At 41.3% G+C, this 268997-nt stretch overlaps 14 protein-coding genes and 1 pseudogene across 27 annotated transcripts; 6 read left to right on the forward strand and 9 right to left on the reverse strand.

Moving 5' to 3' along the window:
- Positions 1-1309: 1309 nt before the first annotated feature.
- nhlrc2 (NHL repeat containing 2) lies at positions 1310-23259 on the reverse strand. Its single transcript, XM_085762344.1, has 12 exons — positions 23081-23259; positions 20978-21130; positions 16727-16776; positions 14143-14548; positions 12958-13079; positions 12732-12861; positions 9700-9793; positions 9156-9387; positions 6891-7013; positions 6455-6664; positions 6063-6276; positions 1310-3737 (listed from the first exon to the last, which is right to left on the reverse strand). Exons 1-12 carry the CDS (start codon positions 23241-23243, stop codon positions 3475-3477), a joined length of 2160 nt encoding a protein of 719 aa, XP_085618470.1. The 5' UTR covers positions 23244-23259; the 3' UTR covers positions 1310-3474.
- Positions 23260-23469: 210 nt separating this feature from the next.
- Positions 23470-34579, forward strand: dclre1a (DNA cross-link repair 1A (PSO2 homolog, S. cerevisiae)). Its single transcript, XM_085762345.1, has 9 exons — positions 23470-24192; positions 25871-27232; positions 27331-27464; positions 28327-28445; positions 29785-29928; positions 30041-30186; positions 31519-31673; positions 32519-32660; positions 33981-34579. Exons 1-9 carry the CDS (start codon positions 23781-23783, stop codon positions 34145-34147), a joined length of 2781 nt encoding a protein of 926 aa, XP_085618471.1. The 5' UTR covers positions 23470-23780; the 3' UTR covers positions 34148-34579.
- A 2957-nt stretch (positions 34580-37536) lies between these two features.
- Positions 37537-46592, reverse strand: LOC146968180 (pleckstrin homology domain-containing family S member 1-like). The gene is made up of 14 exons (XM_085762304.1): positions 46565-46592; positions 46412-46483; positions 44994-45091; positions 44779-44897; positions 44523-44657; positions 43868-43943; positions 42921-42983; positions 42729-42812; positions 42116-42165; positions 41748-41870; positions 40034-40159; positions 39181-39276; positions 37932-38067; positions 37537-37824 (listed from the first exon to the last, which is right to left on the reverse strand). Exons 1-14 carry the CDS (start codon positions 46590-46592, stop codon positions 37753-37755), a joined length of 1278 nt encoding a protein of 425 aa, XP_085618430.1. The 3' UTR covers positions 37537-37752.
- Positions 46593-47255: 663 nt separating this feature from the next.
- On the forward strand, positions 47256-53012 carry LOC146968181 (E3 ubiquitin-protein ligase TRIM58). The gene is made up of 6 exons (XM_085761437.1): positions 47256-47327; positions 47435-47530; positions 49599-49832; positions 49923-49942; positions 50709-50851; positions 51839-53012. The coding sequence occupies exons 1-6, from the start codon at positions 47292-47294 to the stop codon at positions 52414-52416; spliced, it is 1107 nt and encodes a 368-aa protein (XP_085617563.1). The 5' UTR covers positions 47256-47291; the 3' UTR covers positions 52417-53012.
- A 338-nt stretch (positions 53013-53350) lies between these two features.
- casp7 (caspase 7, apoptosis-related cysteine peptidase) lies at positions 53351-62086 on the reverse strand. Its single transcript, XM_085761438.1, has 7 exons — positions 61918-62086; positions 61458-61561; positions 58321-58472; positions 58108-58236; positions 56578-56753; positions 56169-56307; positions 53351-56056 (listed from the first exon to the last, which is right to left on the reverse strand). Exons 2-7 carry the CDS (start codon positions 61559-61561, stop codon positions 55830-55832), a joined length of 927 nt encoding a protein of 308 aa, XP_085617564.1. The 5' UTR covers positions 61918-62086; the 3' UTR covers positions 53351-55829.
- A 515-nt stretch (positions 62087-62601) lies between these two features.
- nrap (nebulin-related anchoring protein) lies at positions 62602-83356 on the forward strand. Of its 6 annotated transcripts, none has more exons than XM_085761430.1 (44): positions 62602-62677; positions 62871-62965; positions 63807-63901; positions 64074-64161; positions 65474-65578; positions 66264-66371; positions 66622-66729; positions 66831-66935; positions 67026-67133; positions 67219-67326; positions 67752-67859; positions 68264-68380; positions 69143-69247; positions 69380-69487; positions 69709-69813; positions 69920-70018; positions 70158-70262; positions 70427-70534; positions 70655-70762; positions 70886-71083; positions 71178-71282; positions 71377-71475; positions 71564-71668; positions 72775-72882; positions 73074-73231; positions 73553-73706; positions 73815-73919; positions 75204-75302; positions 75537-75641; positions 75794-75901; positions 76030-76143; positions 76268-76465; positions 78146-78250; positions 78459-78557; positions 78676-78780; positions 78875-78982; positions 79509-79820; positions 79904-80008; positions 80752-80850; positions 80947-81051; positions 81168-81275; positions 81542-81853; positions 82016-82171; positions 82256-83356. In XM_085761430.1, exons 1-44 carry the CDS (start codon positions 62668-62670, stop codon positions 82562-82564), a joined length of 5472 nt encoding a protein of 1823 aa, XP_085617556.1. In that variant the 5' UTR covers positions 62602-62667; the 3' UTR covers positions 82565-83356. The 6 variants fall into 6 exon arrangements, with proteins under 6 accessions (XP_085617556.1, XP_085617559.1, XP_085617562.1 ...); XM_085761436.1 differs by having other exon boundaries at positions 62653-62677; positions 62886-62965; XM_085761433.1 differs by lacking the exon at positions 65474-65578.
- LOC146968184 (factor VII-activating protease-like) lies at positions 83124-88790 on the reverse strand. Its single transcript, XM_085761441.1, has 13 exons — positions 88717-88790; positions 88589-88601; positions 88239-88322; positions 88035-88145; positions 87812-87931; positions 87506-87622; positions 87230-87401; positions 86456-86547; positions 84887-85127; positions 84631-84770; positions 84377-84514; positions 84069-84211; positions 83124-83617 (listed from the first exon to the last, which is right to left on the reverse strand). The coding sequence occupies exons 1-13, from the start codon at positions 88780-88782 to the stop codon at positions 83462-83464; spliced, it is 1593 nt and encodes a 530-aa protein (XP_085617567.1). The 5' UTR covers positions 88783-88790; the 3' UTR covers positions 83124-83461.
- Positions 88791-89775: 985 nt separating this feature from the next.
- On the reverse strand, positions 89776-92993 carry LOC146968185 (factor VII-activating protease-like). The gene is made up of 8 exons (XM_085761439.1): positions 92763-92993; positions 92406-92577; positions 91919-92010; positions 91590-91824; positions 91369-91508; positions 90981-91124; positions 90656-90798; positions 89776-89940 (listed from the first exon to the last, which is right to left on the reverse strand). Exons 1-6 carry the CDS (start codon positions 92938-92940, stop codon positions 91090-91092), a joined length of 852 nt encoding a protein of 283 aa, XP_085617565.1. The 5' UTR covers positions 92941-92993; the 3' UTR covers positions 89776-89940; positions 90656-90798; positions 90981-91089.
- Positions 92994-95360: 2367 nt separating this feature from the next.
- On the reverse strand, positions 95361-100101 carry LOC146968186 (factor VII-activating protease-like; annotated as a pseudogene). Its single transcript, XR_015034385.1, has 14 exons — positions 99982-100101; positions 99847-99871; positions 99669-99761; positions 99319-99429; positions 98401-98517; positions 98202-98318; positions 97930-98101; positions 97293-97384; positions 96865-97105; positions 96628-96770; positions 96383-96520; positions 96191-96250; positions 95658-95803; positions 95361-95573 (listed from the first exon to the last, which is right to left on the reverse strand). The product of XR_015034385.1 is annotated as a factor VII-activating protease-like (transcript).
- A 3814-nt stretch (positions 100102-103915) lies between these two features.
- Positions 103916-155941, reverse strand: dnmbp (dynamin binding protein). 4 transcript variants are annotated; one of them, XM_085760677.1, is made up of 17 exons: positions 155608-155941; positions 144261-144415; positions 143422-143544; positions 138168-140417; positions 113987-114201; positions 112610-112709; positions 112105-112252; positions 110988-111005; positions 109821-110020; positions 109560-109690; positions 109337-109441; positions 108675-108803; positions 108254-108586; positions 107964-108155; positions 106971-107169; positions 106170-106870; positions 103916-105016 (listed from the first exon to the last, which is right to left on the reverse strand). In XM_085760677.1, exons 2-17 carry the CDS (start codon positions 144403-144405, stop codon positions 104831-104833), a joined length of 5175 nt encoding a protein of 1724 aa, XP_085616803.1. In that variant the 5' UTR covers positions 144406-144415; positions 155608-155941; the 3' UTR covers positions 103916-104830. The 4 variants fall into 4 exon arrangements, with proteins under 4 accessions (XP_085616803.1, XP_085616802.1, XP_085616804.1 ...); XM_085760676.1 differs by having other exon boundaries at positions 108251-108586; XM_085760678.1 differs by lacking the exon at positions 110988-111005 and having other exon boundaries at positions 108251-108586.
- Positions 155942-161920: 5979 nt separating this feature from the next.
- cpn1 (carboxypeptidase N, polypeptide 1) lies at positions 161921-175595 on the reverse strand. The gene is made up of 9 exons (XM_085762072.1): positions 175212-175595; positions 172452-172648; positions 170503-170658; positions 166513-166689; positions 166316-166427; positions 164111-164250; positions 163304-163403; positions 162513-162631; positions 161921-162332 (listed from the first exon to the last, which is right to left on the reverse strand). Exons 1-9 carry the CDS (start codon positions 175444-175446, stop codon positions 162219-162221), a joined length of 1350 nt encoding a protein of 449 aa, XP_085618198.1. The 5' UTR covers positions 175447-175595; the 3' UTR covers positions 161921-162218.
- A 5068-nt stretch (positions 175596-180663) lies between these two features.
- On the forward strand, positions 180664-201159 carry LOC146968189 (integrin beta-3-like). Its single transcript, XM_085760587.1, has 15 exons — positions 180664-180818; positions 181610-181695; positions 182864-183062; positions 184620-184872; positions 188370-188532; positions 188670-188831; positions 188979-189074; positions 189909-189998; positions 190631-190765; positions 191746-192190; positions 196812-197034; positions 197129-197229; positions 197343-197462; positions 199695-199861; positions 200553-201159. The coding sequence occupies exons 1-15, from the start codon at positions 180746-180748 to the stop codon at positions 200619-200621; spliced, it is 2382 nt and encodes a 793-aa protein (XP_085616713.1). The 5' UTR covers positions 180664-180745; the 3' UTR covers positions 200622-201159.
- Positions 201160-205358: 4199 nt separating this feature from the next.
- On the forward strand, positions 205359-218088 carry LOC146968190 (serine/threonine-protein kinase tousled-like 2). 4 transcript variants are annotated; one of them, XM_085761670.1, is made up of 21 exons: positions 205389-205961; positions 207392-207486; positions 208854-208925; positions 209143-209215; positions 209459-209496; positions 209728-209820; positions 211091-211198; positions 211757-211849; positions 212309-212419; positions 212572-212708; positions 212802-212954; positions 213105-213171; positions 213276-213373; positions 213487-213568; positions 213719-213810; positions 213965-214054; positions 214274-214443; positions 214552-214690; positions 214868-214979; positions 215091-215198; positions 217024-218088. In XM_085761670.1, the coding sequence occupies exons 2-21, from the start codon at positions 207394-207396 to the stop codon at positions 217195-217197; spliced, it is 2103 nt and encodes a 700-aa protein (XP_085617796.1). In that variant the 5' UTR covers positions 205389-205961; positions 207392-207393; the 3' UTR covers positions 217198-218088. The 4 variants fall into 4 exon arrangements, with proteins under 4 accessions (XP_085617798.1, XP_085617796.1, XP_085617795.1 ...); XM_085761672.1 differs by lacking the exon at positions 209728-209820 and having other exon boundaries at positions 205359-205961; XM_085761669.1 differs by lacking the exon at positions 205389-205961 and having other exon boundaries at positions 207367-207486.
- A 222-nt stretch (positions 218089-218310) lies between these two features.
- Positions 218311-227439, reverse strand: becn1 (beclin 1, autophagy related). Its single transcript, XM_085761673.1, has 12 exons — positions 227290-227439; positions 226961-227093; positions 226802-226866; positions 226450-226508; positions 224209-224299; positions 223953-224089; positions 223649-223843; positions 223415-223561; positions 223088-223237; positions 222760-222820; positions 222513-222655; positions 218311-219137 (listed from the first exon to the last, which is right to left on the reverse strand). Exons 2-12 carry the CDS (start codon positions 227085-227087, stop codon positions 218969-218971), a joined length of 1344 nt encoding a protein of 447 aa, XP_085617799.1. The 5' UTR covers positions 227088-227093; positions 227290-227439; the 3' UTR covers positions 218311-218968.
- A 350-nt stretch (positions 227440-227789) lies between these two features.
- Positions 227790-250861, forward strand: LOC146968192 (uncharacterized). 2 transcript variants are annotated; one of them, XM_085761176.1, is made up of 21 exons: positions 227790-227913; positions 229132-229210; positions 229340-229393; positions 229521-229601; positions 229714-229802; positions 229891-229927; positions 230021-230151; positions 230650-233292; positions 233499-233572; positions 234542-234677; positions 235197-235254; positions 238121-238224; positions 238618-238796; positions 238892-238979; positions 240963-241040; positions 241232-241272; positions 241790-241873; positions 244485-244542; positions 246988-247061; positions 247615-247675; positions 250699-250861. In XM_085761176.1, exons 2-21 carry the CDS (start codon positions 229137-229139, stop codon positions 250800-250802), a joined length of 4248 nt encoding a protein of 1415 aa, XP_085617302.1. In that variant the 5' UTR covers positions 227790-227913; positions 229132-229136; the 3' UTR covers positions 250803-250861. The 2 variants fall into 2 exon arrangements, with proteins under 2 accessions (XP_085617302.1, XP_085617303.1); XM_085761177.1 differs by having other exon boundaries at positions 238621-238796.
- The last annotated feature ends 18136 nt before the right edge of the window (positions 250862-268997 follow it).

The raw sequence follows: 268997 nt of genomic DNA on the forward strand, positions 1-268997 counted from the left end.
CTGAGGGGGGAGACAGCAGGCAGCGAGTTGGTGATGGTGGAGGAGGAGGATAATAATAAATGTATTTATTAATAAATGCCACATTGATCTGCTCATACCTCATATTAAACATTTCTGTGTTTAAAAACAGATTCATAAATGTTTCCACATGATGACTTAACTTTACAACATTACAATCTTGGCACCTTAATGATGAGTTGTATTTTGTGTTACAATTCATACTGGCACCGACAGGGAATGTAAATCATCTTAGCAACTTCCTTCATTGTCACTGGCTGATCCTGTTATATACAACGCTTTGGCTTTTCATGTTTTTCCAGGTCATTCTGCTGTGTCTAATGGCATTTACATAACCACATGTATTATACTTTATATTCATTGTTGTGTATGGACACTATAAATAATGTTTTTGTCATCTTTTCTGATATCCTACTAGCATGAATACCTTAAAAAGGGAAAAGAAGCTCATATTCAGATAACATTTAAAAGATGTGGAAAATAAATGTATTTTTTATTTTCCATAGATCTCAGACCAGATGAGTCACACCTTTGCACTTGGTGACAAGCAATTAATACACTATCCTATTACCCATGAGCACACCATTCTCACAGCTGAAAAATAGGCTTCAACAAATACTACTATATGTTTGACACCTTAAGTATTGTAACATCTGCCTGAAACCAACCACTTAAGAAAGTAGGTTTGTGACCTGTTTTTTTTTTTTTTTTAAGTTTTATGTCATCAGTAGAAATGGATGGGCTTGGGTCTGAGTGTCACAGACAGTGTAGTGAAGTCAGACAGTATTGTAACACACTTAGAGAAATATAGGGCAGCAGCAGCTTTATCTTCAGTGTATTGTTCTCTATCATCAGGTGTCTGATCCTCGATGCCACCACCTAGTGTGTGACTGTTATGTATGTATGTTTTTGTGATAGTGATTAAATGATCAGACAGTAAACTATATGTGTAATAGAGACATTTACACTGTGTTGTAGGCTCAGAGTGAGACTAATGAGAGGCTTTTACTGCATGTTGTCAACAGGGAGTCTGTCATCTGAGGTCAGCTCACATGTAACCTGGCTCTGTGACAGATTTATGAGCGAACAAGCTCATTAGCGAAGCTTCTGATAATATCTCACATAGCAGAGCTGCAGCCTTTCACTTTATTAATGCATTAATTGTGGTTCTGCAGAGTGACCTGAATCACAAAGGCAGGAAATATGCAAAGATGAATATGAGAATAAAACTAAAGAATGTCTTTTTCATATGAGACCTCACCTTCTTATCAAAGCACACACACAAACCAGAATATTAAAAATGATTTATTAGGTTTTTTCTTATTGCTGTGCTGCATCTTAAAGTGCAGAATACAAGTATATGTATTAATAAGGAACCCTTGAAGACAAAAGCAGCATGCCAAGATGTGCCTGAAAGTACAGTACAAAGAGGAAACACAAGTGAGATCTAGAAAACACAATCGGGACTTAATGTCCACCAGTAGCCACTCAAGGTCATCACTGTTCATTAAAAAAATGCCAGAGGGAGCACAGAGCAGAGAAAACACACTGGCAAAACATTTGCAGTTCATTTGAAGAAAAAAAAAATCTGGGAACAAATATGTTGTTATTGCTTCTGATACAGTCAAAGTGTCATCGGTCCACCATTCATTCAGTAACGCCGCTTTTCCAAGGCACTTGGGCCGAGCGATCCAAACCAAATAAAAAAACAGTCCGACAAACACAATTACGTTATAAGGCATGATGACAGCGATGACAATCAAAACACTCTACGGCTCATTTCTGACAACAGCTCATAACTTTGAAAACCAATAAGGGAAACTGACAATAACAACTTCCACATTATAATATAACATTACACAACAAAACCCCCACCTCTTACAGTGTCTCATCAAATCGTTAAATCATCTCTTTCATATTATGTTCCCTTTGTGGGGGAATAATGATGTATATAAATATAAATGCCTGGGTTTAGTAAGACTTTGTTTTCTTAGTACAACATCCCATAGTGCACAGAGCCAAACAATGGTCATTTGCCGTTATCAGTTAGAGAGGTCACTTCTCCTTATCAGTAACAGGCACTTTATTCATGACTTAAACAACAGCCACACTTAACCATCTGAATGAAAAGAGCTCCTTGTGTCATAAATAAACATATTGTAAAGTGTATTCAGTCCATAGACTGAGGAAAGCTTTAAGCTATGGCTGCAAACTTTATGACTCTGTAAACAACTACCACTACTCATGCTCAGTCACATGTAGACCAATATTTATGAAAGCTTAATCGAAGCGCCTGAAGGCACCGTCAGACCGGCTGTAAACTTGACTAACCACACACATATGTATATACATGGAGATATATATTTTTTTTTAAGCATAATGCAAAGATGTGAATTAATACTCTACTGCTGGACATCTTAAATATATTACAGACACTAAAGAATGTGAGTCTGCATAGATCATTTATCATAAAGTTTCATTTCTGTCCTTTTCCACTCTTTTGCTACTTTTTTCCCTGGACTGAGATTAAAGAAAAGTTTCCCTCTTGGGATTTCAATATCGTATTCTTAAGAAGCTGTCCGTAACTCACCATTAGCATTCAAAAGCAACGCTTGGCCGAGCAAAGCTAGAATAAAACATCTTTCTCTGGGTCTGAATCCAAAATCAGCTCTAATAAAGTGTCTCATTTTTTATTCCTTCTCTTCAATTACTCGAGGGACTGGGAAAAAGTTCTTGAACAATTCTTAAGAGAAATGGTTTCAAATGCAAACAGAAGGCTTCCGATAATTTCTTTTTTTTTTGCATCTTGGAAATTCACGTCCATCTGCCGGTTCAGGAGAAAACGTGAGGCTAATTGGAGGTTTTGGCTTTTACATCATTTTTAATATCTGCGAGAATTTTAAATCCTCCACAATTTTAAAAGACAGAAAGTCTGTTTGTCACCAGCCGCACCATCATTATTTCTTAGTCATTCATTAAATCCACAGAAATGTACAACATTTTAGTGTTAAAATTTTAAAGTCTGATGAAAAAGACAGTGTCTTTTTTTTTTTAATGGCGACTGTTTTCTTTCACTCGGCAGGACAACCTGTCCTCTGCATATATTATTATATAGTAGGTCTTCAGGCTGCAGTTGTGTTTGCTGTACTGCCTTTTAGAAGATGCATGTGAATGCATCCGTTTGTGTTCCTATCAATAACTGTCCAGCACAGTCAAGGACATTGCAGCACTGATGCATTATATTTCGGGGAGTAGTTTGAAATGAAATTCTGCTGAAAATCAGGTTTGTGTGAAATACATTTTTGTCAAAAGAGAAGTGACCCTGTCAGAAACAATCTGTACTTTTTTCTTCTACCTCTTCCAGAACAACGGACAAAACATGTGATGGAGTTAAACTGAGATCCGAACCAAAATTGCGCTGCAACGGCACAGAAAGTGGAGACGAGAAATGAAGCCTTAAAAGGCATGAGTTGTTGCCACGGTGACCTCTTTCTCTCCTTGATTGGGACTTATTTGAAGAGGCTGAGTGAAAGCCGCTGCTTTCATCATACAGGCGTTACCTGCTTCCATGCAGTAGTACACCCACACGCCTACAGTGAGGCTCGGAGTGCTGCTCGCTTCCTTTAGAACAGCTGGAAGTTTGGTTGAGATGGAGAGGGGCTTCGACAGATCCAAAATGTCGCCAGTAACCACCTCACCGTCTAACAGCCACTCATTACCTGTGAAAAACAGGGGGGAAAAAATCAATAGTCTGAATTACTCTGGCTAATTGAAAAATAAACAACTGCCTAACTGTGCTAAATGACCCTAACGTTCATGAGGTGATTCACATAAAACAAGACCCAGATCATTCACACAGCTCATTTTCCAAAAGCGCAGATGAGTTTATATGGAAATGTCTGCCTGACATCTACATTTATTGTTGAGCGCAGCAATGTGCATTCTGCCTGCTAGACTGTCTCCAGCCTGAGCATTGCACTAAAGCACTGCTTAATGGAGTAGGCCAATATATTACCCCCAAAACCACATAACCCCACTGAATCAGATGAAGTGAGGGAGAGGACGTGAATTTTTCTGAAACAAAAAGGGGGATATTTATAGAAACAAATACTCATCATGAGACGGGAGCAGTGAAAGATAAATTGCAGTCGAAAAGAAATGGCTCAAGCTTCAACTGTGAGAAAATATTATTATGCCAGGGAGACCGTCAAATCCATGCCAGCGGTGATTAATGAAGCTGGTGCCTAACGTGAAATCCCAGGGAAGCCATTTCTAAAAAGCCACTAAAAAACAATTTAGATCTGGCGTGCACTTCTAACTTGATCCATTAAAATTCCTGCCTCTGCCGTGATCTGATCGGCATAAGTCTAGACCGGGTATAATCGGACAGCAGAGGATCACGTAACATAGCCTGGTAGCTAATTATGTGAACCAAGGCATGTCGTCTTATCAAAAGGCTCTAAAAATAGTCTGCTGATATCTCTGACTGCATGCTGCATCACTCACAATGATGGAAACACTTTTGTTCCAAACCTAATGAACAGACCATCAACCATCACTAACATGATATCTCTAATCACTTCACACTTGATCCTAGGGTCAGTCTGCTGTTGATTACAAACTGAGAGCACCAGGCGAAGCCTTTCTATAGATTGTGGCAGTAAATATCATATATTAAATCATCCATACCAATGTATAAGCTTGTTGGTGCTTTAAAAAGACTGATCTGTTTTTCCATCCCTCAACTGGAAACTATAAATCTCATGTGTGGGCCGGATGAATGTGGAGCCACTTGTTGTACAATGAGAACAACATGAAGGTTAAGCATCATTCACTTGCATTTTTTTTGTTTGACAGAATCGTGGATCACTCACTGAAATAAAGCTTAGTGGGAGAGGTTGAGAGGCTCAATCAGAATGAGGTCATTATTAAATGTAGAGAACAAGATAGGTCACAGCTAGAAATCATTTTAACAAAGCAGGCCATTGAAACTAAATTAAACAACAGCAATATGATTTAGATTTTAACATGCCTTGGTTAACATGAGTTTAGACAACTGAGGACACCAATGCATAAAGAGCAGCCAATTTCTGAGGTGTGGAAATGGGATTTGTCTGTTACTTCCTCAACTGTCCTCTTACTTAAATCCCCACACTTCCCCCCAATAAACCTTTTCCAGCAGGTATTTGTCAGGTCTTTGTCAAATACTGGAGTCTTTTCAGAATGGACCATCAACAAAGCCCTCCTCCTGAACGGCGACTGACCAATCAGAGCCTGCTAGCAGCACAACAGCCTTGTCTAGCTTTGGGTTTATGCACATGTTGAAGCAGCGTGGGACTGTAGCAAGAGTTCTGAGCCCGTACAAAAAACACAAGATTGATAGTGTAAGAAATGTCATAAATTGGTGTTTGCTTTTAACGTTAGCTGAAAAATTAGCATGCTAGCATCTAAATTGTTGTCATATGGTCAGCTTTGCTTTGAAACACAAAAACCAAACATGGAGTGTTTTAGCATGATGTGTCATACATGTAGCCAAAACATAGAATGGAAAACCTACTATAAGCTAATGATTTTAAGATAGCTAGGTTAACGAGCTACAATACAAACGCTGGGACACTGGTTTTGGCCAGTAAAACTAGCTGGAGTCCCCAGAATGGGCTCTTTGCACAGCTCCACTACTTCCTGAACTTAATACTGCTCCTTTATTTCCTGTCTTACATTATTGGACAACCTGATTAATCCAGGTGTGTCTGACCATTGTGACTACTCAGACACACCTGGATTAATCAATTTGTCCAATACTCTAAGACAGGAAATAAAGGAGCAGCATTAAGTTCAGGAAGTAGTGGAGCTGTGCAAAGATTGACTAATGACTAATGACTAATTTAACTTCTGTATTACTGAATAGAAAATGATGACAGTGGCTTGGCTAACCCTAACAAGATGCCATTTGAAGGCATGAAGTCAGATACACCTCCTGGGATGAGGCTGAATAAAACATTTTGGAGCATGACATTGGTCACTGTGATTGAACTGTGTCTCACCGTCGGCTGACAGGGCCCAGGAGCTCGGGGCCTCTGCGGTGAGTCTGGTTCCTTCTGGAAGGGACAGCGTGAGTGACAGGATGAGAGTCTGGCCCGCAGACACTGCTACTGGTGGCAACGCTTTCCTGACAGCTGATTTAGGAAGCGTGGGGGCTTTGGCAGGAGCTGAGAGCTTGGTGGGTACCGAGTCTGTGCAGTCCATGGAAATAGGAAACTGGAGAGAGGAGAGAAATTTGGGTGTTTGGATTAGATAGGAGCAGGGAGAAAGCAGTTGAGACTTAATCTGTCCTTTCTTTGTAATCTTTTACCCAAACTCTTCTAGTACCAGAGGAGTTTCAGCGTTTCAGGGCATATTAATTACACAAACACACACACGCACACACATATCTAACCAGTGAGACAGTCTTGGAGTCGAGGTCCAGCATTTTGATTTGGTGGTTGTTGGTATCAGCCACGTAGAGAAGCTTCCCGTTGTCGCCCACACAGATTCCTCCGGGTTCGTTAAAGCAGGATTTGATCAACTCGGGGCCTGTAGTATCTCCAGCTTCCCCTGTCCCTGCTAATGTGCTACACTGCTTTGTCTTTGGATCCACCACCTTGATCTGAATCACACAGGCAAATAGACACAATCAAATAAAAATAACAGGGTTATTAAATTAAAGGAAAAAGGCCAAACCCTGTATGTTCGCAGTATGTTGCAAGATCAAAAGGAGATACCAGCTTTGTACATCCACTCATCAACGTAAAGAAAGCCCTTATGACGACAGAAGCTTCAAATGTGAGCACAATGCAGCTTTGAACTGAAGCCTTGTGACATGCAACAGTTACCTTGTGGTTGTAGGAGTCGGCCACATAGAGCAGGCTTTGTTTGGGAGCCCAGGCAACACCGAGAGGATGCTGCAGCTTGGCGTCCACCCCTTTTCCGTCTAAATCCCCGAAAGCAAAGAGGTTCTGGTTCAGAGAGGATAAAAAAATGTTCAGAGGAGATCGAATGAAGATAAAAACACGTACAAATGCCCAAACTGCAACTTGTGACCCCCTGTGTTTCAGCTCAGCCCGGGTCAGAGTACAGTCTAACCAATCTAAATTTGTGAACCGCCTATAACCAAACTTAAAACATAATCATCGTGAAGAAAGACTTTCATCTGAGAAATACAAGCTGAACCCTTTTCTATAGACTACAAATGATCAGTTTCTATTAGATGATAACTTGGAATGAAAACATGAAAGAAAAATTGGCTTCATTATCTTGAGAGTTTCTGAATAATTCATACAGGAACAGTAAGACAAGAAATATTAGGCCATATTTGTATGAAACACCAGGAATATAACAATATCTTTAAATTGCAATGGCTGCTGTGGCAAAAAATAGTTGGATGAGTCATTTTGGAGAAGTTAGAGAGATGTACAATAACATTGATGATAAATGCCATTAAGATATCACAAAGTGAAGCGTTTTCTAATTACGTAGAAGAAATTGTTTTTTAAAGTTGATTATTTGTGGGATATTTTCAGAAAATTATAAGAAAATGAAGTGAAAACAGTTTTAGCGCAACAGATTGTTTCAGGCCAACACGAATCAATAACTAGTTGGTGAGAAATAAGGATGAATTAAAATAAATAGCTTTTAATGCTGCATCATATCGATAAATAAAAGTTGCATGATTGTCTATGCTCCACTGACTCTGCACAGCTGCAGCATTCACTACAATGGCAACTTCAAAAAAGAAAAGAGTTTCTGCACCAACACACCAAGGCCAAGGTGTTCACCCTCACTGCAGGAGTGTGCCCTCTGTTTCTGACTGTGACACAGCAGAAATGCATTCGGTGGATGTTGGGAAACACAGTGCACTGTCTGTATAAACATGTCTACTGTTGTTTTCATTTGGAAAAACACAAGCAGATGATTAAAAAGGGTTTAGAGTAATAGCTCCACATTATGAATTAGTCTCTTTTGCATTTTTGTCAAAAGTTAGATGAAGGGTTCAAAATCCCCCTCATGGCTGCTGGATGGATTTGACCATATAGCCAGCAGCTAGTTAACTATTCAAGAAAGGAAAGAGGGGGTAAACAGCCAGCCTGGCTCTGTCTGATGGTGACATCATCCTACCACCACCTGTAAAGGTGTAAAAACAAAAAATGTGTAGATGCTCTGCTGAAGGTCACGCAACCGACTGAGAAGCAATCCAGCAACATCCCCCTGTGAAACCTCAACTTCTTATAATTAGGAGTTTTGTTTTTGTATGAATTGGTTAGCTTTAGGGTTAGGGGTCAGGCACATGCAGGCTGCTGCTAAGATAAGTGACTGCTGGCTGTGACTTAATGAGAATGGGAATGATCCAGTAATGACACAGATACAATGCATGCTGATGTAAATGTAGTGCCGTTCAAAGTGCAGACATCAGATGTACATTTACTTGTAAAAGCTTTAATCCTGTTTAAGGTTTTATGTTTCATTGTCTCAGTTAAATGGCTAAAATGTCTACAGGCAGTGGAGCGTGCAGTGTATTAATGGATTTTGCTGGCTCGGTGCCATATTGAATAAACTGTATATGACTCTCCAGTTAATTACTCTCTATCCTCATGGGTGACCACAAGCTGCAGAGCTCTTGGGACTTTCCAAAAATACACCAAAGAACACAGGAATAAAACAACCGCAGCAGCGAGGCTGTGAGGACATGAAAGTGCGACCAAAAATTGTTTTTTTGGCCTTTGGATCAACAACAAACAAAAAAGACTGTGTTTATTTATGGCTTTTTTCAAAATCGATATTTTCTATCTATAGAGAAACGGCCCTGAAAGCCTGTGGTGTCCACGAGTCCAGAATAGTGTCAGTGTTTTCTGTGCATGAGAGGTTTTTCAAATCTGATCTGGGAATAAACTTTTCATTTTCTCCGCCATTATGTTTAAGATGCTGTTTGTTGTTATTGTCTTTAGTATTCATAATAATAATAATAATAATAGTAACAAACCACATTATATCCCAATTATAAACAAATAAATTAAGAAGGTATCTAATAAAAAAAATCCACCCTTTGAAGAACAAAATGAGGCATCATCTAGACATCTGTCCATCAGCTGCTGTGCACTCACCATTGGATCTCTCTCTCCGCCCACCAGCAGCTTGACGCCTCCGTCCTTGAGTGCTAGCGTGCGGACGGTGCTGCTTTCACTGTCGGCCACAAACAGGCATCTCCAGGGCTCCTCTGGGGCCAGAGCTAGGCCTGAGGGCTGGGCGAAGCTGGCCTTGTGGGGGTAGGAGTTGTTTCGGTTCTCCTCGTTGCCGCTGCCTGCCCATCGCACGCACGTCCCCGCCTTCAACTCACTGTTTATGTTGCAGAGTAGAAGATAAAGACCAAATGAGCCCAGATTAGTGCTAAATTAGTTCTAGACATAGACATGGCTTCTTTAATGATGCTACACTTTTTTTTTTCTCAAAGTGGACATCCGCTCCACTGGACATTTTTATGTGGCTATATTATAACATCATTTCATTGACTAGCCACACATAGATAAAACAAGTTTATGCACAGGGGCAGGTATACTATGTCTTTATCTGCTCGTAATTCTTTGAATCCTTGGCTTTTGACCGTTCTTCTTGCCAGGTGGACATGGTGGTCTTGTACCAGTCTCTCACCTTCCTTTGGGCAGAGTCCCATCTTCTAGGAACAAAGCCCAGATCTGGTGGGTCCCTGCCATGGCTATCCACAGCACGTTATCTTCAACACCGCCTACACATGCAAATGAAACACACATATGTGAACACACAAAAACACTGATTAAGACTGATTAGAGAGAGAGACTAGAATCAGGAAGCCTGTGTCACAGCTTCTGGTAGTCTACCTGCCTAATTAGGAAAAATCTACACGTTACTTTTATTCGCTTAACACATGAAAAACTCTTTCAGCTTTTTGTAAAAAAAAAAAAAAAAAAAAAATTCACGTGACTGAAAGATAAATTCATTCATAATTCAGAGATGCAGCGATACAGGTTTAAATGACAGCACACTGTCTGTCAACACCCATTTGCCACCTCAGACGTACTCAGCAGAGACAACACTGCCATGATAATGGTTACACAACCCTTACAGGCATGCAGCTTCTCAGTTGGATTTTTAATGCAGCGCAGAGCTCAGAGCTCAGCCGTTCTCCATCACATCTGCTGGACTGTCAGGAACATTGGACATCTGACTCAACGACAGCCTCCATCACATTCTATCACTGTATAGTTCAAAAGGTGTAGCGTCCTCCTGGTTCGGTCAGTTTAATTATTCATGCTCGCGGTGAATAAATCATGAATATGCAACGAGTGTTTGGATGTGGAGCATGTTAGCAGAGTTAAAGGTCTGATGCCACATCCTCGGACCATGTGGCCACGTTCCACGGCAGCAGGTTGTGTCATCCATCAGCCTGTGCAGGAAATGTGACTAAGACGGATTACCTCCTGCTCCCAGACCTGCTGCAACTGTTACACTACATATTGGTGCTAATGGCAAAAACAAATGACTATATGACTTATCAATCATTTAATTAGCCTACCTCTAAAATGTAAACACAACCTGTTGATGAGTACAGGCAAAAAAAACAACCCCCTCTGACCTTCAGCTGGTGTTTGCTATCAGTTCGTACACAGTGTCACAAGGACGGTACAACACATGCTCCAAGTTTACTTCAAATACAGCCAAAGCTTTTCACAACATCTGAGGCTTGAAGAGGCGACTGAAAGTAAACACTGGCACCTGACGCAAGAAGCTGTAAGACAAACAGACAATAATCTAAAATAAATGTCTTCTGAAATCCTTCACCACTGTAAGCACCAAACTGTAAAGTGACATACTATAGCTCTGAAATGGAAACTAAGAAGCTACTCTGTGGCAATTAACACTACAATTAACTCACTTACAATGGCTTATATTAAAGGTGCTAATAAATTAACACAAATTTTAGGATAATTATCAACTTGAAACATATATAAGGCAGTTTAAGTACAACAACAATCATGTATTCAACACGAGGGCCAATGGGTGCAAGGAGCCTATTGTTTTTGGAAAGATCATTATCAGGCTCAAGCGGATTCTAAAGTTCTTCTTTTAACCTATAAAGCTTTGAACGTACTTGCACCTCTGTATCTATCTCCGTCACGTCCTCTTTTTTCTCTTGGTTCAAACCTCCTGGTCATTCCATCTATCAATAAAAAGTCAGCTGGTGGCAGGGCCTTCTCTTACCGCGCTCCTTTTTTATGGAATGGCCTCCCACAAGATATCAGAGACGCTACATCCACCGCAATTTTTAAATCCTGTCTTAAAACTTACCTTTTTACCCGATACTTTGATTAAACTAACTAATTTTAGCATTTTCCTCTGGTGTTTTACTATTGTAAACAAACTTTTAACTGTTTTATCCTTTTCCTCTGGTGTTTTTTCTAATGTTTTTTTTATTATTTGTTGTTATTACTGTACTTGTTTTCATTGGAAAGTGTATCGAGACCATGTACCATGGTGATTTTGCACTTTAAATAATAAATTGATTGATTGATTGATTGAATATTCTGCTGGAAAACTGATTTCTGTGGGGATTTGCAAGCTTGAAAACATATGGAAATTTGCAAGTGGCGGAAAGCGAGGAAAATTTCCCCTTTTAACTGAAGTTGTTTGCACTATTGTCAAAACAAAGGAACACAATACAGTCCTGAGTGAAGGGGTGCACATACTGTACAAACTCTGTGAAGGATCTGCTGTGTATGAAAACCATCTTGTGCCGACTGATTTTAAATCTGTAGTCTGAACTTTTTCGGATAAGAAGGCTTGATGGAAACACAAGATATACACGTAACATTCAGAGATAAAAGGTCTAAAAGATACAAAAGTAACAGTTTGAAAAAAAGCTTTCCACTTAAGATGAAAAAAAAAGTCTGGCAAATATTCAAAAAAGATCAATAATAAAAGAACTGCCCAAGGCTAAATAATAAAAGCATGGTATAAAGAGGGACTGATGATTGATTCTGAAGCAGCGGCCTTAGATTACTTTGTGAGAATATGGACAACCTTATCAGAAAGTAGAGGTAGAAGAGGAATTTGTAAAAGAGGCTTATTGATTATCCCCCCATGACTTAGATAAATTAAAAAAGTATCTTCCAATAACATAATCAGCCCTTTCAGTTCTTTGAACATCTATCTCTGTGGATCCCTTGTGCCCTGATGTCTTTTCTATTCAATCAGCTTCAGGAACACTGTCTGAAAAACCAAGGACTTGGATGTTAATGACTATTTGTCCAGTAAATCGCTTATGAAGGGCTGCTTTAAAAAACAAACTAACTGTTTTCTTTTGCAGCTCAGGATAGACACTTCAAGAAGAGGAAGCATTTGGAAGGTGAATCATGTCAGGCTTTGAAGCCGCACAACTTGATAACTAACTGAATGTACAAAGTGGAAACAGTGTCTCTGAAGGTGTGATCAACCACATCTCTTCAAAGGGGGCGAGATGCAATCACTTCCTGTTTACTTCCCTGTCACCTCCATCTGCCTGAACTCAGAATGACCCATCACCGCCGAGCCATCTGAGGGGAGGGTCCAACGTCCGCCTCAGGAAGCAGGTGAAGTTGAAAGTGAGGAAAGATGATAATAGTCGGAAATGTCGCCCCTTGTGTTCTGCTCTGCACCACGAAACTCACCTGCAGTGCCGAGCGTCACATCCCAAGGGGAGCTGATTGGCTGCTGAGGTCCCATGGCCCCGCCCTCTTTGTCTGTGCCTTGAACGCCCACACCAGCGAGAGTGCTGACTCTTCCCTCTAACAGGTCGATCTGATACACGGACACAAACAGACAGCCATGAATGTGAAGAGACCGAGTCACTGAGGAATAAACACAGGTTTTTAAAGAGACAATAGCGGGCGCTACCTTCCGGATCAGGTGGTTTTCTGTGTCGGCCACGTACACTGTGTCTCTTTTAAAGGCCACACCCTGAGGGGAGTTGAAAGAAGCTTCAGACAAGTCGCCATCATGCCTCCCGCTGTCAGGCCCTGAAAGAGAAGTGATGATACCATGAACATTATGAAGACGTCATGTGGATTACACCTCCGTCCTAACAGAATCTCCACTTTTCCAGTACTAAAACAGTGGCTCAGAGCTCATTCTGAACATACTGTAATGCACTGTGCATCCTCTGCATCTCTGACAACAAACTGACAGTTTTAATGTTTCATATAGATCCTCTCTGTCATCCTCTCTGCTGAGAGTCCTCTGAGGAAATTTCTGCATCTCCAGACTCTACATGTTCAGATATTTAACATTTATTTTGTGGCTGGTACCCACCAAATTAACTGAGCAATTTTAATCATGCCCTCATGTAGCGTACTTGAGAGCTGAAGTTTGTTTTCACTGCTTAGATGATTAGTAGAGAAAAGAAACAGATTTGATAAATGGGTTTTTACTCATTCACAGTATATTTACTGACATATTTGCGCATTTACAACTGGAGCAGCAGTTGTCTTTAATTTCCATAAGTGGATCAATTATTTACTTCATAACTGGTTTATTTGATCTAAAGTGCTCACCCTGTAAATAAAGACACGACCCTCTGAACCAAAGCTCAGAGTCAGCTCATGTAGACAAAACAACCAGTGACATAATAAACTTTTAATCTTCCGCCTGCTTTGAAATTCATCTTTATGCCCATATAAATATTCTTTATGCATAACGATGAGGTCAACCCACAAAAATAAAAACAAATCTCGTGTTTGGTTTTTTTCCCCTCATTTTGTCCACACTCAGGTCAGTGCCAAGTTCCCAGAGTGCACTTGTCCCTGCTGCTGCCAACCTCTCTGCTGGTCTGGGGACAGCACAGCCATGTGGCTCCTCTGAGGGTTGTTGAGACATGCGAGTTATCTAAAAATATTAATATTGCTTAGATTTTTGTTGTTTTAATTTGTGCACAAGCTTACTCTCAGCAAATAACAATATTAAAACAATATCTCAATTTTAAATGAGCACATTTTAACAAAGATTTATGTCCTTATTTGAAAATAGCACAGACTGGAGGTGTGAGGATCTGTGTGTGTCTCTGTCCTGGATCCTGCTTCTTACCTCCTATGACATGTAACAGCTGACCGGTAGAGGACACCACCAGAACCCGGTGATGCCCGGTGTCTGCTATGGCCAGTCTCTTCTTGCTGTCGTCCATGGCCACCTTCCCAGGAAAAGACAGAATGGTGGGAGGCAGGGAGTCTCTGTACAGCTTGATGCCCACTGTGTGAGGCTGCAGCAGGCCCTGCTGCCCGTAGTGGTGCAGGGCGCCGTCAGTAAAAAGCATCATCCTGTCACGGTGGCCTTCGCCCACGAGGGAGAAGAGCAGGTTGCCTCGTGGCCCCAGCAGCACCAGCGTGGGCCAGCAGGACACCTCCAGGTCCTGCCAGAGCCGCGCCTCGCCGTCGTTTACCACGGGGTGGCTGATGTCATAGCGGAGGACAGCGCTACGGACGTTGGCCAGGACCTTTGAAGGGTTGGTATAAAAACACAGAGGGAACTCTTAGAATTTAATCCCTTACAAATGTCTTTAATCTCAAAGGTTTACAGTTCTATCCAATCATATGATGATCATTTACCCATCAAAACAAGGGAGACTTGGGAGTGTGAGTTGTGGTTGGTCTTTGATGAAGACTGGTGGGAATCTGCACTGAAGGTCATTCACAAAACCTCTATTTGTGCCCGCCTGACCCTCATACAGTTTAAAGTTGTATTTAGATGCCATTATTCGAAGACTAAGTTGGCACAGATTTTCCCAGATATGGTACATGTCTGTGACAGATGTGGAGGCACATCCTGCAATCTTAGGCATATGTTTTTCTCTTGCCCAACTCTGTCGAACTTCTGGCAAATTTACTTCAACACCATGTCTAAGGTATTTTCAAGAACTATTCACATTTCACCACACATTGGTCTTCCGGATGACTATACCCTATATTCTACATAAGAATTGGAAGTAATAGCTTTTACCTCACTAATTGCTAAACGCCACCTCCTTCTGAATTGGAAATCCACAACTGCTCCCTCCAGTACACAATGGATTAAAGAGGTTATGTACTTTTTGAAAATCAAGAAAATTAGATATTCAAGAAGGGGGAACTTGAGCAAATTCTACAACAAATGGCAACCGTTTACCACACACACACACACACACACTCCCTCTTTCTTTTCTTTTCCCTTTCTTTTTTTCCTCTCTTCCCCTCTCTTTTTTATTATTATTCATGTATTTCATCTGTCATGTCAGTTTAATCATTTTATAGATTATATCTAAGTATCTAAACATTGTATAGTTTATTTGGTTTTGATTTCTGTAACTGTTGTTTGTTCTTAAAAACACAATTCTAAATCCAAGGGTGTATACAAACATGTTTAATGCTGACACCAATGTACCATGTAAGTGCCTTTGTTATTCTTGTTGTATACGCATTAATAAAAAATATGAAACAGAATAACACAGAGGAGCTATGGATTACTCATCAATTAAATGTTTTTATAACTAATGAATCAATTAATACATTAATAAGAGTTCCCGAATATTCTATCCCAGAAATGTGAGAGTTTGTTTATTTAATGTAATAAATGGATAAAGATGTTAGCGGGATATTGATTTTCTTTCTAATTATGAAATATTAAACAAATCTTTTCAATGACTACATCCTCATATTTTCATTGGACGCCTCAGCCTCAAAATGAAGCCAATTAACAAATTCCTATTCTCTGTGAGAATGTCGAAATCTCTTCATTAAATTAAGGAATTCATGTTCTTCTGTCTACTAAGTTCATTTATAGTAATGAAAACTGTTACTCAAACTGAGAACCAAGATAATAATCTGCTGTTTCATAACAACACTGAAACTTCTTGTTATTTTGCAGCAAAAAAACAAACAAAAAAAACCAAATATGCAAATCTTTATTTTAAATGTGTAGAATGGAAATGTTCCCACATCCCCTCTAATACCCGCCCCCCACTCCCCAATATCTTTATCCATCTTCTTCCACTTCTCTCACAAACAAGCATGAAAAGCAGTATGTGCGTCAGGCATGTTTTTCATGACTTCACGGGCTCAAGTCCAAACAGATATTTGTGCAAAACTTGAAGGGATTTCCCTGAGGACTTTGTGAGGTATTACGTTCACAAGGCCAAAAGAAGTGATCTTTGACCACCCAAGATTAATCCATTCACCTCTGGGTCCAAGTGAATGTTGCTAAATGAAAAAGTCAAGTCAAGGCAGTTAGTGAGATATTGTGTCCACGACAAAGGGATGTATAGACAATCTGTAAACAATTTGCCTCCGGCTCTGGACGTCAGCGGTGCTGAGGCATATGAAAGGTCAGGCTGTCAGGGTCAGGAGATTTTCTAAACATATTTGCTGGTCTTAGTGAAAATTGAAAAATACTGCTATGATAATTCTGATGATTATGCTCGTACACTGTTGTAACATCACAGATTAATACTTTCCCTCTTTAGGGATTTTGCTTGAAGAAAAACTGCTTCATGTTGACTAAAGATTGTCTTGCATCATATCCAAATTTAACAGCTTTGCCAAAATGGCACATTTACTGGAAGTTTGTTGTTATGAAAATGCATAAAGAAAATAAATCCTCCTCAAAGGCAAAATAATTCTGTGCAATTAAAACCACTTACCTTTTCATTGGGGAATTTGGCAGAGTGCACACCAATCACAACCAGCCCATCTGAGAGAGAGAGGAGACATAGAGAGAATTAAAAAAACAAACATAACAAAACAGTAAGTGATTTGACTAAGACAATTATCAGAGTGAATCCTGACATTATTATTATTTTTTGATTTCCAACACGTGATTTAGCTTTTTCAGCTTTGTTTCTTCATATAAAACATCCACAGTCCAATGGCAGCAATGAAACACAAAGAAACTGTTCATCTATTAACCGAACATAACAAATATCTCAGTAAAATCTTCCCTCTAAATCACGTTGTCAACCAGTTGCATAAGGCTGATCAATAACAAGTTAACACAAGACACAAGCACCACACACACGTACACATGGATGCAGCAGCTGCTTGTGTGAAGTGAGGTAACATGTGATTCGCTACTGAAAACCGCTGAATATCTTAGACAAATCTCTCTCAGATATAATATTATATAAAATCATATCACTGAGCTCTCAGTGAGGTTCCTGGAATTTTTTTTACTGCCTCAAAGCTTTTTATGAGTTTCTTAGTGATTTCTCAGTAGTCCTCAAAGTCAACTAACACTATAAACTGTCTAGTTTACCGGTGTTATGCAACTGAATGGGCTAAAACTGTGGAAAATACATGTTTCTGATGCCCCTCTTTGAACCCACGATTTGTGGTGCTAACACAAGTGGCCTCACACGGTCTCAATACGTTTCCTTCCTGTTGCCCTATCAGTACAAGGCTGAGGCTCTGTTGTGAAACGTTTTCAAAACCTGACAATACTGTTTACAAAAAAAGTAGGACTGGAATGACAGAAATGTCAAAACTACCTCGCAATCCACACAGTGCTTTATTCACATTGAACCGAGCTTGACGGCTGATGAAGAGATTTCTGGAAAATATAGATTATGTAATATATACACATACACACAAAATTAAAGAATTTAAAGAATTACACACCTGCCTAAATAAAACAAATACTCTACTTTTCTATTGGTAGTCCCTGACAATACACATTGACATTCAATACAACAGCTTTGAGTGTAAAGAAACTCCTTACTTATTCATTATGATGTTTTTGAAAATGACCACAAAGGCAGAAAATACCAGACTCATGTGTGTGTGATTTCTCATATTCATATCCATTTTCAGCTTTTCATATTGTGAGCAGTTTGGCAAGCTCTAAATAAAGGTAGCATCAGGCAGGCAGAACAATAGGTGATAAAAGCTTCAAAAAAAGAGAATAATATGCAAATCTAAGGAATTAAGGAACAGACAGAATTTAGTATATTGAGCGCAGTCATTAAAAATAGTGACTAAAATTGGTTTCCCATTTACTGAGGCCTTCAAATGAGATAAACTCAGAAAACAAAATGCATAATTTAGAAAAACAATTTAAAATCTGTTTCTTTTTATCATCAAGAAAATGCATACGTATTAACTCTAATTTAGTTTGGTGGTGATTTTGTTGCAGAATATGGTGAAAAAGCTTATATCTTAATTTATAATTTATAATTTTTGGCTCATGACATTGCATGCTATTTTGGAGAGCAAACAAAAGCCCTCAGTCCTCCATAAATGGACCCCACAGGACACTTCCTCAACAGAAGTAAAAGCACACAACTCCAAACCTTCAAACCCGGCAGCGCGGCCTGCAGTGCATGTCGTCATCCCTGGCCTCTGCCAAGCGCTATAGTACTGGGACAGATTGGAGTGACGATGGGTGGGTGGCGGGGTGGACTGTGGGAGTGACTGGACAGGGTGGCTCCCACACCTCACTGACCAGAGCAGCAAACAGAATGTACCCATAGCCGTGCCAAAGATAAGGCAAGTATGATAATGTGCAGTGGCACTACAGTGTATGTGTGTGTGTGTGTGTTCTGGGTCCTGCATCGCTCACGACTGTATTACAAGCGACACAGCTTCCTCAGATGATCCTGGGAGGGAGCCGTGTGTGACTCTGCTTTACATGGAGCGTACAGTGAGCTGCAGCAGGGTACAGTTATGGGCCAACGTCCTCACTGACACTGCAGCTCGGAAATATTTTTAGTCACTGTCTCTTCACAGCTGAGATAAGAGCCTTCATACTCACAGAACAGAGGAGGACAAGTTGATGTACTACACTTTTTCCTGCCCCGGTGAACCTACACGTCCCCATGACACAGCACCACACATAATAAGGTACTGACTGTATTCCCTCAGTAAGGCCTGCCAGGCTGCTCCCTCCTGCAGGGCCCACTCTACCTGTAGTCTGCCTTAATGACTAGGCTACATCTTAAAAATGCTGTCTGGCAGATGCATCAGCACATTTAAAGGGATAGTTCACCCAAAAGTCCTCTGTGCCTTCTCTGAGTTACGGGGGGGTCCGTGCAGCAGTATTTGTCCATATAATGGCTGTCAATGGATACCAACTTTCTTCGCCCAAAAAGACACACCAAAAAACATCCAAATACCTCCATGCTGCTCGTCTGTAATGTCCCTCTTGCATTGAAGCCCCGACATGAGAAATTGTTCCGCCGGTCAGTGCAAATCACGCAAGATTTGCACTGACACAGGAAGAGCAGTGAACCGAGACCCTTGGAGCTTCCGCTACAAACAAGCTTAAAATAAAATAAAAAAATTTTCTGAACAATTTCTCATGTCGGGGCTTCAATACAAGAGGGACATTACAGACGAGCACTATGGAGGTATTTGGATGTTTTTTGGTGTGTCTTTTTGGACGAAGAAAGTTGGTATCCATTGACAACCATTATATGGACAAATACTGCTGCACGGACCCCCCGTAACTCAGAGAAGGCACGGAGGACTCTGAAAATTCTCACAGCTCTTAGACAACATGAGGGTGAGTAAATAATGAGTGAAATTTGAATTTTGGGTGAACTATCCCTTTAATAATTCTGCAGTACAGGAATAACACTTTATTCAAAACTTATACAAGTCATTATTTAGTTTTACCGACTAAAAAAATAAGCCATGCATTTAATAAGATGGGAAATGAAGTGGTAACTCACCGGAGGAAGACCATTTCTTAATTAGCTCACATTTAACCACAGCTATGGTTAACAAGCTCTGGACAGCAACCAGTCATTTCTTTGTTTGCAGACACTGGGAACAGTTTCTCCTAATTAAGCAAAGCCTGCAAGCTCCACTACGAGACGCAGATTGTGTTGTAACTTCATTACAATCTGCTGCAGTCTTTCAGAGATCAAAGCCTATCCACTGACATGAGGGTGTGTGATTGAAATTCACAATGGGCAGGCTTAACATTCACACACGACAATTTAATTTTACCCAGTTTGGTGAAATTACAATAACATGAGGTACCACAGTTTTCTTCAGCCAAATGACTTAGAGTAGACCAACCTGACCAGTCGTGCTTTCCAACTGGTAACAGCATGTCAGATCATTTCATGTGATAATTCATTCATGATTCGTGATGAGAGTTGCTTCTCATAATTTTGACTGTTTGGTGATGTGTAATCCATTTGTGAAGGACAGTTAGGATTGGTCTATTTCTCTAAATCATACAGATCTATTTCTTCCTGAGCTTAAAGGGATAGTTCAACATTTTGGCAAATTGGCCCATTGCCATAATCCCTATAGTCATAGCAGTAGGTTTGTTACCTTTATTTGTCGGTGCAAGCGGAGCAGAGCCGTGAGCTGCTCAGAGCTACGCTACGGAGGCTCATGGGATTTCTTGGTTTCCCTCATCAAACTCAAATCAATGTGTATCAAATACACAATCCAACAACTCCACAACGCTCTGGTGGAAAAGTTGTGACCTGCACAATCACCACACTATGAGATAATAACGGAACGTTACCAGACAGAGTTATTTTCGAGGCAAATGCAGAGACTGCTTGCCGAAAAACTGCGCCCGACAGCAATGCGCATCAGCGGTTTAGCATGAATTTACCTCTAAAACAACTCAGTCTGGTAACGTTCTGTTATTATCTCATAGCGTGGTGAATGTGCAGGTCACAACTTGTCCATCAGAGCATTTTGGAGGTGTTGGATTGTGTATTTGATGAGTTTGACCAGGGAAACCAACCAAGAAATTATGCACCGACAATTAAAGGTAACAAACCTACTGTATGACTATAGAGATTATGGCAATGGGCCAATTTGCCAAAGTGTTGAACTATCCCTTTAACCCAGCTATATAGAGCCAGGGAGTCTCCCCCATGATCCTGAAACCTGCTGCCTTACACCATAACCCCCGGGGATGGGATCCGTACCTTTAACAGAGTGCTTCTTCTCCAGCTGGTGCAGGTCAGGCAGGATGTGCATGCAGTTGATGCAGCAGTAAGTGAAGAAGTCCAGCAGCACCACTTTGCCAGCCAGCCCCTTGTTCAGAGACAGAGGCCCCTCCGTGTTCAGCCATTCCAAGCCTGGAGCGAATCACAGAGTGGAAATAAATGACGCTGTCATCTTATTAATTATGTTTAGTCACAGTGTAGGCAAGCGCTTTACGGTGCCCATCACAGTCCTCGGAGGGTAATGGTAGTCATCACAATATACCTAAGGGTTAAATCTGTCTCAAGCCTCACACAGCAATCATGTCACATGGGGGAAAAAAGTTGGACAACGTGATGGATCAAAGCATTCACTTGAAAATACTCAGAGCTTTAGAAGCCTTATGAAGTTATCAAATACCAGAAATAAATTAAAGCTCATGTCTGATGAAGTTTTTTCACTCTTACCTCACATGCACTTTGAATATTATACTGCCTGTTTGCGGTACTTGTGCAGCTGCTTAGCTTTGAAATGTCCACTTTGAAAAAATGATCCTTAATCTCAGCAGCACTTGACCTGGTTAACCCAAGGTTAAAGTTACAGCGTTGTCCCTTTTTTTTTCCTTCTTCAAGAATGATGTATGCACAGCAGGAGAAAAGCAGGAGAAAGAAGAAATAGCTCCACTGATTTCAAAGTCTGAAGATGTTATCTGTTAAAGAGAGTGTTTGCACATGGTGCACAAAATGGGGCATGTACTGTGTGCTTTGCTTTACACACAATCCCTTTCTTATTCTACTTAAACTGGGCTATGTGAAGAAGAGATTATGGCATGGAGGAAAACTCATATATTGTACACTATATCTTAAGGTATCAAACTGTATGAATAGCAATGATTACCTTTTGACTGTTTCGCAGCTCTTGAAATTTAAAAACAAATTCAACACATTGTGTATTCAGACCTGTTGTCTGTTGGGTATCCTCAGTTTGAGTCAAGGAAAACCGTAACACTACAAAATTCAACATTTTAGATCAGCGTTCGTTATACATTTTTGATATCTTCACCTGAAAGGTTGAGGACCCAGTTATTGTCCCATAAAGCCCTGTTTAACAGGCTGTTTGACGTACAACTGTAGATCACCATCTACTGGTGCTATGGGATACTTCCAACATGTGTCATTCCCAAAAAGAGGATTCAGCCTGCCAGTATCCTCACATTCATAATCTATAACTTTATATCATTCTCTATTTTGCCAATCATAGATAGATATAGCAGCTATAATATAACTGTCATAAGTATGTTGTTGATGCTATTGTTTTAAAAATGGGAAAAATACTAAGTAGTTTTGATGAAGTCTGATATCTTATAATGATAAATGAATAGAAAACACACATAGATGAAGAAAACAGCATATTATTTTGTGTCATCTTGCAGTAGGCTATTTAGATAGATTATTTAGATTGGTATATGAATGATTATAACTGATTGATGATTTGTGTTGCAACACCCACTCCAACAACGGTTAGGCTACTATTACAAGTAAAGTCACTTCTCTTAAAGTAAAAATGTAAAGTACACTGATCTGCTATTTTAAAGATTGCTATTATTGACAAACCAGTGCTGTACAGTTGTTGCTGGGTGAGATCAGGCTAGTTTTAACTGGTTCAACCCTTCCTAATCAGGGATCTGACCCCTCCTAGTAGGCTAGAGTCCACACATAAGTCTGAGGGATCGTATGTGAAAATGGGAGAGGAAAGAAGACATTTCTGTCCATTGTTTTAAATATTACAATTGTTACTGAAATGAAACCGTGTGAGATGAGTATTGTCTTGTTTTTTGTTTTGTTTTGTTTTAGCTTATCTTGAGTTTTTAATGTAAAATTTGAGATAACTATGGAGGGGTAAACTGCACAATATTCCCATATGAAATGTAGTGGAGTAAGAAAAAAAACAACGTGTTTTTAAGTATAAAAATGACAAAAGACACGTTTTCCCCCATCAGCACACCAGAAAACCTAACGTTACACTGAGGCGTGTAATGACATGCCATGACAGCAAACTCTGCTGGATCAGCTGGTGTACAGGAAGAGGGCTAAACATGGACTAACCCGTCTGGAAATCCGGTATCTTCAGGTCTTCTTTCTCGTCTAGTTTTTTCAAATACTGGAGCACCAGATTTTCCTTCTCCTGGGTCGTCGTAGCTTCATCTAGGGCGATATCCAGCTGGCTTTGGATAGGAAATAAAGTAGAGAGGCTGCACCGGGACGCCATGTTTCTATCAACAACCAGCCCGTTAAGTAAATCCACGTCGTAGATTCATGCGTCTAAAAATAATCCTTAATATAATTTAACACGAATTATTTACTTTAACTTAAAACATATTCATGAAGGAAATTATGGATACATTATTGTATACATTTTTCTGTATTTATTCAGGGGATATGTAGAAAATAATTCTTTCAAGATTTGTGGAAAGTGCTGCTGTGTTTCTGTAGTTGTCTTTACTCCGTTCATTGTAGCTGTCTGGCGGTAAGAGCTCCTACTGCTAAACTTGTGCTAACATGTTGTTACCGCAGCACACATCATGTTTAAAATGAAAAAATAGGTAAATACTGTAATTATTAATTATGACATGCACGAGGATAAATGATTGGCATTTATCCTCGCATTGTTAAGGAATCTACCGTAACGTTTATTATTGTCGGCAAACCGCGGGATGTTATTGAACAGCAACTCTTGTGTAATACAAGAGGTTTTGAGGAGGTCGTTGGGTAACAACAGGGACATTACACTTATTTTTTCCTCCAAATGTCACAAAAGGACGACTCTGAAAATGACATCTGGGAATATAAACCTCTGGAGAAGAGAAAGAAGAGACAGAAATCACCGACTCCAGTTACAAAAGTCACTAAAAGAAGATGTACCTTAAGAAAAACCTCCAAGAGAGACTCTGCTACTGTCTCAACCGAGACATCTGACAGTGGACAGTTCAGCACTCCTGCTCATGTTGGAGGACATGGCAGCTCAGAGACACAGAGAGATACTCTACCCTCAGAGTTATCTCTTACTCATGAGACACACCAAAGAGACAGTGCTGGAGATGGACCATCCTCTGGACACTTCTGCCCCATGTGTCAGATGCCCTTTTCCATCTTGGTGGTGCAGAGTCAAAGGTGGCATGTTGCTGAGTGTCTTGACACACTCAGGGACAAATGTAAAGGTACAGACCTCCATACTACTTCTGAATGCTGATTGATACACTTACATGATAACACATCAAAACCCCTCCATCAAATTGTCTGTAGGTGTGTATTTATAGTTGATACACCTGTGTTGTCCTGATTTAAGCTTAAACAGAGCTGAGCTGGACTCACATAACAAACCCTACAACTGCCAGAGGCTCTAAAATCACATGGAGCATCCTCCATAATGCCATAATAAAGTGAAAAAACAATCCTAATTATGCTGCCTTAATGCCAAATAGGATTAATTCACATTCTTATCACATACTTTGTTGAGTTTTCATCTGACAACTGTACAGAATATTTAAAAATAAATAAATAAATAAAAGAAAAGAATTTAACTTTGACATAACACTATATCCATCCAACAAAGTCTGTGAATATTCTCATTTGTCAAGGTGATTGTAGTGTATTGAACAGACAAGTAGAAAACACAACAGTGATGGTTATCCTCAAAGAGATTTAAGTCAAAAGCAACTGGACTTGGTTATTTGTCCACACCTCCGGTTTTCTACAGGGTTTTTGCTCAAGTTTTGGAGACTAAAGCTCAGCTGCAGGGGAAAACAGAAAAAACAAACAAAAAAGCAATGAAGCATTTGTATCAGAAATATTACTCAAGAATACAGTTCTTGACAGCTGGCAAGTAAATGTATGTGTGAGATTACAGGAATCCTTATTAAAAAATCATGTTGGGAACCATGATTGATTCCAGTATTCTTTAACTTGTATTAATTGCATTACTAGGTTGTTATTTTAGGAACTGCAGATGGCAAAGTCTCAAAGTCAAAGCCTCTGTTAAAGCAGAAGTAAGTGATATATTTGTGTTAATATAAGTCTTAAATAGTTATATCTTCCGACAGCAATCACTTACATAGAGTGTTTGGACCGAAACACGGGTCTGTCAGTCACTCTGCTCTGCTCTGAGCCGAGGAGAAAACATTTATCGTATCCTACAGTTTTTATCCAATGAGGAGAGAGAATGGCATGCAGGGCTGTGTGTGCAGCCAAGGGACGCCGTGAATGTGGTGACGTAGGGACGAGGACTGTTATGGTGCGTTCAAGGAAACTCCTAACTCGTGTTTTTCCGACCTGTGAAGTCGTACCAGTTCGATCTGGTACGAGTTCACGGGTCGGAAGTTACGAGTGGCCGTTATAGTGACTTTCACAGGTAAAACAGGTCGGAAAAACACGAGTGGGTTGCCTGGAACGCTACAAAGTCGTAAGTTGTGACTTGAAGCTGTAATTTACGGTTTCAAAAGCCTACCTGGAACGCAGCATTAGCCAAAACGACCAGATCGCTTACTTCTGCTTTTTTTTTTTTTTAAATATATATTTTTTGGCTTTTCATGCCTTTATTCGATAGGACAGCTGAGAGTGTGACAGGAAATGGGAGGCAGAGACGGGGGGAATGACATGCAGGACAGGGCTGCCCGACCCGGGACTCGAACCGGGGCCGCCTGCAGCGAGGACTACAGCCTCAACACATGGGGCGGGCGCTCTACCAACTGAGCTAAACACCGCCCCAGCTTACTTCTGCTTTAAGCATTGCATAGATCAAAATGTAATGCCAAATGCCAAATTTTGAATTTTGGTGCTTTTAATGATTATCAGTTTTACTTTGCTCTGATTAACCTAATCTTCTGTCTGCTCGTACAGAGTGTCCAGACGGTCTACATTGCTCCTCCACCATCCCAAACCATTACAAGAAATTCAACCACACACTCCTGGCCCACAGTCGAGCCAACGGTGACATGGCTCTCCTCAGTCTGTGCCAGCAGGCTGGAACCAGAGGAGAGACCAGCCTCAGTCGTCTCCGAGGACTGACAACCAATGAGGTGGATGGGTCTGCTGTAGAAACCTCACCGCACAGTGCTGCCAGTCTTTCTAACAAAAGCGTCACTGGGACACCTCCGTCTAAACCTACAAATGGACTTTTGTTTCTGCGCTCGCCTGGCCCAGAGGATTTTAAGAAAAAGAAAGGCTGGTCATCTTCTACTAAAAGCAGCAAGGCTATCAGTTCTTCCCAAGAGGGTAAAACGGAGCTCGCATCCACTCCTGTAACAGAAGATAAAGGAGAACCTGCTTGTCAAGATTTCTCCAAAAGTAACCCTCCTCCTGAAATCGATGATGCTATATCTTTCTCCCCTCTGTCTGAGTTCCCTGCAGAGACTGAAGTCAATAATAATGAGTGTAGAAAAGCCCTTTTTAAGAGTGATGCATTTGAAAATGAGGATGAGGACTCAATGTTACTCTTCAATGATGACTTCTCAAGTGAAGACGATCTCCTGACTGAATTTATAGATAATTTTGAACAAGATAATGTGCCATTGAAGGACCTGTCTTCCCCAAAGACCCAGCTGGAGTCAGTTGCCTCATTAGCACCCACTAATCATGTGGCTGCTGCAGCAGTGGGTGAAAACAGAGCTGACTCCACAAGTGACAAAGGAGCTCAAGGTAAATCTAACATCAGTACCGTCACTCCATGTAAGACTTCTACTCAATCCCAGCAAAGTATTGTTTTGGAGCGCCTGAGAGAAACTCTTCTGAGCTCTGATAACCAGCATTTGAAAAATGTAAAAGACAGTGTTCAGTCAGAGCAGCCTCACACTAATTCTCACCAGGTGCCTTCATCTCAAACCATGCCGCCACAAAGGAGCCAGAGCAAGGCCGCTCAGGCCTCTGGTCTGAAGCAGACAGACATCGGGGTGTTTTTTGGCCTCAGACCCCTCAAGGAGAAGGAGAAAGAGACTGAGAGTGAAACAGCCGAAGTGTCTGCTCCAACACTTGGCGAGAACTCAGGAAAGAGACGACAGAGGAAAGAGAGGACAAGGAGAAATAGGGCTGACACAACCACAGACACCCCACAGGGGACAGAGACCGTCAATAGCAGCGATGTGGTGAACGCTCAGGGAGAAGGAAAGAGAGGCTGGACCAGAGGATGGAGACAAAGAAGAAACAGAGTGAACGCTGATGGAGAAGTAGAATTTCCATGTTGTCCGTTCTACAAAAAGATTCCAGGTCAGTGATGGACCATTCGTCTGTCTTGTTTCTACATAAATCTGAAGGTTATGCAGTTTTTGTGCTTATTATCATTTTTTTTGTAAAATCGTTTTCAGGTACAAAGTTTGTCATAGACGCCTTTAGCTACGGGGAGATAGAGGGCATCGCTGCCTACTTCCTGACACATTTCCACTCGGACCACTACGGAGGACTGACCAAGAACGCCACACTTCCAATCTATTGTAACAGAGTAAGTCATGTTTTGGTTTCTGTAAAAAAAAAAAAGTAATGACTTCTAATATTTTTTCATTGCATTAGTTGATAGGTAATCTGGTTGGCATGCTATAGCCACATGTTAATGTACTTATTATATAACCTGTTTTATGAATTGCTCTGCACAATTCTGTGTCTTTTTTGTGCAGAAAACTGTCATGGATGGTGTTTTTTTTTAAGTTTTATACCATACATGAATAGCAGTCTCCCCACGAAGGCCTGTTAGGTCTTGAATATTAAAAGATATTCTCAACTTAGAAGAAGCTATACATCCCCCTTTTTTCGCACCTCATTAAAAAGCTCCCTGTCTTCTATTTTCTTATGGAAGTAAATGCCCGATTCATTTGTTATCTCACTGCTTTGCATTGACTCAGAGGACTGAAATTTCATTTGCAGTTGGCAGCTATGAATACTAATTTGCCAAGTGGCTCTAACCATATTGGAGTTGATTGAAATTTGAAGACCTTTGTGTCATTTGTGTGAGGGGAAAAAAAAACACTTAAAATCCAGATGTAGTTTGTCAGAGTTTCAGCTGGTCTTCACACTTATCACTCTGCAAATGTTGCAACCAATTAAGGTGTGAATGAAGCAATAAACTGAATGAATTGAGGTATTCAGCAAAACAAACATAATATTCAGACTTCTTATTGCCTCTTTTATGTAAGTTAAGTTACGCACATTTCGTATTGCACAACTCTTAAGTTAGTAGGATATTTAAAAACAGAGCCTCCTATAGGGAATAAAATATATTGATTAAAGAGGTTCAATTTAAGTTTTCCTATTAGACGTGACATGAGGCGCTGACATGAGCTCATGTAATTGCTGCCTCTTGTGGTCAGATTACAGGAAACCTGGTGAAAAGCAAACTGAAGGTGGCAGAGCAGTACGTCCACATCCTCCCCATGAACACCCCGGTCACTGTGGACGGAGTCAAGGTCATCCTCCTGGACGCCAACCAGTGAGTCATCAGGTTGACATCATCAGCCACTGAGCAGTGGTCATCTACTTAGGAGTGGCCAGGAGGGATTATTTTGTGGCGAATTTTTTATTTTGTGAATCGGACATTTAGGCTGTCTTTACACTGCAGGCCTCGATGCCCAATTCCGATTTGTTGCCGATATCAGATTTTTTTTGACAGAAGTGACCCATATCTGATAATCTGCATTTACACCTGCTGTGCTTGCATGAAACAACTCGCTGGAAATAAACAATTGATTTTTTTTTTTTTTAATACAGGAGATTGTCATGTTATGATTCCATAATATTTGTGAGTCTGGTGTTCAGAGTTTATATCCTCCACGTCACTTAACGATGTGAACGTCTGTCCTTGCTAAGTTAGTGAAGTAGCTGCGTGGAGCGGAGCTGCTGTGAGATGAGCAGCTGACAGTGACAGTGACGGTGACAGTTGTGCCACTGTTCGATCCTCCGTCGGTCACTATGTGAGACAGCCTCTTAGACACATTTGTGTACATTGTTTGTTTTTCCTCTCTTGATTTCTTATCGGCTCGGTTCAGTTTTTGCCGGTAGGAAAACGTGAAATCTGGTGTTTATCTTGCGCACTCTCTTTTTTTTCACACTCCCTCGCTTGGCCTCGTATCGATCCGCATAGAAATGAATGTTACTGTAGGCCTATATGAAAACAAGACCTAGTGGGGGGGGGGGGACAGACACGCGGACACCACAAAAATGAAACACTGTAACTCCTGTGACAGTGACCACAGCTGGCCACAGCTGGCCATGGTAGTCCAGGTCAGCCCCACGTGTCAATCACGGACTACAGAGGTTCAGCGAGACGCGTGAGCATGTGAATTAATATTATCATTGATGACGTATGACACGCATTGCCAGGAGAGATCCGATCTGTCTGTTTAGACTGCAGACACATTGGCAGATATCCGGTTTGTATCTGATTTATTTCCACATATAACGGGGGCCTGAATCTGATCTGACAATATCCGATTCCATGCATATTTGTTCCATTTACACGTTCATGTTACAGATCCGATCTGAGCCACTTGAGAGGAAAAAAATCGGAATTGGGCCACTTGAACCATGCAGTGTAAAGACAGCCTTAGACAGCCCCAAGCTAACGACCTAGATTATATCTTTACTGAGGAATGTGATGTTTTCCAGAATAACTCTGTCTGGAAATTCCCACTCAGTTTGTACCTTTACCTTTGAATTCAGGCCTAATTATACCAACAGTTCTGATGGCCAGTCCTTATATGTTTTCCATGGTAAAGATGATGCCCCTGTCCTGCAGCTTCACCTCCCTCCATCTGTGTTTGTTCTTTCAGTTGTCCAGGAGCTGCCATGCTGCTGTTCTTCCTGCCCGATGGACAGACAGTCCTCCACACTGGAGACTTCAGAGCCGATCCCTCGATGGAAACCTACCCTGAGCTGCTCAGCTGCAGGGTGCAGACGCTCTACCTAGACACCACGTAAGTACCTCACATAAACATGTGCCCAAAGCAGGATTGGAGAGGTGACACAAGAGCCTTGATCTTACACAGATTTTGTGTGTTTACAGTGTGAACTCTCTTATTCCTATAGCTACTGCAGCCCCGAGTACACGTTCCCCAGACAGCAGGAGGTCATCAACTTCGCAGCAAGCACAGCCTTTGAACTGGTGACGCTCAACCCGCGAACACTTGTGGTCTGCGGATCCTACTCTGTGGGGAAAGAGAAGGTCTTTCTGGGTGAGTGTTTGTCTTAAATCGGCTTTTCAAGGCAAAACATGCAGACTTGGCATGATTTATAAATACAGATTATTAGTGTAGAATAATGGGTTTTTGTCTAGACTGAAGGTCATTTAAAGAAAGTAACCCTTTTGACTGGGACTAAATGAACAATAAAAGCATGCAATTCCTTCCTTCCTTTTTTTTTTTTGCTTTTGCTTTTTTGTTTAATGGCTGCTTTGTCAACCAAATATGGGTATTTTGTTCACAAGGTAATATTAAAACATGGTGCTCATGGAATTGAAGTCCCTGTTGATAAAGCTTCTTTGTGCTTTTTAAAAAAATATATATTTATTTTTTTTAGAATTGAGGCTCTTTTTAAGTGTTTTAATTTTCTTTTATCTATTTTCCCAGTTCTACTTTTTTCCCCAGCCTCCTTTAAAATCAGGGAAAAGTAATTTACCTTACTTTGAGTTTGATGTGAATACTCAGATGGCATATACTGTAATTACAGTGATCTTGTGGTCATTATATTTTAAACAGTTGGGAATTGGAGTTTCTATGTCGACACATAATTGAACATCAGTGAGATAATTATAAAGATTGATAAGTGACATTTTTGATGGCTGTTACTGCTACTGAAAAATGACATGGTAATTTATTCATTAAAGTCTGGGAATAGTGATATGACTGAGTTATAAAGTAAGGCATTACAACCACCACAAACTGATGGAAACCAAGACCAAATGTTTCATTTATTCTGTGGTCTCCATCACTACCTCCCCTCGCCTCCCACTGAAAGGTCAGCAGATACGTCTTTCATTAAAAAGGGAGCAGTTTGGAGAACTTGGATTAGAGTGTTTTTGTTTGTTTTTTAAAAGAGCCTCTCAGTATGTTCTGTCCTCATGGGGAGGCAAACTGTCCTCTGGTGACACAAATGAATAATGGTCTATTCCACTTTAGTATTGTGCTTTAGTGCTCAAAAACTTGTGTTTTCCTAAGCGAGCGGCCTGCGTGCATTCATTCTGTAATCAACTTAACTTCAACAAGCTCTGCATGACACTGGAACGGAAAAAACAACGGCCAATTGAATTGTCTGTATGACTGTACTCATCCACTTCATACTTATTATTGCACGGCAGCATTTGTGCACTTACAGCACCACAGTTTACAAGGCAGGAAATGCAATGCATCATATACAGGAACTATTCCATTTAATGAATATATGTAGCCTGTAGAGTTTGCACAACGTGTTGCAGTGATGCAAATACACACCGGGTCTTAAAATAACACAAGCTAAATTTTCCACATCCTTCTTCTTCTCTCACTGACCCTGTTGTGCTTTATTGGTAGCACTGGCAGAGGTCCTGGGGTCTAAAGTGTGCCTCTCTAGGGACAAATACAACACCATGTGCTGCCTGGAGTCGGAGCAAGTCCGACAACGTATAACCACCGACTGGAAGGCAGCCCGAGTCCACGTGCTGCCCATGATGCAGCTCTCCTTCAAGGTGAGTGCAGCTGTGTGGTTTTTCTAGTCTGAACAGGGCAGTCATGCTGGGTACACGACGAGAGTCAACCAGCAAATATATCACATCAGACTTGTATCCAGTCATCTGGATCCTTGTTCTCTGGTGATAAACACTGAGAGATGGGATTAACTATTTCCTTAAACTACTTAACAGAGATGAGGGTGATAGAGCTGGTGATTGTAGTGATAAATCATTTCTGAAAGATCTTGTGATTAACCATGGGCTGCGGCTTCTGAGTATTTATTTATTTTGATGTGCAAACACCATCTTTTATTGGGTTCATGGTTTACCAGTAAGACTAGTGGTGCCTTTTGAGGCACGGCAAATGGGAATCCTTACTAATAAACAAACATACTCATCTACAAGTATGAAGGAAAGGGGTTAAAATAATTAGGAAAAGCTAATTATGATGACCCCAGCACATCATCTCTCCTCAAAGCATTTACATTTTCCATCTGTAGAAGCACAGATAAGCACCAGGCTTAGTATAATTCACACATCACTAGGTACAGAAAGGCTGACTTGGGAGTAATGGTTGCAGGGTAGATTGGCACAAAGACATTCTGAGTAGTGAGCAATAATACCTTGGATGGAATACATGAAAATAAATTGAAAACATTTAATGCTAGAGTTTTGCACAACCTGTTTTACACATCTCTATTTTACGTAAAATAACTCAATTGAAATATATATTTCCATGTCTGTGTTTTTTGATTGGTGAATGTCAGTCTGATTTTTTGCCCCCAACATTTGGCAGCTGATTAAATATGTCAAAAAAAAAATTATATTCTAATTTTTTTTTGTCACTGTCGTTTTGTCCCCAGAAACTGCAGGATCACCTGGCACGGTTTTCGAAACAGTATGATCAGCTGGTGGCCTTTAAACCCACTGGTTGGACCTTCAGCCAGCAGGTGGAATCAGTGGGAGACATTCAGCCCGAGATCAGTGGCAAAGTCTCTGTTTATGGTATGCATAGATTTTCCTACTGACATCTTATATCCAGTCATTTGTCAAAGGACATAACAAACATAGATGTTTGTTCACATGAGGGCATCAACAGGGATAAAAGATAATTGTGGACCTGATGTGAAGAGTGACCGAAGGTATTTCCTTCTGAAAGTTAATCCTAACAGCAGCGTGTCGTCTGCCAAAAACAGGTCCCACTATGTTGCTGTATTTAGCCTACAGCTCCCTCTTTTGGCAAAGTGGGGATGAGGCAAGGTAGACCCAGGAGTATGACGATAAACAACGGCTCATATCTCAGATTCAGGCTCACCCAACGAGATGCTACATTAAGCAAGACGGATGCTGGGTCTTGTCTCCCCGAGTCATGGACAGCGCCACGGGAGAGTAGTTGAGCATTGAACCCCAGCGCTGAAATGGGTTATGACTTGATTTGCCACTGCAGATTTGGCTTGTTTTCCTTCCTGTCTGCTGTTTCACGTTCTGAATAGATCCATCAACAGCACCAGCCATCTGGCCCGTAACCCACAATCACCAGCTAGAGGCTTTTGCGACACACACTTGCATATAATTTCTTCCTCCTCAGCAGTTTGTGTGTCATTCAGGCGGAAGCCAATTTGTGTGCTCTCCCCCCCCACCCCCTTTCTCCCTCTCTCTCTGCCTTGTGTTTTATCTCCTCCTCCTTGCCCTTCGCAGCCATATGCTGCTACTCCTTCTAATATTGTTCTCTGCATGTGGGAGGATTGAATATACTTGAATGGGCTTAGTTTCAGCCCATATCTGCTAAAAGCGGTGGATGAGCACATTAAAACCGGAGGAGATGGAGGACAAACAAGAGGCGGCGGCTCTGCAGCACTTTCAAGCTGTTTTCTTATTATCACCTCCGAACAGAAATGACGACATGTCCTGGTCTTGATGTTTCAACATCTGAAATCTGTCTCCTCTGAGACGATCTGAGCCTGTGGGTCACTCTGTTGATCATCCGGTCCCTACCCTGAGACTTTGCCCTGTTCCTTATCTGACTGGCTTCCTCATACTTCAAGACATCTGGCTCAGTGACAGTGTTACCGCAAACCAAACCTCTTCTGGATTCACCGAACTTGACATTTTTCTTAATGGAGAATTTGAGGATAAATATCCAAGCAGATGAGCCACAAGTGAAAACCATGTCTGAAAAATCCCTCCGGTTCAGTTCAAACTCTTTTTTGAATTGAGATAATTAGTGAGTAACAAAACAAAATGTGCATCATCCTCAGGCCTATAAGTCTTTTTTGAGCAGAAAAGTTTGCGTTCAAGATGTTTACTCCTCTGTTTCCTCAACAGGAATCCCATACAGTGAACACAGCAGCTTTCTGGAGTTGAAGCGTTTCGTCCAGTGGGTCCAACCTCTCAAGATCATTCCTACAGTCAACAATGGCAGCTGGGCCAGCAGGAAGGCAATGGAGAAGTGTTTCAGTGAGTGGCTCACGGAAACTAAATCTAAACTGTAGCTTCTTACCAGAAAAAACAGTTACACTCTGCTGCTCATTGAAAATAACAGACCAACTAATTCTCATTACTTGAAACGCAGAATGAGCATGGGGAACAAACATCTCTTGACACACCGCACATTTTTTTTTCTTTTCACTTAAGTTGTTTGCCTCTGACAGCTGAGTAACAATAACAAACCAACACTGATTAAAAAGTATTAAGGTTTTGTTTTCATCCACACAACTCTATTAAATAAAGTGACAACATGATGTGAGGTCATGGCCCACAGTCGGACCTCTGTCACCCAGAAGTATTTTACATTGGAACTGAATAGATTGTGTGTGGCTGCTGTTAGCTGTGGCCACTCAACTGTTTGTCACTGTGCTGCTTTAAAACTGTGCAATTTCCTAATGTGTATATATTTTTTTGTATGTAATCAACATTTTTATGCTGGAAAAATAAATGTTTTTAAATTCTTTTAACACTTTTGTCCCCCCCCCCCCTCCTTTTTTGTGCACATGAAGACAATAAAAATGGTACAAGAGATTCAAGGTGAGAATTAGCAAACAAGGGATTTCAAGCTTACATTATCTGGATTTTCACTTTTCGTTTTGTTGACATCTTTACTATTCAAATCATGCATACTGATGGATTCGTGCAGCACCTTCCTCTGGCAAATATCATATTCTTGTATCGTAGCTTTTGAAAAAACAAACTTGTTTTTAGAAAGGTCAGGTGTCTTCAGACCAGAGACTTTTACATAGAGAAATAGCTTTTTGAATTTCACCCATAAATGAGCCATGTCACAGAATTAATATAAAATATACAAAATTATGTATAATATACATATTTTGACCTATGTAACGACTTTATTTTCACATTTAACACAGGCCCAGAGCTCTGAGAGAGGCCTGGCATATTTTTGTCAACCAAAGTTTCCTGTATGTTTCCATCACGTGTAATAGGAACATCATATCACAAAGTCTGTTGTTTTTAAAAACAACAGTCTCTAGACATTTCATTAAACCTCTTCCCTCGCCTGTTTGTACTTAATGTGTCTCACCCACTTTACTTGGTGACTGATATAATAACCACTCTATTACTTTGTGCTCTCAGCAAGTGATTCTCAGTAAGCCATGTCTAATAATAATGTCATTTGCTATTCTTCCCCTGGGCATGAATGAAATTTATGAAGTCTTGCCAAACTGAAATTGGATTGACTGGGCCGCTTGTTGAAGTGTCTTTCTATTTCAGTCGGTACGTACTGTATGTCTCGTCTCGTGCATTGGTATCTGATTTTAGAAAAGAATTGCATCTACAAATAATGACTCTGCCATGTGAATAACAGAAATGTTGTAATCCTGTATTCTTAAGCAATGATGATGATGATATTGGTCTCTCTGTACATGCTGTCCTACAGGGGGAGGACATTCAAACAAAAATAGATCAGGAATCAATTCCTCAGATAAGAGTCTTGCACCTGCATGCATTCACCCAGTTGAGTGTGAGACTGATTCCCTGCCAAGTTGTTATGCTTGAATGGCAGCTGTCCGTCACTGTTGCTTAGATCTCTTACAAAGTGTCAGTGTCATCACATGTTTTAAATAACAACAATGATGAAAAAGAAGGAGCGGTGCGTGGCGCAGTGGGTAAAGCGGCTGCCCCACGTAGAGGCTACAGTCCTCACCGCAGGCGGCCCCGGTTCGAATGCCACGTCGGGCAGCCCTTTCCTGCATGTCATTCCCCCTCTCTCTGCGTCCCCCTTTCCTGTCTATCTCTACTGTGTGCTATCAAAAAAAAAAAAAACAAACATAAAAATATATACTTAATGATGAAAAAGAAAAAAATACGTTACAGATGAATAAACCTTACGGTTATTATGTCATTTTGCGGCATTGACTCTCCAACTTTTTGTTTCTGTTTTTGTTTTCTGTTAAACTTGATGAAGAAAAACAAACCAGGCCAGTGTTTTCAAAATCTGGTCAACTTTATTCACAATTTTGTTTTTTACAAAAAATATTAACATGTATAAAACAGGTTTATTCTCCATATGTGACCTGCAAAGGGTGCATGTATTTATAATGACACCTTGAATATAACAGTTGAAGACTTAAATAAATATGCCGAGCAATTTCTTTGTCAGAACTCCTATCTATTGAATAGTGGAAAATGAGACATTAACCTTGGAAAGGCTGATACGACCTCATGGGAAAAGGACTTCTCTGAATATTATCAGTATCTATATAATGTTATTATTATTAGTTCAGAGACGTGACTGGACGTCTTCATGCCGCTTTTGTTCGGGGCAGAGGAATCAGCCAATAGACATAAACCCATCTTCCCCAGTCATGTTGAGATTACATTTTTGTTTAAAATCTGAGAGAAACAGGTGGAATTTAGCCTGAGGAGCAACACCACGCTGTCTGCATATGAATTAAAGTCTCCCTGAGGTGTGGTCGACACAAAACACCCGCCTCTTCCCACATCTCATGTTCATCATCTTATTACTGTCAGGAAGTATTCTCCAAAAAAAAAATCAGACAGTTTATACCTTGAGGTCACATTTTAACATGCAATGCTGCCAGTCTCTATATGTACCATTAGAAGCTGTAATAATCTTACTAAGACATGTAATTATGTGCAGCATGCTGACGTAAATGGAAATTACCGTAATCAACATTTCTGGGTGCAGCTCAATCAACAGCAGTGAGATAAATGGACATATGAAATAGATAGTGGGATTTAAATATTTCTTTAGAACCATTGTATTCACAGTTTTGTACTTCCCTGTCATCTCAAATTAAAGCTGGTCACTAAAAATAGCTTTCCTTTAGAGGACACGTCAGGGTTTGATGCAACACTTGGTCAGAATCAACAGAAACCTCTTGCTGTCTGGGTGTTTACAAGTCATCTGCAAACTGTGACTGTTTGAGTTTGTCTCACGCACTCTTGGCTTGGTTTATCAGTCTGCCTTTCCTGGCAACACACGAGTGCTATGAGGAAACATTTCAGAAAAACCCTCTCCTGTTCCTATCTTTCTATTTTTTTAATCAACACTGAGAATCAAACAGACATATTTCAGATACTGTGTTTATATCATACATTACAGTCTTGAGAGCCAACCACTTTAAAAAGGTGTACACATAACATAAAAAAGGGGGAAAATGTTCAACAAGTATAAGTTACATTTTTTTCTACAATGTTATTTCTTATTTTTGAAAACAAGAGTATAAAGCAGATTGTTCCAGTTCATGCTATTTTCTGGGGATATGACATTAAAAAAAAAAAAAAAAGTAATGTAAAGCATTTTGTGTCCCTCTGTAAGTCAATAGTCTTTTATGGACACTCCCAGGATAAACTTCTACTGCAAATACAACACAGTCATCATTGAACACCTCATAAAACACAGAGCATGTGTTTACATACACTGTGAGTCATGTCAAGTGAGATTGGTAAAGTAGGTTATATCTGTCAGGTGTAACCTTTACCGTCACTTTAAACCTGGTCAGCTGGTAGAAATGACCCTTTACAGTGGTGCAAACTCACCAGCTGTAGGCAGGAAGTCCAAACACACCCAGACACAGAAGAAGGAGAAACAGCTTTGTCCTCAACAGTCAACTGGAGACTAGTCCGTGCAGGGAGTGTTGGAGAAATGCAGTTGAGGACATCCAGGGAGACGCAGGATGGTGAGCTTCACCTTAAAAGAGAAACCATCCCACTCTCAGATCACAGACATGCATGGATGTGGATGTCATACAAACAGTAACACAATGTGTTGACTTCTTTTGCGATTTGTAAATTTACCTCGTTCTTCAGCGACTTGCTGAGGTAAATGTTGAACTCGTCCACGCTGCTGACGTGCAAGTCATTGATGGCCAGAATTTGGTCTCCTTTGTGGAACAGACACACTGTCTGTGGCTGGCCCGTCCATCCAGACACACTGTGAAGTTGATTTTGACTTGAATATACAGTATAAGGCAAAGTGTTGAGATCACAATAATTACAAAAAAACAACAACTTCCTTTAGTATTAACAAAGGTTTGTTGACTCTGAAAATCGTCACCATTGTCAATTAATGGCTTTAGCTACATAATGTAAATTGAAAATATAAAGTCACTAATATCCTTGACAGAATCATTGTCTGTTCTTCTGCAAATTTGTTTTAAATCACACATCTGACAGTGGATACGCTTTGATTTTATCAAGCCAACAGCTTCCATCTTAGGTGATCTACACTGAACGCCTTGCATGAACACAACCTGTCCACAGACACTGGAAGAAGACTGAATGTGCTGCTACTGCTGCTTCACCAGCATACTGCCTTCATTAACAATTACTGCTGCTTTAATAACATCTCCAGAAGTCAAGACCAAAGCTGAGAGTCCCAAAGAGCCAGGCCTGACATAACAACTCAACCAGGATTACCATAAATTAGAGTAAATAGCAACCTAAGTGAGACCTACATGTAAAAAGCCAAATTGCCTTGTAAAACAGAAAAGAAATTAAACTATGATCATATTTGTATTTTGTGCAAATAAATGAATGAATACTGAGATCAATGTGTAAATCTACATTAAGTCTCTAAGTCTAACACAACACATACTGTATAAAAGCTCTGAACCAGAATGCAAAAAATAAATGAGCAGACGGCTCCTGCAGTGCACATTCAAGTCAGACTTTTCTCAAATGCAAAAAGTGAAAATGAGGACGTGCAGCATCGCTGCCAGCACGGCCTGATCTGAACCATGCTTTCAAACAAATGGAAGCTATAATTTATGGGATGAAGACAAATCTGCAGCAGAACAGTCAGGAGTGACTATGACACACATCTGTGACTTCAGTGTCTTCATTAATAATAATGGAAACAGTGAAGGAAATAAAAACAGACTGGAACATTGGTTTCTATGCTCTTATACTGTATATACGTTCTTGTGTTTTATATTCTTTTCTTTAGGTTGCATTGGTGAAGCCTGTCCAGATATTTTTGTCAAAGAAGTCTAATATGTGAGACATCTCTACAACAGGAAAGTAATTCTTCTTCCTCACAGCCTACCTTGGTTTTCCATCCACTCCTGTGACAGTCAGGTGTTTTTTCAAATCTGCCTGCTTGACCTTGATATCTCTTTCGTCTGGGGCCATGAAGTCAAGACTAGAAAGGAAAAACAACTGAAGCTGTATTCAACAGTTCTCTATATATTTTAGACACGATACAAAGAAACATTTAATTGTACAATACAATAGGAATATTGTACTCATCAGAATTTTAAGTAAGACAATTTTCCAAAGATCTTGCTACATTTCTATTAAATCATTAGTAACTTAATTGCCATACATTACAAAACCAATACCTTAACTAAAATGGTCAAAATGTTATCCAATAATAAAAGTCTGCATTGGATGTCTCATAAAAGCAGATGTTTGTGGTCCATTGTATTATTGTGAGTGTCTGTAAAGATAAGCACTTCTAATTTTATTTGAACGACTCATTCAAATTCTGAATGAGTCACTTGCAGAGTTATTGATGTTTAATGCCGGGTTCTTCTTGAACTATTATTACGCCACCGTCTGCCTTGCAAAAAATCTCTGGAAACTGCTCCAACGAGTTCTGCAACATGTGCCGTGTCTCAGTGCTCTGAGTCACCATAAATCTGGTCGTATCGGTTTAACTTGATCTGTGTAACCATTACAAAGCTGTTTCTGACATTTGTTGGCACCGGGAGGGTTCAAATGTCTCCTTGTACTATTAACAAGTAGAGCAACTTTTGGATTTGAGCCTCACTCAGTTGATCATCACATCCCACATTAATGTGGCTTTTTCCCTTGTTTGTCTCATTACCATCATTCAAACAGTACCTTCCACTGGCAGCTACTTTCTGGATTCAGGGTCAGTTGCTTCACCATCTCACCTTTCAGTGGAGCCTTGATTTTCCTGTGTGTGCATGTTTGTACTCTCAAGTATCTCCACAGGAGGGATGGCGGTAGCGCTGTAGTTGCTGGGGTTGCTGCTGAAGTCTGAAGGAGATGTTTCTTCTCTGTAAGAACAAGTGACATCATGAGGGATCTTATCAGGAACATGTCTCGGTTACATTCAGCTGGTAGCCACTTATATATTCTTGGCTGGCATCTAACAAAAGACTATGAGACAGCTTGGAGAGACGGTGGGAATAAACAGCAAAGAGAGAGAGCCAAGGCCAATACTTCATGCTGACGACACCCACTGCAGCTAAAGAGTGACACAGAGGAAGAACTATCTAAATCTGTATGCACTAACATGGGGGGTGACTAACACGCAGACAGCATAACAACAGAGTCTGGCAGTGTATAAGAAGCTTTGGATGAACAGAAATCTACATTTGTCTTCGTGGTGGAAAAATAACAACAATAGAAAAGGAAGAAAGAGTCAATACAGAGTGCAAAAGCATCAGGATAGGTTTTTCTCAGTTGCATAAATTCGGAGCAGATGTCTTGGGGTTTTTTAAAAAGTAGAACATAATAGCAACATGAAAGGAGCAAATAATTCCCCAATCACTGAAGAGGCACTTTAAAAAAAACAAGTCTTTTGACCCATATGGCAAATGTAGTAGTGAAGACTGTCTTAAGTGTGGCAGCACAGTGGTCGGCTACTTAGAAAGAAATCAGACATCAGGGTGAAGCGCAATTATCTCTGAGTTTGATATTACAGCAAAATGTAACAAAGCAAACAACAGAGGAGAGTGTGTTTACTGTAGAGATGATTGGGATGAAGAGGGTGAGACACCTGTTGCACTGGTCATTGATTAACACACTTGTCTGAGGAACAGGAAGGTCAAATGCGATTGGCTGAAAGCGGCTAACACATCCTAGTTAGTCATTGTTAGCATTGTAGCAGCCTTGCTACTTCAAAAGATGTAGGCTATTTGTCTCTTTATTTGGGGGAAAAAAAGATTTAGATCAAGAGACAATGTTCCTTTTACAAATTAAAAGCACATAACACAAGCTTCTTCAGTTCACTGCACACAGGTTCGTAGTGTGGTGGCTAATCCATTGCAAATTATTTTGGCAAAGTCACTAAAATCTGAAATTGACTACTTGGACAAGAGTGCAAAACCTGGGCTATGGCTTTGATGAATATCACCATTGCAGTGCAGTCAACTGTGAACGCAGTTAGCAGTTTATGTGGGATATACTGTATTAGTAGGCTAATTACATCCGAGTCTAGGGAGATGTTAATCAGTCCTGAGCTGTAAGACTAAGTTCAGTTTACATACGGTCTGAACCAACAGCAGTAAAACAGCTTATGTAAAAATCTGTAAAGCTGATCAGATAAACAAGATGAAAAGACTGTATTTTATCTGGCCAAGTGCGTGAGTTACCAAACAGGCTCTCAGGTGCCTCCAGTCCTGGAGTGTCAACAGTTTCATGGTATAAAAATAACACCCTTGTTATTGTCAGTGAAGATGTGTCAGCCAATGAGGCCATGGTTACCTCTGAAGAGTGAGTTATTTTGGTATCTGGGCCACTGAGAAAACATGTTGCACAAAGAACAGAGGGCACTGACATCGGAGAAAACGTGAAAAGTCAAGAATACACACAAGGACCAACAGAAAAGAAAAAACAGTGTCATTAGTCTGAGAGATCTACCTGTCCTCAGAGTCTGTCTCCTCATCAAACTGAGGCAGTGGGGCGCTCCGGGTCCGCAGTCTGCTGAAGGCCTGAGTCACAGACAGCACCAGACCGCCACTGGCAACATCTTCAACTTCACGGCTTCTAGAGACATTTGACACAATTAACTTCTTTCTATATATACAGTATTTACAATTATTAGAAAACATAACTTTTTCTTCAGTGATGTGGATCAAACTTACACTCCCTGAGCTACATGGCTAAGCTTGTCCATTGATACGTATCTAAGAGAAAGAGGTTTGCAGATCAACAGACAGAATAAACACTGGCGCAAATCCACATGAAGAGAAGTGACATACATCTGGGAAACAGTATCTAACACTTACACTGACTCCTTGCTTTGGTAATCTGTGCTGTATGAATGGTTTTCATAGACCTGGGAAATCAGACAGACACGTGATCAACATCTCTCTCTTAACACTGACATTAAGGAGCTGTCAACCTGTGTGTGTGTGTGTGTGTGCTACACTTAATTCACAATGACTGAAAAAAAAAAACCTTTGACACACTCGTTCAGAGAGAGAGAGGTACAATATAAATTAGTGACAATACACTACAGCACTACAACATCTCAATCAAAAGAATGTCTAAGTTGAAATAACAAATACAAAATCTGTTTTCCTGACACTGTCTGGTACCAAGAGTAGAATAGATCCGACTCCAGCTTCTTCAGGATTTTATGATTTATTTATTTTTTTGAATGACAGTAAAATGTGTGTAAACTTTGTTTTAAATGTGCTTTATAAATAAAGTTTGACTTGACTTGACTTGACTTGACTTGACTTGACTTGACTTGACTTGACTTGACTTGACTTAACTTGAATAAGTTGAATGTGTCTTTTCTGACTGTCTGTGTTCTGACACATCAGTTACTTGATCATTCAAGAAAATAACTGGCAGATTCATTGATATTAAAAGCAATAGAAATGGCAGTCCTACTTGTGCTTGATTCTGGTAAGCTCTCGGGTAGTCGTAGACTGGATTCACAGGCTCTGATGCACGTCTTCTGGAAAAATCTTTAGCCTGTTGTCAGAGAGCAAAGCACCATACTGTATGTTACCAAAAGTGAAAAATAACTTCCAATTGCCCTACCAGATATTAATTAAAAATGGTTATGTTAAGATGTTGCACCTCTTCAGTGACATCCAGAGAATTTTGAAGCGGATAAGACATGGGCCGGGTTTTTAATGATGGCTGTAAAAGAAAAGAAAAACACCTTTCAAAGCATTAACGTGTAACAATATTTGTGTGATTACAGCAAGTTCCACATAATTCTAGAGGCACTTTGTGTGCTGCCTTCACCTCAGTCTGCCAGGGTTGGACGTACAGTGGGTATACAGTATAAGAAATAAGTGCCATGAAACAGTGAAGAACAATATTTCATATGAAAGAATTTCAGGAAAAAATGATTTTAAAAAGCTGTTATAAATTTATTTGGATTAATAGGTAGTTAGAGTTCAATTCATGTTGGTAACAGGGGAATTTTTGTCATGCAGCAAGATCTTGTCACGCAAAACCAAAGGTGTGGCAGATATGTGCCATGCATTGTAACTATTCATGGCAGTGTAATGATGGAATTAGAAGTTCATCTGCCTCCTATAGAATAAATAGTATTATATAAAAGAAACACTGTGATCAAGTGATACGGATGATGAGTTAGTATTTGTTTGACAGACATGCAGCGTTCCAGTGAACCACCTTTTCAAACTCAGTGTCTGAATTCTTCTTGGGTCTGGAAATAGCCTGATGAAACAAGGAAAAGAAGGTCTAATTTCAAAAGTCAAAAGTAGTTGGGGGAATTCAAGTGCTGTGTGAACAAAGGCAGAGGGAGACAGTTGGAAATAAGGTTAACTAGTGACATAAATTATTTATATTTACCACGGCTATTTGCTCCGGATTATACAGTTCCTTCAGGAATAAGAAAATATGTCAAAAAATTATTGTCGTTGTCAGCAACACAGTCAGCAACAGGAGCTGGTAAGCATATGTGATATAAAAAAGCATGATGCAAGAGAAATATAGGCAGACATCAGCTTTAACAAAACACAAAGAAGTAAAGCAGTCAAGGAAAACTCTACCTTAGAACTCATGCATTTATGTGGCCGGTTTTGCAGAGCCTCAAACAGGTCAGTGAACCAACCATCCACTTCATCACTACAAGAAAAAGAGAGAAAAGAACCTGAATGAACCTTTTAATTCCCCACCACCCCACCACAAATTATGGATGTTACATTCAATTTAAAATTCAATTCTAAAGTCAAATATAGAGTGGTAATGCTGACATTTAGTGATAATTTAGTGTGGACAAAGTGGAAGGCAAAGCCATTATCAGCTGTAGACTGTTACTAAACACACAGGCAACATCATAATTTAATCCTGATTGTTAGACCTCCCAGAATAGTAGATGGTGTAAAGGGCAGGGAAGTGTTTTATGAGGCACTGTGAAAGTGTCATTAGGGGCCTTGAGAGGAGGATCAGCCAACCAGCTGTGGCCTCAAACCTGGCTACACTATCACTGCCTTTCAAATCAATGCAGCTCATTTACTTTGGACTTTGTTCTGAAATCCAAAACGGCGTCCTTCTGAATATAGTTTGTGGAAGAAGTGTGGATTAGTATCAACCCTTTTTTCATCAAGACGAGATAGGGGTTTTGTTTTTTGCTGGTGGGTGCCCATGCACATGAGTCAAAATCATTTTGTGCTTTATATCACCATTTAAAATCAGAAGACTGACCTGTTTTCCCCGACAAAGAAGTATTCCCGCTCCGCAGCCCTAATGAACAGGACACAGGACGGAGGGCACTTGAAGCTCCGTTGGATCCATTCCCAACTCTGGTGGTGCTCAGGACTCCCATACAGCAGTGAGATTCTAAAACAAGGACACAAAAGATCGAGGTGTGAAATGGAAGCAACATTAAGATCATCATCCTTATATTCTTAATGTTTTATTCTTTAAAGGTTGCTATTAAATGAGTAGATTGATGACATACTGTGACAAGTTAATCCCTCCGAGTGGCCTGTCCCTCTCCTCTGCACTCCTGAAGTACTTCAGATGATGCTCCTGATCACTGACTTTAAACAGCACAAAGTATCTCCTCTTCCATGATCTCTGCAGGACAAACCCAATGAAAGTAAATAAAACACACCCACACAAATGTAACTGATTGTTAATTATCTTTTGTGTAATTATCATGGTCATTGTCACCTCTGTCTTCAAGCGTTTTGGCGGAGGAGATTTGTGCAGATATCCAGATCTTATTTCTGTTATGGTCTCAGCTGGTGTGTAGAAAAATGTAGTTCCACCTGAGGGCAAAAGGAAAATCCCTCATTCTGTGATCAGTTGTTTAAATATTTGTTCACAGAAATCTGACTTTACTTTCCAGTAACTATCATGTGGGAAAAGCCCAAGAGGATTCATAGACTAGAGAATAGAGAATAGAGAATAATGAACACAAGTAATGACTGAAAGAAACATGTCACAAAAAGGAAGCAATTAAACATATCATATGTATTGCTTTGGCACATTCTTTCAGATCAGATGAATATTTTCACATCCAGTTTCCTGATACAATGTCAACAGCCCAACAATAATAGAAAATAACCTGTAAATGTAAATCAAGTTCCCAGATTTAATACATTACCTGCATTCTTCTGCTTATACATTGTAACCAGTCCTCTGTCTCTTCAAAAGCGCATGAAATATCCAGAGGTAGTTAACCTTTCAAAGAAAACAATGTAGGGGTTAAAAATACTCTCATGCATCTGTGTAAACAGAGCGGGAGAAGAAGAAAGTTCACATGTACACCTGTGCAGGGAAAATGACAGCCAACTGTGAGGGTCAATATATAAGTATAACTACGTACAGTATAAACATACATACAACATACAAACAGAATCTCAACCATGTGAAAATTGTATTTCATAAATAAAATTCATACAAAAAATGTATTTAAGTTCACACAATTTATATCTCACATGTCTAAGTCTCCTAAAATAATGTGTCTGTGTCTTAAAGGATGCACATTGAATAATGTGTCATATCACAGAGAAGTTAAAAAATAAATTAGAAAATGTATTGAGGATAAAAGATTCTGACGCGATACAAAATGTATACATAACACCTCACCTCACCTCTGGAGCACCTGTCCGCTCTGCACACCTCACCCAAGTCAACCAAAGTTAAGAGCTGCACCAGGAAGCTGGATGGCTGCTTGGCAAACCACAGGCATTCATTAAGAAAACTGGAGTTTCTGGTTCAACGGATGTTTTTTTTTTTTTTTTAAGGTTTATTTGTGGGCTTCAGAACAAAACACCTATTCACTCACTGAAGCAAAATACATGTTTCATCCTTGATAGATTTTATATAAAATAAAACTTAGCCCTTAGACAACAAAAAATAAAGTTTGTGTCACAGACAATGCTGATTTTCAGTGTTTATGTAGGCCTATAGATATGATTGGTTGGTATCTCATAAACACTAATGAGGGGTTAAACTGCTACTATGCAAATATTTATTAGCAGAATCACTGTTACTGTATGTTCCCTATAAGGAGGTGATTAGTTAATCTGTCTCTAAATTATCTTTCAAATGTTTGTGTCAGTCTGAATGATGACATTCCTCACATGGAGCCATGTGGCCCTGCTGTACTGTGCTGTGCTGTGCCGTGCCGTGCTGTGCCACTTTGCCCGTGTCCTCTGATGAGAAACACGTCAGGATCACAGTGAGGAGGCGGGAGGGGGTCAGTTAGACTCTGAAGAAGCAGATTTAAGAGATACTCTGTGGGTGCACCGTGACGTTAGTCATGTCGGTCATTAGACGGACGGGAGTCAGCTGCGTTTGTTGCTTTTGACGTCCCTCTACACGTGCATATGCACAGAGCATTTGTGCTATGCATGAAAGAAGGTCAGGGGGTCATTCACGCCGAGACACATCAGCTGAGACAAATTTAACTTTATTGTGCAGAAACCTCCATTTGTACTTTTGTATTTGTGAAAAGGCTGTGTATGAACACCAACTGTGTCTCACTCATTGCAAATTTCTTCAAATAAGCAAGTGGGTCAACACATAAACACACTCTCACACACACACACACACACACACACACACACACACACACACACACACACATACATCAAGGTCAGTGTCAGGCTGGTATATATATAGAGCTCTCATGGGCATCTCGATCAGTAGGACATGAAATAACTCAGGACTGACAGTTGCTTGTGTCCTGCTCCAAAGCCCTTCTCCACCTTCAGTCTTGTTTCCTTCTTCTTGTCCTCACAGTTTAGATTCATGGGTATCTCCTAAATAAAACAATGCACATGCATGCCAGTGCACCAGCACAGTGGAGCTGGTGGGTGGCAGATATCCACCCCCACCCCCACCGCCTCCCAACCGCCCTTGCCCATGACAGAGCCTTCACATCCATGGCAGGCCTATAAAAGCCCTTGTGGTCGTGTTGTCACTGGTTGGTGGAGTTGAATCTGCACTACTCTACAGAAGATGAATGGTAAGATAGGAGGGAAGGTCACAAATGAAGTAAGCACTTCCTCTAACCCACCGCTCTTAGCATTTGTCTTCACTTCCCTCCACCTGCAGTTGGTGAACTCTTTCTTTTGATTTTGTTGCCTGTGCGTTTTTCAAAGGAAATCCTTCTGAAACATCAGCAGCACTTGCAGCGACAAAGAGATGTCATTGCCTACAGGATGAAGAAGCTGGCGGCTAAGCAGGAGGAGATAACTGTAAGTATGTTTGACTTGCTGTCGTATGAGATTAGTTAGTCATTTCTAGCTGCTTTTTACATTAGCAAAACACCTGCAAATCTGAGGCCACACAGGGGAAAGTGACTTGAGATTTTAATAAACAATAATGAGAAGGATATGAATTCTTTGGGTTATGAGATCAACAACAACAGGAAGCCAGGCCTATTTTTTCCCATCAGCATTAACCTCTGTGAACGCTATGTTCCAAAAATTCCCGTTCTCATATTCCAAAAATCATGATACGTGCTCAGTGGCGGCCTTAGACATCTGGGGGCCCGTTTCAATATTTCATATGAGGCCCTACCCTGTTAAACATAAAATTATTTGCCAGCCATGTGCCCATGTGTCGCTGATGCTTTAAACCCTGAAAGGACGCAGTAAACGCACTATCCATGCATCCCAGGTACGCACAACATTGTGTTAAAATCACTACCAGGGCAAGAAACCAGAAGAAAAAAAAGACATGAACAGGAATCTTAACACAATCAAAAACTACAGTTTTTAACAATATTCTGAATTTAAATTTGCAACAAAAGTAATGAGAGCAAAGTGCTCCGCGTTATTTCAGCACCACGACCACGGAGAAGGAAAGGACGAGACATGCGGACAGACAGACGTCAGGCGCTGATCCTGTCGGTGCTGCGGTGCTGGAGCAGCAGACAGACAGCTGTCTCCTCCATTATTAACATCTGTAAATAAGCTGCCAATAATATCACATTTTAGCTGTACTCTCGCTGTGTTTTATTTCTCTGTTAAGTTAGGACGTACTCATAGATCGCCTGTTTGGAGGAATTTTAACCCGAGGAAGAAAAAAAAGAGGAGGAAAGTGATTGACGTCAATCAACTGTGCGCACGTCAGGAGGAAAGCAGGAAAAACAAAAGGACATTAGAAAAGGAATAATACGGGGAGAAGGAAAACTAGGGTCTATTGATAGTTTGCGGGCCGTTTTCAAAGGTAAGCCTACGTTGTTATTGATATTTCCTGCCGTATTACTAATCAGGAGCGATTACCGTCGCGGTGTGGCATGATGAGCGCATCAGGTTGTAGAGCGGATCAGGGGTCGAGTGTGTGACCGCACGGTGGACAGAGCTGTTTGTGTGTGTGGTGGATGTAGGCCTGTGTGTGTGTGTGTGTGTGTGTGTGTGTGTGTGTGTGTGTGTGTGTGTGTGTATGTTAAGGTGAAACCTATGAATTATTGTACTGTCTTTTACTTGGTGGCTGGCAGCTGGGGGCCCCCCTGGTGGCTGGGGCCCGTTTCAATTGAAACGGTTGAAACATAGGTAAGGCCGTAACGTGCTGTGTAACCTGAATGCCTCATTTATTTGGTTTGTTCAGTGCCTCATATTGTTGTGTTTAGCTGATAGCAGCAGAGAGCACGTCCTTGTGCTACTGAAGCACATTCACCTCAAGGTTAAATGAGTTATGGATTGTGGAGTTATGGATCCTGCCAGTTGGTTTTTGTGTATGCGTGTGTGTGCGCGTGTGTGTGCGCGCGTATTGTGGTCGTTCTCCTGTGGGCCTGATTTTGTTGATGGTGCTCTGCAGACTCTGTGCTGCATTTAAGCTCATTTGACAGAAACTCTCATTGTTGCTCATGTACCAAGTTGACATTTTGTGCTCTGGAAGCTGAACAGGTCTGAAATCTGAAGTCAATTAATTTATCAATCTTTTGTCGTAAAATGTATCTGCAACTATTTTTGTTAATCACCATCAATCATTTCAGTCACCGCTCAAGTAAACACATCCAACATTTTCTACTTTCAGCATCTCAGCTGATATGGTCAGCTGTTTCTCTTCATTAGATGTGATGTGATTGTAAAAATTGCCATTTGATAGGCAAAATAATTAGAGGATTCAATTATTATCAGCTTAACTGATAATGAAAGTAGCTTTATTGTGTTTTGAGATGATTATATTCATGGCTCTCACAGTGGTTCTAATTGACAATGTACCTCACCATAACATTTAGCCATATGTTACCTGTATTATTGTGGTATTAAAGTACCTATACAAAGGCATTACTACTCTACTACAAATGTACCGTAGAAAAAGACCAATGCAGTGAAGGAGAAAATCCGGAAGAAGTACGAGGACATGAAGCGGGTTCTGGATGAGGATCTACGCATCACGCTGACCCAACTGGACACAGAGCACGAGGCCACAGAGAGGTTAGTGGAGGAGAGGATAGAGGACTGCTACCACCTCACCCAGCAGCTCAACAGGGAGCTGGACAACCTTAGCGCACAAGTGAAAAAGGACACACAAGAAACTGACATCCAGGTAAACTACAAGTCACAGATTCATACAACTCAAGCGCTCTCAGTGGAATAAATGTCAGTGATTATGTGTTTTTTCTTGTATCTTCTACAGAATACTGACACAGACAAAAGGTATGTTTATGCTAAGTTAAAAAAGCTTCTCTGTGTGAGGTAAATTGTACTCCTGCTTGATGAGGCAGCTACAACAGGGAGCTTTGATAGATCAGCCTGCGTAGTAGCTAGTATCTACCAAACATCTTTCCTCTGACAAACAGGAAGTGGAAAATTCCACAAAATTCAATCTGCGTAATTTATCTAGAGCAGTTACTCACAGTTTGAGACAAATTTACCTTGGACTCAATGACATAACAGTTTATTTTAGTTAGTCAGTTAGATGTGATCACACTCATATAACAAATTTCAATTCTAGTAAAATCTAATGTAGATATACAGTATTGTTTGTGGTTGGAACTGTTACATAATAGAAGAATTATTATCAACATCAATAAAATTAAGATGATATATATTTGTCAGCATCCACTCTAAGTACCTCTTCTTTTTTCAAAGTTATGTTTGTATTAGCTACATGTTTATTTGTGTTCAGTAATTGGGAAATTTGTCACATGGGTTATTGCTGGATTAAAAATGTAATTGAACTGACAAAAAGCTATGACTTATTGGGGCGTTGTAGAGCTCAGTGGTTTGAACAGGCGGCCCATTTACAGGGGGTAAAAATGTTGTTGTTTATGCACAATGACAAATAAATAAATCTTAAAGTCCTCACTGCAGCGGCCCCAGTTCGATTCCACCCGGCAGCCCTTTGCTGCATACCCCCCCCTCTCTCCTGTCACTCTCCAACTGTCCTGTCCATCAAAGGCAAAATGTTTTTTTTGTTTAGAATTCATGAGACTCTGAAGTTGACCGACCCCGACATGATTCAGATGGACGAGTTCAAGAGCGAACAGCTGCTGAGTCAAACCATCAACCTGCTGCTGTTCATCAGATCCCAGGTCCCTGTCACCAAGAAGCTGTTTCAGAGCTGTGAGTTCACACAGACACACATGAGACTTCGCTAACACTTTACTTGAAGGTATCGTCATAAGAGTGACATGACACCATCATAAGTTGCTTTTTTCTTTTTCAGGACAAAGCGTTTTTTTCATACCTTGTTGACGGTTTCTATTCCATACGGACATAATGAACTTTCATAGTATATGACACCATCATGAACGTGTCATAAACATTATGTCAATGTCATAACGTTGTCATTAAACCAACCCTAAGAAACTTTTCAACCTTCATATAATATTTTCAGAACTTTTGTGATGTTACATCGACTTACAACAGGTTGAATGACACCTGTCATGGCCTGAGGGGGTCTGTATCGCCTTCACTGGCACTAAGCAGCTTTGAGGAGCATGGTAGGAAAGCGGCTCTCACTTAAGTTTCACTTTCACTTTTGCGAGTCACGACGAGGAGGGAGCAGTAATGCGGCACCTTTCTGTCGGATTGTGTACGTGTGTTTACTGAGAAATGATCCGCTGGTAACAGAAACTTAGTTTGGACGTCTTCTGTTAACTTCCATGCACCAGGAGATCAGGATGTTTACGGCGCTACGCGCTAGTGCTCATGGGAAATGGAGTCTTCCTTCAGGCAAAACACTACCGCTTTGGGCCACTGGCGCCGCCAAACTCAAACAAAACTGAAAATTCTTTAGTACTGCTTTAAGTGTCATTCGGTTAACCCTAACCCTAACCCTAAAAAACCCAACCCTAACCCTACAAACACAGAATGACACTTAATGATAACGTTATGACATTGACATAATGTTTATGACACGTTCATGATGGTGTCATGTCAGTCTTATGACAGTGTCATGTCACTCTTATGACGATACCTTCAAGTAAAGTGTAACCTAGGCTTCTTGCTCAAAGCTGCGTCAAAGGTCATGACTGTTGCATGTTGGGAAGGACGTGACGTATCACCTCCCTCCGTATTGTATCAATTCTTCTGATGTCTCTCACACAGATGCTGCAGATGTTGTCCTCGACGCTGACACCGCCCATCCCAAGCTGATCGTCTCTCCCAAAGGCGACTCAGCCTCCTACATAGACACCTGGCAGGAAGTCCCAGAAACCCCCAACCGTTTTGACACCACCCTGAACGTAGTCAGCCAGCAGGGCTTCAGCGAGGGCCGTCAGTACTGGGAGGTGGAGGTGAGTGAGAAGACCTACTGGGAACTGGGGCTCACTTACCCCAGCATCCCACGCAAGGGCCGCGAGGAGGAATGCTGGCTGGGCCGGGGCAAAGAGTCTTGGTGTGTGGAATACTTTAATGGAGCCTACAGCGCATGGCACGATGGCGTCCAACATGAGCTGCCTCTGCTGGCAGGGAGACAGTTCGCACGCATCGGGGTATTCTGCAGCTTCCCCGGGGGGTTGGTGTGCTTCCTGGGAGCCGACACCATGACCCCCCTCTACTGCTTCTGTGCCGGGACCTTCACTGACACCTTATTCCAAGCAATGTGTCCTGGTCATGACAACGAGGGCACAAACTGGAAGTCCCTTAAAATCTGCGATGCTTCCCGATCCCCTCCTGTTCTCTGAGCCTGGGGCAGGAAGGGAAGGGTGGGGGCAGAAGTGGCTGAGAATGTGTCGCCCCCTTGGGCATAGCCTATGCATGAGGTGCTTGATCAGACTTGTGGAGATGTGTGGTGCATGGCAGGTTGGTCAAAATACCTGAGGGGGAATTTTCAGGTGTATCTCGATTTTTAATCAGGTGTGATCCATTTCCAGTTATTGCTGCCTTTGTTTATCATGGACATACCAAAGCTCTCTCTCACCTGCACTTTGTGGGAAATGTCTATTATGTTTATTGAGTAAACTGTGATGAATCAGAAATCTCAGATGACAAATTGAGGAACAAGGAATTAGTTGGTAAAGAAAGAAAAAAAATAGTAATTTACACTTAACTTGGAAAGACAATGATCAAGGTTTTGAACTTTTCTATCATTACTTTAATTTTAGGAGTAAAGCTGGTGTTATTCTAGATTATTCTTCTCCAAACCCCGTCAGTCTTTTGATAATGAGTCGGAACAGATGGAAACTGGAAATCTGTGGTTCTTATAGTGAGGATTTCTACCGGTTCCCAGAAACAAAAACATTAGAGAACCACTGTATTCAACACATCCCATAAGGGACTTGTATCTCGGTTTATATGCTTAGATTTATTAATATTTTAAATGAATTTATGGTTGGCTTTGATCTTATTATGGGATTTGTACACAATTAGAAAAATATAAACATCTCCAGCTTTATCATTAAGGTGTAAACAAAAAGAAACAGTCTACTGTTAAAAGTAGGGATGGCTAAAAATTAAACTGAACAGTGAGATTACTTTAAAACCTTCTAGTATCTTTAATATTTGGTGAAGTAAATGAAACTAAATGTATTCATGATTCATGTATGAAGCATCAGAAAAGGTATCCCTTTCACTGTGTTCTGTGTTCACAGATGTACAAGAAAAAAGTGACACTCAAGCTTATTACACAATAAATTCTTTATGTTTAATACAATAAAATGTTTTACATAAGCATTCCTCTGTTTTGAAGTTATTTAAACAAGGTATTGCCCCAAAATGAAAAAAGAAATATTGGGCCAGATTATAATTTCTATGTAATTCATTCATTCATTTTTCCAAATATTTTCAAATATATTCCTGAGGACAACAGCATTTAACACCGGAAAGCATTAAAAATTTTACCCATAAAAATCAATTTTTCCCTCCAATTCCATTCCAAAACAAGTGGAGCAAACACTCCGTTCAGCACAGGTTGGGCACCACGTCACTGATCAGAGATCCATGTGTTGAGAGGGCTTGAGAGTTGTGGCTGTATTGGACAAAGAATGGGGAATGCCAGTATTGATCACACTCCTGGCGCCTATAAATATAATGCAAGTGTGATTAAAATAATTAAAAATGACTGATAAAAAAATACAAAGCGAGAAAAGGAGAAAGGGTAATAAGAAAATTAAAGCTACAGCTGAACTTCCCCCCTTCATTACTGATACATGCAATCATGTGAATAGTGATAAAACATTGTAGCAACAGTGTGTGTGTGGACATGTGGATTGTGTATGTTCAGACTTGTCACCACCAGTAATAGCTGCCTCTGTGAATGACAGACTTTGGAACAGTAAGAGTGTATCTGCATAAACAAACTCTGTAATTTCTAATGACCAGCAGCAAATGTCTTGTTATATATGAAACAGCATATTTTCAGATTTTCACATATTTTTATAGTACGCCACTTTTTTTTTTAATGCAATATTGTTTGGGGAAAAACTTGGCTTAAGAATAATATATAAACATCTTTTTTTTTCTTATTATTTATAGTTTGGGTTTTAAAATCACTCGAAAGCAAAGCTCAATTTTTAAAATTAATATAGTAAGACATTGCTTGGCACCTGTTACTACAGTGTAGATTATGACAATGTACAACACAAATATACAGTGAAATGATGTGGCATTTGTGCTTTGGGCCCCAGTCCAGTTTTACACTATGATATTTCCCATATTTATGACACTATTCAGACATTCTGAAATTCTCTCTCTGTTGTACAAATGCTTCAGCGTGAATCTTATCATTCAGTGAAGCTATTTTAGAGAAATGTCTATTTCAGGGAAATTCATAAAACTGATGTGACTAATAAATAAAACAAGTGCATTGTTTTGATCATATGCAAATACGCAAACTTCACCTTCTCTGGCAAGTGAAGTCTTCAACATCACGCTGTGAAAACTCGCAAAATTGCAAATGATTATTGCCGTCATGGGAGTGGACTATGTACTATGCACTTGACCCAAAATCTCATAGAACTAATCACTACACAGCAAAAGATCACACCTTCCTAGCCATACATATATGAAATTCTTTAACAGTACATTTACCCACTTCATGGGACATTAAAGAACCTGAGGATGCCAGCATGCTGCTACCAACTTAAACTTGCTAGGAAGGCTGAGACACTGAGCCTTTGGCCAGAGCAGCGTGATACGTCTCTGCTCAGAGTGTTGTCCTTTTATTTGTCTCTTATTTTCGGACGACTGACAGCTGATAACATTAAAACATTTATAACTGAAAATGATCTAATTCATTTTCCAGATGATACTACTGTAAGGATTTAGCAGACCAATTTTATAATCAAAGCAGGTCGATCATTTTTACCATTTGAATTTATTAATCACTCTATTCAGTTTCAAAGTGCAAATTTCCGTAGACTTAGTGCTTCTCAAAAAGAGTGTTTTTTAAAAATCATATTACATAAATATAAATATGAAATGATACCTGAATAATTAATGCTTTAAAAGCTTTCAACTCTGACCCAGTTCCAAATTTATTTTTCTGTGCCATGGCGATCGAGTATTGTCCTCTACACATGCACTGGACTGCTTTAGACAGGTTTATGATCAGTTTCTGGAGAGACTACTCTCCAACACCAAAAGCCAATTATTTCAGTTATTCAGAAGCCGATTCCATGCACTAAATGCTAGTGCCAACTTTTCCCTGTCCTTGCTCACCCTTGTCCAGTAGCTACTACTACAAGCTGGAAAATGGAGAGACACATATTCAGATATGATTCCCCAGACCCACAAAAACTGGCAGCAAATTTTCCGGGCCGGTAGAATAACATGGATATTTCACAATGCCTGTCGACAAAGATCAGATCAAATGTGACGCCATTATTCTGAAGAACAACCTGAAGAAGTGGAATAGATGTCACCATCAACACATGAACGCAGAGTGCCACTGTATTTTTTTTTTTCTAACGAGTGCTGATTTTCAGGCCCAACTACACATGCTAAATGCTTTTTTCATGTGCTCCGAATGTGCAGTGTCCTGCTGGGCCTGAATCATCCCTGAATGCTTTGACCGCTTAGCCAGTTCCTGAAACAGTCAGTCAAGTGCGTCAGTCAGTCAGTCTTTGATATCATCCGGTCCGGTCGGTCAGGTTGGCGGTCAGTTGAAATAGAGTTCTTTCGTCAGCATAGAGACCACGCAGGGAATCTGCTTCTTCTCACTGAAGCGTGGGTCTTCAGACCAGGACTCAAAGCTGGTGGCCACCATGTAGTTGACCCGTGTCAGGATCTGCATTATCTCCAGCTGCTTGCCAAACTCGTTCAGGACGTTGCAGAGCGCCTGGACAAACCAGGAGCCGCGTCCAGGGTTCCTCCATGAGTAATACCCTGAGAAAAAAAAAAAAATCACAAGTCAGGATTCTTTCATTTTAACCATTCATTAATTTGGCAATAAAACATTTACTTTAAAATGAGACTTCGGGTCAAAACAGTCTTGTACCTGGCACAGTGGAGTAGGCAAAGAGGAAATCTGCCTCTACAGGGATCTTATGTCTTGGATTAGCATCTGTCTCCAGGGTGTCGTTTGGCGGACCCGAATCTGTCTGTATACCATCATCAAATTCGGAACCCCGACAAGCCTGGTGAAGTAAATGAAATGACATTTCATTGTGATCCTGAGTAGTTTTCTCAACGATGACCTGGTGAAGCAATTAAAACATTAACTATTTTTAAAAGCTGGGATGGGCACATTTTCTTTGCACAGCAACCATCATCTGTCCATGGGGAACTACTGAGAGTCATTCAAATGTTTTTATTGACTTCTACTGTAACATTCATGTTGGATTATCGCTACTGCTACCACTACTTTGTACATCACATCATCATTTACAAATGAAAGAGCTGCGTACCTGGATGAAGAAGAGTTTTGGCTTTCCGACTAAGCTTTTGCACATGTCGCCCCTGAACAGCGAGGTCATGGTCTTGATGGGCATGGCTCCATCTGTGCCGTAGATCATGCCCTCTTCGCCGTGGCTTAGCAGGATACAGGCGAAACACGAGCTGTCACTATGGTCTTCCTCCGAGGCTGACCCATACACACACAAACAAATACTCAACTCTTAGCTCGGCTCGGGCCTTGTTAAACCTCTCGAAATTAAAGCACAACCTCAGTGATTTAATGGATTCTTTTAACCACACGACTTTTACATCTATGCTAATGTTAAAGAGCTTAACACTTAATTAAAGTGTATAAAATGTCACATGTTTGTCCCCAGGGGAGCATGAAAGTGCAGATGAACGTTAATTATAATCATTTTATTGGATGTTGACATTTCTTATGAGGGACTCAAAGGTTCCATGTATCTAAAATTATTAAGATTTGTCCATTGAGAATATACAATAATGTCATGGGAGACCAGCCATTCATTTATAAGAGACTGTCTCATAGAACGAACAGCTGACAAAGGTAAACATTTTGAACTGATTGTAATGCAAGACCAAATTATGCATGGCTCATCCTGTAGGATGAAACCTATTGTTGTATTAATAATGCATCATTGGTACTGAATTTAATGCCATGGCTGACAACAAGACAGATTGGCAGCTTCTAAAAATAGCAGCCATTAAAATGTCACGTCATATCATATCAAACAAAAGGTTCACCAGCCATATGACATTAGAAGTGACCTTTCAACTGTCTTCACTAAGGTTAAAGTCATGCTGGTCACTTGTTATAATGCAGTTAGTTTTACAATGGCACCACCTGCTGTCTGACCTGGTGATTTTAGGGGAAAAAATACAACAAAATACAACATTCATAAAGATATTGGGGGTTTAAATATCAACTTGTGTGTACAGATAGAAATGCATAAGGGAGATATTTCAAAGCACCTGACTGTGTGTATATCAAACCTAAGGACTGACACTAGATTTGGTGTCTAACACAACCTATCATGTATTTTTCTGCTACCAGGGCTTTAAATCATATTTTTACATTCACACTAACCCTTCCATTGAAAATGACACAACCAAGCTGCTGTTTACACATGTGTTGCAGTCACAATGTCATTATATGAAGATTCAATTGATGTATTGAGATCTGACCAGCAGCTGGTGAGAGTTACAGAGAATATAGCTGTTCAAATTATCATCAATGACTTCCATAATTAAGGTGAGATGCATGACCATATTGAGACAGAGAAAACTCTGCTCAGTACATTTGTTTCTAAGCATTAATAAAGACATTTTAATAGTAGGTCATCATACCTTTAATGATTACTAGATCTGTCAGCATCTACAATGAGACTGACACTACACAGAACAACATTTCTCCAAGCAGTTGTATCTAGACAAAGTTCAAATTATCTCTTCTGTGACTGTGGAGCCCGAAAAAGGTGCTTAGATCCCAACACTGAACAACAGAGGATTTTCCTACTCACCTTCTCTGAGAAGACGTTCCATCTTCTCACATGTCTGATCATTGTAGATGCAGACATCGAAGCCCAGGCTCTTGAAGCACTTGAACAGCTCGCCTGCGTCGCGGTCCGTGCCATTGCGTACATTCATCCCTGTCGAAACAATTTGTTTAGGTCTGTCCAAAAATATTCTAGTCGGATTAAAAAGGCAACGTCCTCGAAACTTGTTTGCCGTACCTGTCTTTTCATCAAAGTTTTTGTTGTTGATGATGATGCACTTGCCCACTCGCTGGTGGCTCATCTTATACTGGAATGTTGGTGAAACAATTCTGTAATGGCTTTCAGAAGAGTAGTCCTGCTCCCGCGTCTGGCCATCCTTATTCTTCTTACTGGTGGAATCAGAGAGATACAAATATTAGGGTAACACTCCCACAATATCATTATAAAAAATAAAAAAATAACTAAACTACAATATTATCTACTTATGAGTAGTAACATACATTTTTAAGTCCAGCTACACATGTCAAATGTTAATGTACACAATATACAGTAATACATCAGATCCATGAGAAATTTCCAAATGCGCTGGCCTTTCAATTAAATAACAGTATTGTGATACAACCAAGCCAAAGTTCTTAGATGCTACAAGTTAGCAAGAAATGCTAATCTTCAAATCCATAATCTCACATAAAACTATAATATTCACTGTATATGGCAGTGTTCTGTACATCAGAAGTTGTCTAGAAACATGTTCTTGACTCTTAAAGAATAGCAGCAATTGCTTCAGCAAAGGTAAATGTCCCTCCAACACAACTGAACTCACATCAAACTGAAAACACTGGAACCACTTACTCAGAAACCAAAGAGTACATACATTTTCAAATAAGGCATTAATGTCTCTGGCCAAATTTGGTCGCAGTAATCCACCGTCTGGTTAAAGAAGAAACTAGAACATTTTCGCTCGGAGCAGATTTTAAAAATTATAACCACATCAATGTAGATTGAGCGAGAGGAAATCTTCAACGAGCGGCAATTCTCACACACCTGTCATATTTCCATTCTTTAAACGATGCATCCAGATAGCTAAGCCAACAGTGGCCCACTGGGGGCTCACAAAATCCAGGCTTGTTCCAGAAGAGCCTAGTCATCAGGTTACTCAAGCACAGGAACAATACACAGCAATGCAGTCCAACAGTCTCATGCACAGACCCTCACAGGCAGCACAGCCATATTCTAACAAACATGTGATCCAGAACTTTTTGAAGCCCCCCTCCCACCTCCAAATTGTGCCAACATACTGTACCAAACAATTGCGTGAGGGTGGGCAAAGAGCTGCAACTCTGTTTTGCTGTGGGCTGGGCATGGCAGAAAGAGCAGCAGGTAGGAGGACGGTGAAGAGGAATATGAGGCAGTTCTGTCGGTCTTACCTGGGTTCGTCATTAAGCGCTACGCCACTCTGCATCTGAAATGCGTTGGTTTTGTCTCGTTTCTTTTTTTTTCCCCAAAAAAGAGTATGTTTCTCCAGACCTGGCAGCTTAATTTTTGGCTGTGTGCTAGGATACTGACATGCTCTCTGTACTGGATGGAGACCTGACTGGGCCAGCGGGTGCTGAGAACAGGGGCGGCGCACTGTGAGCCCCCTGAGTCAGCACCCTCGCCACCACACCAGCGCTTTCTAAAGGCCTATTCACACATGGCCCCTGCACCTCGCTGCCTGCTGAGGTCAGACAGGGCAACAAGTTGCTCCTGTGCTGACAGGCACAGAATCCACCTGTACTGACATACGTACTGTGAGTGACTGACTACTTCAACCTTTACACTAGAAGGAGTATATCTAGTACCCATACATTCCTGAGAACCCTTACTAAACGACTTAAATTACTACAACTACTGTAACCAAAGAGTCTTTGATTGATAGTTTCTGTCTTAAAGGAAAGATTTGTCTTCAATCCAACACGTATACACACATGATTACCCTCAGTCTTTATGATGTAATATTTATTTTAAGTCTTTTATAGTTTAAAGATGACTTGGAATCACAGGCATGACTAACGAGGTGCCACGAGTTGATCTGTTGAACTGTTTCCTTGTACTGTAGATAAGGTGACATTAGTTTAACGTCATATGTGTAAATATAGCACCCCTGTCTGTTATAAAGAAGCCATGACTAAGTGGCTAAGCAAAACCACTCAGAAGATTATAAATACTGCCTTTTAATACAACAGTTTTTTTTATGTCCTAATGTACAATAAGATATTTTATATTTAAACAATAACTCTTATTATCTTAAATCTAAAATCTAATGTGCTTTTTTTTATTGTTTTTTTTTTTCTTCAAAAGTAAGAATGATCTTTTACTCTTGTGATAGTTTGAGGTAAAATTTTAAATACCAAAATACCATGCACAGACTTGAGTTTGATTATAAGTGTCGGAAGAAATATGGATGACTAATATTCCTTCACAATAAAGACTCACAGTGCCACCTAGTGAGTGAAACTGGAACACAAAAAGGGGAATCACTTGATGCATCGTTTACACCTCTACCAAAAAGTCAGATGTAAGACACTGTAAAAAGACCCACACTCTGGAATATAATCTTTTTTTTTGGACCCTAGTGTGGTATAGTCTAATTTTGAGCAGCCACTTGAGGACTGACCCCAGTTTAAGATAGTATTCACATTCACCCCATTATACTAATTAGACTATCCAAAACTGGGTTGCAGTGTCAAATCAAGGGTATATATCTCATATCTTTTAAAGTTTGGATTAGTGAAGGCAAAGAGGGACCAGAACCACAGAGCTGTACAGAGCTGAAAGGGCAAAGCCGTATGAAGTTTGTGATGCCTTCTTGTAGTAACTGCTTGAGCTAATAAATAATAAACCACCGCAGTGTTTTTACAACCACAGTTTGCCAGAATCAAACAGAAGCAAATCTGTTCTGGAGGACAACACTGAATAAAATAACAAACCATAAATTGCCAGTGAAAAAACTGTCAAATATACAGAAAGAAAAGTTGAAGGGCTGCAAATCATGCATCTTCAAATCTCTACTTATGCATTACAACAGATGAAATCATGAAGAAAACACTAAAAACTAAAATACACACACGAGGTTGCTACATACAACTATCTATTGCCCAATGTATTAGGCAATAGATAGTTGTTGTAGCAACCTCGTCCAATACTGTTGCAATAGTGATTTCCCACGAACTAGGGGGTGAACAATAATGAAAGTGAAACACAAATGAATATGCAAAGGTCTGTATGAGCGAATTTAATCCGAAATGAGATTTATAAACCCTACATCCCAAATGGTTGTATAGATTTTCCTGAGCAGATGCAATAACGTTACAGGTGTAGGAGAATAAAGTTACCTCCCGAAGAGCAGAAATCTCCCCCTGCGGTCAGGCTTTGCATCCGTTTGGTCTCCTTCCTCAACTCCACCACCAAGTTCAGCTCTCCCAGGTTCCCCAGCCATCTGCAGTTGGTATGATACGTGTTACATCTAAGCCTACAGTGGTTTCAGCAGCAGTGGTTTCCATGGTGTTAAGAATAATGATTATGCTAACTTCTCTGCATTATTCCTCAATCGCTGCTGACACCAATACTGTTTTTAAAACTGTTCAAACTGTTTCAAAACATCATAAACTTTTATACAACAAAATTACCACTACATTACATCGTTAGTTTCATTAAAAAGCGTATACGTCATGGGTTAAACTTCACTTGCTAGCTGAACTGGGCATAACGATTAGCATAAACAAACAAAACAGTGCCAAGTCTCGCTAAACTAAAACAAACCCACTTTCAGCAGCTGTGTTTGCATGAACTTACTCTCTGTTACTGTTATTATATGATAATAATTGCGTAAAGGTTGGCGGTGAGTCGCTTCTTCTACTCCACAGTTGTCGTCAACTTTCTGTTCCTCAGAAAACTTTCTACAGCAAAACGAAAGAAGTTGACACTTCGGACACTTCGCCTCAAACTCCCGTGGTGCGTAATTACGTCATAGCGGTGCGTCATCACCCACGTCTGCCTGGTTTGGTACCTAAAGTTACGGAACAGTTACAGAAAACAGTAAGTCAAATATTTTTCTGGGGAAAAAAACTACACTTCACTACTATACTTAACTATAATGGGCATTTTATACAGCACAACACAACACCATTAACCTTCAGAATAGAAATGAGATTTTATAAGTCATCATCACAAGAGTAAGGAAACTCACTTTCATTGAGTTATTCTGTTGAATTAGTGACCATGAGACTGTATCCATAATCTGTCCATGCCCCATACACTGTATATTTAATTCACCGTACAACACAACAACCCTGTATGTTCAGATGACACTAACTATTTGCCCATACCTCCAACTTTACAATGTATTACACACTCTTACTTCCAAGCGCTGTGGCAAAGTTGAACTTGCTGTCCAACTCAGGATGATTACTCATATGCAGTGACATCTGAACTCTCTTGTCACTCTCTGCCCCTCTCCCTCCTTCTCTCCCCCTGCAGACAGACAGCTGAGCTTGACCAGTCCTCTAGCATGAGACTTGGAAGAGGGCTGGTCCATCATGGGACATGGTGTCAAGTAAGAGACAGTTTCAGACTTTCACAGTCACAGAGCTAAGTTTACTGCCATCAGAGACGGACTAACACCACTGTCTGGGAGTCACCACCACCACCAGTTGCTCCACTGAACTCCTGTTTGCCTGCCTGACCTGACTCCTGCTTTTGGCCAATATTTCACACTAGTTCTTTTCTTCTGATATATTTTTTTAAAGGTTTTTTGGGAAAAGGACAAGCAGACACCATGCAGTCCTGTGCCAGGTGTGGGTTTGTGGTCTACCCAGCCGAAAAGATCAACTGCATCGATCAGGTAAGATGAAAAATTGTGAGTTTCTAGAGTGACAAGTTAGTATGAAATATCTATTCCTAAATACTCTTTTGACTACAGTCAAAAGTGAAAGTAACTTGAAATTAAAAGTCTTTAATTTAACTATTTAGTATTGAAACATTTGATATACGGTATCTAATCAAATTTTAAAAAACAGATTTGTCAATGGGTAAAATTAGGGAGATGGAGGGATCATGATAATAATCCAAGATCAATTATTTACCACAGAAAAACACAAACAACTTAAATATGCCAATATTTTACCCTATCCCTTGACCCTAACCCCCAAACCCTGTAGGTAGAATACAGCATCTGCCAATAAACTGTATTTTTAAAAACACAAAAAAAAGTGTATTTAGACTAAAATTACACCGTACTTAATGAAAAGCTTTTAACATGCTGTTGATCTGACCATTATTCTTGATATAAAATGCATAGCAAGCAATTCATTTCCACAAAAAGATACACTTTAACTACTTCTAATATTGGTACTGCAGCATTAAAACAGCCGTGTATTATAGCACTGACTGGTTTCTGTGATGAGATGTCTTTGTTTTAAACTGACTAGTACAGAGTTTAACAGTCACATAAAGTCTACATCTTGAATTTCAAGTTTGAATATCCAGTTGGAAGAACACAGTGATTTCTGTTCTTCTTTTGGGTCATGTTCAGTCAGAGCTATCTCATTGATCTGATGTTATCTGTCATCTGTGCAAATTTGTAAACATTTTCTGTTCCCAGCGTGATGAGCAAGATTGAAGTCATGTCTCCTAAGTTTGAGCTTGGATGTTAAAATAATGTGGCTTGTCTTTTCATCTGTCAGAACTGGCACAAAGCGTGCTTTCACTGCGATGTCTGTAAGATGGTTCTCACTGCCAATAACTTTGTCAGCCACAAAAAGAGACCATACTGCTCCGTGTAAGTACCAGACACCAGTAACTCATGATTCTATAACTTTTTATATCAGCATTACCTTTTCAAACTGATCAAATGTCAGTCCTCATTGTCAATTTTGGTATGATACACATCACTTACCCCTTTGTTTTTATACACTGACATTAAATGACAACCATTTCTACTCCACCTCCAGACACAATCCAAGGAACAACACATTCACAAGTGTCTACGAGACCCCCGTCAACATCAATGCAAAGAAGCAAACCAAAGCGAGCAGTGAGGTATGATGATGTCACACGCAAAAACACAGCGGAGGCAATATGAGATGAAATATTTCGGCCTTGGTCTGGTGTATTCCTGACAGGCTGACATAAGTCACTGTGTATGTGAGAGGAATGATCAGTCACCTGTGGTTGGCTGCGGAGATTGCAATTCACAGTGGTCATTGTGTTGTATATATAAAAAAGGGGGTTGATTCATGCATCACAACTGAACTTAGATACACCTACGCCTCATTCAGATCAATAAGTGCATGTGCATAAAAAAGGGAATAAAAACAGGTCATTTCTGCTGTGAGGCACCTATGGTTTGGTGCCTCATCCCTATTGACCTGTAAACATACATAAAGTCAGAACGCTATAAGAACACGTATCCTATTCTGTCCCATCAAAACGGCCCCAGAGAGGTGCACTGCTGCTCCACGGGCACGGTGACAGCAGTCGTGTGGAATGGAGAGTGTGGCTCAGGTTATTTCTGTGACTGTGACAGAGGCGAGACAACCCCTCTGCTGAGCCCACTTTATGCCTCAGGAGGCTAAAATTATAGGTCAGGAAAAACAGCCTCACATCCCTTCCTCTCGTCTGCCCTGCCACCTGCTCCTGTCTGTCTGAGTCTGTCTGCGTCTACGAGTTCATGCAGTGCTCTTATGCTTATGTTAGCAGTAGGCTAGCAAACTCTTTGGCTACGCTGCTGAATGCAACTAGACACATTACAGGACTTAACTTGTTGATATTTGATCTGAGGGCTGACCTCAGACCATACTGATGAAAAAGAACACTCTGGTTAACAGGCAGTGCTTTTGTTTTTATGTTTTAAGTTTTTGTCTCAGCTGATAAATTTCAATATTCTGTATTTTATTGTATTAATTGTAAGCACCAATGATGCCTCACTGCTGTCTCACATCTCCTGCAATTCTAATATTAGTCTCGAGCTCTTCAACAGCTTAAGGATGATTAGGAAACATCTCAGAGATCCATCATTCAGTCTCCATTTTGGATCCTTCCTGGAAGGTCCAGCTTCATCCCGACTGGAACATCTAAGTTATTAATAACAGCAAGCTAATATTATACCTTTATAGCATGGGAGTTTCAGGTTGTCTGGGTTCAACCTGACTATAAGAGAATGAAGTGATGTTTGGTGCTGTGGCTCTGAAGTCCAGATAATATCAGTCAGGGCTGTCAGGTTTTATTAGGATTTGTTTATTGTCTGTGCATTAAAAGTAGATAAAGTAGATGCTGCAGACAGGGATGGTCCATGCATGTGCAAACGTGTGCTGGCCTTGGCTTAATGCTTATCGTCTATGTGCATTTGTAGCTGAAGTATCGCGAAGATGGCGAGCGCTTTATGTCCACCTTCCACTATGACATGAGGTCCATGGAGCTGGAGAAGGCTCTCCTAGCCAAACAGATGGCCAGCCAGGTGAGCTCCCGGCAGAGCAACTGGCCTTAACCCCGAGCTCAAAGGAGTCCCAGCCCAAAATCTTGATCTTTACTTAAGTAATAAAAATTAGTAAATCTGTTTGTTTAACATATCTTGAATATACACAATTGCCCATAAAGTTGGCATTCTACTTTTTATTCCTGTTATTAAGGTTAATTGTGGTTGTTTTTTTAAAACAGTGATATGTTTGGAAGAGACTGATCAATAACGCTTTGAGAAGATATACACTTTATCTATCAAGAATAAATCACATTGTCAGAATCATTACATGAGAAGACGTAAAAAAAAAAAAAAAATCCAACTCAATGGGCAATCGCGTAGAAAGTAAACAGCACTACTCCTTTACAATTTGTCCATCAATGTTAACAGATCAGTGAGTGCAATGATACTGTATTATTGATTTGGAAAAGTGTGATTTTACTTATCATAAATAGATAACTAAATGAATGACTAAACAAATAAATAAATACACTAAACCTAATCTTAGCTTTTTTCTACTTGGTGTAACATCACCTGTACAACTGCAGTAAACACAGGTGTATTTGCTGTTGTTAACATGCTAACAGAGGCCTTAGAGGAAGTGCACGGGGTTGGGTGGAACAAGGCTTGAAAGTGTAGAGTGAATGTATGAAAATGACTTGCTTTGTTTTTGATGTCCAAACAGGCTTTCCATTCTCAGTCTGAGTTCTCCCAGCAGCAGACATGGTATTCAGGCTCAGTGACCAGCCAGGAGATCGTAACAATGTCTCAGGCACAGAAGGCCGTCAGTGATGTGAGTACACTTTTTGTCCCCTCAACAGTTTTTTGGGGGCATAAACTTCATAATACATGGTTGTTGTCTTTTATTTGGTGATTATATAAGCAATTTTGTTTTCATTTGATTCACATTTAATGGTCTAAACTTGACAGAACACGGCAAATACAATAAAAATGATTTTTTTTGTGGTGAAAGAGTTATGTGGGTAAAACTTTAAACTCTAAGTACTGTTCAGATGTCTTGACTTGATTTTGTTCCATGACAGGTGAAGTACACAGAGGAGTATGAGCAGTCAAAAGGAAAAGGCAGCTTCCCTGCCATGATTACACCAGGTTACCAGGCTGCTAAGAACGCCAACACCCTGGCCAGTAATGTAAGTGGATTATTTTTTTGTATGAATATTCATTTTAGCAGATTGCTTTAAGTGAACATGTTTCCCCATCAGTGGCTGTTATTTGTTTCTTTTCTCTGCAGCTGGAATATAAAAAAGGACACGAGGAGAGAGTTTCAAAGTACACAACGTTTGTTGACCCCCCAGAGGTGATTCTGGCCAAGAAACAGGGACAAATCGTCAGTGATGTAAGCTTTATTTATTTAGACAAGATAAAACTAACTTACTGTAAAGTACAGATATTAATACATGTCTGAATCATTGTTTTCTTCTTCTAGTATGCATACACAGAAGAGTATGAGCAGCAGAGAGGAAAAGGTAGTTTCCCAGCACATATTACGCCGGGATACAAGATGTCAAAGAAGGCCACCGAGATGGCCAGTGATGTAAGTGGCAAAATAAAAATGCATATAGTAAGTATTGAAACACTGTCATTGGTTTACAGAGGAGAATGTTTTCATGTCCAACCAGATCAAGTATCGTCAGACGTATGAACAGGAGATGAAGGGTAAAGCCAGCACCGAGGTTGCAGTAGCTGAGGCAGCTTACGCCAAAGAAAACGGAGAGAACTTCAGCCAGGTAAGGAGTTACTCATACCAAGAAATGTTGTTTTAATTTTCTTGAAATTTTTTGCCTTAATTAAAAAGTGGAGGGTGAGGGGCGGTGCGTGGCGCAGTGGGTAGAGCGGCCGCCCCATGTAGAGGCTGCAGTCCTCGCCGCAGGCGTCCCCGGTTCGAATCCCGCGTCGGGCAGACCTTTCCTGCGTGTCATTCCCCCTCTCTCTGCCTCCCCATTTCCTGTCTATCTCTACTGTCATCACTATCAAATAAAGGCAAAAAAGCCGAAAAAAATATACTTAAAAAAAAAAAAAAAAGTGGAGGGTGAATATACTGTAGAGGATGCAAGATTTCGTTGGATTCAGACCCCAGTATGTTGCATCTGCATTGCATGGCAAGGTTTCAGTTTACTTGTGAAAATAGTTAATAGTGCTCCTCTCTTTGCAGATTGCATATACTGAGGAGTATGAGCAGCAACGAGGCAAAGGAAGCTTCCCTGCAATGATCACTCCTGGCTATTATCAGGCAAAGAAGGCCCAGGAAAATGCAAGTAATGTGAGTATCAACTTTTCAACAGACATGCAAACATAACACTGGATCCATAAGAATAAGTCACTATAGTTGTTGAGTTAAGTATGCAGAATTTCAGTGGTTGGTGTGTGGAGCTTGGATCAGTTGTGCAACCATTTGAATTTGTTGTAAACGCTGTGAAAACAATACAGAGTCAAGAGTGTAAGAGCTTCATCCATCAAACATCCTTGTCATCACTGGGCAGAATAGATGAGGGGACTACAATGAGAAGCCCTCGCCATGATGTCATTCTTCAAACCCTCCACCTTGACCGAATTAGACTCTGTGTGTGTTTATGCGTGTGTTCTGCTAATCTCCTGATCCTTCAGTAACACAACATGTTGGCCTTCTGCTGGGTTTGCTCTAAGTCATCTTTCATCCCTCTGCAGCTAAAATACAGAAAGGACTTAAACAAGATGAAGGGCACCTCGCACTTCCACAGCCTGACATCCGAGGACAATCTGGCTCTGAAGAACGCCCGGAAGATCAACAAGCTTGTCAGCGAGGTGAATTTGTCAGTCACTGCTGTCAGGCTCTCAAGGCAAAAGACATACTGTATCTTCATTTATCACGTGTGCTGTTTGTCTCATTCCTACCTTTTCTCCAAGAAGCTGACACCATGAAACATCATTAAATCAATGTTAAAGCTAAGGACAAAGCATTTCCAGATACAAATATTATTGCTCAGTGTGTGTGTGTGTGTGTGTGTGTTGAAGAGCTGAAGATACTGGGCATACAGTGTCAGTGTCCAGCTGACATGAAGCCACTCAACCTACATTTTTGCCGTCTCTGAAATGCCTGTCCGATGGGGTTACAGCTTACCTCTAAGGCTGCGGGAAGTCCTGTCAAACTAATGTTACCTCACACATAAACACAGTGAAGCCTTCACTCTTCTCACATCTATTTTCAGCCTTGGGAATATGTCATAAAAGATATTACTCAACCACAATTATTTTTGATTTTTTTAAGAACAGTTTTTTTTTGTTTTTTTTAATATTTGTTGGTGATCGGAATTCTCCATGTGTGGTATTTCAATGGGGTGGTGACTGAAAAATTAAAACTCTTGTTTGTCTCAATGACTCTTGAGTTATGACAGCATGTCAGTGATGCTGAGTGATTGGTTGCAGGCACTTTATTGTGTATATATAGCACATAACATGAAGTGGAATGGCTGGCATCTCAGGGCTCTAACTGTTCAACAACAAAACAAGAGAAGACGGTGAAAATATTACAAAGCCATTGCTTTAATTTGGCCTATTTTCCAACAGGTGGAGTATAAGAAGGACTTGGAGAACACTAAAGGTCACAGCATCAACTTCTGTGAGACGCCACAGTTTCAAAATGCAGCCAAAGTCGCCAAGTTCACCAGTGATGTAAGTTTTTTTATTTTTTTTTTAGATACTACCTAATACTAGAAAATACCATGTTTTTGTTTTTTTTTGCAAAACCTATACCAAAGAGTTCAGCATACTCATTTGTTTTCCATTTTTCTATATCTTCATAAGAACAAGTACAAACAGAAGTACACTAGCAACATGAAGGGCCACTATGAAGACTCAGGAATTGATAAGAAGACTATGCATGCCATGAAAGTCAGGAAGCTGGCGAGTGATGTAAGTAAACTCCATATCTTTAATATGGTTTCATATTAAATGAATGCACAGATTCTAAAAAGCTGTTCTCCACCTGATGGCAAACAATTGTTTTAAGTAGAAATTTTACAGTCATGATATACATACATTTTTACTTTAAAATATCTCACAATTGATAAATACTGATTTGTAAGACTTCTGTGCCCCTGAATTTGCTGAGATTATCCTCTCGTGCATTTCAGATTTCTTATAAACAAGGCTGTGAACAGGAGCAGGGTGACTACAACTACCCCGCCACCCTCACACCAGGTTACCAAAGCCAAAGAAAATTGGACCCACTCAAAGACGTGAGCTTGCTCAAATTTAATCCAGTTGAAATCATCATGTAGACTCAATGCCAGTCTTTTGTGACAGATTTTTGGTTTATTAACAACGTTTCTTGTCTTTCTGCAGAAGAACTACAGGCAACATATTGACCAGGTCAAGTACAGTCCAGTGACAGACACACCTGAGATCATTCTTGCCAAGAAAAACGCTCAGCTTGTCAGCAATGTAAGTAAACACCACGACTCATAGCTACCAATGACTGATTCTGAGCACTTTGAGAAACACCTACTTTATCACCTGCACACTACTTATGAGCACTGCCTTGACCCACATTTTTCATTTCTAACGTGAATATGTCCTTCAGCTGAATTACAAAGCAGGCTATGAAAAGACGAAGCACCAGTACACACTGTCCCAGGATCTGCCCCAAATCAAAAACGCCAAAGCCAACGCTGCTTTGTGCAGTGATGTAAGTGAACATGCAGACACTTCCTCACGCATGCATGTACGAGCCTGTGTTCACACTTTTGCAGAAACTAATTCACGTACTGTAGTCACAAGAAATTGAATTGATGTCGCAGGAACCTCTCATTCATCAAGTAACAATTTGACCATCTGTATTCATCATTACAGATTAAATATAAAGAGGAGTGGGAGAAGACAAAGTCCAAAGCCTGCGACGTTGGCATGGACGACCTGAGTATCAAAGCAGCCAGAGCTTCCCGAGACCTTGCCAGTGATGTAAGCAAACACACATTCTCCAGGAGGGGCAGAGCTAATGGATGACCAAGAAACCTGAGTGCATTTAATTACATATAATAGCTACCAAATGAAATTAAGTGAAATGGGCATGTGTTTCAGATTAAATACAAAGAGACCTACATGAAGAACAAGGAAAAGGCAGTGGGGGTCAACATGAGCGACTCCAAGACTCTGCACTCTCTCCAAGTGGCTAAGATGAACAGTGATGTAAGTTGTTTTGATCAGTGATTACAGGCATTGACTGTAACAGCTGTTGTGGGGACACCAGGGACACAAGATGTTCTCATACAACTTTTCATGGACTTATAATTATTGTGTTGCTCCCTTCAGATTGAGTACAAGAAGGGCTCCAAGGAGAGCCAGGCTCAGTACACCCTTCCTATGGACATGATCAACCTGAGCCATGCCAAAAAGGCCCAAGCCCTCGCTAGTGACCTGGAATATCGCACAAAGCTCCACGAGTACACAGTGATGGCGGATGACATCAAGATCCAGCAGGCCAAGAAGGCTTATTCTCTGCAAAGCGAGGTACAAGAGAGGAGAAAGAGAAGAACCACCTTCTGTTTTTTTTATATGAATCTTACCAGGTTAATGATGAAGCTTTTGCCCTTTTGCTCCATAGAACAGCTATCGTTCAGACCTGAACTGGATGAAAGGAGTGGGCTGGGAGGCCGACGGATGTATGAACATAACCCAAGCAAAGAAAGCAGGAGAGCTGCTCAGTGATGTCAGTGCAGTTACTATTTTAGTGTGCACATTTTGGCTAGTTGCATTACACATACATGCATTCATCTACCATACTGTCTTTTTCCCTCTTTCAGACCAAATACCGTCAGAAGGCAGATAAAATCAAGTTCACCCAGGTGGCGGATGATCTCTCCATCAAACATGCCAAGAAGAGCCAGGAGCTGCAGAGCGACGTAAGGGCTTCACTTTAAAACAGGCGCTGTGTACGTACTATTTACGGCTCATTGTGACAGCACACATCTGTCTGCTTCTGACTTTCAGTTACAGTACAAAGCAAACACAGAGCAGATCATACACCAGTACACCATGACAAAGGATGAGCCCCTCTTCAGACAAGCAAAGGCTAATGCCGACCTTCTCAGTGCGGTAAGTTCAGTGAATGTCAATGTGGACACAAAATAAAAACAAGCATTTACTGGACATCAAAGCCATGTTTTGCCTCACACGCCGTCAGAAATGTAGTTACTGTTGTAAAACCTAGGTTGAATTTGTGGACTAGGAGACTGTTGTCAGGGCTTTTGATCAGTTGCACTTTAATTACTGCAATGCTCCCTTTCATTTACAGCCTACATTGGTTATATAGTACAGTAGCAGCCTTGTCTCTCGGAGTCATGCCCCTTCACTTTAATTGCAGAAGGTCAACAATCAATACAGAGCAAGAGGTGGTTTCCGTGGTGACGTGCTTTTGCAGTAGAGCATCATACATTTTAGATTTTGTGACTGACCACCGGTTCATCAGGCTGCTATACTCAGAGGGATGAATCACCTCAAACCAAATTTAAATCTTAGACTGAGGATTCTCCGATACTGTTCACATGAGGCACAGAATAAAGCTGATTAACCAAGTGTTTAGCTCACTATTTGGAAATTAGCACAATTAGATTAGTACGGAAAATCGACCAAATCCTGACTGACATAATGCTGTTTAACTATCTAGAGGTTTAACTGCCATAGTGACACAGAAAAGTCATTCATGGCCAATCTGCCGCGCATGTGGCCAAAATCAGTTCATTTAAAGGGACAGTAGAGAGAGTTGTTGTTCAGGTTCACTGTTTATTTTTAGACAAGAATTTTGCATCACCATGTAGTGCATCTACGCAATTTGAGAAACATTTTCTTTTATTTTTGATTACAATAAACCAATGAATGAAATCCTGTGTTTATTTCCATATACACAAAAGCCATGGTGACGACTTGGTGGTAAAACACCTGGAGCATCTATTACTCTAAACATTGGGGACTCATCCATGTTAGTTTTCTCAGAGAAACCAAATTACTAATGTACATCAAATGATGCCATTGGCTTTCTGATTACTCAAAAGTCTTCAGCATAATTTCTCTTTATGTTATTGTTGCATCTTGCATATTTCATCACAGTTTTTTGGAGCCAAAAGTATACACATACCAACATCTTCTTTCAGACCTTTCAGTATACTGTACATTAAGTGGTTTTGATGTTAATGTTTTTCTAGAAAGTGTACAAGAGCAACTGGGAGAAGCAGAGGGAGAAGGGCTTTGAGCTGCACTTGGACTCTCTCTCTATACTCACTGCTAAAGCTAAGAGGGACCTGGCCAGTGATGTGAGTCATTAACAAACACTCTGTATCTTTGAGATCTGCCTAAGGAGAAAAACACTATCTTTAGTTATGTCCGTAAAAGCCAATATTCAAGTTTGAAAGTGGCATTTAAAAGTTTTAAATGCCACTTTCAAACTTGAATATTGGCTTTTACGGACATAACTAATGAGGAAAACTATAATGTCTGCTTACAGGTGAAATACAAGGAGAAGTATGAGAAAAACAAAGGCAAGGTGATTGGCATTAAGTCAGTGAGCGACGACTCTCAGATGGCCCACTCTGCTCTGGCCACCAAACTACAGAGTGACCGTCACTACAAGAAGCACTATGAGGACACAAAGACCAAATTCAGGTGACTTAGAGACAGCTCTAGTCAGTGATAGAGTCACACCTACTGTAGTAAGTTATGGGTTAAGTGTGAATTAACACTGGTTAAAATTAAAACATTTTTTGGTTTTTATAAATAACACAGTTCTTTGTCGAAGTTTCAGACCACACATGTCATCATTCTGTTCATGTCCAAATGAAGATGAAGTGTTATAGTGAGAGGGAATTCCTCCTGTAACCAGCTTTGATTCAGTTCATTAGCAGCAGAACTTCCCTTACAGTAAATCTTGTCTCCTTTTGAAACAAATCTCCTCCATTTACATGATGAAATAAATCTCCTCCCCAGTGTCTCTCTGGATATGATGAACATCAGCCATGCCAAGAAGGCTCAGGACCTGGCAACTGAGACCAATTACAGGACTTTCCTCCACGAGTACACCACCCTGCCAACTGACATGAATGTTGCTTGGGCTAAGAAGGCTTATGGACTGCAGAGCGATGTAAGGCCCATCGTCTGACATCCAAATAACAAGTGATTTGTTAAAAACAAAATTGGTTTTGGTGTTTAAAGAATTGAAACTGAAGTGGATGTGTGGATGTGTGTTCAGAAACAGTACAGGTCAGATCTGAACTGGATGAAGGGCGTTGGCTGGGAGGCCTCCAAATCCCTGGATGTCCAGCAGGCAAAGAAAGCCGGGGAACTTGTCAGTGAGGTAACTCCTGATCCTGTGACCCAGAATGCATTGTTGAAATAAGCTGAGAGCTATGGGATGTAATTCTATATTTCTATATTAGACAGAAAAAAAAATGTGTTTCAGTCCTTGACCTTTGTTAGCACTTCCCTCATCAATAGGAGAACTAAGTAGGTCAATTGGTGTGGAGAGCATGAGAAAATAATAATCATGATTGTGTAACATATGACTGGAAGGTTCATATCTAGGTTTACGGCTGAGGTCAGAATGTATTTAAAGAGCTGCAGCCACAGGATCATTCCTGCTCTCCTGCAACTGGGTTAAGTACATGGAGTGCATTGCAGCTATAACAAGAGGCCAGACTGATTATAGTTACTGAGGCTATTGCAGATCACAAAGATTCCACTTCACCATCAGGATGCAGTTTCATGCTTGATAGTTTGTCGCCTTTCCCTGGTTTATTTCTCTTCTGTTGATGGGTTCATAATGTTTGTTGCACTGATATAAAATAGGCAAAGGTAATTAAATGATAAAACACAGGGTGCATCAATGTGTGTCACTGGTGCCGTGCAGACCTTCAAAGGAAAAAATCTTTTAGGCATCTCCATTAATACCAAGTGTCCAGTTTCCTCAAATCTTCTTTGGTCCACAGATGGTTAGTTCACAGTTAGTTCACAGTGTCCACACTGATCTGCCTCTGAAATCGTATCTAATTATAAATGATAGTAATTTGATTCATATTTAACAACCTAAAAAAGAAATGAAACAGTTTGAAATATCCTGTCATTGACGATCCACGATTCTTATACGTGTTCTGTCTTATACTAATTTATTCTCATTGGTGAAATATCCTCCGCATAGCATGCAGTATGCATAGCCTCTTTTTCTAAACATTTTATGTCAGTGTGAATCGTATACAAAGACATTTCCGTGACATATCTGTGACAGACTGGCAACACCAGACTCTATTCATAACCTCTATATAAGTAGACATTTATTTTAAGGGTCATTCCAGTCATGGTTACCAACATTAGACCACGGAGTGACTAAACACAAATAGACTAGAGCTGTGAGCTGCTCTTGAATGAGTTTTTACATATTTTTCCATCTATATATATATATATATCACTATATATATATATATAAAACAATTGTTGTTTTATTTTGACACATACAATATGCAGGAACATTTGTCATGTTGCAGTGCCCTCTAGTGCTTGTCAAATGCATGTGCACCTGGTGTTTCATGCCTGTCGTTCTGATGCTCACCACTGTTCTATTTTATGTGTTTTTCTCTCTCTGTAGAAAAAGTACCGTCAGGATGTGAGTGCTCTGAGGTTTACCAGTGTTGAAAACACCCCAGAGATGGTGCAAGCCAAACTCAGCAACAAGCTCGCCGTTGATGTGAGTTTAATGGACATTTATGTTCTTTACTCGTTAATTTAGTGTAGAAGGCTCATAACTAAATGCAGACAGATGCACACTTGTTTCCACATCAAAGTACTGTGATATTCTTTAGCAGAGTTAGAGCAACTGCAGCTGACCTTTATAAATACTGTAAATAAAAAGGAAGAGGATGCCTATGCAACAGTGTCTGAGGTGAAGTGAATGATCAGTGATGCTGTGTTCTCTCTACAGAGACTGTACAGGGAGAAGGGTGAAAACCAGAAGCACAACTACACACTGACTGGAGAGCTGCCAGAGATGGTGCAGGCCAAGCTCAATGCTAAAAACCTCAGTGAGGTAAAAAAAAAAAGAAAAAAAGAAAAGAAACACGAACAACATGTTTTCAAGAACTTACACATAAATAGACAATAAAATCACCCAATCAGCTGCCTCTGCGGGGCGTAACCACAGGGAACTGAGTCTTTACATCTGCTATGTTGCATTTGCAGAGCCATTACAAGGAATCCTGGACTAAGTTACGTGATGGCGGTTACAAGCTGCGTCTTGATGCCATTCCTTTCCAGTCCGCCAAAGCGTCTGCAGAGATCCTCAGCGATGTAAGGCTACAGTCAATGAGCATTTTCACAATGGCTTCTGCAACAGTGGATGATTACTTTGATGTTGTTGCAGACAAATTTGAAACAACCCACTTGACTCATCTTATTTCACTGATTTGTCATTGCAGCAAAGGTACAGAGGAGACTTTGAGAGGAGTAAAGGGAAGATGATTGGACTGAAGGGACTGTATGATGATTTGAACATCTCTCATTCAGTCAATGCCAGCAAACTACAGAGTGACGTGAGTGTTTTGTTCTTTTTCAGCCAACAACTAGAAAAGTTATATGTGAGGAGAAATAAAGGTAAAAATGCCCCAAAATACCTTTAAAAAAAAGAAAATATATACAATATGTCTCTCTCTCCAGATTAAGTACAAGCAGGATTCAGCAAAAGAGCTCTCAAAGGTCCACCTGTCCATGGACATGCTGGAGGTCGCCCACGCTAAAAAGGCTCAGTCACTGGCCAGTGATCAGGACTACAGGCTCACACTGCATCAGTACACCTCACTGCCTGATGACATGAAGGTGCAGGCGGCCAAGAGAGCGTACGCCCTGCAGAGCGAGGTGAGAGGGGCAGTACACAGCCAGGGCTTAGCTGGGAAAGTAGAGCACTGCTGTTATTTAGGCTTTAAAAAGCAGTGTCACCTTAGTTATATACAGTTATGTTCATAATAATTGCAGTGTGTTTAAAAAGGTGAGTAAACCTCAAAATTCTTCAAATAAATTGTATTTTAAGGAACACAACTGCATTGGGGACACTGCACATTCTATTTCAAACCAAGAAAATTGGAAAAAGTAATTTAATTTGATAATATTTTACAGAAAGTCAAGAAATATAATGTTCAAAAAAATAGCAGTGTTGACATCTTTTTTTACACGCTTGCTGGTGTGTTTGGGGTCATTGTCTTGTTTGGGGTCATTTCCTCTTCAGTATACGGCAACATGACTACTTCCAGTATTCTGGTGTACTCAAACTGATCCATGATCCCTGGTATGCGATAAATAGGACCAACATCATAGTACGAGAAACATCCCCATATCATGATGCTTGCACCACCATGCTTCACTGTCTTCACTGTGTACTGTGGCTTGAATTCAGTGTTTGCAGGACGTCTGACAAACTGTCTGTGGCCCTTAGACCCAAAAAGAACAATCTTACTCTCATCAGTCCACAAAATATTACGCCATTTCTTTTTAGGCCAGTCAATGTGTTATTTGGCAAATTGTAACCGCTTCATTACATGTATTTTTTTTAACAATGGGACTTTGCGGGGGCTTCTTGGTGGTAGCTTGGCTTCACATAGACGTTGTCTGATTGTTACAGTACTCACAGGCAATCTTAGATCTTCTTTGATACTCCTGGAGCTGATCATTGGCTGAGCCTTTGCCATTTTGGTTATTCTCCGATCCCTTCGAACAGTCGTTTTTCTTTTTCTTCCTCGCCTTTCTGGTTTTGGCTGCCATTTTAAAGCGTTTGATATCATTTTAGCTGAACAGCCTATCATTTTCTGCACTTCTTTATAGGTTTTCCCTTCTTTTATTAATTTCTTAATCAAAGAATGCTCTTCTTCTGAACAGTGTCTTGAACAACCCATTTTACTCTGTTTTTCAAGGACAAATGCACAGCCAGCATATGCAGCATCAGTTGCCTTGATCCTTGAATAAGGGCCACCTGTTTAACACCTATTTTTTTTCACATAATCAATGACCTCAATAATTGAACCTGGCACTGCTATTTTTTTGAACACGCCCCTTTCAGTAAATGATTCAGTTTCACAGAATCAGCAGCATGCACGTCATGCCTGTTGGGTCTGTTGGTTTTCTATACCTTTACTAAACCTTCTAGAAAAAGTTGAAAAAAAAAAAGTTGAAATTCTAACAAAATCAGTGATTTATCTTGCAAGTGATGTCGCACTGCTATTATTTTGAACACAACTGTATAAAGTCTGAGGGACCTCTCAAGTATCAGAAGATGAAATAGATAAAATTTTGTGTCACAGCAATTAAGTGTTGCATAATCAGTACTTTAGCATTAAAAGTACCTCACTTGGTTTTATACATCAAAAATGATTTATGTTTTTCCGATTTTTCCCTGTTTTCTATGGAGTTTTTCCTCAGTGGATGTGAGGGTCTAAGGACAGAGGATGTTGTTGTGATGCCATGTAAAGCCCTTTGAGACAAACTGTTTGTAAAAACAGGCTATACAAATAAAATTGCCTTGCCTTGCCTTTTTATTTGTTACAGAACGTGTATCGGTCTGACCTGAACTACCTGCGTGGTGCAGCCTGGATCGCCACCGGAGCTCTGCAGATTGAAGGCTCCAAGAGGGCCACAGACCTCATCAGTGATGTGAGCTTCCTTGTTTGTCTTGTTTGTTTTTGTTTCCTCTTTGATAATTTTTTGTGCAAATGCAGCAGTAGGTGCTACTCATGCCCACATGCCGGTCAGATCTTCAAGTGTCTGTTTAGTAATACTGTAATTTTTCTGCATTTCTTTGATCTACAGTATGTAAATGTAGCAGGGACTAATGATGTTTCCCATGTTTCTTCCTAAACAGAAAAAGTACCGCCAGCAGCCGTACAACTTCAAGCACACCTCCGTCACCGACTCTCCAGATATCGTCCATGCCAAACTCAGTGCACAGATCACAAATGAAGTGAGACATTGATCTTATTTCTTTAAGTTGTGTTCTCATAGGCTTCCTCCCAGTTTCCTGTTTTGTTGTTTTCTGATTTGATGACGACGATGATGATGATGCTCTCTGTCTCTCCCAGCGTTTGTACAAAGAGAAAGGGGTGAATGACCAACACAACTACACAATAACAACCGAGAGACCAGAGATTACACAAGCAAAGATCAATGCAGCCAACTTTAGTGAGGTACTCTCAAATATCAGTGACCTGAACACCATACAGTATGTATAGACATCTCTGACTTCTTTTTCATCATTTACTCTTTGTATTTCTGCTGTAGGTCAAGTACAGAGAGTCCTGGCACACCCTGAGGGCTCAGGGCTACAAACTCACCATGCAGGACATCCCCTTCCAGGCTGCAAAGAGCTCCACAGGCATCGCCAGTGATGTAAGAAAATATGAATGAATATTGATTGAAAATATCCACTTGAGAGACCATATGTACAGTAAATACCAATATACGTATATAAAAGAATAAGAAGATTTAGAAACGGTAGATATTGCTTGTTGTGTGTTGGTGTTTAGTAGGGGTGGGAGAAAAAATCGATTCACATAAATATTGCGATATCTTTTTTGACGATTTTTTTTTTTTTTTTTGGGGGGGGGGGGGGTTTAAATATTGTGTAATGTGCATTTGTTAGCCTTTTTTACATACAGAGAGTGCAGGTTTTGAAAAGGGTTTAAGTTCACTTTATAATGGAGTATGTTAATTTATAGGCTCCTACAGTATTTGAGTGCAGATAAATGTTAAAAATGCAGACTAAAAATTGAGAGAATCGGCAATATCGTAGAATCGCAATTTAAATCGAATCGCCATCCAAAAAATCGTAGAAGAATCGAATCGGGAGAAAAGCATATCGTCCCAGCCCTAGTGTTCAGTATGGATTCCAGCTGTAACTTCTGTCTGTCTGCAGTATCAGTACAAACACAACCACCTGCTGGAGAAGGGAAAACACATCGGAGTCAAAAGCGTCTTGGAAGACCCACGTCTCCTGCACTGCCTCCAGGCGGGCCGGCTGGCCAGCGACCAGGAGTACCGCAAGGACGCCCTGACAGCCAGTGGTCAGTACCACCTCACCCCAGACATGATTCATCTGGTGACGGCTAAGAACGCCCAGGCCCTGGCCAGCGAACAGGACTACAGGAAGAAGCTGCACGAGTACACGGTGCTTCCTGACGACATGAAGGTCAAGTGGGCCAAAAAGGCTTACGACCTGCAGAGTGAGGTGAGAGGACAAGATGCAGAGAGAAGATTAGAGATATTTTTCAAGGGGAGCTCTGTTTACAAATGGCATTGCCTTCTTTCTAGAAACTCTACAAGTCAGACCTCAGCTTCATGAAGGGAGTGGCCTGGGACGGGGTGGGTGCACCTCAGCTGGAGTCGGCCAAGAAGGCTGGAGAACTGATAAGTGATGTGAGTATATGGGTCAATAATGTAGAAAATGGTATCAGTTAAAGCAGAAGTAAGCGGAATGTTTGTGTTAATATAAGTCTTAAATAGTTATATCTTCTGACAGCAATCACTTATATAGAGTGTTTGGTCTGAAACACGGGTCTGCCAGTCACTCTGCTCTGCTGTAAACCGAGGAGAAAACTTTCCTTGTATCCTACAACCTTTATCCAATGAGGAGAGAGAACGGCATAAAGGGGCGGTCCTCTCTGTGTGCAGCCAAGGGATGCGCGTGAATGTGGTGACGTAGGGACGAGGGCGGGGACTGCTAACTCCATCGGCTGACAAGAAGTTAGCCAAAACCACCGGATCGCTTACTTCTACTTTAATATATTTGTATATTATCAAAAAAAAGTGAAAATATCTTTAAAAATGTACTCATCTAGATTTTTAAAATCAAACTCATTGTGTCTAAATATATATAGTTTTACTTGGGGTAAATTTTACCCCCTTACACAAAAGTCTAAATGCTGTTTCAAAGCCTTCCACCCTAGGAATTAGATGTGCCTGATGGCTGAACCCTTTCAATACTTTTTGCTGGGAGGTTGTTAAATTATTATTTCTAATGTTTTACTCACAGTTGACTGTAAATTTAATGAATCATGCGTACAACTTGTTTCAGTACTTTCAAATTGTCTTATTGTACGTCAAGTTTCAGCCATTTTTATTTCCTGCTGTTAAAGTTTTTGTTGTGTCCCTTCATGCAGAAGAAGTACCGTCAGCTGCCTGGCCATCTGAAGTTCACCTCAGTGGCTGACTCTCCTGATATTGTCCATGCCAAGACGAGCTATCAACAGTGCAGCGAGGTAGGGTGAGAGAAAGGAAATCATTCATCCCACTTTAAGGTGCTTTTGACGTTCTGACCTGTTCAATATCACATATTTGTCTTTTGTCCACTGCAGAGGTTGTACAAATCTGGAAAGAATGATGACATGCACAAGTACACCTTACACTCAGACGATCCAGACTTTGTTAGAGCCAAGATCAACGCCCAGCAGATAAGTGATGTAAGCCCCTCCTCAGATTCTTCTCACAAGCAAACAATGTAAAAAAAAAAATTTAAAAAAACACCAGGAAAAGATGTTGTTATCTCTTGGTGACATTTTTTTTTCTTAATTTGCAGAAAGTTTACAAGGCATCTGGGGAGCAGGTGAAGACGTCGGGCTACGACCTGAGGCTTGACGCTATTCCTTTCCAAACTGCCAAGGCCTCCAGAGAAATTGCCAGTGATGTGAGTTGAGTGTGTTACAAGATTCATGTTTTACTATTCACGCTTTACTAATTTTTTTAACACACACAAATTTGAATTTATTGTCTCCTTAATATACTAAAAGCACCTGAGCAACCTTGACCTAAAGTTTAATTTATTGATTTTGATTAGATTTTTTTACTGCAACTAAAATATTTTAGGTATTTAAATATATTTACTACTGAGGGTGGAAAATTTAACATGCAGCTTTTGGCTCAAACCCATAACTGTCTTTCTCCCTCCAACAGTTCCGCTACAAGGAGTCTCATCTGAAAGACAAAGGCCAGCAGGTGGGGCTGCGCTGCGTGGAGGACGACCCCAAGATGGTGCACTCTCTTGCAGCCAGCAAGCTTCAGAGCAACCTGGAGTATAAACGTCAGTCCAAGGAGGAGCGCGGCCAATACAAGATCCACGCTGACCAGCCGGAGTTCCTGCTGGCCAAAAAGAGCCAGGCGCAGGCCAGCGACATCTCCTACCGCCACAAGCTCCATGACTACACATGCGACCCCGAACAGCTCAACGTCAAGCACGCCAAGCAGGCCTACAAGCTGCAGAGCGATGTACGTCATGGTGCAAGTAGAGCATATTGGTGAAAGTGTCTTTTTTACAGGCATTATCATTATTTCACTCATAATTGTTCACAATAAGTCCAAGGGAGAGTGAACATTTACAATTAGTCCTTCAGTCCTACTTCAACTAACTGTTTCTCTATTTTGTTGCAGGTGAACTACAAATCAGACCTGAACTGGATCAAAGGAGTGGGCTGGACCCCTCCTGGCTCCCACAAGGCCCAGCTTGCCCGCCGGGCTGCAGAGCTGGGACTGGCTGAGGGAGTTAGTACTGACGAGGCTATTGCAAAGTACCAGCACATGATGATGGTGAGAAAACACGTAGTATGAATTATTGTAATTTATCGTGTAAAGGATAAAAAAATCAATTTTAAATGATGGTCTTCGTTTCAGATGTATCACCAGCAGCAGATGATGGAGCAGCAGCAGCAGCAGCAGGAGCAGCAGCAGCAACAGACGTCAGAGCAGGTGGAGACCAGCGAAGAGATTCAACCAGGTGTCAACATGGACGCCATGGAGGTCCTTCATGTCAAAAGGAAGAAAACCATTCAGACCGTCCAGAAAAAGTCCAGCAGCACTACAACCTCATTCAGATCCATGGAGAAGAAGTCCAGCACCACTTCATCTTCCTCGTCAGCTGCCCTCCAGAACACAGTCAGGACATCTATGTCTAATAAAGCTGCTGCGATAGAAGACGCATAGATCAGAGGAGATTTTCATAGATGATAGCATTTAGAGATTGTTAATGATTGCCACTTCCAGAAGGTGAGGTGAACTTTTACTGATTTTACTGGTTAACTTTCCAGGTGCTGCTTTTGGTATCTGTTTGAATGAAATGTTGTAGTCTAGTTACACAAGATACAACACCACTGTCCAACAGAGCAACTGTAAGTGCAAGAATGGACTGATTTAGATGATTAAGAAGGAGATTAAGCAGGTTGAATCAGGGCTGGACTTGAAGAGCTGGTCATGTTTGTTGAAAAGATTGTCGTACGTGGTGCACAAAAGGGAATTCAGAAAAAGAAATGTATTGTCAGATTTAATGCAAGTGTTTTTTTTTACTATTTATCACAGCTTCAGGCCAGGCTATGTGGCCCATGAGATCACAGTTCATATGAAAACCTCATCCACAGACTGAATTCACATTGTTTTAGATCAAAAGTGATACTGGGTGAAAAGCTGGATGGAAAGTTTGTCAATGCATTTGTATATTGAGTGTGTTCAGAAGATAGGAAGCATATATATGACCAGCACTTCAGAATATTTTTTTCATCTTTTTCTTTTACAATCTTTAGACATGCAAAAATCTTTTTCCTACAAAAAGTCTGATCATCACTTTGAGCAAGGCTCAGTGACAGAGAAGTACAGACCCACTGAAATAATAGGTGATCTACAGTTTGTCTGGCAGGTTCAGCTTTGTGAGTTTGTAACGGTGCCTCTTTTAACTCAAAGCTGGACTCGGAGTAAATGCTTGGTTTTATCGCTGGTAAACAATAAACAGTTTTTCTTTTTTCAAGGCAAACTTAGCAGTCGTTTCATTGACTTTCTAAAGAAGCATTTAGCAGAGCAGTGTATCAGTAATGCAGTTCTGTCGACTGATCAATTCATCTTGCTCTTGATCCAGTTGTTGAATGTGTGGACGTTGGCGTAGACTCCAGGCTTGTTCTTTATACCGCAGCCCTCACCCCAGCTCACCACACCACTGATGTAGTGTACACCATTGTGCTCACACACCAATGGACCACCTGAATCTCCCTGCAGAATTATAGAGTTAAGAGGTTAATATTTCCTCTAAAGAAGAGAGCTGTGAGAGGAGTAATACAGGTATCTTGCACAAGGATTTGAATTTAAAGGTCCCATAATGTACATACTGAGTCTTTTTTAAATCAGGAAGTAGGTCTAGGTTTGTATCAATATTTATAAAGTATCAAAGTAGTTAAGCCACAGAGAAATGCACACAGTGTGCACTCAGAAACTGTGCCTTAAAACAAGCCAGCAGGATTTTTGTAACTTTATGATGCCAGCCATGCCTAAGCCTCCTGGTCTTGCAGGATTTGGTGTATTAGGAGGTGACATGTTTTCTTATGCATATCAAAACTGCATACAAAAGAAGTTAAAAAAAAAAACATGGGACCTTTAAAAAGCCTTGCAAGTGTATGAATAGATTTTCAAGATGATGCAGCATGTTGTATAATTTCATACACACCTGACAGGAGTCAATTCCTCCCTGCAAAGTCCCTGCACAGAACATGCTGTTGTCCAATACATTTCCATAAACATGGGGAGCTTTGCATCGCTCTTCAGATATCAGCAAAACATTAGCATTCAACAGCTGGCTGCTGTACCGATCTGAAAAGTAAAGTGGAGGTGAAAGCAAATCAATACCGATTTTGAGTTTTCCACTGAAGATTAAATATAATTTTTATTTGATAATATACTATATAAGTATATCAAATATAAGTTATTTCTAGGGTTACGTTAGGAAAGGATAATAATAGTAGAAAACTTAATTACTGGTTTCAGTGGCCCCCCATCCGGAGATGACACACTGCTTTCCAACAGGGAAGTTCTGGTCTGGTAGACACACTGTTTTCACAAAGCGAGTTTCCTTTGCACAGTAAGGACTGTCTGTCACTAGGAGTTGAAGCAGGGCTACACAGAGAGTTGACACAAACAGTAAGAGATATGAATCATTTTATGAACAAAGTACATCAAGTTTCCATAGAATCTAGATTAGAAATTACTCTAATTCAATAAATGCAGCATACCAATGTCATTGTAAGGTACTCCAGTTGACCTGTAGTTCTCATGAACAATTGTTCGTATTACTGGGATGGTCTGGTCCATGTCCTCCTGTTTGTCTATGTTCACTCCTCCCAACACCACCTGGTATTCATTTGCTGGTTCACTGGAAAAAATAAATAAATGTAAATTGTTTATGGTAGAAAACTGAACAGACCTACTGCACACACACACACACACACACACACACACACACTGGTTTACACACAATCCAGAACCTACATGCAGTGGGCAGCAGTGAGGACCCAGCAGGATGAGAGGAGGATCCCACCACACATGTGACCAAACTGCAACGAGGACCTTTTGGGTTTGCTCTGGACCGACACCTGCCAGGGGTGGGCACCTGGGAAAGCCTTGCTGCCCCCAAAAATCCTGCTGGTGCGAGAAGGCTGTGGTTTTCCACACTGGGAGAACGGCAAAGAGCCCGTCTGTGGAGTGACAGGTGGAGGTGGAGGAGCTGGAGCTACGGCACAGCAGAGAAGAGTTCACTTCAGCTTCAACATACAGAGTACTGTAGTTTACAGTATCACTACTGTGTGTGTGTGTGTGTGTGTGTGTGTGTGTGTGTGTGTGTGTGTGTATTAATAGTTACAAATGTTTGTATTAGCCTAAATTTAGATTAAAATTAATCTTAAAACTTAGCAATTTATCTAATTTCTGCTTATCCACTCATGCTGGAATGTGTATGTCGCTCCGTGCTATCTCAGTGGGAACTTGTGTCATTATGTACCAACCAACAGTGGACCCCTGTCATTCCATATAAACCAAGTGTGGACCTTTTTTCTGCAATGCAAAACAATAAATAAAATGCATTCCTATTTCCTATTAATTGGTTGAAACCAAATGTCTAGAGCATTTTGACTATATAAAACTGAGATGATAGTATAGGTCCCATTTATGTTATATATGTTATGTTATGTTATGTTATGTTATGTTATGTTATGTTATATATTATAATTAATCTATATTAAAGCCATGTTGTAGCTTATACTGTAGAACTTGATATCAGTGCATGCAGCCATGTTACTTCTGAATTGCATGCAATTCAATAAAAATTATTTACTCTCAAATGTGGCCATATATATATATATATATATATATATATATATATATATATAAAATAAAATTTGTATAACAGAGACTTTACAATAAGTAATGAAAGAAACTGAGAAAGTAAAGTGTAAACAAAGACTCATTAGGTGAATGAATGGGTACAGACAGCTCCACTGCAGTATGTGGAGGTCCACTCTTTGATAGGTAAATGTCGCTCAGAGATCTAAGTCCCCTCTTGGCAATTTCTTTAAAAATAATTAAAAGTCACATTTTCAGTAGGAGGGGTGCTCTTGCGCTTCAGCCGGTAAATCGGTGCTCTCAGACAGGACCGGTATGTAGGGAGGTGCAATTGGGTCACTTCAACGAGGACTAAACCCAAAAGAAACAACTGGAGCACTCACACTATTAAATATCTGCATTATCGAGTGCTCCAGTTGTTTCTTTTGGGTTTAGTCCTCGTCAAAGTGACCCAATTGCACCTCCTCACATTTTCAGTAATATTATGGTAAAACACCTTAAAAGTAAATTTTACTGTATATTCCATTTTTGTTTTTTCAAAATAAGCAGAAACATAAGACCCCTCTTGGCAGCTTGGCCTGACAGGTCCCCTCTTACCCCATTGGTGTGTATATGTGTGTGTGTGTGTGTGTGTGTGTGTGTGTGTGTGTGTGTGTGTGTGTGTGTGTGTGTGTGTGTGTGTGTGTGTGTGTGTGTGTGTGTGTGTCAGAGTGGGATCACCTCCAGAACATTTCTTGACTTTGCAATAGTCCCACTGTAGTTTTTTTTGCTTTTTAATAAAACACCATGGCTTGTCGTCTCCATCTGGGTTCCTAGGATGTAGAGAAAATAATGAAACAGCTACATCATGAAATTGAATATGTATATATTCTATATATGTCATTTATGTACACTTTAGATGAAATCACACAACAGCAAAGATTGGAAATTTGAACTACTAAGTCTGTACAAGTATGTATTTGTAGGTATATGTGTGTTTTGTACCATGAATATACAGTATATGTTGATATATACAGTACAGTCCAAATGTCTTGGACAACTTTTCTAGATTGCGCATGCAAGGTAACACTGATAAGAAATTAATGATGTATAAACACATAGAATTTGGATAGCATGATTTAATAAAGTGGTAATCATGGTCACAAAATATACTGGCTATATATAAACAATCATAATAAAGGACATATTTTACTATGGTTACTTTATGCAATTAAATTGTAACTTTTACACATATATCCAGAGGATGAACACATGTGATAAAAAAAAAATCCCCTTATGGGTGACATATACTGTATCACATAACACCCCTCTTGCTATATAGGAACATTATTCCATATGAGTCAAAGAATATACCTTGTATAGCAAAATAAAAAAGAAGGGATTTAAATCATTTTGTATCCATTTACAGACCCTGAGTCAAGACTCTGAAAGGGAAGTTTTTGCTGGTATGACAGATAAATGAAAATAGAAACTAATTGGTGAACAGTAAAATACCTGCAATGGTTATTAGGTTCCAGTCCAGTGAAGTCTGAGTACACGCTGAACGGATCCTCCCCGTTCAACAGGATGAAGTTGGAGTGCCAGTCCAGACACTCCACCCCTTCCTCCGTCGTACTCACGTCACCTCTGTATGTCTCTCCATTCCCTTCATAACAGTCACTGGGAGCTGTAGAGAAATAGTGCAGTAAAAAAAAATCTTGTGTTTAGCAAAATGAATGGGGTTATGTTAGTGGGAGTGATTTTTGGCTGTGTCCTTTATAAGATCTTTACCAGTTCCACAGAATCTCCCAGTATATCCATCAGGACAAAGGCAGCGGAAACGACGGTTCCCTTTTGTGCAAGAGCCTCCGTTCAGGCACGGATTGGGCTGACAGGGAGATGCTGGCACTGATTCAGACAAGACAAACAAATGATCAGTATATCAAACAGCAGAGGTGAAACAAGGACATCTGGGGCTCTCTCACCAGTCTCATTTCACCAGATCATTACATATTCCACAAAGGTTCCTGTTCCTGTACTAAAGTAATAGCATCTGATTTGTTTTTTAATGATATTTGTTATTTTTCTCATACTCACATGTTTTACAGTCTGGGCCTTGGAATGGAGGATTGCACTTGCACTCGTAATATGGAGGTTTACTGAGGTTGACGACACAGTCACCATTTCCACATTTGACATTTTCACAAAGGTTTCTGACTGAAGAGCAAAACACGTTATCAGTTACAGAACTAGCAGTTGTGTATGTATGTGCACTAGCATTGCACATGAGTCAATAACATAACATAATCTTCCTGCTGACCTTTTTGACACCTTTTGCCTGTGTAAGGATTGGGACATGCACATTCGAATTCTGCATTGGATTTGCTTATGCATGAGGCACCGTTGAAGCAAGGGTTTGGCTCACAAACACCTGGAGGAGGTGAGAAAATGTCACTGTGGATGAATCTAAATCAGTGAGATGGGAAACAATCAAACAATTACACAGTCTTCCAGATCCACTTACTGGACTCATCCAGGAGGTCGAACAACCAGTCGTTGAAATCAAATGTAATACTCGGGGCTTCTGTGTACTCTTCATAATCTATGTCTGTCAAGAACAGATGATAAGGTATGGGACAAAGGTGACAACGGTAACATAGCAATGCAACTTCTAAGCACTGGAACCACATTTTTCTATAATGATAATGATAACACACTATTCAATTTCACCTTTGAATAACATAATGTTTAAAGGAGCTAAATGTTACAAGATTAGAAACAATTGAAACTTCTTTTCAAAAGAAAGATAAATTAGTGCTGCAAATATGAAAATAAACTGTCACCACATTGATGAGGAGTAGAAAAGAGTCTTACACAAGTAGTCCACCTTAAATGACAAAACAGAACAGATCAGAAAGCTTTTGTTACAAGAGAAACTCTTATCTGCATGATTCAAAAATAAATCCTCCCTGACTGACTTATTCATAAAGACAGAAACTTACATTCAGGTCCTGGCCACAAACAGTCAGTATGCTCAGGCTTATGAGCAGAGCTCCTGCAGACAACATGGTGCTGAGTGTAACTCCCTCAATGTAAAATGCTGCAGATATAGTGTGTGTTTAGTACCTATATGCTCATCCTTGTCAATCTTTAGCCAGATGCATTGATTCTATTGGTTGTCTGTTTGTCTTGTCTTATTTACCTTTATACAGTGACCTTAAACTGCACTGCACTGCTGCAGACTTTAAACTCTATAAGCAAACCTTACCTCAGCAGAATTTGTTTTTATATGATATCAAAACCAAGAACACAAACTATTGGAATATCATTGCTTCATCATCACTTATTATGGATATGTTGAGTTGCAAATACACCTGTAAACATTATATAAACCAAACCTTTTCTAAAAAGAAAAAAATGAAGACAAAGAAGAAGAAGACAAGCTTACTGTAGGCAATAGTCGATCACAGGGCCTCAAATAAACTTTTAAAAAAATATGATCCACAATGTCCAAAGCAAAACGCATCAAATGTGTGCACTTCTTAGAGAGGGATCGTACTATGCCAAATTTATCACAGCTTCAGGCTGAGCTACACTACATGGCATGAAACAATTCAATTCAAGCATCATAGCAGCAAAACATCAGAATGTCTTAGATCAAAAGTGATCACCCTTGTGAACGCCCACTCAAGAGGTTAAATACCTGGGTCTCCACACCAGTTAGTTGGACCAGTCCCAGCCTGGTCAGATGATGAATGAACATGAACTGATGAAGCCTCTTGGATGAGAGGTGAAACGTCTTCCTAGACAAATAACTAAGTCCAGTTGCTTTCGATTTTAACCTCCTTTGAAATACTATGACCTGGACATATGCACAGGCTTATCAAAAGTGATAAAGATGTGAAGTCTGCTTTTGCTTATATATTCATCAAAAAAATAGGGCACCCCATTTGGATTACGCCAAGCATGTCCTCTGTTCTGGTGCCCAAATAATTCAATTTTAGACTCATCTGTCCAAAGAACATTATTCCAGAAGTCCTGGCCGCTCAATGCGGTAATACGGTCAACAGATGTTCAGTTGATCTTGCTCCTGATCCAATCAACGAACGAGTAGACGTTGGCATGGACCGCAGGCTTGTTCTTACCGCAGGCGTCAGCCCAGCTCTCCACACCAGCCACGTAGTTGGTCTCTTTTGGACACACACTAATGGGTTACCTGCATTTCCCTGCAGAATTATAGAGAGTAAAGGGGTCACTATTTCCTCTAAAGAAGAGAGCTGTGGGAGGAATGATATATCTTGCACACTTCATCACAGGCCTGATGTGTGCATGTTTGAATTTAAAAGGTAAGAGATGAGATAAGATATTCCTTCATTTGTCCCACACTGGGGAAAGTTACATTGTTGTAGCAGCAAAAAGGAAAGAGCACCAAAAATTATAAACACAATAAAAATGTGGGAAAAAAAGGATAAATAGAAAATTTACGGATAGAATATACTGTGCTGTAGTGAGCAGTGACAGAATATACAAGAAATGATATTAAAGGTCCCATATGAGTAAATTTTTAAATTATAAAGCAGGTTTAGGTTCCATATCAATATTCAGCACGCAGCCTGCGTGGTTAAGCCCCGCCCCCCTGGACCTTGATCCAGTCTTGCAGGGTTCGGTTTTGTTACCTTAAGTCTACTTGATTTTAGCTAAAGCTTAAGGTCCTCTCCTCTGATTGGCTGATGGTACTGTTGTTATTTACAGAAGAGATGTAAAACAATATAGAGTTGATTTTTGGCTGTTGGCATCACAAGTATGTTCTGTCATTCTTATCAAAACTACATATAAAAGGTCTAAAATATGGGACCATAAATAGCATTGTTAACTATACTACGACAGCATATGAATAGATTTTTTGAGATGATGCAGCACATTATGCAATTACATACACACCTGACAGCTGTCAATGCCACCTTCCAAATACCCTGCAAAGAGCATGCTTTTGTCCAGTTGATCTCCATGGACTTCAGGAGCTTTGCATTGCTCTTCAGATATCAGCATCATATTAGCATTCAACATCTTGCTGCTTATCCGTGCTGAAAAGTAGGTGAAAGCAAATCAATACAGATTACATTATAGGATATATCATATAAATATATATTACATACGATATAGTCATGATATATTTATAATGTTATATGCAATTATTTTAAGTTGCTTCTAGAGTGAGAGTTAGGAAAGGATAATAATAGTAAGTGAGAATAGAAAAGTTCTTTACCGGTACCAGGTTCAGTAATCCACCATCCAGCGATCCCACACTGCTTTCCAGCAGGGAAGTTCTGGTCTGGTAGACACACTGTTTTCACATAGCGAGTTTCTTTTGCACACTAAGGACTGTCTGTCACTTGGAGTTGAAGCAGAGCTACACAGAGAGTTGACACAAACAGTAAGAGATATGAATCATTTTATGAAGTACATCAAATTACATTTCCATAAACAAAAACAAAATATTCAATTCATGAGTTAAAAGCTCATGAATCAATGACTCAAACTTTTGGATTGAAGTAATCTAAGTTCAACTATTGTGTACATTGTAATGTATTACTATACTATATTACTTTAACACTGGGTTAAATATGACACTATATTCATAAAATGTGACAAACCAATGTCATTGGAAGGTGTTTGCGTCGAGGTGTAGTTCTCATGAACAATCGTTTGTATTACTGGGATTGTCTGGTCCTTCTCCTCCTGTTTGTCTATGTTCCCTCCTCCCAAAACCACTTGGTATTCATGCGTAGCCTGACTGGAAAAAAATAAAATGTGAAATGTTTATGGTAGAAAATTGAACAAACTTGAAATTGCGTACAAGAAAAACAGAACCTACAGACAGTTGGCAGCAGTGAGGACCCAGCAGGATGAGAGGAGGGCTCCACCGCATGTGTGGCGAAACTCAGACGACGAGCCTTTGGGTCTCACCTGCACCGACACCTGCCAGGGGTGAGCAGCAACGTAAGCCCTGCTCTGCCCAAAATACCTGCCAGTCGGGGAAATGTCAGTTATTCCACACTCGGAGAAAGGGGAAGAGGCTGGTTCTGGATCAACAGGCAGGGCTGGCTTGGCTGCAGTTGAGATACATCAGAAAAGAGTTAAGTTTAGTTTGGCATACATGTTGAGTATAAACTGTGTGTGTACTGTGTGCAAGAGCGTGATCACCTTCAGGGCATTTCTTGATGTTGCAATAGTCCCAGTCTAGTTTATTTTCCTTTTTAATAAAACACCAAGGTTTTTCATCCTCATCTGGGTTCCTACGATGTGAGGAAATCAATGAAACAGCTGCATTATTGTTTCTCCCAATGCACAGATTTGTCTGTATTCTACATAAAACATTTATGTACATTTGAAATACAAATTTAGGGATTGAAAATTGCAATAACTCCATATATTGCCATGTCTAAACCACACAAATATGTATGTTCATGTATATATTCTTTCTTTCTCTGTATATCATTTCCAAAAGCTGTCAGTACATCTATACACTGTAGCCCATACAGTTGGAATAATTTTGAAGCCATACACTTTATCTATCAAGAATAAATCACAGTTTCACACAGTGTATATCCATACACAATAGTCCAAAAGTCTGAGACAACTTTCCCAGATTTAGAAGATGGATGTTAAAAGTTGATAATAAGTAAAATACCTGCAAAAGTTGACAGATGAGACTGCATTGAGGGATGGGTACATGTGGGGAATATACCCTGCGTTTAACAGGATGAAATTAGAGTGCCAGTCCAGACACTCCACCCCTTGCTCCGTCATACTGACTTCACCCCCGTATTCCTCTCCATTCCCTTCATAACAGTCACTGGCAGCTGTAGAAAAATGTTGCAGTAAAAAATGTGAGTTAGTATTTTAAATGTGAAAGGTGAATAAGTACAGACAGAAGACTTAGCCAAGTGAATGGATGAAATTAGATGAAATTAGAGTGCCATATATATATATATATATATATATATATATATCAGTAGGACTGCCTTGTCCTTTATAAAACCTTTACCAATTGTACAGAGACTCCCAGAATATCCGTCAGGACAAAGGCAGCGGATACCAACACAAGTGCCTCCATTCTGGCAGCGATTGGGTTGGCAGGGAGTTATTGGCACTGATGCACAAGACAAACACATGATCAGTAGGTTCAACAGCAGGGGGGTAACAAGGACATTTGGGGCTCTCATAGGACACCACCCACCCTGATTCACCAGAAAATTATATTTGATATCTTTGTCATACTCACACGTCTTACATTCATCGCCTCTGAATGGAAACATGCACTGCACTCATAATATGGCGGTATCCAGGGGTAAAGGAGGCAGTCACCATTACCACAGCTGACATTTTCGCAAATGTTTTTGACTGAGGAGCAAACCACGTTATGAGTTACAAGCAGGTATGAACATACTGTATGTATTAGCATTGTAAATAAATATTTTGCCGCAAGTGACATAATCGATCCTCCTTCTGACCTGTTTGACACCTGTCGCCTGTGAAATATTTGGAGCATGTACATCTGGTTCTTGTAACGGGATGAGGTCTGCATCCGCCACCGTTGAAACAAGGGTTTGAGGCACAAGCAACTGGAAAAGGTGAGTGTCAAACAATCTGATGGGAAAGAGTTACACAAAGCCGTCCAGGGCCACTTACCCTGGGATTGCCTGTATCTCTCCATGAAAGCCAAGCGTTCACTCTCGTTGTGAGCTAAATTTGTCAAGAAGAGAGTTGATACAAAGGTTACACAGAAAAACAACTGGTGACCTAGGTTCTCTGAGTGCAGAGACAGTTGATGTGTCTCGAAGAGTAATTGAGAAGAAAGAGAAAAGGGTTTGCCTGCAAACTCACTAGTTGCCTCAAAAGAATCTTTATTTCGCACGTTTTGACCACAGGTCTTCTTCAGCTGCTATTTTTGTTTTTTCTTATCCACAACACTTAGTGGGGTCAGTCCCCATACATAAGGCATACAGTATATAGTAGGAGTGATAGTCTTGACACAATAGAGTACACATTTTACATTAACAATGACAATAATCTACAATTCAATTCACACAATTTCAAAGGTTTTTCAAAGAAAGATAAATCAGTGCTGCCAAATTGTGTCACCGCATAGATGAAGAGTAGAAAAGAGTCTTACGTGGGCGATACACCAGGTCCTGACCATGAATGGTCAGTATGCTCAGGCTTATGAGCAGAGCTCCTGCAGACAACATGTTGCTGAATGTCACTCTCTCAGTGCATACAGCTGCAGACCCTGTGTTTGCAGAACCTGCCCGTTCCTAATCCTGCTTAATTTTTTCTAAAGGTTGTCCTATTTAGCTTTATACAGACTTTAAATTCTATACGCAAAATTTCTCTTTGCAGAATTGTTTGCTTTTGTTTTGAAATTCTTTCTTTTTTCAAATATCAAACCAAGGAACATGGACTATTGGACTAACATTCATTCAACTTGGCTATCATGTCAGTGATCCTAAATTGCAACATACTGCAAATACAACACACCTTTTCTAAAAGATACATGTAAGAAGAAAAACTAAGGTCACCAGTTGCTTGACCTGAATTAAACTTTGCTTTATAGGAGCAGTAAAGAAAACATCAAATGTGGGCACTTCTTAGAGAGAGGTTGGGACATTAGATCAGTTCATAGAATATGAAATCAGAAAGGTAAGGAAAAGTAAAACTTTAATGTCCCTGGGGGGGGGGGGGATTTGGATTATAGCTAGTAGTTCACACGACAAACAATACCACTAACAAAGTCAAGTAAATATACTCCTAAACCAGATACACAAAATCGGACACAATACATCATTCAACCATACGCACAAGACATGACACAACAGATCGTACAACATACAAGGTAAAAGCAAAGCAAGGCAATGCAATGACCTGATGTCAGTGGTTGTTAAGAGCCACTACAGTATGGCAGACAGGACAGAGGACAGCCTGTACCTGTTGGTGTGACATTCATTTTGAAGCCTGCAGCCTGAAGGGCGTAAATGTACAGTAACTCGGTGTGCAAAGGATGCAGAGAATCAGAAACAATGGATAGAGCCTTTGAAATCAGTCTCTCCTCTTTTTTTTTTTTTAAGTATATTTTTTTGGCTTTTCATGCCTTTCATGCCTTTATTAGATAGGACAGTTCAGAGTGTAACAGGAAATGGGAGGCAGAGGGGGGGGAACAACACGCAGGACAGGGCCGTCCGACACGGGACTCGAACCGGGGCCGCCTGCAGCGAGGACTACAGCCTCCACACATGGGGCGGGTACTCTACCAACTGAGCTAAACACCACCCCTCTCCTCTTTTTGTTGAGGTTGACTGACTTATTCCTGCTATTGTCATGTATTTTGTCTTTTCTAATAACATATACTGTAGGCCTATGTTTGCAGTGGTGAATGTTGTGTAATGTTAACATTTTAAAATGAATGACAAAGAGACACTGTAAAAAAAAAAAAAAGTTTTATTGCAGTAGTCCATTCAGTGACTTACTCAGAAAGTCCTGAAGAACATTTTTTATCACATTAATTTCATTTCATTAAGTGACTACTTTAGTGAACACTGATATCTATAGTGGGGAGTTGGAAGTGAGGTTTTTTTCTGTTCATTTATTTATTTTTTACAGTAGGACATTGGCAGCATGTCTGTGATCCTCAAGTACGTAGTGATGTGAGTAAATGATAAGCAATCCAGTCATCAAATCTGCGGACGTTGACGTAGACGCCAGGCTTGTACTTCTTCCCGCAGCCGTCACCCCAACTCACCACACCGACAACATGGTGCGTCCCGTTACGCTCACACACCAGGGGGCCGCCAGAGTCACCCTGGGGGAACACAGAGGAGGGTCAACCGATAGTCACAGTGTCACTGCATAGAAGAAGCAAACGCATCTTCATACATGCACAGACCTGGCAGGAGTCCACGCCTCCTCTCATGTTGCCTGCACAGAGCATGCTGTCATCCAGAGAGTCTCCGTACACATGGGGGGCTTTACACTTCTCCTGGGAGATCAGGAGGACACGAGCATCCAGCAGCTGGTTGGAGCCATACTTTTCTGGAAAAAAAAGTTCAAATGCAGAGATTTAAGTCTTAAACTACACTTAACAAGATGTTTATAAAAAGAAGCATTAATAAAAAATAGTGATTATCCTGGCATGATAGGCAGACTTACCTACCTTTGTCATGTAAATAGTGTTGTCTGAGATTTCAGAGTGTGTGTGCATAGTAAATACTTACAATTTGAAGATCAGATACAATCATGTTATCCACTTTTAATTACAGAACAAACTCTGATGCAACGTTATGTCAATATTTAAAGCGCAAAGTAAAAGGTTTCTCTTTACATTTGTTTGAATCTCATGGCTGTTAGCTGCTAATGAATCAATATAACACAGTCTTTGAAATGACAGACTTTGAAATGATCAAGTAAACATTACATTACCCTGTTTTCCGATGTAATTGCGTGATATAGGCCTAGGTGAACTGGATGAATATCCATGAGCTGCCAGGGTTCAAAAAATCGTCCATTTTATTTGTTTAATCTTTATGCTATGTTCTTTTTGGCTAAATGCTAGTTCCACCTCATGTGCTCAGACTGATCATGTACAGTCTATAGATGATAGTACAGACTTACGTGTTTCAGTCACACCCCATCCTGAGATCACACACTCCGTCCCGCTGCTGAAGGGCAGCCCGGCCAGACAGGCCGTCTTCACAAAGCGTGTTTCTTTGGCACAGTACGGTTTGTCTGTGAATTTCAGCTGAAGCATGGCTGCAGGCAAAGCAAGGAGCGGTTCACTGGTAAAGTCTCTGTTATTGTAATTTTACCACACTTTTTATGTGGATTCTCATAATCAATTACACAGGACAGAACCTCACCAATATCATTATGAAGGGCAAAGGGACTCTCTCTGTACTCCTCATGCACAACAGCCTTCTCCACGGCAATGACCTGATCATACTCTTCATGCTTCTCTATGTCCACTCCTCCCAGCACCACCTGCATTTCCACCCCATTTTTACTAGACAAACACACAAAAGTTATGATAAGAGTGTGTCCACATTTCAAATCTACATCAAACAATCTCTAAACGGTATTGTATTGTGTGTGTTTACATGCAGTGGGCAGCAGTGAGAACCCAGCAGGACTCAAGGAGGATGCCTCCACAGATGTGGCTGAAGGAGCCGGTGGAGCCTTTAGGTCTGGTCTGCAGGGACACCTGCCAGGGGTGAGACCCAGGGAGAGACTTCTTCCCTCCAAAGATCCTGGCTGAGCGACCGGGCTGCGGCCGCCCACACTCAGAGAACTGGGCGGTGGGGGTCACCTCCGGCCTGACTGGGGGGGGGGGCTGTTACACTTATGGTTGGTGAGGTCGCTGGAGAAAATATCAAATAAGAGAGGTGGAAGGAAGGAGCTGTGTGTGTGTGTGTGTGTGTGTGTGTGTGTGTGTGTGTGTGTGTGTGTGTGTGTGTGTGTGTGTGTGTGTAGGTGTATGTGTGTGTGTGTGTGTGTGTGTGTGTGTGTGTGTGTGTGTGTCTTTTACCTGCAGAGCATTTCCTGATTTTACAATAGTTCCACTTCAATTGGCCATTTTTGTTAATAAAGCACCAGGGCTGATCATCACCATCAGGGTTCCTTCAATACAGAAACACTTTAAAACTCTAATAATCCTGCTTTTTTTTTTTTTTTTTTTTACAAATAGTTACAAGATACATCAACACAAATAAGTAGCATGTGAACAGCTCATTACTTATTCTGTAAAGATCTAATGAAGCTGCATATTTTTTTTTACATAATTGCATCAGCACAAACACAAAGCATATACCTCACAGCACATACTGTACAGTGCATCTCAATAAAATAGAATATCAGAACAGTTTATTTATGTCAGTAATTCAATTCAAATAGTGTATAGATCCATTACACACAGAACGAAACATTTAATGTCTTGATTGTATAATGAATATGGCTTACATTTAATGAAGACCTAAAATTCAGTATCTCAAAAAATGTGAATATTACAAAAGACCAGTTTTTTTTTTAAAGCATTTAAATGTTGGCCTTCTGAATATGTCCATCTATATGCACTTGGGCTATTTGACTTGAACTACTGGAATTTACTTTTCCATGATATTCAAATTTATTGAGATACACCTGTATATGAAGTATTAATACTTCACCTGCAGTAATTGTGTGGTCCAATGCCATCAAATCCAGCATAGTCTGTGAAGGGATCTCCTCCTTTCTGCAGGATGAAATAAGAATTCCAGTCCAGACACTCCTCCCCTTCAAGGGTCACACTCACCATACCACGGTACGACTCTCCGACCCCCCGGTAGCAGTCGTTTGGTCCTAACAGGCCACTGAGCATTAATTATTGTGTTATATCTGGATTCTTAGGCGGATTTCTCTTAAAACGTGATTTTGTTGTGAGTGAGAAAGTTATATTTACCGACTTTGCAGAATGTCCCACTGTGTCCCTCAGGACAGGAGCACTGGAAGGAGGAGCGCTTCGGGCCCTTCAGGCAGGAGCCTCCATTCTGGCAGGGACTGGGCCGGCAGGGAGAGGCTGCACACAGGCAACAACATCAGTGTCTCCTGAAGCCAAAGCATTTCACTGCAACAAAATGTTATGAGTTTCAAAAGCAGACCTTTCTTGCAGTTGGGTGGTTTGTATGGAGGTTTGCACTTGCACTCGTAGAACGGGGGAGTAGATTTGACAACGCAGCTTCCGTGGCCGCATTTCGCATTCTTGCAAACATCTTTCACTGAATAAACACACAGGGTCAATAATAATGCAAGGCTGGATTTAAAACCTCTGTTTATTCAAGGTGTGTGTGTGGGATTTTAACCTCTCACAAGATGTCATTTTGATACTGCCACTAGGTGTCACCAAAACTGGGATTTTAAAATGATGCAGCTGTGTGTTTTAGCCTTATAGTAAAAGCTGGTAAAACTACACTGATGATTCTCATATTTGATCATTTTCCTAAAATATATGTCAAAATGTCAGAATTTGTTTGGTGACCTTTAAACTAAGAAATGTCAAATATCTGTTGCACTCAAAACCTTAATGTGAATATAAAGTAATGTAAAAAATACTCCACTTAGGTCATTCGTCTGTACTTCAGTAAAAGTAGCCTATGTAAGATGGTCACTGTAGTTTTAAGTTCCTTATCTGTAGTTCTGTCTTGCAATTCCCAGTACAGTGGTTGGGCCCAAGTAATGGCTCACAGTATAAATCTGAGTGCTTGTGAAGTTATTAATAAGTCAGACACAGAAAAGGTTACAAAATGCTAATTTATATAAAAGTTTTTTTTCTTTCTAAAAAAAAGTTTGTGGAACTGCTAGCGTTTTGTAGACATCTGAAAATATGTGATTAAAACACTGTCAATTTTGTTTGTCAAAGTAAAGCTTTAATTTGTAAAGTAACAAGTGCCTCAAAGTTGAACTCAGTTATGGTGCCGTTGTAAATGTCTTTCTGCTGCTTTGACACAGAATTGTCAAAATGTATTTATTTCAGATGTTGAACCAGAGTCACATGGTTGAGAACAGGTACACAGTCCTACCTGTCTGACACTTCTTCCCTGTGTAAGGCTCAGGACACACACATACAAAGCCCCCATAAGTAGCCGTGTCACAGCTCCCTCCATTCAAACATGGGTTTGGATCACACTCATCTAAATGAAGACAGAATCGTGTGCAATGCTTGTTAATATGGAGACCAACATGCACAGTTTAACCAGTCCACACACATACTCAAGTCAGTCAGTCAATCAGTTGGGAGCAAAGTATAACAGCTGGATTATCAGGGGGTGTCTTGGTCAATATGTCTTAAGACAGAGGAGGTATCCCAGTTACACTTCATTAAGTGTGAATACAAAAAAACAGAAGCCTCATTGTTCATATGTGTGCTTACTTGTGAGATCCACCAGATCATACAACCAGTCATCTGCAGTTAGATCATCCTCTTCTGGAGGAATTTCGGTCACATAATCATAATATTCATAATCTGCAAAGGTAAAACAGAAATTAAGACATTCAGCAAGTCAGATTTTAGTGTTTTAAAAGATGAGTAAAGTGGAAATTCTCTTCACCACCAGTGTCTTCTTCTGTGATTATCTGTAACAAAATCGAAACATGTCTCTTATTTATTCTCTCAGTTCTACATCTGACCAATAATGTTAATAAATGCTCAGGTTTTATATTTCAGACAAATTGTGTGTACTTACAAAGAATTCCTGTCCAAACGCAGTGAGTGCACCCAGTTGTGTGAGTAAAGCTATGATGAAGACCTTGCTGGCCATGATGAGGCCAGAGGAAGACGATGGGGGGCTTTCTGCCCAGACAGTCCTAAATAATCCCCCTCAGGACCCTCTCCACCCACCTGTTAATCATTCAATGCTGCATTGATTTGACATAGATTTGACATGCCACTCAATTTGTCTTGTTCTCACCTGTGACCTTTATTTCTGTTGAGGTCATCAGAAACAAAAGCAGTAGCGTTCACCACAAAAAATAAGAAAATAATTATAGCTGCTGCGCAGCAATGGGTCTTTAAACTTAAACTTTTAAACTTATATTTCGTTTTGAGGACAACTGACATTTTGATCTGTCATCATCATCATCACCCTTGCTGGGTCTCAAACTCACAATCTCTGACACCAAGAACCAGCTCCTAACTCGCTGAGCTAATTGGCTGGTATCGAGACCTGCTGTGTAGCTTTATTTATCCACTCAGGTGAGTCAGTTGTGATGAAATGGTCAAAAGTCAGAAATTCAGTCATCTAAACAAAAATCTGATAATACATAAATTGCATCTTGACAGCATGGAAATGTTGGTGATTTGTTTTTAATGATAAGTGTTTTGCTTCATAAGAGAAAATCTGATGTTTAAAAATTCCACACTCACATTGATTGCAGTTGTTCCCATGAGAGCAGAATTCAAAATGTTCTCAAAAATTCAGTTTTTGAACTAAAATTCTGATAGTTGCTAAACTTCATCAACCATGACTCCAGAATATTCTCTTTTTTTTTTTCAGGAAGTTTGAAAATGTATTTAGCAAGAATTTGATGGTATATGTTTACAGTACCGTTTACAGTCAAACGTTTTCATGCACTGTAGGCTCAATTTTTGCTTAATCAAAAATCCGAGAAACAAGTTTTGTGGAGGACGGTCTGGAGATGCTCTGTAGCAAGTTTGGTGTCAATTGAGCAAAAATTGTGGGAGGAGATACATTTTAAAAGTTTTACAGTTATTGAAAAAAACAGAGTGACGGACTTCATAATTTGTAATAAGTTTAAGTGGACAAAAGTTTCAGCAGTATTGAGGCTACATTGTGGTGAAGTTTCAACACTGTAGCATCTACCGTTGGTTTGGTAGGAATTTTTAAAGTTTTTAAATTTAAACGCTTATTGTGCCCCCCCCTAGGAGGGGGGGGCACATGTCCTTGGAGTTGAGTGAATCTGGCATGGGACTGAACCTTTGTGCAAAGTTTGGTGAGTTTTCGCCCATGGGAAGTATGACTTCCTTGGAAGAAGAAAGAAAGAAAGAAAGAAAGAAGAAGAAGAAGAAGAAGAAGAAGAAGAAGAAGAAGAAGAAGAAGAAGAAGAAGAAGAAGAAGAAGAAGAAGAAGAAGAAGAAGAAGAATTCCTAGGAATACAATAGTGTCCTGCAGCTGCGCTGCCCGGACCCTAAAGAAGAAGAAGATTATAGCTGCTGCGCAGCAATGGGTCGGGTCCGGGCTACTTTTGGGCATATTTAGGCAATTCTGAGCAACAAACAGGAGAATAGGAAGACAGGACAGTTGACCTTATAATGTCCAATTTGCATCATTTGAGGATTGAACCCACAACCTCTAGAACCAAAGACCTTTGTCTATCGCACTGAGCTAATTGACAAGTGGCATTCAACAGTGGCTTCACAAATTGAGTAAGCCATTCACTGTCGCGCAGGCAGATTTGAAACCACAGTAAAAAGAAAAATCAGTTTTTGAGGTAAAATAATGATATGTATTTGTAAAACATCTACTGTGACTCTTAAGATGTTAGGAGCCTTCGCGCATGGACCAGTCCAAGCTATTTGGATTTTTAAACTTAGAGGCTTTCTGTGATGCCACCATTAGGACAACTGTCTTGTATTTCGTGTTGAGGACAACTGACATTTTGATCTGTCATCATCATCATCACCCTTGCTGGGTCTCGAACTCACAACCTCTGACACCAAGAACCAGCTCCTAACTCGCTGAGCTAATTAGCTGGTAGTGAGACCTGCTGTGTAGCTTCATTTATCCACTCAGGTGAGTCAGTGCCCGGGCAGCTGTTGTGAACGCAGATTTCAAAAATGGTCAAAAAGTCAGAAATTCTATTATCTAAACAAAAATCTGTTAATACATAAATTGCATCTAGACAGCAAAACAGCTTGAGGACATGTGACATTTTGATCTGTCATCATCATCATCACCCTTGCTGGGTCTCGAACCCACAGCCTCTGACACCAAGAACCAGCTCCAAACTCGCTGAGCTAATTAGCTGGTAGTGAGACCTGCTGTGTAGCTTCATTTATCCACTCAGGTGAGTCAGTGCCCGGGCAGCTGTTGTGATGAAATGGTCAAAAGTCAGAAATTCAGTCATCTAAACAAAAATCTGATAATACATAAATTGCATCTTGACAGCATGGAAATGTTGGTGATTTGTTTTTAATGATAAGTGTTTTGCTTCATAAGAGAAAATCTGATGTTTAAAAATTCCACACTCACATTGATTGCAGTTGTTCCCATGAGAGCAGAATTCAAAATGTTCTAGAAAATTCAGTTTTTGAACTAAAATTCTGATATTTGCCAAACTTCATCAACCATGACTCCAGAATATTCTCTTTTTTTTCAGGAAGTTTGAAAATGTATTTAGCAAGAATTTGATGGTATATGTTTACAGTAGTGTTTACAGTCAAACGTTTTCATGCACTGTAGGCTCAATTTTTGCTTAATCAAAAATCCGAGAAACAAGTTTTGTGGAGGACGGTCTGGAGATGCTCTGTAGCAAGTTTGGTGTCAATTGAGCAAAAATTGTGGGAGGAGATACATTTTAAAAGTTTTACAGTTATTGAAAAAAACAGAGTGATGGACTTCATAATTTGTAATAAGTTTAAGTGGACAAAAGTTTCAGCAGTATTGAGGCTACATTGTGGTGAAGTTTCAACACTGTAGCATCCGTTGGTTTGGTAGGAATTTTTAAAGTTTTTAAATTTAAACGCTTATTGTGCCCCCCCTAGGAGGGGGGGGCACATGTCCTTGGAGTTGAGTGAATCTGGCAGGGGACTGAACCTTTGTGCAAAGTTTGGTGAGTTTTCGCCCATGGGAAGTATGACTTCCTTGGAAGAAGAAAGAAAGAAAGAAAGAAAGAAAGAAGAAGAAGAAGAATTCCTAGGAATACAATAGTGTCCCGGCAGCTTAGCTGCCCGGACCCTAAAAAAAAGCAAAGATGCTGATGCTAGACGAAAGTGTTGTCATAGTTGGTGCATTTATTTTTATTGACAAGTGTAAAGTTCTCCTTCACATCTCTAAAATCAATTTGTACTCAAGAGGTTTTATTGAGTGACCTGAGGTTTCTTAACAAGCATGAGAAATGTTGCTTTGCTTCAGCAAGCAGTTCATATTCTGCTACTAAAACTGATTTAGACTTTATGATTTCAATGGCAGTATGTAAAATATCATTGTTTTGCATGTATAGTAACCAAATATTTTCTTTTTCATGGCTTCAATAAACCATTGAAATATTTCTAAAAGCAACAATAAAGGACCATAATATTACAGATTTTATGATACTGTGTTTAAATTAAAAATTTTCTCATCCTCCTGTCAGATATTTACCGGTATTCATTTTAAAACAATAATGTACAGTTGATAACTCAACATACACTGCTTATTAATATGCCTAGGTTTCATAATATAATGTTATGCATGTCTATTTTTGTAAAATCTGTATTTTTGTTGACAGGCAACATTTGAAAGATATGAGATAAGTCTGTACTGGAAGGAAGCTCAGGAATATCCTGATGGCAGACTCTATTATTTTGTGTCAGTCAAGAATAAAAACTGTGTAGAGCACTCTGACACCATGACAGTGTGTAAACATCCATCTTTCACATCACAGAGGAAAACAAGCGTATCAATATTTGTCAGCTGAGCTGTCTTTTATTCAAATAGTGATCACTTTACAGTGGGTGCAATAGCATATTTTCACTGTACAGCACTATGTATATATTTATATATAATTTACATGGGGAGCTTATGGAGAAATCTTAGCTAAGATCACACCACAGTCTCTCTCCCTGTTTGTTAACCTCGTCTCACAGGTAAAAGGGTCATCAGCTGTTTACATAGTGTCAACCCAGTAAAAAAAAAAAAAAAAAAGGTATTCAAACAGTTCAAGGGGCGTATTTGTAAACCATATTACATATGCCATTCAACTTTGTACTTGGTCTTAATTCAAACAGTCAATGTAAATTTCATACAGTGGCTCCACAGGCACTTCAAACTTGCAACCAATGGATAATCACCTTAAGTGCCTATGATATGGAGTAAATGCAACTAATATTCCTCTGTCATTCAAGTGATGTAATGAACCACATGAAGAAAAGAGTTACTAACACAGTGTTCAGGTCAGTCTCTGTGCATATCACTTGTTTGTTTATAAGAAGCAGTCTGAACTCAAAACCCCTCACATTTCCATCGCAATCTCCCAATGTGCAAACCTTGAAGGCCGCTCTCTTAAAACATTTGATTTATTGTCTTCAGCTCCAGAGAATATGGCAAAGGTCTGGTGCAAGTCACAGGATTTCCACTAGAAAGGGTGCAGTTTCCAGGAGGTAAAAAAAAATTAAAAAGTCTATAAATATAGGCGATAATAATGTGAACTTTCTGGAGCAGAGTCATCAACAAGTCCAGTTCTTCTCACTATCAAACTGCATGACAACATATGAAAAATGCGCCACCACACAAACATGCTTGTTTGTTTTATTTGATCCATCTGCTCACGAGGTCGAAGTGCAGTCTCAGGAGTCGTCCGCCTGATCAAACCTCCTCATGTGTATTCGGATTTACGAATGTAGTTGGAAGGCACGTAACCGCGGCGGCCGCCCGCCTCCCCCAGCCACCATTCACTGTTGCCATTCATGTCCTGGAACTCCAGGATCCGCAGCCTCTGATTGGCAGAAATGCTCAGTTCATTGGGACAGCGGGCGGTGAAGGAGTAGAGGGCGTAGTAAATCTGAAAAGAAACAATGTTAAACAAGCTGAAAACACACAACTGACATATAATCACCTTAAAAAGGCTCTCTGTGTGAAAGATCCAGAAGACTCAGTGCAACAATAGCATTCATTCCAACTGAACAAATTTATGCCCAACATTAATTCTCATGTTGGCAGTGTGTCACTCTTTAGGTGTGAAGTGCTCTACTGTGTTCACACGCTAGTTGCCAAGCCAACCTCATCTGCCAGACTTTTGGTTGCACCATCACCAAAATAAACCTTCTCTCCAAATACTATCTTGGCTTGGCTTCAGTAACTCCCTCCACAGTATTATCATGACCCCACTCCGCTGACCCCACTTCATTCTGAAATTGATTGAAGGTCTTCCTGTTTGTGTTTAAAGCCCTAAAGAGATAAGCCTCTCCCCACACCAGCGACCTATCAAAGGGCCCTAAGACTGTGTGACATGGGCCCCCAGACCACATTAGACCCCAGACTCTGGAGCGGCCTGTCTATCTTATTCAGATCTGTCCCACTTATTAACACTTAGTTTACTCTAATACTCTAACTTAAATAGAGTTTCAGCTAAGATGAGCTCAATGTTTGATGATTGCATTTTTTCTTATAGCATTTTAGTTTGTCAGTAGCCAAGACTGGGTGAAGGTGTGAGAAGCTGCGTGTTTTACTCTTGTATACGTTTTTTTTTTTACCTCTCTACTGTACATGATTTCGCTACTTTGTGTTAATGTGGGCTCTTATCAAACGCGGTCAGGTGATTAGATCACTCTGCAGGTGTAGACTGTTTATAGTGAAGAACACTCTGAATCTTCATTTTTATTTTATGTTTTAGCTTATCTTTACACCCTTATTTTAATATCTTTATCATTGTTGTACGTTTTAAAAAAATATATATTCTCAATGTTTTATAGCTTATCTTTTGCTTAGCTATTTTGCATAAGAGGTCTCTACCGCAGTGTATCCCCATGAATTGTAATCATGTTTGAATGAATAAAAGAAAGAATGAATGAATTAGTTAATGAATAAAACAAACAAGGAGCTAAATGAAATTACAAAGACTTCACCTTTTTCCTAATTTTTCATTATTAAATTTGTCTGGTAAAAGTTTTATTATATAAACAAACACACATCTTAGTCATCAAACTAAATCTCACCTGGTGACCATCCAGTTCGCTCTCATCTGCCTCTGGTTCTGGTTCTGCTTCTGGTTCTGCTTCTGGTTCTGCTTCTGGTTCTGCTTCTGGTTCCGGCTCAGGCTCTGGCTCAGGCTCGATGTATTCGTCTCTGGAGTAAACAGACTTCTTTTGGCCTCCGTTGTCTCCGTTTCTCCACTGGTGTGAGCTGTAGGATTTGTCTGTGTGTCCATACCGCTGCGAGTGAGTGTTTCTGTGCGAGGAGGACGAGTCCGTCTCCGAGAGGTCCGACGTCTCCCTGTGGCTGCTGGAGCTGGCGTAGCTGGTGTCATAAGAGTCTCTGTGGTTGGCCGAGTGTCTGTGCGTGTGTTCGACAAATTCCCGTCGGTTTGAAATATTTCGCGGCGAGGAGTTTATGGAATTGCTCTGACTGGCTGAGTCGGGGTTGGGGGCATCTCTGTGGTGACTCCTGCGGGATGAGGCCGAGTCCAGAGACGGGTGGGGTGACGAGTGACTCGGATGCTGCGATGATGTGGAGAAGCTGACGGTGGCCGTTTCCTGGTTGAAGGTCAGAGTGCTGTTGCTGTTCTGGCGGGAGAAAACGGGCGAGGAGCCGCCGTAGCCCGACTCGTTTGAAGACTGGCTCTCGATGGACACGTCCGACTGGCTCCGGCGCGGGTTGTAAGGTTTGAGGAAGCTGCTGTACACAAAACCCTTGGTGACTGCAAAACAAGGAGAAGGAAGGACAGAGATTTTATTGCCGCACCATTTTCCCCACCACCAGGCAGGTTAATATCATGTTTTAGAGCCTGAAGGCTTTACCTCCGTTATCAATTAACCAGCGGTTGTGGCTTCCCATTGGGTCCTGCTGCTTGATAACACCAACCAGGTCTCCCTCTAGTATGGACACATCCAGGTCCTGAGCAGCATTAAAGTTCCTCTCAGCCTGGAAAAGCTTCTCAGGGCCGTAGCGAACCAGAAGTCCTGCACGGTGCTCCTCCGTCTGCATGATGTAGTTCGGCTGAGGGCGACAAGGAGGAGATTTGTGATTAATTCATGTTGAAAAGAAAGGAGTCCACACACTGGACTATAGCTCCCGACTGAGTTTAATAGTCACACAACATGTAACGTTTCGGGTTAGGGTCTGCCCTTCATCAGACATGAAAAAACCTAGGTGACACACCTGCTTAAATTACCTCCTGAGAAGTCATGTGACATAATTAAACTGGATGAATATGAAAAAAAGGGGTCAAATACAAAGATGTACAGGAAAAAGAAAACAATCAACCTGCACAATATTATCTTATCACAATCAGATCAAATGTAGCACATGTCACATCACAACAACTTGAGTATTGCATATTAGAAAACATCAGGTGTACCCGTCATGATGCAATGTAATACCAAGAAGAATGAATATCTACATAACGAGGTGCCTCAACTAGTCATAAAGGTGGTGACATAGGAAGTACATTATATCCAAAAATACAAAAATACTTCAAATATTATTAATTCATGTTACCATGGTCCAGACAGCCCCTAGTTGGGAGCATTTTGCCCCGTAAATTAAAAAAAAAAAAAGTGTTACCACTGGTTAAATGTGAAAGGGGCGACTTAATGAATCTGGTATCTGTTATTATAGGTGGCAGGCCAATACAGTATGTGCGAGGATCATGAATGAAAAGGAAATAATGAATATTTCCTTAGCAAGTTAATTTGCACCCCTACATTTTCTGCTTGCGCTCTAAAATGTTAAGTTAGGGGCCACTGTACTCGTCGCCCTGATGACAAAACTGGGATAAAGGTTCAACTCACAGGTCCCTGCAGCTGCTTCTTGGAGGTCTGCTTCTCCAGAGTCTTCTTCTCAAAGGGCTTCTTGGCGGCGGCGGCGGCTGGAGGCAGGTTCTCCGGGCAGAAGCTGAAGCTCTGCAGCAGCTGGAGAACGCGGCCGTACTCTTCTTGGAACTGCGCGATCAAGTTTCCCTCCATGCCGACTTTGTTGGAGAACTGGAGATTCGGGTAAAGAGAGGGATGTTAATATGAGGATACCAGTTCATTTACCATGTCTACAGTGTCTACGGCGCAGATGAAGACACACTCACAACCTGGAGGAGGGGCTTCAGCTCTCCCAGTGTGGTCTTCATGAAGTCCTTCTGAGCCTGAGCGAAGGCCCTCACGCAGCCGGTGAACAGGTCCTCGGCTGCGCAGTGGAACTTGGGCAGCTCGTCGAGGAGCTGCGCGTTGAGCGCCTCGTAGTTGTTGCGGGCGACCTGCAGCTCCTCCTGGACACGCCGGTCCTTCAGCCGGTCGGCTCGCTCCTTGCAGTTGTCGTAGTCCAGCAGCTTGTCGAAGCGCTTCTGGATGAGTTTGTGCGGCCCGGCGAACATGAGCAGCAGCTGGGTGAGCGGGTTGATGACCAGCGCCTCCGTACGCTCCTTCTGCTCAGGGTGGACACGAGATTGGGATGTGATCAGTGGTTATTCCCAACGCACTTTGACAGAAAATGAGGTCGGACAGGAGACTTACAAACTGCGTGAACTGTTTGTCACTGATGCAGCGGTGAGCTTTCTGGAAGCGCTCGGGGTCCAGCACGCTGCGGTCCGTGTAGATGTCACTGAAACTGATGGCGGCCAACACCTTCACTGAGGCCGATTCCTGAGGAGATGTATTTTTTCACAGTCACAATCAAAAAGTATATTGCAAAATATTTACTGGAATATTAAAAAATAATGAAATACATGCAACAATCAGGAATAACATTCAACAGGCGCTTCTCTACATGAATCTGTGAAAAATAATTTCAAATTACTTCAGAGCAATAAAACCAGTCACATATTTACATTTTGTGGCTGATCAATGTGAATTAATCTTTTATATTGAATAAATCCATTAATTTTTATTTTACATTATTACTTTAATGAAGTGTTGATGTAGTATTTGCACCATTAAACATTTTATATATTTCTATTGTCGTGGCTCAATATTGCATTAGTTGCATTTATATATTTAATTTCATGATCTTGATTGTTCCCAACAGATTCTTTACTCATTTTTATGCTAAGGGTAACCTAAGACTGAGAATGTAAATATAAATATGCACATTCACAAAATTGTGTAGTTAATTCTAGGATTTCTTCTGTGTATTTTCAATAAAGTGTATTTCCGTGATCATGCTCATGGTCTCGTACCCTGATGTGTTGCAGGTACAAGGAAATGTCTCTGATGAAAGACTTGATGAGTCGCTCCTGCAGCCTGAACCTCTTCTCAGCCTCATCAAACGCTTCGTCTTTAATCTGGGGACAAAGAGGACAGAGGTTTGAGTGGACATGTTTTCATTTGTAACTCAATAAAAAAAATTTCCCTCAACCCTCATGTGGAGCTTGACTTCAGCTGGGCGTGGGGCCGACCTACCTGGGGTGAGATTCCTGTGAGGTGCTTAAGGTGGCTGCTGACTCGGTTGGACTTCTTGATGATGGAGTGCATGCTGAGCTTGGAGATCTTGTCAATGAACGTGTCCTCGTCCCCTTTCCTGTACTTCACCACTGTGGACAGCAGAGGGAGAGCTTGAGACAGGAAACACACCTGAGCCATGCCCTCGGCTCTCATGTTTTGTAAACATCAACAAATTCAGTGAGCATAGGAGATTGTGAGTTTTTCCTTTGTTCTTTTTACCGAGGTCCTTCCTGCGTTTGAATTCGTTGATGTTTACGTTGATCTCCTTGACATCCTGCAGAGCCTGAGTCAGCTGGGGCCGGTCGTGGTGGCTGTCCGGCGTGGCCCCCAGCAGCTCCATGAGCAGCAGTGGGTAACGCATCACCCGCTGCACCGGCTTGATGAGGAAAGAGCCGAGGTTGATGTAATTTGTTTTACCCCTGGAATATGGAAAAGAACAGTTGGGGAAAATGAGAATAAGCGACGTATGAGACACTCACATCACCACAGTTACATCTCATGTTTCCTTCCATGTTCATGTAACGTCTTCATGTCATTTGGATTCATACGATCCAATGATCCAACATCATCACATATCAATATATTCTGATGATGACAGATACAGTTTTTGGGGAGAGACATGAAGGAACAGGGAAGGCACAATATGTTAAACAAAATTGATTTGCTTAGTTATAATGCAATCTAGAGGACAAACAGCTCACACAGCTTCATTTTGTCATTTAGGGGGCAAATGTGATTTGATTTGATTTGATTTGATACATGGAAAAAATAAATATGCTTCGTTATAATTACAACATAATTTTTATTTGAAAAATTGTGTTTGGAAAGCATCACTTTTGAACAGTAAAACATGTGACTACACATATTTCACATTTAGTCAGAGAGCTTTAGACTCTTGTGTTTACAACACTGTCATAAAAATGAGAAAACATTACTATATTGAATTATATTATATTATATTATTATATTATTTTGAAGCTGTGAATTGCTGATGCTGTTTTAGTCCAGAAGATAGCATTACATGTGTTTTCCCGGAAAACAGCAATCACTTTAAATGAAGGGAAGAGCAAGATGGGCAAGTTGAAAATTTCATTTCACAACAACAATATAACACACACGCACATACACACATGCACATGCAAACACAGATGGTAGAATATGGTTATGAGTCCATCTCAGTCTGAGGAAAGAAACTGAAATGGTCTGATAAAACCCAGCGCAAATGCTTTTAGAGCCTGTCACACAAAGCACACGTTGATTTTTAGCTATCATACATGGTACACACACACACACACACACACACGGGTCATTCCCAGGAGGGTTAGTGAGCAAAAAGCATGCGGTCACGATGATTTTCATGCTGGAAATCATGACGACAAGACTTACCACTCTCGGTACATGGCCCTGTTGAGGGGCAGAATGGGAAGATAACAGAAAACAGCATTTATGAGCCGTCGACCTGAGGATAACTTTCATGAAATCGTACATTCTGCAAAACATCCACAGGACATGTTTCTGTGATCCATAGGATTTCACAACTTGGGACCGTTTACATTAACTTCACTGCTGGTTGTTATGGTTTTGTGTGTGGATTCTCTCTTAAACCTGGACAGACGCCCAGAGAAGCAGTAAAGCACACATGACCTTTCCAAAGCTGAATAGGCTGCAACACACATACAGCCAAATAATGAGGCCGAAGACTTCACGGTAAAACAACAAGAGACGTTCAGGGTGCAGGCCCATGCTGTACAGTTTCCTTTTACTTTTGTTTATGCAGATTGGTTCTTGGAATCACCGCCTTTTTTCTTTCTTTCCCTAAAGCTTACGGGCTAACAAACCCTTGTTTATCTTCAAACATGAATTGCTGGACTATATTTCGCTCACTGTCTGAGTCACAGGTGGTGAAACCTGGCAGGTGAAACCAGGCCGGTCACATTCTTCAACTGGCCCACATCACACACTGTGGAGATGGAGCACACACAGAGTAGGAGAAAAGCTCCAGTATCTGTCCAGAAAGATTTAGAGCGCAAATATGTTTCAGAGTAAAAGAAAGCATTTCTTCTGTACCTCCCTCCCATAACCTGCCCACACATTGAAGCTCAAAGTCTGCTTTGAAAGCCGTCATAAATTAATTCATGTTCAACTCTGTAACAATGTGACTTTGTCAAACTGAAACCTTGTTAAACTAAAGTCCAAAGTGTGCCAGCGACAGCATAGTTTTATTTTGAAAGGTGACGCACTTTGCTACAAACACTCCATGACCACGAGTCTTTAACAGTTAATGTTTGACTCTGGATTAGTGGCCACTCTTTGTTTTCATGCTTATACACACACACACACACACACACACACACATACCAACATGCATGTTTTTCTTCAGTCACATGCAAGAGATTTTTTCAAAGTCAAAGACATGGGTCAGAGCTCAAATCTGGAGCAAATCTTGAGAGTGAAACTTCTCAGACTGTTTTCTTTTTTTCTCTTCCTCCTCTCAGTGACTGACCTCAGTCTGTCCAGACACTCCAACACGTGGCGCTGGATGTTCTCGTCTTTCTCGTAGCTCTCCAGCAGAGAGATGGCATCGTCGTGGTTCTGACAGTAGATCTTGTACACCTCCTCCAGCTCAGCTTTGTAGTCTACAAACACTTTTCCTGATTGGACAGAGAGGAGAAACAGAATGAAATAACAAAAATTATATATTTTTTTACCATCACATAAAACCGAAATTCATGTAAGTGCATAATCTCACAAATATATCTGTGATTATCGATCATTTCCGCAATAAATTGAAGTAATCAATCATTACTGCACATAATGATGATTCTTCGCTTCACATCATCTAATGGTTCAAAGTCTTACTTAGCCAATAAACTGTGATCAGGTGACTGTGTGTGTTTAAAACCAATCACATCCAAGCACAGTGAGCCGAGAGAAGCCGTCTGATTGGGCTGTTGGTGAAACAGTAACTTCAGGCCACTTTGTGCGTCTTTTGAAAATCATCTCCTCACCGATAGAGTCGGTCTCCTGCAGCGTGTCGAGTAGCCGCTGAGACAGGTCGATGACGGAGCCGATGTTGCCAAACAGCCCGTCGAAGTCCACGTTCTTCACCTGCAGGAGACGAAGGCGGAAAGAGTTCAAACAATGTGCTGGAAGCTGATTCCACGTCTTTCCTGCTATCCTGCTGCTCAGGTTCTGTGCACGTAAACACTTTTTGTGCTAAAGCCCTTATTCCACATCGGAGAAACACGGTGATAACCAGCTGGAGAACTGAGATAAAAAAGCTCAGCACTGTGGTGTGTAAACAACTTATCTCAGACTCTCATCATGTCCTCAGCTGCCTCCTCAACTCATTTAGATAAAAGTCCCTGAAACAGATGTGACGACTTAAAAGCGAAGGTTTGACCGGGAGTTATAGAGGAGAAGGTCACAGAACTGTTTTGAAACCTGAACAATAACTGCTTTTAAAATAACCAGGTAAAAGTGCTAAATTTGATCAAAACAAAAAGCAGACCAGCGCACGTTTAGTTTTTTTATTCCATTGTTCAATCTTTCTATTCACTGTTGTGAAACAGTTTCTATGGATTATATTGTATTTGACACAGTGTGTCTACTCCACATTATTTTGATCTGATATCTGTAGAAACTCAATGTCCTCACTGTTTCATGTGTTTGGACTTGAAGCTTTAATAAACTCTCAGTGAACTCGTCACAGGTAACTTCTTGCATTATCACTCAGCTGGTGCAGCAGCAACTAACACCGACTGTAAACACAACATGACTTCCTCAGTTCCTCAATCCAGAAACATTTCAAATTATGCCTCCTTTAAACACTTTTTTAAAAAGTGGCTAATTAGTGGTCAAGGCTATGAACATTAAATTTCCTGTCATGTTGTCTGTCAGTGTATTAATTGTCTAGTATTGTTGTTTTTTGTGCATGGCTTCTAATGTGTTTAATGTGTATAATGTTATTGTGTCTTGTGTACTTTTTTTTTTTTGATGTTGCTGCTTAATGTTGCTTCTGTTTTGTCTGTAGCAGCTGCTGTTTGAGTTGAGTTTTATGTTAGTTTGTGTGTGTATGCATGGACCTTCGCTGAGCTCTCTGTCTTTTGTCCACTATTCAGCTTTTTAATCATTGAATGTATTATTTGTATGTTGATAATCCAAATGTTTTTATTTCTTTTAGGGTGACTTTTAACATCAGTCCAGGGACAACAGATGCAAAATAGCCTTTCGGCTAATTCTGGCATGTTTACATTTGTTTAAATGTTTTTATTAATGTGCAATGTCCCTGATCCTTAAACCTTTAAATAGATAAATAAAGGGATACTACCTAATTCTAACAAGACCACAATATCTAGGTCCAACATTTCTAGTCATGTCTCTACCTGCTTCATCTGCAGCGGCTCGATGATTTCCTTGACACACATCTGCAGGTCTTTGATGTAGTCCTTCTCCGTCTGCAGGAGCTCCTCGATGACCTTGGACCTCTTCTCCAGCATCCTCTGCTCTGGGTCCTCTGTGCCCAGGCCGGCGCTGGGGGCCGAGTCCAAGGCGGGACAGGAGTCCAGAGGTTTGGGTTGGGACGACAGCAGCGTCATCTCTGAAAAGACGGGGCAGAAGACAAATTTAGCTTGGATATTCAATTATTTTTTATAAAACACCATTTAAAATTCCTCTTATGAATGTATTCATTTCTGCTCATTAACTGCCATGAAATTGGCATAAACACAAAGCTTGTTGTAACAAAAAGGGGGATTACGCTACGCTACAGAGAAACCTTTCCCAACCCATGTCCTCATTCCACACACACACACACACACACACACACACACACATGCCCACCCACCCAGTCCGCCCTTTACTCTTCATCTTGTCTGACTGGCTTTTGATCAATGTCTCTGCTATCACTGGTCCCTGGGACTGGAGGGAGAGCCCGGTTCACGCATCGCTGCTTTTCATGAATGGATCCAAAACTGGAGTGAGACTCAGTGTCTTTATGTGCAGCACAATGGCCTGTGACAGCAACTACAGACACACAAGCTATGGGGGGGGGCATTAAAGAAGAGGCAGTTAGAGAGGGACGGAGAGATAACAGCACTGTGTGTGTGTGCTGCATCATGGACACCGTGGATCTGCTGTGTGTATTGGTATTTTTTAACATTGGTGGTGGAGGGGTTAAAATCCTTCTCTTTAGTAAAACATAATAATGAAACCCACAAAAATCTAATAATTTAGATAAAATGTTCTCTTCTTTATTAGAATCAAAACACTCATTAAGCAGAATTAATTTCATATATTATAATATCATTTATACATGCATCTATAAGTGCTGAATAAAAACACCAGGGTCTTGTGTTGTATGTGATGTTGACAGGTTGTTGTGCAGGAGGAAACCCTGCAGTGAGTCAGTGCTGCAGTAACAAGTTGTGTGTAGTTGATGCACTCGCTGGTGCTGGATGAACAGCTGCTGTCAGCGGCTCATCAAGTTAACTCTGCTTACCCTCCTGTTACCTCCTGGAATTTCTAAGCACTTGAATGCAGCACACTCACGCACGCACAAACACACACACTTTGCAAAAACCTCAAAATTGTATTGTTGTTTTTGTTAATTTACACGAAATGGGGTTTAGTTACCTCCATGTAAAAACAATTTTAAAAATATTTCTCAAGGGAATCTAAGTATGAGTAAAATTAATACCTAAAAACTTTTCAGACAAAATTTTCTAAATGTAAGTCTGATATCTAATGAACTAATGTGTGTGTGTGTGTGTGATCCTTGGCCACCCTGACCTCCTCCCTCTCCCTCTGTCTGTCTCTGTCTCTCTCTCTTCACGTGATTTGGCTAAAGCTCAAGTCAAAGGAGCTTTTCTCATCTCTTGCGCCTCTGCTGCTCTGACCAGCGCCAGCGTTTCCCCCTCTGGTGAGAAAGTAGTAAAGTAGTTCACCGATGGTCTGAAAAGTCAGAACAGCAGCAGCACAACCCAGAGAGAGAGAGAAAACAAAGGACTGAGGGTTTAATTGGAATCAATCGGCTCATTCCCACGTTTGATCCCACACACACACACACACACACACACACACAAACATCATATGCTCCACTTCACATGGTTAAATACGCAGCCACTTCCATCATAACCAACATGTGAAGCTGCTTTGCCATGTTTTGACCCACTTCTGTGAAATTCCACTGTTATTTGTTCTGTGAAGTATCATAAAGGAAATAAAGGCACCGCACACATTCACATGACTGCACAAACACACAACAAGGCTTGACACAATTTAAGTAGAACTCACTTCACTTATCTACAATCTAATATCAGTCAGTGATCAAGACTGTAGTCCATCCAAAATATTTTTTATCTGACTCCTGAGTTTGAAAGAAATCCGATATACCGTCCGGTATATAAATATAAAAACTAAATCACAGGAGCCAATAGGATCAGGTGTCACTCAGCCAACACCCATATGACTAACACTTGGTATCAGTGAATCACACACACCTGTGAGTGAATACCAGCAATCCCTCAGTGTAAACAACAACCTGCTGTTGAAAACACCAACACAGCACGAGTCAAACTAGGTTTTGAAATGATTTTTCTACATCGCCAGGGAGAATAAAATACTTTCTGATTATCATTCACAGCTGTTGGAAATAGTTCTAAAGTCAGAAAAGCACTGAAAATCTCTTCTGAACACCTGTTGTGCTGATTGCACTTTATATCAGCAAAACTGTGAGGAATAAAACCAGTGTGCAATGTGATTATATAATAAAAACAACACAAGAGCCTCTATCACCAACCAAACAATGACAGCACTGTTCTTGTTGTCTCATCCCAGCATAAAAACATCAGATCCTCTGGTTTTGAAGGAAGAGAAACAAAGTGTTGGACGTGGTGTGGAGGCCTAGTGTGTTAACAGTATATTCAGAGCTGTGTTATGATAAAATGTGGATAGAAAACCTCCACAGAGAGGGGGATCAGGGGCCGTGAGGGGCCACGGTGTCTGAGATCTGGCAGCGTTCAAACGCTGACCTGGTTCCACATATTTGAGAGTTTGGGAAATAAAACAAAGAGATTGTCTGTGTGGACTGTTGAGATACAGAGTTATGGATTAATTGGGTTAATGAAGGCAGGAGAACTGTGCTGCTTTTGATTCTCTCCCTTCACTCCCTGTGCTTTTACAGACAGGGAGTGAGACTGTTTTTACAGAAATACTGATTTCACTGATAATTGATAGCCACCTCAATCGTTATCTAACCTTTTTCTGACAAATCTTTGTGAAGTTTGGACTTTAACACAAATAACAAAAACCCTAAAATAAAATAAATACAAGTTTGTTAAGCCTCAGATTTTAAATGTAGCCTACTTGCACAAGCCTAAGAAAATACTTAACACCCACCACAAACACAGCCTTTCTCCCTCTTTGTGCAGGTATTGTCAACAAACGGTGAAGCAACCTTTCAATGCAAAATGATAAAAGATACTCGGACACAGTTTTTCTTTTCTTTTCTCACTTGAAAACAAACTAAATCACAGGCTCCAACAGGTGAAACCAATACAGTAGAGCAGGGCAGCAGTCTGTTTCCAAAGAAACACACAGTCAGAGATTTTATGCATCTTTGCAGAGCAAAAACCTGGACTTTTTTTTTTTTTTTTTACACACCAGTGCATGTTCTTCATCATGAGAAGATTTGGATTTTAAGTTATTTTAAGTTATTATTATTATTCAGGAACATTTAACAGTTCAGACTCATGGAGGAGGAACAGGATCTTTATGAATCATGTTCAACACACTAATCTTGACTGAGCTCCGGGTCTATCACAGCAGGGAGTGTGCAGCATTTTATCGCAATAAAATATGACGTAAGCCAGACATCATCATCTCTTACAACACCTCGCCTTCTATCTTCAGACACCTAGTATGACTACAGCCATGGTCACAGCTGATACTATATTAGCACAGGTCATCCAAGGTTTAACAAAGACTAAACAATGGAAGTAAAGTCAGAAAACAAGGTTTAAAATGTTTAGTGAGACTGTGACTGAGAGTTTGTGACAAAATTAGATCAAAGTAATGCAAATTTAATTTTACAAATCCAAGCTGTTAAAAACAAATATTATGAGAAGCATAATTCACTGATGCATTCCCCTCGAAGCCGCTTCGTTTCCACCGCCTCGCACACTTAAACACAGACGGAGGGAGAGAAAGGAGAAGATGATGATGATGGCGTCACCCACCTGCTGCTTGCAACTTTCTTCAATCCACTTCAAAAACAAACACGCCCCCTCCTCCCCTCCGTGCACACACGCATGGTGGTTCAAACAACGCCACCCATTCTAAGATAGTCCATTGTCAATCTGAAGTCCAGCTCCTGAGCCCTGTGGAGGAGCGAGCGTCCGGCTACAGAAAGCCCATTCCACAGCTCCAATTACCATGAGAATGGATGGGAACCCACTGTGACTACACACACACACACACACACACACACACACACACACACACACATACACACACACACCAGGGAGGACGACCACTCTGGCAGACATTAAAACCTGGAGCTGGACTCTGTTCTCAGGTGTCCCGAATCCACACTGTATCCACTTAAATACTATATATATGATATTAAATGTCAAACTACAGATTTGGAAAAGTTACAGCTAATTAAACTTTACATTGAGACAACAGGAAGTTTTTTTGTTGTTGTTTTTATCTCTTTAATTTTTTGAGCTGTTACACTTTTTTAAAGCTGGGGGCAGCTTCTTTTTTTTTCTTTGTGCATTGCATTGTGGGAGAATCGTGCAGCAGAATCACACCCCAAAATCAAACATACTTATCTGCATTCCGTCTAATTGGGAAAGACTTTACTTTGTCACTTTTCTGACGTGAACATGGTTTACCTGTTGTGATAGCCTCGTAAACCAGCCTCTCGCGGAAGTGCATTTCATTTCATTCCGAGGGAGAGTCTGGCCTCATCCCCCCTCTAAGCGTTTGGGGTGGGCGGGAGTAGTAGCAAAGATGGTTTAATATCTTTGGTAGTAGCGTTGACAGACAATCCCATTCAGCCAATCAGCAAGTTGGTGTAGTGACGGGGCTTTGCACCAGTCGGTCCCTGATTGGCCAACGTGCTGTGTCAATCACAGCGGGCGACGCTGATTGGCTCGGCCTTCTGAGGGTTTCAGTCCAAACGCTTAGAATGGGGATGAGGCCAGACTCTCCCGAGAAATGAAATGAAATGCATTTCCGCGAGAGGCTGGTTTACGAGGCTACTGTTGTGAGCCTCGAGCTTCACTTATCTGTTACATTACATATCCTGAATGCAATGACTGACCTCTGCCCATCATGTTAATGCCTACAATACTGATTAAACTATCAAGACTTATCAATCTTATCAGATCTTAAGTACGTAACATGGAAAATCAAAGAATGGCTTCTCTTGTTTCGCCTCCTTTCATTTCTACTGTTGTTTTTCTGATGGATGTAATCTTTTTATGGCACATGAACTTAAATTGAGTTAGGCTACTTAAACTTAAATTAACCAAAAGAGCCAGAGAGATCCAGTCCAGTCGGATCCAGTTCAGTGATGGGTCTGTTTCACGTTTCCCATTCAGCTGACACCTGACCAGACTCCTCCTCTGACAGGCTGAAATCTATTAAAATCATGATGCTTTGATTCAACATGTGAACTTCAGGCTTCTGAAGGATGTTCAACGTTATTTTCAACAACATATTTATATATAATCTGCAAACTAAGTAACTCATTAGAAAAATACATTTTCTCTCCCTCTCTTGAAGATCTGTTTCCTTGTTGCACAACTGCAGCAAAACCAGTTTTTAACTAATACATCCCTGGATTCACCGTCGATCTACAGTCAGCGCGTTGCACTCATGGCTGTGCAAAGTCACACACACACACACACACACACACACACACACACAGAAAAAAAAAGTTCACCCTGCACCAATCTCTCTAAGGTCAGACACAATCGGCGCTGTGTGCTTTCTGCTCCAAAGTTCACAGCAGAATGCACAGTCGCCACGGCAACAAGAATAGCGGGGGCCCTCCTCATATCAAGCCAAGTTTTTTAGGAGGGCAGGGAAGCAGGGAGTGGCTTTGCTGAAGCGATCACATGGACAACGCTGTATGGGAATGTGTATGTGTGTGTTTGTGTTACAGAGTCGCAGACTTCAAAACCTGCCATGAACTGTAATTAATACTGAATGCACTGGAGAGACGGAGTGGATTTTTTCCATGACGCTGGAAACTGGCACAAGAAAAACGCTGCAGTGTAAATATCAACAGGACTCTTAAAGGCCATCGCTTTGGCACATGGGCTTTGTGTTTTAGCACCTTTGCAGTAGACAATATATTGAAACAAACACAAATCTGCACACAGGAGCTTTCCTTTTCATTACATCCCTGTCCTTTTGTTCAGATCTGCACCTCCTCCTCCTGTGGCACCACCACGTAGGCATCGCTAGATGGATGGACATCGGGGAGTTTATTTAGTGACATACCTTCCTGTTTATCTCTTTTAGGGGTCAAATGTCAGAAGGTCACATTCCTGTTCCTGGCAAAATCTCTCAGCAACCTCTGTGACCATTGTTGGGTACTGCTGGTAATTACAGCCTCAGTTTAGTGTCCACTGTCGGTCACAAAGACACGCAGCTCTGCTTGTTTCCAGGTGGATGAGGCTACGATCTAATTAATACAGTGAATAACTAAGTTGCTTCAGTGCTTCTTGGCAAACAAGGACGAACGCTGTGATCTCATGCCTCCTTGGAATTTCTCATTATGTCTCATTTCTATAACGAACAATGTCCAATTACTTCAAGAGACTGTCCATTTTGCATATGTGCGGGGAGAGGTTTAGGAGGAACCCAAACTATTAACTCAGGAGTCTATTCAGCCAAAAAGAAGCTCCACTGTCTTCAAGTTAATGGAGCAGAGAAGCACCGAGTCTCACAGGTGCCTCAAAGACACACAGTGCAAAACACCATGGAAAAGAGTCCAACTTCTAATGTCATGGCATTTGGTAATTTTATCTACTTTAAATGTTTTAAGTTTCTTGGGCTATACAACCTGTGTGTGACAAGTACATTTGAATGACTGAACTTTCAGGATTATACCTGTTGCTAATTGCAGGGCAAGTTAAAACAAAGATCTGCCCGGGGCCTTGTGAGTTTTCCCACAACACAAGACACAACACAAGAGATTGCAGCTCTAAGATTCTTTCAACAGCGCTGTAAAGAAAACCAAAATCTAGTAAAGAAGCAATTTTTTTATATTCCTCAGTCATGATTATTTAAATATATATTTGCAGTAAATGAGGTGAATATTTTAACGTAAACACCCTCTCAAATGACAAATACTGGATACACAGTAAGTAAATCTATGAACACTGCTGTTCATGCTGCTACTGTTTGACACTGATGCCAGAGTCAGTCTTTGTCATTTTAATCACTCTGTGTCTCTGTGTGAACATATGAATACATTAGTTCCCTTGGCTAATGTCACCACAACTTAGATCAACATCTATAACCACTGTGTCAACTTGTATACACACACACATACACCAAATCTAACAAGTGTGTCAGCCAGGCTTTACCACAAATTGACATTCAAACTAGCTCATTTGTTGGAGTTTGTTTATCGGACCGTGATACAGCAACACGGGAAAACACTTGCTGACTGAAGTGTAGAGGAGTATTTCATGTTTACAGATCCAGTTGTGGCATTTAGATTTCAGTCTCACTCAGAGTCCAGCTGCAACCTGAACATGACTGTGTCACACTCACATGAGGTGTGACAACCCCATAAACTGGCTGTAATAATGTGGCCTTATTAAGAGTACACTGGTCCTGACAGGACAGGGAAATCCTAGAAAGGTCAAAGGTCTTTTCCCATACGACATCAGTCTTGTTACTCATGACGGTACCAGTAATATCCTCTAACCTAATAGATATTTTACACAATCACCACATACTGTAGCTCAAAAGAAGGAGCAGTCAGGAAGAACAAAAACAAAAGGCTTTTACAGTAAGCCAGTGTGATTCATGCCAACTGTTGAGCTCAATCATTTTTTACTAATTGACTTCTCTCCTCGGCAGCAGTGAGATAAGACGCCTTTAGACAACAGTGTTGTCAGCCGATTTGCCCAAAGATTTCCAGTCTTAACTCCTAGCCCCCCCCCCCCCGGCCCACTGCCCACCAATGGCAGCCACTGCTGGAGGATTACACAGGACAACAGAGCATACGCTGCATGATCATAGCTGGGTGACGACACTTCACTCCCTAATACCCTGCACACACAGCAGAAGAGGAGTTCAAAAGCAAAACCATGAAATCAAATCTTATGTCTGGAATTATTCAATCATTTCATCTGTTTCAATTATTAAATAAGTTCAACATAAACTATCGAGCCATCAATTCCTTCAAAAACACACATTCTGGGGCGTTGTTTATCAGTTGGTAGAGCAGGTGTCCCTTATCCAGAGGCTCCAGTCCTCACTGCAGCCGGACCCTTTGCTGCATGTCATGCCTCCCCATTTCCTGTCTCTCTCAACTAAACTATCAATTAAAAAGACAAAAATGCCCCAAAAATACTTAAAAAAAACAACAACACACATTCAGTTCCCATCAGCACAAACACACACCGATACATAAAGTCACATCTTGACACAAGGCTCCTTGTATGTCTTCTAAAATATTGATTACTAGCTTCTGTTTAATGATTAGGGAGAACAAAGGGCCGTGCACATGGCTCACGGCCGACCTCAGAGAGCCTCGGCCATCACCTCAATGTCACTGAATCACAGTGTAAGCCCAATAAGCGCTGCAACAAGATGCTCTAATGTTTTTAGCCCTGCAATCAAATGCTCTGCTCAGGACAAACCCCTGACCAGGCTGAAACTCTTTAACAAGATTAGCGGATGACAAGACACTGCGGCTGCAAGCGTGCATAAGTGTGTGTGTGTGTTTTGAAAAATGGCGTCATCTCTGTAATAAGCCTCCAAGGGTTTTTGCAACACACACACACACACACACACACACACACAGAGTATCAGTCTAGTCGTGCAGTGAAGGAGTCAGGCCAGTGCTGGCCAGCGCCTGGCACCAGACAGACCCCCCCCCATCCACTCACCATGCTGACGCTAGGGATTAATACTGGACTCCCCAAATGGATGGGGAGTGGGGTGTGTGTGTGTGTGTGTGTGTGTGTGTGTGTTTTAGTTTCTAGGTGACTGGGGGAGGGGCTGTGGGCCACCACCTGCTTCTTCTCAGACACAATGAAGTGAGCCAGAAGAGTTCTTTCTCTTTCTTCAGGTCCTCATGAAACACACTTGTGTGCACAGACACACACACACACACACACACACCAACTCTGATGTTACATTAGTTGCCTTTTGTGTTAACAGACCATGACAGTTTATCAGTAAACACAAGTGACTCTTCGCCAACACCCCCATGGTCACAACTGACCCTCTAACAGCTTTTTGACCAGGGGGATTAAACAGGACTGGGGATTTGACCTTGATATTTTCTATTTGGAAGTAGATGTCTAATGAGGCAATTTAACCAATATAACCAGATTAGATGTTTTCTCAATTTCATTAGTAAGGTTTTCTGGCCTTAGACTATTATTTTATTTAGACACAATTTGAGTTTTTTCATTTAAAAAGTGGCTAAAATACTTAAACTTCCCCTAAAAATCATATCATCCCCAAGATCAAGCATTTTCAAATTACACCCTGCCCTTGATGGTATGTTATGATAAAAGTCTGCCTATCCCTCAGTCTATTTTAAGACACTCACTAAGACATTTCAAGTCTCACAATCACAAAGTCCTGTTATCAGTTTTAAAGCTGTTTTAGCTAAAGTGTTAATTCCAGCATCTACTTGGAATTACATTAAAACGGAGCGACTTCAGACTCTGCTGATGTTTAGAGTGGGATTTTAAAGAGTACCCTTGTCAGACGAAAACAACCAGGACAGGAAAAGATGACCTTTCAGTCAAGAAGTGAACAGACTGGTTATGGGAGCACATTGCATCAGTGATGCAGCACATGGCAGCAAACAGGAAACCCTACAGACCAGAGGAATGACAGAGAAAACAAAAACCCAAGAACATTCGAAACTTGTTCTGCAGGTTCTTCTGCCCACATATACCTGACAGCACACTTTCCTATGACATGCACACACTTTCAAGGCAGGTGACTGTGGCTAGTCAGCACTTTGAAGCCCCAACCATTGATTAAAGAGAAGCTCTAGAGGTCACGAGTGATGAAATGATGAAACAGGGAGGAGAGGGCGACTGTCTTCTGTGTCTCAATAGAGGCCGGGGGCAGACGGAGACACTTTCAAACCCTGCTTTTGTTTTTCAAGATGTGTTTAATGAGGTTGAGTTGGACCTGACCCTTTCATCTTAACTGTTGATGAAGTGCATGGTGGTATCAACCCCTCCCTCTATTAGATCTAGAAATTATCACACAGACACACACTCTGAGCACCTCATGCTGTGTAAATACAGCAAGTGGAGCAACTTCCATCACGTGACGACATCCTTGTGTTTACCTTGTTTCTGTCTCCTGGCGGTGGCGAACTGGGACTTTTGCATGGAGCTCGGAGCCGTCTTCCTGTAGAAGCTGTTCCGATCTAGCGAGCCCACGTAAACAGGCTTGCGACCCCGTTTTGAACCCGTGCTCCCGGCGCTGGACTCGTATCCCTTTTCCTGCTCGTCACTGTGCCGGTACACAATGGGATCCTCAAAAGAGTGCATCTCCCTGAGTGCCAGCTTCTTATTCTGCTCCTCAACCCACTCCTCGCAGTGGCTCTTATGAACTTTTCCAGCGTAATCCTCATATTGCGACTCTGCCGATATAGAACGTAGATTGCGATATCTGTGTTTGGGCTTGAGGTGGGAATGTTCCTCTTCTCTTCTGGAGTCGTAGCCGTCTTCGTTCTGGCGGTCGTACTGGTCCTCGTAATGCTCCCTGGCTCTGTAGTGGTCCCTCCTCCTCTGGTCGTAGCGCTCATCTCTCCTGTCATCATCTGTATCCCTGTACCTGTTGTAGTGGTCTCTCTCCTTACCACCATGTTCATTGAGGTCATGGTCATACTGGCCTCTTCCTTTACTGGAGTGCGTCTCCTCACCCCTTCGATTCAAGGTGTCCCTGTATTTACCGGTATCTTCTCTGCGGTCATATCGATCCTCTGCATGCCGGTCGTGGTAATGGTCCCTCCGTTTTCGCTCGTCGTAGTATCGATCATCGTCTCTACGTTGGTAGTACTCCTTTTCTGTGGAGCGGTGACTGTCTTTAGAGTCATAGTAATCCCTGTCACGGTCATAGTAGCGATCACTGTCCCTGTAATTGTCTCTGCGAGCATAAGTGTCTTTACGATCATGGCGGTCCTCATACTCACTGTTGTAGCCTTCATGTTCCCTGGGATCATGCTTTTGGTGTTTCCTGCTTTCGTAATATTGCTGCTCTCTGTCGTCGTAGCGCTCGTTGTGTTTCCTGTCATAGTGATCCCTGTACTTGTATTTGTCCCTGTGATCATACTCCTCCAAGTCTCTGCGGCTCCTGTGATCATAACGATCAGAGCTGTGGTTGTTTTCTCTTACCCAGTCGTCCCCTCTTCTTCTGTCCTCCTCTAGTCTGTAGTTATCATGTTCTTCTTCTTCTGGCAGTCTGTTGTAGTCCCGCTCCTCGGGGCCCTGGTAGAAACAGTGTTTACCCTTCCACTCAGATATCCTCAGCTGCAGGTGACCGTCCTGTGAGCCAGGGTGGTAGTAAACATCATGGCCTTGAGGTCTCTGGTCTTTAATAGCTGCCATGTGCCGCTCATCGTACTCCCAGTTGGCTTGTTGTTGTTGGCAAACATTACCCTGTCTAATTTGGGCTTGATCCCCCCATTGTACCGGCCACTGAGCTGGCACATGCCCTGGAGGTTGCACTGGCCCAGCTGCAGGTACCATCATGCCACCATGCGCTGGCACTGGGCAGCCTGGAGCTGGGACTGGGTGACCAGGACTTGCCACCATGCCGGGTCCCTGCGGGTGGCCGGGCGGAGCTCCGTAGCCAGGATATCCAACCTGTTGCTGCTGCTGAAGCTGCAGATGGTGGAGCTGCTGTAGCTGCTGCAGATGGGCCATCCTCTCCCTCTCTCGGGCCCAGCCGGCATCCCCCAGCTCCTCCACGCTCTTCCCTCTCCTTACCATAGCACCAGCTGCATAGTTCCAATCCACAGCACCAAACATGACTGGATTGCCATAAACCACCGGGCTCTGCATGGCTCTTGCTGCTTAAATCAGCCTCCCCGGTGCCGAGACAGTTTACTTCTTCAACGTGGCTTAATCTCTTTTTCCAAACTCCTACATTCCATAACAAAGCGCCGTGGGAGACTCCACCTGTCAGGCATATTGTCTGTGACTCTCCCACTTGTTTTCTCTGTCTCCTCTCCACTGCCTCAGCAGGACTGCCCGGCCAAGCACCTCCCAGCCTTCAGTGGAACTGAATCACACCCTCCCTGCAGCCGTCTCAGCCAATCGTAGGAGGAGAGGGGGGGTAGGGTTATTGAAGGTGGGGCCTCCTTGGGTTAATGATTCAGTGGAGTCACATGAGTGGAGGATTAGCCCAATGGCTCCTCCCATGGTTTCAATTGGCTAGTACCTCTGTTTGCAGGAAAACAGCCTGCCTGGAGATTGTCTTTGATGGAGAGTGGGGACTATAACTTCACTTCAGTTTGGCACCAAATATTTTTTTTTCCTCTCCCATGAACAATCCCTCATCCTTCCATGTTTCCTGTTTGCTTTGTTTTTGCTCCTTCCTGGTGCTGCTATGTTCACCAGACGATTCATGCTGGCTGCAGTCACAACAGCAGTGATGAACCTCATTCCTGTCTGTGTACAACCTGTTCCAACTTTCCTATTCTAAGTTTCAGCACCGGTCCAAAGGCCACCGTGTTGGCAGGTAAACTGAAACTAGAGAGAAACTGATCTCAGTCTAAAAGTTTGACTTTGCCCTACATTTTAGGGAGGAGCAGTTTTCTATTGAAGTAACAACTAATTGAAAGAGAAGTGTTAAGTATAAACAATTGAAAGAGAAAGATTTGTGGATAGTAGGCTATATATTTATATAACCAGAGTAAGTAAATGAGAGTGAGGAGGGATTTTCAAGAGTGCACAACCTGATTAGACCAGAGCAGTGACTGAAAAAGTAGCTGCTGGTGTGTACAATGAGCTATTGTTAAAGACTGTCCCCACTCTGAGAGGAGACACGATCTTTTAGTGTGAGAAAAAACTCAGGCCTATTCATAAAGCTGGAGTATAATATATCGTGCCACCCCCCCCCATTAAATCTCTATGAAAGGGACAAGTTTAAAGGGACTTTGCATCCACTCAAAAACACGTGATACACACAGGCACACACACAGACACATTTGGGATAGTATTAATTTACCATGATGAACCCAAACAATCTAAATTATTAGTAGAAGTTGGCACTTGTTTTACTGCTGAATACCAAACATGGAATAAAATCCAGTGCATTGTTTGGTTAAACTGGTTTCAAGTTAGTCGAGCCAATACAAATTCATCACAAACCAGGAAATCAAACACTATGTCACAAAAAAACAGAAAACAGAGAAAGCTTCAAATAAAAAGCTTCAGAGTTCTGTATAACTCACCAAATATCATCTCAGATGATGATTTCATTTTTAACAGCACGCCTTTTTATAGTGCCAAGCCAAAAGCTCATGTTGGACACAGACACAGAGTTTTACAGGGTAGGACTGAGCACAGAAATCTGTCTAAGACATTGTTCTATTCTTACACGATACTGTTTAATTATCAGTGCTCAGCATCTCATCTTTCATTGGCAGAACACGACCAAAACTGTGCAGTTGTGTACGTGTGTCAGCTGTAGGAATGTCAAATACAGCATTCCTCTCCTTGGCTTGTGTTAGCTTATGTAAATTAACCTGTTGGGCGCTTAATCGACATCCCGCATATCAACAACAAGCGGTGTGATGTCCGTGGATAAGGTCGTATATCAAGCAAAACAAAAGCTATCAAGCTCTACAACTCTGCACTGGGGGGAGGGGGAGGGGTGGTGGTTGGAGAGGGGATGGGGAAGATTAATATATTTTATTTTATATTTATTACTGTTCTTTTTGTCCTGAAATTTTATATTTTTATATTGATGTGTGATCTTTCTGTTTTTAATGTATGGTCGGTGCTGGGCTGCTGCTGGAACCTCAATTTCCCCCCCCCCCCCCAAGGGATTATTAAAGTACTATCTATCTATCTATCTATCTATCTATCTATCTATCTATCTATCTAAGCTCGTCTACAGCCTAGAAGTCTCCTAGTTTGTGAGACCGGCTGAGGGGAAACCTGAGGCTGAAATGGATCCCGAAAACAGTGTTAAAAAGATCAGGCTGCTGTGGTGTTCTGGAAGCCGAGGGAGGCGTTTGAATATTGGGTTTAAAGAATTAAAGCAGGCTGAAGGTCAAAGAGCTTAAACAGGAAACGAGGTGATGGGTGAGATGGTGTGTGTGAGAAAAAGAGAGCTCTTTATGACCACTGCCACCGTGCATGGTTTAAACAGCATGAGGGCTTCTTCAAATATGTTTCATAGTTCCACTAGGTAAATCAAACTGTGATAGTATATTTGTTCAAATAAGAGCTCCTGAACAAATCTAACTCAATCAGTTTTGTCAACTGTGCTTTGTAACATCAGTTTTTCCGTACTGTGATATATTTTCATATTAAAAAATGAAACAAACCATTAAGGCTACATACTTATGGAGTTATATTTGTCTCATATATATCTGTAAACGCACAGAAGGTGATCTACAAATGTTCCTTGGTTTGCACACGTGTTTTGCTATCCACAAATACAAATTTCTAATTTGTAACTTGTATTTTGGTTTTTACAAATAAATGTGTATTTGTAAATATATTGTGTATTTGTAAATGTATAATTTTCCATTTGTAAAAACAAAAAAGCCATTTGTAAAACCGAAAATTCTGTTTGTGAAGTGTAACTCTGCATTTGTGGATCACCAATCACACACACGCATCTCTTTCCGCAATGACGTATTTCTGAGACATTCCTGCCGAGATCCACACAGATCCACAAACTCACAGCTGCTGATTCACAAAGGGCCGCTCTCCTCACCAGTAGGGGCCGCTCTACTCACCAGGAGGGGCAGTGTTGGCGAGTAGCTGAATGAAAACTAACGGAGAAGACTGCTACTGGCTTATCTCGAGAAATTATTTTAATTCCCACTGTTAATGCGTCACTTTATTAAGTTTTAATGTTTTTTCATGCGATAAAGTAACTGTTAAGACCCCCAATATGCGGTTAGTTTATCCAAATGACGCCTGTTTGGAAGTTTGCTCCGCCGTTCGCGGAGCAGTGAAGCTCCATCTGTGGAGCAGCTAAGCTAACTAGGCTACCACCGGACGAGCGGTCTATAGCCCTCGTTATACTTGCTGTAAACTACGCGTACGCGAGCTCATCATGGCTGCCACGCGTAATCTGCGTCCGTTTGATGCGTCGGCTGCGACCGAACGCACATATCGACGCGAGGTGACGCGACGCAGGATACGCGCGGCAGCTCGCGTACGCGTAGTTTACAGCAAGTATATCTCGGCCCTATCACAGAGGCTACAGCCGGGCTGCTGTGGTGGTCGGCCGGCTAAAGGCTCATTTATGCTCCACGTACGGACGTAATTGTACGCGTCCGTTTCAAACGTTTTTACCGTCACGCCTGGGATCCACTGGCGTTCATTGCGTCCGCCGCGACGCAGCTACCTGTTCATTTTCTATGGGACGCGTCAAACCGTTAATGACGCGCCCGCAAAGCATTCTGGGTAGGCGGCGCGTCCGTTCAAGCAGTTGCGGCGCGTCCAAAAGTTGACCGCAGCTCAACTTTATGCAAATGAATCCGTCCGACGCAGGGTCACTGTCCAATGGGGAGCGAGATAGAGAACAGCTCGGGGGGGGGGGGGCGGGGGTCTGCTTGTCCACTGTCCGTTAACTCGCCGATCTGTGTTCCCGCCTACCGAAGCGTCCGTTTTTTTGGAGGCGTCGCGTCCGGCGAGAAATCGCATTGACGCCAGTGGATCCCAGGCATCACTGCTCACATACTTCCATGCGTCCTTAACGTTGGCATGGATGTTAACCAATACATCCAGTAGGGGGCAGCTCAGAGTCAAAAGTTTATGACAACAAACATGGCGACTACGGAGGAGATCTTATAATGTACACAGGGTTCAAAATTAGCGGTCGCCAGTCGCCAGTGGCGACTAACTTTGATACTTTGGCGAGTAAAGGAAGCCGGCTGACTGGCCACTCTGGCGAGTGAAAAAAAAAAAACGACTTCGTTGTTGTTACTGTTCCTCCCGACCCGGCTGTGACGCTTGGGTTGTGAGCCGGTGTCGTGCAGATCTTAAAGCTCACAACATGCCGTAATAACCTGTAATAACGGCGCTGCAATTAAAAAAAAAGACGTGGCAATTTCAACTTTCAATAAGAAAAGTTCCATATGAGCGCGATCAGCTGAGACAGAGCACAATGGATGTGGTATTGATCAGATATCGCAGCGCACATGTTTATTTAACGGCAAAAAAAAACATCGCTCCAATTTATTTATTTATTTTTTTTGCCGTTAAATAAACATGTGCGCTGCGATATCTGATCAATGCCACATCCATTGTGCTCTGTCTCTGCTGATCGCGCTCATATGGAACTTCTCTTATTGAAAGTGCAGCCAAACACCAGACTGAAGAGAGAGGAACAGCAGCTCCTCTGACAGCTCCTCTGTGGAGCTGCAGGAGAGCTGCCACGTTTTTTTTTTTAAAGTTTTTTTTTGCAGCGCCGTTGCTACAGGTGATGCACGTCTATGTCCGTGTAGGCTACATTTATTGTCTGATCTTCCTTCATGGTGCGCAGTGTCAGTCCTCCTGTGTAACGTTTAGCTACTAAATAACATGACTGAAGGCAGTGGAAGTCTGCACATGTCGACACGCCCCCATGAGTTGACGACATAAGGAGCCAATAAATAAATATATATAAATAACTGATAGTATTATTCGGTCAAGTTCTTGTTATAGGTTAATGGTTAAACCAATAACCATGTGCATCCCTAAAATAAACCTTTTAGAGAAAAAAGGCAAACTTGACTCCTTTATTCCACACAAAAATATTCTATGATATATGCTTATGAGTGTATTATAACAGTTCAACACAATGAAAAATATACAAAACAGCTATACATAATTTTTGGCCAGTAAAAAATCTTTCTGGCCAGTAGATTTTTAAAGCTCACTAGCCATTTGGCCAGTGAGCAAAAAAGTTAAGTTTGAACCCTGAATGTAGGGTGACATCAGGTAAATTGGGCCATCAGGTAAAATGAGCCAGTTAAGGTTTGAGCCTCCTAGCTTTTTAAGTTTTAACAGGCAATGGCTGTAAATGATTTCAAATTGTTGCTACAACTGTACTTGAAAAAAAACAATTGATTTGAGTGGTCTCTGGTTGCTGTTGTGGGTGGGACAATGCATTTATAATCCAAGCCTGCTGAGGAGAAGTGTGCGAAAAGTGGCCTGGCAAACAAATTTCACTTGAAACTGATAAGGTTGATAACTCCGTAGAAAAACAGATCTACAATAAAAAATGTGATTTATAATAAACATTGTGATTCCCCCCATTGGATAGAATGCAAAATTCTTGCTAAGCTTACTTATTTTTAATTTAAATGCATTTTTTGTGGGTGGCTCAATTTACCTTAATGCATCATGGTAAATTGAGCCATGCATTTCAGCTAAAATGGGCCACATACAAAACACAGTCTTACACTGAAGTTACACAGAAATTGAGGGTGCAAAACATGTTCAAAGTTAGATATATATCCAAGGTTGGTCAGTGCCACTCATGGTGCCATTAGCACTGTGGGGGAAAAAAATGGCATCTATAATGCCACACACACACATACACACACAGTAAAAGAGCCTATAACATAGTCAGCTAACAAAGAGCATAGCAACAACATGATCATGTAATTTTAAAATGCATTTTAAGATTAAAAAATGTCTTCAACCTCTTATGTTTTTACTGTTAATGTTAAGTTTAGTGTTGTAGTTTAGTAGTAGTGTCAATTAATTATTAAAATTTTAATGATTTCTGCTAAAATTACTGTGTTGTTCTCTCTTGGCCCAATTTAACTGAACGGCTGGCCCATTTTACCTGAACCTTCATCGTACCTCGAGAGGGAATATCCCGATACTTTAACTCTCATAATTCCAAAATAATGATACTTTTTAATTTTTTTTTCACACAGAAACATTTAAGAGACCTATGTCGATTTTTAAAAATATCAATGGATTTCATGCATAGCGTTTTTGATGGTCTTATTAGTCGTTTACCAAAAAGTGGCCCATTTTACCTGACTTCACCCTACATCATAAATAAAAGAAGAAAACAGACTCGTTATGTGATGCGGTAGTCGGTAAGCCCGTTAAATTAATCACAGCTGTAGGAGGAGAATTTTTTTCTCTCGTTCAGCCAAAGACGGTTTATAAACCAAGACCTTTCATGACGAGTCAGCTTCCTGTATGCATGTCACGTGGGCTTCTGCACGGCCACGCCCCTTTAGAGAGACCAGAGGCAGCTTGGAGTGTATTGATTCCTATGGGACAATTTAATGTGAACACCGATTATGGTCGGGCCTTTCTCCCCACGGTCACTGAAGCAAATTTTGGACTCATTTTTCACAAGCCACATCTCTTCTGAACAGTTTGACACCAAAATGTTAATTTTCAGACGGAGAGATCCGGAGAAAATCCACTTTGTTCCAGACCTGTCTCTGTCTCTACGACACACTCTCGCGAGATTTGGCACCGATCTCCTAGGCAACGTCAAACAAATGGCCGCGAACTCCCGTGAAAATGATTTAAATTATTTTTGCCATGCTAAATATTACTGTTAGTAGTGTAAATATTTAATGTTATCATAAGAAAATATAAATATCTCACTTTCATCTACCTACAAATTGTATAAATCCACACATACGTTCGCAGACGAGGTGGGGTGACGGTTGGCCACGCCCATTTAGAGAGACAGGAAGTGTATACCATTTCATATCATTGGAGCAGCCGCTCATGGAGTATCTTTCCATTTATTGAATATCTTTGGTTCAGCCATCGTGTCTTCTTCTTCTGTCTCACACTGGATCTAGGCTCCGTCGTGACAGCAACAGCGCCCCCACGGTTTCCGGTGGTACTGCTCCGTTTGGTGCGTATCCGTAAGCTTTGTGGAAACGGACGAAAAACGGACGAAAGGAAGCAGAGTACGGACGAAAGGCTCCGTCCGTATCCGTATGCGTAGTTAACGTTGAGCATAAATGGGCCTTAAAGCTTCAGTTGGTAACAATTATTCAGTCATATTTGCTGGAACTGTCACTATATTCTGATGGTCAGACATTAAATGAGTAATTTAGGACAAAATCCAGCTCCTCTGGCTCCACCTACAGCCTGTAATCGTATTTGCCAAAATCCACCGCGCCCGACGATTCTCCACCAGTCAGGTAGAGGGAGCAGGAGGAGCAGCCAATCGCCGCTCCTACACGTCGTGCTATGGATACGGTACATCTTTTTTTTTTTTTTTTTTTTCTTCTCTGTGGGTGCGTTTATGGCTACTTTGTGTGTGTCTGTGTGTGTGGGGGGCGCTTGGCAGAGGTTCATAAAGGGACCTGACGGAGTATTGTCTTGAAATTTCCGACCAAGTCGCGGAGTTTACTTTCACTTTCGTCAACTTACCAACTGGAGCTTTAAGCCGCGGTCTCCTCCCAGGGGAGAAAACGACCTGCATTGTTAATGTCAACTGACTGACCGTTTCATTGTAAAACATTTATTTATTGATGTAGCGGTGGTGATTGTACATAGCCCATTATAGACTAAATAGTTTTGTTTGTTGATATAGCCTACTACACCACTGAATGAGACAACATTTATCTCCTAAAAATAATTCATCCAGCCGGCGGTAAACCTCTAAAAAACTGCCGGTAGATTGATGGGCTCCTTTTCTTCCCTGGGAGGACGACGCAGATTAGCCGACCGACCACCTCAGCAGCCCGGCTGTTGCTTCTGTGATGATCCGCTCATCCAGAGGCAGCAACCGGGTTGGGGCTTGGTTTCTCCCCTGGAATGACGCCGCGGCTTAGCCGGCCGACCACCACAGCAGCCCCGGCTGCTTCCTCTGTGGTGATCTGCTCATCCAGAGGCAGCAACCGGTGTACTGAAGTGCTCGTTTTCTCCCCCGAGAAGACGCCGTGGCTTCGCCAGCCGACCACCATAGCAGCCCGGCTGTAGCTTCTGTGATAGACCGCTCGTCCGGTGGTAGCCTAGTTAGCTGCTCCACAGGTGGAGCTTCACTGCTCCGGCGTCATTTGGATAAAAATAACCACATATTGGGGATCTAAACAGTCTTAACATCTAAACATCTAATCAGATCTAAACAGCAGCCGGGCTGCTGCGGTGGGCTGGCTAACCAGCTTCGTCATTCCGGGGGAAAAAACGAGCCGGGAGAGACCCGGATGACAGCGGAGGTTAGCCCGCCGACCACCACAGCAGCCCGGCTGTAGCCTCTGTGATAGACCGCTCGTCCGGTGGTAGCCTAGTTAGCTTAGCTGCTCCACAGATGGAGCTTCACTGCTCCGCGAACGGCGGAGCAAACTTCCAAACAGGCGTCATTTGGATAAACTAACCGCATATTGGGGGTCTTAACAGTTAGCCTACTTTATCGCATGAAAAAACATTAAAACTTAATAAAGTGACGCATTAACAGTGGGAATTAAAATAATTTCTCGAGATAAGCAAGCCAGTAGCAGTCTTCTTCGTTAGTTTTCATTCAGCTACTCGCCAACACTGCCCCTCCTGGTGAGGAGAGCGGCCCTTGTGAATCAGCAGCTGTGAGTTTGTGGATCTGTGTGGATCTCGGCCTCTATGATCTCGGCAGGAATGTCTCAGAAATACGTCATTGCGGAGAGAGATGCGTGTGTGTGATTGGTGATCCACAAATGCAGAGTTACACTTCACAAACAGAATTTCCGGTTTTACAAATGGCTTTTTTGTTTTTACAAATGGAAAATTATACATTTACAAATACACAATATATTTACAAATACACATTTATTTGTAAAAACCAAAATACAAGTTACAAATTAGAAATTTGTATTTGTGGATAGCAAAACACGTGTGCAAACCAAGGAACATTTGTAGATCACCCTTTGTGGATAGCAAAACACGTGTGCAAACCAAGGAACATTTGTAGATCACCTCCTGTGCGTTTACAGATATATATGAGACAAATATAACTCCATACATACTCTACATATTAAGATATCAAAACATATACAGAATTATATTGTTGGGTTTGGACTTAAAACCTCTATGAGGATTTTGCATTGTTTTCTTGCACAGTTAAGTGCAAAGCGAGCTCAGTGTTGAAGTAACTCCCTGCCTTGTAACAATAAGCTGCCATTGTCTCTGAAACGTCAAACTCAGGAACACACCCTGCAAAAGCACGGAAAAACACACACTCCTGGGTGAGTGAGTGTGTGTGTGTGTGTGTAGACAGACATAGCAATAGGATGACAAACACATTTTTTTGCAACAAAAGATCCTGAGACTGCCTGATATACTGTAAACACACCTTGACCACACCACACAAAGAAGGGTGGCTTTTAATATCATATTTCTGAATTTGTTTCTGTTGATAATTACCATAACAAACAAATTGCAGTGGGTGTGTTCTTGGCCTTTTATCCCCTCCACGTGGTTAATCTCAGCTATCAATCATGTCGCTATCTTCACCCATTTCCACATCTAACGGTGTGGCAAGAATCAGAGGAGGAGCACCGAGTGAAAATCTGAATTTATTACTGTGAGAACAGGGTGTGAGAATCCCTACAATGTGGTGAGTGAATGGAAACCATGTTTTTCTTGCATAAGCCTTGGAGCCACATGCAGCACATGTAACATTCTCTCCCTCAGGCTGATTCCTCTCATTGACAGACGTAAAGATCACTGATCCCATCAAATCTAACAGGACATGAGCCACTTAAATGCAACAAAACCACCAAAACCAAAAAGTGTCTCTACACATTATTAGTGTACAAGACCAAGAAGTTTCAAATTAAATACTCTGCATTCATCTTGTCGTAATCAGAATACCTCAGTGAGATGAGCCTTCTGTGAGAAACTTCATCACATCACCACATTAGCATTTCTTTAATAGACATGAAACTACAACCCAAATAAGTGTTAAATGAGATACATTAACATCACAAAGCAGCCTGGTGGTTTCTATGAATGACAGTGATTACACTGGTTTCTAGATGAATGAGGACGCTTGAACGCCTTAGTGTGTGTCTGCGTGTGTGTTACAAAGAGAAACAGTGAGCTCTGCTGTCCGGAAGTTGATGCAAGCACATCCAGCTCCAATGAGCATGAACGGATTGGAAACTAGCAGATTACTGATACAAAATCAATAAGTAAAGCAGGACTGGGACTGGGTGACGGTGGGATTATTGTTAATGGATAAAACAACTTGTTGTTTTTGCCTCTTTGTGGAATATCCTGCAAATAAGATGCAAATAATAAAGTAATTCATTATATTTATGCAAAAATAAAAAAAACAGGGTTAGGATAAGTATTTACAATTTATCTGCCACATCACTCTGACAAACACAGAGAAATTAAAGCAATAGCAAACAGATCTGAAAATTAAACATCACCATCACTCAATCCAAGAACAGTGGATGTTTTTCATTACCAAGCATCCAATAATTTAAAAGGTACTGATAAAGCTTGCAAAATAAATTTCAATTTTTTCATATTTCCACCTTTCAAAGACAAAGTCATATAGAAGAAAAGTCCACTCCCTTGAGCAAGGCACTTAACTACAACCAATGAAGTGTGCAGTGAGAGAAGTGCAGCTACAGCTATGAGAAGAGGAGATGCTCAGAAACAGCAGTGATGCTCCGTCAACACAACACTGACCAACAACCGGACCAACACCATGTTTGCCTGACGCCTACCTGCTGCTCTGCTGGAGCCCGCCTCCCCAGCCAGTCCCAGCAGCGTGGAGAGGTGCATCATGGGCCATGTCACAGCTCGCCACAACCACACTCTGGGTCCTGCTCTAAAGGGGGACATAATCGGTCCGTCTCCACTGTGGCAAAAATCCCAAAACCCCACAGCAGAGAGGAGGACAGTCTAGAGACGGAGGCCCACGTGCCTTTCTCTACCCTCTCACTATGTGCAGGAATGTACCTCGTACCTATGTGAAAAAGCGTTGGGCTGCCAAGGACAGAACTGAGCACCCAGATAGTATGGGATGGCAAAGACGAATCCAAGCCGATCGGCACTGATTGACTAAATCACCTGCTTTTATTCTGGGAGTCAACTTTTAATAAACAAACAAAAAAAAAAAAAGTCAACTGCAGTAAATTACAATAACACAGTTTGAAAACAACATACGAAAAATGAACAAATTCCTCAAGACTCACATGCATGCACACACCGCTGTGCAACCCTTCAAGGGATAGTTCACCCAAAATTCTAATTTCACTCATTATCTACTACCCTCATGTGGACTAAGGGCTGGGAGAATTTTCAGAGTCCTCCGTGGCTTCTCTGAGTTACGGGGGGGTCCGATGAGAAATTGTTCCGAAAAAAATTAAATAAGTCTATATTTTACCCGGCGGAACAATTTCTCATGTTGGGGCTTCAATACAAGAGGGACATTACAGATGAGCACTATGGAGGTATTTGGATGTTTTTTGGTGTGTCTTTTTGGACAAAGAAAAGTGAGCTCCGTTCTCAACCGTTATATGGACAAATACTGCTGCGTGGAGCCCCGCTGTAGCTCCGAGAAGCCACGGAGGACTCTGAAAATTCTCCCAGCCCTTAGTCGACATGAGGGTGAGTAGATAATGAGTGCAATTTGAATTTTGGGTGAACTATCCCTTTCATTTAAATACACAATCCTCCTTCCGCTGATCATTGTGAAGAGTAAATAAGGAAGTGGTGCTTGTGGCAGAGGAGTCACAAGAACAAGGCCGAGGGGAAATCTGCTAAATACTGATGTCTCAGTTTTAGATTCCTTGTTTATTACATTTTGTCCTCTAAGTCGCACATGAACTCACCTGCAGAGCGATGACATCAACAAAAACAAGCTCTACTTTATTTGTTTTTTGCATCGTTTCAACGTGTATTTAACCCATTTTTCTTCTTACCTACTTTTTTAAAAGTAGAACAGGGCTCATGTGCAACATCAACCTGAGACCTGACATTTAAAATATTTACCTAGTGTTTAGCTCGACATCAAACTAACCTCATCTCTGATATCCAGAAGTTTTATGTCCGTGCCTAAAATTCCCACAAACTCCCACATGTCCTCCGGGTTTAATACTCTGACTTCTCTACAATGTCATTCTCTATCTCACTCTCCTTTCATTTCCTGTCATCTTATTACCCGCCCCCCCCCCCCCAGTCCTACCTTGTAGCTGCTGCTGCTCCAGGGCCAGCGTCTCCAGCGTGTAGTTGCAGAACTCCAGGTTCTCCATGGCCTGCATGCGCGCCGTCTCGTCCTCCTCCTCCTCCAGCATGGCCCTGAGCTCCTCGGCCGTGTGCGAGTAGGCCTCCATGTCGTGCTCTACCTCTTGTAGCCGTAGCAACATCTGGTACCTCTCCTCCTCTTCCCTCTGCCTCTGGCACTCCAGCTCCATCTCTCGCTCCAGCTCCTTCTCCGCTTCCAGCTGGCTCTGGATCTTGTGTTCCTGCGAAGCCGCGAGGTCGCCGAACTCGGCCTGCCCCTCCGCTATCTGGTGTAGAGGGTTGGCAGCTGCTTCGTCGGGGGTGTAGAAGACGGGGTGGCCGGTGCTCGGAGCAGCCGTGTTGTGTCTCTGGCAGCGAGGCGGGGGCCGCGGAGCGGGGCGGGCTGGTCTGTACGCAGCGGGGGCCTGAGGACGCTGGACTCTGGGACGAGGAGGAGGAGGGCGGAGGGTCCTGCGCCGCTCTAGCGAGGAGGAGGCCGATCTGGACTGCCAGAGGTGGGACACAGGAGAGTGCGAGGAGCCTCGGATTATGTCACTTTCATCGTTGTAATCCAGAATAGAGAAGTGTCGTAGGATGTGGGACTGCTGGCTCAGGTCTCCTGCAGACAAGCTGTCCCCTGAAGCTCCAGAGCCCACGTTAGTGTCGCCGTATGAAGCAGTTAAGCTTTTCTCAAATTCAAAAAGCTGCTGCGACAGTTTGGCCTCCAAGTCGCCGGCCGAGGCTGCCAGGGCGTCTAAGGTGAAGGATGTAGGCAGGATCCCGTTGGAGCCGCGCGCCGTCTGCTGGGAATGTGTCCGTGTCATGTCGGCATCACCCACGCTGGCATGGCGCGTCAGCTTCTTCTGTTTATGGGCTTCAACTAGGCTGATCAAGGCCTGGCCTAGACTGCTGCCTCTGCTGCTGCTGCTGCTGCTGCTGCTGCTGGCTCCATCCGCTGGCCTCTGGTAGTATCTGCTGTCTTTAGTGCTGGGGAGGGTCAGGCTGTGAGTCAGTCTGGTCTGCGACGGCCGGCTGCTACCGTTGGGGTAGTGAGAGCCAGACCAGCCCTGGTGCCTGTGGCTGCGTGCAGGACCGGGCAGGCTGGGCCGGGGCGGGAGTCTGGGTCTGGCTGGAGGAGTGGATCTGGGTCTCTGGGGGCCTCTCTGCGGTGGGGCCACAGGTCGACGTGGCTGAGAGTCTGACCTGATGCCCCCGTCTCTTTCTCTCTGCGCTCTGTTGTTGCTTTGAGCTGCGGTGCTTTTGTTCTCACTCTGCCACCTCTGCTCCTCGCTCCTCTCAAAGTAGTCCAGGTCCCACACGGTGTGATCCTCGTACGTCCTCCAGTCTGGATCGTTCTGGGACCCGTTGGGACACGAGGGTTCTGGGCTGTATTCGGGGCTGCAGCTGTTTTCTTTCTCTTCCTCCGGTCCAGCGGCGTTGGTCTCCTCTGCAGGTTTCTGCCCCACGTGGTCCAGTTTGACGAAGCGATGAGGGAAGATACCGCGCTGTCCTCTCAGCTCACCCTCCAGCCAACCGTCCTCCAGCGTGCTCAGGACATGTATCCGATCCCCCACATCAAAGTCCAACTCTCCTGGCTCCATGGCGCGAAACTCATACAGTGCCACTCCATAGACACCACCACCCTCCTCCTCCTCCTCCTCCTCTTCTTCTAGTTCTTCTTCCACCACATCCTCCTTGTGCTCCTCTTCCTCTCTCAGAAAAACCTCCCCATCCTCCGCTCCCTCCTCCTCGGTGCCCTCTCCTGCATCATAAGCGTCCTCGTAGCTGAATTGTTCAGCTTCATTGTTCAAATACCGGCAGTCCATGGGCTCCTGTGGAGACCGAAGGGGGGCGAGGAGCTCCACGAACCCCTCTGGGAAGATCCCCCTCCGGCCCTGCAGCTCTCCCTGGAACCAGCCCGGCTCGGGCAGGCCCGTGATGATGATCAAGTCTCCCTCGCGGAAGTCCAGCTCCTCATTGAGCTGTGCATGGAGGTTCATGAGGGCCCGGGCCTGGCCCAGGGCGTAGGGGGGCAGCTCCGACGCCTGGGCCTGGGCCGAGCGCTCAGACAGCTGCCTGGAGCGACCAGAGAGGTTCAGCTCCTTCACGCAGGACGAGGGGAAGAGGCCGCGGGCGCCCCAGCCGTTACAGCCACGCTGCCACGTGTCCCCGAGGTCCATGGAGCCGCCGGCCTCTCCAACAACCACATCACCTGGAAACACAGAGAATAAAGAAGAGCGTTCAGAACACTGGTAGGAGCTGCAGGTTCAGAGTTGAACAGATTTCTCCTCAAGGGGATCTCTTTAAGAGGGACTACGCAAGATTTTTACCTTAACTATGCTACATTTTTTACCTTAATTAAACAGCTTTGGAAATTATGATGGTTAAATAGATGACTTGTAACTTGTTATGGGGAGAATGCCCTCCCTCTAGCATCCCATGGCCGAAAACCAACCTTGCAAGATCAGTGTCTCCGACCGGGTGTCCCAGCTCTCATCTCTGCAGCACCGTGACACAAACGCACCCCGTAATCCGTAATCTCTTGTTTATGACAGATAAGACTACACAAATATACACATGGCAATGCGTATATGATAAACAACGTTATCTACTGCTCCATGGATTTCTTTCTCGCTGGCTTCATTGACAACAAATGCACATGGCTGGGAGGAGGGTTAACAAAACAGAGGAAAAGAGACCAGACTTGCATAGTTCCCCTTTATGAAATACTGTCATATTGTGATTTCAGAAAATGGAGCAGAGGGAACGGTGGGCGGCACGGTGGTGCAGTGGTTAGCACTGTCGCCTCACAGCAAGAGGGTTCTGGGTTCGAACCCACCGGCCGGCTGGGGCCCTTCTGTGTGGAGTTTGCATGTTCTCCCCGTGCATGCGTGGGTTCTCTCCGGGTACTCCGGCTTCCTCCCACAGTCCAAAGACATGCAGGTTAGGTTAATTGGTGACTCTAAATTGCCCATAGGTGTGAATGAGAGTGTGAATGGTTGTCTGTCTATATATGTTAGCCCTGCGATAGACTGGCGACCTGTCCAGGGTGTACCCCGCCTCTCGCCCAAAGTCAGCTGAGATAGGCTCCAGCTCACCCGTGACCCTAGTGCAGGATAAGCGGTATAGAAAATGAATGAATGAGGAGCAGAGGGAAGTTGAAGGCACTGGGAGAGAAAGCACAGATGCTTCTGCATGTAGAGGTAATAAAAGCAGACACAGGCCGTCTTACAGTCTGTGTCTGTGTGATCCTGGCAGCGAGGTTAATAATCAACTGAACTGGACATAATTGAACTGAACAGGTAGCTTTACTTACACTACAATGACATCTGAGTTAATTCAGATGAACTTTATTATTACATTACTAATGACTTTAACATCAGAGCTGCCTGCAACTAAATTATCAGCAGAATGAGGGATTAGAGGAATGCGGACCGGTCGGGCACAAGTCATGGAGGTCACATTCCAAAGACCTGCGGCTCCACCTCCCATTGTGTCTGCAGCCACGACTGGATCGCTGCCAACACCACCATGGAAAATCATACTGGAAATGAACATTTCCACACAGCTCGTAAGGACTGTTTCCTATTTTTCCTCTTATCCAGGAAACGTGTCTTATTTATGACTTTATAAAAATATACTGGAATATTGCTGTTGAGTAAATATGATAATGGCTGCAATCAAATATGAGATTAAAAAAAAAAAGCAAAAGCAAACAAGGAATATAAGAATTGGATGAATTAATGATTAATTATTTAACATGATCAGAGCAAGTTGTGAGTTTTCATTGTGTACTTTCACTTTTATATTTATCTACCACTATTACTATTACAACTACAGCTATTACGAGACCATCTAATGACATCAAAAGAACAAAAAAAAGGTTTTACCAACGTAGAAGATGGCTGAAAACATCAGTGTTATATACCTGAGAGTATCATTGAACAAAAAATAAGCAAAACACCAACACAACAACTACTGTAATCATGTCAGACGGTTCAGGAACGTGGAAAGAAAACAGATCAGTCAGCTGTCGTTGGCCTCTCAAGGCGTCAGTTTGTCATTTGGGGACACCTAGTGGTGATCTCTGGAAATTAACATGGTGTGTTGTTCAATGTGTGTTTCTGTCAAATTACTGCGGAACAATTTCCCCCCATGTGAGATCAGAAATGGTTTGTTATTTATAACTTGAGAGGTCTCAACAACACAATATCATTTCTAAAGAAAAAAAAAGATTAATGAGCCGAGGATTGTCATCGTGAGCAGCTGTTGTAGATGAACACTCAGTTTGAAATAAATGTTTCAAAATTGAAATTATTTATAAGCTGACAATTTAAATATGGAAATTTTCATATTTGTGGAACATGCTGAGTTCCTGAGAACAGATGGGAATCCTGGAAACAAGATGATTCCATTTCTGACACTGAAGAAAACATGTGTCATAAGTCGGTGGCCACTTAACAAACAGCTCTTATAAACATGAGCTCTTCCAAAAAAGAAAAGAAACAACACAAAATCTGATTCCTGTTCCTGACTCTCAGTGTGAGTCTCTACTGTTGTAGTTGTTATCGGTCTCTTTAAATTTGACTGCTCTATCATAGCGTCACTCCCTACTGTGTTTAATTTCTTCCTTCATTTGGGTTCAAACTGTTTCTCTGATCATGTAAATAACATGCACATAATAGTTATTTCCTTTCAAGAAAAGAAAGAAAAAACATACTGTATACCTTGTCTCCAGTCATGATCCATCCAATCAGGAACAATAGGATTTCTTTTTCAAGTGATTATGTTCATAAAGCTAATACAGACAATGTTGCACAAAACCATTACGTGAACTGGCAGCCTTTGATTGTTGGTTTGCAGTTTGTGTCCGTGGAGACAAGGAAACAGTAAATCAGACTGTCGGGTCACGAGGTCCAACAAATACAACACAGCTACACTACAACACAAGACGAGCATTTTACCTGAGCACAGCCACATCAACAAGAAGCGTTAGGCTGAGTGAGAGAACATGCCCCATTAGAGTTACCAGTGATACCATTCACAACACACTGGCTTGGCTGTGTGCTACATCCACTATCCTGTGCAAAGCATCAGTCTAAAATGTAACAGAGCCAGTGAACTAATTACTGATTAAAGATAAAGAATGTGGGACTGATTGAAATTTAAATAATCTGTTTAAATGTCGGCATCAGTGAATGCAGCATGTTGCATACCTCTCTTCAGAGGCAGGTTGCCCGGCTCTGCAGAGCTGAAATCACTGATGCATACGTAGAGTCGGTCTCCAGGCTTGGTGCTGGGGATGGTAACCTCTTCCACGAAAGTGCTGGGGAACTGACCTGAGGGTCGGAGATAACAGGAAAAAACACATTTGAACAAACAAATGAACTTCTCCTTCCTAAAAAAAGAATACTGACAATTACAGTTTCCTCAGGTCTTCCTCTCAACTTCTTGGATTCCTACTGTTTTAGTTTGCTCTTCTGTCTGCAAATATGTCTAAATAATGAGCAGTTTCAAAACCAGGACCACGCCAGGTTCTGTAGACACGACAGCTGCTTTTCTTTGAACTTCATGTCAGCACTGAGCCAGTTTCATCTGTCCAGGGAAGTTGTATCACAGATGTATCCATATCATCCGTGTTTTCCAGGAGCAGGAGAACAAGCCCTCCCTCGCTTCCCCTCTGCACTTCCTTCATCATCTTAAGTGACGCTCGACTTGTGGAAAACTTAAGTGGATTTCTGTGAGTTTGACCTTTGAAGGGCAGAGGGAGCGAGGGGACTATAACACACACACACACACACTTCAGGTTCACATCTCTGCCCAGGATGCATTGTGATTTTCCACAGATTTCTCTGCACATCTACAAAGAGTCTGTTTTACTGCATTTACTGTGGGGAAAACCATGAAGAACACATAATTATCTTCCTTCAAATTAGTTTTAATTCTCAAATATGAGACAAAATTATAAAGGTGAAGAGGCTAAAAGTTGCAGTGAATCGAACCATTCAACCATATAAATTAATCTGCAGAAAATAATGACCCCCTGACACATTACCTGTGACTCCATCTTTGTTACCAAGCAACCAGAACTCATCCACGACACTGAGCACCTCAATGACATCACCAGTGAAGAGTGGCAGCTCCTCAGAGACACTGGGGAGAAACTCAAAAATGGCACGCACCACCTTTCCTGCTTCCATCACTCATAACCTGCAGAGGTAGAGAGAGAATAAAATGAGTTTTATATTTAAATAAATGGAGAAGGTCACAGTGAATAGGGAAGAGTAAAAATAAAAGTCTAAATTGCATAACTTTATTGAGAAATTTTCAAATCAAGTAATTCCCATGAGGAATTGCGTCTTAGTTTCTAAATGAAGCACACTGATACTATTCTAAGAATCCTCTTTATACAAATCAACACATGGCTCAGAGACAGCGAGCGTTCATGTAACGTCACCAAATGAAAGGGGAAGTGAGAGCGTGAGAAAAGCTGCAATTGAAAAGAGAGACAAAAGAAGGAGAAAAGAAAAAGTGAGAGCTGTACTTAAGGAGACTGGAGGACATTCCTCAACACCCCTCCATCCTCCACCTGTTTTTCTATGTGTTGATTTGTGGGATGGACGGTCGCTACAGCTCTGTGGTGATAAATTAAACAAATACACAACCTTAATAAATAATACAAAAAAGAGTACACAATATAATCACATTTACCAACTCCTGCTATTTTTAAATGAGCCATTAACTAACATTGGACGAGTTAGCATTTATAGATGCCCACGGTGTAATCACAAAATAATCTGGTTTGGATAAAAACCAACTGCATTCATCACAATAAGTCACACTACATGTATTCAAATTTGCTTACAGCTTCACTTATCAGTAAAATGAGGAAATGTGCACACAAAACAACGCAAAAATTCCGTCTAATAAGTGTTTGAGCAGCCCTGGTGTATCATTATCTGGAGACAGACTAACCACAGGTGGGGATGGACGCGCTGAAAGAGAAGGGAAACGAGAGAACAGGGCTGTAGTTTGCCACAGTCAATGGGGCCTCTGTCTCTGGGGGGGGGGGGGCAGGACTCTATCCCAGATCGCTGCCACAGTCTCTGGGGAGAGACGCAGCTCAAGTTCTCCTGGATGTGGAAGTGTGTGGAAGTGTGTGGAAGTTTGTGTGTGTTGTTGCTTGATAAACTGTGAACTCAACACCAGACAGTGTAAAAGCCCCATTGAATACCCAAGCCAAGGCTTTAACCAATGTAAGTGATGCCAAAGGGAGATGTCCAATGAGAAACAGCAGGAAAGAGCACTGACAGTGTGCCTGTCCATTTAAAGCCCATGATAACAACGTTCACTATCTCAGATAAGCTGAGATAGATAGAGATAGATACAAAATCACCAAATCAGAAAACAATGCTTCTTGGTTTCCCTACTATCCTTATTTCAATATATAAACTACAAAATAAACAACAATTTAAGTTAAAATTAAGAAACAAATAGTTGTTTTTTTCTGTAGGTTACGGTAGGATTAAAATTGCAAAGGTTTCATGTGTTGTGCATCTGGTTTTAGTGACATCAGTTCTTTTTGTTTTGTTGCTATCGTTTCTTTATCAAGTCTAACGCCACTGAGAGTTTTCAGGTCCAGACTTCCTGAGATCAAGACGTGCTGTTGTCCTTCATCATCCCCATCATCACAGTAAATCTCTGGACACTCCTTTGTAGTGACAAAACAACTCCAGGAAACTACAGCTACAGAGATCAGCTGTCGGACATCCCCTCTGCCTTTTGAGATGTTTCTGCTTTTTCATATTTCTTCTTATCACCTCGGTGCACTACTTAGTTCTCCATTCAGCTGCTACGCAAACCTTCAGAGTTAATCATGATGGTGTCTGAAGAGTGGAAGAAACTAAAAATTTAAATAAAATCTCTCTCAAAGTTTTGAATAGAAAGAAAAATAGGTTTTCAGGCCGTCTGATATTGTTTCTCTGGGCAGTGTGTGAACATGATGTGACTCATCATTCCACTTATACCCAGTTAAAATAGAACAATAGCTGGGTGGGAACCAACGTGTTGAATTAAACATGTCCTGACATGCGCACAGGTGAAAACATATCAGCCATCTGTGATCAATGCTTTCCACAAAACAGTGGGTGATAATGATCTACTGTAAACAGAAACCAAAACCCAAGTCTTGTTGTGTCTGTATGAATGAAACCACTTCCTGTGGATGTCAAAGATATCAAAGTGTGACTTTGTGTGTTTGGTTGGTTGTTAAAAAAAAAAAAAATTGCAAGGGTTCTCTATTACCAAACAAGACTGTGCTGTCTGGCATCGCGCTCACACAAACAGAATTTGTGTGGAACGAACGTCTTCGCACAAACTGGTGTTGAGTCAAACACATAATGTCTCACTCTCTCTACTGAGGAAGAGCTGTGCCAGCAAATGTTGTGACACGAATTCAAAAGAGCGACACAGAAGCTCCCACCACATGAGGAGGCCTTTACAGCCCAATCACAAGCCACAAATGAAACAATTTACCCTGATGTTCTGCATTTCCATCACTTGTTACTGCACAGCTGGGCTATGCAAAGATCCGCCAACTCAACATCAAGCAGGGACGCTCCTCACTCTTTCCTCTGCAATGTGTTACTACTAATGTGTTACTACTAATCAGTCAGTCAGTTCAGTTTAGAAAAATTCCCATACATCTGCATTTTTTTCTTCCACGTCACCAACCTGAGAAATCTTCACATCACATTGAAACCCTAATTAGGAAATATTTAGTGCAAGAGCATACAACCAATAAACAGTGAGCATTACACCACTAAAAACTAATCAAGGGTAATCAATCACAAGAAATGACTCAATATTGGATGTTATTTCTCAAATTCATTTCTGTAAACTCTGTGATGTATACAACTATGATGAAGCGTTATATATTTCAACACAGATCCGTTTATTTTAAAGAGATTGTTCCCTTCCTGTTCCTGTATAATAGTGCAATATCCCTTTATCTCTATATGCAAACAGTGCAACAAGCTTCTTGCAGTGCATCTTGTCCAGCCCAGCGTGGCGTCACCACCACAGCTGAGCTCACAACTAAACGCCCAGAAAAAAAAATCAAAGGTGGTCCCACCCAACTGCAGCAAAGAGTCACTGCAGCTTTCTTACAGTTAATCCTCTGATTTGCTTCCAGCCAGACAAGCTCCTTAGTGTTATTTATGGCTCTGTCAGTGTGTCAGCGGCTCCTGAGCTCCGTGACTTTTACACCTTGCTCTGGCACACAGCAGCCACACAAAGTGGTTTAATAAACAATATGTAAATATATGAATATAATATTTGACATTACATTAGATAACTTTTTTGTGACATCTGACTTAATGTCTCAATATTACTAAAAACAAACTCCCAACCTTTTCAGTTTAAACCTATCCCTTTTCCATTAATCATTAAACATATCATTATTAAATATAGGTTATTTGAGATCAGAGATAATAAAACAACTGTGAAATAGCATAAGTATGGCATTGTTGGTTCTCTCCAATCTGTTCCAATGATCAAAACACTACCATTAGATTCACAGTTCATATCCTTCATGCTTGGGTTTCTCAGCAGCTCAGTCTGACTCATAGCAGCACCAGCTGAAGGCCATTTTGTCTGTTTAAAAAAAAAAAGCGAGGGAAAAACAGGGTCAGGTCAGGAGTGGCAGCTGTCCAGAGGAAACTTAACTAAAGATGTTACTCTACCAGGTTACTGTCCTGCTACCAGTTAAACAACAATCTACCTCCACAGACTCTGAGATCATCAATAAACTGGACAGTTAAGTGTTAAATGCTTTCTACCACTGCAGAGGAAAAGTCTTGGAAAAGTTGAGGTCATTTCACACAAAGCTCTTCAGGTGTGTCTCTTCTGTTGGGATTTATGAGGCTCTGATAAGAACAGGGACTCTGATCAAGACTGAAGCTGAGCTCCAACAGGCCCCAGATGATACAGGAAGTGCATCAAAGATAGAGTATTACATTACAATACAGTTAAATTAATGATCTATAATATCAAATTATACAATTTTTTAAAATCAATTTATAAATTGTTTTATTTTGATAGAAAATGTTTCACTTTGAGTTTCCTCTGCACTAATTTCACTTCAGCTCTTTGGCACTGTTTCAGAAAACACTAATGACATGATGGGTGAATGAGACTGTGTGTGTGGCACTGTCCTGGAGAAAGTAACAGCATTACGACAGACAGCTAAGTCAACAGCTGACACACACACACACACACACACACACACACACACACACACACACACACACACACACACACACACACACACACACACACACACACACACACACACACACACACACACACCACACACACACACACACACACACACACACACACACACACACACACACACACACACACACACACACACACACACACACACACACACACACACACACACACACACACACACAGTATATATACTCACACATCTCACAGCTGACAGCAGGACAAAGCAACAACTGTCTGACCTGAGGGATGGCCTTCAAACCATCATCGCCTTTTACTTAACTGTGTCTGCATGTGGATTTGTGTGCGTTTCCAAACATAATTCATTAGTGCAATTTAATGCAATTCATTCAGTGCATTTGGAATAAAGTGTGCTCATTTTAAATCAGTTTTCATGTCACTCAGAAGGGATTTGACTGAAATTATTATTTCTTCTGCAGAAAACTCATTATTCTGGCGATCATACTTGGTACAATCATATTCTTTTTTATTTTATCCCAATGTAAGATTCATATACTGTAATAGTGTAAGATTGCTAATCTTTCAGCTCTATACAGTAGGCTACATTACCTATTAGCAGTGCAGCAGTAACTGTCACTGCTGCCAGTCATCTCAAGTGTTCTGCCCATACAGGTGCATTAGGGCGAGTGCTGAGACAGGCTGTTGTTGGTGTGGGTCGGTGCAGAGTGGAGGAAGTGGTATCTGCTGACTGTCTGTATCTTTTATTGAACAGAGTCATCTGATGCCAACAATGAAGCCGCTGCCTCATTATCTGTCTGCCCGCCAGCACCAGCTCACACCCATACACACACCATGTGCCATTCATCCTATTCAGATTGGCCTGAAATGGCACGACTGGCACGTGCCTGTGCATGGATGTCAAAAACACAGACACTCACACACATACAGACTGGTAGAAGCCTCTGGAGTGAGCTGGATGACAGCTGATGTCCTTTGATACCCCGATTGTTTAGCACACAGCAGCGTGTGTGTAGTCCTCCCGCCCAGAGTGCTGAGTCGGCTGAAAAGTCTTCACCTCGAAAAACAACATCACCGAAGCAGGTGGACAGCCAGCCGACGCTTCTGGATATTAAAACCTGCGGGACATCTGTCGCTGTGCGCTTTGACCGGCGTCTAGTGTTTCAGCATGTGACGGGGGGACGAGGGGGGGACGGGGGGGAACGGGAGGAGGAGGAGAAAGAAGGTGGGAGAGTGAGAAAGGCTCTGACTAGCTGACAGTTGTCAACACAAGTCATGTGGCTTTCAAGGCCGGTGTTTATAGGGACACTGCCTCACAGATCTCCTGCGGCATCATGGGATAAACTATGCAGATGCAAGTTGTGTATTTTTTACACAAGAAAAAAAAAAGTGGTAAAGTGGTCGTGATCTGAATCAGGATTAAACTTTATGATGTGTGACTATAAATAACGCCTCAAATGACACACAACACAAAAACCATATGACATGGATTGTGCTGGATGGGTGGTCTGATCCACACTACAGCTGAACTTTCATTATTGATAATCCTCCATGTGTGTTGTGTCAGTCTTTAAATGCCTGTAAATCCAAGAATGGGCTTTATAATTACTTTTTTTATATATACAACCAACAGTCAAATACCTTAAGATATTGAGTTTATTATCAAATAAGACCAAGAAAAGTCTCTAAATCTCCCAGCTAAGATGCTATAATGAGGGAATATTTGACATAAACATGCTGTATGAGCCCTGAAGCTTCAGATAAACGATGCCTGTGCCACATTGTGCTCTAATGTCATGTCTGTAAACAGCCAGTAAAAGGCAGGGCAGCGAGGAGAGCAGCTTGGCTTTAAAATGCATTTCAACCAGATGAGACAGCAGCAGGATTACGTGGCCTCAGCCAGCTGGATGAAAAGAACACATCTGGCGAGCTGAGTCAAGCGCCCGAAGACGCCAAACTCTGTTGAAATATTTGGCGAAGCCGTCTCCTCTGCACAAACACGTGAGTGGTAAACACGTCAGGAGAGACTGTGCCATACCATAGCGTACTGTACGCCAACAAGCCAACTCTGCATTTCAATACAAACTCTGGCTGTAGGTGTTAACAAAGCCACTTTGTCACAAGCCCAACATCAATACACACTGTACACAACAAGTGCTTTACATGAAGAGACGGGAAGGACTATTCCTTCTATTCACTGTGGCACAAACAAAATGCTGACTTGTGTGGTTAGGATGACATATCTGGTTGTCTAGGAGACAAATATCACTTTCCTACAGGCTACAGCTGCAACATATGGCACACAGAGTGACGAAGACACCAGCCCTATAAAATAATCTAGTGTTAGATGAGGCAGATGCTGTGGCACAAAGCAGCTATTACTTTCTTTTCTGTGATGATCCTGAGTCAGGGCAGGACATGCCCATCAGACATCCTCCACTCCTCTGAGTTTCTGCAGCCAGTCCTGTCTTGTTCACATTTCCTCGTCCTTAGCTGTTTCTAGAAGAGCAGCACGGCGCGGACACAATAAATCTTCATTGTCGTTAAATATGTGGAACAGGGGAGATTTACAGGAACATTAAGTGTTGCTGCTGAATGTGGGGGAAAACCCTGGGTGGGTTCTTGTAAAAGACTGGAAACACTCATTTTCGGCCCGATCCATTGATGTAAATCCGCCTCCATCTTCACATTTTCATTCACTTTGTTTTCCAGCATCTCTGCATTTTAGCAGCCTTCCCTCCAGGGAACGTGCTTATTCCTCACAGTCCACTTCATCCTGACTTTTTCCCTCTTTTCCATAACTCACTCCCATATTTGTTTCTCCATTCCTTTCACAATCATGCACATGTTGAGAATCAATGGCTTGTATGGCACCCACACACACACACACACACACACACACACACACACACACACTAACACACACACATATGAACACAAGACACTGGGTGGAACTGCTCCTTCGCATAAACATTTCCACCATGAGGACGAGAGCTCAGATGTCTCTGCTCAGAGGGCCGAGGCTGCGTTGTCACGGATACATGGATGTGTTTGGACGGCGGAGGGTTTTCCCTGAGAGGACCCAGAGGTGCCCGAGTATATGCCGCACCCTTCAAAACATAGCTGAGCCTTAATAGTTTACATATGAGCCGTTACATAACGTGATCTCTCCCTTGGAATCACATCACAACATGCTTGCAGGAACACAATCAGTTCATGGGGAGTAAATGAAGTTTTGGAAAAATCAGTTCATGGGGGAAGTAAATAAGTGCTGGAGAAATCCAGCCGAACATAAAATTCTCAAAACTTCTTCCCAAACTTTTAGGCAAGTCAGGGTGAAGTGGGGACATCAGGAAGAGACTGCCAGGATGGCAAAAACCTGGGCTGCTTGTGATGACTTTTCCTACGTGGATTTGATGCTGCTGCTGCTGCTGCTGCTGCTGCTGCTGCTGCTGCTGCTGCTGCTGCTGCTGCTGCTGCTGCTGCTGACATGTTTTTGAATCAGCTCTTAGGACAGCTCGTACTGGGACTGGCCTGGAGTCATCTAGACAGAGGACCGTAACATTAGGCCCAGAGGAATTCAGCAAAACTACCCAAACAACAGCAGAGCCAGCCACGACAACCCTCCAATAGTCACATGACAAGATACATGAGAGAAAATAGATGGATTGCTCCCCAGTTCGAGACCTAATGGTAGCTGCATGATTAAATAAAGCAGATTTAAGTGAGTATCTGCAGAGATGCTTCACATGGTTACAGTAATGATACTGTCATTAAGATTTAATGGAACTATAAACAGCAACATATTAATCAACAATCCTAAAGAGATGAGCAGGAAGATCAGGGCACAACTTTGATTCTCATGCCACTGATACTTGAATCAATGTTGTAATATCTACATACAGTATGGTGGCCAAAGGGTCGTTAGCTAAGATGGATGACATAGATGGCTATGTCATTTGTGTATATCATTAAAATCCACACACACTCCCAGTAAATTGCTGTGGCAGGAGGCTGCTTCCATGGGATACCCAAAACTGACTTTCAAAAGTTGAAAATAAATAGCCTCGATAAAAATGTCAAGAAGCTGTGGGAGGGCGGGGGTTCAGATAACCCTAACCCCTGTGAAACATTCTGTCTGAAGCCTCTGTCCTCTTTAAAGTCATCAAACCCTGAGGGTGACAGTCAGCTAACTGGAGATTATTGAGCGCTCTCTTGTTTAGTCTTCATATATGTATGTGTACAAATCTCAGTCTCTCTGCTTCCATGCATGTTTGTCTGATCCAGTCCTCAGACTTCACTATTTTTAGACTTAGAAATAACATTCAGTGCTTTTTCACATTTTCTTCCCAATGGGCTTTATGCACAGCTCCACTACTTCCTGAAATAAGCCAGCTCGTTTATTTCATGTCATGGAGCTGTGCATAAAGCCAATTATGGATCCAAGTTATGATTTACAAACATCTCTCTGCCATTCTTTCTGAATAAAACACTCAATCATATTGTTGACTTCTACACTGAAGACAAAATGCAAAGTTTGTGTATCATCTGTGGAGGTTGAGATTACTCTGATCACCAATACTGGGGATTTACACATTCATTATTCCACATTTATTCTTATTATACACTACTATCTCAGTGTAACTCTTCACCTCTTTCTTTGTAGCCTCTCTGCTCATACCGGCTCAAAACTCATCTGGCCCCTTTTCACATGCACTTCAAATCTAATTAATCCTCCTGTCCTTTCCCCAAAGCAAACTAATACCGTGCTGCCTGCAAAGAACGTAAGGAATGTCGTCATTTTTTAATGTCTGAGCCACGGCTTCTCTCTGAAGTGATGCAGCATTACACAACAGGATGAAAAATTTAACTTTCCCATGCATCAAGTTATTTTTTATCATTGCTCTTTATCTCTCTCTCTATCTTTACATTCAGCTCTGCTACCGCAGCAGCACAATCAATTATCCTCTTCATCTGAGGTTTTTTCTGGGACAGCTACTGCATAGTGTGTTGTGTGACATGTAATACATGAAAACTGAAACAAACATCTCAAGTTTCTTTTGTGACCTGGTTGTGATACAGGACCCTGTTGCTAGTATTCAATAATTCAGTAGGTGGGATGTGTTTGTGTGTCCAAAATCCTGACTAGGCACTAAACACAAAAAGCACGACAACAGGTGAGAAAAAGATGCCAACGTTTGATTAATGATGAGGATTAGAGAAGCAGCTGTCTGACTACAGCTACACAGATGAAGGAATATACTTGTACAGCCGTCTTACACAAGAAAGAACACGTCTTTTTAATTCTCAGTTAAAGACTAGTGATGGAGTGCCAGCAGAAAAACAACGCTGCAGTAGACAAAAAGTGATGATTAAAGTAAAATACTGACGTCCTTGTTGCAGTCTGTGGATTGTGAATGAAGTCGCGCCTTCTGAAGCTCACCGCAGGAAGTGAAACCACAATTCTGCAATTGGCAATTTTGTCAATACAATGACATTTATAAGATCCACATCTGAGCAGCTGATTGTTCTCCTGCATTCAAAGTGTTTTAAGCTCTAATCTGAAGCATTACACTCACTTCCTTTGTTTATGAACATGCACATGTTGGAGGAGAACATGAAGGATGAGGGTGAAGGGGTGTGTTGAGGGTTGGAGCAGCAGCACAGGCTGAAAAGAAGCTAAGTCGCTGTTTTGAATTTTGCAGTTAGCAGAACTCCTGAAAGACACCAACTGCAACAAGACAACAAACAGCAGGACTTGTCATGTTACTACAACACAGTGCTGAGATAAGACTTCCTCCCTGGATAAATCAGGAATGAGTCACATTTGACTTCTGTTCTGGCCTTTTGCTTTTTTATGATTGCTGCTGTTTCAATGGCTATGGCTATACTGTATTGAAATACTAATCCTGTACTGAGTGTGTGTGGCTGTTATACAGCTCCATCAGCTGAAGTCTGGTCCAACCTACAACAGTCCATTGAGTGGACACAATTTGCAGCAAACTCCAAGATTGTTCCACTTGACTGCAGTTCAAGCTTCAGACTCTTTAGGGACAACAGATGTAAAATAGCCTTTTGGCTAATTCTGGCACGTTTACATTTGTTTAAATGTTTTTATTAATGTGCATTGTCCCTGATCTTTAAACCTTTAAATTAAAAAAATAGGCCAAGATGCTGGGTCAACTGCATAACAAAAAAACATACTGTTCCTGTCAGAGCCTGGAGAGCTGCAGATCCAACTACGGCTGCACTGACTGATATCAAGCTATATACCATATGGAATAGAATAGAATAGAATAGAATAGAAACTGGTCATAATTTTTTAGTATATAGAATAGAATAGAGAAAGAAACAGCCCATAATTCATCAGAATAGAATAGAATAGAATAGAATAGAATAGAATAGAGAAAGAAACAGCCCATAATTCATCACAATAGAATAGAATAGAATTAGATGCACTAGAACAGAGCAGAAGACACTGGACTAAAAACAGACAGCAACACAAACAGTGGTAAACATCAGAGTGCTTGTGAACAGACCACCATAGTTAAGTGCATGTGTGCGTGACCAGAATATTCCCCCAGCTCGTGTGTGTGTGTGTGTGTGTGTGTGTGTGTGTGTGTGTGTGTGTGTGTGTGTGTGTGTGTGTGTGTGTGTGTGTGTGTGTGTGTGTGTGTGTGTGTGTGTGTGTGTCTCACATGGTGGAACAACTGACAGCAGCGGCCACAGGTGACAGACAGACAAGCACACACACACAGACACACACACACAGTCAGATCATTTGGTCTGCAGCACTTGTGTCCACCACCATCACTCATGCAGCTCACGTCACGAGTGGGGCTCAGCCAGACAGTGCTGCTGATCTGAGGTCTGTGAGTGTGGAGGAGGATAAATCACAGTAAAACACTGTTAACAGCACGACGACTTTCTTCATCACAGTGTCATGACTGACTCCACCGCAGAGCAGCTGCTGTTGTGGCTGCAGATGTGAACGCGTGTATTTACGCGCTCTTACAAAACTTGGACGCGTCTCAGAGAGCTCATCCATGAAAAGAGTTTTTTCTATCTGCTCTGAAGTGTCCACCGAGCCACCGTGGATAATCGAAATGTTTAGTCGCCTTTTTTCTTACCTGTAAAGTGGTTGAAGCACGTGAGGAAAACGTTCGATTGGGTCGTTAGATCCAGTCAGACTAGATATCCAACTTGTGGAGCCTGGTGATGTGGAGGTGGCGGCGGAGCTGCGTTTTCTCCTCGACACAACTTTTCAGCAGCTCCACATCCCTGAGCTCCAGAGACAGTGGAGGTTAGACATTATCATCATTATTATTATTATCCCCCGCTTCGCTGCTGTGTTAGGAGAAGAAGAGCATGTTGGCGGTGGGAGGAAGCGACGCGGCTCTGTCTCGGTACAATCAGCTGTCATCACATTAGAAACAGGCGCAGCGGAGTCACCAGCGCCTCTCCGCTCCATGCCTACACGCAACAACACCACCCACTTTTCTCTACAGTCACCCGGGTCTGGCCCGGCTGCTGCCTGACTGAAAAACAAAAGAAAGTGGGTCCAAAATTTCAGGGCAGCGCTAATTGATTACTCAATAGTTGTAGAAAAATTTTAAGCCACATGTTATTTTCCAGTATGTGTTTTTGCAGCCACAACCAGCGGTAATTCAAAAAAAAAAAAAAGTGCCTAAAACTCAAGGTCGCCCACTGTACTTTTCCTTTTCTTCAATTTTTCCATTTTAGAATAGGCTACGTGTATTCCTCTAAATGTGAATGCTGTAGGCTACATTTGTACACATAATTGTCTAATAATTCTAACTAATTTTCTTTTTAGGTACAGATTTGACAAGAAAATAGCCTAATCCATTTTTATTATCATTCTACCACCACTGTGAAAGTCATTTGAAATGAAATTTGCACTTTAATCCAATCACAACTTGATAAAGTTGCAATCACATATCCTATTATTTTTTATGTTGTATGTCTTTACAGATGCAGAGGTAATAAATGCTGCTTATGTGGCAGAGAGTGAGCTTACAGTAAGTCAACATGAACATTTCCTCAGGTCATTGGCTCATCCCTGTGCAGGTCAGCACATGTCTGTGTGTGTCCACTCCACCCAGACCAAATACTGCAGCAGTTCAATGAAATAACATTATCTAAGTTTAGAGCTTGGTCATTCTGATTATTTTTTCTAATTTTATGTTTCAGTAAGTCATTTAACTGCTCAGTCTGTACAGTTTTGAATTCATAGTAGTACTGCATGCATGCTTGATGTAGTTATAAGTGCGCTATAAAACTTTTGTGGCTTTCTTCACACTCTTTTATTTAGGGACAGAGGGAGGGAGAAAATCATAGTCATTATATTTTGGAACCATTTTCTCAGCCGTGGCCATTGTGTGCAATGGTGTGAAACGCTGAACCCTTTTTTCGCTGTGTCTGCAATAATGGCAGCTTCCTCATATGTGATCTTAAATGTGCAGAACAATAGCAGGAAACAAAGCCACTTGGATGCGCTCACCCTCACGTGTTGGCACAGACAAGGGAAAGACACAGAACACATGAAAACAGCCTCAGTCAGATACACACAGGCACACACATACACACAAACACATAGCCTACACAACAAAGCATTTACAGGCTACTGGTATGACTTTATAGAAGCTGTAGGCCTATTAGAGTCGTGTTGCTTCATGGTTGGTTTGTTGCCTGTAAAATGCTCATACTGTATGTATGTACAACACAGTCAGTGTCAGTGTACTTCACTGCATCAACCATGTAGTTATACTGTATCAATGAGAATAATACTAAATGTCTCAACCACAGGTTCCATAGAAATGTGCCAATTACCATGTGCTGTCTATATGTCTTTATCATTGTTAACTCAATCAATACTTAAACTGTGTAACAACTTATAACGTTTACTGACTGATTGCATGTATCAGTGTTTATTTGTTTATTCATTTGCATAGATTTAACAGGGAAAATACAGATTGTTACATCAACTGAAACATTTTGTTGACTGGGCTTTTAAATTCATGTTACGTAAAACAACAACAAAAAAACAAATTGATTACATTTTGTGGTATTAAGGCTTTTGAGCTCAAAAATAAAATATATAGATATGTATATATTATTCATTTTTAGACAGTAACTTCCAGTAAAGTTTGTCGTAGGATTTCGCTGTCATCTCTGAGTCAATGGACGTGGGTAAGTCCGTGTAGGAAGTGTCTGGCGCTGTGGGCCAATCAGTGGGCTTCATTGACGCCACATTTGGGCCAACGAAGTGCACACAAATGTGAACTCGACCCCTCATGCACACGCACTGAGGCACACACGCACATGCTGACAGCCATGCTACAGCTGAGAACACTCCAGATCAGTGGCACTGTATGAAACACAGGCTTTGTCTTCTCACACAGTGGCCACTTTCATTCAAGGGCAGTATGTGGGTCTATTGTTGTCTTTCAATATTTGCAGCCAGTTGATCGTCACTATAATGGTCCGCAGGCAGAGAATACATTGGCTGTGGTACAATCATCCCATTGTGTTTCCTCTGAGAAACACTGTTGTTGCAATTACTGAACCGATGTCAGTAAGTGAATGATTGTTGTGACTCAGTTTGATGTTCCCCAGCCTCTTCTTAATTTGTGTGTGTCTCCATGTTTGTCTTTGAGGAACCTCTGTATCACTGTCACACAGTCAGAGTCACAGAGTGCCCAGTGAAGTGCGCTTTTCCTCTTTCCTGTTCGTCAGAGAGAGGCTATTGTTGTACTCTTTAGTGTTCATGAATGGCACAGGAAAAACAAATGGAGAGAACTCGAGTGCAAGAGTCCAGTCTGCTCTTAGCAGTTTGTCAAGCCTCTTGGAGAATCGTTCAAGCGAGCATGAATTTTCCTGTCCACCAAAAAGAACAGCATGAAATTTACTATAATGATATGTTTTTGTGAAGTTTTTGCATTTCAGATTCTGTTCAGATTAATGTTTTAATGAATGTGTAAAGGAATCTACACATGAAAGTGATTCAAAGAGCCCACAAGCATTGGATTTACACAACAGACTCACAAAGGACAGAGCCCCAACTCTCTAGAACTCTCTCCCAACCCCAATCAGGCACTGTAACTTTTAAACTTCCTATAAATGTTTTCCTAAAAAACATTTTTTTTGTGCAAACTTGTATGTTTTATTCTTACATATTCAAAATCTTCTTACATTATAAGTACTACCATATAGAGAGCTGTTCATTTGAGCAAGTTAGGATGAGAATGACTGTCCATTCATTTCATTGTGCATCATCAAATCATCCTACCCTATACTGCCACCTCCAGGATGCTGAGGCTTAGTGTTGTGACAGACAAAAGCCTACTTAAGTTTTCTGCACTATACCAGCATTGACTTCTCACTATGACCCGTATGATGGTTTCCAGAAGTAGTCCATGTTATTTGCCAGTGGTGTAGATGTAGATGTTTTCCTAGTGCATAAGTGCAAATGGCAGAACTTTTTGATGGCTTCCTTCCTTGTGCTGCAGTGACATCTACTGTTCTGCAAATGTACAACAGTAGGCCTATGTCTGAAAGGTCAACAGGTAGACTAAAAGCTAAATTTCCCAATGAGCCATATTTTCCAGATGACCAGAGGAGATTTGAAACATAGCACTGCTTGTACATTTAGAGAGGGAGATGTCTTACCAACATAGGAATCAAAACCCTCTCTAGCTAACACAGGTCTATGTCGACAACAGCTAACAGTTACTACAACACCAGAACATGAGATTGATCTACAATATGTCAGTTTGCTCCTTCAATTAATCATCTCTCAACATCATTACTTTGGTCTGACATGTTTGTGTTAAATGTCTTGCAAAGTAAAAAAGGTTAAAAGGTGACTGAGAAATCTCCATAGCAACAACAGTAACAGCATTCACCCGAAGAATAATCTAATTTTCCCCATTATTTCAGCACGACAGAAACAAACAATTATTGAGAATTTATTTTCACACTAATTTGTTTTGAAAATACAGATCAAATTAATTGTTTTTAATTTGAAAACACATCCAATTAATTTATTTTAATTTGAAAATACACATGAATGATATCATTTCCTGTGAAGTCACTCATGATGTCATTATGGAATGTAATATCATTATGATAAACCTGTATGATGTCATAGTTGTATTATGTCATTATGGAATGTATGACATCATTTACTGTGACCTTGATCTGTGATAAGAAGTCAGAAGTCACTCAGTCTCAGAGAAATTCTCAGCGTGAACAGCGTCTCACACACAGAGAGAAAACTTCAACTTTTGATTCATTAATGGGAGAAATGATGGCAGAGAATCCTGCTGCTGGAGCAGCTGACCAGCCAGGACCTCAGCCAAAACCCTCCCAGACCACCTCCACTCTCCTCAAGGAAGAGGCACAAGACGAAAAGAAAGACAACAACCAAAACATGAGTCTGGTCTTGAAACCTACCAAAATTATCCGCATAGCAGAACGAGAGCTGCACCAGATTCTGGCCGAGAAAGATGAAAAGATCTCAGCCCTGGAGGGAAAGCAGCAAGTCATTTCTAAAGGAATGGACAGGATGAACCAGAGGCTCTCCAGAGAAGTAGATGAGACAAGCTTTATCAACAACAAACTGTCCTTCTTGCTCAAAAGTAAAGAAGAATCTGATACAAAGATTCAAGAGCTGGAGGAAGCACTCAGAGCTGAGAAGCAGAGGAAGCAGGAGACCGCGATCCGCCTCAACGAAGAGACCAATGAGACCTTAAAAGTCCAGCTCACATTGGCCCAGACTGAACACCACCTGGAACAGTCACATCCCCACTGTGAGGACAACAGGTCTGTAGTGGTGAACCAAACCCAGCCAGACCTGGACCAGCAGATGTTTCCGTGGGAACAAGAGAGGTCCCACCTGCTTGAATCCATCAACATGACCAAGCAGGCTATGGAGCAGAGAAAAGAAGAACATGCTAGATTCATGGAAGTGCTGATGGACAGAATCACAAGACTGGAAACACAGATGCAACCAAAAAAGAAAAAGACTTTGTGGAGACGGTTTGTCCGGTTCTTTACAAGGACATAATCTGTCCTCCAACCACCAAGTACTCTTCCTCTAACACACACACACACACACACACACACACACACACACACACACACACACACACACACACACACACACACACACACACACACACACACACACACACAGAATGACAGCCTCATAGAGAAGAAACCACCAACTTCTTCTCTTCTCTCTGAGGTTGTATGTCCTGTATGTGAAAGGGTTTTCTCCGGGGTCTCCGGTTTTCCCACCAACTTTTGCTCTTATCAACAAACAAAAAAAACACCAAAGAAACTCTATTTTGCAGAAATTTTATTTTGATACAAATTCATGAGGAAGTGTTGAAAAAAGGAAAAAGAAAGAATATGAATGTGGACTCATGTCACTCTTCATAATACAGTAATATAAGGTTGAATAATAATTCAACCTGATCTATACTGATACTTACTACCTGGCAGTTTTACCAAGAAACTGTAATAATAATTTAAAGAACAACACAAAAACAAACACCAAACCAACTCCAGAAATTTGTATTTACTTCGACACAAACTCAAAAGAAAGAGTTGAATAATTTAACCTGATATGAACCCATAAAAACAAGCCGAAAGGTCACTGTTACTGTACTAACATGACTGCTGAGTTCAATTTGTCATATGAAGCTGTAACATTATTTAAACAAGATGTCTTAAAGTCTTAACTTACTGAAATCAATCTACTGTCTGGAATAAAGGACCAGCATTATCATTATCTGTTGCACTTTGTAGTTTGGCCTTGGTGTCTCGGACTCCCTCCGTGTTTCCACAGATCCACCAGAGCTCCGTCTCTCTGCACCAAGTTACCACCGCCTGCATCGCCCCCTACCCCTTTCCCCTGCTGTTACTGTAAACCGGCCTGCCCTCCCTTCCCATGGACCAGTCTGCCATCCATTGAGCTGGTCTGCTCTCCCTGCCTCCCTCCCCCCAGAAGCTGCATTCATTCTTTAAATAATTTCCATGTTTTCGCATATTCTGCGTTACAAACTGCTTTCTTGTCTGTAACAACATCTATGTCACGTCTGTCCGTCCTGGGTGAGGGATCCCTCCTCTGTTGCTCACCCTGAGGTTTCTCCGATTTTTCCCTGTTAAAAGGGTTTTCTATGGAGTTTTTCCTCAGTGGATGTGAGGGTCTAAGGACAGAGGATGTTGTTGTGATGCCATGTAAAGTCCTATGAGACAAACTGTAAAAATGGGCTAAACAAATAAAATTGCCTTGCCTTGCCCCATGAGATAAAGATTCATGTTTATATTATTTATAGGACAAATCAGCTATGTCATTCATTTAATTGCACTGAAGAAGAATGAAAGGACAGGATAAAACAATAAAACACAAAAGAGATTGTAAATTGTGACAGCAATTTATTTTCAATTTCGATTTTCCTCAATTTATAGAAATCAAAACCTCAAAAAGTCCTTTAAAAAGGATAGCTGTGCTCATACAAATCACCATCGTTACATAAATACAAGTTTGCACCAGTTCCTTAACACAGACACACGGTTTATATTTATCAACAAAAACACGAACAAAAACACAGAGGTTTGAAATACATAATCATAGGACTACAAAGGTAAAATTACATACATATATTATGATCATTTACCATGTTTATGTGGTGTCTAATTCATTGTCCATGTCTCATCTAGGGCCGAGCTTTAACGGGGACTTAGGAGACGACAGGTTCTTCTTGCTGTTGTGGGGCTTCACTTGTTTGGGGTGTTGTTTTGGTGCAGTTTTCAAGTAAAAATGAAGCTGTTAGGGAGGAGATGTAGATAGAGATATAAGTCAACGGACAGTATATCATCATCAAATTACAAGCTTTGACAAGGTTACCTGCTTTTTCCTCTAAAAAAAATGCAATTTGTGAGCAAAACTATGAATCCATTAGGAGTCTTATGGCCGTATGCCCATACCATACAGACACAAACTCACCTGTATGGCCTCAGCTGGTCCCACTGTGACAGTGCTGCTAGATGAGACGTAACCCGGGGCAGATGCAGTCACAGTGTAGGTGCCTGGTAACAGCAGTCTGAAATAGTCACCATCCACTCCTGGACGAGCACATGGAAAAGATGAGACATTGAAATATCCAACTATTCTTTCATACCTACTACTCTAAGCATTAAGATCATGTAAAAATACGAAATACAGAGTAAAAGTCCATTGAATCAATTATCAGAAACATTCAATTATATGAGTAAATTCAAAATCTTGGTTTGAAAAGTAAATAGTGATTGTGGTAAATAAAAAATATGACAAAATAGTAGTATTTCCCTACTAAATGCAGTCAACTGGGAGTTAAAAAAAGCATGACATTTAAATGAAATACAGTATTTGAATAATATTTGAAAGACATACATACATTGTATCAGTGCATTTTTTTTCAAGGTGTGTTTTTATCAATGACCACTAGACGGCAGCTTGACCCACTCCAGAGAGTGGATTGACTGAACTTATTTTTCATTTTGATGACAATGAAATTAAGCTCATGGAAAAAAAAAAAAAAAAGATTCTTTCTCACACACTCTTTCCCAAGTGATATTTTCGGACAATAATCTTATATGTCACTGACCAGGACAGCAGATCATCACCACAAAACCAATCCCACATTTCTGGTCTGTCTCAGACTCCAGGAGTAAAAAAAAACGAAACAAAAAAAAGTTCCAGGAACAACGGCCACATCTGTATAATAATTAAGTGGCGTTCCACCAACTGCTTCTTACCAGTGGTCATGTCATGGTGGATGCCAGCAACTGATACCTCAGCGTTGGCGATAGGGTTGTTGTTTTCATCGTACACCATGCCCTTTATTCCATGATGCACCTGAAAAAGGAGAAACATGTATTTGACTTTTTGTACATATTGTGCAACCCCCTCAATATATAATGGACAGCATGTGCTCAAAAGTATATTGGGTAAGTGTGACTGCAGATAGCTTTGTGTTTGAATGTTGCAAAAGATTACATCATTGATCACGGGTCATATCAGGTCTTCAACCACAGTTTAGAACAAATGCCTCAACACTAGACCTTAACAATGTCCCCCCGTCTTGTGGTCTGCAAGGAACACACAAGCAAAACAAACCCAAAACAGCATCTGCAGGGTCTTTCACTTTGGTTTGTTCAATCAGCACTGTGGAAAACTGTATGTATTTCTAAACCAGCCCATGTGGCTTTAGAAACACTATTAGTGGCAAAGGATCACTGTATTGTATCTCAGTGGGATAAAAGAAATTAGTCTTTTAACCGTGGCTTCATTAAATGCTCAACAGAAGGTAAAAGTCAGTTTACTTGTATTACACCGAGTTTCATGCAGCTCATTTTGACTCACTTTATCCAGAGGATCCCAGCCAACACTTACAAGAAGCAAGTATTGGACTCTCCACTCTTGGCAGTTGGATTTTTGTGTGTGTAACTGTATGACTGTGTGTTTGTGGTGTGTGCAGCGAGTTGTTAAATTGTAATTCTTTATTGACATAACTGTAACCTGCCAAACTGTGTGTGTATTTATGTGTGTGTGTTTGTTCCGACCTGTTCCAGGTAGGAGACCAGCGCCTCTCGGTTACCCAGCCATTCTCTGGGCAGCGCTGATGCTGGAGGGAACTTATCGCAGCTCAGCTCCAGGGTGATCTCAAAGCAGTTGGTGTACAGGTAGTTGAAGTCCTGCATGCCTGAAACACAAAGGTATTTGATTTCAGTTCAGATTTCGTTGAAGCAATGTAGTTGCCTTTGTCATTTATCAGGAGGAGGAATTTTGTACAGTGAACCCAAAAAACCATGGGTGAGCAACTTTGGTCAGTGAGAAACTGGACACCAAACTTTTACCAAGCTGTATAAAAGCTGTTTCATCTCATTCTTTCACAAAGAGCTGAACATAGACTTTCAGAACACCCAAAATCAGGCAGACATTTTCAAAGACTGAACTCTCTCCAGGCTAATGCATATGAGGCCGTTGTTGGGAGGGAAAGTTCAAATGTAACCTCATAGACCATGACATAACACTTGGAGCAAAAGGAGTTGTTAAAATAAACATAACATACTCTTACTAAATGCGACTGTGGGTGTTTTTCACCCAAATCAAAAGCTTGCATGACTCAACTGAAAAGCTCAACAGATTCACATTCCTTGGAAGAATCCAGACCAGCTCAGACTGGGATTTATAGATCAAAGACTCGGGTCTTGTTATTACTGCAGTTCCAGATTAACTGAGCTCGAATTGAGTACGTGTCCAGACAGTTTGATGAACTTGGTGTACTGCAACTTCCAAGCATATGGCAAAACATTGCTGGAAGTATTCATCAAGCTTTAAAACAAAGTTCCCAACCCATAAACCAAACAAGAGGGGGATGAGGACTTCAAGTAGCTGCCAGTGCCAAAGCTCGTATAACTCCCAACGGCCTGTAGGTGGCCAACACCAGTAAATGATATTACTTTGAAATGAAGCCTAATAACGGCTGCACTAAGCTTTCTGTTTTTTTGCTTGGCTTACAAAAATGCAAAATATGCATCTCAACTATCCACTGTAATCCGACTGAATGACAGGAAATCTGCTGTGCTACAGATGAGACACTTGATTCATGTGTACAACACAGGGGTTCAAAAAAACCACAGGCCAGATATACTGGTTAACACAAGAGCAAAAACAAAGCAACAGTGTATATTTAATAAGGTGAATTGTTCCAGTATAACTGTGGGAGGCATAGTTAGTTTTAGCACCTGTGTATTTAGAGAGGTAAAACCAGGTTCATAAAAAATAAGGCTGTTTATTTTAGCCAAACTTATCAGCTACTTACCAAGCATTAAAGGGACTGTATGAAATGCATTTAGGTGAATTGATGAAACTTACCGTTAACTTAAAAAAACCACCTTGGCTTCCAAAATAATGGCAAAGTGAGTCCAAAATATTCCAGACACTGCATTTATCAACCAACTAAACAGTTCTGAAAACTGTTGGCAAATATGTAATTAGTAAAAATATAAATCTGATGACATACATTAAAAACCACATGTCCTATACCACTAATAATTTTCATACAGGAGGAACGACTTCAAGTTTTTTTTGTTGGCACACCTTGTTACGTATCTGTGGTGAACTGACTGTGTGTGAGCAGCTAAACTGAGGGGGGGGGGAGTGCAGCTGTTGATACAGGAGGTGAGGAGGTCAAAGCACTCAGGCCTGCAGGCCATGTGGAGCCTGAGGCCGGCGTGCCATGCCAGCCATTCAGGGCATTTCATTTCTGTTGAAGTGTATGCTAGTGCCTGCCATCATTCTCACAGGTGGCCTTGTCCTTGTTTTAGAATAAGAAAGATAATAGCTGCTTCTCCAACATGGAAGCATGGAACAATCTGTTTTACGTCGTCTTCACCGGCCTCAGTGTGTGGTATACAACACATGCTCAACTAAATACTTTCTTCAGAAGTTGGTTATGCATCTCTCGTGCTGTCATATCATTATTTATTTATTAACCTTTTTAGCTTATTACCTTTCTTTGAACAATTTTCTTTTTTTCTTTTTTTTTTAATGACTGTCTTCTGCCTCTCCTTTTCTAACTGCTGCTGTTTCAAACAACTGATTTATCCTACACGGATAAATAAAGGTTTCAATCAATTAATCAAATCATGAGCAGTGGTTTAAGTGTCTTTACAGGGGATCTGTATATTAGTGTGGTAGTGTTTCTTGTGTTTCTAGTCCTGCTTTATTTGCTGTAACTCTGTGCTGCTCGTGATGCTTCTTACCTTTGGACAGAGAGTACCAGCTGGCTCCGTTGGTGATCCCCTCATCGAAGAAGTCCCCGCAGTTCCAGCCCTTGTGCATCCAGCTGTGAGCGTACGAGTAGGTCCTCGCCAACTGTTGAGAGAGCACATGCCCAGTCATCCACACGTAGAGCAGATCTGGATAACACTTGGGAAGGAATTTTTAATCTATGGCACACCTGTCTGAAGATTTTGTCATCCGGAGTGGCTGCGTACGTGGTCCTCCCTCGGATGCGGGGATCTCTCGACTTGTCAAAGGGGTAGTTGGCCACCACGGCTCCTCCGTGGAGATTGGCTGACAGGACAAAATTGTAGTTCTGCATCCATTTTACGACGGCCATGGTCTCTGGTTCAACCTGTTTGGGATATTCAGTGAGAAGCATTATAGAAAGTAACTCAGGGCTTGTTTACTTGATGTACTTTAATCACAGACATATTGATTCCACTTGACACGTGACAGTGTAGTTCAGTATTTACGTAATGTCCTTTATCAAATGTCCAACTGTTATATTATTGTTAAATAATGTCCACAAATTCTTTCCCAATCCATGATACAAACCATCTGCATATTGTCTAGTTACTTGTATGAAGATATTACACATAGACTACACGTAATCCCAGGCCTTAACCAGTGGGCTGAAGACATCTGGTTTTCCTTTCACCAAGAAATACGGCTTCTCTTGGCTGGTTATCTGGACAAATCCTAGTTCTCTCTGCTTTGCCATATGCACATATTTCTTTGTGGTTTTTCTTGCCTCTTTTTCTCTTTTCGACAAACAGGTTAATCTTTACAGGCAACACAGTTAATTCTTCAAGGTATCTTCTTCTTTTCTCAAGCCCTTGAAAGTATCCTTCAGCCTGACTCCCAGTAGACTTTCCCCCAATGCAGCAGTTTATCTGACTTTACCAAGACTCAAAATAAATCAGGCGTGGGGGTTAGGGATGAGTTTAAAGTCCTTCCTTTTCTGTTGTTGAGGCTGGAATTCAAGGAGAAAGATGAGTTTACAAGATGATGCAGCACTGGTATTGAAAGCTGCCAGGATGGAAACACAATAGCTGCTTCTACAGTAAATCTAAAACAAGCCAATCGTAGGAAAATAATGATAATGATCTAATAATGATCTGTTCACAAAGCCACTTTAATCACTGATGAGTGCATGTCCTTCTGCACAAAGAGGTTCAGCTTTTGCGTCACATTACCAAACCACACATAACCTCCAGACATCCAGACTACAGACACAGCCCTTTCGATTCCAGATCATGCTGTTATTTTTTCTCTGTCAGTGCTAACTATCCTCACAATACTCATAGCTGTAGACAAGGAGTAATATCTCCCCTTGAAGGAAGTATGCAGAAAAATAAACAGTGTATTCAAAGTTGAAGAATAAACAGTGCAGTCAGAGCCCAGTAGCCTTGGGTGCAGCAAGAAGCAGGGCTTGTGTTCTGAGGAGTGGCAGGTATTTATGATATATGGATCTTTCCTTCCATCAGTGCTTTGAAGTCAGACCTTTCACCATGGTGTAGGGTTACATACGTACATTAAGGACACACGTACACACACTCACAAAAAAACACACTGACAATCATATCTCAGTGGAACAGTACGATATAAAAATATTTGCACCGACAGGGAGGGAACAGCCTGCTGTTTTATACTAATCCACACATTCTGGATCACTCAATGCTTCCATGTCAGTTTGTGGTTACGTTTTTTCACACTGTATGAGGGACGTCCTCTGCAGGCCCATCAACTGTCAGCAGATGCTCTTGCAAAAGCATTTTGCCCAGACTCATGGTGCGAAGTGGGCTCTTTTACAGAGGCTAAGTAAATAGAGTATTTCTAGGAACAGATTCCCGCTGTCAGAGGTGGAAACCTAAAAAAAAGTGGATTCCTGAGTGAAATTAAGTGTGAAAAATTATAACGACACTGGGGAAACACTGAGATTGGAGCAAAGCGCCGGTCCTGTTTTGTAATTAGTTGCGAGATTTGAGAATGAAAAAAATGCTTCTTCATGCAGGAGTCAGAGTCAGGAGGCCCTGAGGTGTTGGATTTGTCAGTTATTGCAGCTGCTTGCCCAGCTCTCCCCTGTCTTAGTCTACTTCTTTAAAAGGAAAAGGGGGGGAAACTGTGACTGTTACTCACTAAACTCATTGGATAAAACCTCATCATTTGGCTCATGTAAATGCAGCATGTCCGCGCCTGCAGGCGAGCGCAGGGGGGCTTGTGGCTTCATGTAGCCTGTGAGGATACAATCCTGACCTGAATGAAGTATCTGTAACAGCAGCACAGTTTCTCTTTTGTGCATCTCTCTCAGGCAGCAGTCAAGTGGCTCGACAGCCAGCCCGCAACGGACCAACGTCAGTCCTCTCGGTGCATCTGCAGCCCATAGCATAGTATCAAAACAAATGAACTGATATGTGAAAATAGCAAATAATAATGTAATCAATTCTCTATATCATGTTATATCTTGTCAAATCAGCTTAAAATGTTTACTGACAGGGTTTAAGCATTCCTCATCTGACTCTGACTGCACATGGGATAAGCACTGTAGCAGATTATAGCTTCTATTTAATAGTGTAGATTAAATTCTGTGTGTTTTTCTGGATCAGGCTGAATATTTCTGTTACTATGGATATGGACACTGAGGATACAATATATCATCATATGAACAAATGTTTTTCTTTTTATCTCTTTCTTTGTCCGGCTGTATGTCAGCTGGGTGTATCAGGGTGGGGTGTTGTGTTGTTTCCTTCATGTGTGTTTCTCACTGTTAATTTGAATAGACAGAGGACAGTTACATAAAACTGAGTTATTACATTAAAACTACATTGTTTATTACCATCAAACCTAAAGTAATGACAAGTAATGACATATTTGTATGAGGTTGTATGAGGCAATGGTGACACAATGTGATTAGACCCGTTATATTTAATGCTGTTTGACTTTTGAAACGTGTAGTAATGTTTCTATTATTACATTATTTAGACATTCTATTATCCAATAGTAACAACAGTCAGTTGCTTCAGGAAGTGAGGAGCAGAGGCCAGGCCAGCTGAAGATAACATGACAGTGGATGATGTGTCCCCTGGGATCTGACCTTCAAAAGTAAAAAACTGTTTCACAGCACACACTTGTGTCCTTGCACTTGTTCTCTGCTCATTTTACACAGCAGGGATCTAAAATATTCAGTCACTGAGAATGAAGCCATGTCTCTCCCACAGCCCAGCTAAACCATGGACTGTACATTGCAATGTAATATGAAATACATCAGCAGCCTAAGTTTTTTTTTTTATATTATTGAATGAATACTTCAGTTTATTCCCTTGTTATTACTCATTTTGTAGAGCAGGTTTCAAGTTTGTATTGGACAGAACATGTAGTTGCATGTATAGTACTTGACAGTGCAGGGAGCTTTGTGTGTTTTTGCCAGGTTCGAAATATTTCAAGGTGCACAGAGCTTTGCAAGTTGATTCCCCAATAGTCTCATAGCAACAGACCTGTCCACACCCTGGGCTCCATGAGTGCCAGAGAGCGCAGTGATGAATGTATCGGTTATTTCAAGAAAGAAGGTATTTGCGATCTTGGGATACCGAGACTTGGCGAGGAGCGGGCGGCGCTGAGTGAAACGGCAGGTTTGTAAGCTATGTGGAGACGAAGGCAGCACCTCGGGGTGGCAGCTAACAGCCACACTCTGAGACCGCTCAGTAGCTCAGTGCAATTTCTCATGGTGGTGATGGGGAGACAAAAATGTTTAGCTTGAGCTGAAAGTCTTCATATACATTACAGACTGTATATAGTATCAAGTGTTGTTGAGGACGTCTGTATTTCCATTTCCATTTGTTGAATTTCTGAGGCTTAAAGATCATTTTAAGTTTAATGTATGCATAGTTTCTTTTTATTTGATTAAAGCTGGACCAGCAGCAGGTTCTGAGCCTGTTAAAACCTCATGAATTCATTCATGTCAACAAAGTAGAAGCCAAGATAACTCAGCTGTCCTACAGCTGCTCATTATTAAGCTACATATTCAAACACTGAACACACACTGACACAAGTATAAAAAAATGTCTTCATTCATCTTTCTGACCCAAACATTCTTACATATTGTAAGCATATGCAAAGATAAATGGCGGCGTATGTGTCTCCTCAGAGTTTATCCAGCAGCACTGACCTGTTGCTCCCAGTTGTCGGGCAGGGGCAGGTGGTGGTTTCGTCCGTTGTTTTTTTCGTAGTAGTACATGAGCGCGTTCAGGTCTGGAAAGTTCCGGTTCAGATCGATCTCCCTGGCGTTGCCCCGACCCACCAGGTAGCCGTTGAACTCTGGACCCTGTTGACCCAAGGAAACTCAATCAAGTGTGCAAAACTGGAGCCTGTTGGTTCTTCTTAGTGCTTGGTAGCAGAAAAGGAAAAACTGGCTTTTATATTGCACACTCTGCCCAGGCATTCTTCAGTATAACAATGGTAAATTATTTCCAACAGGTTTAATCCACAGCAATTAACTTGTTCTCTTAGGAATCCAAACCCTCTCAAACCACTTTAATGAACGTTAAGACAAAGTCAACAAGAATAAGAGCTGCAAGCCACTCTCAGTCCTGGCTATAATAAAAGTAGCATTGCATGGCATGGCATGGCACGCTATTGTAAGTCTACAGCCATGCTAGTAATGTGGCTCTACGGATGGTAATGAAGATCTGCTGGTCAGTGCAGGCGGAAAATCTCATAATTGCTGCTATTGGATTTTGTACAGACCCTTGTAATCCCAAGAGAGTGAAGCCTAATGACTTTTATGACTCCCTGACTTTTATCTTGTGCCACAGCCTTGTTCATATTCATGGTTAATGAGGAAATGTCTCCACAACTTAGTTGATGCACATATTCATGATTTTAGGATAAAATATCAATTTGTTTAATGGAAGCATTTTATCAGTTTATCAGTTAGTGCTGCCTCAAAAATGTTCGCACACACAGAACTAAGATGAACATAATAAACATTATATCAACTGAATGCTCACGTTTAGCTCAAAGCACTGATGTGACTAATCACAGCCTCCCAGATCTATTGGCTTGGCTACAGACTGATTTATTACACTGGGGAGTCAGAGAATCCTGGAATTCATGTTTTTGTTTGCGCTGTCATCCATCTTAAGATGACCTTTTATCACTGAGCCTCGTTCCAAAAATGTGTTTTTGTTATTGACTGTACGGCAGAGTTGTCGAGTGGCTGAGGTTACTCCACAAAGTATCTTCCAAAATAGGGTGTCTTGTTGGATCTGCATAGTATTTATAAACATTTCCCTGCAGGATTGTGCAGAACTTTCTACCCTGCTGGCAAGACAAGAGAGAGAGAACTGATTGAACCCTTTATAAAGCTGCTTTAATCTTACACTTTTTTGACATCATAGATGTAATAAATTTGGTTGTTTTTCCAAATCATTGCTATGCCCTCCCTGGTTGAAACAATCCTCCCATTGTTTTCCAGATGCTGTCGCACCCAAACATCTGTTGATGCAACAAATTACAGCGTTGTGTGCATGTGTCGTCTGAGTGGCAACGAGTGGGGCCTTCGTGTGCAACTGGCCTCCTCAGGACATATAATTAGTCTCAAAAGAGATTGTGCACGTGTGTGGGTGTGTGGTAAAGGGGGTTTGCGTGTGTGTCTGTTGTTTCACAGCCCATGTAATTATCCGTGCTAGAAAGCTTGGGCCTCTCTCAGGGAGCTGATCGATGGGAATATTATAGGCATTAGTGAAGAGTGGGAGAAAATTACGTGCTAGTGATTGGCTCCGAGTTGCTGATCTTAAAACACAGTTATGCACGTTTTTATATCAAATTGCATACTTTTAGTAGTACGTGAGGGGACAGGGGCAAGTAAGATGTGTGTTGAATGTGAACCGAGCTGTGATTCAACTTGCAGGTATTGAGTTTCACTCAGGGACCGTAACATTGCTAAAATTTCCACTGGCATGAAAACAATCGAGGAAAAATGTGGAAACTTTTTTCTCCACAAGTGACAAATGATTACTTAAGAAAAACAGCCAAACGCGCCCCCGTGGAAGATTTTCCATTGTTTTTCTTTTGGCTTGAGGGTAATGCATGTACTGTGCTATCAGTGTACATTACCTGTCTGGCAGCCACCTCGTAACCGTCTGGGTTCATGGAGGGCAAGATGTGGATGCGCGTGTCATGGATCAGCCTCATGATCCGCTGGTTTCCGGCCCGGTACTCCTCACACAGAAACTGGGAGAACTTAATGAGCAGCTCACGGCCGAGCACTTCGTTGCCGTGCATGTTGCCCACGTACTTGAACTCTGGCTCCACTGAGGAGGAAGTGGAGAGGTGTAAGGAAGGAGGGTGGTTGGGGGGGGTGGTGGGCATGAGGTCAAAGAACCACACAGAGCTGCCAAGCGTGACATTTAAAATGACTGGCCGAGTGTGCACACACATACATACACATATAAGAGCACACTGGCTTGTTAAGCTGTCTCTCCCATGTTTTCAATTCAGCCTATGTGTTTTAATGAGGCTTTCAGCCGCTGTGTTGAGTTTCTGAATGTTTTCAAGGCTTTAACTATAATTCAATATGCTCTCATTATGCTTTTCTTATGAAACTGTGCTAATTTGGTATAAAAGTACCACAAGAGCCATTAAGCAAAAGCTGGCCCAGTGCACCAGTGCAGTGGAACTCCACTTGTGACAGTTTGATTAAAGATTTGAGTGTGCTATGTTGTGGGCAGTTATTGTAGCCACTAAGGCTACGATGGTGGGGGGGAAACTCCACACCCCCAGACCAACCCTGACTCCTCTGACCTCACCTGAGGCAATCTATCTTCCACAGTAGTTCCCCCAAAGACATGTAAACGGACTGATGTGACCTTAATGTGGAGTTCCCCTTCGCTAACATTAGCCGCCATGAGCTACTGATCATATCAGACCAAGTAAGACTGTGTATTTAAACAGACAATGGCTGCCTTTTATAGTGTATATAAATTCATTTGTCAACTGTCTGAGGGCGATTGTGTTAGTTTTTCCCTTCAAAAACCGCACATATTCTTACTTTCAACTAATTACAAAGCCTAATCTCTTTTTTTTGTATTATTGCAATTTCTTGATAAAGATCCTCCCACGGTTCAGCCAAAGGTGAGCTCTGGGAGTGAGTCTGATTACAGCTGATTGAGTTATTTGGATAAGGTCATCTGGCATTCCTATGATTATCTGTCGCTGATTGGGTAAGCCACCTATCCAAACAGTCTCCCTCTCTGTATAGGGTTCCGTCCTCCCAGGGGTCCTTCATTAATCACTGAGACCTGCAGGACCCCAAACACGGCAGCTAGAGGCCGGAGCTACTGTTCAACACTGGCAAAATACAATAGAGTTTATAAATGTGTGTGTCCACAGACCATAGCACTGCAACTATTGTAACCGCCTGCAGTTTTTTCTATTCACACGAAGAAGTAATTGTGGGTTAGTGGGGTTGGGGCATTATGTGGCTGAGCAGATACTTCCAAATTTATGAACACCCTTCTCTAATTGCTTCAGGCACCCAAATGGCAGCTTGGCCATTGCAATTCACCTCATTTTCTTTAACCATGGGCCAACTGGCCTTGAGTTCAGAAAACAGTGTTGGCTTGAGTGTGCTTTGAGAAAAAACACACATACACTCACACTCACTCACACACACACACACACACACACACACACACACACACACACACACTGAGCAGCATGTGAAAGACATGAACTTCCTATAGGGTGCAAGGGGGTTGACCCAGACAAGACCTAAGGTCACTCCCCTCTGTGAAGTGCACAGTTCCTGTTTTTCACTCTTGGTCACCTTGCAACAGAGCAGGCACACATCCTTCTATTCTACTGAAGGAAGCCCCTACGTGTGCAGATGCAGAAAAAAAAAGCAAGCTCGGGCATAGCCAAAAAAGCATTCCCTGCAGTTGTCAAGCTTTTCTTTTTCTTTTTTGTCCAAGTAGCTGCTATAACAAAGAATGGAAGAATGAAAAAGCCTTTTGAAATCACTTACATGAGGAGTATGACCCTTTGGCCTGTTTTCAATACAAACACTAGCTGTAACGAGTTTATTGTTTTCAATTTGCAACCGATATGCAAAATAAACACCTGAAGAGCTGATTCAGCGGTTCGGACGAGTGAGGAAAAACAATCAAGGCTTCTTTTTTTTTTTTTTTGCAGGAGTGGGTTCAGGGTTAAAGCCTTGTTGACTCAGACTGAACCCCCTGTGTCATCTGCTCAGCTTTGAGTAACACCCCAGATTTTGTCAGTGGTTGGATGGCAAAAATTGAAATGAATCACAGATGTTGCAAAATTCTTTCACTTTTTTGCCTTTCCACATTCACGTTGGGTTTTCCACTGTTTCTGGTCACTGATGTTTATCAGATAAGCCAGTCTCTCCTCTTTGTCTTCGCTGTTTAAGCCGGACAGTAATCCAGCTACATAAAAGCCAAATTGAAAGCTTGCATTTCATCTCCTCGGGGGGAAAACAACAGAGCCCCCACAGACTGCAATGTCTTCTGCCAGCTATGTTCTCACTCCCCACAATACAAAATACAACACAAATGGGTCGCCAGTGAACGGGCTGGGGGCAGAATTGTTTAAAATCCATTTTCTGTACCACCAGAGACCACCCATGTTACAGGTTTGTCTGAAATAGTCTCAACTTGCTGTCATTTACATGTTTTAACATATAAATAGATTTCACATTTTGTTAAAACCCGAACATTGTATTAACTTCTACTTTGCTGTGTGGCTCTTATGGATAATTTTATATTGGCCTATAGTTATCAACCTGTGTTCAACCACTTTTGATCTTGATGTATCCACACTGGACATCCAGACAGGGAATCAGGTGTTACTCACATGCTTCGTGGATGCCCGGGTTATCACTGAACTCCAGCACGTAGAGGTGGCGCCCCTCCACGCTGCGCCCGATGCTGTAGATGCGGGTGATGTAGGGACACTCGCTCTGCACTGCAAACAGGGCTCGCACCATGTCCTCGTATCGGTGATGCTGGAAGTCCGAGCCCGAGACCAGGAGTCCCATCAGCCCCAGCAGGACAGCAGCGAGCCAGGGAGGAGTCCAGCCCTGCTGCATGTTCCCTCAGTCCAAGTTGTGCAGCACGGGAAGAGAGGAGGAGAAGGGACTGCTGCAACAAATGCAAGACACTCACGTACTTTCACTTGTATATTTATCCCTTTACACGCCAAACATACTGCTCAGTGCCTGCTTGCTCTTTTCCTTTCTTGTTGCCCTTCTTTTCTCCTGCTCTCCCTCTCCCCCTGCCTCCTCCCACATACACTCCTCACACTGAAGAGCAAGTAAGGACAGCCCCTCGCTCCTTCTTTGTCTCACTCTCCTCCTCCAACAGCTGCTTCTCTCCCTCTCTCTTTCCTTTTGGGTCCTTGTCAAGTACATGCAACTTGCTTTCTTGCTGCTTAGAATGCTTCTGCTTCAAGTAGCTCGCCCCACAGCCCCCCTCTGCTCTCCACACACAATCTGAATTTCATTCTATCTCTAAGACACTCGTTTTCTATCCCTTTCTTTGTCTCTTACTCTGGTCCGGTTCTATGCTCCCTTCCTGGGAAAGAGGGGTTGTTTCCACGGCACTGCTCTCCCCAACCCCTGCAGCCCTCAATCATCCATTCATTAACTCTTAAGTCAACACACAACCCCTCTGTGTGTGTGTGTGTGTGTGTGTGTGTGTGTGTGTGTGTGTGTGTGTGTGTGTGTGTGTGTGTGTGTGTGTGTGTGTGTGTGTGTGTGCACGTACATGTGCCTGCACTCCTCAGATGAATCAGTGAGGGAGAGCTCTTTCGCAACCTTTGGACTGGTTTTTGTTGCTGTTTCCCCAAAGCAGCATTCATACACACACATGTAGGGAAACAGACCCACACATGCTCCTGTGGCCCGGAGAAGAAAGACCAAATGCTGCAATTAAAACTTCTAAAGACAGTAGTTGATGCCAAGACACACGCGCACACCCCCCATGAACACACATACACACATACTATACTGCAGTGTGTGCAAGGGGTGCTGTCAATCAAACCTGCGGGAGAAAAGAGAAGCCTTTTCCTCACACAACGTTGTGCAACTGCCGAGGGAAGTGTCTAAAAGGAGAGCAGGGAAAGGCAAATGTGAAGCAACAGAAAGAGATGGAGAATTGTGCAATAAGAGGCTGACTGGATGGAGAAATGACAAAAAAAGATGCAGCAAAAGGGAGGAACAGCCGATGAGGATGGGTAAAGGCAAGAGGAAGAGAGACAATGAAAAAGACAGAGGTACAAACAGAAATTTGCTTCACTTTGCTGCACTATTGTTTCATTATACAAATATATCTCTCTATTATTGGGTTTCCTCAAAATGTAAAGTTGAAGCTGTGTACTTTTACATATTCTGAGCATCTTTGCAATCGACAAGCTCAAGTAAGTGCGACTGCCCTGGACTGGTCCTCACTGTCTCCGTTGGCGACTGTGTTTCTTCTGCCTCACTGTTTACATCTGGCGCGCCCCAAGGATTTGCTCCGCTCGCCAGTCCTGTTCACATCTCAGTGCCATGCCAACAGCATGGCTGTTGGCTCTGTAGCTGTAACTTTCAGTACAATGAAACAGTGCCAGCAAGATGCAAATAGAACAAAATCGTCGAGAACTAAATGTTCCAAAACATCCCTCAATTCCTTAAATCTTCATTGTCACTGGATTCTCCAAAACATCCTCAGGCAGGTTCAGCTTCTATGTAGTGTCAAAACATCAGTAGAGATCACCTTGAAGAATTTCACCTTGGATTTTAGCTTTAACATTAAACAAGATAGTCTGTATGTCTAAAATACGTAGACAAGTGTTCCCTTGAAGCCTGTAAACAATCTGAAATATGTGTATTCCCTATATAGCAGCCTCAAACACCAGTCAACCATCCAGGATTCAGTATCATAATCATGCTTACCCAAGGCCAAAAGTCTAACAGATTGAATATTAAGCTTAAGATGTGAAAGAGTGTCATCCCCAGATATGCAAATACATGACTCTCTAGACTACTTCTTGCAACAACATGACATCTTGTGGATAGAAAAGGTACAACATCAGCGACACAGCAGCCATGCAGGGTGATGGTGGGGAGCCGTTTCAGTTGCCCAGAACTAGATAAGACTAAGGTTGATCATGAAATGAACAAATTCTTTTTACTTCTAGTCAATACTCAGTCTCAAAGGAAAAATGTCTGAAAAAAAAACTTTGGTTAAGTAGGCTATTACCAGTATGTCAGCAGCCAACTATCAAAACTATAAAGCTCAGTATTCCTTCCTTGTTTATTGGTATTAATCCCTTTGGGGATTAATAAAGTCATTCATATTCGTAAATGCATAGTTTTATTAATAAAACGTGGTATATTCCATTCAGCTCAACAGAAAGCATAGGTTTCTATTTTTGATGTGGGACACTGTGTTCATCCACAGTGGCCTCGTATCTTGTTTTCACACAGTATATCAGGTCACGCGCCCACAGCTATTGGGGTTTTTTAAAAATCCTCTCCAGCTGAGGCTTAACTAATTAAGATGAGACACTTCAGGCAAAAAAAATGTTTTTTCATGAACTGATAAATTTTGAGATTTTGCGTTATTTTTGCTTCCTGGTCTTCTTTCAGAATAGTGGATAAAAATGGTAGAAAATCCACATTAAAGCAGAAGTAAGCGATCCGGTGGTTTGGGCTAACTTCTTGTCAGCCGATGGAGTTAGCAGTCCCCGCCCTCGTCCCTACGTCACCACATTCACGCGCATCCCTTGGCTGCACACACAGAGAGGACCGCCCCTTTATGCCGTTCTCTCTCCTCATTGGATAAAGGTTGTAGGATACAAGGAAAGTTTTCTCCTCGGCTTACAGCAGAGCAGAGTGACTGACAGACCCGTGTTTCAGACCAAACACTATAAGTGATTGCTGTCGGAAGATATTTAAGACTTATATTAACACAAATATTCCGCTTACTTCTGCTTTAAGGTGGTTATTTTACTTCATTTGTCTTCTTTTGTGCCTGTTGTCTGACCCATGTTATGTCAGGTGTCATTGTAAAACTCTCTCCTGCACAATGATATGGCTCCAAAAATTGTTATTTCCTTTGTATCAGCAACAAAATCGTAAAGGTATGATTGACAATAAAAATTTATGGAATTTTAGGCTACAATATAAATTTTTAAAGGCCATTCCATTTTCATAAAATGAGTTTTTCCTTATAGCTACTCTGAGCTAGAAATCTCAGCTTCAGTTGCACCTACATAGACACTTTCTGCCTATTCTGAAGGTTTTTACAGAGGGGATTGTTGATATATATTCACTGCCTGATTTAGACAACATTTTATTCCTAAAAACTTTAGGACTGGTGAAAGTATTTTCTCATAAACTTTTGACTATGTCAACAAAATAAAAAAAAATAAAAAAAAAAAGTTTTAAAAAATTTTGAAAGTATCTTTATCAGATTTGTGTTCTGGAAATGTATGCAAATGAGCGCATATTTTATATTATCTCATTTACATATTAAGACATAACATTTGACAAAACTTGTTAATCAAAAAATGTAAATGTCTTAAATGTAAATGGGAATAAATTTGGGAAATTTCATGGTTAGTTTTTTTTTTACCCAATTACCCAATTTAGTTACTAAACTAAACCAAAGTCCTTCTATGTAGACCTTAAATACATGCACAATGGGTGTAAGAATAAATGTCATATGATATCACCAGTCTATGGATATCACACAAGAAGGATTTTTGACAGGAAGTGTTTGAATGCCAACAGGATGTACAGGAAGTAGCCTACTTTACGAGGCCCAAACAGTGAGTCACTAGTTCTCAAAGAGTGACTCAGTTAAAACAAAGTTAAACGATATGGTTACATTATATTACTGTATACGTTATGCTTAATTGTATTACGAGGCTTGTGTCATTGGGTAGCTGTGCTAGCTAGCGAGCCATTTAGCTAACTAGGCTGCCGTTGAGCTAATGTTTGGAATGTTACCTTAGCAACAGAGGGAGTAATGGCTCTTACATGATTACAGGATTACATGAAACTAGAAAGCATAATAAGCTTTCTAGTATGATTTTAAGTGCATCCATCCAGACTGATCTATTGGTCAAAAGAGGGAGTCAGAGAGGAGCTTGGTCTGGTCTATGGTCTGGAGTGAGGGGGTCAGTCTCCGACTAGTCTCGCCTGCCAGACCCTCCTCCAGAAAAGACCAACAGGACGTTTCATACTGCAGCGTGGCGCCTGTGGCAAACTCACCTGAGAAGACGATGCTGTTCAATGAAAGTGATATATTTTTTTGCACCAGAAAGTCAACCTCAGGAGAAAATGCAGCAGCACAGTCTGTTAGTGGCTGGTCAGTCTAATTCGTTAATATAATACATCCATGGTCTAATTGTGTCTGCATTATGATTGATTTGATTGGTTGATTTTTACCTGCGTTCTGATTGGATGATTTGCAGCACTTTGTAGGCCTAGCCACATTGATAGACCGGACTTTTGGTCTATAACTGCATTTCGATTGGTTTAACTGAGTATCCTAATATTAAATATTTTTTTGGCTATTATCATGTACAGGCCAGCAGCAACTTTTATTCTCATAACTGGAGGAATTCAGAAGAATATGCGCCGAACTATGACAAATCCATAGAAATGTTAAATATTTGACCATTTTCAGGCTAAGTTTCATTTTTTATTGTAACTCTCATTTCAGTAATTAAAACGCATTTGCCCACGTGCACTCAGCAGCTACACTACGTATGAAGACCTACCACAGAGGGAGTGCAGCTGTGTTGGTGACACCTGTCCTTACAGATGATGTCCATTAGTGGGCAGTGTATATTCAAGCAAAACTAATAGAAACTTGATAACAGTGAACTCTTCATTTACATTAAGTCGAGTGCTGTTTACTGAAAGTCGGGCCTTTAAATTCAGTCATTACAATAACCTGCAAGTTTTCAGTGCATGAGTACTTATTTTTAATTAATAAAAAATAAACTTAAATAAAATGTGTCTGTTTCTATGGCGTGCAAATATTATCCACAGATAGGCTACTATATCCAATGATTTATGCCGTACAACAAACTTTTTGACACGCAGCAGGCCAAACAGCAGCGCAGCACAGTCATTTCACGTCTGATGCCCAAGACCTGCAAACCCCCCAGAATCAGATGCTGGCATGCTGCATTCACTCCGCCCACTGTATTTCATAGTATGGTAATTAGAGGTATGGATGTGGAGTTGGGGAGGTGGGTCTAAAACATTTGACTCTATTTGGAGTTGTGTCGATTGCAGATTTAAGTTTTTTTTTTCTTCTTCTGTTTTTGTCCCGCTTGTACTCGCCCTGGAGCCCGTTGGCAGGCTCTTTGCTTCCAGAGCCTGCACCAGGATGGGTGCTCTCCCGGCGCAGCGGCTACTATGGATGTGTGCTCTGATCATTACTGGGATAGCACAAGTTTGTGGTAAGTTGTAATTGCTCTACTGTTTCCATGCTTTTTGCTCCTGTGTAGCTGGCTTTTCATAATAAGACACACAATGCATTCTTTTGCGGTTTGTAGGCAATTTTTCAACCCTGCAAATACTTTAATAATGATGTTTTCAAAGTGCATGATCTAGTACACAGGTCCAGATGAAGCTGCTTTGCTTGTTTTCAATAATTGTCTAAAAAGGGGAATTTGGAAAATTGGCACAGTGAGAAAATGTACAATGTAAAAAAAAAATAGAAAGAAAAAAGAACTGCATTACAAGGAAATGTCTTGCATTTTAAACTTTCCTCTGTTAGATAGAGTAATCACTGTTGCTGGCCTAGATGGAGCTAGTTGTAACTACTTCGTATGTACAGTCAGGTAGCTCAGTGATTATCAATCTATGCAGTAGATTGGGCCCCACCTTAAATTTGATGAAGTTCTTTAGATGACTGATGTGGCAGAAGCAATAGAAGAAACAAATAGCGTTTACAGAAATGTTTGACATTTTTATTTTGTTACAAATTTTTTCTTTGGGTTCTTAATTTGAAAAATAATTGTAAAAGTAAAAAGCACAGTATTTCCCTCTGAAATATAACAGAGTAGAAGTATTTAGTATAGTGCTCAAGTAAATGTTACATTGCACAACCATATATCCACTGAAAACTGGATTTCATTCTTCTTTCTATTTCGTTAAAATAAGTAAACACAGTTACAAGAGAATTAGCAATTGGAAATGAATAAGATCACTTTGGTTTTGGAAAAATGTGTTTCTCTTTTGGTTCCAGCTTCAAATGTCTGCACTTCCAGAGGAGCCAGCACATGCAAGCAGTGTCTGGCTGTGCACCCGAGCTGTGCGTGGTGCCTGCAGGAGGTGGGTTTCTGTTCTACTTCACTTCATGTAGGCAATGAGCTTTCTGCTGGTGCAGGGTGGTACAGACCTCTACACCAGCCATGTAATCTCTGTGAGAAGAATACAGGTGATTTTATTTCACTGGTTTGTTGAGAATTATGAAATAAGTTCTGGTGAAGGTCAAAGGAGCACATTCATAATGTCTATTTAATGTCAGATCCTCCCATTACGCCATGTACTTGTGGTTTCCTGGCACTAATGCCACGGTGACTGTCATCCTGTGACTGCATCATACTTTCTGGTTCAAAGTTTAATTTGTGTCGACTGTCGACTCCTCCTTCCATTCAAGAGCAACATTTTCTCAGCCCGACACGCTCAGCCTGAGTACTCTACATTCAGGATCACTGGTTGAAATATTTGAGGATGTTCAGATACAGGTTGACAGCTCCTTCATGTCAGTGTTCAGAGAGTTCATATGTCTGTCTGATTAGCTCTGTCTGCTCAATGTGTGAGTCCTATTGTTAAGGTTGTTGATTTGATTCCCATGTTGACAGAGATCACACCCCGGTGGCACTCGCAAAATTTCTTAGAGGAAATATTCTAGTTAATTTTGATATAAGTTGGAATTTGTCTTCAAGTCCAGAGTTGGTTGAAGATGCCTGAGTGTTTCTTCATTCCAGGAGACTGTGTAACAACAGCAACATATTGTCCTTCCGTTTCTGCATTGTATCATCCCTTTCCAAACAAATCCAATATTCTTTCTCAACACAGCTTTACTACAGATGGGAAATCCAAAAATAAGCTGCTTGAACCGTTTACTATACTATCTACTACCGTAACATGTTATGTCAAAATGTCATAAGTAAAAGAATGTTACATCAAAATGTAGTGTGTGTGTATGTATGTATATATATATATATATGTATGTATGTATGTATATATATATATATATATAATAATAAGAAAAGAAGAAAAAAGCAAAAAGATATGTATGTATGACAAATATTCTTATTCTGTGGGTAATGGGGGCGGGACTAGATAAGCTTTTGCTTCTCCCGCTTTTCCCTTTCGGCCATGTATTGTATTATTTGATGATGAAGTGTGATGATGATGATTTAAATTGACATGCCCGAAATAAACAAATTGATTGATTGATTTATCCAAAAGCTTGACTGTGTTTTTCTGTCAGGACTTTGGCCATGGGGTTGCCAGTTCTTCCCGTTGTGACCTGAAGGGCAACTTGCAGGCAGCAGGCTGTGCGTCGCTGGAGTATCCCACCAGCAAACTGCAGGTTCTTGAGGACCGGCCCCTCAGCAACAAAGCAGCCGGAGCCACACAAGACGTCACTCAGATCAAGCCCCAGAAACTCCAGATCACCCTCAGGCCAGGTCAGCCTCTCAGTTTAGTAACAGCAATGGAATTGTAGACATGCAGAAGTGCAGAGGAGTCCTCTGTTTCATCTGCATTGTTTATCACCATGGCTTTGTGTTTCATGCCGAAAAAGACAATAAAGAAACGCATATAGCTGCTGCGCAGCGATGGGTCGGGTCCGGGCTATTTTTTGGCAAATTTTGAGCAACCAACAGGAGGACAGCGACACAAGCTAGTTGAGCTTGTAATGTTCACTTTGCATCAGTTGAGGATTGAACCCACAACCTCTGGAACCAAAGACCATTGTCTATCGCACTGAGCTAATTGGCAAGGGGCAGTGCAACAGTGGCTTCACAAATTGAGTAAGATTTGACACTACTATTTGTATTTCTATTTTTACTTTTCTTCACATTTTATGTGATTTTACGGTGGACCCCAGGAAGATTAGTGGCTGCTGTGCAGCCGCTAATGGGGATCCAATTAAAATAAACAAATAAACTACTGTAAAAAGAGGTAAAATTCTGATATGTATTTGTTAAACATCTACTGTGACTCTAAGATTTTGTACATTTGTTTCACAAAGACCATCTGGTGTTTTAGTCAACTCCCTTGTTGGGTCTTGAACCCACATCCTCCAACACCAAGAACCAGCTCCTAACTCACTGAGCTAATTGTCTGGAAGTGAGACCTGCTGTGTGTCTCCTCACATAGACTCAGGGAGTCACTGTCCGGGCAGCTGTTGTCAAGGCAGATTTAAAAAATGTCACAAATTCTAATATCTTAACAAAAATCTGATAATACATAAATTGCATCTTGACAGCATGGAAATGTTGGTGATTGGTTTTTAGCGATAAGTGTTTTGCTTCACAAGAGAAAATGTGATGTTTAAAAATGTCACTCTTACATTGACTGCAGTTGTTCCCATGAGAGCAGCAATTCAGTTTTTGAGATAAAATTCTGATATTTGCCAAACTTCATCAACCATGACTCCAAAATATTCTCATTTTTTTCAGGAAGATTGAAAATGTATTTAGCAGGAATTGGATGGTATATGTTTACAGTACTGTTTACAGTCAAATGTTTTCATGCACTGTAGGCTCAATTTTTGCTTAATCAAAAATCCGAGAAACAAGTTTTGTGGAGGACAGTCTGGAGATGCTCTGTAGCAAGTTTGGAGACAATTGAAAAAAATATGAAAAAAACAGTGATGGACTTCATAATTTGTAATGAGTCTAAATGAACAAAAGTTTCAGCAGTATCTGGGCTACATTGTGGTGAAGTTTTAAAAACTGTAGCATCTACCGTTGGTTTGGTAGGAATTTTTAAAGTTTTTAAATTTAAACGTTTATTGTTGGTATGTCTTTGGAATTGAGTGAATCTGGCATGGGACTGGATCTTTGTGCAAAGTTTGGTGATTTTTCAGCCATGGGAAGTATGACTTCCTCGAAGAAGAAGAAGAAGAAGAAGAAGAAGAAGAAGAAGAAGAAGAAGAAGAAGAAGAAGAAGAAGAAGAAGAAGACAATAGGGCTACTAATAATTTAAACAAATAAATATTTCTTTCATATGTTTCCCAGATGATGCGAAGCGCTTCACAGTGAAGGTGCGTCAGGTGGAGGACTACCCTGTGGACCTCTACTACCTGATGGACCTCTCCTACTCCATGAATGACGACCTGTTCCGCCTGAGGACGCTGGGTAAAGGCCTGGCTGAGGCCATGAACCGGACCACCAGCAACCTCCGCATGGGCTTTGGGGCATTTGTGGACAAACCGCTCTCGCCTTACATGTACATCTCCCCCAAAGAGGCTGTGATGAACCCCTGCTACAGGTAAATCTCCCTGCTATTATTAATGCAGTTTATACTGAACTTAATGTGCAGATCTGAACTGCTGAACTAACATGGTATTTCTTCTAAATGACTTAGGTCTGCTCATATTTAATCCGATGCAAGTGCAAATGAGAACCATCTGAGTCTGTTGCCAATTTGTTTTTATTTGTAGAGACTTTATAGCAAGTTTTAAATAAAAGCAAACAAGCATATTTCCTAAAATGGCAAACTATTTCTAAAAACTGGACGAGCATAATGACAACGAGAACATCAAGATCAGCGTTAACCTGTTCCCTTGTACAGTAGTTACACATGTATCTTGAGTGAATCCAGACTTCTTTGTAATGGAAAGATTTTCATGGCTGCATTTTTTTTTTCTTTTTTTTTAAAATTCCTAATACATTCCCACTGGTGTTGATTTCAGTGGTTGTTTATGTCTGCATGTGGAAGGAGCTTCATTATGACTCAGATGATGTCATTTTAGTGACACCTTTAAACACAGCGTTGCTCAGTTAAAATGGAGGGAAGCTCAGCATCACAGCACTTGTTAAAGGATTACAGTGGCTCCCTGAAGTGCTTGATCAGCTGCTCTGAATCAAGCGCTGGTGATCTAACAGTGTCCCAATGCAAGCTGCTGACCCCCCCCCCCCCCCCTCTCTCTCCTGTGGGTGACTCTGTGGTGCAGTTGATGGTTTAAGGTCCCCTGGGGTCAGTTACTCTCTCCCTTACACACAGTCTGCCTATTTCCAGCCCCCAAGAATGTTTGGTTAAAAGATAAGACAAGTGGAGAAATTGGGTCTAGCAGTGAACATAACAGTGAGAAAGAGGGGCTCAGTGTAGAGTAAAAGAGCCTCTTTTACACCGAATGAGGATCAGGAGAAACAACTTTTAATACTATGTGTTTTTAACTGTTTTTGAAGTGTTTAGCTAGTTGTAGTCATGCTAGTGGCATAGCAAGGTTTGGTTTGTTGTTGTTTTTTGTTTTTTTTAATTGATGTTTATGACAGACAAATACAAACAAATACTTGTTACCTTATTGCAGTTACATGGATAAGATACACATCTTGTATGCATGTATCAGTATCTATCTGCCCAGTCTTTTTTTTTTCTTACAAACAGCAACAAAAATAGCAAAAAAATAAATGCAGTCCAAGTCCAGCAATAATGTACAAAACAAGCCAGACCTACAACACAAAACATAGATCCACAAAACAAAACAAAACAAAACAAAACACCCTAGGAAGTCTACATATTATACCAATCCTATACCTGCCTCTAATAAAATATGGATCGATGGCGACATCCTTACATATCCAGCAATTGAGCTAGGAATGGGCCCCACACCTCGTTAAATAAGTCTTCCCTCCCAGCCACTCTATAGGTGACCCGCTCGTAGCTGGCCATTGAACTTAAAACCTGTATCCACTCCTTAAAAGTGGACTGAGTGGGAGATTTCCAGTGGCGTAAAGTTATCCTGCACCCTGTTGTCATAGCTAGACGACACCAAAGTTTTTGGTGTTTCAACATTTGAATGTTATCTGGAAGTAATCCCAACAAACATAATGCAGGGTTTTTGATCAAGTGTGTACCCAGCACCTTATTCAACACAATTATTGCATTCCACATGTCTTTAGTTTTGTCACACTCATATAACATATGTACCAGAGTTCCGACCCTTCCATTACATCTCGGCAATGTAAGTTCACCAGTTTAGTCCAAAATATCTCATCAGCTATTGGGTGTGCACATATTTTGGAGGTTTTATTCGTTCTCCCCACATTGGGCCCTAGTTTGCTGGCGCAGCGCAGGTGGCGCAAGGTAACGCAGCTGGTCTAATGCAAGTTTCGACCAGCGCAGCCTAGCGCAAAGTCAGATTGGAAGATTGGCAGGTCGCGCTGCGCTGAGATAGGCGTGGCCGCGCAGCAGGGGGAGGCGTCACAGATTCAGCTTGGTGCAGTGGAAGTTTTGTGCGAAAATGTCCCGCCGAGGTTGCGCTGAAAGCTCGCCACCTCCAACCAGGTCTAATCTCAGCGCAGGGCGGAGCGCAGCAGGTGCAGTGGAAGTTTGGCTGACTGACCTGCAGTGCACACACGTCACCAAGACCTCACAGGCAGATCTCCACAGTTCCAGACACATTTCAATGCAATAAATATCCACAATAACCACTATTTAATGCAACTAACGGAATCAACACGTGCATTTATATCTATATAGATTGTCCCGTCACATCTGACGTCAGATCAAAGCAGAGATCAAAGGCTGTCGGTGCGTAAAGGAAACTCCACCTGAATTAACACAGCAGGGACGAACTGGCACTGAAAAGCAGCTGTGGATGTCCCAAGCAGGACTGTGAGGGTGGATGACTGCATGTCGCTGCCGTGTTGAGATACCACTCTGCCCTTGTGATGATCGCTGTATTTATTTATTTATTTACTTATTAATTCATTAGCGGAGAGCGACCGCATCACGCAGCCTTAATGAAAAACAAAACACAAATCATCATCTCTCTTAGTCCACCACAACAGCCTCGGTATCAGATAGTCAGTATATAGCCTACTACAGTATACTCAGCATCTCTATCACAGAAAAGAAAGAGAAAAAAAGAGACGGACAGAGAGAGAGAGAGAGGAGGACAGAGAGAGAGAGAGAGAGAGAGAGAGAGAGAGAGAGAGAGGGAGAGAGAGAGCGCGCGTCCTTTACGCTGATTTCATCCACATGGTCTTTGTTTATGTTGTGATTAGTGTAGCCTACACCTGTCATCTTGCTTACATAGGGTTTGAATAAATGTGAGTTTCTTTATTAGTTTATTAGTTGTTGTTTATTACATTGGGCAGCCGTTCTCAGTGTATCAGATCAATCCTGGTTAAGTATATTAGTAAACTCATTATTCGGTCACTCTGAGCTCGGACCTCCGGACCAAAACAGCTGTTTCCTCCTGGGAGAGGTTCGGCCTCTGGCGTCGCTGTTTCCTCCGTCCATCCATGTCCAAGTATATAATGACAAACTTGCAGCGCGCATCACCCGCCGCGCAGTTAAAGGTGAGGAGAGGAGCTCCTTTGATTGGTGAAGATCTGACTCGGCTGTGTCAAACCCACTCCACGCCTTTCTCTCCTCCTCCTGTCTCCCTCCCGCCCTCTCTCCTCCCTCTTCACCGTTTGCGCCGGTGGGAGGGACGAGGGGAGGGGCTGCGCTGGTCTAAGTCTGACTGCGCGGCCCACCAATCTTGCGAAATGGACCTGGGCCACACCCCGTTGGCGTGGCGAAGCTGCGCTGCACTTAGACTTCGCTCGGTCGACGAAACTAGGGCCCATAATGTCCATATACAGTTTCCTAAATGAAACAGGAAATTTCCCTGTTTCTACACCAGTTTACCTCCTCAAATCATCCACATAATGAGATACATACAATTGGATGGCTTTTGACAGAGAGGTCAGAAATGTCTTATAGGCTAAACAGATGATTAATGACTGATTGAGTGATCTCTGTTTGATTGACAGCATCAACACCACCTGCCTGCCCCAGTTTGGCTACAAACATGTCCTGTCTCTGACGGAGGAGGTGGGCCGCTTCACAGAGGAAGTGAAGAAGCAGATGGTGTCCAGGAACCGAGATGCCCCAGAGGGAGGCTTTGATGCCATCATCCAGGCTGCTGTCTGCAAGGTGGAGAGCCAGGCTGCATGTGCATATACACACTCACACATGTTACTCTGATCCTGTTTTACATTCTGCAAGATGAAAAGTTACATTTTCAAAAACCTCCAAAATCCTCCTTTTTTATGTGGCTTGAATGGAACCAGGAGCAGATTGGCTGGCGGCCTGGTGCTTCCCATCTCCTGATCTTCACCTCGGATGCAAAGACTCATGTGGCTCTGGATGGTCGTCTGGCAGGAATTGTGCAGCCCAATGATGGGCAGTGCCACCTCAACTCTGACAATATGTACAGCATGTCTACCACCATGGTTAGTATTAGTGTATACTGACTGACTGAGAAGAGAGACAGAAGCAGAGAGAATGAAATAGTTTACACATTCAGGTCTGTAGACGTATGCAAAAGAACTTTTCAGTTTTTATGTGGACATAATGCTAACCTCTCTTTGTCCCTATAGGATTACCCATCTCTTGCTCTGATCACAGAGAAGATGTCAGAGAACAATATCAACCTCATCTTTGCTGTCACCAACCCTGTGGTTGCTCTGTACCAGGTCAGGAACTTTGACGTTTAACGTGGAGCCTTTTTTTCTATTAAAGTCCGATTCAAGAGCAGCAAACACTGAATGTGCAGTGACCAACTGTGAAGCAAGAATGCACAAATGAATGTTTTTAAACTGAACCTGAGAAGATGTGTAATCATCCCATCTTGAACAGACTGCAACGTTTAGCTAACATTTCTCCAAAACTCACAGTTTTTCTGTTGTTTTTTTTGCTGCAGTTCTTGGATCCTGCATTGGAAGAATGGGAATTCAGAATTAATCACTGTTAGGCACTATTCATACAGAGCAACATACAAACTCAGTTTTTTTTCCCACAAAATGACTTTTAGGTTCAACTACAGTACCGTCTACTGTCTCACTTCTTCATTTTTAGGGTGTGACATTTTTTAATTCTTCGATCAACTTCCTTTTTTGTACGTGTTTGTACGTGTACGTGTTTCTTGTCATTAACTGTCCTTAACTGGCCAATGAAGAAAAAATATTTATTTATTAAAACTAATAATTTTGTAAATTACTGTGTAATGCTATAACACGTCATCTCATCTGTTACATACAGTATGTGGTAAAACATCTCATTCTCAGACTTTTATTTTATCATTGGCAATACATGCTTTATGTTATACTATATATACCATAATAATATGTATTTGTGTAATTAGTTGTCTTGTGACATGTTTTATATTCAATATATATGTTTATGTGACTATTTTACAATATTAGACGTATAAATCATTTCTGTGACTGTGTAGGTTGATAAACATACACAGTCACAGAAATGACAACAACAGCAACTTCAGTGTGTGCGTCTGGTTCTCTGTCTTGTAGAACTACAGTGAGCTGATTCCTGGCACCACAGTAGGAACATTGTCCAACGACTCAGGCAATGTTATTCAGCTCATTCAGAAGGCCTATGCTGTAAGTGTAACACACTCAAACACACACCCTAGGTTAGACAGTGTTTGAGGGCATGACATGTATTTGTTGACACACACCCTGTCTGAGTCATACGTACAGTTGAGCCAGAGTCTCAGTAGAAATTCCACAGTGGCTGAAACGTGAAGCTGACCAAATGTAGGCGACTCCTGGCTGTGTTTCACTGTTTTTGTTTTATATAGTATTATCATGCAGAAAATATTCAGCATCTTAGGAGCTGAAATTGATTTTATCATCAGCCCTGGCTGGAATTTTGGTGTTTTCACAGGTGTTCATATAGTCATTTCTTTACACCCAAATAAACACTGTGTATACTGTCTTGGCACACATGTAATTACAGAAGGAAACTGAAAATGCTGTGTACAGAAATGGGGAAATCATTATAATCATTGCAATGTAGGCTAATTATTATAATTTACTTGTAGTGATGACTTAGGTTAAGTCTTCTATGACAGAAAAATTGAAGTAAATGACTTGTTTTGTAAGTAAGGTAATTTCCTAATTTTCAATTTGAAACTGAAAAGTCTTGAGTTTGGCATTGAGATGTAATCCTGTATCCTCATCCTTCTATGTGTATGTGTTTTTTTGCTCGTTTCTTTTGTTGGTGCTGCTAGAAAATTCGTTCCAGGGTGGAGCTGGAGCTCCAAGGCGTCCCAGAGGAGCTGTCCCTGTCCTTTAACGCCACCTGTCTGAATGCAGAGGTCATCCCTGGCCTCAAGTCCTGCTCTGGGCTCAAAGTAGGAGACACAGTGAGTTCTGTTTTCTGTTTATAGAAATATGTTGTTCTGTGATTTAGAAAATGTTCTTAAATTAATTTTAAGGACAGAAAAAGCTGAACGGGTGACTGTATTTACCCAGTATAGTAACACAATGTTGTAACAGCTCTCATGCCAGCTGCTTCATATCTGTCCTGTCTGGGGATTAAAAATATCAAGGAACAAGGGGCCACAATCATGTCCAGATTCTAAAAACAACATGTTACTTAGTTCCATGTACTATTTTTCATTGTCTCTGCCATATCTTTCCATTTCCCTTCTTGCTGTTATCAACATGTTCTTCATGTGGGTTTTTCCCCTTTTTCACATGATGGAAAGAAGTGGATGGACACTGTCTCTGAACTCATCTTTCTTGGTTTTCATGTCTTTCCATACGTCTTCTGTCACCTCCAGTTAGAACAAATTGTTTGCTTAAAGAGTTCTTTGTCCGTCCCTCTATTGCATTTTTTCTTTATCACAGCCTCTTTGGCCCGTTGCCTTGTTCTCTCCTCACTCCAGGTGACATTTTTTGGCCTCTACACATTTCTTTCTCTCTGCTTCAGCTCCTTTCCATATATGGCTGTTTCACCAGATGTAGTAACTGCCCTCTTTTGGACATTTACCAGATTTGGATGCAATGTTGAATGAACAATTACTTTGACTAAATACATATGGAAGCATTCCCCATGTCACATCTTTGTACTGTATCTGCCAACAGCGATATAGTAATGTCATGTTGTACAGTACAGTCATGCTGAAAATTCGAATGAGCCATTACAGTAAAGTAAAGTGCTTTTACATGTTGGGTAATCTACTCCAGGGTGATAAAAAGTCATGATCAGTGTGTCTCAGTATGTTTCTGTGTGTGTTTGCGAGACACTTATGTACAAAAGTGTCCAATATGAATAATTGTGAATACAAATACATCCAAAAATTGCCATGGTTTGTAACTCCAATCCCCTCCTCCTCCCCAGGTCTCTTTCAGCGTGGAGGCCAGGGCTCGTGGTTGCCCCAAACAGAAGAAGAAGACCTTCATCATTAAGCCTGTGGGCTTCAAGGACTCCCTCTCTGTCACCGTCACCTTTGAGTGCGACTGCAAGTGCCAGGCCAAGGCCCAGCCCAACAGCCCCAAGTGTCACTACGGCAACGGCACCTACGAGTGCGGCATCTGCCAGTGCCATCCCGGTCGCTTGGGGCCACACTGTGAGTGTGCAGAGGGTGATTATAACCCCACAGAGCAGGACCGCTGCAGTGGCCCCGCCGGCTCCGGAGGGCCAAACTCTGCCATCTGCAGCGGCCGCGGGGACTGTGTGTGTGGCCAGTGTGTGTGCCACAGCAGTGACTTTGGCAAAGTCTGGGGCAAGCTGTGCGAGTGTGATGACTTCAACTGCCTGCGCTACAAGGGCGAGCTCTGCTCAGGTAAGATCTTACAAAACGAAATAGAGGTTAAAGGGATAGTAGCATTTTTTGAAAGTGGGGTTGTATGATCCTTCAAAGTGCAGGAAAAATGCAGTTTTTATTTGGAGCTAACCAACTCACGTATCCCTCAGGGTTAGCGCCCGCCAATCAGCAGTTGGTTAGGTCCAAATAAAAACTGTGTTTTTCCTGCACTTTGAGGGGCTGGAAAAAATTATATTATAGCGAACAATGAAACTGTGTATTTTTTTTCATGTAAAACCTCTTTTAGGCTGCGAAAATAGGCCATTTCTTTGGGTCTGTTTACAACACTGTATGTTGTAAATCTCTGGGCAGGGCTATGGGCTGGCGTTGCTAACGGGAGGAGTGCAGAGAGTCTTCTACTGCAGTTAAAGGACAATTCCAGGCGAATTCAACTCGGGGGTGTATTTTCCTATCATTTTAGGTCTAAAAGAAGGAATCTGAAGATTTTCAGTTTAATCGCTCCTGTTTTGCGGTAGTTGTGTCTGTCCCCGCATCGCCACGGCAGCAGTGAATGGGAGTGGATGTAAGTTCCGCTGCTTAGGCTGTTTACATCCCTCAAAGCCACAATTTTTTTCCACAGACAGCGTCAGATGGCTACTCAAACATGCACCGAGAAGTTTATTTACTTCAAGCAAGCCGACATGTTTGTAAAACTAGATCTAATTCAGAGTCTCCCGGAGTCTCGCGCGAGACCCAGTTGCCGTGCTCGGTGTGTTCACATGCAGTGGGAAAAGCTCCTGTTTGTGTCATAAACACAGGAATATCAACTCTTTACTTGCTTCAAGTAAAAAAAACTTTTCGGCGCATGTTTGAGTAGCCACCTGACGCTGTCTGTGGAAAAAAATGTACACTTGAAGCAAGTCAAGAGTTGATATTCCTGTGTTTATGACACAAGCGGTAGCTCCTACTGTGCCTGAACACACCAGCACTGCAACATCGGGCTCGCGTGAGACTCCGGGAGACTTTGAATTAGATCTAGTTTTACAAACATGTCGGCTTGCTTGAAGTAAATAAACTTCTCGGTGCATGTTTGAGTAGCCATCTGACGCTGTCTGTGGAAAAAATTGCGGCTTTGAGAGCTGTAAACAGCCTAAACAGCGGAACTTACATCCACTCCCATTCATTGCTGCCGTGGCGATGCGGGGACAGACGCAACTACCGCAAAACAGGAGCAATTAAACTGAAAATCTTCAGATTCCTTCTTTTAGACCTAAAATGATATGAAAATACACCCCCGAGTTGAATTCGCCTGGAATTGTCCTTTAAAGTACTTAGGGGCTATTTGTAGATCATACAACCCCACTTTAAAAAAAATGCTACTATCCCTTTAATATTTGTTGTGATTAATTAAGTTGCTTGAACAGGACTGAGACAGTGATTATCCATTTAATTTATCCATTATTTTCTTAATAAATGGATCATTTGTTTTGTGTAAGAAATGTCAGAAAGCAGTATTATATCAATATTATTTCCCAAAGTGCATAGGCTATCATCAAATTGATTCTTTTGTCAAAAGTTGCAGTCAACAAGCCCATGTGGCTCTGCTGCAGCTTTACTGGGAACATGTAAATGAATTTATGAAGCAAACTTGGGGAACTTTCTCTTGTTGCGACCACTCAGACCCTCCATGTTGTATAAAACTGTACATTGAACGGACAAAACAATGAATTATACATAACTGAGACTTAGCAGATTTGGGGAGTTTTTTGTCATTATCTTCCAATATAAAAATTGGTTAAAGATACAAATTTTACATGCGAGCTGTTTCCTCCCATTATAAATCTAAGCTATCCACAGTTAGGCTGTTAGTGGACGGAAACAAGAGGGAGATCATCCCCCATTTAGAAAAAACAAAAAACAAAGTCTAGCCAATGTTTCACAAATGTTAAATTGTATTATTTTCACATCTTACAAATGACAAAACATGAGTACAACTGAAAAGTGAAGGGGGTTCAACTGGCCCATTGACCCATGATAAACATTGTGTGTGAGTTTCAGAGAATCTAAATACCCTGGCATCCCCCTCACCACACTGACTTGCCACCCACATCATCTGGGAAGAATTACATACAATAACAACACTCCCCTCTGTCCGGGACATGGGCTCCTCTCACAATAAACACAAAGTGTGATGTGTGCACTGTGTGTACATGTAAGCCCAGGTTGTATGTTCGTGTCAGCCAAGTAAAGCTTTTGTACCACAGAGTTCAACAACATTCGTGCACAAAGAAAAGCTTTTTCAAGTCAGACAGTAGCTCTCGACGGTCAGAAGGGACTCTTGCGTTTCTTTGTTGTGGTTGAGACTTTTAAACAGAGGGAATGAGTTTGTGTTTGGTAACTGTTAAGAGCTTCAACTCCAAACCTCAGTGTGTCATCAAGTCAACACACATGATGCTAGCCCAAGGGTTTGTTATTGAGATCTTATACCTTTCGGTCTGGGATTAGTTGTGTAAAGTGGGCATTACACTTCTTCTGATAACAGTTAATTTTCTGTCATTCCTGAAGAAGTTATACACATATTACATCCCTGCAAGAAACCCCACCAACAACTGAGATGTATAGTTTCTAAGATTTTTTCATGTTAGGAGATAGCCTATCTTTCTGACAGCTATGATATCTTCCACAAAACCAATACCACCTCTAATTTATCTTTAAAATCAAATGAACAAAATTAACAATAGCCTGACCCTGTAATTTAGGCTGTTTATCTGGTGTGACTATAATGTTAGCGGTGGACTATGTTTAAATCAGAGCATGGCCACGTACTGTATAGCACAAACACTGAAATAGCTTAGCATAAAGCCTGGAAGCAAGGGGAAACAGCTATCTGGACTCTGTCCAAATATCACAAACACACCTGCCAACATTTCTTAATCTGACATTTTTCTCCTTTGTTTTATCTACGTACAAAACAACAACTTTGAAAATAGTAACTTAGCTGTTTCCCATTTATTGCCACCTCTATTTTTATGCTAGCTAAGATAATCACATCCTGACTCACACCAGCCCTACATAAGGGACAGGAAAGAGTATAAGAAGAGAGTATAAATTCAACTGTCCAAATAGATATGGAGGGATTAAATTATCAGAGAAAGACATGAGACAAAAAGGAGTTACAGGCCTCTATCAGGTTATTCAGGGAATATCTCTTTGTTATGTAGTAACAGATAGTAGACACAAATAATGAGATTACTCTGGGAATATTTTAATTGTGTATTGTTAAGTGAACAATACAAAGTTTTGATACAGAGTGTCTTTCTGCTTTCATGACATCGTCAGATCTCATATATCATTCACTCACCCCTCCTGCTGCCCTCACAAAGCAATGTTTTGCTCTATTCCCCAAAGCCCATATATTAACATGAAAATACCTTTCTGCTTACTCATTGGCTGGTGTGGTGTAATAAGGCTAAAAATAAACCCATGTTTGGGCAGAAAGGGCCCCAGTGGGAGAGTGCTGGAAACGTTCTGTGTGTAGAACATGGTCTGCTGTTGTCTTGAAATACCTTATTCAGTGCATGGACTATTCTTCTTCCCCCCCACAGAATGATGTAATTAAAAGTCAGCGGTCGTGTGGTCAAGTGGTAATGACAGTTTGTTCATGGCTCTTCTTTTATCCATGTCAGACCGTACCATGCAGCTTCCTGTCTCATTGTTTATCTGGGCATTGTTTGGCAGCAGTAGGCCACAATGTTTTTCTGCAATGTCACTGTTTTATTGCCATGCACACTATTTTACACATATGGATGCATGAGTAAATGTGCACACATACTCACACATGAACTGAATCACGCAGCCAAAAATAAAAGCCAATGAAATAAGTTTTAGGTGTCTGGGCAGGAATATGACTTACCACTTCTGCTTTCCTATGTTAAAGGTCAGAATTCAAGACTTTACAAAGCCACTGAAAAAATTACATTTATAACATTTTGAGTAGATGTAAATACACTGTTAGTTTTTGATGACAACATGGCACTGAGCAATATGGACTGTAACCATGGAACCCTCAAATGACAGTAAAACATGATGTTGCAACCAGAAAATACAGCAGGAATATGACAAAGGTTTTAGTCATTTACTCCCTTAACAAACCACAGAGAAGCTGACCACACAAACATTGTTGAAACACCCAACTTTGTTTTTGATACACTGGAGTTTCCAAAATGACAAAACACACTGCACAACAATTGTATTTACACTCATGGCAACCAATTGTTCCTCTCTCCTATAACAGCTAACATCACACACCCTGTTGTTCACATAGACTTCCACTTGATCACATTGTCTTCCACTCCTTTTCTGTTAATTAGATTCCTCTTTTTCTCTATACGAATTAGAAGTAAATTGGAAGTAAATGGTGCGATGTGGATGTTAATGTTTTTGGGGCTGATTCAGCTACACAGGCATTTTGGTGGGTTCATTACCAAATAATCATGATTTGTAAAAAGGTTCAAAACTGAATTTATAAATTCACATCACCATCCCATGGTCAGTCAATTAAGTCTAATAGTGAACATAATTAACACAAATTTTAAGGTCTGTATTAAACTTTTTATGGTTGTATGTTTCATTTTTATTCTTCTCCCTTCTCTCCTTCCAGGCCATGGTGTGTGTAACTGTGGCTTCTGCCAGTGTGCACCAGACTGGCAGGGTGAGAACTGCAACTGCTCCAGACGTACTGACACCTGTATGTCCAGCCTGGGTCTGCTGTGCAGCGGCAGGGGCCAGTGTGTGTGTGGGGCCTGCGAGTGCACCCAGCCCGGTGCATACGGGGCCACGTGCGACAAGTGTCCCACCTGCCCTGACGCCTGCACCATGAAGAAGTCAGTCTGCATACATTTGAGCTTGCACTAAGAATTTATATATCCAGAAACCTGCTTGAAATGAAGGGATGACCTCTTGTTTTTCCTCTTGAAGGGAGTGTGTGGAGTGTAAGCACTTCAAGAGGGGCAAGCTGTTTGACGACAACACCTGCTCTCGAATCTGCAAGGATGAGATCGAGCTTGTAGATGAAATAGGTGAGATATGCTCATATAATTTAATAATGCTATACCGGTGCTCATAAGACCACAAACAATTAAAAAGACACTGAGAAACTGAGAAATTATTTTATCTTGTTTTATTAATGCAGTGCTCCATGACACAAATGCTGTGAACTGCACTTACAAGGACGAGGATGACTGCGTAGAGCGTTTCCAATATTATGAAGACGCCAGTGGAAAGTCCATCTTGTATGTCGTCAAAGAGCCAGGTAAGAGAGATTCACCCCATATAAATAACTTAACTCACAAACACACATTCAAAGCTGCTTCAATTAATATTTTAGATTTTTAATAAAGGATAAAATTACTACATCTAATGTGTGTCACCCAACTCTGCAGTTGCAATCAGCTTTAGTGTTAAAGCAATTGAATGCTTCACTGTTGTATTGTTTTACTTTACATATGTCAATAAAACTTCAAGGGCAGTAACTTCTAACTATGGTCAATATGAGGAAGACTGACTAAAAATAATATTTACAACCACAACTGCATCAGCAAGCTACAGTATATTCATTATACCACATTTCCTCACCTTGTCAATTCAGTGTGTTTTTCGACGCGTATGTTCAAGTTGTCACTCCCCTGCTGCATGCCCTTCATCTGCTTGTTAAGTGGCCGAACAGAAAGCGTGTGCGGCGATAAAACAGCCTTTAACGACCACCAGTGCCCGCAGAGAAAGTCTGTCCCTGAGTCTGCCTTTAATGAATGCGTGTGTTTAATTTAGGCGCAACTGGGAAGCAGAGAAGCACACCAACATTTGCCTTGAACACAGCGCACCCCGTTGTGTCAAAGAGGGTCATAAAAAGCTGCCCAGCTTCTTCAAGAACCCGCTGACGCTACACATCCTCCAGAGGAGAGCGGAGAGAGAGAGAGACAGAGAGAGAGAGAAAGAGAGGAAACTAAGTAAGCAAAAGAAAGGGACAGAAACAGTTTTTAAAAGGAAAGGGTAGAATGAAGGTGTATTATAAGGGGAGAGGAGAGGAGAGGAGAGGAGAGGAGAGGAGAGGAGAGGAGAGGAGAGGAGAGGAGAGGAGAGGGGAGGAGAGGAGAGGAGAGGAGAGGAGAGGAGGATTAGAGGAAAATTACACCAGTCAAAGATGAAGAATCATATTTTTAATTTAGAACTTGACAGGTGATGCAGAAAAAAGATATTGTATAAGCTAACATGGTGGCAGCTCTAAGGATCAAAGGGTCAGTTGAAAACAGGAAATACAAGACATTTAGAATAAGTAGAGAGGAAGAGGAGCAAAGCTTTGATGTTGGCTATAAAAGTTCACCCTGGTTTCCCCCATAGGTTAACCAAAGCTGCTGTCCACATACATACGTGCCTGCAAACAGAGAGTGCTGGAAGCCACTTCAAACCAGTACGACCAGCAGAGAAAACAAAAAGAATCTCTTGTTAAAATCATCACAATTTTTTACGAGTTCTGTGGACCTAAATGATGCTGACTGAGAAAATACGTTTTCAGAAGACGATCTGTTGCCTCAACTTTTCTTCTTTTCCCCTCACAGAGCTGGCTTAATGCTCCCTTGTAAGTTTTTTTTTTTTTTAACAAAACCACGCTTTTCTAAAAACATATGTTGAGAATCAATTAAGCCTGGAAACTACAGGCCAAAACAAACCAGTGAACTAATGAGAGCGTTGAAATGATGACTTCCCCTCTTCGTGAAACTCCCCAACTTGTGAACAACTATATAAACTAGCAGCTGCAGATATAAAATGAATAAAAAAGCACGATTCAGCAGGGCATGTCCTATTACACCCATTGGGTTTAATCAGAGACATATTTGCTGGTTAATTTGGTTAATTAGATTTTCCAGAACAGCTAATGACTGGAAAAGTGACTGAGGAGAACACAACAAGTGATGTGTTATTTCACTCTTGTGTAGCGAGTTCTTCATGTTAATGCCTCTTTGAAAGAGAGTACTGTCAGTCATCTGTTGTACAGCCTTCTTGAAAACTGTGCAAATCAGATTCCTGTTGAGTTTTGCCAAACCTCAATGAGGGATGGGAGATTTGTGGCCTGGCTGAGCAAGGTTACTATTTTCCACTTGGATCCATCCTCCTCTCTGCTCTTTGGTATTTTAAAGCTGTATTACTTTCTGTTCCTTGTTATGCAGCCCTTGTTGTTTTGTATTTAACAGATTGTAAATCATGACAGAAGGAACCATACCACTTTGTTCAATGCCTTACGCCTGCCAGTGGGGCAGGTGCCAATATTAAAATTCTCTGTATTTCAGCACTACACTCCTGTATCACAAAAGCAGTAGTATTCAGCAGAACAGTAAATAACAGCAAAATTATCATCCATGTGAGTGAAGGACAAGACAGGGAGGAAACAGTTTCATGAAATCAGACTTCCTCTGGCCCCGGCTTCTAGCTTATCTACTTGTGTGCTTCTCTGTAGCTCATTCCTTTATCTTGTCCTTCTTCCATCCAGACTGCCCCAAAGGTCCAGACATTTTGGTGGTGCTTCTGTCAGTGGCAGGAGCCATCTTGTTCCTCGGCCTGGCCACTCTGCTTATCTGGAAATTACTGGTCACCATCCATGACAGACGGGAGTTTGCCAAATTTGAGGAAGAACGTGCTCGGGCCAAGTGGGACACGGTTAGTGAATGTAGTTCGAAGCAGCACGTGCATGAAAGTACTCTGAGATAGTGTCTATTGTGGTGTTTTCTTCAATACCAACTCAACAAGACTGAAATCAAATAATATTCTAAAATGTTCCACTTCAGCGAGCGCTTGGTGCCTGAAAATCCTCATTTGGACTCTTTTTCAAACATTTTTTTCTGGCACACAGACATGCCTGCACACATTAAAACTCACACACTCATAAGGCCACACACACAGTGTCTTGCTCTCGTTTTCTGAAGATGTTTTTTATTATTTCTGTGGCATGCTGTTACTCCCAGCAGAACAAAAGGCAGCCAACGGAAGGGCTGGGTTTAAATTAGCTAACGCTAATTAGGCTTTACTGGTAATAGGCCTCTTTGTGGCCTCAAAAACACACCCAAATCCCATAGGCTGGAAACCACAAAGATTCACAGTAGTTTTAAGATGCTCACTGAGAAACAGGATTAAGAGCATAACAGTTCAAGGTCATACTGTATGTGACTAAAATACAAGGTAAGCTGGATAATGTGTCCATTGGCAATGCAATTTTTTTATTTTGCAATGACATGCAGTTGAGTTATTTGAAATTTTTACTTTAATTTTCTATCATCTCTAGTATCTATTATTTTGGGAAATTCAATATTTCAAACTAACATATGTGTCTTAATATGTGTTTGATGAACAGGGACACAACCCTCTCTACAAAGGAGCCACCTCTACCTTCACGAACATCACATACAAAGGAAAAGACTAATGCTACTGAACAATGATGAGGAGTAAAGGATGAAATAATGGACTCTGTGGGAAGACACCGAATCATGTGCAGGCCTCTACTGTCACAGGACAATAAATAATAATTATTTGTGTTTGTAAATATGTAGAAATGATTCTGAGGACACTTTTTTTTTTTATCAGGGATTTGTCATAAACATCCATTTAAGGTATTGTTTTGTGTGATTGACTGAGAACTGTTTTGTTGTGTAGGCCCAGATAAAGGTTTAGTTCACCCAAACTTTTATCTTTGCCAATGTATCCAGCCATGTATATTGTTTTTATTTTATATGCCTATTAATACAATACATAGAGGTAAATGGAACTTAATTTGCATAAAGCATCCAAAATTACACAAACATTTTAGACTTATTCATGCTGGAAAACACACAGGCCTTGTCAGTATTGATGGTCTTTGTTATTTTTTACCTTTAGTGGAAAATTGTGTCAAAAGAGAAACTATTGGCAGCCAGATTTGTGGATTAACTAATGTTTCCTTGGCAAATAAAACCAAAACTATCCTCATGACTGAATACTTCTGAGCTAAAGAGCAAAACATCTATTTTTAAAAAGTGATGTGTTTGGACTAATGTGGAGGAACTACGACGCAGATAACGTTACACAAAAAATAAACTTCATTTCCTGATCTCAATGTTGGGATTTCCTGTCAGCGGTACTCAGTGTGACTATGGCCAGATAAACTGTCATTAATTCACCAAAGTGACATTCTGGAGGTGTGATGTGGTTTTGAGTAAACTGTCGAATTCCTGAACACTGGTGCTGTTTCATGTGTGGTCTCTGTTATCAGTGTCACAACTAGTGTGCTGTTACTAAAATATGAAGACGTTTTTCATTCATTATTTCTTTAGGCCAACTTTATAACCATAAAATATGTTTATGTTTGAGGTGTAACAGGCAAAGGCAAAAAAAACAGCAACATTAGAAGCTACATGTCTCAACATGTTTAATTACAAATTAGCGATTTGTATAATTTTTTTAATAACTGACCGAATGACTAAATCCAGCCTAATAATTTGAGGCTGAGCAGCCTGTGACAATATTTCACCAAGAAATACACACACACAAAAAAAAAAAAACTACAAGCTGTATTGTGTTTTCATCATCTCATCATCATTTTTATTAATGTCCATTTTGCAGCCTGTTAGTGATTTGTTAAGCACTCAGGTTACAAGGGGTGACAGGCATGAACAGAGCGGCAAATTTAATTATTCTGTTCCATTGCACATTACAGGAATGAACTAAAAGCCTGAATGGTTGATGATTAATTGTTTAAAATGATTACTGGTTCATGTGCAACTAACATGTTCCCCCAAGACAGTTGCTTGTGTGTGCAGGACTCTTTGTCTGTAATGCTCTGCTTCCATCTCCTGGACTTAAAATGCAAGTAGAGCCTACAGTGTCGAGCCTTGTGTGAACTGAAAGAATAGTTCATGTAACCCATTATCGAAGACAAACTGCCTCAGCTGAATTATATACACAATGGTGTCATGAATGCAGTTTAACCCCGGTGCTGTGCTGTTCACAAAATCCACACAATAACCCTTTTAATGGAGACACACTCACATTCATAATTTACGCATTCAATAAACCAAAAGGAAAAATATTCTACACACATCAATAACTGCAACATTTTAAGTAACACTGATATAATCTTACTCATTCAGGCACTGATATATATATATACTAGGGCCGGGACTTTAACGCGTTAATTACGATTAATTAATTAGGGTGACATCAGGTAAATTGGGCCATCAGGTAAAATGAGCCAGTTAAGGTTTGAGCCTCCTAGCTTTTTAAGTTTTAACAGGCAATGGCTGTAAATGATTTCAAATTGTTGCTACAACTGTACTTGAAAAAAAACAATTGATTTGAGTGGTCTCTGGTTGTTGTTGTGGGTGGGACAATGCTTTATATCCAGCCTGCTGAGGAGAAGTGTGCGAAAAGTGGCCTGGCAAACAAATTTCACTTGAAACTGATAAGGTTGATAACTCCGTAAAAAAACAGATCTACAATAAAAAATGTGATTTATAATACACATTGTGATTCCCCCCATTGGATAGAATGCAAAATTCTTGCTAAGCTTACTTATTTTTAATTTAAATAATGCATTGCATAAATGCATTTTTTGTGGGTGGCTCAATTTACCTTAATGCATCATGGTAAATTGAGCCATGCATTTCAGCTAAAATGGGCCACATACAAAACACAGTCTTACACTGAAGTTACACAGAAATTGAGGGTGCAAAACATGTTCAAAGTTAGATATATATCCAAGGTTGGTCAGTGCCACTCATGGTGCCATTAGCACTGTGGGGGAAAAAATGGCATCTATAATGCCACACACACACATTCACACACAGTAAAAGAGCCTATAACATAGTCAGTTAACAAAGAGCATAGCAACAACATGATCATGTAATTTTAAAATGCATTTTAAGATTAAAAAATGTCTTCAACCTCTTATGTTTTTACTGTTAATGTTAAGTTTAGTGTTGTAGTTTAGTAGTACGTGTCAATTAATTATTAAAATTTTAATGATTTCTGCTAAAATTACTGTGTTGTTCTCTCTTGGCCCAATTTAACTGAACGGCTGGCCCATTTTACCTGAACCTCAACCTTCATCGTACCTCGAGAGGGAATATCCCGATACTTTAACTCTCATAATTCCAAAATAATGATACTTTTTAATTTTTTTTTCACACAGAAACATTTAAGAGACCTATGTCGATTTTTAAAAATATCAATGGATTTCATGCATAGCGTTTTTGATGGTCTTATTAGTCGTTTACCAAAAAGTGGCCCATTTTACCTGACTTCACCCTACACAAAAATTAACGCATTTTAATCGCACTTTACATTTTTTTTTTTCTCACGTGTGTCTACGTGCGGTGCGCCCGCACGCGAGAGAGGCAGCAGTTTGAGAGGCTGACTGGCAGAGATGAGAGCTGGTGAAAGGCTAGCATGGTTATTTAAAACACCATCTCTGATCTCTGCCTGCACATAGATATACAGACACAGACACGGGCGCACGCTAAATGCGCTATATAGCGCTAACTGCTCAGCTGCAGCGCTATATCTATGACCTGTCACTGTCACAGGTGCATCTCATCTCATTATGATAGGACTTCACCCTCAGAGCTCTGTCTTCAGACTGTCCTGACCTGTCCCTGAACATCACACAGGGACAACATGGAGCTGCCTGTGTGATTGGTTACTGAGTTTTATTAATGTTTACATCAGGCTGAGTTCAACAAATCAGTTTATGCTACTGTGATTTAAGTAGCCTAGTTAAATACTACAGTAATCATCATAGTGTATTGGAAGGAAAGACCATTTCATCTGTATGTAGCCTATCAAATATCGACTAATGAATTAATGGATAATTTGCATCCCTAGTCTGTTGGTCTTGGTTAAAGCAGAAGTAAGCGATCTGGTCGTTTTGGCTAACTTCTTGTCAGCCGATGGAGTTAGCAGTCCCCGCCCTCGTCCCTACGTCACCACATTCACGTGCATCCCTTGGCTGCACACACAGAGAGGACCGCCCCTTTATGCCGTTCTCTCTCCTCATTGGATAAAGGTTGTAGGATACAAGGAAAGTTTTCTCCTCGGCTTACAGCAGAGCAGAGTGACTGACAGACCCGTGTTTCAGACCAAACACTCTATATAAGTGATTGCCGTCGGAAGATATAACTATTTAAGACTTATATTAACACAAACATTCCGCTTACTTCTGCTTTAAGTACCACCTTGAATGCTTAAGCTTATGTATTCAGTCATTCAATGGTATACTAAAATCCATGTGAAAAAAAAAATGCTTCTCACTGTTCTCAGGTCAAATATTTATATGCAATTAAAATGCGATTAATTGCGATTAATTAATTACAAAGCCTCTAATTAATTCGATTACTTTTTTTAATCGAGTCCCGGCCCTAATATATATTTTTAATAAATTTTAATGAGAATGTGAGTCTGTAATGGACTTGACATTGTACGGCAAACTTAACATAAAGACAAAAGGGTGTTCTGTGAACCTCAAGTCACGCAAATGTTTGCACTCTGTGTTATATGCTATTCTCTTCTGATTTTGATAGCTTCAGCAAACTTCTGGCATAGCTCCACCCAAAAGTAACAGGAGCACAGTAAACACCTAAATAGTTTAGTATATATTACTAAGAGCATAAGATTGTCACCAGCAGAGTAGGATGAAAAGTCTAAGCTCCACCTGTAACGTGCTGAAGTAAAATGAACTAATCAGTAGCCTATATATAAATGTGTTAATGGACAGTTGACCCAAATTAATAATCTTACAGTCATTAGGCCTAAAACAAAATTGTGTTTTTATGATTGGCTGTGCTGCATTAATTGAAGCATTATTATCATGACTTTTGTATTGTACTGTGTCACTGCTGTTCTAATTTATAAAACTCATCCTGTGGGATAGATAGATAGATAGATAGATAGATAGATAGATAGATAGATAGATAGATAGATAGATAGATAGATAGATAGATAGATAGATAGATAGATAGATAGATAGATAGATAGATAGATAGATAGCAAATATGCAATAATCGAATTAATGGATTAAAACTTAAGTGGTGCACATTCATAAGCATGTTAATTGGTCTGACTGTGGCTCTTTGGGGCCTGTGGCAGTCTGGGGCCCTGGCGGTAGCCGGTGACCCAGCGTCTCCTGTCAGTTTTCGGGTGGCTCTGACCTGAGGAGTTTACATTATCTGTGAAACTGGCGCATGGGAAGCATCACATAAAGCTCTCAGTGGAGCCCTGTGCGGCCTTGCTGCGGGGGGGGGGAGAGGTTATTATCTTTTTAATAACAATTAAATAATGGACTCTAACAAGGTGGCTGAACTTCTCCTCCCGGTGTAAACCCTTACATCGCTCGGCAATGACAAAAGAAAAGACCGAGTGAGTGAGGCAGAAATGTGACCGCACTTGTCAAGAGGGCTTCAGAGCAGAGCACTGACAGCTCCAAGTCTGCCCCGACTCACAGGGGCAACCAAGACGGACGAGGAGAGGAAAGGAAACCCCGAGGATCAGGGCCTCCTGTCCGGATGACACCAGTAGGAGCCAGCCACACTGCTCTCCTTAGCTAGCATCGGCTAAGCTACACAAATGTCTTCCCTGACTTCGACATAATTGCAAATGGATAATTTAATTCGGACAACTTTATTTGAGGTGCGTGGGAGTGGGAGTTGCTAAGGAGTTTTCTCTCACCGGATGGACCGACCACATCCTTTCTACTAGGACCGTGAGTGACTGAAAACTGCTGGAGGTCCTCCAGGTGAGACTCCTGCTACAGCTAACTTAGCCTAGCCTAGCCGTTAGCTTCCTCGCTAGCTCGCTTGGTGAACCACCACGTAGCCGTATTATAATTGTTATTTTTAGTAACCAAAACCATTGTAGCTGCTATGGACACAGATAAAAGCCACTATTATTGATGAATTACTTGACACAGCGGAGAAACGATTGATTAGCATGTTAGCATTGGCTACTGTTAATAACTAGCTAATTAGCGTTAGCTAAGTTTGGCATCTGTCAACATCTTATCCGTTAAGTAACAAAACCTTGACATTTGTCCCGTCTGCTGCTGTGAAGTCATTTTAACCCAAAACATCGGTTTAATTAGATTAAGCTGACTTTAAAGCTTTGTCATAAAAAAGTTGAGATGAAGCTACATGTCCATTTTCAGCTAAGAGTCGTTTACTGGCCAGTGTTGTTTTGATAGACAAGTTGTTGGTTTGCTTGAGTGAAATTTACTAGATTACTGAATGAAACCTGTGAAAACCGGTGTCACCTATTATTATTTCGGTGATTCTGTTTTGCTTTGGAGTAACTGTCATCACCATGAACCGCTGCGTATGTGCCTATGGATGAATTCATCACTTAATAATGGACACCCTCTGAGGTAGGAGGTCCTGGTGGCAGAAAGGAAGTCGTACCCTGCCATTTAACATGGTTATGATAACCTTTTTAATAGAGGGGATAATTTAATAGTGATAATAATCCTGCCTTTGGCCCGAAGTCTTGGCTTTAATTTGTAACATAATGACAGTGGGAAAATTAGTTACCTCCCTGAAGTCAGTGACCTGAAGCTGCTGCTATGGTTTGGCCATTTTGGAAATTTTAGGACCTGGATCTGAACAAAAAGGATTTTGATTGCTACAGTTGCTGAAATGATCAACTTCAAAAGAAAAAAAAGATAGTATTTGGCTGGATATCTGACAGTCTGTCTGTCAAAATCCTTTTTCATTCACATGTTCAGGGTTCAGTATCTTCATGGATGTTGTCTTACTAGTTCATTTAGTTAACCATACTACAATACCCATTGGGTGGCCTTTTTTTTGTAAACTGGTATCTCTCTGAGGCATTTTAAAACCATATTCCTGTTGGCTGAAGCAAGTTGTGATGTTCGGTTGAGATTGCTTTTGCTCCAAGGCAGTGATATTTAACATGGATACCTCCTATCTGACATGGGGAAAGGTGCAGCGCAGAGGAGCAGTTTCCAACATCCAAGAAGCAACTCAGTCAGAATATTAATCCCTGGTTTATGCCACCGAAGGATGTTTTACATGCATGGTGTATGTAACACATTCCTCCTGATTAGGGCATGATGCTATCCCTCAAGTGTTAGGCTAACTAATGGGGGGGAGAAGCTCAACCAAATTTCCACATAAATTACCATTTCATTCACTGTTTGTATCTTTTTTCTAGGCATGATGGAAGGACTTCATAGCCAGGCCATAAGCCTGGACCCACGCAGGCAGGAGCTGCTTGAGGCTCGCTTCACTGGAGTCGGTGTGGCCAAGGTTAGCATCTCTTAATATCATTAAAGTTGTCTTGCTCAAAATGATCAGCTGTTGTAAGTGCAAATTGTTGTGCAGATATTGCACCTCACACATAATGTATTGAGAGTTCAGTTGAGTGTGTTTTTTCCCCAAGATGTTTTGCTTAATGAAATAAATGTAATTGTTTTAATATCTGAAGTAAGTTAAGTGATAAAACAAAAAACAGCCACAATTTTTTTTCTGCAGGGAAACATCCCACAACTCCACTTTTGTTTGTGTGATGCAAACATGAACAGTTTGCCAGCTCTCTTATGTTAGTTCTTCACTTTAAAAAGGCTTGGACGTATTCTCTGTTTCCAGTATTTACTGATGTTCTATGCTCTGGAGTTTCCCTCAGTGTAATGACCCTGTCTTCCTGAGCTAAAGCTAAAACAAGACAAGCTCTGTTTAAGCTGACATGAGGCCTGGCCAGCAGCTCTTTGTTTGAGTAGAGACCAGTGACACTGAAATGGCACCACAGCTGAAGCTCAGAGCATAGGCTGCGTGCTGTACTGCGACCCTGCTGGTGAACTGGTTATTACTCTGTGTGTGGGTGTGCGTTTGAGAAAATGGCAACCCCTGAGAAAGCAATCACTATCATTCATGCTCCGGCCTGTGGTGTGCTCTGAAATGAATTGTGAGGCCTGATTGCAATGCTGTGTGAGTGTGTGAATGATTTAAGCCTGTGAGTATGTTCACTACAGTAAATGTTGTATTAAGCTACTGTTTAAGACATCTTAAAAAGGAAAAATTAGAGAATTTCTTGGCTGCATGAGTGACCTTGAGCAACAGAGAGCCAGCAGGCCTTAAAAGCATTAGCCTTCTGCACCAATTAGCCTGCTGTTTCTTCTTAGTCCCTCAGGTTGTGCAGCTGGTCATGAATGCATAACACCCACTGATTCTACCAACTGCGTGTGAAGGGAAGATTTCAAGCTGAAAAGTGGGCTGTACATTATAATGTCAATCGTAGTGCGCTAGTTTAGTGGTCATACTTTTAAAGCTACAACTGTTGGATGAATTCCTATAGAAATAAATGTGGTTGAAGGACTGGAAAAATATACATGCATCAGCGTAATTGTGAAACAAGCAAGGATTAAATGAATGTTGAGTCTGAATAAGAATGATCAGGCTATATGTTTGGAAATCTGCACTGTCAACAGTACACATACCACATTTTATACCAGAACATGTGTACTGTTATAACATATGTAGTAGTAGTAACATATGTACTTATGTACTGCTATTTAAATGTCTTACAGTACATCTTTAATTTCCAACATCTACGTACAGAAGTAGCACATGACTAATAATCAGGTCTGTTGTGTCGTGTGTTGCGTTGTGTTTTCCAGAGTTCAGCCAACAGCGAATCATCCAACCAGTCTCTGTGTAGCGCGGGATCACTCAGTGACAAGGAAATGGAGGTTGGTTGAGACAGTCACATTCAGGTCTTTTTGACTATGTGTGACTTCCTGTAAAAACACCTGGCACCATGTCAGTTTATTGCTGGGGAGAAACATGCAACATTATGTTTTCTGTCAGTTACATTGCTTTGCTGTTATCTTCATCTGGTCAATGGAATAAACTTGATTGAGTAAAATAAAAATCTGAGCTGTGCTGCTTTTTTTTTACTCACATCAGACACCAGAGAAGAAGGCCAATGATCAGAGAAGCAGGAAGAGAAAAGGAGACATCTATGACAGCAATAGCCAGGGTAAGAACAAGCTGCTTACTGAAACAGACACATTATATTTAGAAAGGTTCAGGTGCAGTGTGTTTCAGTTTCATGTAACAAATTTGGATAAAATACTGTTAGAAATTTGGATAAAATACTGTTAAATGGCGCTTTGTGGTTTGCTGATCTTATGCTTTACTTAATGATTACACTTACGAGCATGATTTATTATATATTGATGACATTTTCTTGCTTTGTTATAACTGGCCTGTTTTTTCGTAGGTAAAGGAAGAGGACACAAAATAAGTGATTATTTTGAGGTGAGCACAAACTGAATTGACGTCATACGTTTTAGTCTTTTTGAATACATTTTGCATTGTCGTCACTGGGCTGTGTATTGTTTGAAGCCACTCTCTAGCATTAGTGTGATGTCTCACCCTCACGTTCCCACTGTGCCTGTATGGTCCTTCATCAAACTCTTTCTTAATAACAACTCTGTCTTCTTTCTCTCCGTCTTGTTTCCACACTCTTGTTAACTGCCCTGTGGTCAGTTTGCTGGTAGCAGTGGCTCTGGCACCAGTCCTGCCCGGGGCATCCCTATGTTGGTGCGCTCCTCTCCACAGCACTCACTGTCTAATCCTCTGGTGAGCACCAGCCTCCATCTCCATAGCTTTCTTCTCCTTTGACACACTGTTAACTGTTGGTTATGTGGGTCTTTGTCTATTTTCTCTAAGCATCATTATATTCTTAATTGGACATGTTTGCCATGTATCACTCACTTTTACGAAACCACCATTCCATTTTGAGCATAAGTGACAAGCCATTGGTTTTTCTGGAAAAGTTTTGTTAGTAACAAAACAGCTCTTTAACCAGTTAGTTTTGAAGATTTAGTTAAAATGTTTTCCTTTATTCTGACAAATGCAGAAAGTATCACAAAAAAGTTGAAGCTTATGAATTATAAGACTCCAGTCACCCACCATTTTCATTCATCCTACGTTTAGATAACATCTTTTCTCATTGATGTATCAGCAAACTCTATGTTTCAAACTGTCCACACAAACATTTTTATGTTTCACTGGTTACTGTGCATCAATCACTGTTGAAACAAAATCAAAGCAAGAGGCTGGTCCTGGCTAGATCCATTAGTTTGAATGTTATCAAACTGCAAAATAGCAGTAAGAGACAGGGAAGTCATAATAACAGAAATTATTTTACCCATTGTTGCAATGATTGCAGCAAGACTGAATTTTCCTGTTCAAATTACAAAATAATCAGTCAGGAATCTTTGCTTGCTTGTACTGTATTTGTATTTGTAAACATCACAGGATGACATTGCAGGATGGTGCAGCATTTTATAACCACAGCCCTTAAGCCAGGGCCAACACAGTGGCCCACATTTTCTTCCAGAAGACTCTCACATTTTGTTGCCAGGAAGAAAGACATCAATGGTTGTGTTGTTGCTGATGCAGTAGTTGCAGTAAGGTGTTTATTTAAAGAGCTTTATCAGTTCTGTGAACAGGCTTTTTTCCAGAATTACCATGGGAAACAGCAGGTTTGAAGTTGGTTTATGAAAGACCTGTAAAGTGAAGGACTGGCTCCTGTTGCCTGCTGATCTCACCAATGCCAGTCACGTAAAGCAGTCTCATATAATTTCATCATGTATATTGTGTGCAATGTGTCTTATTAACATTAGATATTGAAAAATACCTTTGAGAATTAACACAGTTGTTTGGGTTAATCTAGCACACATTCCTGCACATATTTGCGTGCATGTACAATTTAGATTTTCTTTTCCTTAACAATCCTTGTTCCTTCTCTTTTTAAAAAAAATAAATCTCCTGATGCTCTCTGTATTACATAATTTTTTAATGTTTTTCTCTTGTGTTTTTTCCTACCTGTCTCTCTGGAATCTAGTTTCAGCATGGCAGTCCTTCGTCCACAGGCTCAGCCCACACAGACTCTTCATCCTGCTGCTCTGTTAAGGCAGCCCCCACACACTTCTGCTCACACAAAGCCATCCAGGTAACTGACAGACTGACCTGGATCTCCACTCGACACTAACTTTTCTGATTCTCCTTCACTGTATCCTCAATCACATTGCTAGAAACATGTTTTGAAATTGGAGCATGCTTTACATCTGGTTCAGCTTTTGACAGTTACTTATTAACAAGAGGAAGCATCTTTAGAGAAAGTTTCACTGCGCACACCATTAGTTGAGTTTGACAAAACTTTTAGGGGTGATGCAACTTCACACCTTCTTCTGTCATATAATATAATTACACTAGGTCAAGATATAGATACTAGAGTTAAAGGTCAAACTTTGAAAGACCCTGAACACATGCTGCACTTAATCTGACACTATACTTTCAACACACATCCAGCTGTCTTTGCAAATTACTTTAATTAGCTTGGTTAAAGGTCAACATTTTGAATACATGATGTCTAATATCCAAGACAGCTCCATGATTTTCATGCATTTAATGGGGCTGTGTTTTCCAGCTCACTGGCCCAAAGGGTGTTTGAATTTTTTTTTATGTAACAATATCTCTACTTGTTTCTTGTTGTTGTCCTTGCCTTCAGTCAGAACTGACACTGCTGAAACTGACAGCACTGGAGAGGGACAAAAACTCAGACCTGGAGCAGAAAGAGGGGAGGATAGATGACCTGCTGAGGGTAAGATGAGAAAAATATTGAAGTCTGTTTTTAAAAATCTGACAAGTTGAACATGATTGGGTGCACATAAAACTTTTGTAGACCTGACAACATCTACAACATTGATATTTTGTTGTTTTGTTGTCGCACAATCAAATGATTGTCGAAATACAAATTCATTTAGAAAGCTAATTCACAAATGTCCTGATTAATCAGTTTAAAGTCTTGACAAATATTCTGCCACTTGTCACCACAGCCCCAGCAATTAACCTGTGCCAGTTCGGTCACAGCTTATCATGAATAATGGGCTTGTTAACTTTCAAATGCCATTGTTGCTGGAATGACATTTTGCAAAAATGTCAGCAAACCAAACTGGTACACAGGATAGTTGTAGCATCCTGTCAGCGTGAATGCAGAAAGGCCTCAAATCCCGGTTGTAATCAGAATTAGATGTCAGAGTGACGGTGTATGTTTTGGCAGGCCAACTGTGACCTGAGGCGGCAGATAGACGAACAGCAGAAGATGCTGGAGCGCTACAAGGAGCGGCTTAACAAGTGTGTGACCATGAGCAAGAAGCTGCTAATTGAGAAGGTGGGTATATAAAATATTGTTTGTGTACTTGAGAGAAACTGCATATGTTACCTCACATTTTTATAGCTGCAATCAATACCAAAACCTGAAGCATTTTTTGCTCAATTCATGTTTCATAACTGTTTTGTGCATTTATTTTTCATTTTCTGCAGTCGAAGCAGGAGAAGCTGGCTTGTAGGGACAAGAGCATGCAGGACCGTCTACGTCTGGGACACTTCACCACTGTACGCCACGGAGCCTCCTTCACAGAGCAGTGGACGGACGGCTTCGCCTTCCAGAACCTCATCAAGTCAGCACGCAGATACACACAACATGTGTTTACATTTCCTCTATTCTGCGTTCACAATGAGGGTTCACACTAGATTGTCCTCACGCCCTGCAGGCAGCAAGAGAGAATCAACTCGAAGCGGGAGGATATTGAGAGGCAGAGGAAGCTGCTGGGGAAGAGGAAACCTCCCTCCATGGCCCAGACGCCTCCGCCCAGCCTGGAACAGAACAAACGAAAGAGCAGGAGCAACGGTCAGGAGAGTGAAACGTAAGACAACAATTACTGAACACAGTAGATGTTGAACATGGATCAGCCCAAAGTTTGCACTAAAGCAGGAATGAATAGTTAAATATAACAGACAGAGGAGGTTGTTCTGGTTTTACAAGCCGACTGCTTTTGTGGCTTTATCTCTCACAGGTTGTCACTGGCAGAATATCATGAGCAAGAAGAAATTTTCAAACTGCGAATTGGTCATCTAAAAAAGGTACCAGTTCAACTCTTCTGCCAGATTCACTTCCATTGAGGTTTGATTTTGAGACGGCGGTCGAGCAAAGGATGAGGCGGGTGACAGAGTGTGTTTGTGTGCAGGAGGAGGCAGAGATCCAGTCGGAGCTGGAGCATTTGGAGCGAGTACGAAACCTGCACATTCGGGAGCTGAAGAGAATCCACAACGAGGATAATTCACAGTATGTATCGTCTCTGCTGAGCCTGTCTCGCATATGCACTTTAGTGTTGTTTCCAAACTTATCATACTGTTTTAAAAAGTCACTTAATAGAATCATCTTGTCTGAACTTGTAGATTTAAAGACCACCCCACACTGAATGACAGATATCTGCTGTTACATTTGCTCGGAAGAGGAGGCTTTAGTGAAGTATTCAAGGTAAGATTGTTTGGCTTGAGCATAGATCGTTAGTTTAGTTTTTTCATTTTATATTCTTGGATATGCAGGATCATTTTGAGTAACATAAATAAGATAGATCCAGATGTCACTGTGGTTTGGTAGTGTAACTGTGAAATGTTCCTTTTCCAGGCTTTTGATTTGACAGAGCAGAGGTATGTGGCCGTTAAAATCCATCAACTCAGCAAGAATTGGAGGGAGGAGAAGAAGGAAAACTACCACAAGTGAGTATTAACACCTGTTTACCTTCTGTTCTCTTCCTTTGCTTCACTGGAAATGTTTCGACTAAACTCAACATTGTGGAACTTGAAACTTAAAGCTATCTTTGTATTTATGATGTATTTGAACAGTGTCTGAAAGTTGACCTTTTCTTTTCAGACATGCCTGCAGAGAGTACAGAATCCACAAAGAACTTGACCATCCCAGAATAGTCAAACTCTACGACTATTTCTCACTCGACACAGACTCGTAAGTCTACTCACTCTCCGTTAAAGCTGTATGATCATTATCAGAAATAGAATTAAAAAAGAAACATGTTGTTAGTATTTCCAGGTTTGCTCCCTCATTGATATTCATATGCTTCACATAGCCAATGAAAACATCTTTGGATGTGTGTGTATGTGAGTGGGTGATCTATATACTGTAGACATCTTAACCAAATCATCCATCTGCTGTTCTCTCTGGCAGGTTCTGCACAGTGCTGGAGTACTGTGAGGGCAACGACCTGGACTTTTACTTGAAGCAGAATAAGCTGATGACCGAGAAGGAGGGCCGCTCCATTGTCATGCAGATTGTCAACGCCCTCAAGTACCTCAACCAGATTCGGCCACCCATCATCCACTACGACCTCAAGCCAGGTAAACAATGTTTGTAGACCACAAGAATGTGATGTAGATGTCAGTCTGTATTTGTATGTATTCTACTTGAATGATTATGTGTGTGTGTGTATTTGTGTTTGTGTGTAGGAAACATCCTGCTGGTGAACGGCACAGCTTGTGGAGAGATTAAGATTACAGACTTTGGCCTGTCTAAAATCATGGATGATGACAGCTACAACTCTGCAGATGGCATGGAGCTGACGTCACAAGGAGCAGGGACCTACTGGTACGCAGACTCATATTTCACTGCATTTAGTCGCCAAGCAACCAGCATAGCTTCACAAGTGGGTGGAAGAGGCACAGTCGTTTTTAGGGAAACCCTCTTCATTCAGAAAATTGTGTAACAGAGAACAAACAGAGGAAAATCCAGCTCAGTGTCATACTGTCAATGTGGATCTTACAGGTACCTCCCTCCTGAATGCTTTGTTGTGGGCAAGGAGCCCCCAAAAATATCCAACAAGGTGGATGTTTGGTCAGTAGGGGTCATCTTCTACCAGAGCTTATATGGACGCAAGGTAACCACGAACCTACTCTCTTTAAAGGGAGTTTTTTTTTATTTTTTTTATTGGTGTGAGTAAAATTCAGTCGACTGTCTTTTAACCATCTCCCTGTTTCTCTTTTTCCAGCCGTTTGGCCACAACCAGTCGCAGCAGGATATCCTCCAAGAAAACACCATACTAAAAGCTACTGAGGTGCAGTTTCCCCCCAAACCTGTGGTCTCTACAGAAGCAAAGGTGTGGTACCTGTTCACCTTAAACTCACTGCACTGTCCCCATCAAACTGACTATATTTACTCATACATTTATGTTGTATCATTTACTGTCTTACTGGGTTTTAAAGGCCCTGTGCAATTACACGTTTCCCCCTGAATGTGATATAATTCCTGCACAAGCTGCTTGATTTGATAGAAAGGCCAGAGGGAAAGTCCAGGGGCCTCATTTATCAAAGAGCGTGTAAAAGTCCTCTTAAATTTTCAGTACGACGGAAAGGCAAAATGTGCGTACGACCAAAAAATATACACTCTTTTCAGATCTATCAAACTCCGCGTACACACGGCTGCACGGTATTTCCCTTGATAGATCACACCGGACCTGAGAAAAGCGTGGATGAGAACACGCCTCATACCCAGCCCCCTAAACGGCCCCACGCAACCATATGTGGTCAATGCAAATCAGTTACGTGCATATTAAGTAGCCATGTGCACTCTGGAAACGTGTGGAATGACGTCAGTGGAAGACGGTGAAGACAACAGACGGACGGAGAGCGGAGGAAGAAGCGGAATTTCTCTGAAAGCGAGATACACGATAACACGGCAATATCAGTCAGAAACATCATCTTGCATTGAAAGGCTACAATAAAAACAAAAAACTCCCAAATCTAAATGAAACAGAACAGAAAGAAGAAGAATCATATTTATTCTGCCCCTTATTTTAGATTATGTCATAATAATTTAAAGCAGGGTTTCCACTGCCAGTCAGTACTTTGCACCCCTTTCCACTAACCCCCAACTTCCGTTCACTGGAAGACTTTGATTTTCATTTGTGCATAGCTATATATTAAAAAACATTGAAGTCCACCAGTCTGTGACTTTTCCTAAAATGATGTTGGGCAGCACCCAGTTTTGTTAAATACAATAAATATTATTCACACAAAAAATATCGATCATGTTTTCTCATTTGCTTTGATTTGCGCCGACATTATTGTGCTTGCTGCTTGCTTGTGTGTGTCCAGTCTGGCTACGTAACACACGCACGTCGCAGAAATTATTTTCCAGACTGGACAGACTGGTTGTGGAAGAGGTGTAGCTTACATGCAAGGGAAAAATATCAATATGATATCAAAAGAAAACGAAATTCGTTTTATAAAGCCAGTATTTAGGAGCAAACTAGTGTAAATGCACAGGGGAAAAATCTGAGTCGCTGTGCTTTTCATGTAAAGTGCCGACGTCAACACGTGTGCGGTGGTGGTGGTGGTGGTGGTGGTGGTGGGGGGGGGGGGGGGGGGTCATGATCACCACCACTTGCTACTTCAAACAGTGTCCGCGCTCCTCTCTCCCTCGCATACTGCAGTTCTCTGACTCTGCAGCGGTGTCGCCAATTCCTCTTGTTCTTCAAAAAGCGTGTAAATGCCGGTACGCCATGGTCGGACTGGTCGTAAATTTTTGCTCTTACTCCCGACAAGTTTTGGTTTGATAGATCCCAAATTAGGCGGAGAAAAGTGCGTACGCACAAAATGGGGGAAAGAGCGTGTAAAAAAGCGTGTATCCACAATGATAAATGAGGCCCCAGGACTTGATCACCACCAATGCATCACTTTTATTCCAGAAATGTTCATTTTATGGGGTTTTAAGCATGCAGTGCCATGAGCAGCTAATAAAATAAGCCTGTTTACATTGATGGCCTTTGGAAGGGACCATCACTGTTTGTAATGAGCAGAGCATAAAAACTGAGTGAAATTTATTATCAAACATATGTGGAAAGTGGTATTGGCAGAACACTAGAAGTAGAGTCTAGTCCAGAAACAATGAGTCAGGTTTCTGTTTCCTCTTTCCCTTCTTAGGCTTTCATCCGACGTTGCCTGGCGTATCACAAGGAGGATCGTGTGGATGTGCTGCAGTTGGCCAGCGACCCCTTCCTAATGCCCCACATTCGAAAAGCCCTGGGCAGCAGCACAACTCTGGCACCTCCTATTCCCTCCACCTCCAGCTGCTATGGCAGCAGTGCCTCCGACTGAAACGAGCTGAAACTGGAATTTAAAAAAAACGCCCAGTGTCGACAAAAGCCACGTGGAGACATTACACACTTGTTGAAACTCCTCCTTTGCTCTCTTGGTTTGCGAGAGAGCAGAGAGCATGATGGGATGGAGGTATCCTAAAAAGTGTGAATGGAACCAAAATGACGGACGATGTGGTGATGTAGTAGTAAATGTGCCCACCACCATCATCCAAGTGGTAAAAATGAACGGCCGGTCTCTGGCTGTGGGCTCAGTAGAACCCAAAGAGTTGCCCATATGCATGCACTAACACAAAAACTTTGGTTCACTTCAAGGGGCTTTTTTACATGGTAAATAGTAAAAGCACCGAAAAAAAAAAAAATTGCACAACTGACAGGCTGAGAAGTAATGCCATGTGTGGAAGATCACCTGCCTGTACTCTGGACAGTTTAAAGACACATTAATGAAATGTCATCCCATTCTGCTTGAAATGCATCATCTAAACTACGTGGAAACTATTTTTCAGAAGTAGAGGTCAATTTCAAACACGTGTCCCCGCAGGTTCGGAACCTGGGACTTTTTAGGAAGGGCTCCTACGAGTGATGAGGAATGACTGATGACCAAAGTTTAAGGCCTGCCTCCATGACGATGGCACCGTCAGAGGTTCATAAATGACTTGATACAGCAGAGGGCTGATTCTGGAAAGAGTAGCTGGGTTTGACCTATTTTAAATATTTTACTTGATAACTGGAAGTCAGCTTATTATTTGAATTGTCAAGTCCATATTTTTCCATGAAATTTACCCCTTATGTTTTTGTTAACCTTGAAGGGGAGCTGACTATGAGTGAGTGTTGTGATGAGAGGTAAGATTCAACAGAAATAATTATGAAATCATTAAAAACATTTGGTTAACTCTGGTGTGTTGCTTGATTTTGAAAACTCAATGAGCAGGTTATACAGATTTAGTCTAAAATCATACAAAAACAAGCACAGATGTTTAAAAACTTAACTGAATTTAATCATTACATTTGTTGAGAGTACTGATCATGATGCAGTTCCATGAATGTGTATTATTGTTTGCAATTACAATAATGTATGAGTGAAATTTATAGGAAAAACACTCCACTGCAGATGTTTTTTTCACAGCATAAAATGTTTATTGACTCAAGTTCCATCATTAAATGTATCCATCATATCTAAAACAGACAAATTCATGTGATGGTGCAGAGTATGAACACAAAGCAGCTGTATCAGTGCACCTCTAAATACACACAGTTTGCCTGCCAAGTACGTACACGACCGGACAATGTGGAAACCGCATTCAAGGTTAGAGAAATACTGACAAACTCCTGTTAAATACCAAACAGTGTTATAATAAAAATCCACATCATTCTCTTGCATAATTGGGACAGAAAAAGTTTTTCTCACTTTGGAAAAAGTGCTACAAAGTGACGTGAAAGGTGTGCAGTAAGACAGGAGACCACAGATACCTTGAACTTGTCAACGTGGTGAAACTGGATTTGAGGAAGATTTCTTGTAAATACATTCTAATCCAAGAAGAGTGAAATTTTGTATAGACTCAGATGATCTCCTCTTTGTAACCATCTGGACCGAGGCTTCAGACATTTGTTTGTTTTTTTTAATGCTCAAAACATGAACAAAGTGGTGCAGACATACCGTAACCATTTCTATTCCTTTGGTCAAATCTCAAGAGTCAGATTCACAAGTAATCTGTTTATAAGAGAGGCATACGGACACAAATCTCAATGAACCAAAGCGTTGCCCAGCAGGTTTATCTGTTGTAGAACTGTGAGGTGACCCACGCCAGGCCCCACTTCAGGTTGGTGAGCATGAACTTGAGAGCCTTGGTCCACTGCTCCTCAGAGTTAAACTGGGTTTTGATGGAGTAGGAGCCTCCGCTGCCTCCTGTGTCCTCAATCTTGCCTTTCTCCACATCCATCCTGAGACATGGAATAAAACATTTGGGTAAGGAGAGGGCATCTTGAGTTCAGTTATGTAGTTGTAATATAACAACCAACTATCTAGACAACATCTGAATCTACCCATATATTCCCTGTGCACAGGCCTGTGTTCACTACATTCGACATTGACAAAAGGAGGAGGCACACAAAACACACATGCTTTGTCCTCAGGACAAAAGTATGTGTGTTTTTTATACCAAGTATAAGTTAATTAAAAACCAAAAAGGTGCATTTCCCCTCTGGATATGAATGTACTCATTTGCCTAATAGATAATAAAATACCTCTTGTGTAAAAATGACATTTAGGTTTTGAGGTAGAGTGAGAGGAAGGTTCACAGACCAAAGTGGAAATGGAGTATTCATAACTTCCTGTTACCCAATGGGAGAATTTGTCCATTAGATTGACAAGTAATCTATTTGGTAAAGGTGAAACAGAGACAACTTCAAGTATGTAGAAAACAATAACCTATTAAAGACGTAAAATAACAAAAAAAAACATGTGAAAAACAAAAAACTTCACACTGATAATTTATTAACAATAACCCAATCCTGATCTATGTGTCTGCGTTTCCTAATGAAGGGCAGATTGATCTGCAGATCGAAGTGGAAAAAGTACACGACTGTGATGTCAGACTATGGCGTTTATTTTGGTCAACATTTTGATAGAAGGTGCTTCGATAATAACTGTTAAATATAAACAGTCAACTTTTTTCTCAAGGTTGGTCCCTTAAAAGGATAGTTCACCCAAAATTCAAATTGCACTCATTATCTACTCATACTCATGTGGACTATGGGCTGGGAGAAGTTTCAGAGTCCTCCGTGGCTTCTCTGAGTTACAGGGGGTCTCGGCATAGCAGTGCATGTCCATATAACGGTTGCAAATGGATACCACTTTTCTTCGTAACAAAAAGACACACCAAAAAACATCCAAATACCTCCATGCTGCTCATATGTAATGTCCGTCTTGCATTGAAGCCCCGAAATGCGAAATTGTTCCCAAAAAAATTAAATAAGTCTATATTTCAAGCTTGTTTGCAGCAGAAACTCCTCTTCCTGGTCCATCCAAATCTTGCGCTTCAATACAAGAGGGATATTACATACGAGCACTATGGAGGTATTTGGATGTTTTTTGGTGTGTCTTTTTGTTACGAAGAAAAGTGGTATCCATTTGCAACCATCATATGGACATGCAGTGCTGCACGGAGCCCCGCTGTAACTCAGAGAAGCCACGGAGAACTTCTCCCAGCCCTTAGTCGACATGAGGGTGAGTAGATAATGAGTGAAATTTGAATTTGAGTGAATTATATATTTTATATTTTTTTTTATATAATTATATTATAACTCTTATGCTGATATACTATATGATGCAGCCGTTAGTGTAGGTGAAGCAGCAGAGCACTAGAGCAGGGCTGGGATGTCAGATGTGGCTGTGGGAGGCTCTGTGACTTTTAGACAAGTTAAGCGTTTTGGAAAAATGTTGCACTGGAGGCCATGCCTTAATAATTTAAAGGGTTATAGAACCCTTAGTTCTCCCGCCTGACGATTATTTGCCTCAGTGGAACAATGAAATCGGACATTTCTTCAGCCCCGCTGGTGTAAGTTGAGATAATTAGGGTCCGGGCAGCTAAGCTGCCGGGACACTATTGTATTCCTAGGAATTCTTCTTCTTCTTCTTTCTTTCTTTCTTCTTCTTCCAAGGAAGTCATACTTCCCATGGGCGAAAACTCACCAAACTTTGCACAAAGGTTCAGTCCCATGCCAGATGCACTCAACTCCAAGGACATGTGCCCCCCCCTCCTAGGGGGGGCACAATAAGCGTTTAAATTTAAAAACTTTAAAAATTCCTACCAAACCAACGGTAGATGCTACAGTGTTGAAACTTCACCACAATGTAGCCTCAATACTGCTGAAACTTTTGTCCACTTAAACTTATTACAAATTATGAAGTCCATCACTCTGTTTTTTTCAATAACTGTAAAACTTTTAAAATGTATCTCCTCCCACAATTTTTGCTCAATTGTCACCAAACTTGCTACAGAGCATCTCCAGACCGTCCTCCACAAAACTTGTTTCTCGGATTTTTGATTAAGCAAAAATTGAGCCTACAGTGCATGAAAACGTTTGACTGTAAACAGTACTGTAAACATATACCATCAAATTCTTGCTAAATACATTTTCAAACTTCCTGAAAAAAAATGAGAATATTCTGGAGTCATGGTTGATGAAGTTTAGCAAATATCAGAATTTTAATTCAAAAACTGAATTTTTGAGAACATTTTGAATTCTGCTCTCATGGAAACAACTGCAGTCAATGTGAGAGTGGAATTTATAAACATCATATTTTCTCTTATGAAGCAAAACACGTATCATTAAAAACAAATCACCAACATTTCCATGCTGTCAAGATGCAATCTATGTATTATCAGATTTTTGTTTAGATGACTGAATTATTGACATTTTGACCCTTTCATCACAACAGCTGCCCGGGCACTGGCTCACCTGAGTGGATAAATGAAGCTACACAGCAGGTCTCACTACAAGCTAATTAGCTCAGCGAGTTAAGAGCTGGTTCTTGGTGTCAGAGATTGTGAGTTCGAGACCCAACAAGGATGATGATGACAGATCAAGATGTCACATGTCCTCAAGCTGTTTTGCTGTCTAAATGCAATTTATGTATTAACAGATTTTTGTTTAGATACTTTTTGAAATCTGCCTTGACAACAGCTGCCCGGGCACTGACTCACCTGAGTGGATAAATGAAGCTACACAGCAGGTCTCACTAACAGCCAATTAGCTCAGCGAGTTAAGAGCTGGTTCTTGGTGTCAGAGATTGTGAGTTCGAGACCCAGCAAGGGAGATGATGACGATGATGATCCAAATAGCTTGGACTGGACCATGTGCGAAAGCTCTTAACATCTTAGACTCATAGTAGATGTTTGACAAATACATATCATTATTTTACCTCAAAAACTGATTTTTCTTTTTACTGTGGTTTCAAATCTGCCTACACGACAGTGAATGGCTTACTCAATTTGTGAAGCCACTGTTGAATGCCACTTGTCAAGTAGCTCAGTGCGATAGACAACAGTCTTTGGTTCCCGAGGTTGTGGGTTCAATCCTCAACTAATGCAAATTGAACATTATAAGGTCAACTGTCCTGTCTTCCTATTCTCCTGTTTGTTGCTCAGAATTGCCTAAATTTGCCCAAAAGTAGCCCGGACCCGACCCATCGCTGCGCAGCAGCTATAATTGTTTTAGAAACTGCACTGAAACTTCTTGAATATTTACAGCCTCATCTTGAATGGCCTGTTAATGAACACAAAGAACATGACTCTGGGTCTGTAGTTCTCTGACCTGTATGGGAGGCAGAAGCCAGTGTCTCCTTTTTCCACCTCCTCTTTGAATTGCTGGACACAGTCCAGGAAGGCCACCATGGCATGGTCGAATTTATTGTCCCAGAAGAACCTCAGGCCACCGGAGCAGTACAGAGGGAGTTCCTGAGGGAACAGAAGAGAGGAAGAAAGAAATAATAAGACTAGAGCCTGACTCAGTATTAAAATAATGATGTGAGAGCTGGACTTGATAATACTGTGTGTGTTACCTTAGACTTGTCTGTCAGTGACTCTAAATATGAATGGTTTCCATATGGGACAAGACGGTATCTGAAGAGAGATCAGGTAATATTTCAGCATTATGTCAAAACCTAAATAATAAAGCAACAAATAACTGAATCTAAATAACAATAACAAAAAAGCCATAAACTGACATGTAACAAAGTGTGATAGAGCTTATTACTGGGAGCGCACAAGACTAAGCTAAGATTTTATGGAAACCCAACTAAGTGGAAATAAATTGTTAACAAGGTTCAAGTGGAACAACACCCAAGCTAATTAAATTGTCTGTGCGTGTGCTTGGATGTTTGTGTTTACCTCTGGAAGCGCAGCCCCATCTTGTTGGCCAGAGCGTGCAGCAGCAGCACCGTCTGCCCCCAGGCCGCATTAATCTCATTCCACTCCACGGGGACGCTGGGGAGTCGACCCAGCCGGAAATTGTTGATGGTACCAAACTGACCGCTGTGCCTGGACAAGAAAAGAAACAATCCTGATGCTCAGTCAATGAGTATTGATTTATTGACTTCCACGGGGCCTATAGCCGAATGTTTGGAAAGTCACGGTTGATTGGTGGAGTGAAAAAATAATATTTCTTCTCAGCACAGCACAACACCGCATAACGGTAATGTCTATGCGTGTGTTTACCAGATGTGAAATGTAGCGTTGAAGACGTTGGTCTTTTTCAGTCGATCGAGTTGAATCTGGCAGTAACGCATCTGGTTGTCGACGCTCTTCAGCTCATCATCCAGCTCCAGCTGCTGCCGCTTGAACTCGCTGTACTCCTTCTGGTACCTTATAACGCAAGGAAGCAGGGAGGTTAAAAGTGATCAGGTGCTGTATCATTAACAATATTTCACTCACTGCTGCTGGGACACTCACTGGAGCTCCTCTGTGTCCAGCTGCTGAGAGTGGCTCTTGCTCTGGGCCAGCTCCTGGGCCACGGCGGCTCTCTGCTCCTCCACAGCCTCCAGCTCCTGGACCAGGGCCTCCTCCTCCTCCTTGAGCTGCTGCAGCTCTGCCAGCAGGGTCTCCTCCTCCTCCACCTGCAGGTGTGACAGTAGCTCCAGACACTGCCTGAAAAAAGACAAGCACATTCAGTTTATTTGATCTCTATATTTGTGGCAACAACATTTCTCCTTTCCTTTGAATTCAGTTCGACTGAAAACTGAGACATTCAACTCACTTGTAATTCTGGCATTCGTTTTCTGTGATGTTGAGCTGTGTGTCCAGGTGGTCCAACAAAGTGTCAGTACATTCTTCACACAGTGGATGGTCCACATCCGTCTGGCCCGACATGATGTCAAACAGGTCACTGGTCACCTGAGTGAAATGTGATTCAGTCAGAGATCACGGACAGAAACCCCAACCAGCTACTTACTCTTCCAAACTGATATGATAAACTTTCATTATAAAAGTCAAAGTCTTTCAACTGACTTTACCTTCAGTCTGCGACTAAGATTTTCCATCGTGCCTCCATCAGATGCTTCTCCAATCAGTGTGAAGCTGTTGGCACTCTCTGTGGACATCATCCTGTAGAGCAAGATTCAGCACTCATTCAGTCAAATGTATAGAATATGCTGTATTTTCAAGTCCATCCAGATCTCATTTGACAAAGGAACACACCAACAAAGACATAACTAGAAAATTTCCTCTCGGGAAATTTTGAATGGGCCACGGGGCTACTGCCGATTTTGCCATCTCTGTCAACATGGGAATCAAACCCACGATCTTAAGGTCAAGACAGAGCTGATCAGACAGACACGTGATCATCTTTCTATAAGCACTGATATGGAGGAGCTGTAACCACATTAGGTTAACTGTGTGTGTGTGTGTTTATCTTGTGTAATAGGGCCAGGACTCAATTAAAACAATTAATCTAATTAATTAGAGGCTTTGTAATTAATTAATCGCAATTAATTGCATTTTAATCGCATATAAATATTTGACCTGAGAACAGTGAGAAGCATTTTTTTCACATGGATTTTAGTATACCATTGAATGACTGAATAGCTTAAGCAACAAAACATTGTTTTTTTTTTCAAGGTGGTACTTAACCAAGACCAACATGCAAATGATCGATTAATTCATTAATCGATATTTGATACAGATTTAAATGGTCTTTCCTGCCAATACACTATGATGATTACTGTAGTATTTAACTAGGCTACATAAATCACAGTAGCATAAACTGATTTGTTGAACGGACCAGGTGATGGGCTGACTGGTCCTGTCTAACTTCTGTGTACTGGGTGCCATTGTGCAGGGTGTTAAGGCAGCCTTCCTCCACTGCAGTCCCTATGGTCCTGGACCCTCTGGCTGGTGGGGTGGGCTGCTTTCAGCTGGGGGGGACTCTATCAGCTGCTCCCACGAGAGGCATTTGACGCATTTGACACCAACAAGGTTTAACTTTAAAACCAGATTAAATCATGGTTTAAGTTTAAATTCTGTTGCACGTTAACTGTGTTTTAATCACATGAAGGTGTGTGTGTGTTTGTGTGTGTGTGTGTGTGTGACTGTAATCACATGAAGCTGGCTCTAGAGTCTGTGTGTGTGTGTGCGACTGACTTGACACATAGTTAGTTAGTAGCTGCATCCTGTGTCAGTCTGATTTAGCTGTGCCTCTGTTTATAAACATTTAAACGAGCGCCAGGTGGATTGTTTATGAAGTTAACGAGCTCTGGCCTGAGGATCAAAGAGGTTACCACGGCGATAGGGGCCCCCGCAGGCTGAGACAGACAGAAACGTGGAGAAAAAGAGCCATTTTCTGCCTCTGCACCGGTCTCACATTTAGGCTTAGCATGACAAAACGGTAACTCCTATCAGAACAAAACACAGATCAACGTTGCTCTAAGGACTTACTGAAAATTTTGGTACGATTTGGTGTTTCTACAGTAAATATTTTGGAGAGGATGGCAGTTTTAAAACATCAGGCCGTTCTGCTTCTCTCAGAAAATATTTGTATTGGAGTCAATGAGGAGCAGAGACAGACGTGGCCGCACTTAGAGGCTCAGAGTTTAAATTCTGTAAGTCTCTCTGATATTTTGAGCAGATGAAGAGATCGAGGATGAGCTCGTCTACAAACGTGGCGGAAATTATGTGTGTAGAGTGTAAATTGTGGCCGTTTGGAGTTTGGAAAGAGAAAAAATCTGGAGTTTTTCTGGCATCTCTCCCACTCTAACCGATGATGTCACGCACTCTGACACGAACATTCCGTCCAATACACACCCATTATAATCTCATAATTTCTCCAAAAATGATCATGGTCATTGATCGGGGATTGATCAAAAACTAGTTGACCTATCAAAACGTGGAGTAATACGACAATACACAAGACTTGTGTCTACTGTTTAAAGTTTAAAAAGAGTCTCTAGGTGAAAGTATGCCTGAGCAGTAGACGTTTGTTAAACTCCAATGATTGGTCTTTTTCGCTCTTTTTTTCCCGCCCGTCCCATTAACTTCAATGCAAAATTTTGCACAGTTTTTTGCGACGTCGTACACTGTTGAGAAAACTGATAGCACACCAGTCCCGATCAAGACGCACGTTTTGATATATAATTTGGCCTGCAGCTATTTCATAGCTGTTGGGACCAGTGCCCGGTGCGATTGCCCGTGGCCCTAATTAACCATTTTAAATTGACTTATGTCATTCATTTCCTGAATGAAAATAACTGGGTACTCACCGTGCAGGAGGGATGTATTTTCTCGACACCCCATCTTGCTTGTTTTCTACAAAAGTCTCCTAGTAGAGAAAATAAATTGAGACTCCAATATACAATATACTTCCAGACAGAGCTAAGTTGTGTCCGATAAAAATCTTACCGACACTTTACTTATCAAAAATGTCAGTTTCCCTGTTGCCACAGTTTTATTAGTCTAAAATCTTAGTGTGGCCCTGAACTCAGCATCTCTGACTCAGTCTGGGATTAAGAGACATAAACAGCCTAAATCCACAACTGTGCTAAATTCTGTGCAAGTGTGTGTTTACTGCACTTTATATGAAGTCAATTGCTGTATTAAGCCTGCTGTAGTTACCTCTGGTGCTGACTCCCCCTCGCTGCTGTCAGCCTGTTTGCTGGGGGTCACGGTAACCAACGGAGCTGAGAAGGAGACACAGAGCAGTCATTTCTTAACAAATCATTTCATTACATCTCACCGCCACCACTGATAGCTGATTTTCACATGAACACATACCAATGAGCTCCTGGATGGTGACCCGGTCCAGCACATTAAAGGAGGTGTCCAGCTTCAGCGGCTGACAGCACCGCTGACACACGAAGCTGACCTGCATGGTTGTGCTGGACGACTTGGAGCCCTCCATCGCTAGCTACAAAAACACATAGAAAGAAATAAAAGCACAATGTAAAGCTGTACAGCCTTTTCGCTGAATTGTTATTCTATTTTAATCTACAACGAAGCTTGACAGCTCGTTAGCTGCTAACCAGCTGGCTAGCCATGGTTAGCTTTGCAGCTAGCTCATGCGTAACACACACCCACAGAGTACAAAGAAAAGATAGACTTACTCTCGCTGAGGGAAACCCAACGCTAGTGCATTACAGTCCTGATTTATGCAGGTCGAAAACAGGAAAACACTTCTAATGTTGTTAGCGTGACTGTCGCATTTTTGCAGCTCAGGCAAATCCCCCTCCACTTCCTTATTGTTGTTTACGTTCACGTATGACGTCAGGTTTAGATAAAGTCACGTGGGAGCACCAGATTGGGCTCAAACCGCTCTCAATAATAATAGTAAATTAATAATAATAATAATAAAACTAAGTTAAATTAGTGCATATATAAGCACAATGTATAGTAAATCTACGGTAGACCTACAATCATGTGACTTACATTAGAACTATGACATGACTTTAAAAGAAATAATAGATTTTTTTTCTTCTTACCTTATATGTGCTGAATATATTATTTGTGAATACGTTTGGGGCACAAAACAAGAGAAACCTATGAAAAGGAGAGAGAGTTGGAGCTGACGCTGCAGGCCCGGACCAGTAGGTGGCGCTGTGACATCATCAGTAGGTGGCGCTGTGACATCATCAGCTAAGCACCGTAATTGAGAAGCAGAAGAAGACGCCAGTTGCGGGAAAACCGAAGCTGAAGAAGCAAGTGTTGACTCCAAACTATCAGAAAACAAGGTAATTTAAGGAATATGTATCTTCTAGTATTAACCAGCAGCACGTTGAAAGCGACTGAAAACATCCTGTATTTACATGTTGGTGTTTTGGTTTATATGTGTCCACTGTCTCAGTCGGAGAAGAAAAGTAGCGTTGCTAACAAGTTGTGTGACCTCCCCCTCCCACAACATCATCTCATGGCAGCTAACACAGCCTGATGTTTACTTTGAACTAATGGCCACATTCATCTCGTTGATCCTCTGTATGAACATTAATCTGTGTTTTATATCGTTTCAATGTTTTTTCCCCTGTCTAATCTTACTGGAATGTGATGTTTAATCACCATCTGTAACGTTATGCTAATTAATACCAATCTCAGTAACGTTATGCACAGCTAACGTTTTAAAGTTAATAGTTAATAGTTTTATAGTCCCCCACTACACTATTGCATTGACAAAATGTCTTGGGAACTTTGTGAATAATGCACTGACATTACTCAAACTTATATGAGTTATTGTGTTTTAACGCTACAGAGACTACATGAAATAGCCTATAGCTACGACATAGAAAGTGGGCCTTTTATGCTATATCAGTTTATGTGCACGTATGTGCTAAACTAAACTACTTAAAAATACTGTATTTGCCTCAGTAACTTCCTTGTTAGATAACACCTTACATGTGGCAACCTGGATAACAATAGATGCTGTGTAACGTTACAGTGTGAGAGACGTGACCAAAGTACAGCTATACAATTTAGTCTCCCTTTACTGGGACAGGACCAGACTATTGTATATATTATATTGTTATACAGGTCAGCAAAGATTGAGTAGGTCACCATTCAGTCAGTACATTTCAAAACAATGGTGTCTGTAATTAGAAAGTAATATAGCAAGTGTTAATATTATGCCTTTATTGGTAAAGTTGTCCAAACAACATTAGTAAACATTTGAGAGAAATTTGTAAATATGTTGTTCAGTTAATTTAAACAAAATAGTGCATCATAAATCACAACATAGATGAAATGTATTGCTGAACACAACATTGTATTTAACACAATAAAGGAAAAATGTTCTGTACTTGTTAAAAGTGTGGGTAAATAGCATAATGTACCATTTATACCACCTTGTGCAAACTATGCAGTTATGCCTAGTATTGTGTGTAAATTTTGCAAGCACTGTGATCTTTATTCTGTGTGTGTGTGTGTGTGTGGGGGGGCTCTTGTTTTTTTTTTATCTGTAGCCACCATGAAAACCCCAAATGGTGCGGATGTGAAAAAGGGGATATCAGTCCTCTGGGAGACTCTGCAGTGTCCCATATGGTGAGTGTCATTAAGAGCAAGAAGATTGATTAAATAATTAAGATCTGCTTGATCTACTGATTTTTTTTTTTGCCACTTGGAGGAACTGTCATGTTCTGAACTTACCACCATGCTTTCTTTCATCTATAGTTTGGATATAATGACAACACCGCTCTCCACTAAGTGTGACCATCAATTTTGCAAGTAAGGAACATTTAATACATCCATGATCAGATGATTGATGATGTTTTGTTAATTAAACTCTAATTTCATTAATTATTTGCTTTTATACACACTCATGAATAATACATCTGTTGTTTTGTTCCACCAGATTTTGCATATCGAAACTTTTGGACAACTCCAAACAAAACGGAGCCAACTGTCCCGTGTGTAAAACCAGTATAACCAAAAGGTTGGACAAAATTAGAAGGATGACATGAACTGGAGTCATTGAAAGCTAATTGTCATTAATAACTGCCTCTTTGTATTCTTATGTACTGTGTGTGTGTTTTATATTCGTACAGGAGTTTGCAGGAGAGCCCTGGCTTTCAGAGACTTGTAGCAGGATTGCAGGACATGATACAAGCATATGAACATGACACTGGCACAAACTGTAAGACTATACAGCAAACCTTTTAGATTGACATGATGTAATTGACTTGCATTACATTACCTAAAAAAAGTTACTTCTGTATTTTCAGACTTCACTGGACTGTCCATGCAGGAAAAACAATCAGGGTAAGAAATTTTACCATTAAGATTAAATGTATATCAATTAAACGTGCATCATTCATTACAACTGTAAAGTAAACGTATATTTTTCCTACCCAGTGTTACGAATCCTGAAGCTACTAAATATTCTCATGATGTGTCATCCGGAGAGTCACCTGTCACCGATCTTGACATTATGGAAAATGCAGACCATGATGATGTTCCCAGGTCCAATTCTTCAACTATAGAAGGTAAAACCAAGAGATCTATTCAACTCATGACCTCAAATGAACCATCATGTTATCTCTCAATCAGTTATTTTGTACAGTGTAAAAATGTATCACCCATGTGGAAAACACATGGGTCTTTACAAGCCGACCTTTGTTTGGGTAAATCCTCCACTGATGTTATTGTTTTCCTTCTTAAGGATAAAGTCATGAAATATTTAGATAATGGCACATGTTGTTATGTTGGCTCTGCACTCCAGAACATAATACTTAAACTTTATTGTGATTAATAATTTGATTTCATATATTATATGTATTATTCTGTTGTGCTCAAGATTCATAAACAAAGCCCCCCACCCCTTACACTAACCAAGACATGTCCTCTGCTCTGTGTATATGTAAATTATAGCCACTGTTTTCGTGGAAGCTAATTACTTATCTTATGTGTAAGCATGATATCATCTAAAAGGGTCATTACTTATTTATTTAGTCATCCTTTTTTATTTTTCTTTTTTTTTTTAGCCCAGAAGGGATTTGCAAGGCTCATGGGACTTGATGACTCAACTCCTCTGACAACAGAAAATGAATGCCTGGACAGTGGCCTTGGTGATGGCCTGGCAACTTCTGATAAGAAAATTCACAGCGCTATGGATAATTTGGAACCAGAAGAAACAGAAATGTCAGAAGTTGTGGAAGAGATTACAGCAAGACGCATGACAAGACGCAAAAAGAAATTTGGCAAACTGGAGGACTCCTCCGTTCATCCAGCAGTCGTTCCAGATGAGACCGAGTGTCAACCTCTGAGAAAATCCTCACGAAACAAGAAGAAAAAGGATTTGACGCCTGACAAGATTCTTGATCGGAAACAGAGGAAAAGTCTAGAGAAAGTTGCTGAATGGCTTATGAAAGTGCCAACGGAAGGAAGTCTTGAGATGGAAGAACCAGACAAAGATGCTGACGACTCCGACAGCTGTTCCTCCACTTCAACAATAGATGTCAAGCAGCAGCAGATTAGTGACATGAATGCTAAAAGAGAGGATCGTGCTAAAGCCCTTGAAGACCAAGTGTTTGGAGTCGTCTACCGACGAGATAGGAGAGTGATCAGGAACACCTCCCTTGTACTGGATGCTGTGGAATCACCAATGAGCACAACACAGAAAACATGGAGTGACTTGGAGGCAGAGCAACAGTTAATGGAAGATGTAAACGACACAAGTAGTGACATTTTCAAAGAAGCAGAGCAGATGGAAGTCGTGGAGGAAAATGGTATTGACAAATATGGGAAAGAGTTGAACGACAGTGACAAAAACAAAGGCAAAGATGAAGTTCCCTCTCCTCCTTCTCCTGTGGCTGAAATTGAACAACAACTGGAAATAAGGTCAAAGAAAAGAATGCATAACGCTCTGCAGCAGGTTGACAGTGATTTGCAGCAGCAAGCTGAGGCAAAGTCAGAAAGCACTGAGCAAAAGAAAACTGACAAGAGGAAAGGTAAAAACACTAAATCAGAAAAAGGAAAGCTTGCCAGAGCGACAAGGCCTCTCGTCCTGGTTGGAGTTCAGGATGGAGAAACCAGTCCAAAGACCAAACTGAGATCAGAGGAAGTTCAAGTGCAAATTGAGAATTATCCAAGCAGCGAGGACCAAGAAAGCCCCCTCATGAGGAACACCAGGAGAAGCAGGAGGCTCCAGCTCTTTGTTGAGGAAGTCAAGGGTCACAAAAAAGCAAACTCGAAAACAATCGTAGCTGAAAAAAACAGAAATACTGCAAATCAATCAGAAGAAGTTGGAGGTGAAACAGTGGATATTACGGCATCACCTCACAATGGAAACATGAAAACAGTGACCAAAAGAAATGGGTGTATTTATGACCAAGATTTAGAAGAAATTGAAAACATTGAGTCTGGTCAGAAGATGTCCAATCTTACACCAGAAGTTCAAGAGTCCGTCGCTGAAGTACCAAATGCTGAAACTGCTTCTGAAGCCAGTGCTGCTTGTAACGTCGCTGTGGTCCCAAGTTCTACGAGTCCAACAGGAGCAGCAGTGGTTGATCCAACACTTGTAAGTAACAATCCAACAAATCATCTCCCAGAATGTCTTCAGATGGAAACGACTGCTTCCAACGCTAAATGTGCTATAACAGAAAATGAGGAGGACAAGAACGACAGTGAGCTGGACACCGAGCAACTTCTAAGGAGCTTCAAAGCCACTAAAAGGAAGTCGTTCCATCTGGGTGGTCCCAGTGTGAAGAGAAGCCGCAGCTTAGACCAGGCTGCTGAAGCAAAGCAACGTGTTCCTGTATGTTCTGGTGGAGAATCTGCAACAAGAGAGACAAACCAGGAGGCCTCAGGAGACAACGATAACTCTTCTTGTAGCGATTTGATCTCCCTGTCTAACTCGCCCAACCTGGCAAGAAAAACGGCTGCCAAGAAACCAGATCAAGTGGTGGTCGAGGCCTCGATCCCTGACACCGGTAGTTCAGATCAGGACGGTGCTGCTGATAACTGTCTCTCCAGGAACAGTCTCAGCAGCGTCCTCAGTCCTAATAAAGTGTCAAAACTCAAAATGGACAGTCCTCCTGTCTCAGTCGTCCCTCAGCTGGTGGATTCTGGGCTTCGCTTCACACCCGTTGAGCATGAGGAGCTAACCGAAGCCTCAAAGTGCTCTCAGATCTCAAACCATCGCCTTGATGTTGCTCCGAAGGATGCTGGGAAATCGAAGGAAGCAAGTGGAGAACATTCAGTCAACACGGCTGAACACACTGTGGCAGAGTCCTCTTTAACTCCTGATGGGCTGCTGGCACCAGTTGTCCACATGGTCGGTGAAACAAATCCAAACAGCGATGGAGGAGCAGAGCTCAGTGCACATTCCTCCATCAAGAGAAACACAAAGAAGAAGAGACGGGCTCAGAGGCTGGAGTCTTCTTCTGAGTGCGACAGCAGTGGATCCAAAGAGGAATTACCCTCCTTGACTCAGATCTTCGGCGCATCAGCTCCTCCAGCTGCTGTGGCCCTGGATCACGCAGACTCCAGTGAAGTGAATAGATGTGAGGCTGCGTGCGTTCCAACTGACGCAGCAGAACAGGCCAGCCGTCCACCTGCGTGCCCCAGCCCTGACGTAGTTAATGCCAGCCAAGCATCTGTGGACCTGTTTGGCACGCCAGATGAATGTAAGTAAAGACTTATGCTAGATAAGGCTTCATTTTTGGGGGGTTTATCTGAAGAAAGCAGGCTGCAAAACACCAACTCTTCTCTTTTGTTCATAATCTGCTGAATATGTGCATGCTCCAAAATCTGTGTTTCTTTAGGAAGTGGGAAAAAAACAAATCTCTCAAATGTTCAGACTCAGAGCTGTTTATTTATTTCTTCCCTGCAGGTGACGTCCCAGTAAATGACAACGTTGTTTCCATGGAATCATCACAATTTTCAAGCGAAGTCCTTGTTACACAGGTAAGCACAAATATGCTCCCAAGTTACCGTCTGTGATGGTGAAGCATAGCTGCACTAATGCGTCCTCTGTTTTGAAGAATAACATCTGAGTTGGGGCTTTAAACTCCCACTGATCCTCGTCAAAGTGACATTTTCCATTAATTCAGACAAAAGTCTGACTCCGTCTATTTGCTTGTTCAGCATTTTTCATTAGCTTTGTGCTCCCAGTAATGCACTGTCACATTACGGCCCATAGAGGGCAGCCACCACATTTTCCTAAGCCAGAATCTGTCAGCTCCTGGATGACGGACTACCTCGCTCAGTAAAAAATGTCCCCCTCAGCAGCTTTCTAAATTGCATTTCATTTACGTTAGAGGAAATGCCGCCTCGGAGATGATTCTTGTTTTCTACCTCATCCATCTTCCAGCGCTCTCACTTTTATCTGTCGACTGTATTTGACTGGGAGTTAAAGTTTCACACCCTGGGGTTTAGAGAAGGAGCAGGATTAAACACATCTGAGAATACAGAGTGTTGGTATTATTGTGCTCTTTGTGTGTCTGTATATATAATCAGTGCACCAGTGCTGTAAACTCGGCGAAATTATTCGACTCTATTCTTCCACAGCAGACGAGAAGAAGCTGTTGTCACTTCTCTGCTCTGCTTTACAAACTCTCTGTAATATCTTAAATATTATATGGAGCGTTGGTGTGTAATTATTTTCTCGCTCTCTCTGCTGCCTGGTCAAAATAGCAGTTTTTCAATAATGAATAACTGGCTGGATGTGGACCCCTCCTCTCTGACTTGTTATTGTATTCATACATCAATGTAAACCATTACCCAGAATGCGCCCAGTTTTATTTTGTGTAGTAAATGTTGCATTGCAGCCTTTGCTCTCTGCTCACTCCCCCCTCAACCCTGTGTTTTATTAAAGTGCGTGACTCATTTGTAATTATGAGCTGTTCTACTTCACTTTGCTTTCTCCTTTGTAAGCAAAAGATAGAAATGCAGAAGGAGCTGGTGAGGCTGGAGAAATTGATGGCTCTGGTGTCAGAGGTGCTCGAGGAGAAAGAGCGCAGTCCTGCAAAACAAGTCCCATCAGAAACCAACCGCAGCAGCAAAACCACAGGTAAACACAAAACAGAGATTGTTTTAGAGCTGAAATGATTAAATGACTAATTAGCTGATGATTACTACTTAAACAAAATGCCTAAAATTCAATGATCTTCCTCTATTCTATTCTATAATGTGCTAATTGCCTATTTCAGTATGCATTTGTGACATATTTGTTGTTTAAACTGGTAGTTTAAGCAGTTTGACATCAATTTGGGTTCTTGATCATTGTAATGGCTAATTAACCATGGATCAATCTATCCATTAGCTATATTGCTTTTCCATGCAGGGTCCCGGGGTGGCTGGAACCAATTTATTGACTATTTTTGAACAATTATTGTACAAAACAATTTTAAGATTTATTGATAAAATAATGTGCTGATGAGTTGATAATGGAAATAATAATTGGTGCCCAATTCTTCTTCCTAAATGCAAGAAAGAACTAATATAGAAAATATTCGATTTGTATCTTGATTTTTTTCTTTTTATTTATTATTCAAATCACTGACACATGATGGTTACTTTGTGTTTCCAGGCCTGGACACTCACAGACCCGTCCTGCATGACGAGGACGCAGGCCAACATTCAGACCAGTAAGTAAAGCCTGACAGAGTGGACTTTTATTTCTGACTTTTCGTTATGAATGCATTTTGAATAGCTGATAAAATACTGAAAATTGTTCTAAACGAATCAATACAATATGTTAATGTGGTTTGGTTTAGCTTTGTGGCTTGATCTGTCAGGTTAAACCACAAAACCACAAATACTTCTTCAGCTCCTGTCCAACATGAGCCAACATTAAAGCTTGCATCCCGACATGAAGTCATTATTTTGCGGTATGCAGGAAATGATTAGAGCAGCTGATAATATCACAGCTCAATGATTCTCAGGAACTGGACAGTTAGAAACCGGTTGTGTGTAATAACTGTTTTTCATTCCTGCAAACAGGACATTCCTGACGTTGTAGTCATCTGTTTGATAATATCATACTTGAAAGTGACAGGAAGGTTTGTCAACATGCGACTTTTGATCTTTCTGGTCCTATCAAAGGCGTCAATTTTGCCTGTTTGAAAAAAAAGTGTCTGTGCCAACAGAGTTCATGTGACTTCAAAGAAATAGTTGAACATTTTGGGATAAAATTAAGAGTTTAATGAGAAAATTGTTACCAGTCTCACGTGCCGTCTAGCTTCAGGAGACTCAGGAAGCCACAAATTAAGTCATAAACCCCTCAGAGAAATGGCAGACTATTATTTCTTCTCTTTGGTTTTTGTGCGGATTAAACAAATGTATTATTTTGGAACTAGCTGATTTCCTCCGTTTCAAATCTTTGCGCCGAAGTAATTGGCTGCTGACTGTTTCATACTTAGTGGTCACATATTAGATGGTATTTATCTTCTCATTTAACTCTCAGTGAATAATCATAAAACTCTTCCTTAGAGAAACAAGGCATTTTTTAACTAAACTAAAAAAGAAAAACAGTTAAGTGGACCAGCAATGCTGCAAGACACAGAGGACTATCAGTCAAGTGTTTTAATATTTTCTCAGTCGGTCAGTTAACCAATCGGCTCGCTCAATTTTGTGCTCAAGTCATGTGACACGTCAAACTTGATGTCAGTAACAAATCTAATTAAATAATATCAGCCTCAGTGAGTTGCATCTCTCTCCTCAGAGGGTTGTATACATTGTTAATACATTTTAAATGGAGCTATATTTCAATACAGCCCATATTAAGGAGAATAATAAGTGGAGCAAGTGGCATGTAATTGGTCTCTTTCAGTCTGTAACTGATGGAGAAAGTTAGCAGGTGTCTGTGTGTGAGTGTGTGAGTGTGTGCTGCTCGTCTTGTTCTCAGAGGGTGATGCATCTCAAGAGGACAGGCGGATAATCTCACTAATGAACCCAGAATCTGCTTTTGCTGTGGAGAATAAAAAAGTCATTACTGACTGCATCTTATATGTCATTTAGAGCACTTAGAGGGAAACTTGTGTTGCCACAGTAATTTATCTCTCCCGCTTGACTACACTTCCCCCCACCCACCCACCCAGCCTCTTGCCTAGCGGGGTTGGAAGTGCTGTCCTCCGGGCGAGAGAGAGGGAAAGAGAGAGAGACGGCAGATGAAAACATGGAGTTCAGCTACACAAATTTGAAATGAAAAAAGAAAAAACACATTTTCCACAAACTCAGTGGTGAAATTGGAAAGAATAACTGGCACTGGAGCATTTGACAAGCTTTCAATGAGCTTTCACCTATCACTTTGGTACAGGTAATTTAAATGTAGGTGTGCTGCCAGTTGTCAGTGTTATTTGAGTCTTTGAGTGAGAAAATGAATCCAAAAAGACTTCCAAGACCTTATTCATATTAGTTTTGAAGTAGTTTGTATAATCTGCTGATAACAAAGGACACAAGTAACTGGATATTGAGTTTCTGTCAACACTGAGCTCCACCGACGTCAAACGCAACATTGCGCAGTGCCACATTTACAGTGCAGTCAGAGACTATTTGGACAATGATGTGCTTTTTTTTTATTGTTGTGGCTCTGCTCGAACATATTTTATTTGAAATGAAATGACAACAATAAATTTAGATTGCTGTCATTTAGCTCCAGGGGAAGAATGTCTCCTCATTTTCAGACAATACCACAGGATAATTGCCATAAATATAGAGACAAGAAAGTCCTGAATGTTGTTTGTTGTTGATGGCCAACAGTGAAATGTTCTTGAAAGTCAAATCACAATGACCTCGGTCCAACTGGGTTTCTGCTAAAGGCAGAAAGCTACAAGAGAAGCAACAAGTGAGGATTTCTGCAGTTAGGAAGATACTCAGCTAATAACCTTGATCATAGACTTCAGTTAATCACTGATGGCATGCGCTTGGCAGCCAGAGTTTATATTGGGTAACTCAATTAAAGTGTAAGAAAACTTTTCCTGTCAAGTTTTGCATTCAGACTGGAGAGAGACTGAAACACAAATAGCTGCAATGCTCACATGATATGGACTCAAACACCCTCAACAAGGCTTATAGTCATCACTTGAACCAAAAAGTCCAACATAAAAGGAGTTCATTATTGTCCTTACACAGTGTAACCTGGATCAAATTAGAGAGGCCAAACCAGTTTAGCTTTTAGATAATCATTTGACAGCTGAATACCTCGCTGTTACGTAACTGCTTTCCCTTTGTGTCTTGGGTTCTCGTGGTCGTGTATCAGTATCATGGCATGCACAAAACACTGTAGTTCAGTTCTCAATCAGAGATGAGCAAAGGTCCAACTGCACATGCAAATCCACCAATGATATGAAATGGATCGAGATAATATATTCAGTATTTTAATTTTTAATCTTGCATGTCAGCGTGGGAGAACACCTCTGCTCATTTTTGGCAACTGGATCCCACATCCAAACTCCCGCTGGCTCTTTTACTTCATTTGCCCAACGAAGGTTAATATAAATGTCTCTTTTGCAGGAAAGACGGCCGCGACACAGAGCGGGAGCCCTGCGCGACGGCGTCTGGTGGCACAGAGGTGCCACAGCCCAGCGCGCCAAAGCATGCTGCTGTTACAGAGATGGGTAAGGGCTGTAAGAACGCTTCTCTGCAAAAACCCTAAATGTAAAACAGTCGGTGGCACATTAGCAGAAAGAATCACGGTCTGTCACAGTGTTTTTGTTTCATAACTTTCAATTATTGTTTTCCAAATATACACAAGGAGATGTGTGTGTGGAAATTGCAGCTGTTGACTTGCTTCCCAAAATGTTTATTATGCCAGCGAGGTTTCGACTTTGTGGAGTGTTTCAGGTGTTTTTGGCGAGTGTGTCCTCTTGTGCCGTCTGTGGGTTTCACCATCATTAGTCAGATAATGAAAATGTGTTGTTGTGTTTTTAGAGAGGTCTCAGTCTGAACAGATTAAGTCCTGCCTGTCTAAATGCTGATGACACTTTCTTTACATGACTGTGTCTCCTCAGCAGTGCAGTGCCCCACACATACAGGGATGAGCGTAAAAGCCACCGAAGCCTCCAAAACACTAAAGAAATGCAGTTCAACACCAGATGGGCAAGAAAACAAAGAGAACAACACACCCAGGAGAGACAGACGTAAAGCCAAGCTGGTGCTGGTGTCGTCCGGTTTGGAGCCTAACGAACAGGTATCAAGTATCAGAGAGTTTGTTTATGTAGCGGTTTCCATGTTAGGACACGTTAACCAATCAGGCGCTGTTGTTGTTGTTGTTGTTGTTGACAGATAATGGTGAAGAAGTTTGCCAAGCGACTTGGGGCCTACGTGGTTTCCCAGGTGACACCAGAGGTGACTCATGTAGTGATGCGCACTGGTAAGTCTGCTAACACGCAGTATGTAGCAGCGCTGTTCATTTCAAGACTGCAGCTGATTAAACAGTGTTTTGAACTTCATGAATTGATCCACTGGACTTTAATAATTTGCAGTTAAAAATGGTTTGATACACAGTAAAGCAATTAAATCTTCCTTTTAAGTGCAAGCTTCAGATCTGTCTACTTAGGCTTTTAAAGTATTTTCCAAAGCAATAACATTTACGTCTCCAGAAGTACATTGTCTTTTCTACATGGACTTCCAGCTTGTTTTTGTGCGTCTTTTGAAACACTCCTTGGAGATAAGCTCTCTCTCTCTGTTTCTCTCTCACCCACACACTCCCCGCTCCATTCATCCACTTGTTGCTAATTACTCTCTGATAGATTATTTTTTATTTCAAAGCTTGCTGTCTCCAAAGCACCTTATTAACTGTCACTGTTTATGAAGCCTTTTTTTTAAATGGCAGCCTGTTTCCCAGGCAACCAAAAAAACGGGGGGAGAGGATTCCTCTCGATCTTTGTGGTTAAAGGTTGAAGAAGGAGCAGGATGCTTCAAACCCTAACCTTTTTGCAGAATGTCATTTCAAATCATTTGAAATTAAGTTGTGTTTGAGGCATCAAAAGATTTGCACTTGACCATTGACCTGGAATACAAATGAATGGATAATTATAATATTTCTTGAAGGAAGAATAATGATCTTGGCCCTGCTGATCATCTTTGATTTGCGTCAGTGAAGCTGTTCATTGTTTAACGATGTGTTACAAAACAGGTTTATACAGTGTAAATGAACTAGACATTCATTTTTGCTGCTGAAAATGCTTCTATTATATTTTTGCTACTTCTAAAAGGTAAAACCTGCATGGTACCGAACGTTACAGGTGTCCTATCATTATTTATCAACTAGAAAATGCTTTTTTTCCCCTTGAATAGCTGAAAGACAAAAAGTACATATTTTGGGATTAAATCATATTCATCCATAGTGGATCCAGAGCCCCTCTTTGAAGCCCAAAGCTGAACAATATACATTAACTTGACCTGACAATGGAAATCACTTAAAGGAGAATTACAGTCATTTTCTAAGTAACGCTCTACGTACAGCTCTAGGTCGATATGGAAACTGTCCCAAGCTCGACAGTCGACTGGTAAGGTCTACCCTGGAAGCTAGAGTAAACAGAAGTACAAGATAAAAACACATGTTAACACTGCTCTCTCATATTAATGCACACTCAGTGTTGTGTGGTAAGGAACTGGTGGATGTTGCAAAGCATTTGTAGTGATATTTTGAGCGTTATATAGAGGCTAAAGTTGCGGGTAGAAGAACTGCCCCCATTTCTCTGATTTTTTCCTATGGTCACACTCGGGGACCTAGAGCTGCAGAGCGTTACTTAGAAAATGACCAGCATTCTCCTTTAACCGCATCATACACAGTACAGAAAGCCTCACCTCTGTACTGTTTCGTACCATGTAACTTTTGATTTGTAGCACATGAAATCCAGTCACAGTCTGTGGACTAATAATGACCCTAAAGGCTGAGCTGTCTTCAAACACCAGAGAAGAAAAAACAAGCGTCTTGTTTTGAGTAATCAGGAAAAACTTCGTGAAAACTGCCCCCTAAGAAGAAAAGCACATGGGGGGTGAGGAAGCACAGACATTAAAGCAAACGTGCACCAAATCTAGGAATGCACTAAATGACCAAAACTGATACAAAAAGGGGGAAGAGACATGCAAACTAGACGCTACGTCGGAAGGGCGTGAAGACACTCGTGGGAGTGATGAGCTCAGTTTGGATAAGCAGCAAATGCTTTTTCCTCATCAGACTTAATATAACAAAGCCAACCCAGTTAGATTTTTTTTTTAGGTGTCAAACTTTTTATCTAGATTTTGAACATGTGGCCAGTTTGTCTGAATACAGTCCTTGTGGAAAGTCGAGGTGACAATCTTGAGTGTCTTTTCACATATCTCTGCTTGTCCTCCCCGTCTCTGCCAGATGAACAGCTGGTATGCGAGCGCACGCTGAAGTACTTCCTTGGCATTGCCGGCAGGAAGTGGGTGGTTAGCTTCCAGTGTAAGTCCTGACTTTCTTTTCCCGCTGATGAGTAAAAAAAACAAACAATTAGTCTGAACACAAAACAGCGTGATGACGGAGGGATTGGCTGGAATAAAAGGAGCGATACATAATACAGTAGCCACCAGAATCGTGTTTGTGTGCCTGACAATATGCTCATAAGTTTTTTGTTCTTGCTTCCTTTTCCGCAGGGATTTCAGAGTGCTTCAAACAAAAGAAACTCGTAGATGAGGTACACTCGCCTGTGTGCGCCTTGAATTTGCGCGCCGGCGATTTCCTGTTACATCTCTGTATGTCTTGATGCTGAATTAATGCTGCATGATGAATCTCTCCATGAGGTTCATTGTGATACCTCATAAATTATTTGTCATCCATTTGCTTTCGCGATCCCTGCATCTGCTTCCTTCCTATGCAAGTATAATCCTTTGCCAAGCTTAGTTTAGTATCGCTATCAATTTAAAACTATTTGCCTGTCGTCCAGGGAAACTTTTAGCATTTTTATGCAACACATGGGTTATGTAAAATGGGGCTCATGCAATTATAAGATGAACACTGTCAAATTGAAGAATGTCCAGTGTTGTTGTTGGAGGGTATTGTACACTTAGAATCAATGAAATGAGTATGACCTGTCCGTCACCTCACAATCAGTCCTCAATCCACGTATTTTAAAGGTAAAAGTGAAATCAAAATCGTTTGAACATCGTGATTGACTTTCATTCTCTGATTCAGTTCCCTTTGTTGTCCCACAGAGTCCCTTTGAAGTGAGAGGTGATGTGGTGAATGGACCCAACCATCAGGGTCCATCAAGAGCTCGGACCACTGAAGACAATAACGTGAGTCCGTCGCACAGTGAACCGACACGGTTGATTTATACAGTGTTTGTTTGATCTAATTGCCCCAAAGGTGAAAACTAAAGCTGTTTGTCTCATCTCCCAGGGGAATATAACCGTGACTCTTGTCTTTCTCCTGCTGCTGTAACGCTTTATCTCTAGTTGTCAATTATTCAAGAGTTCATAGAAATTTTAAATCGTACTAAACCAGTCTCCCATTTAAAAATGTGTGCTTCCTCAGACTACAAGACAACATTCTCATGAGTAGAAATAAAGAAAAAGACAGTTGAGCTAAATATTTTTTGATCTCAATTTCTTATTTTGATAAACATTTTGTCGGGCGACTTGCACAAACACATTAATTTCAAGCAGATTTTGCTTCTTGCTTCTTATCATCTGCTGTTCCTCCCTGGGGAGGATGAATGTCTGTGCCTGCTCAGTCTTCATGTGGCTTTATCACATCAAGTCAAGTCATAGTTATGGGACACAGCTCTCAGGACAGGTTCATCTGAAGAGATGGCTGAGGCTTCACTGCAGCAGCAGCAGCATCATCTGTTAAGACCAGACCAGAAAAACAAAGCTGCTCCGTCTATGCCAAAGCAACACCAAGAAAAAAAATCATAAGCCACTGCTGAAACTACACAAATCTGTGCTTATTAGAAACAGACATTAGAAAGTGAACTTTAAAGATTGATTGAGCATTTTTCCTTTATTACATGGCAAAATACAAAGAAAGAGAGAGATAGGAAATAAGAGGGAGAGAGAGCGAGGAGAGTGACTTCACCAGTCAGACTCAGACAACAAGGTCACTGCCATTAAAAAGTAATTTAACAGTTGGTGTAACAAAATGAAAACAGTGTACACACAGGACTGAGTGAGGAGGCACCTCTCTTGTACCACATGAAAATATCAAAGCTATTTGCTCCTCATTTCATTTACTGACTTAATGTTTCTGACAGTTTTTTCATTTTTCTTATTTACCATTGACACCAAGTAATGCTTTTAAACAAATGTCTGTCAGGAAGGGACAGAAATTAAAGAAACAGGAGGGAACAAAGTATGTTACTAAATACGTGATGGAGAAAATAAGGGTGTAAATGGATTGATGAAAGGAAGTTATAAAAGAAGGATGTAAAGGGAGAAAAATAGAGAAAGAAAGAAGGGAGTTTCTAAGAAAGGAAGGGGGTATGAGGGAGGAAGGAGGGAAAGATGCAAGGAAGTAGATGAGAGGAAAATATGCAAGTAAAGAAGGACATAAAGAAAGATGAAAGCAAGAAAGAAGTATGGAATAAGGACAGCAAGTAAAGGAGGAAGAGGGGAAGACGAAGATGGACGTAGGGAATAAGTAAATATATAAATATGGGAGTATTGAAGGAAGAAAGTCCGGAGCTAAGGCAGTGTATTTAAGTAAGGCAGGGATTGAACCTGTTTCCCGCTCTTGCACCAGCCTCTTAGCTCAGACCTTTTTGTAGGGAGCTAATCGTAATTTTCCCCCTGGTGTGTGGCCAGCAGGACCGGTTCTGTTGCCACTGAGGGGGAAAATTAGAAATGGCTAGATGTCATGTTGGCCGTATCGCTGCCTTTGAAGAACCTCCGCTAATTGAATTAGCTAGTAATTTCAGGCTTATTTAAGTGGCCTCAACGCTGCGCCGGCACTTTGATGAAGCCGGGCAGATTGTCCCGCTCATCTGCACTTTCACCTGCGCTGGCGACAAACACACTAACAGATGAAACGGAGAGGGAGTCACCTGAATGTTGATGCTCAGGAAATAAGTCAGAAATGTTGTACTTATACATATATACGTATATGTGTGTGTGTGTGTGTGTGTGTGTGTGTGTGTGTGTTTGGACATTATCACATCACACACTCTAATACCTCCTGAAGGACATTAGCTGTTGTCTAAATTAAAAATCTGTAACCGAAACACTTTTTCATCTCACCGAGCACCTCTGGCTAATGATCGCCGCGGATGGACGTGTGTGTGTGTGTGTGTGAGAGAGAGAGAGAGAGAAAAAAATTTCTATTTCTCTCTCCAGCAGCTTGGACATTCATCTTCCAAATGCTACCGTCCAATCACACACTGTATACGTATGAGACTGTGATGCAAGTTGCACATTTCTTTTTTTGCAGTTACCATGGTTCAAGGAAACAATTTTACATCCCCATCCGAACAAAGTTTATTGACCCCCAGTGCAATAAAACAATGTGTCCCTGGTGTCAGACAGCTCGTTTTTCTTGGCGTGCTGAAAGCGTGATATTACCTCGGTGAAGGCAGCTCCGTTCGCTCCGTTGTGTTTGACATCCATCCTGAATTTACGGTATTGCAGCAAGAGCAAGAAAATTAACAAGGTCCTGAGGTTTTAGTCAGTAAAGTGAAGTATACCTGTTATAAATTGGGAGTTATGCTTGGTGAAGTGTTTCAGCTTTACGCCCTTAGACAGGGGGAAAGTTCAGAAACACACTCGGCTCTAATGGTAGCAGCTATAATGGCTGCCACTGAACGTTGTCCAGAGGTTAAATGCCCTGAATAACTGGTCTCTTGTTGCTTTACTATTGTGTTTTGCAGAAATCTCAAACTAGATTATTTATCTTTCCACTTCCTTTTCTCTTTAGCTGCTCTTGGATGGCTACAAGATCTGTTTCCAGGGGCCCTTTACAGCCATGACCACAGGTAACGCATCACCAAGACACAGAAAAGATGACATTTTGACATCTTGAAAACAATCTTTGACCAATGACATGTGGATCTATGATAGTATCACTATCTGTTCAGCTCTCCCTCACAGAGGCTCACCAACACTGGAGCTTTTAGGGCTAACATTATCGACATTTTTCAATTGTTGTGTGCCTTCTTTTTTAATACTTCAGTACACCAATGCAATTGGTTGATTACTGGTGTTTGCAATGATAAGAGGAAGTGACACGAACGAATTTCCCCTCGGGGATGAAATAAAGTATAATCTAGTGACATTATCACAACAATACAGTGTTGACCATGAGACATTTTACAGTTGAAAATGAACTAGCCCGTGCAACCAGTGTGGATTTCATCTGTAGAGTCTGTGGATCTGTAGACGTCAGTCGGCTTCTACTGCGTGTGTCAGGAAAGAAATGATTGAGAATATTTAGACAGTTCAATTTAGTGGAATTACTTTTCTAAAACAACTAAACTTTGCAAATATGACACAGCGGCATCACATTAATTCCAGCCTCAGCGATGTGTTCATGTATAGCTGTTCTTCATACTATGTAAACAGAGCCAGCCAAGTGAGTTGTTCAGTGTTTATTTCTCTTTTTCTGTCTCAGTTGTCTGCCAGCACATGCCACATGCCATTTGTTGAGCTCTGTAAGCGACAGCGCTGAGAGGTACAGGGAGCCGTGTGAAATGTTGACTTTTAATGAGCTGATGAGAACTTGCAAATAGAAAAGAAAGGGAAAAATTATGTGCCATCAGAGTTCCATCCACGTATTTGTGAAGTTTTTATTCTCGATATTGAATGCAGTGTATGCAGCAAGAGGCCATGGTTGCTCAATAGACTCAGGTGTTGTAGGATATATACATAAAATATCCATCATCCACATTGAAGCCATATCTGATTACTTTGATTCCCTCTACTTGTAGCTTATCCATGCACCATTTCTTGCTTCTTGATTCTTGAAATGCAAAACTCAGACACTGCTGGAATGGTAAGTCTGAGATTAGTTTTTTTTTATTACGACAGGTTTTCTTTATTTCAAAGACAAGAATGCTTAAGACCAATGGTGTTATTTCACGGCATTGTTGCCATCCAGCTGTCGCCCCGCTGTTCGCACTGTTCAGTATTCTCCATCAAAAATAGCATTTCTCCACCTCAATTGTGCAGTATTATTGATGTGTGTGTCCTGCAGGACCCCAGCAGACGCCCCCCATTTACTATAAAGAGAAAAACTGAAAAATAAAAAGGGATGGTTAAAGCAGCTCACAGGTTTTGACTGACACAGAGAACAGCTTGAAACCTGTGGTGTTTTTTAACCTCTGTCATTTCAGCACAGGAGAACAATGACAACTGATTCCAGCATGTGGGTGGATTGAATGTGGACTGGTGGCGTCGTGTTGTCATAATATGCAGCGGTTGCTATGCCGCCTGGAGATTATTTCTGAAAAGAAAGTGGAAATGAGCTTTCAGTCGTAGCCAAAGTGCTCTATTTAAAAATGGTAGTAAATTTGCTGGTGCCCTCTTCCACTGTCTGCATGTGCCTAGTTTCTAAGCTTTGGCCCCAATGATTAAACTGCTGATGACCCGAAGTTCAAGCCAGAGAGGAGTTTGGTCGTCCTTCGTACAAGATACTTTTTAGATGAACGGATGGCTCGATCATGGGTGAAGGTCTCAGGGGGCCACGTTGCTTGAAAACCCACAAGGCAGCGTTCTTTAGTTTCCTTCTTCCTGCAGCTCTGAAAGTGCTCCTGCAGCATCCTCCTGCTGACTGCTGGATCGATGAAGCTTTGCTAATGGGTTGACATCTGCTTGCTTGCGTGAGGATCTTAAAGACTTTCTTTTACATGACACAAACATTTGGATGGAGTTTGTTTTCTTCAGCCCTAAGAGGATTTCATCCATTATTAAATTGCTAGTAAAAAAGTTTGTGTATGTTAGATGGTGACGTTAGAGCACATGTTGAAGCAAAAACAAGAGATGATGATTTAATGATTTTCATTTTTTTTTAATTGTTTGGTTTATGCTGTGATGTGTCAGAATATGAAGACATTTAGTTGGAACCACATTTAATGTGCAATGACGGATTAAGTGAGATGTACATATTGATTTGAGTGGAGTCTGAAATATTGATGTTTTCCGTCCCTCTGATCAAAGGAAGTCTGAGCTTGAAATGAATCTGCTCTGTATCCCCCTCAGGCTCGAAGGGGTGAGAGTAGAAAGAATAAAATTAAGGTGTGACCACTTGTAATTTCTCTGTGTGTGTGTGTGTGTGTGTGTGTGTGTGTGTGTGTGTGTGTGTGTGTGTGTGTGTGTGTGTGTGTGTGTGTGTGTGTGTGTGTGTGTGTGTGTGTGTGTGTGTGTGTGTGTGTGTGTGTGTGTGTGTGTGTGTGTGTGTGTGTGTGTGTGTGTGTTTGTCCTAGACGAAATGGGCTGGATGGTGGAACTCTGTGGAGCAGCTGTTGTTAAAGATCCACTTCTCCTCGACAGTAAACAGGTAAGAGCGTCAAGCCTCCTCCACTCGAAAAAATAATAGACTCAAAAAATGTCACTGTTATTACCTCCCTGTTGGTCAGTATCATGTGAAAAAAAAAGCTGAACTGCAGGGATGATTGTTTTCAAATCTAATCAGTGGTATCTGGGAGCGCAGCTATCATCACCCAGGTGCTTGTCTCATTATTATGTTCAAGTTTTTTCCTCACTCCTCTACATGATGTTTCAGTTTGAATAAATATGCTTCACTTGTGATTCCTATGACTCATGTGCTCTAAGTAAAATAGAAAAACTATTACCGTATCTGCAAGGATTAGGTGGACTCCCCTGTCACCAAACAAATCTCTCTCCTGGATATGATTTTATTTTTTGAAATAGCACATTAATGCAGTGTTGTTTAGCAAATGTCACATTATAAAAATAGATCCAGTAACCACCACAGTTGAATTACCCTGAGCAGCATTTACCTTATGTTGCTAATAGATAATCTGACACTGTGTGGTTGGCTGTGAGTACTGTGAATGTGTTTTACTTATTCCTATCTCTTTAACACACAGCGGTCCCATCATGTGGTCATCGTTCAGCCTGGATCAGAGTCATCCACGTCCACATACAGCAGTGAGTCTTGTCTGAAAATTACATTTCATTTTCACCTACTACTTTTATACCAGAACTCTAAATAATGAACTTTCAATCTTGTAGTTATTCTCACTCAATCGTCCTCCCATACACACCAACCCACCCACACATACAAACAAACAATAATTGATACAATTAGAAATTAGATTTACAGCAGTGGGAGCTGGTTAAACAGTTAATTTGTGGTTTCAGCTGGAAGTGTCATCATTTTTTAAATGAGTGTCTTTAATGTAGTATTGTGGTGAAAATAGGTAAGTCATTGTTCTGGTTTGAGTCTGGACAGTTCAACAGGAGGGTCATTCTGCAGCTGCCGAGCAGGTTTACAGAGAAAATAATTATCATTCAGAATACATTGTTGATACAAAGATTGTTTTACTGTTATATCAAAAACAGAGTTTAGTCTGATATTTTTTATTCCTAAGTTAATGCAGAAGTAAGCGATCTGGTGGTTTTGGCTAACTTCTTGTCAGCCGATGGAGTTAGCAGTCCCCGCCCTCGTCCCTACGTCACCACATTCACGCGCATCCCTTGGCTGCACACACAGAGAGGACCGCCCCTTTATGCCGTTCTCTCTCCTCATTGGATAAAGGTTGTAGGATACAAGGAAAGTTTTCTCCTCGGCTTACAGCAGAGCAGAGTGACTGACAGACCCGTGTTTCAGACCAAACACTTTATAGAAGTGATTGCTGTCGGAAGATAGAACTATTTAAGACTTATATTAACACAAACATTCCTCTTACTTCTGCTTTAAGGAAAATAAAGAGTTAATACTTTCAAGCCAGCTCGCTTAGTTTTCTAGCTTCATTTTGTAATGTTCTATGGAAAGATTTAATTAATTATTTTTCTTGATATTTGAACAAAAATAATTTCTTGATGTGTTCACAGACACGGGCATGTTCATTAACATTAGCCAGTGTGCCAGCGCTATCCAGCTAGCATAGCCTTATAATATACTAATATCTTCGATTTTCTGTCTTCAAAAAGAACCTTAAACATTTATCAGTATAATTTAGAAAAGTGATCAAACTCTTGAGCGTCATTTGGTAAAGATTAAAATAACAGTTAGCCACCACAATGCATGTTTTCAGTCGCTCTGTTTGTCGATAAATACTGAGATTTTTTACAATAATTTAACCAAAAGTCTTCTATCGTGTGCTTTAAAAAGATTATGCTAACACTGTTTTTTTTTAAAGGACAGGGTTGCACCTAAGTCCATACACTTGTGAATACATATCAGATACATGAAATTCAATTGGCAACAGATTGAAATATTGTTAAATGTCCATTTTCTCTTCCATCTGAATACACGGCAGGAATAAGCGCTCCTCACGAGTCTCTGTCTGGCATACATCTGTGCACCTGTCGGTTCATTAGTCCGTAGATTTCAGGGCATGCGAGTTTGAGTGTGTGTGTGAGAGGACCAGTTGGAGGGTGACAGAATGGTGTAATGGCACATGGTGTCAGCCAAAATGAGACAGTTTCCCCAACAAGAGCGAGGGGACTGACTTGCTAGGAAAGCGAGTGTGAAGGAAGTTAGGCAGCAGAAGAGAAAATGTCAGATTGGAGCGGGGGGAAATGTCAAAACAAGTTGGCCGCAGAAGAGAGAGGCTGCCATAGCACGAGGACAGCTGACAGTTTGAAACAGAGAGGGAGCAAGTGGCTCTGAGCCCCCTCCCTCCCTCTCCCTCCTGGCATCCTAATTTGCACTGCTGCATATTTAATGCAGCTTTCTTCTTCCACGTCCTCTGGCACTCATAGCCCAGGTAATGGAGCAGCCCCTCCACCCTCCCCTTCTCTATCCCCTTTATCCTCTTCTTCTGCACCATTGATTGAAATCACACACATCTCTTTCTTCCTCTCAACCGAGTATCTGTGCACACACACTCCTGAGGTGTCGATTGTGTTTTACAAGGCTTCTGGATTTGTAGGTTCAGGTTTTTTCCTCCTGAAGGACTAAGCTGCTTATTTGAAATTTATTCAGACTGGTCAGTTAATTATCTTTGAATTATTTCCCCCAGTGATCTTTCATCATCTGCATTGATAATCATACATATCTGTCTATATCTGTCTTTTAGATTACCTGAGAGAAAAAGGTGATATCAAGCTTCCAGACAAATCCCATGAATGCACTTAATCAACTATTAAATTATTCTGCAAATGTTGCCTGTGAAGTCGGAGCTTATTGCTTTGTGCCATAAAAAATAATTTTTCTGTAGTTGTTGTTTTTTTGGTATTTTTATGCCTTCATTAAGGCAGCAACAGTGGAGACGCAGCAGGAAATGAGGGAGAACATCACGGTTCCCAGCTTGAGTTGAGCTGGGGATGTTGTGGTGCATGGTTGTCGTTGTAACCCCCTAAGCTACGGTTGTTGTCGAAACCTGAACCCCACACAGTTGCACTGGCTTTACAAGATCGCACTTTGATCCTGGGTCGGTGCCAAGTGCAACACTGTGTTCTCATAAATACTCAACCAGGAGTGAAACACCAGCATTAATCCACAGCCCCAGATAAATGTACAATTGTCCTGCTGTTTGAGTAAAAACATCAGCACTCATCTGTTTTAGGAAATGAGTTAGCCTATTTATAAAATTAAACTAATCATTGTGACCCATTTTGTTTTGTGGTTTTATGTCTTTGGTAGAGCGGATGGGGTTGGGACTGAGAGCCACAGACAGAGTAGAGAAGTCAGAAATGGTATTTGTTGACAGTAAGAAATATACAGAGCAACACTGGACTTCTTCAGTTGTAAAAAAGCCAGATTGTATGTGTCAGCACACGAGGAAGGAACACTGACTGTCGGCGCTGCTCCGCTCTGTGTATCACATGAGAGCTGAAGTATCAGACGGCTGAAAACATTTTAAGCCCAGAAAGACTATTTGATGCAAAGTTTTATCTGCTTTATCCTCATGCCAACACAAGAATCGTCTTATTTTGAGACATTGTTTTTCTTCTCTTATGATTCTCTCATCCTTGATGTATTTCATACACTCTCCACCCTACAGGCCTCTCCAGACAAGCCACTGTGGTGACGCGCGGCTGGCTCTTGGATACAGTTGCAACCTACACTCTCCAAAACTTCACCAACTACTCAGTCAACATGAGCTGAGGGAGCCAGTTCATTATAACCAGCCACAGCCATGGGGTGTTCTCTCATGGCCTATTTTACAAGTTTTCAGTGTTTTTTTATGGTGTCACCAAACTGTTATCTGCTTCACTGATAAGCAGACATTTCTTTGTGTTGTGTGTGCACGACTCTATGTATATAAAGTTTATAAACAAAAGAAGTTTGAATTGAGTCTTTCTTTCAATTTGTTTAAATTTCACAGGAATTAATTCTCACAAAAATCTAACCTATATCAGTATTTTATCACTTTAGATTCACAAAAGGCAGAAGATCACCTAATATACATGCTCAGTATCTACACTTGGAGAGAACATTTTGCAGTATTTATTATTTAATGTCTCCTGTCACTTTTATTTTCATAAACTCCTCCAGCGTTCCCAATGCTTATCCATGATTCCGCGACTGTTGTTTGCAAAACCCCAGTGTCATACTAGCTTTCTGTAGCTTTCCTGAACATGGCCTCTGTTGTGGAACATATTTCATGAATTATTCTATAGCCAGTATGTGGGAATATGAGGGAGAAGAGATTTATAAGAATGTGGGTATGTCAGCAGAGCATTAAAAGTGCATGTGCAATGCATGTCAGCTGGATTTGGTGCAGCTGTAGCACTTGTTTACAGTGATTTTCAGGTACAAGGTTAAACAGGTCCAGTAGATTGAAATCTTAAAATCTCTTTAATTATCATGAGATGGTGCTGTAATTAAGGCTGCAGATATTTTCCCTCCATTGATTAATAGCTAATTATTTTCTTGTTAATCTGGTCATTAAAATGTCAAAATTGGACACAATTGCTCTGAAATCCACTGTGATGGCTTCATAATGTTGCAGCAACCAATAATTTTCACTTTTCTGTTTTATTATTTTGGCACCTCGTGTGCATGATACTGCATGTACGCGTGCACGTCTGTTAAGGCACGTGACTCCCCCCCAGGTAATACAGTATGCAACCAGGTGAAAGTGACCCCCGAGAGCTTTATCCACTGTCTAAAAGGTCTCTGACCAAGGACTATGAGACCAGTCCGCCTGGCCATGGGGACTTCTTGCTCAAATGTTGGTTGAAGTTTCCACAAACACCAACTGGGTCCATCAGTGTCCCCCAGTCCAACCATAGAGCCTCTACTGGTCTGGGTTATAACCAAGATGGAGGACCAAGACGCAGCTTCAGCTTGACTTCTCAACTTGTAAGTAAGTTGACTGCTAAATGATGTATGTAATTGAGTGTATGATTGCAAAAGGCGAGTTATGAAAAGCTAACAGCCATAGGCCATGCTGTGGTTGGATGGTTTTTCTTTGGTTTTCGTGCACACATGGTAACTTTACTGGGCGCATGACGTCTGTCCGACTACCCATTTCTCCGACTCCGACCATACATTTCTTTATTTTTGCGTCCATCAGTCCGACCCCCCACTTCTCCGACTTAAGTAGCCCTAACCCTTAACCTTACCCTAAACCTAACCTCAACACTGTAGAATGGGTAGTCGGAGAAATGAGCCGTCGGACTTGTGGGCAGTCGGACTGACGTATGCTCCCCAACTTTACTCAGCTGTGGATCCTATGTGTTTGACTGTTTTTACTTGAAAACTGAGAGGTTGAAGTGATGCTCTGGCCCTGCGAAGTGTTTGTTTGAGAGGGGTCTGTCTGCGGCCTGCAAGAGGGAGGCGTTTCGCGACACGCCCCCTCCACACGGGAAAGTCACGTTGAACCCGTTAATATAATACATCCATGGTTGAACCACGCGAGATGTAAAATGAGACCGCCAAAACGGATAACAAAACAGGAAGTACACCAGTTCCGCCGTAAAACTTGACTAGTCTGAATGGCCGAACATATGCAGACTGTAAGTGTCAGTGTAATTTAATTAATTCATCGATTAATGTATATAATAATTGTGTTTAGCGATGGACTAAGGAAGTAAGGCTATATTTATCCATATTATTAAATATAAGTGTATAAACAGAACGAAGCCAGCCCGTTGCTGACTCAGCAAAATGTAACGTTAGCAAAGTTTCAGAGGGTTATTTGCCTGTTTGATAAGTGACATGCAGCATATACATACGTTTTATTGCAAATGATCCTAAAAGGTTTGTAATATTTGGTGTGATGAATGATTTGACAGGACGACCAGGTTTTCGTGTCACAGCCAGTTCAACTTTACTTAACTACCAGATCACAGTACAACATGGCTCTAACCCCGGAAGTGTTGTTGTCCCCCGGTTACCTTTGACCTTAAAGTCACAGTATCAAACCCACAATACATTACATCCCCCTTCTTAAGATTTTTTTTTTTTTATAGCTTAACTTCACTCAATACCTGAAGACAGTGTACAACATAATATTAGGCACATTTTGAGCAATGAACAATTATATCACAGAGAGTTATATTATGCCTGCTCAAAAGAATAACGTCAGCCCACAGGACTCTAAATAAACAACAAAACAAATCTTAGCAATCTTTGTGACCTTTAAGGTAAAATGAACATCATTAAATCAGTCACACAGTAAACTCAATAGTGTCCATAATGAACATTCTCATTCCCTGAATCTCAGTGGAGTCTTGACCACTCTACCTGACCTAGTTTGATAAGGCTGTGTGAGTGTAGATGAGTCACAAGTGTCCTTGCTTTGAGTTGGTCCTGAAGATTGAGCATGTGAATTTTCCCTGTCAGCCGACAGAGTGTTGTCACAGTCCATATCCACAGTCACATTGCTCTCAGCAGCAGGTGGAAACACTGTCTCGGCTGTTGGTCTGAGGTGTCTCCTGTTACGCCTGAACCTCCTGCCTTCAGGCGTGCAAACCACATATGAACGTGGCTGATCATGTTCTTTCAGAACCACTGCTGGCTTCCATTTGTCTCCAGACTGCATCCTAACATTTTCTCCAGTGTGCAGCGCAGGCAGCGGCTTAGCATGACGATCAAAGTATCTCTTTTGCTTTGCTTGCCTCTCTTTCAGCCCTTTGTGCACACTGAGCGCCCCTTCAGGAGTGAGAAGAGAGGTGGAGGCTGGCAGTTTTGTCTTTAATCGACGCCCCATCAACATCTGGGCAGGAGATAGTCCCACACTCTCCAGTGGTGTATTTCTGTATTCCAGAAGTGCTATGTAGGGGTCACCAGCATCCTTCTGAGACTTTTTGAGTAGCCGTTTAACTGTTTGCACAGTTCTTTCTGCCTGACCGTTGCACTGTGCATGACCTGGGCTTGATGTAAGGTGACTGAACTCCCAACTCCCTGCAAAGCTTCTGAATTCCTCGCTTGCATATTGAGGTCCGTTGTCTGAGATCACAATGTCAGGGATCCCATGTCTCGAGAAAATGGACTTCATGGCAGTTATTACACCCTTACTGGTCGTGTTGCTCAGCCTCACAATCTCGGGATATTTGGAGAAGTAGTCCACACATAGAAGAAACTCTGAACCGTTGCTGTGGAACAGATCAGTGCCGACCTTCTCCCACGGTCTCGTTGGTAAGGGATGTGAGATTAAAGGCTCTTTTTGATTACTGTTCATATTCTCATTGCAGACATCACACTGCGCTACCACCTGTTCAATTTGTGTGGACATGCCTGGCCAGTATAAGACATCTCTGGCTCTTTCTTTGCATTTGACCACACCCAAGTGTGACTCGTGTATCTTATCCAGCATCTGTGGTCTCAGCTGCAGTGGCACGATGAGCTTCTCTGCTTTGAACAGAAGGCCAGAGGCAAAACTGATCTCCTCTCTAAGGCCGCGTTCAGACTGCAGGCATATCTGATTCAAATCTGATTCCTTCTCATATCCGATTTTTAGGGCTGACTGTCCACACTGTTTTTAGCAAGTGTCCAAATCGCATTTGGCTCTGTTCAGACTGGGCCACATTATTGACCCATCTGACAGGTTGCTGTAGCAACGACGTCGGAACGGAGGCTACGCTGTATGTGACAGGCGATGCCTCGCGGATGCGGCGGCTGCAGCACCGGGCAGATCAGCTGCAGCACAGTGATCTGCCCGGCCGGTGCTGCAGCCGCACTACCCCGCTAGTTTCAACCTCAGCCCGCCTGGTGTGTGTGTACGTGTACCAGAGACTGGTGTGTGTGTGTGCGTGTGTGTGTGTGCGTGTGCAGCGACAGAGACGGGAAACTCCAGCACCCCAGAGCTGGAGCGCGCCGTCGCCGTCACTCCTGTCGCCGACAACACGGTAGTTTGCATAAAATAAAAGTAATAAGAAGGAAATTGATATTTAACTGGAGCTCACGGGACCATACGGGACCTGTAACACAGTGACAGCGCCGCGGAGAGTGACGTCACGGACAGTCAGAACCGATCTGAGTGTTTGGAGCTGTTCAGACTGAGACGCATCTGTCCAAATGCGATCTGAAACTACCTCCTGGAGGTGGTTTCGATCCGTTTTGCAAAAATCGGATTTCATGTGATTTGGGACTGTTCAGACTTAAAAAGAGCCATCCAGTTCCAATCTGGATGGGCTAAAAATCGGATTTTGGCTGGCAGTCTGAACGCGGCCTCAATGTCCAAAATGACTGTATGCTGCCTGGCACAGCAGACCTGTCTCTTGGCCATCCATTCATTGTCATGTTTTTCAGCTCCTGCAGAACTGGATCTTGTGATGTTGCGTCTCTGAACAATTTAAGCTTCTCTTCTGAAATAGGCAACTGCGGTGTGATCCAGTTTACCTGCAGGTCTTCTACGAGGAGATCCTCTTTGTGTTCATGAAGGTAAGCACGGCTCAATGCGTCTGCTATGTGAAGCTCTTTTCCTGGCTTGTAAGTGACAGACACATTGTATTTCTGAAGACGCAACAGCATTCTTTGCAGCCTCATGGGAGCCTGATGCAGCGGCTTCTTAAAGATGCTTTCCAATGGTTTGTGATCACTTTCAACCTGTATTTCTCTGCCATAGACGTACTGGTGGAATTTTTCGCATCCGTATACAATGGCTAATAACTCTTTTTCTATCTGTGCATACCTCCGTTGACAGTCTGTGAGTGCTCTCGAACCGTATGCCACAGGTCGTTCATCTTGAAGTATCACAGCTCCGATGCCCTCCGAGCTGGCATCCACAGACAGAGTCACAGCTTTGTTGACATCATAATATTTCAGTGTGGGAGCTCCTGTGATCAGCTTTTTTAGCAGGTCAAAGCTTTGCTGCTGCGCATCTTCCCAGTGCCATTCTGTTTCTCCCTGCAGCAGTCTCCGTAGTGGTGCAGAGATCTCAGACAGATTTGGAATGAATTTGGAAAGATATTGCACCATTCCCATAAAGCGCATTAAAGCTTGTTTGTCTTCCGGTGGAGGCATTTGCACAATTGCTCGAATCTTCTCCTCATCAGGCCGTAGTCCATCTGCACTAAGTGTATGTCCAATGTATTTGACCTCTGTCATCCTGAACTTACACTTGCTTTTGTTGAATCTCAGTCCGTTTTCATCTGCCCTCTGCAGCAGACTCAGCAGCCTCTTGTCATGTTGTTCAATGGAGTCGCCCCAAACCAGCAGATCATCAATGATGTTGACCACACCGTCCAACCCCTCTACCATCTGTGCCACAGCTCTCTGGAACACCTCGCTGGCAGATGAGATGCCAAAAGGAAGGCGCTTGAAACGGTACCGGCCAATGGGTGTGTTGAAAGTGCACAGTTTGGAGCTCTCTTCATCCAGCTTTATTTGATAAAACCCTTGGTTTGCATCCAGCACAGAGAAATATTTTGCGTTAGGCATGCGTGATACCACTTCCTCCACAGTGAGAAGTGGGTAATGTTCTCTTCTTATTGCTGTATTAAGATCTTTAGGATCCATGCAAATCCTGATCTTCTGTGGAGTGACAACAGTCACCATGCTGTTCACCCACTGAGTTGGCTCGGACTGCTTTGTGATGACATCTGATTGCTCCATCTTGTGAAGCTGCTCGATCACTCTGTCCCTGAGAGCGACTGGGATCCTCCTAGGTGCGTGTATCACTGGTTTTACATCTGGGTCCAGTTTGATGGTGTGTTCACCTGGCAGGCATCCAAGTCCTGTGAAGAGATGCTCATATTCTGTCAGTATGTCATCTGTCTTTTCCATGCTGTACAGTCTCTTTACCATTTTTAATTTTGTACTTGTCTCTCTTCCAAGTATCGCTGGAGCATCTTTCTCTATTATTTCAAAGTCAATCTGATGTTTTTGTCCCTTGTATTTGCATGTGAGTGACGCTCTGCCCAGTGGCTTCATTTTGTGACCTGAGTATGTCACTAGCTTGCAGTGAGATACATGAAGCTTATTGTCATTTTTTATAGTCTGCAATGTTTTATCTGAAATAACATTACAGTCAGCTCCAGTGTCAATCCGGAATGTCACTTTCTTTTCATTTATTATCAGTTCTTCTGTCCACCTGTCATTGTCACATTGTGCTTTATCAACAGTTCCAACACTTTTTATTTCAATAGTCCCAATGAACATGTCCTCATCATTGTCATCGACCATGACAAAGAAAGTTATGGTCTATGATCAGTGCTGTGAGTGCATGAGTACAGTAGTGTGTGTGTTGTAGGGTGAAATAAAGGAAATCAGAATACCAAACAAAGCCCAAGAGGTGTTGCAGGTAGGAGAGAGGGCGAGAGGGCCAGCAACTCAAGCTCCAGGAGAATGCTGCTGATGATCCCTGCTGATATCAAGAGAGAAAGCAAGGGAGCAACACTGCTCAGTAACCTACAGAATGGAGAGATTCACAAATGAATTCCCCATTAAGGAATAATAAAAGTTATTGTCATCACATTATTTTAATTTTGTTATGTAGGCCACTACTTTTATTTATATATATATATATATTTATTTATATATATATCTACACATTACGCTCTTACTCCCACATAAGCACTGACATTATTATTTACTACTTTTATTTATTTATATAAATAAATATAGGGTAGGCCACTACTTTTATATATATATATATATATATCAACACATATATATATATATATATATATATATCAACACATTACGCTCTTACTCCCACATAAGCACTGACATTTAGCTCATGAATTCCTGTCTGTTAATTATCTTGTGTTTTCTCTTGTGACAAAGTCAGAAAATTTTACATCTAAATTTTACTATAAAGAAATCCTGCCTTAATTGTTTTTACCCAATTAAAAATGTAATAATAACATTTGTAAGCTTTTGAATACATTCATTATAGGGCAAAGAACGCGTAGGCAAAGTCGTTAACTTTTGCATGCAACATGCAACTGTAGTGGGCTCATATCCCTTTAAGAACCGTGTGTAGGGCGTTCCCTGTAGTGGCGGGGGGCGTGTCGCGTAGTGACGTCATTACGCGACACGCCTCCTACAGTGCCTATTACTCGACACGCCTCCCTCTTGCAGGCCGCAGACGGATACACTTGGTTTGTTTTGACCGTTGAGTTGTACACGTGGTCTGATATTCGAAACTGGAAAATTAACTGTATTAATTGTCAGAATAGCGGTGCTTTCTGTTGTTTGAGCAGTTTATCAATTATATTTATTATTTTTTTATTTTATTATATGCTTATTTGTCTTATTTGTATGTGTATGCTCACATGGATGCAGATACATGTGTAATGTCAAATAAAGCAGAGCTGCCACTGTGAAGAAAGTTTCTACCACATTTGCCATTTTACAAGCCAGCTTATGTGAAATTCATCTTCAGCATCACCCACTACGTATATCTCCATGAAATATACAGTGATGAAAGAAACCCCCAGGGGCAGTAAAGCTGTTGGTAAGTGCAAACTTTTCATGAGGCAGACTAAAACTATGTTTTTATCAGTCTTGGCTCACTAACAACATTAACCATAAGTGTAACAGTTTAATGTTGTTAGTATCCCAGAAGTACTCAAATGAACAAACTGAATTTCCCTGCTGCAGTAAATGAAACTTCTTGACCCTCACTCTTTGAGTGAGACATAGGCTACATCCTAACCAAATTAAACTACAGTATAGTCACATACTGTTATCAAACATCAACTAGTCTTTATAATACTTGCTATGTTCTTTACTTTCATACTTATATTCAGAAATGCTACTTTGCCTGAGGAAAACAGTAATGACATATCAGGTTTCCCTAATGGCTGCCTATGGAGTTTTCCCACAATTGCATACATGTACTTCAGTAACAAAAAGGTATATTTCACTCTAGCAAAACACTAAGAGCAGCACTGATATTATTCTTAGAAGACAGAAGTTATACAGTACTGTCTCATCCAGCCCTCTCTGTACTCTTGCATCATCAGCTTCTGTAGGTCTATATATTTTATTGGAGAAAAATTATTTTCCAGGGGCTAGATTCAGTGTCACTTAAAATGGGGAATTTATGCTCTCTGACACTGTGTAGTTATGGAAAAAAAGAGTCTTTCTAATGAAAATAAGTTGGTATTAATTATCTGTGTGTAGCAAAATAGAGCTATATAAGACATTCACTAAGCCAAAGGCAGATTTCATTACCTTCAGACAGAACCAGGCTGACTGTATGCCACATGCTGTTTCCAGCCATGCTACGCTAATTAGCCTCTGGCTCTGGCTTTATATTAACTGGACAGATTCCACAACGTCAACATGCTCCTTTTAAGTTTCCAAACCCTAATTGTCGTGATGCTTCATTCATAAGCTCAGTTCTTCCCTCTCACATTCATGAAAAATGAGACCCAGTTCAATATGTAGACAATGTTTCTTTGCATAAGGAAAAACATGCCACCTTAATAATGTATGTTTCTACTTATAGCACAGTGGTGACTGTAATCCATGCAATAACCAGAACAAATGTGGTGTGTGTGTGTGTGTGTGTGTGTGTGTGGGGGGGGGGGGGGGTTACATATACAGAAGCATTGAAACAACAGGGAAGTGAGTGAGTGTTTGAAGGGCAGAAACATTGCAGAAAAAAAACCCACCCTGCTCCTGCAGCCACGATCAACTTTTCTAGCAGAACGAGCTTGGAACAATTATGCCTTCAGGCCACGAGTCTACTTGAATGACTGAACCATATATCAACCTTATATAGATGTTGGCTTGAAGGCCAAAGTGATGATTATAGCCTCCTATGTTTTGTCAGTATGGAGTTTTTAGTGCTGACAGATGAATAGATGCGTACTTTTGAAGTCGGGGTAATTTTACATGCTAAAACCTACCTCCAGCTCCACTAACACATATTAAATTCTTTCTTCTTCAACTACATAACGTCTTTATATAAACTCCTAAACCCAGTTTAAAGACTGGCACTGGAGCATTATTTAAACATTTCCATAAATTAACATCAGTAACTCTTTTTTTTTTTTAACAATTTGTGTCTATGACATTTGGTTGAAAGATAAATCCAAATGCTGGATCCAGTGTCATTCATCGCTATGACAACAACAGATATCAAAATCCAGGTGGCTGAAAACAGAGAAAGACCCCACGCGAAACAGTAATGTCAGCACGCTTGCTCCGAGGCCTTTTAAATGCCAGATGTGCCGTGCCAGACGCCCGAGTGCCAGGACGTTGCTTTCCTCCAGTCAGCTGATTCTTTTTTTTTTTTTTTTTTCAGTGCAAAGCTGCAGCGAAGCGTGCATTCAGCTCGGTTACTCTTTATGAGCGATGGGGTTACAGCATGATACAGAGCACAAGCACCACAATACACCACTGTTTGGTTTCTTTTACTATACAGTTAAATGAATGGTGACAATGAGTTTCAGTGCTGTTTCTCAACTCAACTGTCAGGTGACCAGAAAAAGTTTTTTTTTTTTTTCAGGGAATCAGCAGTAACTTATATGTAGAGAAAGAAGAAAATGTAATTCAATATTTGCTGTGTTCACAGTTGAACATCTAATGCTGATGGGAATTCCAATTCTGTAGCTTTCAGACAGATTCAAATTCTCCTCATCCCCATCTCTCTCCATATTTTCTCCTTTTTTTGCCTTATTTTTGTTATGTACTTTAAAAAAAAAGGTGGCAAATGATGTAAAAGTTGTCGAGACAGTGGTCGATTTTACAAAAATGTAAACTTCCTGAAAAAACATCAGTGTCAGAAAGACTCATCCTCTGGGATGTCAGTTCACTTATCTGTAGTTGTCCTATCAGATATTTTCAGTGTTGGACTGACTGACATTGACATCCCCGGAGCAATCCCACTAGCATGGAAAATTATATACCGGTAATCTCAAACTTTTTAGTGACATTTTAGTCAATGGATGAAGTCGTAACATTAATATCACAACTGGGTGGTCACTTTGTCATTAATCACTGAGGTTATTTGCAGAATAGGCAATAAGGAATAACTAATTTAAATATAATTAATCAGTCACAAGGTGTAAGTCTCTCTATGTGAAGACAGGTCTGTGTTGAGCCTCTTTAAAGGTCCCATATTATGCTGTTTTTCAACTATTTCACATGGTTCTAAGTTGTCCAACCATATAGTATTCCTAGTGTATTGTCCCCAAATCAATCTGCAGCTCTACATCTCAGTAATCTAAAAGTGGCTCTCCAGAGCTCTCCTGCGAACGAGCCGTTTCTGTGTCTGCACCTTGAAATGCAAATAAGATGTGTAAACCACGTCCACTCCACACCTGTCACGGGGAGAGGGTGTGGTTTTCACTACAGGTACATGTGCCAGTGTTGACATTGGGACAGGGGTCGGGCATTCCGGCAAAAAATTCTGAGACTGGCATCTTGTCTGAAAAAATGTAAATGTTCTTTCTATTTTTTTTCTTTCTTTTTTTTTACTGTGGCAGAAGGAGAAACATGGAGAGACTCCTACTACCATCAGAAAGTTCTGTGTGAAACTTGTCAAATAAAAAAAAGGGGGGGAGAGCGTGTGTGTGTGTGGATTGGAGGGGGGGGGGTGTCGCTGTTCCGGAAAAGTGTCAGCGGGCGGAGCTCAGGTTTTTCCAGACTGGCCCAGGGGGAGTATAAGGAAGTACTGGGAGGTGGAGTCACTTGAGTTCAGCGCATCCTGACGTCAAGTCTGCCAGCACTTCCAATTCGCCCGTTTGGAGACACGATCTCAAAAAAGTGTAGAAATCAATGAAGGGAGTGAACAGACTTTTTTCACCTCCAGGCGTCATAGAAAGGCCACGGGAAGGACCACTACAAAACCTGTAGAAAGTGGATTTTGCATAATATGGGCCCTTTAACTCTAACTGAGTTATGGCTGCATGTGTGAATGGGTCTTTGAAGTAGGTTGCTTGTTACATGTTGAGTCTTTCTGCCTTAGCGTGGACTGGGCTATCCCATCATGGGAGATATTTCTGTTCATACGTTACACAGGGGAAATTAGCACAGAACAATCTGCTTGGCCATCTGGAGTGCTTCAGTGTGCTTATTTGTTTGTGAAGCTACACATCTGTGTGTGTGCGTGTGTGCAAACATGTACAAGCAGATTGGTGTTTGCTTCAATCACTTGAGGGCAGTCACTCACCCTGCAGCTAAATTTGACTTAAGCAGAGTGATTGTCAGTTGTTTTTTCTCTTTTCTTCCAGTGACAGTTTGCCTGGGACTGTTCTGCGAGCTAAAACAACAGGCAGAGACCGTGTTGTGAAGGAAGCTAGGGCAGGCACATTGGGGAGACCCAGATGTCATGTTGTCATTTAGCGTGGTCGACCTCTCAAGTAAAAATGCCAACGATTCCCTGGTTCCAGCGTCTCTAATGTGAGGAGTTGCTGCTTCAAAAAATCCTCTGTGATAGGATGCCGGAGGTTTTTGGTTTTTGGGGCCATTTTTCAGAAAGTCAAGTATCCGAGCAAAGCTGTTACTAAAGCTTTCTGGGGAAATTTTAATTTGCCTTTCAGACTATTGATTTACTTTTTATGGGCCAGATGATTGATCCAACACCTTAGGGATGCTGGGCTCACTTTATTTGCAGCCAATCCAATATTATCATCTAAAAGTGTGATCGGCCAATATGATCGGATGGATGGATGGATGGATGGATGGATGGATGGATGGATGGATGGATGGATGGATGGATGGATGGATGGATGGATGGATGGATGGATAGATAGATGGATGGATGGATGGATGGATGGATGGATGGATGGATGGATGGATAGATAGATAGATAGATAGATAGATAGATAGATAGATAGATAGATAGATAGATAGATAGATAGATAGATAGATAGATAGATAGATAGATGCAACTTTATTGATCCTGAAGGAAATTAAACAGTCAGCTGCTCTCATACACAATAAAAAGATACGCACAATAGAAATCAGAGTAGGCCTGATAAAATATAAATTTAAAATGTCGGCTATCATTAAAAGTCACTCAAGTCTCCAGCTCAAAAAGTGCTCTAATGCATCATAAAATGCCATAGTGTCATGTCTCTGGCGTACGTTCAGTCTCACACACTTTGTAAAAGTTCAACACGGTCTTTGTGGTCACTCGTACTCCTGAAAATTGAATAAGGTGGGAGCTGAGAATAAACCAAAGGTGATCAGTGTTTCCAATCATTCCAATATTTTTATCGGAAATCAGATGATTAGGATTAGCAGCCAATCGATTGAGGAATCCTGACAAGAGAAAAACAAAATGACAGTCAGATTTATCGCTGCTTTACGTCCCAACCTTTATTTTCTTTGTATCAAAAAGTACTGTATTTATATCTTTGGCTCAGTCTGGATTGGAGTTATATAGCAAGATGAAAGTGCTAAAACTGACCCAATGACAGTCTTTGTTCCAAATTAATCTGTTTTCACAGAATCACCAAAAATAGCATAACAACATTAAAAACACATACAGAGGTGTCGGTGGTGTAACACGAGTTTGGTCAGAAGACTGAAACAGACTGATTTGATTGAAGTCTTGAAGATGAGCCAGTAGACTAAGATTAACTTTCTCACACACACTTTGTGTCAAAGTAATAAAAAGAAAGATAATGAAAACTAATAAAAATATAGCGCTGACTTTTGTGTTGGTATTGATTAAAATCTATAATTCATCTATTCTCAGCCACTGCACAATAATATGTTTGCGTGCGCATTCTAAACACCACCATGTCAGCTCTCTGTAGTCAAGTAGCTGAGAATAATGAGTGCACTTGTGCATGATGACCCCGACTGCTCTCACACTTTGCGGCTGTGATCCTCATTACTCGCTGGCCCGAAGCCTCCAGGAGTATTTTAACAGCACTCTGGTCGCAGCCCTCGGCAGTAACCATAACGCTGTCTACAAGTGTCTCTTCAACAAAGTCCTTAAAGCCAGGTCACAACAGGGAAACTATTTAGAAAACCAACCGGTTTCCTTTCTTTGCAAAAACAAGTTCACACTGCCCTAGAAACCTTCTCCCTTGTTCAAAGACGGACGCCAACATTACACAGTTTGGGGAAAAAGTTGTGGTTTTTTTTTAGTTTTTTTTGTATGTCAGACCCTCCAGTATGAGCTGTGTTTACTTCTAGTTAAATTTGGAGGAGTTCCACCAAGGTAAAAATCCAATTTCAGAAGCACCGTCTTTTTTATTTTGTGTGTGTCCCCCTGTGTGTGTGTGTATACCATTCACAAACTTGTATGTGCAGATGCATTTTGTTTTGTGCATGTCCTTTCCTCGGCCCTGACTCCACAAATTTGCCGCCTTCATTGTTGCACAGAGAAAACAGGAGGAGAAGCCTTTACCCCTCATGGACACAGGGCACATATATTTTTAATCTGCTCAATTTTACATACTGTTTAAATGGGTGTTGAATTTTTAATGACTCACTCTCTCCCACTGACACGGCAGCCATTATCCTGGTATTACTGTTGTGTTGCTTGTATCGGGTGGTTGATGCTTGTTGCCGGCCGTATTTCACTGAATAGCTTTTCCTTTCGAATTTGAGCAAAACCGAACCGATAATAGAGCAGTGGTGTCGGCTATCTTCCACCCTCGGAGCATTAGGCAGTGGTTTTATTGCCCCACACACTGTGCAAGCAGGAAGAGCATTAAAGATGCAGAAGGGTTGAGCCTCTGTGGTCACTGATCAGCGCTACTTTATAGTGGAATTAAAATGAAAAATGGACCCCCTGCAAAGTGTGTTTGTATCAAGATAATGACGCATATGATAATAATGCGGACAAAGCGGAACCTCGATAGATTCCTTTCTCTTAAGTGCACAAATAAACTTCCAGAAGAAAACACAATGTGTTTTAAACGTTGAAATTACCATAATTACATGTGAAATTTACACATGACCGTGTATGACTTTATTTTACATGTGACTGGTTAACCCTTGCAGCGGTCGTACTGTATAATGTAGGTATTGTAGCTTCTCTGTAACAGTCATTAGATGGTTAGATTGGAAAAACAAAACGTCTTATGATTCATGTGGAAAAGGACAAGACTCTTTCTACCTATCAGCTGGCTGTGTCACAACAACCATAAGCAGCCACTGGAGAAATAAGACACAAATTGATTAGGTACATTCAAGGGGCCTCCATTTTTTAAAGATGATTCTGCAAATTTCATGCATGAGTTACAAACTTACAAGGCATTTACTGCATGTAAACAGACTGTTATGGAGCTTATTACCCAGGGACAACATTTCGTTGGGTGTGCTATTATGTCACGGGGAAAGAAAATAATGTTCAATTTCTTTTCTATTCTCTCATCTCTGATTTCTGTCTCACTCAGCTGCAAGTTGATTAGGTTAACTTAGCTGGAACTCATGCAGGAATGCAACAAATCCTCCTTCATGAGGTGCTGTAATGTTTTGTTTTATAGTGTTTTGTAATGATTTTGTTGAAACTGCTTCAGAGAGGTGTTGATTGGGCTATGGCGATTTTGAAGGCTGCGGTTCATGTTGCTATTGAGCTGTACATCTTTGAAACGACATGTGTTTCTGCTCTGAGCCCAACCTCAGTGACATAACCTGCAAGATGACCTATATGGGCGTGTGATACAGCTCACTCCTGCCTAGCTGGTGTTTTCTAGTCTAGTTATACTGTATGCATACTCTCCCAAACTTAATCTCACCTGAGGCCTGCAGTGATTGTGTCATGTTTCCCAGAGGATGAACCCCATCGACCTTACTGACCTCCTGACTTTCTCCAGCTATTAAACTGATGCTCCGTTTGCAGACCATGAAGTAACAGCACCGATGAAATATTAATGTCTGTATACACATTTCATGGTAAAAGATATTTCTAACACAAAAAAAGATATGGTAGCACCAGATAAAAGGTCAGGAATCAGCAAAGTCATTGGGATTTGTTTTCTTGCTGCTGTGGCTGCATAAAAAATGAATAGTTGTCCCTTAAGTAATTGTTATTCTGGACCAAAGTGCTGGTGCTATTTGACTCAACATCCTTTTGCTATGGCTAAAGTCTACAGCCCATTATGTCCTGGTTTTGGATGAGCCTGTGTTCAGCACTCTGCCACTGCTGGCTCCATCAACACGCTGCATTAAAAGTAGTGGCTGAAGTCACCTTGTCGACTATAAAACCCTTCAAGACAAACCTCACATCAGCTCTTCTCTTTCATCCTCCTCTTCCGTTTGCTCTTGCGTTGAACCCATTGTGCTTTCCCACTTAGTTATATTTTGTTCCTTCTTTTACACCTGTCACTTGTAGAGTCCAGTCAGTCTGTAGTCAGTGGTTTTCAAGGACCCGTCCCTGGTCGCTTTTATGCCAAGAAGTGAATCTTGTTCGCCTCTGGCGACAGTGCAACCTGAATGTGAAAAAACATTATAGCCTCTTTTCCATCTTATGTAAACTGACCAGTGTAAAACTCACTTGGCTGTGCTGTGGTTATGATACCTACATACCGTAACAATACCTGTAATATAAAGATGAAATGTACACCTCAGGGTCTTCTGGTTTCTCATAAAACACTGGCATCTAATGGGCTTTTTCTCTCTGTGGTGTTCCACCCTCTGGGCTGTTTGAGTTCATTTCAAGGGGGCAGTTGTCGGTCTGAGAAGTGAAGCTCACTTCCGCGTTCAAAAAACTGCAATCCCCCCGGCTGTCGCTGGGGGCTGGCTCCAGAAGGGAGCAACTCCAATTGAGCCCCATGTTAAAATAGCCGATTTTACAGCTTAAAAAAACATATTTACAGCCTGGTACATTTTATTTTTTTGGTCTCAACCAATAGTTTCTACCCCCGCACACACTCTGAGGGGGGTGAATTGTTTTTAAACTCTACCGTTTTACTATTATTAGGTTTAAAGTTCTGGCCAATTAGGGCGCAGAACCGTTGAGTGACAGGTCCGGAGACCGCTGCTACGAGGCCAGTGGGCGGGCTCTCGGCCGGCCAACGGCCGCACCACTCCAAATATGGCAAGTAGAATCCAACATGGCGCGGTTCAAACCCCCGTAGTAGCGGCACAAAACAGACTCACCAAAACCAATGGGTGACGTCACGGACGCTACGTCCATTCTTTTTACAGTCTATGGTTCATTTCTCCCACATATCTACATTTCCTCTCATAGATTGCCTTGACTAAATGGTAAGCATCTGGCAATAGATGAAAAATGTTTATCATTTAGACACCAGAAAGCTTTAGCTACACTACGTTGCCACAGTATTTGGCTTTAAGTAGAATGTCACTGAGCCAGGTAAAGCTGTAAGGATGAGTGGGGGTCGAGTGTTTTCCATACACTGTCTCTTGCTCACTTCACCCAAAGGCTAGAAAGACTAACAAGTGACATCCTTCACATTTGTGTCTACCACCAAACCAGGGGCTGAGCCAGTGCAGCCTGCAGGTTTCTATCCTTTCTTGACCTCAGTGATGCTTTTAAAGCGGCTGTAGCAGGTATAGCATTAAAGTGCAGAGTGTCAGAGTGGAAATCTCCACTAAGGTCCTAACATGTCAGTGGATCTGTCCAGGAGGCTTATTCTGTCTATGATAGTGATAATAGAAAACACAACTTTGTATGTGAATGATAAATTAATTTTTAATGCACCACATTCGGATTTGCACCATACCACTGAGGCTCATTTTCCATGAGTCTGACTAGTTATTATTAACCGCCACAAGCATTAGAGATTAAATTACTATGCAGACATTGTCAGGTTCTGCATATATGTCAGATTTTTCTTGCTCCATCTGTGCGGATGTCCTCTCCTCTCTGACTCCAGCCCTGCCCTGGTCTGGCTTCGGGCATGTGGTGCAACCTCGCGCTCCCCGCATGGCAACATGGCAGCGATGCTGTGAAATGTCACTTTGCCGTTGCTCACAGAGGCAGCGAGTTGCCGCAGGGCCTCGTCCATGGTGGTGGGAAACAAATGGAACAAGAGTCACAGTTAAAGGTCAAACTACAAGGCTCATGAATACAGTCCAGAGCAGCTGTATTCATTTTTAATCTGAGTGGAATTTAATCATATGGAGTTCGTCGCTGAATAGATTTTAAACAAATGCCAGTACGAAAATGAACATTTTAGATTACACTGCCGACAAATGTAGCCTGGTTTTGTGACAATAGGAGGACAGGGATGCAAACCAAACTCTTAAAAAAGTGCTCCCTCTCACCATGTCCCTTCAGCATGGTGAATAATATCAGTCCTAACACTATGTATACAATATATTAGAGCTGACTCCCTTTCAAAAGCCATCTCACCAGTGATCCTCTGGTCTGTAAAGGAGGACAGATCAGGACAGATTCAGATGACATCCAATGAAACTTCTCCAGGACTGACATCAAGTACAACCTGATTATTCTGCTGCATCTGATAAATGGGCTACTTGGAAGTCAACCTTTAGGGTTGATCTGAGCCCCATCATCACTCTGTGAAATTATCCATAGATAGTTGTACAGTCGTTATTTAAAATAGTGTACAACTACTTGACAAATACAATGACTCAGGACTTCCTTTAAAGCAGAAGTAAGCGATTCGGTCGTTTTGGCTAACTTCCTGTCAGCCGATGGAGTTAGCAGTCCCCGCCCTCGTCCCTACGTCACCACATTCACGCGCATCCCTTGGCTGCACACACAGAGAGGACCGCCCCTTTATGCCGTTCTCTCTCCTCATTGGATAAAGGTTGTAGGATACAAGGAAAGTTTTCTCCTCGGTTTACAGCAGAGCAGAGTGACTGACAGACCCGTGTTTCAGACCAAACACTCTATAGAAGTGATTGCTGTCGGAAGATATAACTATTTAAGACTTATATATTAACACAAACATTCAGCTAACTTCTGCTTTAAATTTCTTATTTGTTGGTTGATTAGTCCAATGCTTTCACTCAGGATGAAATGTCTCAGCTCTATCTCTTACTATTACTCTGTCATGG

This window comes from Trachurus japonicus, chromosome 19 (assembly GCF_045865225.1).
Source record: "Trachurus japonicus isolate A0001 chromosome 19, Traja_1.0".
Classification (NCBI taxonomy): Eukaryota; Metazoa; Chordata; class Actinopteri; order Carangiformes; family Carangidae; genus Trachurus; species Trachurus japonicus.

What these genes read in the sequence shown, in the direction of transcription:
- nhlrc2 (XM_085762344.1), bottom strand. Translation starts at nt 23,243, where the DNA reads ATGGCGTCCCGGTGCAGCCTCTCTACTTTATTTCCTATCCAAAGCCAG. An exon ending in GAAGAAGCACTCTGTTAAAG is followed by an intron (nt 16,777 to 20,977) that starts GTACGGATCCCA and finishes TCTCTCTCTCAG; the next exon opens with ATGGGCTGGTTGTGATTGGT. An exon ending in AAAACCACCTGATCCGGAAG is followed by an intron (nt 12,862 to 12,957) that starts GTAGCGCCCGCT and finishes TCCGTGTATCAG; the next exon opens with ATCGACCTGTTAGAGGGAAG.
- dclre1a (XM_085762345.1), top strand. Translation starts at nt 23,781, where the DNA reads ATGTCACAAAAGGACGACTCTGAAAATGACATCTGGGAATATAAACCT. An exon ending in TTCCAATCTATTGTAACAGA is followed by an intron (nt 27,465 to 28,326) that starts GTAAGTCATGTT and finishes TCTTGTGGTCAG; the next exon opens with ATTACAGGAAACCTGGTGAA. An exon ending in GAAAGAGAAGGTCTTTCTGG is followed by an intron (nt 30,187 to 31,518) that starts GTGAGTGTTTGT and finishes CTTTATTGGTAG; the next exon opens with CACTGGCAGAGGTCCTGGGG.
- LOC146968180 (XM_085762304.1), bottom strand. Translation starts at nt 46,592, where the DNA reads ATGACTAACGTCACGGTGCACCCACAGA. An exon ending in CGTCACGGTGCACCCACAGA is followed by an intron (nt 46,484 to 46,564) that starts GTATCTCTTAAA and finishes GTTTCTCATCAG; the next exon opens with AGGACACGGGCAAAGTGGCA. An exon ending in CTCTGGATGTCACTGAAGAG is followed by an intron (nt 42,813 to 42,920) that starts GTGCAACATCTT and finishes CTCTGACAACAG; the next exon opens with GCTAAAGATTTTTCCAGAAG.
- LOC146968181 (XM_085761437.1), top strand. Translation starts at nt 47,292, where the DNA reads ATGAATGGTAAGATAGGAGGGAAGGTCACAAATGAA. An exon ending in AATACTGACACAGACAAAAG is followed by an intron (nt 49,943 to 50,708) that starts GTATGTTTATGC and finishes TTTTTTGTTTAG; the next exon opens with AATTCATGAGACTCTGAAGT. An exon ending in CAAGAAGCTGTTTCAGAGCT is followed by an intron (nt 50,852 to 51,838) that starts GTGAGTTCACAC and finishes TCTCTCACACAG; the next exon opens with ATGCTGCAGATGTTGTCCTC.
- casp7 (XM_085761438.1), bottom strand. Translation starts at nt 61,561, where the DNA reads ATGGCTGGGGAACCTGGGAGAGCTGAACTTGGTGGTGGAGTTGAGGAA. An exon ending in AAACTTTGATGAAAAGACAG is followed by an intron (nt 58,237 to 58,320) that starts GTACGGCAAACA and finishes TTGTTTCGACAG; the next exon opens with GGATGAATGTACGCAATGGC. An exon ending in GGAACGTCTTCTCAGAGAAG is followed by an intron (nt 56,754 to 58,107) that starts GTGAGTAGGAAA and finishes TGTATGGGTCAG; the next exon opens with CCTCGGAGGAAGACCATAGT.
- nrap (XM_085761430.1), top strand. An exon ending in AGAGGGACCTGGCCAGTGAT is followed by an intron (nt 72,883 to 73,073) that starts GTGAGTCATTAA and finishes GTCTGCTTACAG; the next exon opens with GTGAAATACAAGGAGAAGTA. An exon ending in CGTACGCCCTGCAGAGCGAG is followed by an intron (nt 76,466 to 78,145) that starts GTGAGAGGGGCA and finishes TATTTGTTACAG; the next exon opens with AACGTGTATCGGTCTGACCT.
- LOC146968184 (XM_085761441.1), bottom strand. Translation starts at nt 88,782, where the DNA reads ATGTTGTCTGCAGGAGCTCTGCTCATAAGCCTGAGCATACTGACTGTT. An exon ending in GAACCTAATAACCATTGCAG is followed by an intron (nt 86,548 to 87,229) that starts GTATTTTACTGT and finishes TCTACATCCTAG; the next exon opens with GAACCCAGATGGAGACGACA. An exon ending in GAGGAATTGACTCCTGTCAG is followed by an intron (nt 83,618 to 84,068) that starts GTGTGTATGAAA and finishes ATAATTCTGCAG; the next exon opens with GGAGATTCAGGTGGTCCATT.
- LOC146968185 (XM_085761439.1), bottom strand. Translation starts at nt 92,940, where the DNA reads ATGAGAGCCCCAAATGTCCTTGTTACCCCCCTGCTGTTGAACCTACTG. An exon ending in TGGGAGTCTCTGTACAATTG is followed by an intron (nt 92,578 to 92,762) that starts GTAAAGGTTTTA and finishes ATTTTTCTACAG; the next exon opens with CTGCCAGTGACTGTTATGAA. An exon ending in TCATCTGTCAACTTTTGCAG is followed by an intron (nt 92,011 to 92,405) that starts GTATTTTACTTA and finishes CTCACATCGTAG; the next exon opens with GAACCCAGATGAGGATGAAA.
- dnmbp (XM_085760676.1), bottom strand. Translation starts at nt 144,405, where the DNA reads ATGGAAGCAGGAAAGGTGGTGCGTGCCATTTTTGAGTTTCTCCCCAGT. An exon ending in CAAACGCAGGAAGGACCTCG is followed by an intron (nt 109,691 to 109,820) that starts GTAAAAAGAACA and finishes TGCTGTCCACAG; the next exon opens with TGGTGAAGTACAGGAAAGGG. An exon ending in ACAAACAGTTCACGCAGTTT is followed by an intron (nt 108,587 to 108,674) that starts GTAAGTCTCCTG and finishes CACCCTGAGCAG; the next exon opens with AAGGAGCGTACGGAGGCGCT.
- cpn1 (XM_085762072.1), bottom strand. Translation starts at nt 175,446, where the DNA reads ATGCAGCAGGGCTGGACTCCTCCCTGGCTCGCTGCTGTCCTGCTGGGG. An exon ending in CCGACAACTGGGAGCAACAG is followed by an intron (nt 166,690 to 170,502) that starts GTCAGTGCTGCT and finishes TATCCCAAACAG; the next exon opens with GTTGAACCAGAGACCATGGC. An exon ending in CCACCATGACATGACCACTG is followed by an intron (nt 162,632 to 163,303) that starts GTAAGAAGCAGT and finishes GTGCTCGTCCAG; the next exon opens with GAGTGGATGGTGACTATTTC.
- LOC146968189 (XM_085760587.1), top strand. Translation starts at nt 180,746, where the DNA reads ATGGGTGCTCTCCCGGCGCAGCGGCTACTATGGATGTGTGCTCTGATC. An exon ending in CCAGATCACCCTCAGGCCAG is followed by an intron (nt 183,063 to 184,619) that starts GTCAGCCTCTCA and finishes TATGTTTCCCAG; the next exon opens with ATGATGCGAAGCGCTTCACA. An exon ending in TCCAGGCTGCTGTCTGCAAG is followed by an intron (nt 188,533 to 188,669) that starts GTGGAGAGCCAG and finishes GAATGGAACCAG; the next exon opens with GAGCAGATTGGCTGGCGGCC.
- LOC146968190 (XM_085761670.1), top strand. Translation starts at nt 207,394, where the DNA reads ATGATGGAAGGACTTCATAGCCAGGCCATAAGCCTGGACCCACGCAGG. An exon ending in CTGGAGTCGGTGTGGCCAAG is followed by an intron (nt 207,487 to 208,853) that starts GTTAGCATCTCT and finishes TGTGTTTTCCAG; the next exon opens with AGTTCAGCCAACAGCGAATC. An exon ending in CACAACGAGGATAATTCACA is followed by an intron (nt 213,374 to 213,486) that starts GTATGTATCGTC and finishes CTGAACTTGTAG; the next exon opens with ATTTAAAGACCACCCCACAC.
- becn1 (XM_085761673.1), bottom strand. Translation starts at nt 227,087, where the DNA reads ATGGAGGGCTCCAAGTCGTCCAGCACAACCATGCAGGTCAGCTTCGTG. An exon ending in CACCATCCAGGAGCTCATTG is followed by an intron (nt 226,867 to 226,960) that starts GTATGTGTTCAT and finishes TCTCCTTCTCAG; the next exon opens with CTCCGTTGGTTACCGTGACC. An exon ending in AACGAATGCCAGAATTACAA is followed by an intron (nt 223,844 to 223,952) that starts GTGAGTTGAATG and finishes GTCTTTTTTCAG; the next exon opens with GCAGTGTCTGGAGCTACTGT.
- LOC146968192 (XM_085761176.1), top strand. Translation starts at nt 229,137, where the DNA reads ATGAAAACCCCAAATGGTGCGGATGTGAAAAAGGGGATATCAGTCCTC. An exon ending in CAATTCTTCAACTATAGAAG is followed by an intron (nt 230,152 to 230,649) that starts GTAAAACCAAGA and finishes TTTTTTTTTTAG; the next exon opens with CCCAGAAGGGATTTGCAAGG. An exon ending in GTGGGTGGTTAGCTTCCAGT is followed by an intron (nt 241,041 to 241,231) that starts GTAAGTCCTGAC and finishes CCTTTTCCGCAG; the next exon opens with GGATTTCAGAGTGCTTCAAA.